Consider the following 288358-nt stretch of genomic DNA (forward strand, 5'->3'; position numbering starts at 1 on the left):
TTATGTTGAAGGTTGTTTTCCAACGTTTTGGATTAGGGTAATGTGCGTAGAATAGAGCAGATTGTCGCAGACCTCGTTTTAAGGTTAGAAGGTTTACACGTAAACCGTGTAAAAAACTCTTTTTAGGTTTGCATGAAAAGATTTTTGTTGTGTTGAAAAAACCTTATATTGCTATCTGGGAATGGTTCAAAAAAGTCCAAGATTTATATACATATTTTTGTTTAGCTAAATGTAAGTGCTTATAATTCCAATTTTTAATTTATTTTGACTTTGATTAATTATTATTCATGATGTATCAAAACTTTACTCACAGCTTAAAAAATGTTGTTAGTAAAATCTCAGTAATATTTTATTTCTCCAATGCTGGGAGGTATGACTATGCATCTTGATATTTCTCAAAATAATTGAAAATGCTTACCCTAATTGTCAAAGCAATAATGAAATCAAATTTTTTGAGGAACAGGGACTAATCCGATAAGCTCTGATTATTTTATATTCAAGAACTCAATATCAATCTGTACACCATAAATTATGCACAAAGAGTTCTACAAACGACATGTTTAAAATACTTTTTTGAACTAATATTTAATGAAGTAATTTTAAGTGATTGACCTCTATTAAATTAAGAAAGAGACTCGAAAATGTAAATATTACAAAGCTGGGAAGCTTTGACAAAACTATGAAACAGAAAATATCACCCAATTCAAGGACAAGATACAATATTTAGATTTAAAAAAATGTAATTAGGGTTCAATACTTTAATCAAATAATTAAAAAAAAAGTTTTCATAATTATGAAATAAAAATGCAGCAAGTGTTGTGGGGAAGCATTTTTCTCAAAAGTAGATTTTTATCCTAAAATTCCGTTAATTATTTAATTGTTTTTTAATCAAATGATAAAGAGATTAATTAAACTTTTTGAAATGACAAATCTTAACCATTTTTTACTACATTTGCTAAATATTAAGGCGTCTCAAGTCATATTAATTTTAAAATCTTGCCTTTATAAAATGGATTTTTTTTCCTTCTTAATACAAGGTTCGTAGTTGTCCTGATATTCCTGGGAAAAAAATTATTTGGTCCTTTTTTGTCCAGATTTTTAGCTTTTTGACCTGATTTTCACGTTCGTACAAAAAATCCCATTTTCCATTAATACAAATGCAGGTTTTTAAAAAATAGATTTGAGGAATCAAAAGATTTATATTTTTAATCTATCGTCTTTTTTTTCTCTTTTTTTAATTAATGCTAGTAGAGAGAAATCATGGCCGGGATAACCTGCTCGGTAGGGCGCTGGACCCATGACCGAGAGTTCGTGGGTTCGAACCCCGCCGACCGAAAACTCCCCGTGTAGTAAAGTGACTGATGCACGTTAAATCTGTCGAGTCGCAAAAGTCCTCCGTAGTCCCATAACGAATCAAAACCTCTGGGGGTACTGGATTGGAGATCGATCGTTCTCTGACTCAGGTCAAAATTACGATCTGTAGAATGAATGAATGGGTCCGCCTTATGAACGGGTGTGGCAGAAGTCAAATTCTTGGCCATAGATGGCGCCACTGAAAAACAAGAAGCGCGCACTCTGCCTTAAATTTGCTCGGTTTCACCAAGCAGGCTGTCCGCGTGGCAAGTGGCATTGGAAACAACAACAGAGAGAAATCACAAAATTTCATTCCTTCAATCAGATGTCGGAAGTAGCGCGCTACAAGTAGCGAAACTACTGTAGTCTCTTCTTTTTTCTTCCGTAGTTTGTAGTTCGATACAAAAAAAAACAGTAGTTTGTAGTGATTCCTGGCAACTACTTTTTACCCTAGTTAAATAAAGAAACAAAGTTCTAATGCCAAAAAATTCGAATTTGATAGGTGCAAACCCATTGCGGGTCTGTCAACGCACGCAATGAGAATGCCTCTGTGGCCCAGTGTTAATAAAATCTACTTTTGATGTTCCGAAAAATCGGTCGAGTTGTTCCTGAGAAATTGAATTTCAAATATCTAACTTATTTAAAATTCGATTTCACAGAAATCATAAAGTGCGTTTTGTGCCCGATTCCATCACTAAAATATCGTCTGCATTATTAATTAAGTAGCATATTTGCGATCATCCCCTCAAACCGTTAAGATTGAGTCCTAGAATGTTCAGATCCAATCAATAGGATCAAAAATTATTCAGGGTGGTCCAGTTTTTTGCCATGTACTGTATTTCTTGGAGGATATAAAAAAGCCTTGAAAACTTAAATCACAAATATTTGATATTTTCATAGCATTTCTTAAAGCATTGTCGAGGAAAGCATAAAGTTAAAAGAACAAATTTGTTAAAAGTGCTTTAAAATATAAAAACTATTTCATGTCAACATAAATTAAAACTTCTTAATATCTCATATCTAACCACAACAATTTTGAATTTTGGTAAAAAGTAAGTGCCCCAGTTAAGTTAGTCTTTTAAAAGTAGTAACTACATTTCGAAAGTAGTTTGCAGTCACTACATTTTAGAAAAAAAAGTAGTTATAGTTAACTACAATTGTAATAAAGTAGTCGTAGTTAACTTCAAAGAAAATATAGTTTTTCTGACCACTGGCTCCAATTCAGCAAAAATGGTCTTCTAATCATATGCATGGTTCTGTCATATAACCTTACCCACAAGATTCATTGTAAACATTTTCATGAATTCGGTCATTCTGTGAAAAAGAAACTAAACTAACAATTTTATATTGTTAAATTTTTATGGTGATGAATTCAGTGATCATGCACTTATTTATTATACTGAACAAATTATGTAGGGTGGAGTTATTTCTTAGACTCTTTCAATTGATGGGTTACAATCAAGAAGCTAAATTACTTGAATAAAGAAATCAAAGAACTTAATTACTAATTTTATTACCCACTGGGTGTTGCTTTGGATTTGATGGCGTGCTTACCTTATTTAGACGTAAGAGTAATAGTAAACAGTGCACATGCGTCGTCATTACGTACGTTGCTATGGCGACAACTGTTGTTTAAAAAAAAAATTTAGAATTCTTTTTTTAAATATTGTCTTAAGTTAAAACTTTACAATGAAATGAACAACTTCAAAACCATCATCTCAAAAATAGAATTGCACAAGTCATAATTGGGTATAATATGAAAAAAACACAACTACTTCGATTTAGTAGGAACAACATATGACGCAATGCTAAACGAATGGAATTTAGTTGTTGTTTATTTAGTTATTGTTATTAGTAGTTGTTGTTATTTGTTTTAGTTGTTGTTGTTTATTTAGTTGTATTTAGTTTCAATAACTTTTCTTTAATGCAATAAAATCTGGCGAGCAGCTATTTAAACGATCGAACGATCGAACACTTCGTTTGTTTATTTGTGGCTTGAAGTTAGGCTCGCAGAAAATGCCGTTCATGGGTTAAATTTAGTAGGAACAACACAACCTGTGACGTAGGCTATATTATACCCAATTGATCGGAACAACCTAAGCATTAATAAAAAAATCGACACAGCAAGATCAAATAAAATAAAAAAAGCAGATGATAATTTTGGAATTTCTTGAAGTTGATTGTTTTCACCTCTGAGTTTTTTGTTTTAATTTCCCCAGCGAATATTTTTATGTTATGTTAATTCAAATTATTTTAATATTCATTTTGTTCCTTACTTATTTATAATTACTATCCTGGAGGTGATTTTATGTAATATAAATAGGAATTTTGCGACGTCCCTTAAGAAAAGTATATTGACTGGTATTGAAAACCAAAGATATTCTTCATTTCAATGCCTTTCAACACACTATTATATAAATACATACATACTAACCTATAGGACCGCATAGTTTTTTTTTTCTTTTTGTTTTTTTCCAATGGCAGGCACTGAATTTGAATCTTTGCCTATACTACGCCAGAATTGTTGCTCATTTCGCGTTACCCAGTGGGCACCTGTGAACCAAAGTCACGGAGGCGAGCAGCATTGCCCACGCCACACTGCCACAACCCGTTTATAGGGTGGGCCACATTCACACATCATACACACACACAACAGAAGACAGCATAAAGAGAGAGAGAGAGAAACATCCATGCCCAGGGCGGGATTCAAACCCGCAGCCTATGGCTTCGCAGTCAGGCACGCTAACCGCTCGGCCACCTGGCCGGCAGGACCACGTTGTGTACCCCCTAATAAGCCTATAATTTTTTCCTCTGGCAGGATACACTAGTAAACGGTAATATAATACGTTGTCCAGTTTGAATATTACGGGTAATGTTGTAATACATAATATTGACTACGAATTTCTTCATTTTAAGTTGTTGTAGTTTATTTACGTCGCACTAGAGCTGCACAATGGGCTATTGGCGACGGTCTGGGAAACATCCCGGAGGATGATCCGAAGACATGCCATCACAATTTTGATCCTTTGCGGAGGGGAAGGCACCCCCGCTTCGGTAGCCCGACGACCTGCGCGAAGTCGAGCACTTTACGGTAGGTAGCACAGTTTAACGAAGACCAATACCGCACACCCTCGGTCCCTACGCAGACTGATCCAAGTGGTCACCCACCCGCACACTGACCGTAGCCAGTGATGCTTGACTTCGGTGATCTGCTGGGAACCGTGTCTTAACGATCAGTCCACTGCGGGACTATTCATATGTAGCAATAAATAACTTAATTTAACTGCTGTAGTTGGAATGAAACGTCATTTTAGTCCTAGTCACTTGTTGTTGTTGTTAATTTACGTCGCACTAGAGCTGCACAATGGGCTATTGGCGACGGTCTGGGATGGATGATCCGAAGACATGCCATCACAATTTTGATCCTATGCGGAGGGGATGGCACCCCCGCTTCGGTAGCCCGACAACCTGCGCGCGAAGTCAAGCACTTTGCGGTAGCACAGTTTAACGAGGACCAATACCGCACACCCTCCGTCCCTACGCAGACTGATCCAAGTGATCACCCACCCGCACACTGACCGTAGCCAGTGATGCTTGACTTCGGTGATCTGCTGGGAACCGTGTCTTAACGATCAGTCCACTGCGGGACTATTCATATGTAGCAATAATTAACTTAATTTAACTGCTGTAGTTGGAATGAAACGTCATTTTAGTCCTAGTCACTTGTTGTTGTTGTTAATTTACGTCGCACTAGAGCTGCACAATGGGCTATTTGCGGAGGGGAAGGCACCCCCGCTTCGGTAGCCCGATGACCTGCGCGCGAAGTCGAGCACTTTACGGTAGCACAGTTTAACGAGGACCAATACCGCATACTCTCGGTCCTTACGCAGGCTGATCCAAGTGGTCACCCACCCGCACACTGACCGCAGCCAGTGATGCTTGACTTCGGTGATCTGCTGGGAACCGTGTTTTAACGATAAGTCCACTGCGGGACTAGTCCTAGTCAGATAACGTGAACAGTGATTGAGTTGGTACTTTTCTCTCTAAACTGTCACATTATACCAACGAGAGGACTTTCATCAGCGATAGTTTTTACCTACACCTTGTTGCGTAAATGCGGTGAGATTAGGTTAGTTTGACGCTAAGATGGAATTAACGAACCTGGCCTGTCTCCCAGCGATGTCCTTAGAAAATATGCCACCGGAGTACTTACATTCATCTGTGCTCAAAAGACTAGAGAGTCTTTGTCAAATTTCAAGATCAGATTGTCCAAGCTACGGAAGTTGATCCGAATAATATAAGAGATCATGAGAGACTTCCTTAAATCAAAGATATTCAGTGATCACGGGGAAACGAACCAGTTACCAATTTTGTTGCATTTCGAATTTCACCCACCCCGGTTCCATATGTATTTTATTGAATTGTAAAAGCAACGATTTTTAAAGGACATCGGTGCACAAATTTAAGGTCCGAAATCGTAGATTCCATTCTATTACCCACTCAGTCAGTAAAATAATTGAAAAAAATTCTTACATTAGAAAAACCTTTAACTAGAATACATTTAAAAGCTTTGCCTTCCTAAAGCAGAAAGTGCTGAACACTTTATGATTGAATTAGAACTATTTATATCAAAAAGTTAGGCTTTTAATAAATATAGTATTTATTTTACATTAATTAGAATGCTCTATAGCTTGAAGGAAGGAAGTTCGAAACCCACATCAAATATGGATGTATCCTTGTGATGTTTTTCTCTACACTGTGCTTCAACTTGACAAACTTAGATAAACCTTTTTTTATATTGAGAAGACAAGCCCCTATTGCATTGACTTTCAAAAGGTCAAATGTTTGTAACTTATTTTTTAAATCAACCATATAAATATGTAAGTTTGTGCGCAGTTTATTCTTCTTTAGCTATGGTTTGCTCTGTACGCTTTCATTTAAATATTTACGGATCAAAGGTAACAAAATGCATTATAAAAAAGTCCCGCAGTGGACTGATCGTTAAGACACGGTTCCCAGACGATCACCGAAGTCAAGCATCACTGGCTGCAGTCAGTGTGCGGGTGGGTGACCACTTGCATCACTCTGAGTAGGGACCGAGGGTGTGCGGTATGGCTGTTCTACCGTAAAGTGCTCGCCTTCGTTTGCAAGTCGTCGGGCTACCGAAGCGGGGGTGCCATCTCCTCGGCAAAGGATCGAAATTGTGATGGCATGTCTTCGTATCATTCTCAGGGATGTTTCCCAGACCGTCGGCAGTAGCCCATTGTGCAGCTCTAGTGTGATGTTAATGAACTACTACAACAATATATAAAAACGTTATATATATACTTTATGTTACTTAAAAGTGTAACTATAAATAAATTAAATTAATTCAGTAATTAGGTATTAACTGTTTTTGTTTGCAAAATGAAACGAAATGTTCCTCAAAGAATTATCACTATTTAAGAAATGTTGTTGTTGTTGTTAATTTGCGTCGCACTAGAGCTGCACAATGGGCTATTGGCGACGATTTAAGAAATGAGAGTTGTTTGATTATTTTTAACGAAACTCGCAGAACATTTGTAATTATCAAAACTTCTGCTGCAGAACAATGAATAAAACAATACTGCTTGCTGCAATTTCCTTCACTAACCTTCTAGAACTCTCGGCTATTTCGGTGTTGCTTTATTGATTGTTGTTGTTGGTTGTTGTTAATTTACGTCGCACTAGAGCTGCACAATGGGCTATTGGTGACGGTCTGGGAAACATCCCGGAGGATGATCCGAAGACATGCCATCACAATTTTGATCCTCCGCGAAAGGGATGGCACCCCCGCTTCGGTAGCCCGACGACCTGCGCGCGAAGTCGAGCACTTTACGGTAGCACAGTTTAACGAGGACCAATACCGCACACCCTCGGTCCCTACGCAGACTGATCCAAGTGGTCACCCACCCGCACACTGACCGTAGCCAGTGATGCTTGACTTCGGTGATCTGCTGGGAACCATGTCTTAACGATCAGTCCACTGCGGGACGTTGCTTTATTGAACTTGCAAACATTTGAAGACTTGTGTGCTCAATTTAGGCTTATAAACCTTTATCAAGAAGAAGGACAGGTAGAACAGCTTAGTGAAGGACATCTCGATGTTGTAGTTCAATTGCGTCGCACTAGAGCTGCACAATGGGCAATTGGCGACGGTCTGGGAAGCATCCCTGAGGATGATCCGAGGACATGCCATCACAATTTTGATACTCTGCAGAGGGGATGGTACCCACGTTTCGGTAGCCCGATGACCTGCACGCGACGTCGAGCACTTTACGGAAGAACAGTTTAACGAGGACCAATATCAAGGATCCAAGTGGTCACCCACCCGCACGCTGACCGTAGCCAGTGATGCTTGAAGCACATCGCGAAGAATACATTCAGGGTTACGAACCTGAAATCTTCACGATTCGCACAGCCTATTGCGGGTGATATCACTCGGCTAGGGAGGCCCCTTTTCAAAATTAAATTTTTGTATAAAATAATCGTTATCGGCATTTTTATGGAGTATATATATGTCCGAAATCGAGAGTTTGTTCCTCTGTCCTAAGATTTTGCGACCAGGTTGTGACTGTCTTGAATTTTTACATCGAAATTGTTATTTTTTCTAATAAGTGGTTGTAGTTATATACGATAATTTTGACGTTTTTTCTTTATATTCAATGTATATGGTGTACGGATGTTTTAGATTAGTGGTTTTGATCGAACTTTATATAGTTTCAAAAATGAAAAGAAATCGGACAATTTATCCTAAATCGAATATTCCATTGCATCTTCCAGATCGCAGATGTAATTTAAAATTTGCCAGTGCGAATGCATATTTCAACAGCATCCTTTTCCGGTAAGTGATATATTCAATTAATTATTTTCAAAAAACTTTTCGCAGTTTTGTTTAAATGATAATTTAAATAATTTACTGAATTGTTGTTTTCATGTATTTTTCTCACTGAGGCCGTTTTACTAACAGGCAACTTTAAAATGTCTGAATATTACAATAAAATTCTAATTTAGAAAAGACTATGATAAAAGACAATAGACGATAAAGCTCTACGTTGCTCTGTGGGACAGAAGATTATGATCTTTGGCCAAAAGAAAAAAATTAATTTTCAACCAGAATATGTGTATGCAGTTTTAATGTAGCCCAAATTAAGTATTCATAATCTTTCCAAAGATTATAATTTACTTTTTGGACCGACGAGAGTACAATTTAATGAAAAATATGTTAACAAAAATTGTTTTAAATGTAACTTTAAGATTTTTATTTCAGAAACATATACAGGAATATTACCTTACTGTTACATTTTTATCAGAGTAATTAGTTAGTGTTAAATTATAACAAAAATTTTCAATTTGTTGGATAAGTTAATACTCTTGACAAACTTAAAGTTTATATCTTATCATTTGACATTTTACAATGTTTGAATGACTTTCGAAAATTAGTTCCAAAAAGTTCCCCGAGGTAATTAGATAAACTTTTTTTTTTTTGTTTTCTTTGATGTTTCTTTCGAAAAAACTTGCCCCATTTTGCCCGTATTGCAAAGGTGGACTAAATATACCGAAAAACAAGTTATGTTTTTTTCAGGTTTTTGCGTTATTTTCTAATTAGAGTTATTTTGTAACATTACTTCGGAAATATAATTTGCTTTTCATTTATAATAAAAAATTACAAAAATTATTTTAATTTCATTGCTATATTAATTATTTAAACGTACTGTATTTTGTACTTTTGCTCGCCATATTTCAGCTGCCATTTTGTTTCATAATTGTATTTTTGAGTTTAACTTTATATTGATTTAATGTTGTCGTCTTGCATTGAATCCTGAATTTATCAAAAACTCTGTCATAAAAACAAATTGTGATAAATTTTATTCAGAATATCGTTAAAAATTGAGTAGAAACAAAATAAAATCGTCAAATTTAAATAAAATTATAGCCTTAATGCATAACGTTTGTACGCTTAAAGGAGTGGCTTAATAAGACATATTTCAAAAATACTGAAAGAATGTAATGCTCAACGTATCTATTCCTTGAGTTTTTTAAACTAAGTTGTTTCTTGGATCTAGCACTGGTTTTTTCGGTTTTTATAGAACGAACAGGTTTCTTTAGAAATGAGGTTTTCACTCGAAAAATTAAACTTAAAGCAAACAAGTAAAAATTAAAAAATGGTGTCTTTTTAACTATTTCAATAAAAACTATGTGCTTATTAAATTATAATGTGCTTATAAAAGCTGTATACTTATAATTGCACATGTGCTTATTATACTTTGTACAGTGATCTTCGTAAGAATCAATTATGAATATGATAATTAAACAATTAGGTAGCGAAATTAAACACAAACTTATGCTCTTAGAATATACCTTTTTATAGATTTGTAATCGAAATTTGGGTGGTACTCAATCTCAAAAATCCTTTTAATGTTTTGTTTTCGGTACATTACCATAGGTAAAGTTAATTGAAAACTTTTTGTGCATAATAGTTTTGAAAACTAGTGTATCAAAAGATAATCTTGTATAACCAGGGCCTGATTATCGCCTAGGCCCAATAGGCACGGGCCTAGGGCCTACACTTTCTGGGGACCTCAAAAATTAGTAAGAAATCCACAATATTTCATTAAAAAAAATACTGAAAGAAACAGTTTATCTCAAAAAAGGCATTTTTTATTTCAAATTTTCTTTATATTGTGATAAACCAAACTCGTGTAAACATTGCACTAATCAATTTCGAAAGTACAGCTGAATTTTAATTGGTGCAATCTTTACTCCATTGGCTTAAGCAAATGCAACTGGAATGCATAGTCGCAAAGTCACTTATAAATGATTAGTGTCAACAAGAACTTAACAAATATGTAAAGCTGTTGATAGAAGGCTGCAATCTTTAAAATAATTCAGCTAATCAGTGAATTTATCAGAAATCACAGATTTCAATTGTTGGTGGTCACCAAACTATTTTTATTTTCTTACAACATTGTTTTGTTTTATATTTTGCTTTAATAATTACATGTTTAAACTTTATCTTAGAAAAATAATCTTCAATTGTCAACGTTCAAAATTTTTTCGAATGTTTCTCCTGAATCGTGCAGTTCAATAGATTCTTTTTATAGTTAGAACTACTCTCCAGAAATTTAATTTCAAAATATTTTGTTAGGGGCCCTGAAAATGTTGTGGACCTTGGGCCAGAATTTGTCTTGCTCGGTCCCTGTATATAACGAATAGCTTTGAATATGTTAGTGGTTGAAAAATTCGGTACAAAAGGAAATTTTTTTTATTTTAAACTCAAACTTTAAAACGCAAAATTTAAACTAAATCGATGGAATAGTGATAAATTTTAAGAAAAGTTTTTCAAAATAAGATTTTTAAACTATACATGGATTAAGTTTTTCTTCGTGACTAATGAATGTCTTTTTCTTACAGCAGGAGCTTCTCTACTATTTTCATTAAGAGTGCAGTCATTAGTTCTTCTATCAGAATCGCCAGAAGTCTACCTCTAAATTCACGTCAATGGACTTAGCAACGACAACAGAGCAATAGTTCATGGAAGTCTACTTGCAATAAAGTTTTGCCACACCCTACAATAAGTTAGTCTACATTTTTCTTCGAACTTAAAAATTATTTCGCAGCTGTATTGATACATTTTTACAAAACTTTGTTTTAGAGAATTGACAACTGCTTCAAATTATTTATTCAAAATATACTATTTCAGTTGATGTTTTTTGTACAGTATAAAGTTCGGTATAAAGTACGAAGACAAATATGTTACTCGAACTAATTGTTTCCTGTTTTGATTTACATATCAGTATGCTTTTTATCAGTACAGAACTAGTTAAGAAATGAAAAGGAATTCAAATAACTGACAGTTAAAGAATTTGTTAAACCTATGCATTTTTAATCCTGTAAATTAAGCCGTATCTATTCTAATGATAAAATCTGTTAAAATAATTTTAACTCTTTTGAAACTTTAAATCTATGCCTCTTAAAATTTTTTTAAAATGCTTTTTGTAATGAAATCTTTAATTTGCAAATAGTTTGACTAAAAATCATAAGTTGGACTTCTATTTTTTTCTTATATTAGTGGTTTAAGTCTTTATTTAGTTAATTCTACGATTAATGCTGGAAGGAATAGTAATATGAATTGGCGCATTGAAACTGTAATCTATGTTAATTTTAACGTTAAAATCATTCAGTCCTCATAAAGAGTTGAATAAGCAAAGTAATTTTATAAGTTTAAATAAAAGTTAAGAAAAATTGCAAATCTTACTTTTTAATTTCTTTAAAAATATAACAAATCTAAATGTTTTCAAAGCTTGAAACGGGAGAGATAAAAATCTTAATATGTTTTTGCATTTAAAGATGCAGGTTGGGTAAAAATATTTTCCAAAAATTAAATTTTTATGAAAATTTTTAGATTTGCTGGTTTTCTAACTTAAATCCAAAATTCCAACTCAATATGGCATTGTTTCTTTTTATTTTAAATGTGGATACAGATTAATAAATTGCTGCATTAAACGGAAATTTACTATATTAAAGTAGTAAGTTTAAAAATTGTGATTCAATAGTAAAATATAATGGTTCTAAGTTATGGGAAAAAACTAAAGGGATAAAACTTAAATTGCAAAAATAGAATAATAAATTTAAAAACTAGATAAACTTACTATTAAACAGTAAAACGGTAGAGAAATACAATATATAAATACAATATATAAATACGTTCACCGTAAGGGATAACAAAATTCAAATTTTCCAAGGGCTAGAAACCACTTTTAGTAATCTATATTGTGTAATCGGTAATCGAATATAAAGTATTAACATTTATAAAATTACATAATGGCTATTTAATATTTTCAATATTAAAAATGACCATCAGTCCGACTAAACTAAATGATCTAAAACATTTAGATGTTTATAATTTAAACAGAGCAGAAACATTCTAACATTTAGATTAGAAATCTACTGTAATCTGGAAATTTCAAACATTATCTTATGTTTTCCTTGTTTCTGCGACTTCCCAAATAGTTGGCAGTCGTAAATTTCTTAGATTCGCAGAAGTAATTTTAGTTTTAACAGACCCCTCCTTTTTTAACTCTTCGACACAGAATTTTCATTAAACCAATTTGCACTTTTTCATTTTGTATTTAGGCCAAAAGAAGTAACAAACGTATTTAGCTCTTTAATAATTTATAGTTATAAAATACAGCGTGAAAAAAAAACCGGTGACTTTTTGGCGACTCACTGCTCAATACGACTCACTTCAAGATCTAAAGTTTATTCATCATTAAAAGATCTTAAATACACTTGATAAATTTTTCAATGAGAACTTTTTTGTATTTAATAAAGTATTTATGTAATTTCAATAATCTAACATATTTATTTAGTAACTAGTTTACTTTTTTATTAAGATATAGCAAAATGTTTTGCTTGTAATTAGCTTCAAAAAATAGATATGGGACGCAAGTAAATATCGGAAGAAGCTTAATAAAAACGATTACTTAATAAAACGTCGTCGACATACTTAACAAAACACTAGGAATGTAAAACTAAACGCACGGATTTTTTGCAACCACTGATTAAATAACTAAGAGCTACAGTATCTTTACTTTCAATGTAATGTCTAAGGACGAACTTTCTAGTGTTCTGCACCACTAAAGTTTTCATTCTAAATTCGTAGCTTCGGAAAGGGCTCAAGTATGTTTAAGAATATTCTAGATCATTCGTTTTTAAATCAAAATTCTATTTTTCTGTCTAAAAAAGTTTAAAGAATTACCAGGATTTACCCTTATTCTAAGCACCACAGTGACTTGGAGTTTTTGCTTTTTTTTTCCACCTCCACGTATATTAAAAATTTATTTGCTCTCATTTTAAAGTCTTCAAAGATTTAATAGAACCTGAAAAGCTTTGCAAGTGGATAATTGTTTTAAGTTAGTAAATAAAGAAATTTTTAATATTTTTGTTTAACTTTAAATCTTTTGGTGGCAAAAGAAAATATTGGCAAGTAAGGGAAGTATGAAGTGAAGACTGAAAAAGATGAAATAAAATTGCGTTTTATTTAAATATCTTAACAAGACCCCTTAATGTTTAGTTGGATTTTTTTAAGTTTCTAAACATATTTAGTTTATTTACGTAAAGTTTAATTTTTACGTCCCTTACGTTTCAGGCAAAAGTTTTTAATAGGGGGAAATCTTTATTAAAATTCTTATTAAGTGGCTTCTGAATTCTTCAGAAGAAATTCAAATATTATTTTGCTCTGAGTAAATTACTAACAAGTAACTCTATAACTTATCTTAACAGAAACCTAACACTAACTTATTTCAGAAGCAAAATAAGATTTGATTTGCGTGGAATAGTTAGCATAGGATTGGAATCCTTATTTCTTATTATAAAGAAAATGAATTATAAAAATTGCTGAAAGTTGTAAATTCTGAAGATTATGAATAACAGATTATCTGTTCCTTTCCATACTATATAGTTACAATATCTAGTTTAAAGTAAATATTTTTAGAAATGACTAAAATATTGATTCTTTAAAAATGCTTAGGTCAAAATTAGATCACTAGCCTTTATAAATGGTGTTGGATAATCTCAAATTTTGAACCAGTTTTAATTTGTAAGAATGTTTAAATAAAAGTCTAAAATTACAGAATAATTTAAGGTTCTGAATTATCTGATGTATTTTACTGGTAGATTACCTTCATACCTTGAAACAACATTTACTTGAATTTTTTATTTGCCTCAATATGTTCAGATAGCTTTTTTGTTGAGAAAAATAAAAAGTGGAATTCTAGTCACTGTGGTCGTAGTAGATATGCTATTCTTAAATTGTTTCTTTAAAGTTCAAATTTCTTTAGGTCTTTTATTTTCAACAAAGACATGTTGTAGATAATGAAACATTTCTACGTCGTTGCTCATACGAAATTTAGAAACGATTTGGAATAATGAAACACTTACAACCATAAAATAGTTAAATAATATCGATGAGTCTAAAGTTTTTGAATAAACTCTGTAGTAGTAAAATATTAGTCTCAGAATTTTATGCTCAAAACTTATAAGCGTGATCTTAAGCACACAATTTAAAGCAAGTAAAATTGGCTAAGAATAGTTAAGACTGTCTTTGATCAGAAATTTGCTTCCCAATCACCGAACTTAATTTTAAATGCCTGTTTTTCATAATTTAAATTTAAAGACTGCATAACTTCAGTTTAATTCTAAAATTATCACTTTCTCTCCTAAAAACCAGTAATCATATTGACTTCACAAAGATTAGTAAAAATATGAAATTTTTATCTCCAGAAATGTATAGGTAGAATTTTCAGGATTTCTGAAAATCCAGAATAAGCCTTTGTTAAAGAACGAACGCCAGTTTCACAGAACAATATTTATATAGGATTCTCGTTTACATATTTCTGAGAGCAGGTTTAAATGAGCTTTTTAATTTCTTTTTAATTCAAATTTGAAGTTTCTGCTAAAGTGACGGGTATCTTAAGAAAAGGTTGCTAAGTATAAGTGTTTGGGTACTGCTATAAAAATTTTATTAAGTAGAATCAAATTTTATTTTAAATCAAACGTGAGCATGCACTGATTTTGCATGAAAAGCAGTGTTTTTTTAAGAAACAAGTGTGGGAAGTGTGCTGACTATTTCCCCCAGAACAGAAGCTTTACTGTCAAAGTATCAACTCTTATTTTAAATACAAGCTTTCAATTAACTTTTACTAAAACAGAGCCTTAAAAAAGCAGGAATCACGGTGAAGTTTTCGTTCAGTTTGTGGCATTAAATAAGAGAAGTTACCTAAATCTCAAATTTTAATTTCAATGGGCTTTTCGACGTATTAATGTAATTTAGTTTGCATTAAATAAGAAAGGAATTTTTTTAAAAGAAGCAAAATTATGAAGTTCAATTTATCTGATTCAGTCATTGGTTTTGCATATCGTTTCAAATCTCCAACTGAGGCATTTTACATATTGAATGTGTAACAGATTATAGGATATTAGTAGTTTCTACTGATTTGCTTTAAAATACTGTTTTTAAATGAAAGGGTATGAAATTTATCAGAAGGATTCAGCGTAATTGTAATTTTTCAAAATTTAACTTTTTTAAACATTCTGTAATTTATAAATTTATATTAATGTTCTTTCCTTGCTATAAAGAAAATAGAACGAAAATGGGGTATTGTAAATAGAGAAGGAATTAAATTGTATAATACAAAGTAATCTGTTTCCAACTCAAATTATAACTTTCAGTCAATGTTTAATTTGTATTTTCAACATCTTTGTTTTTTTTTCATTTTGTTATGAATTTATCCATGTTAATGTGCGACCTATAAATGTTGTCTAGTCAAAAATTCTGTTTAAAGTATGTAGATTATTGTCTGGAGGAAGACCGTAATTTGTATTAAAGTTTATTTTGTAATTTCTTTGAATTTTGTGGAAATTGCTTAATTTTTTTTAATTGTTTTGAAATGCTTGTTTTCCAGTACGAAGCGTCTTTTCTTTCTGTAGCGAGAACTTAATTTTGTTTAAATTATCCATTTCATCTAGTTTTTCAAATGCTGAATCCTCTCTAAATGTTAAATTAAAGAACTAAAATTTAAAGGGACTTTATAAATCTTTTTTTCGAAAATAACGAATTTTCTACATTTAAATTAGCTTCTGTTTCTAAATAGACCCGATAAACGTTAATAAAATTTAATCTTATAAATCTGCTTTATATCCCAGAGATTGTCTCTAATATAGTAATGAAAATTTTTTTGCGTTACTTAACAAGATGTTTCAGAAAAAGTCATTAACTATTACTGCGATTAATTAAGGAAAGATGGATTCTTTTAACCTTTAGGGGAAATGAATAGCCGTTTCGTAACTCTTAAATTACCATGCGCTTAGGTTTTCCCGTCCTAAAAATGGACACGCGATTCTCCGTAATTTCTATAAAATACGATAATCTCTAGGTCAAGCTATTCCTTTCTTTGGCGAATTTGACTTTAATCCCTGTTCGATGAGTAAACCTTCCATGCCAATCTCGTTTCTGTTACAGAAAATCTAATAGCGAAGCAATAGTTGAATCAAAACAAATTAATACAACGTCCCTCAGAACGCAATCTGAAATATTTTCCTAACTTATCTTTTTAGTTTGAACTAAAGGCGAAAATTCTCGTAATAGTTTTTTTAGTGAGCAGCATTTGCAGTAGATGGAAAGGAAACGGCGAAAAACTCCAATGGTTAGCCAAACGGTTATCAGATTCTAAATTTTTATGACTGAAAGCCACTTTTCTTCCGTTTAAAAGAAAGCCTAAATTTAGTGAATTTCTTACCGAAATGAGTTTCTTATTGATAGGACAATATGAAACAGGAACTTGCAAGTAATGATCAGAAGTTTTGAAGTGACTGGGAGAATGTGATGCATGAAGTGGAAGTGGTAGACGGCCGCTACCGCTTTTGCTTTGTGTTTCACACTCTTTCAGCAGTTTCGGAACTTCACGATTCACTTACTCAAATTTCTGTTTTGGCACAATTCGACTTCGTGCCGCGTTAGGACAATATAATACTGGAACTTGCAAGTAATGATCAGAAATTTTGAACTGACTGGGAGAATGTGATGCACGAAGTGGAAGTGGTAGACGGCCGCTACCGCTTTTGCTTTGTGTTTCACACTCTTTCAGCCGTTTCGGAACTTCACGATTCACTTAAATTTCTGTTGGACAATTCGGCTTCGTGCTGTGTTAGTTTTCATATTTCGTAGATATATGAAAACAAATGTTCAAGGGATAGAGCGCTTGCCTCTTATTTAGGCGACTCTAATTCAAATCCCAGAGATGATGATGACCTGGTCGATTTGAATTAGGCTTGCGGCTCTCCGACTCCAGTTCTATTGTAAAATATCCTCGGTGATAAAAGGGATCATTGGTTTGAATCCCCTTCTCAGGCTACCTATTGGAGATTTTCGTTGCTTTTTGTTTTTGCATATGCGGATAACTTTACTGTAACGTTAGAACTTAACAAAAATTCGATTAGATCTTAAAGTTCGGTTAGTTATCACCCAAGACTATTTCAGTGCTTGATAAGCGTTTGTCTTTTGGGTATGATTTCAAATTACGAAGCTACAAAGTTCAACATTGATAATTAAAACCCCGAAAATTTTATAAAATGAAATTAATAACTGAAATTAATAAATTAGGAAGTGATAGTTTATTTTAAATTTTAGTTGGAAAGTAATTGAAATATCACTTTTCACTGAATTAAATTTAATAAATTTAGTCAATAAAAAATCATTTTATTTTAATGCATGGAAAGCTTTCAATTTATTTTTACTAATGTTTAATTCGAAAAAGTAGGAAAACAAATTTAAATAGAATTTTTTTTTCTGTTCCCCTAATTCTGGTTTTTGAACGAACTTTAAATTTTAGTTCTTGTAAACTAAAGTTTTCTCTTAAATCATCATTTATATGTAGTAGTGCTAAATTTCATCAAAATTTCATGTATAACTAAATTTAGCATTTACGTGGGAATTTTCGTTTGAACTCTGTTTGGCAATAGAAATTTTTTCATTGGTAGTCCTGTATATTTGAACTTGTACTGTATGTATGATGAAATTTGTGAGCGGCTTATTTCGATGTTATAATTTGTGCCAATTTTTCTCAGTTTTGATGTGCATTTTTAAAATAAGGAAACAATAAATTAGTCTTGTAAGTATTGATGTTTATTTAATGGTGTTTCTCAAAACAAAACTGTCACTTTAAATACGAGCTTTTCAATTAACTTTTATTAAAACTGAGCCTTAAAAGCTAGAATTTATCTCAACTGTGGCATAAAATAAGAGTAAAATGTGTTCTAAATCTCACATTTAAAGAAAAAAATCTTGAATGATCCTTTTAATGTAATTTACTTTTTAAATAAGAAAGGAATTTTTAAGAAACAAAATGAAGTAAATTTATCAGATTCAGATCATTGATTTTACATATGTTGTTTCAATTCTTCAATTGAGACACTTTACATATTGAATGTGTGACAGATTTTAGGGTATTAGTAATGTTTTTACAAATTTTCTTTCAAATACTGCTTTTATAAGAAAAGGCATGAATTTGATCTCACGGATTCAGCGTAATTGTAATTTTTCCAATTTACCTTTTTTTTTCAAACAGTCTGAAATTTATAAATTTCTATTAATGTTCTTTCCTGCTATAAAGAAAGATAATAGAACAAAAATGTGGATACTCAATAGAGATAAGGAATTAAATTGTATAATCCAAAGTAAATAAGTTTCCAACTCAAATTGTAACTTTCAGTCAATGTTTAATTTGTATTTTCAACATCTTGTTTGCTACGAAGGCTACAAAGTTTAACTTTGATAATTAAAATCCCGAACATTTTATAAAATGAAATTAGTAACTGAAATTAATAAATTAAGTGATAGTTTATTTTAAATTTTAGCTGGAAAACAAATTCATTTAAATAGAATTTCTTTTTGCTTTTCCCCGAATTCTAGTTTTTGATCGAACTTTAAATTTTAGTTCTTGTAAACTAGCGAACTGTAGTAAAGTTTCTCTTAAATGATCATTTATTTGTAGTAGTGCTAAATTTCATCAAAATTGCATGTATAAATAAATAAGTATTTACAAATGTGAATTTTTGTTTGACCTCTGTTTGGCAATAGAATTTTTTTTAGCATTGGTAGTCTTGTATATTAGAACTTGTACTGAATGTATGCTAGAATTTGTGAGCGATTTATTTCTATGTTAAAATTTGTGACAATTTTTTCGTAGTTTTGATGTACATTTGAAATGAACTAATAAATTAGTCTTGTATGAATTAATGTGTATTTAATGTTTTTTTTTAAAACATTCAGAAATCTTACTTCCGTGGTATCGCTTCAAATGGTATTTACTCTTTTAGTCTTTATTTCAAACTTGTTTTATTTTCCCATTTAAAACACTAGTTGCTATGTACACCGCGCAAAAATAAAATTGCTAATCCTAATATCAACTGCACTTAGCCCTTGTTTAGCCTCAAATTTTAGGATTATGAAGGAAATCTGGAAAGTATGTATGGTAGGTCATAAATTTAGTTGATGCTAAATTCACTTTTGCTCATTTACCCTATATCTAACTTTTAAGACTATCAAAATTTTACCAAAGATTATAAAATTAAGGTTATAACTAGTGTTACATGTAACTTCATTTAATACACCTGAATTTTTAATTTATCATTCTTTTAAATGATAAATTCTTAGATAAGTTGGTTCAATGTTGAACCAAAATATAGATTCCTTAACCACAATACTGTATACTAGTTTGAACTAACCAAGGATTGAACTTGATACCAAGTAAGATTTCGTAAATTTTGAGCGTATTGAACAGTTCATAATGTGACAAAGCATTAAACATCACTCAAATAACTTAAAATCACAGATGATAAGTCGTTGCGAATCAAGCATCGGCAGTATTTATTTTGACGGGTTTGAATCTGTTTCAGAGATGAATTTCTGAAATTGTATATACCTTAAAAATGTTCAGGAAAACATACGTTTGAATTGAGTTTTATCCTCAAATTGAAAGATTTTTTCTTTCAAAATGCATTGCCTCAATAAATAACTTTTGATAAAAAAATTTTCAAAATTAAATTCCTGGGATTTTGCGTCCTTGCAAAATTACAATTTAGTAATCAAAGTAAAGTCTGATTTTTAGAGGGAAAAGCCACATTTCTAATTTACTTAAAGAAATCTGCGAAATTTGAAGCAATTTTTGATTCACAATTTTAACCTTTCTAATTCTTTAATTTGCATGTTTGAAAGTGTTTTCCTTTAGCATAATATCGACAAATTTCCTTTCACAACCTAAACATAACATTTTTATTGAGTTTAAATTCTTTTTTATAGCTTAACGTCGTGAAGCTTAGTGTAAGGCTTTGAATATCTTTAATGTGCATAAAATAAGTTAATGAGTATATTACAATGAATGTTTATATTATTTTGTTAGATACAGCTCAAATGGTATATGTAAAATTCGATAATAACTGTGTTTTGAAATTAAGTTTGAATCTGAAAAGAATATAACGAGTTGAAAAATTAAACTAGATTGATCAACACTAGTAGCACAATTGAACTCTTAACGTATTGAACTGCTAAACAAAGAAAGTGAACAATAAATTTAAACATTCAAAACGTTTACAAACATCTCAATGTTAATTTCTACATCAAGGAATACTTTTAAAGCTGTTGAAAGCATGTTTTAGGAACACTTGCCGGGGCTTAGTTCTATAAATGTTTTGTTACTACCTTATAAAATGAGTTTGAAAGCGGTTTAAACTATGTATTTACGTAACATCAAACATGTTTATGGAAAGCGGTCCAACAACTAAGCAACAAACTATGTTAATTCTTCTGATCTTTATGAATAAATGCCTTTTTTGTTAAACATACAATTGGTTTTGACAACTAATATTGTGCAATTTTATTCTCTCAAACGATAAAATCTATGAACACTAGTATTACAGAATCTGGCAATGACAGTGCGGTGCTCGCCACTCTCACCAGTCTTACCGCCAGCTTGGGGATTTAAGATCTTCAGGTAAAAGAAACCCTGTGATCCTAGTGATATATATTCTGTCCTTCAGAGGAAGAACAGCCACTTACCTTTTCAACTTTTTTACTAGCTAGCTTGGTCGCAGGACGACCCATAATGTTTAATTTAGTTTATGTTATATTGCTGTTTGTGTTTATGAAATAAATATGTTTTAAGAGAAACCCGGATTTCGTATTCACTTCAACAGCTTTTAGTAATTCCAAAAAAATTAATCACATTTGACATTCGCCATGTCTTATTGTTTTGATGAGCAATAAAACGGTAGCCCATAATTGAACTCGTATTTTTCAATAACTTATTGATCACCCTTTTTGCTATACCATTGTCACAAGTAAAACTACATTAGATAAACATATACCCGAAATGCAGAAACTTATTCTTAGATCCCATTACATTTTACTTTTAAGTAACAAAGTGTTATAATATAATTAGAGCATAAAATAATTATTTGCGCAATATTGCTTGAATTGAGATTGATATTTACAAGAAAAAGCGAAATTGAAATAAACTAGTAAATAAAACATTAATATAAAAGAGTGAAGTAGAACTTTATATTTTTAAAGGATGCAAGTTGAAATAAAAAAATTTAAATTACTGGAATATATATATGAACTAAAATGCGTGATGTGGTACTTGTTACCTCTCCCAAGAAATTAATCTTCTCAAGGCGTTGAATCTTTGTTGACTGTCTCTTATTAACATTACTTTTAGTAACTTGTGTAATTTTAACCTAATTTAAGAAGAAAAATCACTTAAATTATTTTAAACGAAACATATTTATAAAGTACTTATTTTTTGTTGGTAAAAAGGATATTTAATATTTGAAAAATTTTTTTTACTTTATATAAATCAAACATTTGAAATACAAAATATGTTTAATTGTGGAGTTCATGAATATTTTTATACGTTTTATAAAAATTTTTTCAATTTACTTTGCGAAATTAAAAATACATAATTATTTAGCAAAGCTACTACATTAAAAATTGCTAAGTTTACTTTTTTTTAAACATGAGGATGGAACATTCATTATTCTAGTAATGGAACATTCATTATTCATGGAACATTCATTATTCAAGTAATAAAAAAGCAAAATAAATATTTTTGTTTCGAATAAATCAGTAGTTATGATATCTTGTGGTATTTTAAGGGGTGTAAAAAAGATTAAATATGAAGCCTTTTTAGTAGAAAATAAAAGTAAAGGCTCATGAATTGATCCTATATTCTATGCGATTTTATTATGATTGCATTATGCTATCTTTAAAGAATCGTTCCTTTTTACACGCATGCAAATAACATTTTGCTCAATATTTTATAACTTTTTTGTGGGACTTTTTTGTGGAACTAACCCTCATTTCCGTTACATAGAGAGGAAGACCACGACAACCTCCCACTGTTAGCCTGACGGCAGGAGATCTCTAACTCATGATCCGTTTACCACTGAGGATATTTCACGTCAGCAATGGGGTCGGTGCAAGTCGGGTGCTTAATTCGTATCGACCAGCCTTCACCGGGATTGAAAACCGGTTCACCTAATTCGAAGGCGAACGATCTATCCCATTAGCCATCGCAGTTCAAAGTAGTCATAATCGAAGGCAATAATTATCATGCAAAAATAACGCTACTTTTTTTATTCTTGTTTTTAATATTTTCTAATATAATAGACATGCCCATACCTGCCAAATCTCCTGTTTTCTTACCGAAGACTCCTGCAATTTACGACTATCTTCTGTTTACCCGTTTATTCTCAAAATTTTCCGCATTTGTTGAAAAAATTAAAAAAAACAAAAATTGCGATTAAATATCCATTAGTGGCAAAAAATACTTCTCTCATTCCTCAACAGATGGTGTCATTGCCAGTACTGCAGTAGGTTGAGTGTTAATTCATCAAGTCTAGCCAAAATGGCTCAGAGGATTGAGCATTCGCCTTCCAGTGAGGTGAACCCAGGTTCGAATCCCAACGACGACTGTCGATGCGAATTTCTCATTCACCTTGTATCGACTACAGTGATGACGTGAAATATCCTCATTGGAAGACGGATCACTGGTTTAAGTGCCCTGGTCGTCCGGCTAACAGTTGGAGGTTTTCGTGGTCTTCCTCACTATGTAACTCAAATGCCGGGTATTTCCGTGAAAAGGTTCTTCGCAAAGGTGATTTTCTCCCAATACTTAATCCAGGTCTTCCCTTGTCTTCTGGATTGGGTTAAAAATGACAAGGCTACGGAGTTGAACATCAGTATCCGTAAACCCGAAATTGAGTCTGTTAGTAAAATCTCCGTTATTTTATTTCGCCAATGTTGGCAGGTATCTAACCATTCTAATACTCTTAATCAAAGAATATAGGGAATTATTAGATTCAAGTAGTTCTGTATTCTCTTTTGGCTCATAAGTGCAATTTTTAGTTTAGTTTTTACACGTTCAATTTTCGATTCTCCACTTTTAATAATCTTACTATTCAATAAAATCTCTTTTCCCTTTTCTTTTTTTCACCTTAAAAAATTACAAAGAATATTTATGCAAACTATTCTATTGTGGCAGAATATTGTACTATATACAATGCTGAATGGTTAGGTTTGTCGCTAGTTTAGATATACTATACAGCTATTGATGATTTATTTTTTATTTTGCTCAAACTAATTTTTAAATTTAACTGCTCACAAAGAATTTTCAAAGAAGAGAACGTTAGAACTTCTTACACTAAGTTATAATGTTTCAATGTATAATTCATGTTAAAAATGTCCTGTCGTTTACGCTTATTTTTTATACGATTATTTATATTCCAATATATCTTTTAATAAAATATCTATGGCAAGTATTGCCATATAAAGATTAAGATATAAAATATTTAAATATGTTTATTCTAAACTACATTTTTTAAACTAAATTGTCAGAATTCTTTACGGAATATTTTCATTTTTCACTGCTCTATCATTTATTAAAGTTCTTCATTTTCAATGCTTTTTTTTTTATCTATATGAATGCATTTGAAACTAAACTAAAAAAGTGTTTCAAAGTAATATTTCAAAGCAGAGGTCTAAAAATATTCTGGAACAAAAACTCTTTAAGTTAATCATACTACGTCATCAGGTAAAAATAAATTCTCAAACAGGCAACTTAAGATATTCTTCAAACGAGACTCAGATCCCTCCCCCCACACAATTTTTTTTATAAATTTTTTTTTTTAAATATTTATTTTAATCACCCTCTCTTTGTTCCCGGCTCTTTTTCTTGGCTTTAAGCTTTCAAATGTTTTGACAAAAACGAAAATGGTAAGAAATAATAAGTTTTAATGATATGAAAACATTTAGCAACCATTTAAATGATTTCAAATTTTATGCTAAAATGTTCGGCACACCGGCTTTCGCCGACTACAGTGCTGAAGTAAAATATCATGAGTTGTAGACGGATCATCGGTTAGTCCCCTTGCCTTCAGGCTAACTGTGGGAGGTTCTCGTGGTCTTCCTCTCCATGCAGCGCAAATGCGGGATAATTCCATTAATAAGTCCTCCACGAAAGCAAATTTTTTCCAATATGTGATCCAGGGGTTCTCTTGTCTTCTGGATTGGTTTCAAAATGACAAGGCTACTGAGTTGAACATTAGTAGCCGTAAACCCAAAAAACTGGGTCGGCTGTTCAACTTATAAAATAAAATGCTTTTTTTTGTTCCAATGTTCTAACACTCAAATGACTTTCTGAGGTCAATATTTCAGTTAAATGCTTCTCATTTTCGTCGATGGTGGCTGTTGATAACATTCTATCCTCCCCCCCCCCTTCAAAAGAATGTCTTGCTTTCATTGTTTATCTGAAAGACTTGACATTCCTATAAACAATCATCCTTTGACGTAATCATGAAGGAAAAATTTACAATTCAAAACATGCAAAGTTGTTGTCAAAATTTGAAGGCAATTTATAGAGCACTTCATGGTGGATTCATGATATATACATGTTATATACATTGTTGTTGTTATATATTGTTGATATATTATACATGATTAAAGTTTTAGTTCGGGAGTATAATAAAAAAAGAAGTTCTTTATCTGGAGTATACTAACCGAAAAAAAGATTGTTAATTATTTCGAAAATATTTAATGTGAAAAATAAAGCATTTTGAATTGTTAATTTGTTCTGCAAATAGGGTAAACCAACCAGTGAAGGAACACTATCCAGTGAAGGAACATTTTATATATATTGATTAAAAATAAGAATTTGAAAGTTTTTCTTTAGATTGATTGGTAACAATAGCTTACTGCCAAACAATAGGAAGTCATCTGGCAATGTTATGGATTACCTGGTCAAATAGACTTCTCTGGAAAATTTTTTGAATTTGTTATCTCTGCAACACCTTGTTTTTTTGAAAAAATTATAAGGTGAGTGTTTGTATTTATATGTTTGAAGTGGAATTAATTGCATGTAATAGTTTTATTTTTCTCACTGTGAGAAGGAGAATACAAAATATAGTTATTGAAGTTACGTTTTACTTTTTTTTTAAGCATCATAGCATAATAAAGTGCTGAGATAAGGGGGTGTTTATTCACTGGATCACCAAACGATGAAAAACCAGTGAAGGAACAAGTGTTCCTTTACTGGTTTTTTTCTAAGTTAATGAAAATAAAAGATAAACTTTCATTTTCTTGTACCTTTAGTGATGTTCCGCATCAAAAGTATGTTAAAAATACGAAATGCAACATCTAACCAGTGAGGGAACAGGCATGTTCCTTTACTGGGCATAGATTTCCCAGTGAATGAACAATATGTGTTAATATGGGGACACTTTAATTTTCAATTCATGATTTCAAAAAAAAAGTTAACATTTTCCAAGTATTTATAGGTTATAATTTTTAGAATAGGCTTGTTTTTAAATATTTGTATGGCTTATAAATTCATAAAGAGCATTAAAAAATAACCAAAATTAAGTGTTCCTTTACAGGGTGTTCATTCACTGGTAAGAGCTGTCCCTTCACTTGGTCTTCTTACTACTTGTTATTTGAACCTCCAAAACTTTAAATCTATATTATGTAAGCTCTCTACAATTTTTTCACATAATTTGCAATTCGTAACAAATATGCTGACACTGTCATTTAACTAAAATTACGAATTTCGAAATTAATATGATTTTTCAAAAGGCAAGTGAAGCTTAAGTGTTCCTTCACTGGTTAGTTTACCCTAAATAATTAAAATCATGAATTAAAGTTTATACTGGAAAATGGTTAAAACAGAAATCTCCACGTAAAACTATTGGGGTAGGCGTCCAAACATTATCATTTGATATTAGTTATTACTATTTAACATTATTACTATCTAAAATTGACACCAATTTTGGGCAATTAAGCCAATTCACACCAAGTACGGGTTTTCAAGCGCAGCCTTTGTATTTTTATTAAAGCTGGCTCTTACCCGAGTGAAAATTGTCAGTAATTTTACAATTTATAAATGCATAAAATGTCCCTTTTATGCAAGTGCATATGCTATAAGCTTTCATAAAATTTAAGTAGCATGAAACAAAATATGAGTCGGACATTATTATCCGAAACAATAAAAAAATAAGAATTGTTTAGAAAAATTCTAATTGTCAATTCTAATTTTTCCCTTTCATTTTAAAGTTTTAAAGGAACATCTGGCAAATTGCCAAAGAATCGCCTGCTAAGTTTTATTTTTTAAATCGGCAAGTTCTTTGTCTACGATTCTTTAGGGTGCCATACTATCATCTTTATCTTTACATGTAATTTGGCGCGTTTTGTACTAATTCACATTCAAACTTTAATTTTTATGTTTGAAGCTGTTACCAAGGTTTTCTTTTTGAATAAATTCGTTTGATCAGTTAACATAATTGCTGTCATGCTTACATGAGAAACTCACAACGGTTCCTTCATTTTTTCTTTTTAACTTTTATTATACCTAAATTTAAGATTAAATATCAATAAAAGATGTAACTTTCATAAAACAAAATTAACGTTTCAATTCTTTTATAAGACTATTAGTAGAATATTCTTCGACAATGCTTTGTATTTTTCTGTTGTCATAATTCTTGACCTCAAGAACTCTATAAAGAAATTATTCTTTACTTACTTTTTTTTTTTTTACCTAAATTTAACTTTCATTTCAAGTTCGAAATTTTTCCATTGGTAATTTTTACTCCTAAATTTTTTTTTAATCAATTCTTAATGCATATGCAAAAAAAATTGAAAATAAGATAATTTCATTGTCGTACGTTAATATTATTCATACAACCGTTGGTGGTACTCGTGGTCTTCCTCTCCGTGTAACGAAAATCCGGGTTAGTTCAATCAAAAAGTCCTCCACAAAAGCAAATTTCTCCCAATGGTTTGTCCAGAAGTTCCCTTGTCTTCTGAATTGGGTTCAAAAGGACAAGGTTACGTAGTTGAACATTGGTAGTTGTAAACCCAAAAATTGGGTCGGTTGTTCAACGACGGTTATAAATTAAAATAAAATATATCTCAGTACCATCAGTTGACGATATACATCTCCACTTATAGAATGAAACTATTATTTATTTTAAATAACTGGTGCAGTCATCTATTAACAGAACGAACGAAAATAATGCTCACTAGCAAATACTCTGTTGCATTTATTCAACTAAATAATCTTTACTTCTTAACATATTTTGTTGTTAACTGAATGAAACGCAATATAAAATGAAATAAATTAGAGTAAAAAACAAATGCATTGTGAAGATTGATACATTTTTAAGTACTTGAATTTAAATATTTCTTGAGAAACTATATTTTTAAATTAATAAGGCAAAATTTAAAGGTATTTACATTTTTTGAATGTTTAGATTCTCTTTTTTTTTCTCCTTTTTTTTCTTTCTGTTTTTGGAATGCTTTTAGTAGAAAAAAATGGGAACGTCGTGGTAATTATTTTTATAATAATATAAAACGAATTTTAAATTTGTATATCAACAAATAGAAATTCTAATATGTACAGAAAACAAATTTAATACGTCAAGCGCATTAATTAATAAAATAATTTATTAATAAAACAAACTTTTACATGATATTAATGTTGTAAAAGTAAAGTTTCATTTATGAAAAAAATTTTTAACGAAATCATCTTGCATCATTTTTGCATGACATTTTAATGTTTTATGAAGCAAAATTAATGAAAAAAGCCTAGATTCTTATAAATAAATAGAATTTCAAAAGAATTTTTAGTAATAAAAACACGAAACTCTGAAGATTCAATGTTTTTTATTTGTATGAAAACAAAGTATTTTTATAACAATGATTAGGCAATTGATAAAACAATTGATAAGAGTTGTTTAGAATATTAAATAATATATTACTTTAATGAAACATTCTATTGAATCAATGAAAAAGGAGTGAACAAAAGGGAAAGACAGTATTATGAGGAGTAAATACATTTTATTTTATGTACCGTCATTCGGGGCTACTTTGTGCAGCGGGGGCTACTTTGTGCAAATTTGAATTTGGCATTTTTCAAGTGCTGCTATTCAGTATTATGTTTATTTCACTTTAAAAATGTGTGGAATTTGAAGATAGAAGTCTCTTCTATTACTACAAAAAAATTTTCGAATTTTAAAACAATCTCAGAGTGTGTGTCGTTCATCCAATGTCAACAATTTTCCGAGGGCGTCGGATGCCGAAAAGTGTGCGTGGAAACTTTAGCTGTGAAATGCAAAGACGTTGATAAAACAATTGTCGTAAGTACAAAATTTTTTATTTATACATTAATAAACAATTATATCATGTTAGCGTTAAAAAAATTTAAAAATTAATAACGAATAAATGGAAAAAGAAAAAAAAATGCACCTTGGGGCTACTTTGTGCTAAGTTTCATTTGTTTTTCTTTTCGACAGAAAAATGGTCAGACGTTATAAAAAAATACCTGGAACGAGAAAATACCGTGATTACACTTTAGAAAAGCTGCAACAATGTTGCTGGTGATATGTCGATTGCAGAAGCTTCTCGGAAGTACAAAATCTACATAAATACTATCTCTAATAAAATTCGCAAGAAACACGTGAAACTTCCTGTTAAACTATTATTTTTCTTCTACAAAGATTTTTCTAATAAATTAATCAAACGATTTAACACATAAAAATATATTTTATAGGACATCAGGGGATTTTGACAGAAACTGAAGAGCAAGTTCTGTCATGTTCATTCAAGGATGTTATGTTCAAATTTAACAATATTATAAATGTTAATGAATATGTAATAATTATTATTTTTAAAATTTCATCCATTTCAATGTTTAAAAATGTATATGGTTTCCTTTTGTTTAAGCTCAAATGTTTTGAAATAAGCATTCTTTTTAAGAAGTAATTCTTCAAAAAAAATGTTTTTTTAACGCTGAAAATTATTTTCAAAGTAATATCTTTACATATCTTGATGTTTTTGTCTTTAAAAATGTCAACAATTAACTTTTTTAGCAATTTTATATCAATATTTTACTAAAAACATGATTATTAAACTGAATTCCTATCTCTGCACAAAGTAGCCCCATTTGGGGGTTACTTTGTGCAAGGTATGTTTTGACTTATTATTCGTAAATATTACATACAAACAATGCCAATATTGATCAAAGTCACTCGTCTGAGTCCAGTTATGAATATAATATCGATAAATTTTACTAAAGTTTGAATTAACATGGTTTTTTTACGTGTCAAAGTTCAAAAACTGCGAAATCCTGCACAAAGTAGCCCCGAATGACGGTATATTTATTGTTGCCTTTTCTCTCTATATTTTAATGAATGATCATTAAATACTAGGGGACGGCATAGCCTAGTCCAGGGGTGGCGAACCTTTATACACCAACGTGTCATTTTTTCTAAAACAATTTTTAATGAAGTCACAGACGTGCCGTCAAATAATTTTGACTTCATGATTATTGGGAAAATAATAATACTAAATACTATCAACTCAAAACTCTTTATTTACGTTGAAAAAAAATTCATTTTGCAATGTCTCAGTTATAGGCGTAATTCTACTTTAAGCAACATCAATGGGTCTTCTGTTGTTGCAGATTAGATGACAAATAACTTATATTAGGTTGTAAGATATTAGTTGAAGCAGGACTGTTGATTTTTTTTGCTAGTTAATTGTTGTTAGCTTGTTTTTTATGGTTATTAATTGTTTTTTTAGCATTAATTGTTAATTTATTTTATTAACAATTGCTTATTATTTTGTTTGATTTTTGTGAATTTTAATTTAATTGTTACATATGCTTCATAGTGTAATAACATTTGTGTAATAAAAATTCATAGTGCAATAACAATTGTGATCCGTGACGTGCCCAAAATATTGTGTCGCGTGCCATACAGGGCACGCGTGCCATTGGTTCGCCATCCCTGGCCTAGTCGGTAGGGCTCTGGGTCCATGTCCAGGAGTTCGTGTGTTCGAACCCCGCCGGCCGAAGTGTAGTAAATGGTGACTGATGCTACTGATGCAGGGTAAATCTGTGGAGTCCCAAAATCCTACATGTCCCCATAACAAATAAATACTTCTGGGGGTACTGAATTGGAAATGGATCGTTCTCTGATTCAGGTCAAAATTAAGATCTGTGAATGAATGAATGGGTCCGCCTTATAAACGGGTGTGGCAGAAGTCGAATTCTTGGAAAACAAGGAATTTAAACAGGAAAACGAGAACAATCGCACTCCCTCTGCCTTCACAGGCAGTTAAAAAAAAAAAAGAAAAAAAAGGGAAATGATCAATATTTTGTATAAAATATAATAACCCATGGTGCGCAGCGTTTTTAAAATGCTTATTTTCGCTTTTTAAAAGCCCTTTCAAGGTGTTTTTAAAAAGTGTTTAATTTAACCTTTTTGAAATTGAGATTTTTTTTTCTAAACCATGTCGATTTTCGCCATGTATTATGCAAAAGCAGGTTTTTCACATATCATTCAATCGCAATCTATTTCGACGTCCCGTCGGTTCTTGGTGTATGAAAGCGCCAATCATTTTACATGTTTCATGAAATACTTTGGGAGTACTACTGAGCTGAGTAGGGTGAGATTATTACATTCTTCTGTAAGACTCTGCTGCATTTTGCATTCACAATTGCAGGCTTCATTTTCCACCCTCTTCCCACCCCTAATGTAACCAAATAGAGATTTCTTTGACGGAAATTAGTTATGTTATCATGATGTAAAGTCTGTGAAAATTATTAAGCATTTCGTTAGTGTATATGGTGCTTAAACGGTGCTTATTTTTTCTCTCGAAAGATTTGGCTACGCAACTTGGGGAAGGGGGACTCTAAGTCTACCACTGAAGATATTTAACGTCAGCAGTGTGGTCGGTGCGAGCCGGATGCGAACGGAATTCGTATCGACCAGCCATTGCTGGAATTTGAACCCGGTTCACCTTATTGGAAGGCGAACCCTCTATTCCCTGCATAGTCGTATCCAGAGCCTGACTAAGGCAGGGGCTGAAAGGGGCAGTTGCCCCGTACCCTCACGTCAGAGGTGTTGCACAATTACAAAGATCGTTTATAATTGTACAAATTGTCGAAAAATAACTTTTAGTAAATATTCATTATTTTATCAAATAATGGGAGAAAAATTTAACTGTACGGTATACCATTTTTTACATCGTTTTAAACAAAGGTAATTTAACAAGGAAAAAAATAGAAAATTTAAACGAAATTGATCGAACCAAATAACCTGAGGTATCAAATTAAATTTCTGGAGAGTAGTTCTAACTATAAAAAGAATCTATTGAACTGAACTGCACGATTCAAGAGAAACATTCTAAAAAATTTTGAAAGTTGACAATTGAAGATTATTTTTCTAATATAAAGTTTAAACATGTAATTATTAAGGCAAAATATAAAACAAAACAATGTTGTATGAAAATACTTTGGTGACCACCAACAATTGACAGTGATTTTTGCTAAATTCACTGATTAGCTGAATTAATTTTAAAGATTGCAGCCTTCCATCTACAGCTTTACATATTTGTTAAGTTCTTGTTGACACTAATCATTTATAAGTGACTTCGCGACTATGCATTCCAGTTGCATTTGCTTAAGCCATTGGAGTAAAGATTGCACTAATTAAAATTCAGCTGTACTTTCGAAATTGATTAGTGCAATGTTTACACGAGTTTGGTTTATCACAATTTAAGGAAAATTTGAAATAAAAAATGCCTTTTTTGAGATAAACTGTTTCTTTCAGTATTTTTTTAATGAAATATTGTGGATTTCTTACTAATTTTTGAGGCCCCCAGAAAGTGTAGGCCCTAGGCCCGTGCCTATTGGGCCAAGGCGATAATCAGGGCAATGGGCAACAATGTGCAAATTGGAGACTGGGAAACATCCCTGAGGATGAAAACATGCCATCACAATTTTGATCTCTCCAGAGGGGATGACTCCCCTGCTTCGGTAACCCGACTACCTCCGCGTGAAGTCGAGCACTTTACGGTAGAATAGTTTAACGAGGACCGATACCGCACGCCCTCGGTTCTTACGCAGGCTGATCAAAGTGGTTACCGACCCGCTCACTGACCGTAGCTAGTGATGCTAGACTTCGGTGTTCCACTGAGAACCCTGTTTTTACTATCAATCCTCTGTGGGACAGGTAATTATTAGCAAAAGAAATTTATTATTAAATATATAAATTTGTTTAGCTACCAGTCTTATATTAAGTTAATTGTTATTTAGTTTTTTATGAATTTCAACTAGTTATACTTACTTGGCACTGGGGATGCCTTGATCAACTAGGAGGCTCCCCCGAGCAGAGACTAGTGATGTGCCAATCGATTCATTTAAATGAATCGATTCTTTAGAATCAATTCACTAAAATGAACGGTTATATGAATCGATTCTTTGATTCTTTTTTAATGGTCGTTATAATGGAAGAGTCTTTATAAAAGGTGGTCGTACAAATTAGTTTAGACTATTTTAGTATTTGAATTAGTTGATCTAAGTCAGGGGCTCTCAATATTTTTCTGCCATGGAACTCTAAATAATTAACGTTCTTTCGGCGGAACACCTGATAAAAGTACTATCTCGTGTTGCCGCTGTAACCTTTCCACGTAACCATAGGGCTTTTCGGAACACCAATTGGGGACTATTAATTTAGATCTTACGCTCTAGGGTGCAGAAGCAGAATATTCCAGTTAAGCGGTCAGCCGAATGTGGCTAAAAAAAGTACCAATTAGAGAAACCCTTGCAATTCTTGGCGGAACTCTAGGGTTCCATGGAACACCATTTGGGAACCACTCTTTTAGATCCTATACTCTAGGGGTCAGAAGTTGGATGTTCTACTTGGGTGGCTATAAAAGTACTATCTCGTGTAACCGTTGTAACTTTTCCACGGAACCATTGAGCTTTCCGGAACACCAATTGTGGACTATTAATTTAGATCTTAGTCTCTAGGGTGCAGAAGCAGAATATTCCAGTTAAGCGGTCAGCCGAATGTGGCTAAAAAAAGTACCAATTAGAGAAACCCTTGCAATTCTTGGCGGAACTCTAGGGTTCCATGGAACATCATTTGGGAACCACTCTTTTAGATCCTATACTCTAGGGGTCAGAAGTTGAATGTTCTACTTGGGTGGCTATAAAAGTACTATCTCGTGTAACCGCTGTAACTTTTCCACAGAACCATTGAGCATTCCGGAACACCAATTGGGGACCATCAATTTACATCTTGGGCTCTAGAGTGCAGAAGCAGAATATTCCAGTTAAGTGGTCAGCCGAATGTTGCTGAAAAAAGTACCAATTAGCGAAACCCTTGCAATTCTTGCCGGAACTCTAGGGTTCCATGGAACACCATTTGGGAACCACTCTTTTAGATCCTATACTCTAGGGGTCAGAAGTTGAATGTTCTACTTGGGTGGCTATAAAACTACTATCTCGTGTAACCGTTGTAACTTTTCCACGGAACCATTGAGCTTTCCGGAACACCAATTGGGGACTATTAATTTAGATCTTAGTCTCTAGGGTGCAGAAGCAGAATATTCCAGTTAAGCGGTCAGCCGAATGTGGCTAAAAAAAGTACCAATTAGAGAAACCCTTGCAATTTTTGGCGGAACTCTAGGGTTCCATGGAACACCATTTGGGAACCACTCTTTTAGATCCTACACTCTAGGGGTCAGAAGTTGAATGTTCTACTTGGGTGGCTATAAAAGTACTATCTCGTGTAACCGCTGTAACTTTTCCACGGAACCATAGGGCTACCCGGAACACCAATTGGGAACCATTAATCTAGATCTTGGGCTCTAGGGTTCAAAAGCAGAATGTTCCACTTGGGTGGTCCAGTTGAATGTGGCTGTAAAAAGTACTAACTAGTGGAGCCCCTGTAATTTTAAACGGAACCCAAGGGTTCCGCGAAACACCATTTAGGAACTGCTAATCTAGGCAATGCTAATAATTTTTTTAGAATTTTAATATTTTTATTTTTTTTTTAATATTTGTTTGATTCATCAATTTTATTAAAAAATAATAATTTTTTTTAAAAAAAATTGTTAATATAAAGACCAATAATGAATAATAAAGATATTCGTAAAAAAATAAAACGTTAAATTCACTTATAATAATGAAAAAAATTCAAATTGTATAACGTGAAACAAAATAAAAAAATAGTTCAATTGCGTTTTAAAACTTAAAAAATTAAAACTTGAAAAAATGAGAGGATATGCATTGATATTCAATAAGTTTGTCTAAAAGTATTCCTAACAAAAAAAAAAATAGAAAAGGGGAAAAAAAAATAAAATAAATAAAATAATTGAAAATATCCCTCCCCCCTGCAGTAAAAGAATATTTACTCTAAATACTCACATTTTTCGCAATAAACAGTTTTTCAATCATTAAAAAAATAAATATTTTTTTTTATCTTTTCTTAAAAAAAAAAATAAATAAATAAATAAAAAAAAAATAAAAAAAACCTGTCTTTTTTTCTGAAAATTTTTCGTTACTTGCCCCTTTTCATAACCCCCATCCCTCTGAAGGCATCTTTTAATTTTAGAAAAAAAGATAATAGCGAAAAGAATCGATTCGTTTCTCAAAACAGTTCTTTTAATGTTAAAAGATATAAAACCGCTCAAATGAATCATTTAAACAGTTCAGTGAATCGAATGCAATGTTAAAGTATAGGAAAACGACTCAAAAGAACTGATTGGAAATCCAAATCAACTCTTTGAGCCGATATCAATGTTAAGAGATACGAAACGACTCAAATGAATCGTTTAGAAGTTCAATTCAACTCTTTGAGCCGATTTCAATGTTAAGGGATAGGAAACAGTTCAAAAGAATCGATTCATTTGGCTTTATGATTCTTTTAATGCTAAGAGATAGGCAAACAGTTCATTGAGTCGTTTATTCGACTCTTGATTCTTTTTCTCGCATTCGGCTCATTTTTAACCAATCAGAGGATCGTTCATTCGATTCTCGACTCTTTTTGTCTCATTCAACTCATTTTCAACCAATCAGAGATTGGCATTCATACGTAAGTTCATTACCCAATCAGCGCAACGGTTTCATTTTCTATGGCTCTCGCTCCTTGGCTTAGAATAAACGATAACATAAAACTCTGCTTTACTTCATATTTACTGAAATTTATAAATCGAAAATTAAACGTATGAATGAAAAAATTCGCTCTTTAATATTAAAGCACTGAAAAGTAATATCTGAGCTTTACAGCATTAATATCTTTTTTATTTGAAAGGAAGAACCGAAACTGGAGAAGACAGCTTTTCAGTTGTTGTTGCCATTTTTAAATTGTTGTTTATCAATAGAATTTATTAATTTCGTAGATGAAAAGAAAAAAAGAGAGAGTGATGCATACAGTACGTGTTGCATTAATAGCATTTTGAATTCCCTTCATCCTTCAAGTTCCTCCGGAAACCGGTTGTGCGCTAACGTTGACATCGGGGTCATTCTCATCGGATGCAATTTTTCCGCTTGCGAAAACTCTCACACATACGAGTACCTTATTGGCTAGTTGTTCGCATGTAAATATTTTCAACCAATCAGATTGTCATTCGCATGATACTCGAGTGAGAATGGACCTGTGTCTATTCGACTGAGATAGGATTTTATCAAACTCCAATTGTATAAACGAAATGCTGTATCAAATGCATATGCGGATGTTTAGTAAGTATAAGTACTAACTCTGAATAAGCTTATAAAGTGTAGAGTACAAAATATTGTTTAAAAAAAGAAAAAAAAAAAAAAAAAAGAATCGATTCTTTTTCAAAAACGAACTTGATGAATCGATTCACAAAAAAGAGTTGATTGAAATATCGATTCGTTCGTTTTTCGCACATCACTAGCCGAGACCTCTCATTGCACTGCGAGGGGTTGACGTTCTCCACTTTCACAAATTGTGAATGATTGGGTGCACAATTTTTGGAAGTTGGGACTGCGTTAGCGCTGTCCCTATATTATACGGAACGAAAGCAAATGTCTCGGTGAGTAAAATAACAGTGCATTCCACTGCAGCCTATAGTGCAGGGATGGCGAACCAATGGCACGAGACACAATATTTTGGGCACGCCACCGATCACAATTGTTATTACACAAATGTGACATATGTAACAATGAAATTAATATGTGTAACAATGTATGTAACAATTAAATTAAAATTCAAAAAAATAAACAATTATTTATAAAAAAAACAATTAATAACCAAGCTAAATATAAATAACGAGCCAAAAAAAAAAAAAAAATAACAGTCCTGCTTAAACTAACATCTTACAACTTAATATAAATTATTTGTCATCTAATCTGCAACAACAGAAATTGCACTGATGTTACTTTAAGTTGTCTTAAGACATGGCGAAATGCATTTTTTTTTAAATATGTAAATAAAGAGTTTTGAGTTGATTGTATTTAGTATTCTCAATAATCACGAAGTCAAAATTATTTGAAGGCACGTCTATGACCTCATTAAACAATTATTTTTAAAAAGTTGGCACGTTGGTGTATAAAGGTTCGCCACCCCTGCTATAGTGTAACGAAATTACTACAACTCCACATAAGATTTAGGAAATTTTCGAAATTTAATATTTATTCAATTCGCCTTCCGTTTTGTGAGAAAGCATCTCTCCTCTAATTCTATTAGTTACCCCTACTAATGAAAAGTAACGCCTACTTTCAGTCCAAAGCATTTTCCAACTGCGAGCAGCATAATTAATGTTTCGATTAACACTAGATTGCCTTAAGAAGTCATTTTGACTGCTTTTATTTTTGATTAAAAAAACAATGATGTATATAATGACACAATTTCTTAGAATTTTGTGACTTTTTGAACAACATATAATTTTTTTTATTGTTAATATTTACTAATAACTTGATATACGACTATAAAAAATGTCAAAAATTAATTTTAAACAAATTTATTGACGCATACACAATCCAGTCATTTTGACTGCTTTTGGGCAATATAGGTATATACTAATTTTCAGTCTTTCCAGTGTTAATATTGTGCTTGGAATGACCAGAATTTCATTTTTCTGCAAATACATAATTCAAAATGTAAAAATTTTTGTCATTTTAAAAACTGTGAATGTTCTATTTCTTGTTACTTCCGACAAAGATAGAGAGAATCTGTCAATCATAAGGATGTCAACGGTGAACACATTTTCTTTTGCTTGTAGTCTTTTCAGTAAATTTGCTCTGATTTATTCTTTGACATAAATTTTTATGCTGTTGAAAACTTTCAGATACTAAATTTTTGGAAAATCAAGATTGAATTTTTGTTAAATCAAGTTGAGCAAGGTTTATCATTATTATACGTTACGGAAAGTAGGCGTTAGTAGTTATAATATATATATTCTATCCCGCAGTGGATTGATCGTAAAGACACGGTTTCCAGTAGAACACCGAAGTCAAGCATCACGGTCAGTAAGCGGGTGGGTAACCACTTTGATCAGCCTGCGTAGGTACCGAGGGAGCGCGGTATCGTCCTACCGTAATCGCTCGCAGGTCGTTCTCTCTACAGAGGATCAAAATTGAGATAGCATGTCTTCGGATCATCCTCGGGGATGTTTTCCTAACAGTCCACCAATAGCCCCATTGTGCAGATCTAGTGTGACGTAAATAAAGTACCCATCTGTCTGCACACACACATATATATATATTCTAAACGTTTGAATAACAAATAATGAATTTTTGATATCTACATCCTACTTACCGAACAACAGTTAATTATTCAAATAATGCTTCATTTCGGAGGAGGTTTTGACACCCCCCCCAACCCTTCCCATAACTACGCCCCTGGTTATTTTTGAACCTGTAATTATGCTCAACAAAATGTGTAGTACGATTTTATTAAGTCAGTTCAATTGCTTTTGTTATCCCATTAGACGCATATGTCCTCTTCTAGGAGCATCTCCTTTTTTTCATGAAGGTAAAATAAGGTAACTAACTTCATTCTTAGAATTAAGGCTTTGCAAAATTAAAACCGTTCAAACCAGGGTTCACCAAGTGGGCCCACTTTGAAGAAACCCGCCCGGGTTTTATTGGGTGGGCCCACCTTGAAAAAACCCACTTGGAACGATAAGTGGGTTTTTAAAAAAAAAAAAATTATTTTTTTTCACTAAAACTTATTGTTTTGCATTTACTTTTATATAATTTATTGTGCAGCATAAATTTGTCAAATAGAGTTGCATGATTTATAAGATTAAATTTTTAATATTAGTAAAGTAAAAGAAACTCGAATCTTCATATAAGTTTATAGTAGGTACTATTGAAAACTTCAAGGTTTTTTTTTCAAAAAATAATATTTTAATGATATTAAATCAAATAAAAATTTAAATAATATAGTCTGAAAAGATCAATTTTTCAAATATAGTTGCATGCTTTATATATTAATAAACAGGTTATTATTATTAACTCATATGTTTAAAAAAATTGAAAAGAAACAATTTTTGTCTTTTTTTACCAAGTAATACATTAACAAATTTAAACAGTTTTATTTTCTGGATTTAAAAAAAAAGCTAAAACTTTTTATAAGAGAACTTTTTAAAATTATTTATCTAAAAATGAAATCATTTTCCTAGGGTTAATTATTTGAAAACAAATGGGACAAGTAACTGATACTCTTTATAATTTTACGTAGTTTTAATTTCACTTTCTATTAATCTTATTATAAGAACATGTAAGACCATTAAATATTTATTTCAGTTTTTTATTTTACTCAAGTCAGATGAAATTTTAATTTTTACTGATTATAAATATTTACAGATTATAATTTTATAATATGTAATATCCATATGTTTAATAAATATAGTAAATAAATGTGTGTGAAAACAAAAAGATTAATTAACTTGTTCCTGTATATTACTGTATTTATATTTTATAATTCTTGAGTTAAAAAATTATGAAACGTAATGTACTTAACAATAAAGAAGATTCAAATATGTATCAGTGATAATGCGTTATTTAAACTTAATATAAAATACATATAACCAGGGTTCCCCAAGTGGGCCCACTTTGAAAAAACCCACTTGGTGATTTTTTTCACAAATTGTTTTTTTTTTTAATTTGGTTCAAAAAGAAGTATCTATATTAGAAGTATCTATACTATCATTGGACACATCGTTGAAGTTAACAAATATTTTAGAAATGTGCATCAAGCACATGGATGGGCAAATGAAAAAAACTGCTTGATGACCCAATGACCAAATGATACTAGTTGGAATTCATATTGTGAGCGCTTAAAAACTTTTGCCAATAATTACTATAAATATGAAGAGATTGTTCTTGAACATCAAAATGAATCTAATAATAATATGTCAAAAATATTAAATAATGTTGGGCTTTACCAATAAACTATCAATTGGGAAAAACAGATATCAATTGTTTCTTAAGCTTTAAAAAAGCTTCAATCAAAAAACATTTCAATTTCAGAAGCTGTTGAAATATGAATTAACTTACTATCGTGTGATGAATTAGAACTCCATAAACATTTTATAAAAAGATTCAATCAGGCTGTTCAGCCACATCATTTATTAGCATATGTATCCTGGATCCCGAAACAAAGGGACAATTTTTAAATGATGAACAAGACCAATTAGCAGAAAACTGTCTTTCTAAGCATCATCCAGAATTTCTGCCACGTGTTATGGCATTCAAAAGTTCCGATCCTGAATACTTTCCAAAATCAATGATGCTTGACACTGTTATTCAACAGTTTTCATAAAAAAAATAATGGAAAATTATGGCAAAAAAAAAATAGTAAATAAATAAATAAAATTCTTAGCTTCCACAAAATTTCTGTCAATTCTTTTTTCTTTGCACTCTCAGCACCAGCATCCTCTGCCTCTATCGAAAGACACTTTTCAACTTTCGGTTTGGTGCAGAGTAAACTTCGAAATAGATTAGGAATAGATAAAGCAACAAAACTCGTACAAGTGTATAACCATCTAAGAGAGAAATGTAGACACTTTGAATCTGTTGAATGATAATAATAATAAAGGAAAGAAATGGACCTTTTTTTAAAGTTAACTCTTAACATCTGCTGACAATTTTTAACTATTTGGAGAAAGTTTATCACAATTAAAAAACAGTTAAAAATTAAAATATTACTTTTAAGATTTTTTAAATATTATTTTTAAGATTTCATTTGAATACAATTTATTTTGCTTCTTTTAATCATGTTTAAAAATATTGAAAGCAAACAAAAAAAATTTCTATTAAGTGATACATTAAGCAACAATAAACAAATTTAAATTTTTATTTTCTGATTTTAAAATATAAGCTATAACTTTTTATATATGGGTCATTCTCACAAAAAAAGTCATTTTCATGTCCCCAGTATATTTTATGTTTGTTTTACAGCTTACGAGGAAAAAAAATTCAGGGAAAGTGTCTTTCAGAATGCAAGCTAACAAAAGAATAAAAATAAAAATATAAATTTTTATTTATTATTTATTTTAGGTAATTAAAATATACCAAAATGTCATTCCCTCACTTGTCCCCACTGCTGATTTAAAAAAAGAAAAAAATTGTTTCTGAAATAAATTTTTTTTTTTACAAATTCGTGTTTTTTATTTCAGAATACTGAAATATAGAATTCAGAAAATCAATTTTAGATTTAATTTCTGATAAAAAATATTAACACAGCACTATTTTAAACTTTGTCCCTAGTGTTTCGCGTCATTCCCTCACAACAATGTTCTTATCACCTGCAATCTTCTTAGAATAAAAATATTTTAATAAAAACTTCAGAAGATAACAACTGGCATCATAGCACAAAATTGCTGTATGTTTCCATCTTCAACTTAAAGAAGCTTTGCTGTGGAATAAATTTGAATGAATCAAACCAGGTAAAATTTTTTACATTTGTCATTCCCTCATGTCATTTTTTAGAGTAAAATAAAATACAACTTCATCGAGAAAGTGGATAATTATATGTTGCTTTCTTGTATGAATATAATTGTATGTGATTGACTTCAGAAATTAATTAGGCCTAACTGTTATTTTTAAATTTTATTGAATTCGTCATTCCCTCACTATTTGTATAAAGTGAGGGAATGACGCAGAAGTGAGGGAATGATTCAAGATGAGTATATTATGAAAATTTCTTTTGTTCAATCGTGCCAGCCAATTTTATTTCTTAAACCTGTAAAAACTATTAAATATATAAGACTAAATTATAATAAATATTAGATATACTTAGTATGTTATCATTTTCAAACTTTAGGTAGATGTAACTTAGATAATAGCATGTATTAAAATAAAATATCATTCCCTCACTGTTAGTGTCATTCCCTCACTTTTTAAATAGTGAAAATAATTAATTTACTCATTAATTAATTTGAAAAATAAATTAAAAAATTAATAAATTAATTTGTTAAATTAATTAATTTCTTAAATTAATTAATTAATTATTAATTATTATAAATTAATTAATTATAAATTAATTATTTGAAAAATTAATTAATTTAAATATTAAGTATAATTTATAGGATATATACTTTCTTTATAATGCCATTACATATTTCTATTAATATAAAAAGTTTCAGAGCTTTTTATTCACTTTACTTTTTTGGGATTTTATGAACAGAAAAATGACAGTTTTCGTGAGAATGACCCATATATGCTTTTTTATAATTTTAAGATTAATTTGTTTTTTGAAACTATAAAGTTAAAATTTATCTAAAAATGCACTCTTTTTTTCTAAGATTAAATATTTGAAAAAAGGGACAAGTAACTGATACTCTTTATAATTATACGTAATTTTAATTTCACTTTCTATTAATCGTATTATAAAAACATGGAAGACCATTAAATATTTATTCCAGTTTAATTTTATTACAGGTAAAAGTCAGATGAAACACTATTTAATAAATAAAAATATTTTCACAGTAAAATTTATGAGCACTAAATGAAAAAACCCAATTTCCCCCGGGTTTTTTCAAATAAAACCGATTTTCTTCCGGGTTTTTTCAATAAAACCCAGGCGGGTTGGGTTTTTTCAAACCCTTATAAATTGAATATAAACAAGTGAAATATGAAGTAGGTTGCCAGACGCAATCAGCCACTGGGTTGATTGACAGTTCTGCTATGGGTATGATTAACGGAGGTCCTATAAAATTATATTTCTTTTACAATATTATTCTTACTATGAGTCACCAAAAATCTCGAATATTTACGTTTACCATAGCCTAAATCATTGAATCTTTTCATGAAGATTACTTGAACAGCACGGACAATTAATCGGCCAAAGCCTTCTAAAAATAATATATTCGGTATCCTTTCCCCTGACTCTTGCAGCATTCTTCCAAAAATCGAACGACTTAAGCACACAAAGCTTCTTCCCTGCACTAGTTTTGTATTTCAGGATCTCAGCTATTCGCAAACAATTCTAAATTTTGATGGGATATGTACAATACACAACTTTTTTTTCCCTTCATTTCCTCTGGATTGAAATAAATATAACACAATAACAATTTAGTTTAAACCATTAATGCGTGTTTAGAACTTATAATCGAATTAAAATGTGTAAAAATAAATATATTCCTAGAATTTTATTTTATTGGTGCTTACGTCAGGTGCCCTTCGCATGTGCTTAGTTTGCTTAATGGTTAATCCGGCCCTGGTTGATACTTAGGGAAAATGTAGGCCATCTTATTCATAGAAATCAGTTTTTCGCGCTTTAGGAAAAATTATTTTTGTAGAAGTATTTAATAATTTCACAATATCTGTTATTGGCGATCGAAATGGGTTACAGGTGGCGTAGAGCAGAACTCTTACTATAGGTATAGTAACATTTCGCATGCTTTCATCTTCAGCGCGTGGAGAGTCATAGAAGAAGGAACGACTAATAAAAAGTACTTTGTAGTCATTTAAAATATTTTATTAAATTTGTTTTAATAATTATAATATAATTAAAAAAAATTATTTGTTATATATAATAAAAATTCTTTCAGAGAAGACTTAAAAAAAATTTTAAAACCGCATCGTGAAAAAAAAATTTTTTTTTAAAGAAGTTTTCAAGACATAGTTTAGAGCACCCTATTGTAAGATGAAGCTGAATAAAAAAAAAATATTTTAAAAGAAGTAGATCGAAATATTTTATTAAAGTTGTTTCTATAATTATACTTTAATTAAAAAATAATTATTTAAGTGCCTTTTTTTAAAATCAGATTAGTTATCACATAGTTTAGAGAATTAAACTGCCGAAAAAAAAAACAATTCCAAATTGCAGTTCTTAAAAAAAATTATTTCATAAATAATTATAAAAAAACATTATAATATTTAGTTAAAATTTTATCATTCCCCAACGTTTTTCATGTTCTCTACGGTAGAGGGCAGTACTTGTAGATGTTTCACATTCCGGTGGAATATTCAGGTAGGATTTCTGCTGAAGTAAACTAAATTGCGTAAATTCGCATGTCAACTATCAGGAAATTGTATAAAAATTTATGGTAGTTTCCTGAAGTACTTTTTCATATCTTCATTAGAGATTTTAAAGTGAGAGGAACACACTTTTTCGCAAAAATACGACACTAAATTTAAATTCAGAATAACTGAGCATTCCGAGTAAATGCAAAAAAACCAGTGAAATCAAAAAAAGAATTAAACTATTACGAAAAGTTTTATATAGTAATTTTAGATTTATTTTTATAAAATGCTTGGCTATGCCTCTGCTTCAGTTTGTCAAAAAAAAAAAATTGTTTTAACATTTGCAACAACAAACCGCTCTGGGATTGAACCCTCTACCCCCAAACTACTATCGACAGGCCCGTCCCTAACAGGGGGTGAGAGGGGTGTCTCACCCCCCCCCCCCAGCGATATCATCCAGTCGGCAAATTCAGGTTGAGTCGGCAATTTTTTTTTTTTTTTTTTTTTTTTTTTTTTTTTTTTTTTTACAATCCAAAATCCCGATTTTGCCGAAATTCTTTCATTGTCGGATATTTCATCGGTGATGAGATTTAAACGGATTTCAATGTTATCTGAATTTCGTTTCGGGATCCCAGACCCGACTCGGCAAATCTTGTTGCGAAATGTGTTTTTAAATTTAGTTTTTTTTTCTCCTCCAAGAGTAACCATTTATGATAATTCAAAGCAAGATGATCGATAATTCAGGCCAAAATCCCGACTTTGCCGAAATTCTTTCACTGTCGGATATTTCATCGGTGATGAGATTTAAACGGCTTTCAATGTTATTTGAATTTCGTTTCGGGATCCCAGACCCGACTCGGCAAATCTTGTTGCGAAATGTGTTTTTAAATTTAGTTTTTTTCTTTTCTCCTCCAAGAGTAACCATTTATGATAATTCAAAGCGAGATGACCGACATTACATGCCAAAATCTCGAAAACCGTTTCTCTTGTATTATTATTTAAACGACACATTCTTAAATTTAAAAAAATTTTGCAGTGACCTTAATTTTTAGTAAGCTAATAATGTATCATAAAATGCAGATATTATTTATCTGAATTATATTAAATCTTTATTAGAGGTTTAAGTAATTTTTTTTAAAGGAACTGATGAACTTACATGATTTTATTTTAAAAGAATTATAAATTTTATATGAAATAATCGTGCCGGTGATGCAACCAATTTTTTTTTTCACTTTCAAAATATAGGAAAAAAATTACAAATAAGAGTACCTATTAAATAGGATACTTTATTATTCAAAATATCTTATTTAAATTGTTAAATTCTGTTTAAATAACACAAATTATTAAATAATTTATATTTTCAATTAGTCGATATTTATCTATTATGAAGAATTTTACTAACTCCAAAGGACTCCTAACTCCAAAAAAGAAAAGAAAAACATTTAATTTGTTAACTACCATTCAGTTCATAACTTTTAAAATTCTATGATGATTGAATTATTACTTGAGTTCAAAATTTTTTAACCTAAAATAAAGTGTTCAGGGACTAATTCATATCTTTAGAACAATTAATCATGACAACAAAATTTGATATTCTCTATCGAAAATAATTAACATATCCTCAATTCACCTTTATAAGAGTTTCCGTTTTGAAAATAAAATATTGTTTTTTGCTTTTAATATTTTTTTTTTCAAGAATCCTAAGAATTCTGAAACATTAAATTGAGTTACACTCAATCGAATCAACACTTCGATCATTTCACACAATTTGAGAATGGTTGCCGAGTTCAAAGTGTTAAATGTTGTAATTTCGGATTCATTAATTATTTCAATAAAAATATGGTGAAAATAGAGAATTCCGAATATTCACGGAGAAGTGGCAATTCTGTTTGATCAAGCCGCTTACGGGCACCGCGCAAAAAAGGATGGAGCTGCGACTCGATCTTGTGAAGCAGCAGACAAAACCCCGGATATTTCTGTCAACTTGAAAAATCGAGGGTCTTTTAAAAGTGGTTAGCTAGAAATGCCCTAAGCTATATTTTCTCATGTTTTCTCTTACTCTTTCTGAGAATAAAGACAATATCTTTGTCCATGTGGTTAAGAAGGGGAAGGAAGGGGCTCAAAGCACATGCAGCTGTGGTACCAATTACTTCACTGACCTGTCTTTAACTGTCATGTACGGATACTTAGTTACTCTAAGCGTATTTTATAAATTCATATTATTATTGAATAAAATAGAAAATCTGCTCACATGCCAACGATCATCCTATCTACCGCAGTCTAAATTTTGAATGTAAGTATAATTTTTTTATGAATACATATTTATTATTTGCAGTCTTATTGTTTAAATATTAAGTTTAATTAAATTGCATTAAATGTGTTATTACTTTCCAATTAAATTATTTCGGGTAAAAATTGATTTTTATGAAGCAGATAAAATTATTTTTTTAATCTTTTTTGTGGAGTAAAATAGTTAAAAGAAAGAAAAAAGAGCAATTAAAAATGCTATGTTATTTATATTCATTAGTAGGAGCTAGGGATAGAAAAAGATAAATCACATTTGAATTCTGAAAATTGGATACCTTTTCCGTTTTTTACTTTTTACTAAGCTTTTATTTTGTGCTTGAAATAGTATTTTTTTTTCTTTTTTAGATTTTTTCAGCTGAAATTATTTTTCATATATCTTATTTAATTGAAATTTCAAATTCTATATTTCTTCGTAGGCTTTGTTTTTATAAGTCCAAACTGCAATCCTTTATGAAGAAAAATGTACTAATGTTAATTTTATTGAAAATGTAACGTGTTTAAAAATAGAAGATTCAGTTTTTTTTTAATAAATAATTCTTTTTAGTTGTTTTGTACTGTCGTCCCCACTTAATCGCATAATCGAATTACCCGCTTATACGAATAAAATTTAATGGAACCAAATCATTTTAGAAGAAACTAATGTTAAACTTCCCCGTTTAAACGGTTATTTGTTGTTTTTTGCCCCCGCCTAATTGCATAAAGAAGTGGTACTCAAATGAAAAATATATTGTTTATTTTTGAAAAATGTTTCACCAGCTAAAATGGAATTACCCTTTTTCAGTTAAGATAAAGATACAATATGTGGTCACTTCAATAGGGATTTCTTATTCATTAGTAGGTGTTTGGGGTAAAGTTGAAAAATTAATCAAATCTTGCTGCCAGTTTTATATATTGAAGTAAACGAAGGGGTTTTTACCCCTCTTTGACTTACTTCACACACACATCATTTAGAATGTAAAAAAGGGATAGAGTGATTTGTCTTGTGATCCCATGTTGATGCACTATTAACTTTGATAAGAAAAAGTTTCAAAAACCTAACACACTAGTGTACAGAGAGTCTTTCTCTTAAATAGAATAATTGCTTAACCCAGTTAATGACTTTGAGTTGGGTGCAAGTTGAGAGCGAAAAGGAATGATTTAAATTAATCGGAAAAAAGCAAAACAATGAATCTTGGAAGTAATAAATTTCAGAAAACCCTTAACTAAAATAGCGCATTAATTTAAATAGAGCATTAATTAAAATTTCTCAAGTTTCGAAGATTAAAAAAAATAAATAAGTAAAAAAAATTCTGAATGTGTTTGAAAGGAATACACGCAAGTCATGAAATTTTTAGTAGAAACTAAAAGGGAATATCTAATTTTGATGAATTCAACGGGTATAAAAAACAGTCTTCAATTATAGATTTTTTCGGAAGGGATCAATTAATATTTTAGTACCTACATTATAGTTTTTACTAATATTGATTTATTTTTATGTAATTTTAAATGACATTTATATTTTATGATACTAACGCATACAGTTTTAGTTATAATTGTTTATTGATCATAAAACTGAGCTTATTTAATCAAAATGCTATACTATGCATTAAATACCATTAAAAAGTAAAATTTCGTAAAAATTCAGAATTTTGGATTGAATATTGCACTCCCCTTTTGATCGAATAACCCGCTTAATTGCATAGATTTGGCTGGAACCGATGGTATTCCTTTGAGCGGGCTTGACGTATTTCTTATGTATTTAATTATTTAATGTTTCTATATTATCTTTTTGACTAAAGTTAACAGTTTTTCATTTAAGTTAATTATTAGTAAAAAAAACTTAATAATTTTGTAATTATGTAAAAATTCAATTCACAGTTTGTATTAAAAATGCAGAATCATACATTTTAGCAAAAATGCTTTCATAAGTTTTTATTATTAAATCTATTAGCGTTAACTGCACCAATGACAGTTGCGACAAATGAAAGAATTTTCAGCAAGATGAAATTGATTAAAAACTATCCTATCTTCGAACAACAATGACCACTGAACGCCTAAATTCACTGCTTTTACTCAAAGCAGAAGAAGATATTGTTGACAATATTAAGCATGATAAGTTGGCCGAATATTTTTTGCTTTTAAAACAACATCGAAGTAAATTTATGTAGCTAATATAATATAGCGTAATTTTACTAATATCTTAATTTTTTATCATTTTTAAGTGAATTTCTTCATTTATAATTTAAATGGCAAATATTTTCAATGTTTTTCTACATTTTTTTTGTTTTGTTGCCTTGGAATGTGAACTGAACCTATCATGCATGAATGTATAAAGAGGCTCATCTCCCAAGGAGATGAAGTATCACTTGAGTGTCAATTTCTGAAAGCAATAGGTAAAGAATTAGATGAGCAAAAAATTAAAGGTTCAAAAGAAAGTGTAAGTGTTCTTTGTTTACATTTTGATCTGTGTTTTTACTTGTAATAAAATGTGAGAAAAAGTATTCTTGTAAATAATATAAGTTTAAAAAGACAACTTATCTACAAATTAATAATTTTTTTGTTGAAAAAGCTTATTAAACACATTACTTTCTGATTCATAGAACGATAGAACTTTATACAGATTAGTCCTTGTCGATTCTGTATTCTTTGTCGAAAAAGTGTATGTATTGGTGCTATCTGATTTAAATGTGGAAAAAATGAAAAAACTTAGATATTAGCAAGTAACTAGTAAGTCAGAATGAGATATATCAAAACCACTTGAGATTGCCTAGTCCTATTTGGAGGGTTTCCAATAATTAGTAGGGATTTATTAGATTTTAACATTTTCGTTATCATTTACTTAAGCATTAATTTGCAATATGTGTAGTGTTTTTTTTTAATATTCATTATTTGTTAGGATTTTATAAATATAATTTCTGTATAATATATGCAAGTATAATAGATTATTATAATAATATATCTATGAATTGCAACACAATATGCACATTCAAGTTTGCTTAAAATAAATTTTAAAGAATGATTGCCATACTTTTCTACTGTAATCAATGCTATTGTGAAATACCTCTCTAATAGTACCGAATTTCATACCGGATGTTTTTAAGTTTTATGGTAATTTTCAGTTACTTTTTTTTGATAATGTAAATTATGCTTCATAATATTGTTGCCTTGAATCAAAGTATCGTACTTAAGAACTGAGATAAATGAAAGTTGATATTACTAGAGATAGCTGAGTGTTGCATTTTTAAAGAAAACTTTTTTTTTGTTTTTTAAAACGTTCGTGATTTTTTCATAAGGTGTTTGCAAAGTGCAGTGTCAATTGTTGTTATAAATCTCGCAAAAAGTGTGGCTTTGGCAATGTTCTAAGCAACATTTTATCAAATTATCTGACCACAATTCATTTCGCCACATTGTTTCTGCATTGCACGAAAGCTCAACTCATTTTACATGTTGGCTGAATTACTCGCCGGCCCACGCCGAAAGTTGAAACGTCTACAAATACTGTCTCCGAACCATACAATTGTAAACAGAAAACACGGTCTAGAATGATGTCAATAAAAAACTGATTTCCATTAACAAAGAGTTTACGTACCGGAAGGCAGAATAATACTCCTTTTGTAAAATCAAAAGTAGAAAGTGTAGTATTACTTGTTTTACTTTCGAAATAATTTTCTATAACTTGCTAAACTCCCTCAGATCTTCCGAAAATTTCGCATATGATATTATTAACCACTTAATAGTTGCATCATTTTGAAGAAAACGGTCATAAAAGTGCTCATTTTTTATTCAAAAAAATTATACAAAACTAAGTGTTTATACAATATATGTACACATTTTTAATTTTTTGTTAGTTTTAAGCTTAAATGCTTGATGATTGCTGACTTCTACTTTATTAGCACTAACTACTAACGAAGTTGAAGTAACCCATTAAGATTGAAATTCTTAATGGAAAACCAATAAGATTTATACTTCGCGAAAATCCAATCATTAGAGCAAAAGTTATTCAGAGTGTATTTTTGCTCACGGTACATATATCTGTTGAGGTTGTTCATATGTAAAGGTGGACAAATTGAAAAATTTATTGTTAAATTTTTTAGAGCAGCCATAGTGTTAAAAAAAAAATTCCGTTCGTAATTTATTGTAAGTCCCCCGAACCTCAAAAAGTTTTAAACTTCATTTATATGTAGGAGAAATCGCACACTTATAAATTTGTAAACTGATATTTTAAAATATTTTTTGAGAAATATCAAAAAATGTGTTAGTATCGAAGTGTTTCCATTATTTTGTCCGAGCCCTGTACTTAATCTAATGTATTAATACAAAATATTTGCTACCATTAAAAAAGAAATATATTTTCTGAAAATATAGAAATTCTCTAATAACTGGGGGATATGTTTATAATGTAGAAAAAAAAATTTGATGGCTTTCCTGTTTCAATGCGCAGTACCCGTTCAGTTGTAAAATAATAATAATAATAACTTTTGAAAATTCGCAATTTATTAAATTATTTCAATCAATATACTAATTCAAAAAAAAAAATGACATTTTTACGCACAATTCCTATATGAAAGGCAAAACCGTGATAGAGTTTCCAGTTTATATTTAATATTAAAGTTAAACAAAAATTTGTCAATACTTAATTATTAAAATATTTTGCAATGAAAAATAATTGTAGAAATAAAGTAGATGCTTTTTAAAGATATATGTTTAACATTGCAACAAAGTGTTTGCACATTACTAGGTTTTAGAAGAGGTTTTTACTAGGTTTTATGCGACTTCCAACAAGGTTGCGTTAAACGTTTAACGCTACATTTTTATTGGCCGGGAAATCACGTGGTAGAATCCAGTTTTCCCTCATTCATTTCCATATTGTTTTGCTTCTCACTAGCATAAAAATAATAAAAGTCATAAAAGTATTGTTTTTCTATAAATATTTTTTTAGTTTGATTAGATACACATATAATTTAATAGGGTAGTAATTTTTATTTTCAAACTTAGTGGATAACAATTGTAAAAAATGAGTGAAAACAATCCCACGGACAATGCGACGGATTTAAGGTTATGTCAAGGTACGTCTGTTGTGAATATCAATTGATTGTTAGGTTTTCTCTTTTGAAATTACATTATGACGCATTCACATACATTATTAATACAAATACATTTTCCCGGGCGAGACGATGAGGCAACCACAAGCACTTCCAATGGTTCAAGAGGTCCACGAAGGAAAAATGCACACTATTACCGTGATTACAGAGCACGGAAGCGAGTGGAAGCCAGAAAAAAGAGTCGTTGAATAGAGCTAGTAATCCTTCTACGACTGCTGATTCTTCTACAATTAACGTCGCAGGTTGCGAAGTCACCTTCTTCCGCGCGGAGGGACTCCACGCACTATTTTTTATTTTATTTGTATGATCGTGTGGCAACAGCCTTGGCGGTGGTCTACTTAGTGCCCAAAACTCCTTGATTCCGGATAGCAGGCACCTGTGACTTCAGAAATGTTTCGGTAAGTCTTCTTAACTCTGAGATATTTTGATAAAAAAGCTCAAAAGTATTGTGAATTAAGTGAAATATTACATTTAAGATCAGTGGTCGGAAAAACATCGTTTTTATAGTTTATTACAACTACTTTGTAACGAATGTAGTTAACAGCAACTACTACTACTTTTTTTAAAATGGAGTGGCTATTGAAATTGTAGTAACTACTTCACTATTTTTAGGAAACAAACTTGGATGAAAAACTTAATTTACAACTATATTCAAAATGGTTTTGAATAACAAATTGGCCTGCATTAAATGTAAGGGAATAATTGAGAAAGATTTATGTTTACAAGAGTAAGTTTGTTTTTCCAAAAAAAATTTTCGAATTTGTTCATTTAACCTTCAAATTTTTACACATATTTCGACAGTGAAAATTGAATTTAAGAAATGCAAAATTATCAAATAATCGCATCTTTTCAATTGCTAAATGCTCTTTTATTTCCTCTTATAAATTAAGTACATAGAAAATGCATTCCGTTTCTTTGAAATATAACATCAATGTTTCACAAGTGCGCATTTGTAAGCGTGACCAAAGTGATTAATTGCCTATTTTAATTGCTGGTTAAACGTAATTTTAAATACGTAATATCCATTAAAGCTCAGCCACAGGGTAATTTTCATTGCATTCATTGACGAACCCGCGAAGATTTGCATCAATCAAATTCGAAAAATTAAATCCCTTAGAGCCTTACTTCTTTTCTCAACTAACGATAAAAGTAGTTGCTAAACTGCTGTTTATAGAAAATGCAACACCATGAAGGAATCATCAGAATCAAATGAAATTCGCAGCAAATGTCAATTATAGGATATTATGCAAATTAATAAAGTTTCAGAGCCATCGCGCGTGCGTGGCGCGCGCAGCGCCCTCTGAATTGATGCTGAAAGCGTATAAATAAAGTGCTGTAGCGGGACGTTGAAAATAGTCTATGATTATTTGTTAGTGGCAAACGTTTAGTGAGACCTGAGTATGCCTCCACGACGGAAGAATAAGAAATTCAAGCAACTTACGGAGTTTGAACGAGGGAGGATAATCGGCCTTCGAGAAGGAGGATTTTCCTATCGCGCAATAGCAGCTCGTATGCAGCGGAACAGTTCCACAGTGATGCGAGTTTGGAAGCAGTGGACCGACGAGCACCGAACAACTCGAAAAACAGGCACTGGACGACAGAAGGTGACGTCAGAGCGCGATGATCGACACCTGCTCCGCATGGCGGTGAATGATCGCACAGCTTCCTCCAGGCAGCTGGCAGCACATTGGTCTACTGCTACAGGTGTACAATTGTCGGCTTCGTCAATTCGTCGTCGTCTGCTGCGCCGTGGATTGCGTGCAAGGGTGCCATTATACAGGATTCCCCTCACGGCGAATCATCGACGGCTGCGTCGGCAGTGGGCTCTTGAGCACAGAGACTGGCGAGCTGATTGGCACCAAGTTGTCTTTTCAGATGAATCACGCTTCAATTTGTGGACCCATGATGGCCGTGTTCGTGTTAGACGTTATGCCGGTCAACGCTGCCTTCCTGAGTGTATTATTGAACGACATAGTGGTCGAACACCCGGAGTTATGGTCTGGGGTGCGATTTCGTATCATGGACGATCCAATTTGATACGAATTGAGGGTAATCTCAATAGCAACAGGTACGTCCGTGAAGTGCTACAGCCCGAAGTCGTTCCTTTCCTTCAAGGCATCCCTGGAGCTATCTTTCAGCAGGATAATGCACGCCCACATGTTGCGCGGACTGTTAGAGACTTCTGTTCAGCACAACGCATGCAACTTCTTCCTTGGCCTGCTTATTCGCCGGATATGTCGCCTATTGAGCACGTGTGGGATATGGTTGGTCGGCGTCTCACTCGTGATCCGCGTCCTGCAGTTTTCAAAGACGAACTTTGGTTGCGCATACAAGCGATATGGAATTCTCTTCCTCAAGCAGATATTCAACATCTGTTTGACTCCATGCCACGTCGTATAGCAGCACTTATTGCAGCGCGTGGTGGCTGCACCAAATACTGATTTCGGACGCTTAATTTGTTTCTTTTGTTTTGAAAATTTCATCATTTATTTGTATCAGTACAAGTCGTTTCTGCATTAAATTTCATTTGATTCTGATGATTCTTTCATGGTGTTGCATTTTCTACAAACAGCAGTTTAGGAATTGCTACAAATTTAAAGAAAGAAAGTAGTTTTTTTTAAAGAAAGTAGTACGCTACACTGAAAACTACAAAAAAAGTAGCCACTACAGTAGTTTCACTACTTGTAGTGCGCAAGTTCTAACCACTGTTTAAGACAATTCTCTTATCTAAAACGTATATGTATTCTATTGTTAATGTTTTTAAATTGTGTGAATAGTTTATTATTATTAAAGGCATTTTTTACACCAAAGAGCACATAAATATTTTTTTAAATGAGCAATTAATATAAATATTTGTATACCATAGTTTCAAAAAAACTTAACCAAATTTTGCCATAAATTTTCCTGGTTCTTGCTTATTTTATAAGAAATAAACTATCTTAAATTGTTGTGCTAGTATTATGGACGTATTTACTCAGCCCATTATTTATTAAGGAATTGAAATATTCAATAAATAATGAAGTGAGTACCATTTACATCAATTATAGGGTGCGTTAGGGTTTTTGAAAAGTGCTTAAAGGTGCTTTTTTTTCAATGGGTGTTCTCTTATTAATTTTTTTCTCTCGTAAATTTTATCGTTGGTGACGCGCCATCGTCTTCGTCATTGGCAAGCAAATTCCCTTCTTGCGATATACGTTCGAAATCAAAATAGTTTAGTATCATGATCTTTGAACTTGACTTGGGGATCATTCACTAATTACGTATTTTCACGTGGGTTTCCAAAGCATAGAAGAATCCCGAAGCTTCATCACCTCAGAATTTTCACCTTTCTTTTATTCATTTTGTTCATTAAACTTAAGAATCAATGTAGAATTTTAAGATTAATATTTCTAACTGAGGGACCGTCCACCAGCTGCATAAATATTTTATAAACTTTTATTGTACTTTGTTACTTTTTATTAATTATGGTATTATTACTTTAAAAATTTTCAGTACTCTCAAGTTGTTTTATGAGAACTCAATAATAATTAAAGGTAATATTATAAACTAAGATATAGGTATACACTAAGTTTCAGTTCTTCTAGAGTTAAAGAAATACTGAACCAAATAACAAATAATAATTATAAACATTTTTAAGGTCCATACAGTAATTTACATTTGTAATATGAATTTATTGGAGTTTTCGTAGTTTGCTTAATTCTTTACACATCTTAATAAATTCGGTATGATAAATAATACTTGTAAGTAATAGATAAATAATGTTTTGTTGAATATGCTTTTGTAAATAACTTTTATTCAGTTAATAGTTCATTATAAACTATAATAGTTAATTCAAAATTATAATTTAATTAACAGTTAAATTACAATTTTGAATTAATTTTTTACATAATTAAATAAAGTAATTATTAATTTAAAGACAAAATGAGTCACTTAATACTGAATATCTTAAGTGTGTATAAATTGTTTTGCGATGGCTAATATAATCAAGAAAAGAGTTCTTCGTCAGCCACCAGTTATTTTATCATGATCATGTAAAGTCTTCGAAAGTTGTTTTGCATTTTGTTTATGTTTTTGAGGAACTTTCAACAATAGGAAGAAGAAACATTTTTTATTATTGTGCATATCCTAATTACAGAGTTGGATTTTGATGTCACAAACTGACTTTTTATTAAACACGTCAAAAATCTGTTAATTTTGTTAACATTGGGGACATTTTATTAGACATTAAATCATGCACAATACTTGCATTATATATGTGATAATGTTAATTATCACAAGTTTTTGCTTTAATTTTGTTTTCTTAATTTGCTTTACTTTTATTATCTTAACTCTTAATTTATTATTTACGATTTACTGCTCTTAACTTCATTTAACGTTCAGCTTATAATTAAATCATTTATCAATTTACAATGTACATGTTAATTATTGTATATTTTTTTAATTATTAACTTTTATAGATTATTATTTATGCTTTATATATAAATTATGCAATATTAATTTATTTATAATTGTCTATTACTATTTTTTACTTTTTTTTCAGTCGTGCACTGCCTTAAGAAATTTTTCCCCAGTCTTTTCCTTTACCAAGGGTAACTTGATACAATCTCCGAACCTATCATCTTGGATCCCCTCTTTCTCAACACCTGCGTGGGAGGATTTTGGACCCTTTTTCGTTGCAGCTGCATTCGCTGGTCAACCGTGAGAAATAGATATATAAGTTTTTTTATGTCTTGTCCCCTTCACCTCGTGACATTTTTCCTTTTTCTCACACAGCATGTGTACTTTTAATTGCGAAGCGGACGGTCATCGTTAACCTTTAGCCTTTTGACCTCGCTTCCCCGTTCACACGAAGGGGTCGAGGTTGGCCATACTGTCCGGTGCTTGTTTCTTCTATCGGCCAATGGTTTCTTGAGGGGTTGAATTTTGTACAGCCCACTTTTTTTTTCATTGGCTTTTGTTTAAGGTGTCATACCCCTTTTTTCCCTCATTGGCTTTTCAAAGGAATACCCCGAGTTTTTATAAGGCGATGCATGACGAAAAAAAGGGATACTCCCTATTATTTTTGTTGTGATTTTAAATAACAAGATGTTGAGCTTGTGATAAAAATATTGAAAATGCTTTGCGAAAAAGTTGCTTTATTCTTGTGCTGGATGAATTTTACAAAAACTATTTGATGATGTAACAATGTGTCAACAACAATAAACTGCCTTAATTTTTTTATAAGTGATTAATTTTGCGTTTTCGTTTTATCACCTTACTGTTTAGATGTCTCAACGACATGTTGGGTGAGTAGCCATAATTTACTTAATAGTTTGCACAGATAATATTCAAACTTACAAGAATGTTATTTCCTTATATTTCCATATGCATCATTCATATTTAATTGTTATTGTTTATTAACTTATTTCTAAATTTTGACCCACTGGACCTATTGGGTTATTCGGTGTTCAACAATGCTGGACCACCACTATTCGGCCTATACTTAACGCAATTTAACGTATAATTATTTGACCTTACCCTATTCCTTTAAATATTAATTTTGTTTCAAGTCCTTATGCATTCTTGTGGGTTTGCCTTGCCACATACACAGTTTTTATTGTATTTATTAGATCATGTACTTAAATTATGAATCAATTGTCTCTAGTTAGTGTTTTAGGCATTATTCTTTCATTAAGTCATTTAAGATTAACCTTGTTTTATTAATCTTAACTTTGATTAATTGTTTTAATTTCATAACTTGTTTATTTCAATTTTTAATTCCTTTAAACTTTAACAAACTTCCTTTATTTAAACTCTTACAATATACTACTATAATCAAAATTTATATTATATATCATTTATTAAAAATACAGCCAAAATCGATAAATTATTAATTGGGTTTTCTAAAAACATGGTACTCTTAACATGTTATAAGTAATAACTATGAGTTGTTAATTATTGTTAATCTAAATATTGATTTTTATTATTTTATTCCACAATCTAGGCAGATTTTTTAGATTAAGTGAAACTAAAGTGGTCGCCAATAATTGTCTGATCTTAACATATTAAAAAAATATTTTTCTTGATTCTTAATGTTTGTTATTACTACTTATGTTATTTATGCGCTGATTCGCAGATTATGTCTAATCATGCGAATGAGACTTTGAGGGATATTCAGGCAGCCAAAGAAAACTTTTCCGTCTAAAAAAGATCCTACACATTTTTTTTTATTATTCATAAATGTGTCACTTTACAAATTTTTCCTCGTTAAAAAACATTAAATGTGAATTTGTGTATTTATTAGTTTTAATCCCTTAAGTTTATGAGTGGAACCTTTAATTTAATAAACTGTTTAAATATACAGTCGGACCTCTATTTAATGAAGTCGCTAAATCTCGATGAAAAAAGTTCGTTATATGGAAAATTAGTGAAGTAGAAAATCATCTCTTGAAATACTTGAGCAATACGAAACAGGTTTTAAATTCATAGACACTAAATTAAAATAGCAATTGATACACCTTTATCTTGTAAACTATAGTATCTTAGCCATACGAGAAATGGAAAGCAAAGAATAGAGCAAAAACATAATCAAGTGTTACGCTATCATGCTACATATATTTTCAACTGAAAAAAGCTATATTTAAGTATAAAATTATACTTGCATTTATTATAAAAGCAATTATAAACATACCTTCTTAAATTTAATTGCTACTGATCAAATCTGTTTTGTCTGAGTTTTTCATTTGAAAAGCAAACAAAACGGGAAAGGGATTTTACTGCTTTCTCTAAAATTTGAAAGTCAATTGAAGGTCATTCCCCCATAAAATGTGTTAACAAGGTTGAAATGCTCTGAAATATTTTTGGAAAATAGGGAAAGTGGATCTCAAAGAAAAATTCGTTAAATAGAAAATTCACTTCGCTATTTGGAAGTTATTTTACGAAGAAATTTCCAAAATGCTCTTGGTTCTTCGAAAAAAATCGGAAAATGGAGAAATTCGCAAAAAGGAAGTTTGTTAAATAGAAGTCCGACTGCGTGTTGATTTCGAATAATTTTTAACATATTCTCGTATATTCAAAAATTGTGTAAAGTCAAACAAATTTCGTTTCTTGTATATATTTCACTTTTCAAACAAATTTTGAAAAGTTATTGTACTAAAAGGAAGAGTTGTAGTTGTAGTTTATTTACGTCGCACTAGAGCTGCACAATGGGCTATTGGCGACTGTCTGGGAAACATCCTGGAGGATGATCCGAAGACATGCATCACAATTTTGATCCTCTGCAGAGGGGATGGCACCCCCGCTTCGGTAGCCCGACTACCTGCACGCGAAGTCGAGCACTTTGCGGTAGAACAGTTTAACGAGGACCAATACCGCACACCCTCGGTCCCTACACAGACTGATCCAAGTGGTCACCCACCCGCACACCGACCGCAGTCAGTGATGCTTGACTGCTAAAAGGAAGAGAAATGACAGGAATTTGGGGAAAGTTTCGATAAAAAAAATTAAAAAGAACTTTATTCTGAGGAAATATTAGGGACTGAAATTTTTCTGCACTCCTGCTTACATTTCCACGAATATATCCTGTAAGTCATGAATATAATATGACTATAATTAGATCATATGTAATCTAATTATAATTTGCAAAATATATAAATGTTTGATTAAATGAGTTAATAATTTCTTAAATCAATCAATTTAAGGGTTTAGTTGAGTTACTACCAATATTTAGTACAGTTATTAAAAATAATTTCTTAATAACCTGTTATTTTATTATGTTATAATAGTTTAGTAGGTCAACATTCTAGTTTATACAGCTGAGCATCAATCAAAAGAACAGTTTCAAATTTCGGTTTTATTCATATTAAAATGAACATGATGTACAGAAAGCTTCAAAACTAATTTTTTGTAATCGTTTGCTTTGAGGAAAAGAAAAGTAAAAATGGAAGTAAATGAAAACTAATTTTACATATAAGGAATAAGATCATTGTTATGTGTTTTTGTATTTTTATTTTCAATAGTCTAACAATTTAAGTTATTGGATAAATTTAAGTTTGACACATTTATATTTAAAATTATTGAATATTTTCTGCACCAAAATTAGGATTTTGGCAGTAATTTTCAAAACAAAAAAAGTTTTATGTTAAAATAATTTAAGAAAAAAATTGATTGAGAACTTGAAATTTTACAAGTATGGTAATTTAAAAATACTTCGTATTCATAATAGCTATTAATTATCCTGTCGCCGAAATTTTGAGTTTTTAACGATTGTCAAAAACTATGTCAAATGGGTTTTGTGACTTGACGGTTAAAACCAGATAAAACCATCAATTGTCAAAAACGTGCCAAACATGTCTAATTATGATATTTTTTTATAGTGCTTAAAATATTTTTTGAGTGCTTGATAAGTGTTTAAAAGGTGCTTATTTTTTTTTGAAAAATTTGGCTACTCACCCTGAATGAGTTTGACACTTATGAATAAAGAACAAGTTTGACTTATTCTTTAAATTTCATACAATTTATTTTATTTTTGAGAAATATTTATTTTTGCTTAAATTTAGTTTCAATATTTTGTTTTAAAAGTTTTTAACCCCTGTACTTTACTCAAGAATAAGTTATGTAGTAAAAAATATGATGTAAGTCGTTCATAACTTCTCTTTAACACTTATGAATGAAGTCTATTATCTACCAGAAATCACTCACAAAATGTTTGTTAAGTCTGTTAAAAAATGTTAAGTTTATAACGTTATAAATGTTAAGTTAATGTTTGTTAAGTCTGTTAAATGTCTGTTAAAAAAAGGTTTTTTTTTTTTAAAAAATTCATATTCATTTATAATCAAAATTAAAAGAGTTTAAAAATATGTACAATAAATGAAATTTTATCATTAGTTATAAAACATAGAGGAAAGCCGAGGAATTTTTTTTCGGAATGTTAATAGCCAGCCTGCTGATGGATAAAAGGGATTTTGGACACTTTCAATTTAGGCAATCTTTGAAGAAATACTAACGTATTTTTCTGCAAGTTTATGTTTAAAACTTTGTTACAAAAAGTATTTAGTTATTAAAGGGTTAAGTCATCAGTGAAAATTTAAAAATAAAAATATACATTTCACAATATTATATGACATAAAAATACAGACCAGTCTTTCACATATGTATTTCAAAATTTTCTAAACTAATCATCCTGCTGTAAAATGTGGGAAATTTTATGTATCACATTTTATAGGTTTTTTACTGTTGCATTATAGACTTCATTCAAAATATTTAAGCAGAACTCCAACATGATGATTTATTGATGGAAAATATTAATACAGTAAATTTGTCTTACAATTCTGAGAAATTAAAGAAACTCATTCTGATTATTTTAATTTTTGTAGCAATCATTTCTGATATGGAGGGATCTTCTAATATCATTTGTGCTTTTAATAAGCGCTCAAAAATGTAATTATTAGTTGCGAACTTATAATTTAATCTTCAAATATTTGTTTCACCAACCATTTTGAAAATTCTGTCGCGCAACTTTTTAAACAAAAATGTCATAAATGGCTTAAATATAAAGTATGAAAATTCGAACAATGCTTAACTCTGAGTAACCGTAGCTTAAGGGATAGAGTGCTTGCGTCCCAAGTTCGGATCCCATAAATTGTTGATCCCTACAAATTCTGTTCCCACTATAGTACTGGCATAAAATATTAACAGTGTCTGATATATCACTGATTAGAATCCACTCGCCGTCGGGCTAACTGTTTTCCAGGAAGGTCAATTTGTTCCAATGCTTTATTCCCTTGTCCTCTGAGTTGGGCTCAAAACTATTAGACAACGGAGTTTGGTTATTTCTAGTTACAAAATGAAATACAATCATTAGGATTGAGTTTGTCTGTATAAGCTTTGGCTTAATACATATCCGAATTGGCTGTTGAAGAAACATTATGTGAGTGAATACTTTAGTTCAAGCTTATGGGCATTCATACACACTTATAATGAGTGAGCATATTTCTTTTCAGTTGTGTAATAAAAATAGTTCATTAGAAGATTTACATAAAATTGTCAATTCCATTAAATAACTTTAAAATATTTAATTTTATTTCATTTCTGTTTGGTTAGGCCTAGTTTTCTTAATATTTTTCTGTAATGTGCGTAAGTTTGATTTGCAAGCAAATTTTACTTTAAGGATCAGTGTCTTAGTGTATTGTGAATGACCAAAATTGGTAATTGTTAACTTCCGCCGTTGAATGTTGACAATCATATAGTGGCTTTAGTAAGTGTCCGAAATATATACTAGGTCCAGTTAAGTGCCCACATCAATGTTTTTTTTTAATGTTAAGTGCCACTGCCCAGTATGCATTTAACCGTTACTCCGAGCACTGATGCTTCTCCCTATCTTTAGTCAGAATATATTAAAATATCGCATAAATATAATAATATCAACGAATAAATTAATATATAAAATCAGATATAAGAAATATTTCGGACATTCACCAAAGCAACTATGTGATTGTTGACATTCACTGGTGAAAGTCGACATTCTCTTGATTTTGGTTTCCGAAGGTAAGATATATATGCAACCTAAATTAATGATTCTTACTAAATGTTGTATCATAAAAATAACTTTACCGACTCCAATGTGTATCATCATATCTTACTTTTAAAGTTGTTGAATACCAAAATGGTCGCAGTTACTTTTACATCTAGTGTTTTCAGAGGACATTTTTGGCATTTCAGTATTTTTAGAAACTATCAGTTCTTTGTGTAGCAAAACACTTAAGTACCAAGAACTATGCATAGTGGTTCACTTTGGTGTAAAGTAGTTGCCCCCATTTACGGTGTAATTGTTCCTCAACCCAAGTCAAAATTTTTGATGGTTTTTCTATTGATGGAACAGCATAAGCTTGATGGTAACCATCAATGATTCTATCATGAACAATTAGATTTTTTGATGGTAACCAACATAAGTAACCATCATGTAGGAATTCGGACTGATTTATGATGTTCTAACTAGAGAGCCTAGAGTAAAAGAGAGTGGACAAGGGAGAAACGATTCCTGATTGGTGGACAGAAAAACTTTACCGCCGGAGGCGAGAGTGGAAAATTCACCATTGGAATTACACGGAGTGAAAATTATCTGACTCAAAAAAATTATGTTCTGTATTAATAAATGCATGTAATAAGTTCATTACTTACTTTTTTTCAATAAGAAACTTCACAGTTACAGTAAATGTTAAAATTATGGCTGAAAATTTGGATAGTTGTTAGTTATTAGAATTTATCCTTATTATCACTTACTTGCGTGCATATAAAGTTATGTTTATCTCATTGTAAAGAGAACAAGGTGATGAAATAACTAATGGTTAGATAAGAATAAATGTATTTACTTTTAATGCACATAATTTCTATCTAAATTACTTATAAATTTTAAGATTTGAGCATCTTTTTATCAAAACTTCAGAAGTGCAGAGTTTGGCGATATTACTTTGACATGTTGGCGCGTTACAATGTTCGCGTTACAATGTTACAATGCGCGTTACAAAGTAGCATTTGTTTACTTTTCGTTACCAACTGTATAAAATGCTAGTTTGTTTTAAATTTCAACTAATTATGGAAATTTTTGTTTACAATTTGTTGAAATAAACAATACCTTTTCAGGTGAATATGCGATATTTTTTTCCTGAAAAAGTAATAAATAATAATAAGTTATATAATTTGCATTATTAATTATTATTTCTGAAATAAATGGCATAATCATTATAAATTTTTATATTTTATTTAAGGCATTTATTAAAAGCTGAAGTCTTTTCATTAGTCTTTTTTTTTTTCATTGACGTTAATTTTTTAACAATTTCTGATGCTAGACAATGATTCTTAAAAAATCTGTAATATCATGTGCTTTCCAATCTTAAAGTTTATATTATTGATACTTTAGTATATACTCTTAGAATAACAGAACCTTCAGAATAACACCAAATGAGCGAGTGGCGCCAATTTCGGTGTATCATCTGGCAACCCCCTTGGACAAAAATCTGACGGCAGCGCATGCGCTCTTGGATATTGTCATCACTCTTTTCAATACAGGCACTCTAGTTCTAACATAAGAATAGCAACGTGTTTTGATGGTTCGTTCACGTTGAGCCATCCGAATTTCCATCATAGTATCTTAAAAATCAAATGTTGGAACCATCATAAACAACCATCACTTTAATGTAGGAATTCGGACTGATTTATGATGGTCCAACATAAAATACTCAAATTATTTTGATGGCATATTCCTGAGAATCAACAAGAATTCCCATTAAACTATCATGAAAATGTTAGAGCATGAAATGAAAGAGCACGGATCATCATAGATTGTTGGTCCATGAGAGTCAACTTTTCTTGATGGTTGACCATCATAGTATTAAAGTAGCATCATAGAATGATGGAGATTTGTTGGAATATCAAAAGCAATGAGCATGTAATGGAAAATCTCGGAACATCGGAAGAATGTCGAAACATCATGAATCTCACTGAAACCATCAAAATTGTTTGATGGGACCATCAAGAATTTTGATATCGGAAAAGTTGTTTCAGAAAAACGATGTCTCTTGCAGGAGAAATGCTTGCTGCAGTGGACGAAATCTGTCCTCCTCCAGCGTGTTTTGATAGAGTAAATGAGAAGTGGTTTTGACTCTAGAACGCTCACCTTCTGCTATCAGCAAGCACGGCGGTAGTCATCACAGGTAAATATATTATATGTAAATAAATCTTTTAAAAAAATGTTTTTTATTTCAAGATTTTCCTTAGAAAATTTCAGGATTTTGAAATATTCTATTTTGGTGTATACTGTATATATACAGTCAAACACGTGAGTGAACACTGTTTATAGTGAACTCTCGGATATAGTGAACGAAATGTTCGATCCCGTGCCTTGCTATGCACGGATAATGTTATTTTTTGTGGATATAGTGAACTAAAAAGGTGAGGAAGTTGGATATAACGAACTTTTTTCAGTCTTCAACTGAATTTTTTTTTTGTAATAATTTTGAAATTTCTACTTAAAAAAAAAAATACATAAACCTATTTTCAAAACCATCTATTGAGGGGAATGTAGCGTTTGCTTCATTTATCTCACTTTCCCATCCCTAAACAAACAATGCAGATGTTGTTTAGGGATGGGAAACGATGACGACGGTGACCCAGGCAGACGATGTCCCTGTAAGGTGTCAGTCGGATCAATATGCATTTTCTGTCAAAGGGAATGAGAAATTATTCATTATTGGTCAAAGGGTTGGACACTAATATGTGTTGATAAGGCTCTCATTTCAACTCCTTTTTGCTCTCAGTTCAGTTTAAGAAATCCTGCAAACAAGTGTCTCAAATTTAACTATGGCGAGCAGTAAACGTAAAACGTTCTCCATTGATGATAAAATGGGCATAATCAGAAAAATTGAAAATGGATGCGATCAAGCTGATATTTGCAGGGAATATAAACTATCCTAATCTGCAGTTTGTAGCACATGGAAAAATAGGTAATTAATAACATCTGCTCATTAAAAAAATTTAGATGGCAGAAAAAAGTTGAGAAAAGCAGATCACAAGGATATTGAAGAAGCATTACTAAAGTGGTTCACCAATCGAAGTATCTGAACAAATGTCGAGGAATTCGCTAAGCGATTTTATGAAACTACTTTTATGTGCTCGAATGGCAGGTTAGGTTTAAAGAGCGGAATAACAGAAATTCAAGAAAAATTATCTGATAGTCGGGAAGTTTTTCCATATCTGATGTTGTTGAGGATTGCTCATCAGCTAAAGATTACTAATTCTTTTTTGTACGCAAGACGAAGAGTGATGAAAAATAACACATTTTTTGCTACTAAATAATATTTTTCACGCATTTATTTGAATAATGTGTAATAAAAAAGAGGAGTTTCGGAACCATTAGTTAAATTGCCTGCGTAACGGATATAGTGAACAGAAATTTCGGTCCCTTGAAGGTTCACTATAGCGGCGTTTGATTATATATATATATATATTTAATTTCGTTCACTTGGGTCTATTTCCCAGTGGCCTCAGAATTACTTCTCACTTATCGTTACGCAGTGGGCACCTACCCTGTGGCTAACCCAAGGCGGTGGAGTAGCGTCGCCAACTTCATTCAACCACAAACCCGCTTATAGGGCGAGTTACATTTATATAGTTTGTCTAAAGTACAAACTCCCTCAGCCATTCGTCTGAATCCGTGGTGGTGACTATGGTAACGAGGTATAACTATTTCAGACAGGGGTGTTTGCCACTGTTTAGGAGAGGTTTTGTCTCGGGTCGTGGAGAGAAAGTGAATCTTTTTCTTCGGTCTACTGTGTTAGCCACAGAGTTAAGAGAAGCTACCCTCCCTGAAATGAGCTATTCTTGTTTCCATGGCAGCAGACGACTTCAGACTTATTGGAGGGAGGAGCTCTTACCTTAGACAATCGATACACATTCACTCAGAAGGAAGTACATTAGAATACAGGGAGAGAGAAAGTTACACCCATTCCTACTGTTATATTCGAACTCACAACCGATGGCCCCGTTGTCCAGTACAGTAACCACTTGACCAGTGATCGGTGATTTGGAGCATTATTAAAGATTTGTTATTTGTTTAAAATATTTATTAAAAAAAAGACTCCTTAAAAATATCTTTATGTAAGTGTTAACCCTGTAGATGTTACAGAATGATTTACCAACATTTTAAAGATTCCATGTGCAGGTTACTACTCAGGCATTTACTGTTAGTGCCTAAATAATATTTTCTTTAAGAAATTAAAGTATATATTTTTATTTTCTTTAGGAACACCTTGTATAGACAATCAAAAATAAAATGAGAATAAATAATATATGAAATTAAAAATTATCACGTTTTATTCATGATCTGCAATATTTATATTATTTGCTAATTTAATTGTAATTCAACTATAGCTTCTAATCTGTTTGTATGAAAAATTAGTAAAGGAGAGAAGAGTTTGAAGATGAGGCTAGAGGGGATATCTTAAATAACTTTTTTTTTGTTCAAATTTCTTCTCTGAGATACTGTATGTTGGCCTAAAGAAAATGGACCATCCTGAATAACTTTTGATTTAATTAACGGATCTTCACGGATATATATATATATATTTTTGCGTATTTCACAGTATCTCGTGTACAGTTACGGCTTGTGTACAGTTCTATCCATTAAGAAAATAACTTTTTGTAAAGATTTATCATTTTACATAAATTTATTTAACATAAGTCTGAAACGTTTTGAATTGTAACGTATATACTTTCCTACACCACTTTAAAGGATGTAATTTTACTTGGCAAAACACAAAATTTCAGCAAAATTGGTCGAATAGTTATTAAAAAATTGAATTTAAAAAATATGACTTTAGCTAAGCTAAGAATTTTAAAAATATGACTTTTTTAAAATTCGATTTCTCAGTAATCATTAGATGATTGTTAGAATACCCCTGAAAAATAGTTATGGTCAAATTAAGTTATAACTAACTTATCCTCTTAAAATCTGAAACACCATAAGCCACTCAACCGACAACACTGTTTGCCTTCAAATTTAAGCTTACTGTAAGAAATCGTTAAAACTCCAAAAATATCCATGAAACCTATCTTCAAAATTAAATTTTGCCTCAAAACGTAGCTCGTTGTATGAACTCGTTTAACGCATAAAACAATGTGTGTTCGACCATTGTTTAAGTTATCTTCTGCCTAACTAAAAAATTCTACTGTTATTCGTAAAATTCTTGCGTGTAGTTCAAAAGAATGCGCCTTTTGTTGACCTCCTATCTACCATGCACTATTAAGGATCTTAAGTTACAGTAAAACTACTGTAACCCATTTAAATCTAAAGAAAATTAATTTATAAAAGAATCGATGTATCATAAAAATACTTGCACATAAATCATTTTTGTACTTCTGCTAAACTATCGCGAAAATTCTAATTCTAAGATAAATTATTTTTTTAAAAAAACGTTGTACAGTGCGCAAAAAAAAACATACCACCATGAATAACGTTTGATCTATTATTCATATCTTCACTTTCTAGAACTCAATCTTAATGGTTCAAGGGAGTGACCTCAAATACGGTTTTAAATCAGTGCAGAATATAACATAAGCTGCGAAATCGGACCCCAAAATATACTTTCTCTGAAAAAAAAAACATTTTTTTCGACGGATTTGCATTTCTGTCCCCCTATATATAGGGAGTAGTCAGTATCTGGGATGTATGGTTCATATAGTTTGGTCAGGGAAGTCCTCAAAATCTTGATCCCCTTAATATTAATTTTACTTGTTGCTTCTTACTCTACATCTCTAACTTTTTTAACGAGTTTTACTATTTCAAACAGAAATAGCTTGCAGAAATAGAAGTTTTCAATATCTTTTTGTTATTTGATTTCAAAATTTCACGCAACGCTTCATTATCATTGATAATCTTAATTTTTTTAATTTCCTAAACCCAGAGGCTCCAGCGTTGTACAAAAAAAAAAAAAAAATAGTGATAGAAGAATTATGAAAATTTTGACAAAGTTTTGTATGAAATGAGAAATTTTAACTATCACAAAATATTAACAATTTAAGTAAAAATATCTAGTTCTAAAACAGTTTTATTTTAAATTTTAAGAGAAATTTAAAAAGGGGCAGTTCATATCTTACGCAAACATGTTTCTCGCAATTTTGATATGACCTCAGCAAAGAAAGATAATTATAAACTATTCTCCGTGCTTACATAAGAAATTCTCATAACATTTTGCTTATACAATGACTTTTATTGTAATAATATACTTTTAGAAATTATTTGACTAAATTAGTTTGATTTAATAAAGTAATTTCGCATAAAACTAAATATACATTTTAATTTATTTTGTAAGTTTTTAAGTGGAATATTCTTCACTTTTGCTTGCTAGTCTTAGCCTAACAGAACAAATTGTCAGCTCACATTTGAGCAATAAAATTTTTATTAACCCACCCTTAAAAGACGGTTAAAATATGATTTAAAATAAATAACAGAGAGATTTCGCAAATTTACATTAGCTTCTGTTAGCTCCCATACGTACAATTTCAAGTAATTGCGCCCGTGAAAAAATATCAAATATACAAAAGTGAAAATAAAAGATTTTGCAAAGATCCGTAGGTTAAAATTGCCATATAGTTTAAAAACACATAATAGAATATAATTCTATCTTCGACCACAAAATCAAAACAAACATTTACTATGGACGTTGATTATGTCTTAAAACCTGTCACATACTATTCAAGATGCTATACTGTAAGTAAAACTACGTTTTTGTTAGCAGAAAAATTTGGTAGATAATAGATTTTAAAGAATTAAGAGATAAAGAATACAGCTTATTATTATTATTAATATTTTAAAAAATTATTATTGAACTTCTATTAATTATTCAATTTTTTAACTAAATTGTACAGTTAAATAAATATAATTTATAATTTTAAATAGCGAAAATATATCTAGTTGATGGAACTAGTGCAATTAAGTCAACCAAAATGTTGAACAAAAACCAATAAAATTATGTTTCAATTGAATAAACCAATTATTGTAAAATCACACCATTCATTTAATTTCATCGAAGCACTTCTTCAAATTCGCATTCCGTGACCATGGCTTTAGTTCGAAGGCAGGCTTAAACAGAAAGTAACGTTTAACAGCTATGAGCGGCGTGCTTCTAGCTTTGTAGTGTAAATCGAGCCAACAGAACGTAAAGATACGTAGCATCTTAAATAAACGTGAGTAGGTGCAGTTGCTTCAATCTTAAGTACGAGAGCATACGAAAGCTATCGTAAACGTGCGAAATCTCACTGATAATTATAAGTTTTTGAAACGAAATTCAAAGTTTTGTTAAGCAGCACGTCAATAAAGAAATATTGCAAAAAGTAGTCTTTGACGCAGATCTGAGTTTCTTTTAAATATTTTTTTTCTTATTACAAGTTCTAATTACATGCTCAATGTTCTAATTACAAGTAAAAATGTATTCTGCTATTTTTTAATTATAAAAACAGTTTAATACTTGCTAAAAAAATTTTAGATTATCACGCAGTTTTTTAATATATTTCTAATAAAATATAAAATTCTAAAAAAGTAGTATCAATTTTTTCCCCTAATATTCCAAAATGTATTGACTGATTGTGTAAATTAAGGAAATTTGTATTATGAATTAGTGTTTCTCTAAATCACCGCGAAAGTGAAAAATTATTATAAATGTTTAGAATTATTCTCTGCTTAATTTTTAACTTTGATCTAGTTCATAAAATTAAGTTGCTGTAGTAACGGTTCGTTTTGCTGTTTTTAAAACTTGCTCGTTCTTTTTTTTTTGTGGAGAAGAAACAAAATGGCTTTGAGTTTATTTTTGAGCATTAATGTATTTATATTTACGCCATTTTATGTCTTAGAGTGCTTAGAATTTTACTGATGAAGCTAGTATTTTATGTTTTTGTAAATAGAACAGTTAAGTAAATCATTTCGTGTGTTGTAAGTTGTTTCATGGAATAATCAAGAACACTGACATCTTTAACTATTTCTGATTCGAAATGCAAAACGGAATGATATGAAAGTAAATTCATATTTGTCAAGGGACATCCTTTTCTGTACCTATCTATCTCCATTTCATAACCATAAATTTTTAAGTATAATATTTTACTTATTTTAACCTAAATTAATACAAAATAAGGAGAAAAAAACTATGAAAAATATGTTTGAATAAAAATGAATAAAAAAGTAGGATTTTTAAACTTCAAATACCATAATTCATGGAAGCTAATATTAATTATTTAACATTGCTATAAAAGTTAAATAATCAAATTATTTGAGGGGATTTTAAACAACAAAAAAGTTCTTAACACAAGAAAGTTCTTTTCCTGAATGAATTCTTATAAAATTAGAAAAGTTCTTCCAAAACTTACTTAAATCAATATCACTTGATTTTTAAATTTTCAAGGTTGATTTTTTAAATGGAAAGTCAAAGTTATATGTCTAGAAGATATTTGAAATAGTCAGCTGCTCCCAATTTTTAATTCGCTCAATGTAATTAAAATAACTATAACCTATTTTAAAATTATGGAAGTCTACTTTTAGACTTCATGCTGCAAAAATATTCACTTTTTTTAATTTATTTAATTTTAAAACTTTTTTTAATTTACACAAATTTAAATTTTTTAAGAACGAATATGTGCTAGTCCAATCGATAAAAAGTTTATGATCGCCATTACAGAGATCAAGTTGCAAAATAATAGTCGTTTTAATATTCTCATACTATTTTGTATAAATTGTCTGTTGGCTAAAGCGAAATGACTAACATTCGCCTGTCTAATCAGACGCTGAGGTTAAAAAAAAAGCGTTTTTAAATTATTGTTATACAAGTGTCAGACAAAGAGAAAATGTGTGAAAATTATTTGGGTTTCATTAATGAAAAAAGTGGTTTTTCATCTGTTCAAAAAATTAAAAATATTTTAAATAGACTAGAATTTTCTAATTTAAATCAACGTCTACAGATTTGTATAAAAATTTTGACAAATGAAAACTATTAAATTTAGGTAACAAAAATATATTTTTTCTAACAGTTGACGCAGTGCAGTGCTTATTTATTCCGAGATTGTTGTTCTAAAAAAGGAAGCGATTTAAAGTGTGAAATTTTTAATATATTTTTTGAAGTAAATAGCATAAATTTTTTCGCTGAGTTTCAGTAGATCAACGTAATCATACCGAAAATAAAATCTTGTCCATTAGTTAAATGCAGCAATAATAATAAATTAAGTGCATTTTCTAATGACTGCTCGCTTTTGCTCGTAAACCCCCGAAACTTCTTACAAAGTTCATATAAGATTGCTGGGCCATCTGGAACGAATTTCCTATAAAGTAGGAATCATTAAAGACATAAGAGTGGATTCATTTTCGTTCGTAAACCTAACGTAAGTTCATAATTGAATTGTTCCAAAAGAATTTAAAAAATGCAAGCAAATTAAGACGCTTTGTTAGTTCATCGACCAAAGACATGTAATTCTACTGCTTATAGCTTTAGTAAACTAAGCAGGGGTATCCGTCCCCTGCTCTCCGACCCTCGCGGATTGCTTCGCTTACTGTCTCTACATTGATCTTGCTTAATACTTCAGCTTTTACTCTCTAATATATTTTATATTTATTATATTAGAAGTTCCACCCCTACTCGCTTTTCAAACATACCCCGGATTGCCTACAAAGCAACAAAATGTTAAAGTAGATTAATATTTGCCTCAGATTAATATTTGCCTAAAGTAGATTAATATTTGCCTATATTAACAATATCATATCCGCAGAGCCGTAGTGCCTCAGAGGATAAAGCGTTCAACTTCCAATGAGGTAAACAGAGTTCAAATCCTAGCAATGGTTTTTCGATACGAATTCCGCACCCGGCTCGCACCGACCACTGTTGACGTAAAATTTCCTCAGTCGTAGATAGATCACGGGTTAGAGTCCCCTTCCAGTCAGCCTAAACGTGGGAAGTTATCGTGGTTTTCATCTCCATGTAACGAAAATATGAGTTAGTTTAATTAAAAAGTCCTCCAGGAAGGCTAATTTCTCCCAATACTTGATCTAGGAGTTCCCTTGTCTTCTGGATTGGGTTCAAAATGACAAGGTTAAGGTGTTGAACATTGGTAGTTGTAAACCCAAAAAATTGGGTCGGCTGTTTAACGACGGTAATAAAATATATCTGCCTCTCTAATCTCTACTGATTAAGATTCTTTGTAGTGGTAACGAAATGAAAGCAAGAATTATACAATTAAAAGCAAGAATTATATTATCTCCGCAAACACTTAATGGCTAACGTTAGTATTTCAATATATTTTTCAATTATTTGTAAGCAATGGTGGAAAATTTTTTAATAAATTAACTTTGTTTAAATTATGAGAAAATATTAAAGTAGACATTTTGTTAATACTCTAGATACTAAAAACAATCTACCTCAAAAATGAGGAATCAACCTCAAAAATCAGTAACCACAAAATAGATTATCCGAAATTCATTAGAAATTTAAGCAAAGTTAAGACTTCTTTTTCAATTTCGACAAAATGTATCCCCGCTAGCTTTCGCTTGCTGAACCCCCGTCGCCAATAGCCCATTGTGCAGCTCTAGTGCGACGTAAATGAACAAGAACAGAACTCTTGCTGAACCCCAGAATTAAATGCTTTTGCAGTTCATTTCAGATCACTTGATTATTGTTAAATACCTCAGTTCTTACACTTTATTTTAATAATAGTTGATGGAATGCTCTTTCTCAAAAGTGCTGGCAACCGGATTTCGTCTGATATAAACTGTTCACATCTAAGCTTCGTTCCTAAATTAAGATTATTACGAGGGTTGCTATTTATATTTCTGGCCCAATAATGAAAAAACAAATATGTAGGATCGAAATTGGTTTTATTGTTTTTCAAAATATTATCCATGATGATCAATACACTTTTGCATGTGTTTGAACCAATTTTCAAAGCACTTTTTCCAGTCCGATTGAGGTAACTCCAAAACATGCGTTTTGAATGCATCAACCGCTTCTTCGGGGGTCGAAAATCGTTGTCCACGTAATTTATTTTTGATGTGTGGGAATAAGAAGAAGTCATTGGGTGCCAAATCAGGGCTGTACGGCGGATGACCCATCAGTTCGATCTTTCGCTCCGTCAGAAATGCCTTTGTTTGAGTCGATGTGTGAGAGCTCGCATTGTCATGATGAAGAATGATTCGCCTGTTCTTCTGCTTTTTTCGAACTTCTCCGATGACTTCTGGCAAACAAATGGTCGTGTACCATTCAGAATTGACCGTCCTGCGTTGCTCTAACGCCTCTGTTGCCACATGACCGTTAATGTCGAAGAAACAGGCAATCATTTGTTTCGATGTGCTTCTTCCTCGAACAACTTTTGTTGGTTTTGGATCGTCTTGGAAGACCCATGCAGTTGATTGCTGTTTTGTTTCCGGCTCATATGCATGGATCCATGATTCGTCACCTGTGTAGATGTTATACACAGCCTTTGATGTACCTTGAACGTATTTTTCCAACATTTCCTTGCACCAATCGACACGAGCCTTTTTTTGAGCGTTTGTCAGATTATCCGGGATCCAACGCGAACAATTTTTTTTTACTCTCAAATGTTCATGCAATATTTTATTGATGCTAGTCATACTAATGTCCAAAGACGCCTCTATCTCACGGTATGTCACATGACGATCTTGCTTTATCAGTTCACGCACAGCATCGATCTTTTCTGGCACAACAACGGATTTTGGACGACCTGCACGGGATTCGTCCTGGATCGAACATCGACCACGATTAAATTCTTTATACCAATTTTTTACAGTGCTGTAGGATGGCGCTTTATCGCTGAATAAAGAATTAAGTTCATCGAAGCACTCTTGTCTTGACAATCCACGTCGAAAGTTATGAAAAATAATGGCACGAAAATGCTCACGATTCAATTCCATTTTTTGAAAGAGAAGAACTTTTCAATTTACTGTCAACAACACAAATGAAGCTATAATGGTAAATCGTCTGCTGAATTTATGTTTAAAAATATCAAACTTTCGATAAAAATCGTCTGCGGTCGCCCAGCAACACTTACTGTTGCCAAGGCCAGAAATATAAATAGCAACCCTCGTATTAATATAGATTAAAATTAGTACGCCTTTTGTTAAAAATCCTTCACCCATCAAAAAGTTTCGTTTGACCATTCGTCAAAAAAAGGACCAATTTTGATATACAGTGATGAATCTGAAATTATCAACAGTTTTTTAAACTGCTCATCAGTCAGCTATAAACTATATTGGTTTTTAACAAATTTTACATTACAGATGAGTAAAGCCCGAATTTTGATGACCTTTGCATTTTTTTCCCTTTCCATTTTTAGTTTATTTTATAACCGTCGTTGAGCAGCCGACCCAATTTTGCGTTTGCGACTACTGATATTCAATTCCGTAGCCTTCAAATTTTGAACCCAATCCAGAAGCCAAGGATACTTCTGGATCAAGTATTGGGTGAAATGTGTCGTCATGGAGGACTTTTTGATAGAACTAACCCGTATTCGCTTTACATGGAGATGTAAACCACGAACACCTCCCACCGTTAACTTGACGGCTAGGGGACTCAAACCCATGATTCGTCTGCCACTGAGGATTTTTCACATCAGCACTGTGGCCGGTGTGAGCATTTTGTGGAATTCGTATCTACCAGCCATCACTGGGATTCGAACCAGGTTCACCTCATTGGAAGGCGAACTCTCTCTCTATCTCCTGAGCTTCCATGGTTCTTTTAACAAGTACTGTTATTAATGACATTTTTACCACGATTACTGCATTGGATATAGGATATATTGAGCGAAGTATTTATCGAAATCAAGTAATTGAGAGAAATTTGGCTTCTTAGAGGATTTTTTGATTAAATTAACCTGCATTCATTACATGACGAGGAAACCCATGAAAACCTCCCATGGTTAGCCAGACGCCATTTACAACTGAGAATATTTTACGTCAGCACTGTGGTCGGGGCAAGCTGGAGGCGGAACTTGTATCGAGTTTATTTTTACATTATTACTAGCTTATTTTAACATTATTCACTCATTTTAAGACCTGTAGACAGTTCTAGTTGCAAGTAGTTTGGAGCCTTAATTTATTTACAGCTTGAACAGAAGTACAGTGTGTTTAAAAAAGAACGAAAACGTTAGTTTCTGAATTCGATTTCACAGTGCATCAAAATAGTTAACGTTTCTTTCATTATTTTTGAATTAGTGAAAAATAGATCTTATTTCATTTTAATATAAATGTTTGAAAACAATTGTATGCTATATGAAATTTTAAGAAAGATTTATTTCAGATTTAATACTTGTATAATTACAAGGGATTTTTAAAATAGGAAAAACTAACACAAACTTTAAAACTTATATGAAAATTTATATATGAAAATTATATAAAATTTATATGATCACTTTACAACTTTCGTGAGTCATTTGTTAGCACCTTTACGTTAAATCATTTGAAAAAAATTGTTTCCCCAAAAAACGAAATTTTTTTTTCAAAAGCACAAGCACCATTGCAAAAGCATTAATTTTGAAAGGCGGCTTATTCATAGAAACACCATAAAATTTAATCTGTTTTTCAAACAGATTTTGTTGTTTTGAATTTTCCGTTCCTCGGTATTAGATTTGTCAGTAGATTAGAGAGTATTTTTCCGATTTTGATGACGTTTTTGTTTTTCATGCATAAATACTAATTTGAGGCCGCTAATGTGTATGCTTATTGCCCTCGTTTTTAACAAGGAGCTTAGAAGTATAAATTAAGGGCAGTATCACACTATTTTGATCATTTAAATCCGTGACAATGGTAAACAAGTATGTGAATGTTTCGAATATGCCATAGTTTTCGTAAAATCTTTAAAATAATTTCTAAATCTTAATAATTTTCAAATCTTTATAATTTAATGTTTTATTTATTATCAAATAATAAAAAAATGAATATGCATAATGGGTGTAAATTTAGCACTAATCAAAACTAGTAAAACCGCAATGGTTCAGTGGTTAAGGCTGTCAAAGTGAAGAACCGGGATTCAATCCCTAGTGGCGGCGTGAAACATACCCAGCTTCAGATGGATGAGTACCAGTTTGTTTACGAAGTAAAGGTGGCCAATGCCCAATCCTAACCACATAGCCATAATCATGCCGTTGGTAACGAAATTGTGAAGCATTAGCATCTACGTTGCGGGAATGCTTTTTTAAACCAGCATTAGTTAATGAAAATAAAAGCTGAAGTAATAATTTAAAACTACTATTAAAATTAACATGTACAGCATGAAAATATAATTTTTTTTCCTTCTTACATTAAAGTCGAAAAGAAATCTATTAATCTAATAAAAATATGAAAAGAGTTTATTTAATTTTAAAAGTCTAGATATAGTTCCTAAATATTAATCTATAATTATGTATATAAGTTTTTCAAGCATTCCAATTAAAATACACATTGTTCTGCAATCACTACTCTTAACATAAAAATTTTGAAACCTTGCCAAAAATGATGTAATGTACGCACATCGAATCTATAACGTGCCATTGGCAATAAAATTTTTCGAAATCCGGCTTATTTCAAACACGTTTCCAATAGTTTCTGTTGGTTAGAATAATAAAGAAGAAAAGAAGTGGGTAAAAGATTGTCTCTAATAGAATTACAATTTCAAGACAGGAGAAAATCGTTATTTTTTTACGTTAATCATCCCCTCAGGCAGCATCAGATATCCTCTTCTATTAAGGACATTTATTAAATTTTTTAATAGAAAAATAAAACAAATTCATTTAAATATGTGGTTGTGTTCAGGACAGGGGCGGATCCAGAAATTTTTCCTGGGGGGGGGGGGTCATAGACTCAGATCCCCCAGACTCAGATAATTTTTTAAAAATATTATTTTTGAAAAAAAACTAGGGTTTTTAATACTAGTCTTCTCATTTATTTTTTCTCATAGTGAACAATACATAACTATGACGAATTTCCTTTTATTCTTTTGGATTATGATTCTTGAAACAGTCAAGAACATAATTAGATGGGGCGGGGGGGGGAATCGATTTTTCCGACCTTCCTAGGTGTGTATGCTCCCTTAAATAATTTTTACAATATTTTATTTCTTTTGTAAACTATTTAAAAAATTATTATTTTTATTTTATTTTTCAATTTACGCATTTCATAGGGTCATGAACCCTATGACCTCCCCCCCTCGCTAGAGCCCCCACTGGGTCAGGAGAATAATTGATAAAGTTTATATTAATTTACATTTAAAATATTAAGTATAAAGAACAGTAATATAAATGAGTACAGCGCGCGTGTGTCGTGCGACAGAGACAGTTAGGATTCTTCTGACGAATGAGAAGTTGGAGTTAAAATTACTGATCATAACTGTCGCGGTTATGATTTAGTTGAGTAGCCGCAAATATTTAAAAAAAATTATATTGAGCTCTAAAGATGCCCCTTTGTTGGAGACTTCCTGCCTTTCATTAGAAAAATCCTAGCATCACCCTCTATTTTAATTATTATTTTTTTTACTGTATTCTAAATGCATGACTTTTGTTTAGAGATCGCTGAAATAGATCTTAAAAATATATTGCCACATAGATCTTCAATATGAAATATATTGCCAAAAATGCAAATATATATTGTTTTAAAAGTCAGCAGAATAGAATTAGCTCTTAACTGTTTATCAGAATAGCTATTATAGTAAAAACTATGTAGGGTAAACCAACCAGTGAAGGAACACTACCCAGTGAAGGAACATTTCATATATATTGATTAAAAATGAGAATTTGAAAGTTTTTCTTTACATTAATTGGTAACAATAGCTTACTGCCAAACAATAGGAAGTCATCTAGCAATGTTTTGGATTACCTGGTCAAATATACCTCTCTGGAAAAATTTTTGAATTTGTTATTATCTCTGCAACACCTTGTTTCGTTGAAAAAATTATAAGGTGAGTGCTTGTATTTAGACGTTTGAAGCGGAATTAATTGCATGTAATAGTTTTATTTTTCTCACTGTGAGAAAGAGAATTCAAAATATAGTAATTGAAGTTGCGTTTTATTTTTTTAAAAGCACCATAGCATAATCAGGTACTGAGATAAGGGGGTGTTTATTCACTGGATCACCAAACGATGAAAAACCAGTGAAGGAACAAGCGTTCCTTTACTGGGTTTTTTTCCCAGTTAATGAAAATAAAAGAAATTTTTGAATTTTCTTGTACTTTTAGTCACATTATACATCAAAATTCTGTTTAAAAGACAAAAAACAACTTCTAACCAGTGAAGAAACAGGCATGTTCCTTCACTGGATCACCAAACGATGAAAAACCAATGAAGGAACAAGTGTTTCTTTACTAGGTTCTTTTCCCAGTTAATGAAAATAAAAGAAATTTTTTAATTTTCTTGTACTTTTAGTCATATTATACATTAAAATTCTGTTTCAAAAACAAAAAACAACTTCCAACCAGTGAAGAAACAGGCATGTTCCTTCACTGGGAATACTTCCAGTGAATGAAAGTAATGTGTGAAATATGATTTTACATGACTCTAGGATAAGTACTTCTGCTACATAGAGGACAACCGAAATTTCGTTAAAAATTGTATGAATAATTCCGGAAATAATTTCAGCTCAAAATGTTAATTTAATCGCTTAATTTATGAAAAAATTATAATTTATACTTATTAATGGGGAGTGTAGTTACATCAAATGTTAGGCAACTTAATTAACTATGTTTAGAAATCGAAAACTAATTAAATATAACGAAAAAAATTTGAATAGAGCATTTTTTCGCTGGCTTTTGCACCAAGAACTGATAATAAGTTATCATTATAGGATAGCAACGTGATTATATAATTTATAAAAACTACTTTACTATGTTAGATTTTAGAAGAAAGCTCCTCAACAAAAAACAGAGTTAAACAGAAACGATACTCAATTTCTTCAGATGCTTGAGAGGGAAATCTCTCGAGATATGTTGGAAATTTTTAACGCAGCATTGACTGAAGAGTCTAATATCGAAAATGTCCAAGAGTCTGTACATTTTTCAATATGGAAGAAGTACGCATTAAAAGAAGACCACTTGGTTTAGTCAAACTTAGGAACTGAAGCTAGTATTTATAATGAATGCATCTTAGATATCGAATTTGAAATGAGTCCTCATGCTGATCCTCTCTTAGTTGAAAAAAGAAATGATTCTATAAGTAAAATCAGTACTTCTAAAGATCCTCTAGATACAAGTCAACAAGAGATGGATTTTCCTCAAACTTCAAGACACCTTTCCCCCGTCTATTTTCGAGAAAAGCATTCTAGAAATGTTGCTGAAAAATCGGAAGAAGTTTGGAAGAACCATTTACATTGGCCAAATATTGATGATAAAAAGAAAGATCAAATAAGAAGAAAAATGAATAAATTACCTTTCGCACTAACTTCAGAGAAATGGCAAAAATTTCAAGAGGCTGAAAGATCTAAAAAAAAAAGTTAAAACAAGAGAATATGGAGAAGAAAAAGAAAGAAGAAATACTTAAAAAAGAAATAAAGCTTCAAGAAATAAGAGGAAAAAGAGGAAACAAAAAGGTGATAAAATAATAATGATAATAAACAGCATCGGATGACACAATGATTCAGATTTGACTGTCAAATTATAAGAAAGAATGATTTTCTAAAATTTATTTTGTATTTAACATCACTTTAATTTCTAGTTCATGATTACCGAATAAAGTTAGCATTTTACAAGTACTTGTATGTTATAATTTCATAAATAGTCTTGTCTTTATATATTTGTATGGCTAATGAATTCATACAGAGCATTAAAATATAACCAAAATTAAGTGTTCCTTTACTGGGCAATTTTGTGTTCCTTCACTGGTAAGAGCTGTTCCTTCACTGGGTCTTCCTACTACTTGTTATTTGAACCTCCAAAACTTTAAAACAGTATTATATAAGTTCTCTACAATTTTTTTACATAATTTGCAATTAGTAACAAATATGTTGACACTGTCATTTAACTAAAATTACGAATTTTGAAATTAATATGATTTTTTAAGAGGCAAGCGAAGCTTAAGTGTTCCTTCACTGGTTAGCTTACCCTATATAACAGGGTGCTTAGCGTTTTTAAAAAGTGCTCTTTTTCGATTTTCGTTTTTTAAAAGGCCTTAAAGGTGCTTTTTTCATGGGGTATTTTTAAAGTGCTTAATTTTCCCTTTTTCAAAATTAGTTTTTTTCCTTTACTATGTTGATTTTCATTTCGAATTATACAAAAGGACGCAGTTCACATTGTTCTATTCAACGTTTTCACAATTAATTCAACCCCAATCTATTTTGGCGTATTGTTAGTCCGTAGAGTATGAAAACGCCATTCGTTTAACACGATTCAAAATTTCATGATTTTTGACAATTGTCAAAAACAATGCCAAAAGTTTTTTTTTCTTGACATGACGGTTAAAACAAGGTAAAACCGCCAATTGTCAAAAACTTTCCAGCTCTGCCTAATTATGATAATTTTTTAAAGTGCTTAAAAATATTTTTTGAGAGCTCGTAAAGTGCTTAAAAGGTGCTTATTTTTGTTGAATAATTTGACTACTCACCCTGTATGAGAATGTGATAAATATGTATTTTTCGGTATTGAATTTTATATTGGTATCACATATTTATTGTACCCAAACTTCCGAACGGTTGCAGCTATAGTTATACAAATGGTGCCTATGTATAATAAAGTAGCTGTGCGTTAAAAAGATGCGATTGCTTACAACAGTATCACCTGGTGGAATATTGCAGTGTTAGCATTCCCATCGCGAAAGCGTTACAATAAGGGAGGAAATAATCTATAAAGTGTATTGATTTTAAAAGAATATACGCTTTGCAAACATCATCGCATTAAAAAAAGAAAATGCATATTTATGTTTCAGACTTTAAACAATGGGACGTAATGAGACGATCTAGGGGAAAATGTCTTGTCAACTAACATGAGACACATTTATTTCTAATGAATAACGCTAAGAGAAGTTTAGACATCGAAAATAAAGGTTTGTCGCAAAATTGCGCTTTTATTTTTGAAAGCGGTAGGTCCATTTGAAGCTAAAGAACCTGTTGTTTATTTATTCTCTTACGATTTTAATAATCACAGCTGCATTTTGATGTTTCATCAAATTATAGTGTTAAAAACATCATCCAAATAGATTAATCTTTATCAAAGACTAACCCTTAGAAAATGGAGAGAGAAAAAATAATTTGAAAAAATGGACTTATTCCGCTTTTAAAAATAATGGCACATTTATTTTTCTGTTTGAAAATAACTATAATGTTTATAAATCTGTTAAATAATAATATAGAAAATGTTATTCACTGTTTTAAAAGTTCTTTGTTAGCATTAAATTCAACAAGGTATCAATTTGTGTTAAATCTATCTAAGACTTTTTAATTCAATTTTATCTCCAATATATATCGTTTTTGAGATAGAAATGGTAACTCCAAGTTTTTTCAACATTTAGATATAGCGCTTTGCACATTACCTCCTTGTTATGTATAGTCACTTTACAATACATAGACACCATTTTTGCTTCAGTAAGTACCTTGCATGTTGCTTAAAATTAATGAAATGTTCTATTTTAACAGAATGTTAATTTCATTTAACACTTAAAACTGTTTAGCATACCAAATTAGCATTTGAAATTGTAAAACAATCTTCAACTATATTATCATTACTTTTTTTAGGAGAGTCGTACATCCTTATATAATTCAATCAACAGTCCAGGTAGTATCAATGATTTCACATTGTATTCATCACCATCTTTGCCAAATATATCATTGGGGAGACCTCCTGTACCTACATCTGCTGTAAGTTTATTTTGAAATTGTTATTGGAAAATATATTTTGTTCTATAAAAAAAATGTATTTACTTAGAATTTCATCTTTCTCTTGCTTGTGAATTATTTATTTCTCCTATGTTCAAAATGCTGAGGGAAAATTTTTTTCCCCCTTGATATTTTAAACTCAATGCTTTTATAAATATCTTATGAAATCTAGCTTCAATCACAATTTTGAAATTTCTTGCGTTTTAGAAGAATAAATCGATAATTAAAATTATGAAACATTTTTTTAACATTGAATTATTATATATTACCATGTTTTACTTTGGCACAAATTTTACTTTTTGAATGCTTGAATACACAACTTTCAAGTGAAGGAATTTCAAGCTTTTGATATTTAAAAATTCTCAATATACGAAGTTTTCCATGATCCTCTTAATAAGCGTTTTTAGAATTGCTTTCCTAAAATGAAGTTCAAAAAATTGCATATATTACCGGATGCTAATTAATATATAAACTAGAAATAAAAACACTATATAACAAATCACTATTGAGAGCATTGAAACCTGTTTGATTGCCAGAGGAAACAGTGGATTTGAAAAAAACGTTTTTCGTCCTGCTTTCTTCAGTAATGATTCGATGATTTCAATTTTTGCAACATCCTTTGCATTTGTAGGCATAAATAATTATGCCTCTTAAATAAATTGGGGCTCATATTTTTAATGTAATGCTTCCTTCAAATATCTGTAACGTGCATTCTAGTACATGTTACATTTATTGTGTCAAAATGATATCTTGTTGTTTAAGCGTTTAGAAATGAAATGAAATAATCAATGATTCTTATTAGAATTTATGTTGCAATCCTTCTTCTCTCAATCTTTGAAATTCTGAGCAAGTGAAGCAACTTCTCCTAAAAAAGAAATTATCTATATCTTAAGTTTCTTTGATTGACTTTTATATAAAATGTTATTTTTAATGCATCGAAAAATGAATAGAAAAATAATATACACCAATACTTATAACATACCTTCCAAGTTCTTTAGGCGCTAAGTTGTAAACACCCTCATTACTTAGCCCTTAGCTTACAGTAAACCACGTCGTACCATCGCGAGTGGTCCACATGTTGTACCAGCCGTAAGAAAAGGGTTAAAGAGGTCAACAGTACACAGTTCTTGTTCACTTCTGTAAAACTCTCACTTTAGGCATATGTCTGTTCTGCCAAGGGCAATACAATCGTGAATTAAATTTTAAGTTAATTTAAATAATGAGCTTTCTTTCAATTTTATTTTAAAGCAACTTCTATTTTTATCATACTCTATACTGAATCTTGAATATTTTTTATCCACTCTACAGGAAATTGGTAGAAGTACCGTAGCAGCTGGTTCTGAAGTACAGGGAAGAGATATTTCCACCATAAGATTAGGAATGCCTCTTACATCAAATGTCATACATTCTTTAACATATTACCCAGCATTACCAGGTATACTCTCTAATTCTTAAAAATCTAGTTGCCCAAGTAGCAATTAATCATGCAACACTTTTTTTAAACATAATAAATTTTTAATTTTAAGTCAAATTGAAAAGATATCAGCTTCCAACTATTGCTTTGTTTTACAATAACTTTGATTCTTTGTTAACTTAAATGCAAAAATACTACGTTGAAATCGATATATAGTATATGTTTAAATTATAATAAATATATTAATGTACGTGAAAATTTCTATATTTCTTTTAATTTTTTTTGTTAAATTTAATCTGTTTATAATTCTTGCTTAAATAAAAATACATTAATAAATTTAATTTATTATTCATAAATGCTTTAATATACAGCATGTTACAAAATTTGACTCACAAATTCATAGGGGTGATATTAGATATGAAAAGGATAAAAACGTAACGCAGAACAAGGGATTACCAACCACGTTAAGAGGGAAATGGGATTTTACAGTCTACAACGACATAAAAACGATTCTCGAATGCACATGGAGATGACACCTATGCTTTTGAAGTCTGCCAAATCAATGACAAACCGTACTATTCTGTAGTGTGTCCACAAGTCTTACTTAAACTAGTGATTGAATTTGACTTCATAGGAAAAAGTCGCATGGACTGAGAAACAGGTCACGCTTGCCCCATTCACGATTTCAACCCTCTGAATACCGTTTGCTGCACTATGTTCTACAATCAGTTTTTATTCTATTAGTGTCTTTTATTATCCCTCTGAATTGGTTAGTTGAATTTTTAGTTACTCTGTATAAACTTTATAATATATATTCTTCTAAAATTTTTGTTTACAGAAATAAAAATAGATATATTAATATATTCAAGCATATAAATTAATGAATTTATATGAAAAATGTAAGTATTTTTTAATTTTTTTAAAATATTTATTTTGATAAATAAAAATGTTCTTGTCTTTTATAGTGATTGATGGTGACTTCACACCTCCAACAAGTCCAGGTTATATCCAACCTACTAAAATACTGGACAGCTCTACTGGCATCACAAGTATGCTTAGAGTGTATATCCTACCACAATCACTGATGCACAAGTTGCTCAAGCCAGATTACATAGGTAAGTTTGTATAATCACTGGATTAAATATAACTTAGAGTGTTATGTTCATGGTTCATAGCGTTTTTAAAAAGACCTTAAAAGTGCTTATTTTCGATTTTCGTTTTTTAAAAGCCCTTGCTTAATTTTCACTTTTCGAAAATGAGATGTTTTTTACCTTGTCGATTTTCGCTGTGCATTATGTAAAAGTGTGGTTTTCACGTTGTTCTATTCAGCGTTTTCACAATTAATTCAATCACCATCCATTTCGGCATGCCGTTGGCCCGTAACGTATAATAGCGCCAAACATGTTACATGTTTGATGAAATACTTGGGACTGACTACTGAGTTGGGTTTGATGAGATTCTTGCACTCTCAAATGCAACTCTGCTGCATTTTGCAAAATATTCTCAATTTCAGGCTTCATTTTACACCCTCTGAAATCGAACCAAAAAAATCTCTCTATCTTTTCATGGTGGCTAATATAATCAAGAAAAGAGTTCTTTGTCAGTAACTAGTTATTTTATCATGATCATGTAAAGTCTTTGAAATTTATTTTGCACTTTGTTAATGTAATAGTGCTTAAACTTTTTTTGAATGCTAAAAAAGTACTTTAAAGGTGCTTATTTTTTGTTGAGATATTTTAATGAACTGGAATGTATTTCAATCTGTTAGTTTCATAAGTTTATTAAACAATCTACCTCAATTTCAATTCTAGAACCATTCAAAGACCTCTTGGGAGAACACAGTCAGCTCCACTACCTCTTGGTCATCCAATGCTACAACTACAAGCCATACTTTTATCACCTCAACAAAATGAACAATATGCTCGCGAAAAGAGACTCTGTGAGCAGCAGCAACATAATCTACTCAAACAAGTAAGAGGTCTTCTGATTGATTTAATTTGCAACTTCAAGAATTAAAATATTTTCTGTCTAAAACTTTTGTACTTTCCTTATCAGTTTTTTTATTTTTAGTTCCAAAATAAATACTTTTTGGAACTTTTTAAAATTGTTCTTCTTTTTCTAAGTAAGATCTAACTTGAATTTATAAAGTATTTACTACTATTAACAGGTTATGGAATATCAAGAAAGAAAAAAAAATGCTTTTGATGCTTTTCTTTTCTTCAAAATAGTTAAATTTTTAAGAGTGTAGTTTTTATGTCATTATCCCTCTCTAAATAAAGAAATCATTTCTAAATTATTTCTGTTCCAGACTTAGATTAGTCATCCGTCCTCATCACGCTGTTGCTATTCTGTCTCAATTACACAATATTTCTCTGCATACACTCAACTGCTAATGACAACGCAGGAGCTATGTATGATCTTAATGTAACTGTCATGGCCAGCGATCAAAATCCAGTGAACTTAATACAGCTCTCCAGTCTATACGCAAAACAGCAATGAATCAACTAATGGTATAGTTCATCGATTCTATCACAGATAAAATTCTAGTGAAGAGGTAATGTAGTGCGTCTACCACTACAATTATATAATTCCAGTTCACTAGTATATAAGACATGTTAACTCAATTCTATGTTGGGACACCTTTTCATGGATGAAAGTTGACATTGTCGATAACATTTGTCTTTATGTAGTATGTATCTAGGTAAAAATGTTATAATGATTTAAAATTATTCTCCATACAGAACACATTGTTATATAAAGAATGGGAATATTTTGTATGTAATCTGTCGCCTCAATTACAATTTCCAAGGGGCCAAATGACTTCAAACTTGCAAATTTTTTTCAAAAAACATGTAGAGGTTGGTTACGAGCGATACCCTTTGAGTTGGTCCCCCTTTCTGCTGTTTTTTTTTCAGTTTCATGTGGGCCACTACTTGAAAATTGTCAAGACTTGGCGATTTTTCTTCCATTGATCACGATACAGAAATCTTTCCCAAAAAATTATTGATAAATACTCTAGATGCAAAACCTGCTGCTTTTGATACAAAGCATGAAGAATATATCTGCTGTATTAAAAAATTTTGTAAAAAGTTTAGAAATAAGAGCATATTCCTATTGATAATTTTTCCTATTCATAATTTTTCCGGTTTCACAACTCGATGACTCCAATGTTTCAATTATTTAACTTCATGAATTGAAAACAAATAAAAACAAAAATTTTATAATTAAAGAAATACATACTTCAATATATATGTGTAAAAAAGCTGACTTTAGTTGATCATTTATAGGTACCTACATCAGGCATCATTTGGGAAGGCCTCTGTCTCGAACATTATCAAGTCCTCTTGTTGCTCTTAGTCCAATTGGAAGTCGTCAGGAAACGCAAGCTCCTTCTCCTCATCAGGTGCAAACCTCTTTCGTCAAAGAATAACTTTATAAAAATTATATTAATAACATTCTGGCTACTGCAGAGTAATACTTAAAAGAAAGAAAAACAAGCTATTGAAATCAGATGAATTATTAACAAATTAGATCAAGGATGGATTAAAATTATAAAAAAACCTTGGTTATTTAAGAATGAAGCTGAAAGCTGGTTATTAATGAAAGGCAAGTACATTCCAGTAACTCTATTTAAACTGGCATTTGATGATTTTAATCCCTCCTTCATTCTGATTGACTTTGTAAATGATTTGATTACAAATTTGCTTTTAATCATTTAAGTATTTATTTGCTACCCCTTATTGTTTAATAGTTTGAGCTCTGTTTTTTTTTTAAAAAAAATACTAAATTTAACTTTTTAACAGGTGTTGTGTACGACAGTTTAATGTTAAAACATCAATGTGTTTGTGGTAACAATGCTCATCATCTTGAACATGGTGGTCGCCTACAAAGTATTAGCAAGGTTACAGGAAACCAGTCTTCTTAATAGATGCAAGGTAAGAGGCAATTTCGAATATTAAAGAAATCTCATTTATGTAAAACAAATAAATACATAATTTTTATTTTTGTCCATTAACATTTTCATAATCTTACAATGCCACATTTTCATAATTATACAATTATTTAATGATTCGATGTAAAATTAAATGGTGCAACAAATACAGATAACCAAATCCCATGGCTCAAAATAGTCAAAAGATCTCAACTTAATTTTTTGTCATGTTCACAATATTTGCATTTATTTTCATTTGGTATTTTTAATAGCCTTTGTCTATACTAAACAAATCTTATCATTGCCAAAAATACAAAAGTAAACTCATTGGATATCTAATCAATCAAATTAGCTCAAGAGAAAATTCTAGTGTAGATAAAAATATAAGAAAAGTCTTACCTAAGGAGAATCCACAAGTATTAGGAGGTAATATATTAAGAAAGACAAAATGTTCTGTGATAGAACTCAAATAGACTGAGTGTCATAAAAAATAGACTCCTATGAACAAAATACTGGTCATATTTAAAAAATTGCCTTTATTGAAGAGTTTTGTATTTGGATATTTTGTATTGCATTCTAATTATTACAGTTAACCATATTTTAATTGCTCAAAAGTATCCTTATAACTTAGTATATAGAAATAAATAGAAATGTATTAACTTAATAAATAGAAAAATATTAACAAATGTATGCCATTTTTGGGAGGGGGAAATGTAATTATTCATTTTTTTTAAATATATATATATATTTTAATGCTTCCGAAAACAGTTTCACTTTTGCAAGATGCTGAAGAGCTTCAGCTTTTTAGCAACTTCGATGAAAAATACACTAAAGCATTCCTGAACGAAATTTGATAGCTATATTTTAAAATATGTTATTTTTATATCTCTAAAATCTTATATCTCGCTATATGATACATAAACTGTAATGTTAATTTCTTTTAATTATAAGCTAATTATTAAATTACTGCAATAACCAGTCATTTATAAATAACATTTTCCTTTGCCTAAATGAAATAGAATTGTTGAGGTATGTAATCATATAAATTTTTAATTATTTCAAAAAAGGATGTTATTATGATTTAAAGAAGACTGGAATGAACGAGGTTATAAGTTTAACAAGCTTTTATATTAAAAAAATTCAATCCCATTGTAAATTTATGAAAGTAGGCAAAATATAGGCAATTACATGTAATTAAATTTCTGTAATACATATATTCTAATTGGAAATATTTTATATTATAAAATAAATTCATATTCATTCTCAATGTTTAAAAACTTTTAAATGATAACTTTGTTTTATTTTCTCCAGAGAGTCAGATCCAGGAAAGCAACACCTAGAAGAAATCCAGTCTTGTCATAGATATGCTTTGAAAAAACTTTTAATGTGCATTTTTATAACTTATATTAAATCCTAAATTTACAGTTTATTAAAATATTACATTTTCTCTTTATTTGCTTGTTTAGTGAATCATATACTCTCTTATTTGGGGCCAATCCTTTGAATCAACCGAAACTTGATGCCAGCAAATTAGGTATTAAAATGGTTTTTGTTTTGATAACAGTTTTATGATTATTCATTCATGCAAAGGTTGAAAAAAAATTTTACGTTATATTAAAACTAGATTACAATATATGGTGAAACTATACAGTTTATTGTTGTAAATACTTTTTTTAACAGTTTTTAAATTTTACCGAGATGTACGTTAAGTTTAAATTTTAAAATAAAAAGAACCAAATCATCCAATTCTTTTGTCTGTTTCAAGCAATTTCTTGTTCATATTTAATTTTAATTAACTTAACAAGATATAAAATTGAATGAAAGAAAATCATGAAGCTGGAACTTAATTATTTAAGCACTGTTTTACTTCTCTAATAACATTCTGTATCGGCAAAATATATGAGTTTAAAATATAATTTTTTTCTTTTTTTTAATAAAGAACTACTTAACCTCTAACTGCATGGAAATACATTTCTCAGTTTAAAATAGGTATAAAATTAAAGATTTTTAATTTAAGAAACTGAATAATATAATTATTTTATTTTATTGAAATTATTGTTTGTAACTCTTTTAATTTAAAATGGAAATTTTAAAAAAAATGTTTAAAATCTAATTTTAATGTAATTTGAAACTTTTCTTTTACTTCAAATGACTTTTCTAAGTTTATAATTTAATGATAATAGTAATTTAAAATAAAAGTTTAATATTTAATCAATTGCAGCTGATCTTCCAATGAAGAATTTTGTGATGTTGCCTTGTGGTGGCATTGGTGTAGTTTCTGACACAATCTGGAATGATCTACACTCAGCAAGTGCTGCAAGAATGGCTGCTGGATGTGTTGTTGAATTGGCCATGAAAGTAGCAACAGATGAAATAGAGGTATTATTAATATCTATATTTTAATGCTTGATAGTTATGCAATACAATGATAAGCTGATTATCAATCATCATACAGAAAAATGTTACTATATAAATAACCTTGAGAAAATGCTTTGCTTTGCTACATCTTTTAAATCAACTAATTAATTTGTTCATTACTTCTATAAGAATAATTTTGTTTTTCTTAGATTGTTTCTTTGCATATTTAATTTCGTTTTCCTTCAAACATTACTTTTTTCCAAAACTAAAATTTTTAGGGATACTTTAAGTCACTAAAGGACAAAACTTACTGAGGAGTTGAAGACTTTAGCAATAAAATGCAGTAACACAAATAATTTCATCATTACATATTTTAATTAAGGGGAAAAAGCACCAAACCGTTGGTTAAAACAGCTTGGGAAAATAAAGTAACAGATTTAACAGTAACAGCACTTTTTAAATGAAATACTTATTTTGATATTTTAAAATAATTCATATAAGAAGCTTCGAAGATCAATATGTTTTTTCCAAGTATATTTTTTGTTTAGTCTTTTTTACAAGATTTGTACATAAATCTACAAACAGTCTACTTTTTTTTCAATAAATTATTTTATTTATTTGTAGAATGGTTTTGCTACCGTCCGTCCTCCTGGACATCATGCGGAACATCAACAAGCAATGTAAGTTTTTCCTTCAATGCTTTTTATTGAAATATATATGCATATCGTATAATAATAGCGTATAAATATATCATATAAAAATATATAAATTACAATAAAGATATATTTTAACACAAATAAATTGCATATATCTTTAACCAAAATCAATTGCATTACTCATTTACATGCAGATATCTTATTAACCTGTAGCAATATTACAGTCATCACACTAACAAAGATAATTTATCGTGTTACATATTTTCTATACAATAAAATAACCTTTAATATTTATAATTATTTTAAAATTATCGGCTTAAATTCATGAAAGTATCAGAAAGAGTACCAGAGAGAGAGAAAAGTATCAGAGTGATAAAAAAAAAGTTATGCCATGCATGAAAAATCAAGGGTTTGGTTTCTAACTTTAAAAAAATGCTATTAAAATAAAGGGATAATTCATAAATTAAAATTATAAAGGGAATATAATTTGAATTTAAGTGGGAATAAATTAATTAGGGGGATTAGGGTAAGAGAGCAATTCTCATTTTCACATGGAGACTTCCATTCAAGACAGGAAAAACAGTGGGATTGTTTCAGGAAAAGAATTTTTTACAGAAATGTTTCTCAAGCCTTCTGGGAAATAAAAAAAGGCAATTTCATACAAGACTATGACTTCAACTAGTAATATAGTAATTGTCAACAAATTCTAGATACTGGTGGACTTTTTAGAAATAGCTTATATTAATCTTGAAATACTTTACTTTGTAAATAGTTTTGAGAGTTCATCATGTTTTGTTTAATGCACTTTTTTTTTATCCAGTATGTAACTGCAAAAATAATTTTTAAATTTAGCAAAAGTGATTAATGCCCTCATAAAAAGTTCAAAAATGTATTACAATATTTTAATTAGTTTATCAATCTATTTTCAATGTTTTACTAAATTTAAATATATTCAAAACTGTCTAAGATATATTTGTGGAAATTGTTTTAATATTTTCTTACACAAAGCTAAAGCATTTTTAAAAAAGCTATAGCCTAATTATAGCATTTTTAAAAAATAAATAAATAATAGTAATTAAAACATTTTCATTTACATTGCCTTTCAAAAATTTTAATATATTTCTATATTATTAAAGCAGAATGAATCTTCTCTATAAGCTAAGATTAAATTTTTACACCAACATTCTTTAATATTACAGGGGTTTCTGCTTCTTTAATTCTGTAGCAATTGCAGCGAAACAACTTGGAGAAAAGCTGAAGCTTGAGAAGATACTCATTCTTGATTGGGTAAGATATGTTTGTTAAACTAATGTTTCAGAAAAATATCTTTGTTGTGCTTATTTTAACAAGAAAAGTGAAACATCCAGGAAAGATCACCTCTATGTAGCGACCACATCTATTTATGACCACTTTTGGGAATCTGAAATTATCGACAGTTTATTCAAGCTGCTCATCATTCAGCGATAAACTTTATTGGTTTTTATAACATATGAGTTTACATAACATATGAGTAAAGCCCGAATTTTGATGAGATCAGCATTTTTTTTTATTTTTCTTTACATTTTTATTTTACTTTATAACCGTCGTTGAACAGCCGAGCCAAATTTGCGTTTGCGACTACTGATGTTCAATTCCGTAGCCTTCAAATTTTGAACCCAATCCGGAAGCCAAGGGAACTTCTGGATCAATTATTGGATGAAATGTGTCGTCGCGGAGGACTTTTTGATAGAACTAAGGGACTCAAACCCATGATTCGTCTACCACTGATGATTTTTCACGTCAGCACTGTGGCCGGAGTTCGTATCTACCAACCATCACTGGGATTCGAACCAGGTTCACCTCATTGGAAGGCGAACTCTCTATCCCCTGAGCTTCCATGACTCTTTCGACAAGTAATGTTATTAATGACATTTTTACCACGATTATTGCATTGGATATTGGATATATTGAGCGAAGTATTGATCGAAATCAAGTATTGAGCGAAATTTGCCTTCGTAGAGGACATTTTGAGGGAACTAACCCGCATTTGCATTACATGGCGGGGAAAGTCACAAAAACCTCCCACGGTTAGCCAGACACGATCGACCACTCAGAATGTTTTAAGTCAGCACTGTGGTTGGCGCAAGCTGGAGTCGAAACTTGTATCGACCTACCATCGCTGGGATTCGAACCCGGGTTTACCTCATTGGAAGGCGAACGCTCTATCCCCTGAGCCATCACGAGCCATGTTTTGCGTTTTTAGACACTTCTGCTAGTTCAGTGCATTTTTTGAAGTTTATTTTTACATTATTAGTAGCTCATTTTTACAACATTCACTCATTTTAAGACCTGTAGACAGTTCTAGTTGCAAGTACTTTGGAGCCTTAATTTATTTACAGCTTGAACAGAAGTACAGTGTGTTTAAAAAAAAAACAAACGAAAACGTTAGTTTCTGAATTCGATTTCACAGTGCATCAAAATAGTTAACTTTTCCTTCGTTATTTTTAAATTAGTGAAAAATACATCTCATTTCATTTTAATATAAATTTTTGAATACAATTGTATGCTATATGAAATTTTAAGCTAGATGTATTTCAGATTTAATTCTTGTATTTAACTCTTGTACAAGGCAGAGATGCCAACTTGCTCCGGACAGCAAATATATATTTTAAAGTGGTAGTTTATCAATTGTGATTCTTGGTTTAATAAATTCAATTTAGTAGATTTTTATCCACCACTATTTATAAATAATTCGTAGGCTTATATAATTCACCAAGTTATAGTACTTATGTCATGCTATACCTTTTAAAAAGCAATAAAAAATAGTAAAATATTTGCAAAATTAACTTTGTAATTATTTACCTTTTTTTTAATTATTTTGGCGTGTCCGGAGCAGTTGGCATCTCTGACAAGGGATTTTTTAAATAGGAAAAACTATCTCAAATTTTAATATTTATATGTGTCTGCCTGCCACTTTACTACTTTCGTGAGTAGTTTGTTGGTACTTCTACGTTAAATCATCAGAAAAAAATTGCATCCCTAAGAAACGAAAAAATTTTCCTGAAAAGCACAAGTTCTACATAATTTCTAACAATAAAAACCAAAAGTTTGAATTTTGACTCCATATTTATATCCGTTTTAATACATCGTTAATCCTTACATTAAACTATAAGAAAATTGTTACTAACAATTTTATGTCAAGTGTTAGCTAATATTTGACCTAGAAATTTAAAGTTTGAGTTTTGCCTCGAAACGTTGAACCCTTGTAGATGATTATTAACCTTAAAAAATTGTTAACCAGGAAAAAAATTGCAACCAAAATAAAAATTACGGCTAAAATAGCATTTTCTTAACTTTAAAAAGGAACTAATATTTTGCAACGAAATTTAAGATTTTATCATGCAATGTTTGCTCCTACGGGGACACTTTCAAAAAAGCTTTTTTGCGGGTTAAAAATTTCATTTTCGCCAATTTGACTTTTTGAGTTGATTTAATGATTTGAGGGGGTGATCTCTAATATGCTAATTAATTATTGCAGACGATATTTTAAGTTAAAAAATCAGACATAAAAATGCACTTTCTCTGAAATAAAATACCTTTTTTTCAACGGATTCGGATTGTAGCTGGGCCGCCTCGAAAGAAGGCGGCCCTGATTGTAGCCGCAATCCAGGAAATATGGTCCTGATAGTTTGGTCAGGAGAGCGATCCAAAGTTTGGAACCCTTAATGCTAATTTTACTTTTTGTATATTTCGCATGGCTCAAAAACTTTTTAAGCGAATTTAAAAAAAATTTTGCTCACAAATATAAAATTCGTTTTTCCAAGGATAATTCCATGTAAAAAATAAATGTTAGTAAATTTTTAATATTTTATTTTTAAATTTTATTTATTAATAGTCGGAAATTGAATTGTAAGGTATACAATTTTTACGTCATTTTAAAGTTTGTAATTTTATATGGCAAAACATTTGAGCGAAATCGGCTGAATAGTTCCTGAGAAATCAAGTTATAAATATTTGACTTCTTTTGAACTATTTCGATTTTTCAAGAACTATTTTATCAATTTCTTTTAAATTTTATATTTTTCTTTGCAAAATTACGTACTTTTGAATTAGCGTAAGAAATTATGTATCTAACACTTCAGAATCTTTTCAACTGTCATTTAATAAAATAATAAAAAATAATAAATATTTACTAAAAATAAAAATATTTTTATTTTGGGTGTCAAAAACCCGATTCAGTTAAAAAAAAAGGCATGTTTATACGGAGAAAACGCGTTTTTATGTCTGATTTCGTAACTTAAAATATTGTCTGCTCTAATTAGTATATTCGAGGTCACCTTCTCTAACAATTATGTTTGGGTCCTAGAACGTGAAGATCCGATCATTATGTCAAAAGTTATTCAAAGTGGTCCGTTTTTTTTCCAACACACATAGCTGCCAATCCTACTGGATTTTTAGGGAAGACTCTCGTTTTTTTTTAACGTTTACTGAATTATCCCTATGTTTAGGGAAATATTTTTTTTAAAAAATCCCTGTAACAGGAAAAATCTGAATCACAGGCTGATTAGATCCAATATTATTAAATTGCTTTTGTTTGTAAAATGAACAACAATTCGCCAATATGGTAGGTCATTCCTTTTTACTATTAAAGTGTAATTCAGAATTTGTCTACTAGACAACAGAACCGATTTTCACACAATCGGGGGTATCCGGTGTCTCCCCCCTTCACTTTCCCTTACATTTTTTTATTTTATTTCCTTAAATTTGAAATGGCATAATAATTTTTAACCGTCATTGAACAGCCGACCCAATTTTTGGGTTTATGACTACTGATGTTCAACTACGTAGCCTTGCAATTTTGAACCCAATCCAGAAGACAAAGGAACTCCTGGATCAAGTATAAGGAGAAAGTTGCACTCCTGGAGCACTTTTTGATGGAACTAACCCGCAATTGCGCTACACGGAGAAGAAGATCACGAGAACCTTCCACGGTAATCCTGACGGCAAGGGAACTCCAACCTATTTTAGGTCAGCACTGTTTTCGGTGCAAGCCGGGTGCGGAATTCGTATCGACTAGCCATTGTCGGAATTTGAACCCGGTTCATCTGATTGAAAGGCGAACGCTCTAGCCCTGAGCCATTGCGGCTTAGGACGTAATATTTAACAAGTTTCTATTTATCATATTTAAGAGTGAAATATTAGTTGGGTATAAAAGTATAGTGTAATACGAATCGTAACGTGAATGTGCACATTTCCTCGTGTGTTGTACTTCAGCAGAGCGGGTTACCGTAACAAAAAAGGGTTAATATTGCCTTCAAGTTTTGTTCATATTAAAAAACTTATGTGCCCACGACAGATGGAAATCATTAGCCCATTTTAACTTTACAATGCCGAAACAAGTTAGCAAAATTTTAACCAAAAATTCATATGTTTCAATTCTGCATTTATGTGTTATTCCATATTTAGGAAATCTTACCTCACCCTCTAAAAAAAAGTAATGTTTGAAAAAAAATTTTTGCTAGTTTTTAACCTACAAACCACAAACTCAAATTTATCCTTCAAACGTTAACCCATAAAAAAATTAGTAGTCCATTCTCCAAAAAAGATTACATCCAAAATAAGTAAAAAGTTGAAGCTTGCCTCCCATTACAAAATATGACTAAAAAGAATTTTAGCTTATATTTGGCATAGAAAACACGTGATATAAATTTGTCTTTTAAATCTAATAATTTGTCTTTTTGTTTTTGTTTCTTAATTGTTACTCAACCTGACAAAAATATGGCGGAAAAAAAGATTAAGCTTATTTTCAAGCAAGGCAAACTAAAAGTTTGAATTTTCCTTTCAGACATTTGCCAGTTTTAGGTAAACGTTTTTAACGTTAAGTTTTAAACGTTAGGCAACGCCCACAAAATCTTTGCTTAATTTATCAGCCAAAAATTTAGAAATCCATTCAAAGTATAATTAAACCATCTCTTCTGAGTTAACTTTCTCTTCTAGTTTTTATTTCAGCTAGTGTTTTTTTTTTTTTTAAATAAGAAGATCGTGAATTCATTATTTAATTTTGTGATTTGAAATACTTATTATTTCATGACATTTCTTACCTTTTCCCTTTTTTGATTTCAAGTTCTCGCCTTTAAATTTTCTGATAAATAAGAGTTACAGGTCCTTAACTATCAACAGATATACGAATAATTACTTCTAAGATCGAGGTGAGGCAAGTGTAAATACTATTTCTACGGGGAAAAAAAGATAAAGAGTTACATTTTCTGAAGAAAAAAAAGACATACTTTACAAAAATATGACTATTTAAAAAAATATATTGATGCCAAACTATAGAGTATCGTCAAATCTAATTATCAAATTCGAATAAAAATATCACAATCCGAAAAAAACCATGGGCATATGGCCGAAAGACAACAACTAAAAACTCAGTAAACTTACGGAAACCAACGTGAATTTTCAATGCAACCATCGCGAGATGCATCAAAAAATGATAATTAAATTTTGTAATCTCGTACCGCAATAACATATATTAGAATCTTATGACTAAAAAAATAGGGGAATTGAACGGAAAGAAGAAAAAAAAAACGATTATTAAACGATGTGCATTTAATGACAGAATATGATTACTCTATAATTTGAAATTCTTGAGTCGTAATATCAATTAAAAATATCCGAATATGAAAACCTATTTAGAAATGCTAAGAAAAAAATCCCGAATATATAATTGCTAATTAAGCGTGTCTAAAGAGTTACCCTGCATAGCAAGAGTTACCATGTAACAGTAAAAGCCTAAAATCAAGTTAATCTTAGGTTTTTACCAGTAAAATATAGAATTTACTAAAGTGGGTTGGAAAAGCCTGCTTTAATATGATTCCAACAGCCTGATTTCACAAAACGAGGGATAAGCAAATCCTATAGTAAGGTATGATAGGATTTTCCATTCGCAGATATATGTTGCACGTTATCACATCGCGGTGAAGGAATTCAAGGTCACAACCTTTCACGTCAACGGTCAGTATTGTGGATACCAAGGACAATGACACTTAACCTTGAAAAAATCAATATTGGTTATATTGTATACCAATCTCAGTGGCACTTAACTAAAAAAAAACATTATTGAAGACAAAAACATCAGTGAGTAGCACTTAATCTTAAAAATCATCATTGTAGAGTATACCGGGCATCTTCTTGTCTAAATCAGACATCATTTAGAGTTCTAAGTTAATTTTTGCCAACAGCGGACAAGTAACAGCTGAATAAATAAATATGGCTGACGATGAGAAGGATAATTTTATAAAGTTATGTTTTAAGAGCGATTTTATTATTTTGGTTGTAAATAAAATCAACGGATTTTTTTATTGTCTACTTTGACGTCATAATTAACTAATTGAATTAAAATAGTAGAAGAGAGTCGGTATACAAAAAAATTTTATTGAACAAACTTCCGTATCAAATTTGCAGCGTTTATTAACTTTAATTGGTAAGCAATCTAAGATCTCTGACTTAAGTTTATTAAAGTCGTGGAGATTAAAATAATAGCAGTTTTATAAGTGTCTCATATACATTTAAAAACAAACAAATTAAAATGCATTAAAAATGTGGGTCAATAGGAAATGATTTTATTTTTCTGAAACAAAAAACGTAGAGCTCAGTACTTTCGAAAGACGTCGTTTTTCAGTGGCGATAGACGTTTTTAATCTTAATCAAGGCTGCAGAAAGGAGCGAGTGATCGCCAGTTTAAGGGGACGACAAACGAGATTTAATACTTTCGAAATTATAAATTTTTTCTTCTTTTAAAAAACTATTTGTTTGAAATATTATGTTTATATTGTTAATTTAATGTCGTGGTGGCTCAGGGAATAGAGCATTCGCCTTCCAATGAGAGGAACCCGGTTCGAATCCCAGCAATGGCTGAGCGATACGAATTCCGGCTTGCACCGACCACAGTGCTGACGTGAAATATCCTCTGTGGTAGACGTATCAAGAGTTTGAGTCCCCTTACGGTCAGGTTAACCGTTGGAGGTTCTCGTGATCTTCCTCTCCATGTAACGCAAATGCGGGTTTGTTCCATCGAAAAGTTCAGCACGAAGGCAAATTTCTACCCATACTTGATCCAGGAGTTCCATTGCCTTATTGATTGGGTTCAAAATTAGAAGACTAGGGAGTTGAGTAAACTCAAAATTTGGGTCGACTGTTCAACGACGGGTACAAAATGAAATATAAAAACAAATTAAATATTGTTAGGTTAACTTTCTTTATAATTAGAGTTCTTGTCGTAAAAGTTTTAATAATTTTACAGCAGAAAAAGCACAATTTTATTTAATTTTTACATTTTCCAGATAGGATCATTTCCATTCAACAAACAAGGGGTGGATGGCTTTAAGATCAGTGAATAAGCTTATTAAAAACGAGTAAGTATATTAACAATAGTGACTTTATTTATAGGCAAGTGAATGAGGTTATAAATTCATAATGTGTTACTACAGTCAACGACAATTTTTCGTTTATTGAAATAATTTTTAACAAAATTGCAATATATTTAATGCAGTTATTTAAAATAAAGTAGTTATTTAAAATATGCTAATTAATTAGTTCATACGATATTTAAAGTTACGAAATCCGGCACAAAAAAGTATTTTTTTCTAAATAGATCTTTTTCAGATGAATCCGAATTTCTAATCCAAAAATTAAGGGAGTAGCTGCAAACTAGGAAACATGATCCCCATAGTTTGGTAAGCGAGCGATTCTAAGTTTAAATCCCTTTATGTTAATTTTATTTATTGTGCATTTCGCCATAACTCGAGAACTTTTTAAGCTAAATTAAAAAAAAAAATGCACGCAGTTAAAAAATTAGTTTATCCAAAGTTAATATCATGCAAAAAAGTATATTTCAGTATATATTTATTGTTTTTTTATTATATTATTAAATTGGAGTCAAACATCATTTTAAGGAACATAATTTTGCATCGCAAAATGTAAAATTTGAACAAAATTGGACAAAGAGTATTTGAGAAATTGAATTTTAAAAAAGTCGTTTTTTTAAAATCCAACATATTACCAAATTTTGGCTACCCTATATAATTTGGAGGTCGAATAAAAAAAATATATTCAGAGTGACAGTTTTTGTGTTTTATTTCGTTACCTAAAATATAGTCTGATCTAATTAATTGGCATATATGAGACCCCCCCCCTCAAACCATTAAGATTCAGTTTTAGAACTTAATAGATCCGATCATTAGATCAAAAAATATTCAGGGTACTCCTTTTATTTATTATTTTTTCTTTCGAGCTCTGTAAATAAATAATATTTTTGACTTAAACATGGCTCTCAATATGAAGAAAAGAAAAAATCTTTCATGTGGGCTTACAAAAATTAAATATAACTGGTTGGCCGCTAAAGTTCATTTTATTTGCCAATTCAGTAAATAATGAATTTTGTTGATATTTTTAACTTATTAAAGCATTTTGCTGAGAGACTGTAGATCGATACATTATTTATAACAATACTAAATATGTAAAAATGAAAACATATAAAGTATCATGTATCACATTTCATTTATCACGTATGTCCCCTTTGTGAATACTCTCAATTGAAAAATATGCAGAACTTATTTCTTTAAATACATTAAAGTAAAAGTAAAGTTACTTAAATCTAATAGGTATAGTGTCTTAAATATATAGTTTTATTTTGAAAAGAACATTTTGTCTGTTAAAATTTTTGATGAGACATAAAATTCATAAAAGCATAATATTATGTCATGTATTCCTACGACGTTAAAACAATCACAAATGAGATTAAGCTTTAGGGATATATTTGAACATTTTAAATTGTAGCCGAACTTTTAAAGAAATATAAGTAAAAGAACTTTCTGCTAAATAATTTTTTTTTTTTTTTTTACTAAGAAATTGAATTGATCTGAATTTCTGAGAAGAAAGATACATTAAAAAAAAATAGAATAACTATCTAAAACATTGATTACAGTAGAAATTATGATTAAAATAAATATATTTATAAAACTCTAAATTGCAAAAAAAAAAGAAAGAAAGAAAAGTGGAAAATTCAAGAATATTAAAGCAGTTTTAAGTTTAGCGTTTTCCTCATCATGTTAAACTTATAGGTTTTAAAAATAGAATGTGTTGCGCTTAAAAAAGAAAAAACAAAATTATTTAGTTGATTGACAGAGCTAGTATTTATATTTTGAAGAAATGGTAAATTATAATAATTGTAGTCAGAATAATTTTTATGCATATTTTATTTAATTTATTTACCTTTTCAATATTTACAAGAAAACAGACAAGATGAGATATTTTTTTTTTGTTTTATTTTGGATTCCATGGTCCATTTTGGTAGCCATAAAAACCAGGGTTCATTGATTTAAATCAAATGATTTTTTGAAAAAAATCACTGATTCAAATCAACTGATTTTTTTTAAATATATATATTGATTTTAAAAGTTAAAAAACAGTTTTTAAATTATTGATACTTTTATTATTTTGTTTTATTAGTTATAAAATTTATTTTAAATAAATTGCTGTGTTAATTAATTTTAGTTAACGAAATTATTTCCTTTCTTGGTGTGTGTTAAATTCCAACACATTTGAAAATTACATTTTTAAAAATCTTTTGATTCTTGGGATTAAAAGCACAGATTAAAGTACACATTTAATGCTGTCTTAATATAGACTTGCATAGCTGAGACATGAATTTCGAAAAAAAAAAATTCAAATAATCTTAAGTAAAATTCTACCTTTTGATTGAAACAGCATAGAATTACAATCTACATCATATTTTATTGGTAGAAAATGTATACTTCTAAAGCGTGAGGTTAAGTTAAAAAGAAATTGCCCTAATATGCCAAAAATAGAAAGAAAAAAAAAAGGCTAATGAATTCAGATATTTTTTCCTGATATAGTGTCATTCTTCCCTTTCAAAGTCTATTTGAAGCAGTAGAGTTATTAACTGGTAACTGGTATTTTTTCTTGTTATATGTTTACAGTATATTTGATATTATCAGATTTTCTATAAAGAAATTTGGGAAAAAAAATTCCAATGAGTGCATAGATTTAAAAAAAAATTTTTTTAGCTGATCTATTTTGATATAGAATTAAATATGAATATTTTAATATAAAAATATACATATAGGTTAAATATTTATTTATTTTTTGATGAATGACTACATTTATAAATACAATCTGTTACATTTATTTTGTCATATTAAAAATCAAGAGAAAAAAAAACACAATTTTAAATTAAAATTATGGTTCGCTAATTGAAACTTTAATAGTTAAAGAGTCTGCCCAAGGCAAATTTGCTACTGCTTAGGGTAATAGTTTCACAAAATACTTTTTTTTTTTAATTTTATTTTTGTGTTTCACAAGAAACAAATAAATCCACATTTTTATGCTGATTTTTTAATATTTTTAATTTTCACAAATTATGTCTAAATTTTCACAAAATAAATACCTCTCAGAAAAACCTAGATAGGCCCCTTTCATTAAACTCTTCATTTCATCTAGTCTTCAAATTTTAATTATGCATTTGTTTCAAAATGGTTGCTATGCATTCAAAGCTATGTATTATAATAAAAAATTATATTAGTAAGTTAGAGGTTCTAAAATATTGTTATAATATTGTTTTAATATTAATTTAATTTTGATTAAACATTTATAAAGTATTTTTAATCATAAATTAAAGTTCTTACAATGTGCTTGAATAGAAATAAAAAAAATCCGATTTAAATAAAAAAAATCTGATTTAAAAAAAAAAAATCCCAAACCTTGATAAAAACTTTAAATAAATTTACACAAATAAATAAAAAAGAAAACACATAAAACTTTCATTCTCTTCCTCTATCAGCACTATTTAAAATTTCAATATTAAAAAATTAACATTTTTAATTCTGAAAAAAAAATATTTGTTAAAAATACCAAATTATGAAAATGCTAATTAGCACAAAGTAATTACTTTAAAAATCCCATATTATTTTGTTAAAAATAGAATAAAATTGCAAAAATCAGACTTAAAACACTCATGTAATAAATTATCCCATTTTTATAAAAATATATAATATACGAGGTGAATATGAAAGATGTAAATGAAATGAGAAGGGAGTTGATAATTGAGAGAGGGAAGAAACACTTCCTACATCAAGATGCATTATTATAAATTACATTTAAAATTTTGGCTTTAACTTTGATTTTCTCTCTTCCATGCCCAAGTTTTTTTTTTCCCCAAGTGATGATCATCATCATCTTCTTCATTTTACGCTTTTCAGAACGTTACTCTATTGAAATTGTTTTTAATTTTGACTGTTAGAACTGCTGAAATTATACTCATACTTTTTTTCTCATTCATAAAATTTGAATAATAATAAAATATGATAAAAAAAGACTATTACAAAATAAAGTATTATTAAAAGATTTTTTAAAGTATTATTAAAAAATAAAACATAATTAAAAGTCTGAGAAATGCAAAAATGGTATAAATATTGCAGAATGTGTAACAAATCAAAATTTAATGTTGAATAAAAAAAAGTTAATAATTAAAATTAAGAAAAAAACTCAATATGTATATTGATAGGTATATTACGAAAAAATTAATTTTTCATAATTATTAAAAAAAAATTAATAGCGGTTATGAAAAATAGATGGGGCTTAGATAAAAAGCTGAGGAAGGGGTTATTTCCATAAGATGAAGGAGGATTACAGGAACAATATTACAATAGAAATAAAGAAGAATTACCAATAAATATAGCCAATAAATTTTTTAATGGAATTCAAAAATACATAAAATCAAATGTAGTTTATAGAAAAATAAAGGTTTTATTATATAAATTTCCTTTATGATCAATTTTAACATATGCTTGTGAAACCTGAACCATATCTTGCACAGATGAAGCTATGTTGGGTACCTCCTCTTCTTTTTTCGCTTTTAAGAGTTCTTATACCGCCCTTTCAAAAGTGTCCATCTCCTGCTTTCTTTTTTTTTTTCCTCCGAGGAAATTGGCATTTCTGATGAGTCTTCATTTCTTTCCTCTTTTTCACTATTGGGAATGTTGGACATTGTTTTTGATGCTAAACCTGGATGCATCAGAAGAAGCAGATCCGAAAAGTACAGGCTTTTCTTCCGATGTCTGCCACCATCAAAAGAATGATTCTCCGTTTGGTCCCCAACTCTTTAACGAAGGAATTCCTTTAGCAATTCCACCTTTTCTGAATTTCCATACCTGTAAGAATTACAAAAAATATATTTGCAGAGTGCCAGCCAAATCTTTCAACAAAAATAAACACTTTTAAAGCCCTATATACATTAACAAAATACAAACTAATTTTCAAAGATTTTACATGATCATGATAAAACATCTAGTTTCTGACAAAGAATTCTTTTCTAGATTATATTAGCTACCGTAAAAAGATTTTTCGAAAGATTTTTCAGTTCGATTTCGGAGTGTGGAAATTGAAGCCTGAAACTGAGAATAACTTGCAGCAGAGTTGCACATGACAATACAATAATCTCGCCGAATTCAGCTCAGTAGAAGCACAAGTGGACTCGCAAGTACAGTACAGAACCCGTTATCCGGAAATCGGAAAACCAAAAAACCGGAACGAAATTCGAGGAATTTTCCTGCCATTTTTTTAAAAAAAAAAATTTTTTTTCCTCATAAGATTTTAGGTTTTTTCTTTCTTTTTTGAAAGATTTTTACCTTACCCTCATTTCGGAAATAATCATTAGTGTATTACTTCATCGTTTTTTTCTTCTTTTTAAGATTATTTCCAAAATTATTTTTTTAGTTGGGTTTAACAATAGAAAAAAAGGCTTTTTGTAGCAATTCAGAAAACCGGAAAAATCAGTTATCCGGAATAGCGATGGTCCCGATGGTTCCGGATAATCGGTTCCCTACTGTATTTCATCAAATATGTATAATGATTGGTGCTTTCAAATGCTATGGACCGACAGTTGGCTGAAATGGATTCGGGTTGAATGAATTATAAAAACGTTGAATAGAATAATGTGAAAAATATATAATATAAAATTGTTTACATTGTTTTTATATTGAAAGAAATTAATCGTACGTAGATCAAGGTATCAGTTACTTATGCATACAACATAGAATTTATCAATATCATGAAAATTCCTGTTAACGATAGGAGGTTCATTCATTTCATTCAGTAGCAGAATATAGACAAAACTTGCCCTAATATTGACAAAACACATACATTTCAAAATTATGATAGCTATAAATCTGTTTGTAAAATTAATAATATTATTTATGTGTTACGCTGTTCTTTTTGGAACATGAGATACGTTGGACAAACTAGTAACTCCAGGGTATCTGCTACATTTTAGATTTTCAACTCCATGAATTTTTCATGACTTAAGAAAGTTACTATTTTCCCCGACAAAAACACAATAATAAATTTAAAAAAGCATTTTATTAACATTAATAGAAATCATAAATTTTAAATTTAAAAATCGGAGTAAAGAAAGAGTTAAAGCAATAAAATAGCAGAAAAAAATACAAAAGAAAATATTTTTTTCTTTTTATCTCCAGAATTATATTCTAAAGATACTTTTCTTGTTCACCGGAAGGAAAGGAGAGAAACACTCCTGATTTTTCTGTTCTCATTTCAGAATTAAAAAATTCACCAATGACTGGCTTGATTCAGCTAGCTTTTTAAATTGATAAATTAAAAAAATTAAATAATAATAAATATTCTGAAATCACAGAAGTTTAGAAGATAATTCGTTCTAGAAATTAGTTTTTTTCTTTTTTTGAAAGAACACCATAATTTTTAAAGAACATGATAAAAACATTTTATGTTTCAATAAAATATGATTGTGAGTGGGGATTTTGTTAGAAATTCAGAACACCATGAAATTAGGGGGATTCCATTTTAAAAATTAGATTTTTCGGTAACCTAAATCCATGACTTTCCCCGATTTTTTTTTTTTAAAAATAGTTAAAATCCAGACATGTCATGACAAATTTTGTTCAATACCAAAGTTCATGATTCTCCATGACTTTCCAGGTGCACAGAAACCCTGTAACTCTCTTAATATTAGAATTAATAAACATCGTAAAGATATAAACTAATCAAATGATCAATAACTTAGAATTGAATCATATTAGAGAATCTCTTTTTTTTCAATTCATATTGAATCATATTTTTTTCATTGCATCACATTTTTTTTCCAGTTTCTCTACAGAATTACAGTTTAACTCGGATTCCCTAATAACAAAATTATATAACTAATAGAATAATTATATATAATAAGAATAATTAATTATTCAAATCATAAACAATTTCTTTACAGATGAGCAAGATTGAGTAAATCTATAGTAAATTCACAAAATATTAACTAACATGATGAAAACTAGTTTGTACTGGAAAAAACAGGTCTAATCAAATACAGAGGGTCTCAATTTTACAGTGAGAAAAATAAACAATAAAATATATTAACCTGTTAATACAAGACATCAACATATCACATGCCATGAGTTTTATTCTTTCTTCCAAATGTTTGGCAAAAACTTGATCAGGCCAATGCAAGTCCCGGATGAAAGATTACAATGTATCTAGTTTCCAAAAAAGATCTTCAGAAGTAATGCATCCATGCCTACAAGACGAAGATGAAAATGCAATACCACAAATCAATGAAATAACTATTACTACAACACAACATTTGATTTTATTAATCAGGGGTATGTCTAAGTTTTTTTTAGAGGTATTTTGTGAAAATTCAGATATAATTAGTGAAAAATTAAAAATTATATTAAAAAATCAACACAAAAATATGGTAAAGAAAGAAAATATTTTTAAAAAATGTCACTACAAATAAAAATCTCAAAAATTTCTAAATATTTTTCCACATATATTCAAAATTAATTTTAGTATGGGAACATTTTGGGCTTAAAATTGTATCCAAATTTAAAAATCATTGTCCATAACTAAATTTCAATTTGAATTTAACAAAAACATGCATTTAACAATACTAGCACTAAAAGTTATTTTCATTACGAGAACATTTTTGACTAGGTCAAACAGAAAAAAGTTTCCCAGAGAAAAGAAGTTTCGTAAAAAATGAAGTTATGTTAGAATAAATTTACGATAGTGATTAAGGTTATGTTCGAATGCTTAGAATAATGTTTGAATTTCGACTTCCTGTACAGTTTATACAGGGAGAGCCTTGTTGTTTCATTTAAAAAAAAACTCAGCAGAAAAAGAAGAAGAAAAAGCTCGCTTTGATATGGCGTAAGCGACGGGTTAGGCATACCACATTGCACTACCTGACCAAACACGTGCTACCCTTTCATAAAAGACAGTTGAAAGAAAAGCCCTTCTTTTTCATAGATTGCAACGAGAACGGGGTTTGCATGAGAGCTTGCTTTTTTAAAAGTATTTTCTGAAACTAACGTTAAGTCTAATTTGTGAAGGAACTTCTAAACCATACTAAATTCACTCAGGACAGATCCCTGATAATAGAGATCAGTTGCACACAACATTAACTTTTAGAGTACATATGTAAGATTCAGGTTTCTTCCGTACAATGCTATTGCAGAAGATTTTAATTTGAGAAAAAAAAGAGTTACTCTCGCCAGACTAACATTATTTTCCTGAGTCCTCTTTAAAAAGACGATTATCCCCCACAAGAATTATAGCTGTGATAGAATTCAATGAATGACAACCACTAGTTGATTCATTGCGGTTTTGTGAAAAGCTGGGAGAACTGTGTTAAGATCACCATACTTTGGAGTGCTGACTATGAGAGCCAGGGCTCCGGGCAGGTCATTGTAGAAAAAGTAGTAAAACAAGTGACTAAAATTTTTTAAAAAGTAATAAATAGTGACTTAGTTACAAACAGTGTTGATATTCAGGCAATATCCTATTAACCTTAAAAATATACAACTTAAAGGAAAAAAATTGGTTTAGAAAGATTTATTGTTGCAGCTGTTTATTGCTTTAATTTACTGCTATTGAAATTTTTTTTTAAATTACATAATAAATAGTTTCTAATTTTTTGTAACTAAAAAAAAAGCTGCATGTTTAACTTCAGCTACTATGGCTTTAAGCATTATATTAAAGAAGAAGGGAAAGTATACAAAAAATATTGTTGTTATCATGTAAAGTCAATACACATTTATTGAGATGTGCTTCTCTTCAGGAGTAAAAAAACATTGTGCTTTTAAATACAATGTGAAGAACTGAAAAAACTTTAAATAACTATCATTAAAAAAATGTACATTTACAATAGAAATGGCGCAAAACGATTGTGGCAAAAAGTGATTAATGGAATAAAAAATTAAAAGTATCAAAATTGGGAATATGTGTGAAACTGGACACATGTGATCATTGCCCTAAAGGTGTTCAATTCGAAAGTCTATATATATATATATTTCTCTTACACGGCAACAAAAAAAAGCCTCATTACAACTCCCCGAATGGCAACGTTAGAAAATCGATCAATGATTGCCGCTAAAAATGTCACATGCCAAATCTAGCTGAGGTGGCTCAACATATAGCGCTTTTAAAAACTGAAATAACCAGAGAGAGCATTCTCACCAAATGTGATCTGTTCCGAAATTCACCCTATCAGCTGCGGCAATCTCATACAATTAAGCTAGGCAGAAGTGAGCAGTCTTTGTCAATAGATCTCTATTGTAGTATTTTGTCGAAAGCGCTTTTTTTCACGGATTTATATATTACTAATTTATTTGACGATTAATTATAGCCAAAATTTTAACCTTTTTAAAGAGATATCAGTTTTAGAAATTTTATCTTAAGATTTTATACCATAGCACATTTCTAATAGGCTTAATGAATTACATGTCATTTATTTGAATTCAAATTTATTTTAATGACTTAGTATTTACTAAAAAGATGTAAATTTTTTTTAAAAAAAAGTTGTTATATGGATTTGAATGATTGTTTTGAATTCTTAGAATTTCGCGCATTTGCAATGTACGTAAGTTAGTAGTGAGCGAAGCGAGCTTGGTTTGCGAAGCAAACCATATAAGATAGCGTAGCAATTTTCGGGGGTTGGCGAGCGTTAGTGAGCAGGGGGCGCAGCCCACTAGTGCATTTATAATAACATTGTATAAGAAATATATTTTTTTTAAAAAATAAAAATAGTTAGAAAAACTCCCAGGGAAAAAAAAGTGGAATCACGATAGAACCAAGAGCGTTAAAAGTGATTTTTGAAAATATAATTAACAAATTGTCGTTACCGAAACCTGAAATTCGAGAGAAAATATAACATTGCAGTAATATGAAATTAAATGAATACAAAAACTGTCGGAAAATTTACAACGTAATTGTCCTGAATCAAGTATGTAAAAAAAGTTAACTTTAAGGTTAAAAAGTAATAACATCGCATTAAAAAACCATGAGAAAAGGGCAGAAAAAATTATAAACATTTGCATGAGCGCCTAAGGTAAACACTGGAAATAAATCAGTATAAAATCAAATATGCCCAAGGATGATTTTCGAAAAAAATCATTAACAAACAGTTGTTACTGAAATACACGTAATATAATAAACATCGTATTATGCAAAGTATGGTATTATAAATATGGAGATTTAAAAAACCAAGTGAAAAAAAAATTTGCAGAACTTGTCAATCATTTGACTGATAGAATGATTATAAAATCTAGTAAGTTTATGGTGAATCAATTTGAAATTCTTCAATTTAAAATTTGTGTATCATAACATTGTATAAAAAACCAGCACAATTTGAAAAACTACATAGAAAGGACTGAAAAATTCTTAATAACTATTGACATCAAAATTAATTTAAAAAAAACAGCCAATGGTGTGAAATTACGTGTCAAAAAGAGATTACTCAAATTCGCATGACATGATAACATCTTATTAAAAAAGAACAAATTTTTGAAAAGGGAAAAAAAATAATAATAAAAAGTGTAATATAAAAGTAAATATTTTATTTACGCTTTTTCTTTTGAAGATAAAGTAAGAACTTCTAATGTAAAATAAGAACTTTTAAGAATGTTTAATTTCTATGATGCAAAATAATACTCTATTAAGCACATTTAAGGTACGTATGAACCCTACAGAAAAAGGAAGTTCAATTTAAGGAGAAATACACAAAATTTCATGTTCAGCAGCGCCACAGCAGATAAGAAAACGAAACTTAAGATAGATGCCAAAAATCATTCCTCGATACAGTGAATGGCTCTCTTGCATTTCAAGAGGAATTCATTTGAAAGTAGAAATTGTCTATTTTTCTTCACATATTCAATTCTCATCTATGCCCCACCCATTTGGGTGAGTCCACCTTTACTAGAGCAAGAGGATTATAATATCATGGGTCACGATAAAAAAATTAAAAACCATGAAATCCGTAGTAGTAATTGAAAAAAAAAAAAAAAAAAAGATAGAAAGAAATTCGGCAACGAAATTACGGGAATTGAACTCCACAAATTTGTTTTTAGCTCCCAGATTAGGTTATTGCAATAAATAATATCATAAAAAAAGCGGTTTTAAAAACAACAGAAAAGTCAATAGCAATAGCTGCTTAAAATTCAGTATAATTATTGCCCTAAAAAGTAAATACTCAACTGCGTGATTCGAATTTTCCAAATCTTTTGAAATATATCGAGATATTCAAAAACCATGTGAGAATGAATAACTGCCGAAACATATCTTCATAAACATATCTTATAAATAATATTACTCTTAAGAAAACTTTTGTAGTAAGTTTTTTCTTTGTGATTAGTGTAAATATTGCATATTATTGTTATAAATATTCTCCAATAACAAATTTTGATGTTAAACAGAGGCATTCTTTCAAAATTAAGAAAGTTAACTATTGAATTTTAACATGTGGTGTATTTATAAAAACATGGTTAAAAATATAATTCATTACCATCTTCACTGGAAAACAATCCCATGTATCTGGAGGCTGTTCAGCTAAAAGTGTGTCCATATCAACAGCTAACAATGACCAGAAGATCTCCCCGTGTTCAACCATGCAAAAACCTGTAAAATTTATTTAACATTTATTTTATTTTCCTGATGCAAGCAATTTTAATAGCTATCTTAATCATACCTAACGAATATTTCTACCATCAAAAATTATACAGAACAGAATAAGTTATTTCACTAAATAACAAGATAAATCTAAAAATTTTGTGAATGGCATTTATGAATATTTCAAAAGTAACAGGAGTAAAAAATGCAATTCTATGCATACACATGAAATGGCTGATAGAAAGGAGAGTAAGAAGAAGTTTTGTTTGAGCAGAGAAACATATCTACTACTCTAAGTGTATGTCTAAGAAATGCATTACATGTAGACCTAGAATCCATATTCAATTGGTTTAACCTTTAAACATTTCAGAGAAGGAAAGGAAACCATACTGATGACAACACATATTAGGGGAGACCATAAAGAGATGTGACGATTCCAGGTTTGTGACATATGCTGTTGATCACTTATAAACATTAAAAGATTCTGGAATTAAGTAACAATAAGGGACAGTGTTAGTAGATCAATCGCAGAGGTTTCAGCAAATGAATAATACTTTCTCGTTTCATCCCGCACTTGTTGAAAACAAATAACATTTAACATAGAAAAGGCCTTTGAGGACTCCCTGAAGACAAGTTGCATCATTTGATATAATGTAAAAAAGGCTTTTGAGTACTCATTTAAGGACAGTAACATCAATTCATTGTAAAAAGAGCCTTCACTGTCTCAGTTTGTGCAAAGTGTTTTGCGACTAACTGATTTTGTCTTCAGCATTATCAAAAATGTTTTAATTTACCCTTCCATTCACCAAACTTTTTAAATGCACTTTCTATTACTTTTATGTGTATTCATTGAGTCAACTTACTTAAAATTGGATCCCTAACATTGCATCAATAATTAAACTGATTCAAATTCTTATCAGAAACATTAAATAAAAGAGCAAAGCAAGTTCAAGCTTTTTATAAGGTTCTATAAGCAAAGTGCTGATTATATAAATGAATAAAGTTAATCAAATATAAAACTGTTATACATTGCACAATTTAATTTTGAAACGTTACATTAATTTTCAAAAGTTGAATTTAATTTTTGGCAGTCAATTATTAACTGCTCACCAAATTAAATTGTGAAGAAAAAAGTATGGCATGTTTTGGTTTCAGATAGTGAAAATACTGGATTATAATCATTCTGCAATTTTTTTTTCTGAATCTTTAAAATGCTTTCGATTATATTATAAAATTTTAAGAGAAAAAATATCAACCTGTTATAGAAACAAATACTATTTATTGAGCTTCTTGTCAACTTCTTGATTGATAAAAAAATTAAAAGAAATAGAAACATTTTATACCACAAGAAGTCTGCAAATATGAAGAAAAAAATTTCTGAACAAAAAAATTTTCTGAAAATTTAGAAATTTTCTTAAAAAAATTTCTGAAAATTCTACAACAGGCCAATAAGCTTTTTCAGCAAACATTCAGTTTGTTTCACTTTTAACTGTAAACAACTTTTATTGACTCTATACTATTTGCACAATTTTTCACCTTGACTTCTATTAACAATTTTCAAAGTGCACTGAATTTGGTACTGGGTAAGATAAAATTTAAAGCAAGCACTTTTTAGCAATTTAGAAGCTGTTTTAGTACAAATAGTTTCAAAAACATTCACACATTTTCTTTTCAAATCTGCTAGAAGACAGTTTAAACTAACTTAAGAGAGAGTAAGTCAGGAAACATTTTCCATAATATTGAGAAAAAGCATCTTCTAAGATGCCAAATAAAAAAGCCGGAAGTTTCATATTTCCTACAAAATCTAAAACTTTCTTGAAAGAGAAAAAAAAGATAAGAAAATCTAATGTAGACAAACCTGTAAAATTATTATTATTCATATTGTTCTTTGAAGAATTAAGATTTGTAGAAGAAGAGAAAAAAAAGCCCGGTGGCTGAGCGGTAGCGCTTCGCGCTGTCGTGCCACAGGTCCTTGGTTCGATCCTTGGGCCGGGCAAGGCCGACTCAGCCTTTCATCCCTTCAGTGGGTCGATAAAATGAGTACCAAGCATGCTTGGGAACTAACACTGGGGGTTCCGCGTTCGGCTGACCACCTGACCGGAACATATGCTCCTGGACCCCAGAGCCCAAGGTCAAGAAAACTGAGATGGGCACAGTCGGCCTTGGCCCTCTTAATGGGCTGTTGCGCCACTGAGTTAGTTAGTAGAAGAAGAGAAAAACTTTAAAAATGAATTATAACCATAAATGTAACCAGAGGAATATTAAAACCAGTTAAAAAAAAACATTAATTTTTTAAGACGAGATATTTGTAATAAAAGATTACAAAAGAAAAAAAAAACATCACAAAAAACAATTCTTAAAAATGTAGCAAACAGTAAAACTATCAAAACAGTAAAACTTTATATACTATATTTAAACAAGAAAATAATATTTATAAAGGTTTATACTTTATATTTAGAAATACTAAAAGCTATTCCAAATGTACTTTTAAGTTCATGAGAAAAAATCAGTATTGCACATATCTATTTCAGAAACTTGCTGAAGACTTTTTTAAAACTTTTTTGAAAAAAAAAATGTGACAGATATTAAAATTTAAGTAAACAAATCATGGTCATAAAACTGTCACCACTTTAAGAAGACCAAATTGTTTGATTGAATTGTTTATGAATTTGTTTTAATTTTTTTCCAAATTTCATGGATATTTCAGTTTACTCTACATTAAGCTTATACAATAAAAATATTTTAATATATGTCTTTATACAGATGCTAAAATGTTTCTAACAATGTAAAAAAAGTACGGAGTAAAGCAGTGTGAGTGGAGAGAAATGCATTACATAATTCAAGAACGGTTCCCAACTTTTTCTGAAGTCTTATTAAAACATTCTTTTAAAAATTAAGAAAAAATTTGAATGGAAATTTTTCTTTACTGAAAACAGCTAAATTCAGTAATTTCTAATGACAACAAGAGAACACTTGTAAAAGTGGTATAAAATTTTAAAATAGAACATTTTAATATTTGTTTTGTTAAGAACTATAGTACCATTAAAATTAACCAACATAAAATTTATACAATAAATGTTATGTTACTTGTTTCAGGGCAAAAAAATGACAAAAATTTTAAATTTCGAAAAAAAAATTTTTTGCAATTAATACACTTAAAAGAATGAAAAAAAAAACATGCACTCCTCAAATCAATTGAAAATATCAATATATTTTTAGAATAAATAATAAATACAATAAATTAAAAATTATAACATTAAATACAATAAATTAAAAAGTATAATATTAAATACATTAAATTAAAAATGATAACAAATATGATCAATTAAAAATTATAATAAATTACAGGCTTAATGATTTTTTTCTATAGAAAAAATAGTCAAATAGTAGTAGTCTTTAATTAGTCAAATATCTTTGATTCTGTTTGACCTTTTACCATCTTTGTAGTAGGCCTGGGCAATATACCGCAATACCGTCATTTACCGGTATTTCTTTGATACCGCGGTAATGATATTCGGAAGTATATTCTTCGGCAATACCGAGTTATTGAACTTCGGTATGCCTGCACTAGGCCTGGGCAATATACCGCAATACCGTCATTTACCGGTATTTCTTTGATACCGCGGTAATGATATTCGGAAGTATATTCTTCGGCAATACCGAGTTATTGAACTTCGGTATGCCTGCACCTCTCGGTACTCACCGCTAGCCAATATCTTCGGCCGACCGGCGGCGAGGAAGTGGCGGTATGGTATGGTATCTAGGAGGTATTGGTATGGCACGTGATTGATTTAGGGGTGAAGAACTCAAAGGCTTGCGCGTAATATTTACGATACCTCCTCTCGGCAGCTAGAAATTTCTCCTACAATATATTGTGGTATCATTTGACTTTAAAGCGCATGCGTCATATCCGCGGTATTGGCGATATCGGATTTCAAACACCCGCGCGTTATATCAACCCTCCATGGTATACTTAGTTACTGATTTTGGTTTCATTTTGAGAATAGCGTGCTTCTGATTTTAAAAATATCCGAGATTGTCGGATCTCCTTGTGATGTTTATAATTGTGTTGATATTTATAATTGTTGATGTTTATAATTGTGTTGATGTTTATAACTGTTTTGATGTTTATAATTGTGTTGATGTTTATATTAGTAATTGATGTTTATATCAATAAAATTTTTCTGTTTTAAAATAATGATGCTTTATAATTAGTTGATTCCATGGGATAATTATGCTGCGAGCTAATATAGGATAAGTACCCCATTTTTTTAAATGATGCTCTTTAAACTCATTAATTTTTAATTGCAAAATAGTCTTAGCATTTATAATATACATAACAATTTAATTACCGCGGTATATCATAATATCGTGATATGAAGCTCACAATATACCACAATATCGAAATTCTGACATTGCCCAGCCCTACTTTGTAGTAATTTCCTGATCCCAAAGCTCACAGAACTTCAGGTCCTTATCATAAAAAAAAAAACACAACAAAGTGTCATTTGAGGTCATTGTTATTATTGAATTTTTCAAAATAAATGATATTCTGATGATATAAGGTGGCAGATGTATGGGAGATTTAAAATCGCAAAGAAATCCTGTTCAATAGGATAATGCAAGGCCTCACACATTTTCAGCAATATGAACAAAATTATAGCAACTTGGTTGGGAGGTAATGTCGCATCTCTCATATAGCCCTGATTTCGCAATATCATTTAATATTAATATCATTTATCATATCTAGATCAAAATTTTTTAAAAATTGAGTAATAAAAATTACTTTAAATCACATAAAATTCTGATAAAATTACCATTCTGTGTCGTAATGACATTTCTAGTTAAAAAAAAAGAACTTTTGCTGATAAGGACCTGAAGTTATATGAGCTCTGGACCATGAAAATATTAAATATAACAAGATGGTGAAAATCAAAAAGTATGAAAGATTTTATTCTAATTTTACTTTTTATATAGAAAGAGTTTATTTCACTCTAAAACACCGAAATTATTTTCCAGCCAACACAATAGTAAAATAGTAGTTTTAAGGGGTTCCAAGAACTTTCACTGAGTCTTTTTTTTTTTTTTTTACATGTGGGCCGCTAGAATCCAGGTTTTATAAAAAAAAAGTTGGGCCATAATTTAAAAACTTTATATGTTTTAAAATGTGCTTCATATAAGAAAATGATAAAAACTAGCTTCAAATCAATAGAAGGTCTATTAAAAAGCTTATATCATTTTTTTAAACTCTAAAATAATTTTAATATATTAAGCATAGTCTTTATTTAACTTAATATTAAAAATTATAACTTAAGTTTAAATTAGTTTATGAGATGAGAAACTACAAAAATAATAGAATCTTCTAACAAAAAGTTATAACCACAAAATTTAAGAACAATTTTTTAAAACTGTAACAATTTATTTAACTAATTTTATTTTAATATTTCAACAAAATCCAGGCAATATGAAAAAAGTTTGTCAGAAGTTTAGGATTTTTCACGTTCCAGGGTGGCCACTCAGGTATTCCAGCAAATCTTAAATTTTCCAGATCAGCGTGTGTGTGTATGTTTTCTCCCCTCAGAAAGTGTAGGTTAGTACAAGAAAAGTGTCAATATTATGAAGCATTTTATTTAAAATATTATTTTCTTAATCTACCATCTTGAATAGAGGTGGAGAAAATAATATGTTTAGCTTGTAGAATACATTGCTTTCAATGAATAAAAAATGTTTTAAAGCATTATATAGTTTTTGCACAATTTTTAGCATTTTATTTAAAATATTATTTTTTTAATCTACCATCTTGAATAGAGGTAAAGAAAATAATATGTTTAGCTTGTAGAATACATTGTTTTCAATGAATAAAAAATGTTTTAAAGCATTATATAGTTTTTGCACAAGTGTACCAAATAGCAAATACAAAGTGACCCAAAAAACTCTTGAATAAGAACTGTTTTACACTAAGCAAAAGAAAATAATTCCAGGTGATTATGCATTAGTAAATTTTTATATTTACTTACATTACAATATAAAGCTATTTTATACTGTATTTTATCCTAACAGTGCCCTTTATAAAATTCATTGATATGATTGATTTAGCAACCATGGGAGAGTTTCATATGGTATTCTAGTTTAGCAGTGTAATAATGGAGAAAATTTTAATGCAAGCAAAAGCATTCCTAAGATGATGATATTTCAACTCCTTTGCAATAAATTTCCATCTAAATAAAGTGGACATAGAGAATGGTAAAATAATTTAAATTAAAAAAAAATTTCAAGCTATTCTTTAAAACCTCCGTGATTTTTCTAGATTTTTATCCTAATTTCCCTGACTTTTCCAGGTTTTTTCCAGTATAAAAAAATTCCCTGATAAATCCAGGTTTTTCAGGTGGGTGGCCACCCTGGAAACAAATGTATTACTTGTCTCCTCTTTCTTTCCTTTAAGTGAAGTTTCTTTCATTGCTTTTACTCTTCTTATACTTTTAAGTAAAAAATTAATTTGACTAAACATATTCATTTTATTATAAATTATACATTATAAATTGATTTGATTAAAATAAATTCGTTTTTCATGAAAAAAAATTTAAAATAAAACCACCGAACTTTTAAATGGAGAAATAGATCCTAGGTTCTCAAAATTTATATGACTAGATTCTACCAGATTAACAACACATTTCTACTAGATTAACAACATGTGATTCATATTTCTCCAAAAAAAGCATTTTTTTTTAGTTCAAGAAGTTCAGAATAAAATTCATTATCAATTTATTTTGTCACTACTGAAAAAGATAATCAAATCTACAAAGTGTGTGTGGCCCTTAATGTTTTTACTATAAAAAATCATTAGGTATAATCGAAGCTAGTACACAAAAGAAATGCTAAGTCAAATATTAGGACAAACTCACCATCATTGAAAACCTTTCAGAAAAAATGGCAAAACAAGTGTACTATTATCACAGTAAGACACATATTATATACACTATGTGTATTCGACTGATGGTATTCAAAAAAAGTTTTAAAGTTAAAAAACTTATAAGAAGAAAAAAGTTTAATATTAATCAAACAATTATGGTTCTTTGAAAGATTTAAAATTTTTAAACTCGGCATTTTCAAGCATTTGACATTGGATCTCCATAGCACCATCTGTTGAAAAAAAATTTGAAACTAAAACTTGATGGAAAATTCTTTATCTTGTTACATGCTTTTACTGTAAGAATAATTTTCTTAATGCTAATCATTGTGAAAATGGTTAACCTATTTCAGGACATGCTCTGCATATACCACTAGAGATATTTTATTTTATATTTTGTATACTAGAAAAAGTATTACACCTGATTCCAATTGAAATGTAGTTAAATCTAATTGCCATTTTCAGGATCTAATTTTATGCCATTGTCATAAAATTTGTAGTGCTTTTATACAAGTATAGCTCTATGCTTATTCAAGAATTGCTCTTTGTGATTATTCTGCAATAATGTTTAAGCGTAAAATCGCATTTTAACAATAATTTATACAGATAAATGCTGTTAAAAATGCTAAAGAAATTAGCATCTTTTAATGTAATCAGTTTTTTTTTTTTTTTTTTTTTTTTGTTCTTTGTTTTGTTTACAAGTGATTCTATACAGTAACACTTTACAAAAACAAGATTTTATCAAACATCTATGAGATTTATCCAAGGTTTCTTTTTATTTCCCAATATATATGTGGTGTAGACTATATTTTTGTCCTAAAAATAAACTACTCATGAAGACAGAGATAAAAATTTAAGCGAAAAAAATTAAGAAAAATAAAAAACTTAATGAATTGTTCTCCACAACAACACATACAGGAAGTATTTATAAAATAGTTTTTCTTAATAATGGAATTTTAAATCAGAAGATTTATAAGTAAATATCCTGCATATTTGAACTTTGGCAACTTTGCGATACAAAACTTTGTGTATACAAAAGTGCTACTAGTCATTTTTAGGTAGCTGGAAAAAAAGGAAATTAATAAGTTGGGAACCACTGAAACTGGTTTCTAGCATTCTAGGACACAATCTTAATGGTTCGAGGAAGTGTCATCAAATATGCTAACTAACCATATTTTAAGTTATGAAATCAGACACAGAAATGTACTTTCTCTAATTAAACATATCTTTTTGATTTCTGATCCTTAAAATACAGGGAATAGCTGCAATCTAGAAAACACGATCCCCATAGTTTGGTGAAGAGAGTGGACCAAAATTTGGACCCCTAAATTTGAATTTTACTTTTTGTGTATTTCGCCTATCTTGAGAAATTCCAAAGCAAATTGAAAAAAACTTTGCACACAATTATATAATGTGTTTATCCAAAGATAATTCCATGCAAAAAAATAACTTTTAATAAATATTTCAAAAAAAATTCTTATTTTATTTAATATTACTTGAAAAAATTTTTGAATTGTAAGATATGCATAAGATATTGTAAGATATTACTTACATCAACTTATAGAATGTAATTTTACATTACAAAATTTCAGCAAAATTGGTTGAATAGTTCACGAAAAACAGAATCTTAAACATCTGGCTCTTTTTAAATTCAATTTCTCATGAACTATTAAACCAATTTTGATCAAATTTTGTAATTTACCATATAAATGTACAGTCTTTAAAATGATTCAAAAAATTGTAAATCTTACAATTCAAGATTTTTTCGACCATTATTAAATGAAATAATAAATCTTTATTGAAAGTTATCTTTTGCATGGAATTATCTTTGGATAAATGAATTTTATAATTGTATGCAAAAATTTTTCAATTAGCTTAAAAAGTTCAATATATAGCAAAAATACGTAGAAAGTAAAAATTAACACAGGGTTCAAACTTAACCACTTTTTTGACATAACTATTGGGACCATATTTCCCAGATTGTGGCTACCCCCTATATTTAGGGGAGCCAGAAATCCGAATCAGTTAAACAAAATAATATTTTTTTTATTTAGAGAAAGTACTTTTTTTGCATATGATTTTGTAACTTAATATATTGTTTGCACTTATGAATTAGTATATTTGAGGTCACCTCCTCGAACGATTAAGAATGAGTCCCACAACATGAAAATCTGGTCATTAGATAAAAATTATTCAGGGTGGTCCGTTTTTTATTTTGCGCACTGTACATTTACAAGGATACTGTGCATGCCTACTAACACGTAAGATAGTCCTTAATTAATATTAAAAGTACAATACAACACAAAATGTTGTATCTCATACTACCAACAATTCAAATCCAAGACTACGAGTAGAAATGAATTTGTATGAGCCATATTTCTCCCACTATAAAGGGAATAAAAGGTACAATTAAATTAAGTTAAAACTGTTTTACTGTGTTATTAAAAATTGTTTTATTAAAGAATTGAAAGCAGAAAAGTTAAAAGGTAGAAAACTAATAAATTTGTTAAAACATAAAAAATATTGATTTATTTAAACAGATTAAGAAAATAGAAGTAAGAGGTAGTGAAACTAAAAACCAGGAAACAAAATATCATAAAAAGATAAATAAATAAACAAATAAGGGGGATAATTATACCTCTCCTTGATACACTTTAAAATATGCATATAGATTTACAGATTTAAGGCCAACTTATGAAATATTAATATAAACTTTTTAAAAATGTTATTATTGAACAGTTAATTCCTAATTTTCCGTTAACTATAAAGGAGTAAATATTACAATTATGGTCACCTGAAAAGCAAGTCAATTAATATTAAGAACATGATTAAAGAAAACGTGCTTGATACTAGTAGTAGTAATATGAATATTAAATCATTTGCAAATTGAACTTATTAATCATTCATAATAAAAGAAGTTATAACATTCATGCATTATGTATGCAACTAAAAAGAATAATAAAAGTTAAAAAAAATAACTTTTAATTATGCACTGTATTACAAAATATACACGTATATAAATTAGATGCAATTATTTACAAAAACCTGAAGCTTAATAAATTAAACTGAGTTATTTATTACATAAGGTTGTTAATTGCTGATCAAGAAAAACATAAATAAGATTTGATAAATGAATATCAAAACATATAGAAGTAACAAATATTTATAAATTACTAATATATTAAAACCCCAAATTGATATTTAAATTAAGATAAGCATTTACCCTGATAATTATAAAGACCCAGAAATAGCTTTTTTTTCATTAAGATTTATAAAAAAATTATTTTAAAAATTATAAATATTTCATTAAAATATGTTGTTTAATATTAACAGTTGTGTAAAGTTACATAACCAAATTTTAAAAAAAAAACCAAGTTTAAAGTATTTTGCTTCAACTGTGTTGTTAAAAATATTACAAAATATATATTGTACTCTTTCAATGTATGTCCTGTTACAATTTTGATACAAAAATGCTTATCATTTCAAAGTTATTCATAAATTAAACTTGAAAACATGGTACATGTATATTAAGTTCAAAATTTTTTAAAAAAAATCTTTAATTGAAGAGAGAACAATTATGCCATTGTCCTAAGTTTAAAAAAAAATTATAACTTTCATATTTAAATGAGACCATAAATAATTCCCAAAATAAAGAATAACTGAAATAAATACACAATCGAAATAAAAAAAAAAACACATCAAACAAGGAAATAATTAAGTAAACTAAAGATCCTTAAAGTTAACAATAAATCAAATAATGTATTCTCATTCATAATATAAAATGCAAAAGGCATGCATTAGAAATTCTACAAAACCTAAAAAAGGGAGGAAAATAAAAAGTTAATAAATATACTTGCTATTTGGCATTATTTCACTAACCACAGCATAGTTCTCATTGTTCTGCTAAATTTATCTCCAGCTTCTTTCCAGGTGACCCATCTCTGATTCTATGATATAATAATAAAATATATTATTAAATACATTCATAACAATTATATAACGAAAAACTATAATAAATTTTTTCTTGCTAGAATAAACTACTGAATCATACATATGCAAATGACACTAAGCAGTTTCATATTAAACAAGATGTTAAATATGATTTCATTCTTAAACTGATAAGCTACTATACTACTAATCCTTTAACTCATTGGCAGATCATGCCCATTAAGTAACAAATAAGAAAAACTGCATTCCGTGCATGAAAGTAAAGGGGCTGTCAGTAGTTAGTTGATTTTCAAAAAAAAAAAAAAAAAAAAAAATACTGTAATATTTTAAATTTTAAAAAATACATTCAAAAAATTTTTAAAAATGCGAAAAAAAGGAACATTTAATTGACTGTAGAGTTTGTCAACAAGGGAACCTAAATTGGCTTTACTGTACCAAAAGTAAATGACATAACAAACTCAAAATAAGTGCTGATTCAGTATTGTAAATGATATCTGACAAAGAAGAAAAAAATTTAAGAAAACAAAGAAAAAAAATTAAATTTACTTGTATTCAAGAAATCTATGTTTATCTGAAGAAATGAGAAAGAGAAAAAAGAAGTTAAAAAGCATATTATTTGCAAAATAACAAAATCTGTGATATTTAGTGAAAATATTGACGTCCTTGATTAATCACAAAAATATGTATAGAAAATATTTTCTTGATTGAATCAAAAAAGTGAACAACAAATTCATGTTAATATTAGGACATTAATGTATAAATGTATATAGAAGTAGAAATTAAGAAGATTTAGTCACTGGTCCAATGGACCAATAACTAAAAGAACTGAAATAATCGATAAATAAACAATCGAAGCACCCAGACTGCCTTGGCCAGATTCTCAACTGGTCACCTAAAATGTCCAACATTCGAACGTGGCTCAAAAATTTATCAGACTTGTAAAAATGTAATGTAATGTTAAATTACAGAATATGTTGAAAATTCCTTTAATATATGCTAACTTCAAAACGTTTACGTTTGGATTCACGGAGCCGTTCAAAAGTTTTGTTGGATATGACTTTTGTCAACAAAATTGCATAGTAAGTGAAGTAGTAGTTGAAATAAGGAAACAAAATGTTTTTGCAGAAATAAACGTTTATTTGATGAATATGAAACAACTGATTTAGATGATAAAGTTAACAGAACATACTAAAAGCAATACATAACTGAGACACATGTCTGAGCCAACAACACATGTCTTTACTTCTAGAAGAATCTTACATGACAGTTACTTTAGAAAAAACATAATCACAGTTGGAAAGACAGCTCATTGTGGGCGAATGCCTTCCTCTAAAGATTTCTCCATAGCGATTTCCAATTTATCTTTGATCTCCAACTCTTTTCATTAATTGCAAGAACTGACTCCACCGAATCAGTCCAGCGGCCTTCGCTGCTTTCTTGCTCTAGTGAGTGGGTCTAAAATGCAATATCTTTTTTAATGTATTGTCACTGCTCATCGAATCACATTCATTTTTATGCATTTAATAATATCAGGTTGTTTATAAATCTTGCACAGTTCAATGTTAAATCTCCAGTTATTGTTTTCATTTACACCTTCGAGCACACCTCGCAAAATCTCTCGTCTCAGCCATTAAACATCAAAATTCTGCGACATAGGCCAATAACAAACTTTTGAACATTTTGCAGTATTTATTAAACAAGAAGTTGAAAAATAACAGGCTCAACTACTGGAAAGCTGGAGATTAACTAAAAGCATAGATTGGTCTGATTTGATGTGTTAATTGATCATATTTCCAATGAAAATGGGACAGTGTGTGAAAATAAAGTGCTGCCGCTTCCACGACCATGACGACGAGATCTGTGACCGAAGTTACAGTCATCTCCTACCCATGAACGTATGCCCACAGGTAGTTAAAGTTAAACAGTGCAGATAAAAGAAATATTTTCTTCATTTGGCCAAATTAAATATAAACCAAAAAACAACGTTAATAAAGCACAAATAAAGTATAGAAATGGACATATTATAGTCTTGGTTCTCTTACCAGGAAACGAAACTATAGTATGTCTATTATTTTATCCACAGTGATCTAAATTCAAACATAAAAAGTCACCAAGGATAAAATAATATACATACGGTTCTTGTTAAGAGAGCCAAAACTATAATATGTTCATTTCTTTACTTTATTTCTGCTTCATTCATGTTGTTTTCTGGCAAGCACAAAATATACCTCTTTTTTGATAATTAAGAATCTTTTATAATTAATAAAAACTCTTTACATAGGAATATCTAATGTTCCTCTCACCTTTTGACCAATATCATCATGAATGACAATATTTCTTATTTTTTGTAACAAATGACTTAAGGATGAAAGTGAGGACATTGATGTAGATATCTGTTCTTGAACATTTTTGCGCAACAAAAAATCATCCTTAAAAAGAAATTATTATTAATATGCAAACACATTTATTTTTTTAAAACAAAACAATACTACAATTAAGTACAAGATTTATTCATAAAAGCACCTTCGAAATCAATAATTTAATACTGTAAATTCCTATTAAAAATAATATGTTATTATTTTAAAGGCCCATTTTTATGATTTTAGTAAAGAGGATGCTCTTTAGTAATGAAGGAGAAATTCTCTTTCTCACTCATTACTAATTTAAAGTGTAAAAAAAGTGAGTTCAGACAAACCTTGAGTAAGCCATGAAGTTCTAAATACTGAAAAGAAAATTTTAAAAGATACAAATGTAAACAAATTGTGAGAAGATAACTTAGGATTAAGCAATTGGTGAAGTTCTCTTCTAATAATTTGTTCACATTTTAATATTTTGAAGTATTTCTTTTAGCAGTTGAAACTTTATAACTTACTTTAGATTTGCATGAATTAAATTTTTCTTTTTTAAATTAGTAATGAATGAGAAAGTAAATGTGCGATAAAATTCCCCCCCCGCTGTGTGGTGCCCTCTTAAAGGACTTATAGAAATACAGTCGGACTTCCATTTAACGAACTTTCATTTTACGAATTTTTCTGTGGAACCAAGAACATTTCGGAAATTTCTTCGTTAAATAACTGAATTTTCTATTTAACGAAATTTTTCTTGAGATCTACTTTCCCCATTTCCCAAAATGTTTGAGAAAATTATTAACTTGTTAACGCATTTTATGGGGGAAATGACCTTGAACTGATTTTCGCATCCCCATAACTTTCAGAGAAAGCAGTAAAATTCCTTTTTGTTTGCATTTCATACAGAAAATGCAACGCCTCTAGAAAAGGGGGGAAAGGGTCAAATTTCTTGAATAGGAAATGAGCAGAGAAGATAAAGGGGATGGGTCATCAAAGTGTGTGGTCCCTGGTACCTTATGGACATGTCCTATTATCCCCACCCCCACTGTTCACTTTCTTTCTAGAAAAACTTTCAACATTCTCGTTGTTCACTCTGTAGAGCTCCGTTCTCGAAATTGCCTCCTGTTTTTAGATTGCTGATCAGAGTGCTGCTTGTTGCTTTACTTGCGACTGCAAAATGTCGAAGCGGAAGTGCCTGACTATTAAAGAAAAAAATTTAATTCTTCAAGAAGTGGATAGAGGTGTGAAAAAAAAAAAAGATTTTGCAGCAAAATTTGGTATTCGTTTAAGCAGTTTATCAACGATAATAAGAAATCGTGATAAGATTGAAAACTATGATTTACCAAATCCTTGTTCAAAACGTTTGACAACATGTGTCTATGAACATGTGAATGAGGCAGTTTTGAAGTGGATACACGCAATGCGAGATAAAAACGTGCCGATCTCTGGACCTTTAACAACCGAGAAAGCAATGCAATTTGCAAAGGCATTGGGACACGATGAATTTCGAGGAAGTAGCGGATGGCTTGACAAGTTTAAACGAAAACAAGGAATTGAAGGAAAAGTTATGTCTGGTAAAAGTAATGATGTCAGTGATAAGGACTGTGAAAGTTGGATTGCAGAGACTCTTAATAAAATTTTAAAAGATTATAAGCCAGAAAACATTTTAATGCGGATGAGACGGCTTTATTTTTTCAATGTTTGCCTCAAAAGACCCAAACATTTAAAAATAAAAAATGCTTTGGAGGAAAACACAGCAAAACAAGAATAACTATGACAGACAATAAATATGACAGGCAATCAAAAATTAAAACCCTTAATTATAGGAAAAAGCAAAACTCCAAGATGTTTTAAGGGCACAAAATCTTTAGAGGTTGATTATGAATTCAACAAAAAATCATGGATGACGGCCGACATTTGTGAAAAATGGATTCAAAAGTTGGACAAACTTATGATTGCAGAGCATCGCAAAATTGCTCTAATTTTCGACAATTGCCCTGCCCATCCGAAGGAAATCAACAAAAAACTGAAAAACATTACAGTTTTTTACTTGCCTTCAAACACTACATCGAAGCTACAACCAATGGATCAAGGGGTGATTCAAAACTTTAAACTGCACTACCGCAAAAGAATTGTACGAAAAGTTATCACTGCACTTGAAAATAAGCAATCAATGCCAAAGATTAAATTGCGAGAAAGCATAACAGAAATTTCCAAAGCATGGAACTATCATGTTACAGATTGTACAATTCGTAACAGTTTTGCTAAAGCTGGATTCTTTATCAATGATGAGAATTTGGAAAGTGAGGACGAGGATGATATTCCTTTAGAGGAACTTAAAAAAATGCGGGTACTGCTAAGAGAGAACCACGAAATTAATGATGATGTACGGATAAATGATTTTCTTTCTATTGATTCTGAAGTTGAAACCACCGAAACATTAACTGAATCAGATATTTTGGACTGTGTGAAAAATAAAAACAATACAGCTATAAATTGAGAGGAAGACAAAGAAGATGGAAATGATGAAGAAATTAGCAAACCTTCATATGATGAAATGTTAAAATCATTTGAAACAATTCGACGTGGATTGCCGTCTGAGGAGAATACGCCTGAAGGAATTTTTGGTACATTACAAAAATGCGAAAAAACACTTTTTCAAACAAAAAACTCAGACAAAATTAACAGACTTTGTCAATAGCAATTAAAATTAAGAATGCATGTGAAAATGCATGTTTAAAATTACATTTATAATAAATGCAGCAATAATTTTAATATATAAAAATTTATTATTTTTATTCAGGGGAAAATATATGTAGCATGATAGTATAACACTGGATAATGTTTTGTTCTATTCTTACTTTCATTGCAGATTTCTTTCATGGGTAAGATTTATAAATTAAATAATAGATCATAATTTACAAGATAAAGGTGTATCAATTGCAATTTTAATTACTTCTAGTATCCATGAATTTAAAATCTATTCTACATTGTGTAAGTATTCCAAAAGATGATTTTCTACTTAACGAATTTTCCATATAACGAACTTTTTTTTCAGGATTTAGCGACTTCGTTAAATAGAGGTCTGACTGTAATTGAATTTTAGTCACACAATACCCGAAAAAAGTTTATACAATACAAGAATAATATTTTTTTCCACAAAAATAATAGATTGTTAGAGAAAAACAATTCAGTCAGCATCAGCACAACAAAAATTTAATTACTTCTTTGCAAACAGTTTCTAATACATTATTTGTCACAATAGCAGGGGTCTGTCTAGGTTTTTTTTAAGAAGTACCTATTTTGTGAAAATTTAGACATAATTTGTGAAAATTAAAAATTATATTAACAAATCAACACAAAAATATGGTAGCATAAGAAAATAGTTTCAAAAATTGTCACTACAAATAAAACTCATTCATGACTGGTAAATTTCTATATATATTCCTCCATATATTCAAAAATAATTTTGCTATTGTAAAATGTTGAGCAAAAAATTGTATCCGAATTTCAAAATCCATAAAAATCGTTGTCCATAGTTAAATTTCAACTTTATTTTATTAAAACATGCATTTAACAGTACTAGTACTAAAAGTTATTTTGTTTATGAGAACATTTTCAACTGGGTCATACAGAAAAAAGTTTCACAGAATAAAAAAAAATATTCATGAAAACTAAAGGTCTGTTAGAATAAATTTACAATAGTATTTAAAATAATGTTTGAATTTCGATTTTCTGTAAAGTTTATAGGGAGAGCATCATCGCTTCATTATAAAAAACTCAGCTAAAAAAGCTCATTTTGATATGGCGTAAATGACCTATTAGGGTTACTACATTGCACCATCTGACCAAACATATGCTACTTTTCATAGAAGGCAGCTGGCAGAAAAGCTCCTCTTTTCCATAGATTGCAAAGAGAATGGGCTTTGCATGAATTTGTGAAGGTACAGCTGATCGGTAGTACATTTACCCCGGACAGACCATTAAATAGTTGATCTAATTTTGTTTGGCAGTAGATTTAAAACCATAAATAACTCTCTAAATATCAGGCATTTAAGCATCTTTGTACAGAATATCATTATACAGGAAGAAAACTAAATTATTTTACAAAGCTGCGTAAAAGTCATTGTGCATGAATTATAGAAAAAAAGAAGGTACTGGTAAGGGGGGAATAAATATCTCATTAACGAGATTTTGCATATGTGACAAAATTTAAATTTTAGATAAGGAGAACTCTGAGAAAGTTTTGCTGGAATATAAATTATTCATTCCTGAAAATCCATGAATCAACGGTTTCCAGATTCACAGAATCCTGCGAATTAGAAGAATCACAGGATTGTATAATCTTACCCATTCAGGAATAATTGGTCCAGTCAGTTATAAAAAGGATTCATTCTTAAGATCACCCTGAAAACAGAAAATGTTTTCTATTTATAAATATATATAAACATATACATTCCTTTATCGTAATATTCCTTTTTATCTAAACTAAAATTTACGATCTAACTTGAAGTTGTTAAATTGTGAGTGCACAAAATATCATAAACAGTGTCCACGCTAAGGATTTCAAATTATCAGCCAGTATATAAGAATCTGAAAACCACCAAATCTTTCCAATACACAAGGGATAATAAGACATATGTCCTTTACCTGCCCTCTCTTGATCTAAAGATCTTCCAGGTCACAGAAGAAATGTTCTCGACAAACCCCCATTTTCCTCTACTCAACTTCAAGGATGAGAAAAATCTTCTCTATGGCTCAAGTTCAAAACAGAGGGAAAAATCGAGCTAAATTTTCGGTTTTATGGATACTGAATAAATGCTTATGTTCTGTATTGGCCATTATTATAGAAAACTTGCCATCATTGGGGTTCATACAAAACCCCGTGGCAGAATTGTTTTGGGTTTTCTGCGACAAAAAAACCCCAACTTTTTGGATAAAAAAAAAAATTATTTTTTTTAAAATTGAGTTATATTTTTTTTTCTAATATTATGGGCAAAATTCTCGCATTTTGTCAGAGAAAAACATACTAATTATTTCCTTTTTTGCATTTTGTATATCCAGGGGTGATTGTGAGCCCAACTCAAAATTCCTGAAAATTTCTCGAGTAAAATCATTAATGACACATTTCAAAAAATTAATGTCTTCAGAAATTTAAATCATTGATATTTTAAATACATGAAATTCTAAATAAATTATATGCAGCATAATTTAAATTAATAATTATGTATAAGTTTACTTTTATGTCCAATCACATTTATTAATCTAAAAGAAAAAATATTTACAATTAAAAAGATGTCAAGTATAAATTCTAGTTCTAATAATTTCGAAATAAAATATACAAGAATTTTTAGACATAAATGTGATTGACGATTTCTTGAAACTTCTAGACCTTGAATTTCCAGATGGCGGTTAGCGAAAAATCTGGATTTTTTCCGGAGCACAATCATCTCAAAATCTTCAAAAAATGATTATTAAATGCATGTTTTCATTTTGAGATTCAATTGTAATAAATAACATATTAAAAATATTGGATTTTAAAAACTATGTGAAAATCAGTAGTAATAAATGCATAAAAATATAATTCAGCAGAAAACTAAATTTTTTACTTCATTTTTCTTTATTTTTCATTATTCTCAAATGAGAATAAAAAAATCAAAAGCATTTTTTTTCGAACTCAGATGCACGAAAAAGGCATCTTTTGAATATAATTCTGAAGAAAAGATAAAATCTTTCAAAAATTTCAGCAGAAGAGAAAACCAAAATTTTTTACTTCACAAAAAAAAAAATTCTGCAAGAATTCGGTACTATTCTGCGACAATGTCGTCATGATTCTGCCAAGGGGATACAAAACAGCGTCGATTGTAACAACATAAAGAAAAATTATCTTTCATTTTATTAATTTAAGTTTAATATCTGTAAAATTTTTAAGTAAACACCAATTTAAGGAGAGTTTGCTTTTCGCTTAAGTCAAAATTGGAACTGTTTAGTTCTATTGATTTATTTTTTATTCTACATCTTCTTACAGACATTTTAATACAGAGTTTACTTAAAATCTGATGCGTGTTTTTCTCTTCATTGTAATTTGTGTGTCAATATCTTTGTAATCATTTAATTCGTAGTAGAAAACTACATTATTTTTGTAGTTTACGACACTTACAATTACTTTGTTACAAATGTTAACAACTACTTTTTTTAAATGTAGTGACTACTTCCCCCTACGGCTATCTTTTTGCTAGATACTTTTACTAATAACAAGTATACATGTTACTAATTTAATGTAACAGAAGCATAAAAAAAATAATAAATCCGGATAAAATAAAATAATTTTCTTAACTGAATATGTAATATTTTTTTATTACTAATTATTTCTTTTTGTCCAACTTGTATATCCTCATCACATTAAAAATAAATAACAAAAAATCGTGAAATCCGTAGCTGTAATTACCAAAACGGAGAATGATCGACGGTGAAATCACGCAAATCAGACTATTCAAAAAGGAGTTAGTAAATGCGTGTTTTCATTTTAAGATTCAGTTGTTATAATAAATATCGAATTAAAAATATAGCCAATTTTGCCAATTTGGCCTGCAGAAAAATTATCATCTCTATTACTAAACAAACACTTGAAGATGTACTCAGAGACAGGTAATAAGATCCGGAACCTGCGCTCCCTACTTCTTGGGTGTCTCAGGCAGTTTATCGGCTTTTAACTTAATGTTTTACTTTATTGAATTTTTAATGTTTTTTCTTTAATGATTTTATGTTATTCATTATTTGTCATTCATCTTTTCTACTGGGGCTTGATTTCATGCTTTCATGGTGTTTTTTTATCACTGTCAACTGTTTACAATTTCTTTATATCGGTTTCTTTATATCGGTTTTATATCGGTTTAGTTCTTTATATCGGTCCTGCATTTTTCCATTACGATGGTCTTTAACGTCTCAATAATTTTAACTTTTTTGTGTTCGACTTTACTACATCGTGGTTTTATTGTGTTTGATTTTATTACTATGGTCTCTTGACTGTCTGTTTGCCCCTTTGGGTACTTTTGTAACTTTTATTTCTATTTATTGTACATTTTCTGCTTGATGTAAACCCTACATAAATAGGGTGGGTCGTGTCACTATTCAAATTATTACTTCCCAAAGAAAAAATCTATCTGCAAGAACTCGGTATCATTCTGCGACAATGTCGCTGAGTCGCCACGGAGTTACTTCCCTACTCTAAGGAACTGCACTTTGCTGGAGAAATGAATTTAAACATTATGTACAAAATGGTTAAGAATAAAAAAATTGGCTAATATTAAACATGAAGAACTATTTAGAAATATTTATTCATATTTACATGAGCCAGTTTGCTATTCTAAAACATTTATTATTTTTTTATTTTTGAATTTGTTCATTTGATTTTCAATTTTTTATGCCTTTCTCGACAATGAATATTTAATTTAAGAAATATGAAACTGTTAAATACTTGTGATTTTGTTAAGTGTTTAATGCTCTTTTATTTCCTCTAAGAAATTAAGTACATCGAAAATATGTTTCCGTCCTTTGAAATACCATCACTGATTTATGAGTGTACATTCGCATGTGAAAGTGTGACCATAGTGATAAATTATCTATTATTCATAATGGCTAGCATAAATATTAGTTATATGCGACTCGAAATATGCAATTCTTGTTAACTCACTGTGAAGGAAGGAATTAATGAAAATAGGAGAGTCTTTCCCCAGTTGTTTGACATTTGATGAAAAATTAAAATTATTTTAATTTGATATTATGAAAACGTTTCCCTTTAGACTATGGAATTTCGAATTTCTGACTTCCTTCATGAATTTAAATTTCTCAATCTTCTTAAAGGAATGTTAATTTTTATTTTATTTTGTAAAAATACAAATAAATTAATTTGGAAAGTAAGATTTTTAAATTAATTTGGAAAGGGGGTTCTAAATAATAATAAACTCAAAATTTTATAAACAAAAAAAAAATTTTTAAACTGATTTTTATAAATGGCTCGCTTTATTATGCATTTAAATATTGCAGCAAGCAATAATGTGTGCAAAAAGTCTATTTTATTAGGGATTTTTTTTAGAAAACTTACCTAATTTCAGGTAATTTTCTAAAATGTACAAAAACTAGAAAAATTTTACTATACCAGTAGAAACTGGCAAAATTCAATTGAGTTGGTAGCTATGCATTTCAGATTTATGCAACTTTTTTTAGGCAATTTCAAATTTTTTTGGCACACCCTCTCTTGAAACTGTCTGCTTTCCTTAGATTGGTAATTTTCTTAAGATTAGGTTTTTTAAAAAATTGTTACTACCTATTCAGACTTTTAAAAAATAATAAACAAAATGAACTAGACTTACAACATTCAGCAAGCCGAGTAAGAGACAAAACTGGCTCAGAAAGACATTCATGACGCTTGACATATCAATGTGCAGAGTGTAGGATAAAGATGAATTCTCAGGCAAAGAAGGGTCATGAAGTCTTCCCACTGGGGCAAAAGAAAAGCATTGGAAAGAAGAGCCTTTCCTGAAATATACATAATATGCAATAACTTCATATACATCAGATACTCTAACAAAATACATGGACAGGAAAAAATCCAGTAGACCTCATGAAATAATATAAATTTCATGATAACTGTCGCAAAATATACTAAATATTTTACATATAGAGAATTTCAGAGATTTTTACTGTCATCAAAATACAAAAACCTCATTACAGTAATAAATATAAATGGTCTGTAATACTTTCCTTTTACGACTGACATTAAATTAACAGAAGAGATTGTGACACTAAATGAAAAAATCTGAAAATTTTGTGTGCAAAAAATCCATAACAAGATATTAATTTATATAATATTCATATTTAAAATAATTTTTTGACCAAAATTTATAATTAAATTACCTACCAATAAAGAATATCACATAAGAATCACGATATTGGATTTTAAGAATGCAAAAATACAAATCGCTATATTGGGGTTTTAAAACCGTGTCAATATGAATCATGATGCATAATTTTTAGATTCTTTGAATCTGAATTAAGACAATGGATAATAAACTCATGCGAATACGAATCGAGATATTGGATTTTTAAATTACATGAATATGAATTGCGATATATGATTTTTAAATCTAGTAAATATGATGAACAGTAAGTAACTTTTAAATCAGAAAAATATGAAAATTGATGTCTGATATTGAAATTGCGTGAATATGAATCACCGTATTAGTGGAATCCAGTACAGTTTCAAGTATTAAAAACGATAAAAGTCCGACTAACAAAAAAAAAAAATTTAAATTGCAAGAAAATTATGCATCTGAAAATGTTATGTTAATGTGATTTCGCAAAGGTTTCAAAATGTAAATTTTTGATTGCGGTGAAAATTTTGGCAGATTATAAATTTTATTTGCGGAAGTCCGTGAATCAATGGTCTTGATATATGCAGAATTCCGTGAAAAAATCACATGCCCTACTCTTAGGTTTTAGACCTGGATAGATAATACGAAAAACCTGGAATATAATCACTACTGCTTGAATTTGAAATGTTTTTTATTATGTTAATTCATAAAATTGAACAGCAATAGAGAATTAATATCTTATTGATAATTAAAAAGACTGTGGAGAAAGAAATTATCGACCATGTCAACTTTCATCTATGAAAAGGTACCCCAACATAGAATCAAGTTAATTTGTCGTATATACTAGCAAATTGGAATTGTATTTTTGTAGTAGTAGACGCACTACAGTACTCCCTCGCCAGAATTATATCAGTGATAGAATTCGATGAACGAATTCATTGCTGTTTTGTGAGAAGTTGAGAGATCTGTGTATTAAGATCGCTGTACTTTTTTTTAGTGAGTAGGTGGGTTATATATTTTAAATTTTACTTACTGCAAAAGAAATACACAAACTACTGATTCTATACTTAAAAACAATTAAATATATAAATTTAATGTTTATAATTACAAATAAATTTGACAAAAAATAATCAAATGAAGGATGCATAACACACTTACAGTTAGACATATTTATGCAAATAGAGCCTTTAATTGATTTCTCCTTTTTGGTTTATTCTGAAGTAATCAGCAGATTGCAGTAAAATCATGAGTGGGAAAATAGTTTCCCGTTGGACAAAAGTAAAGATGTTGGTTGAGAGTGCATATTACTACTTTTTATTTTATAACTGTCATTGAACAGCTGACCCAAATTTTGGGTTCAGTACCACTAATGTTCAATTTCATAGCCTTGTAATTTTGAACCCAATGCAGAAGAGAAGTGAACTCCTGGATCAAGTATTGGGAGACATTTGCCTCCGTGGAGGACATTTTGATGGAACTAACCCATATTTGCGTTACATGGAGAAGAAAACTACTAAAACCTCCCACGGTTAGCCTGATAGCAAGGAGACTCTTAATGCATGATCCGTCTACCACTGAGGATATTTCAAGTCAGCACTGTGGTCAGTGTAAGCCGGATGCGGAATTCGTATTGACCTTCAAAAAATTATAAGTAGAAGAAAAAAAGAATTTATCACCATATGAGAAATTGAGCCAGGGTGACTCCGGAAATAGAGTGTTCGCCTGCCAATGAGGTGAAGTAGATTAGAATTCCAGCAATGGCTGATCAATACAAATTCTGTATTCGTCTCTCAGTAACCACAGTGCTGATGTAAAATATCCTCAATGGTATCCCCTTGCCATCAAGCTAAGCGTGGGAGGTTTTCGGGATTTTCCTCTAAATGTAACGCAAATGTGGGTTAGTTCCGTAAAAAGTCCTCCACAATGGCAAAGTTTCTCCCAATACTTGATCCAGGAGGTTTTCTGGGTTCAAAATTTCAAGGCTACGGAGTTGAACATGAGTAGTAGTAAACCCAAGAAATTGGGTCGGCTGTTCAACGACGGTTATAAAATAAAGCAACATATAACAAATTGTGATTAAAAAGAATATTTAAAATAAACCTTCATCCAAGTTGAATTAGTTGGATCAAGTCGACTGTTCATAGTTACAGAGTCTTCAAGGTGGGGAGATAAATCACCAGCAAGTAGTAAGACGTGGCATCTATAAAAAAAATATTTCTATTAAATATAGCTGTTTTTTCTTCTTGTTATTTAAAAAATAATACATTAACAATAAAACAATCTAAATGGTATTTAAGATATTTATCTTTTCAAACAAATCAGTTTTCGGGCAGTAATAGGAGAATTCTTATCAAAATTTCCCTGGACAGTAAATTGTTTCGCCAAATAGCATGAAGTGTTTCCTTGTAGGTGAACTAAAATATCAGGGGTCTGTCTAGGTTTGTATGAGAAGTACTTACTTTGTGAAAATTTAGACATAATTTGTGAAAATAAGAATTATATTAAAAAAAGAACACAAAAATATGGTAAATTTTTACATATTTTCCCCATAAATTAAAATACAAATTTATGTAAATGAAAAAATTAAAACTTTGAAAATAAAACATGACAGGAGTTACAAGAGAAACAAAAAATATATGATCAGAAAACTATATTTTATTAATATTTAATATGTTATGTGTGTTTTATAGACTGCCAAATCATCCAAACAGGAATATGGCATGCAAAAAATTTGAAGCACAAAGAAAGCCCATTGAGCGAAAATGTCAACATCAATGAGTGAAAAACGAAATGAAATTTTCCAATTGGTCAGGCGTTATCCACTATTTTATAATTAACTTTAGACAATTTAATTATCCGAATATTTTAAAGATAACATCAGCGATATTTATTAGCTTATAACATTATTTGATTAATAAGAAAAGGAAATTTATTATACTACTTTAACATTTAATTATTTTTATTTGTTCTATCAGATACCTTCAGCATTAACGTGAGAGCATGAATAGACAACGTCACCATATTACTATTCCTAAAGTTATCTCTGATCATGTGCTTATTTTGTTTATACCAATTCTTTCAAAACGTGTTTCTGTAAAAGTAAATAATTTAAAATCAACACTAATTGAAATGAAAAAAAAAAATACTTAGATAAGAATATAAATAAAAAAATTATAAGTATTTAAAGGCAATTTGTTAAGGAGAAACATGAAAAATTGACATGCTATTATTGACGCCAATGATTGTTTATTACTTTAGGTAATATATGCATAGTGAAATAAAAGAAATAAACCATGTACTAAAAGACAAAATTAATGAAGTAAGGTATTGATTTGCTTTGATAAACTATAAAAAATTGCCGTACTATTATTGACAACAATGATGCTTAATCATTGCAGGGGTAGCAGCAAAGTTTTTTAAAATTTTAGGGTAATTTTTGGAACTTTTTTCAAAAAATTTTAGGTAAATTTTAGGGGTAATATATGATTTTGCTAGGATAAAAACAGATCACATGGTAGTTTATTATATAACAGAAGATTATTACAATTCATCCACACATATCATAAATAGTTGCAAGCCATAAAATAAAGCTCTGAAATTTATTAAGTCAAGAATGAAATCTCTAAAGAGTAAAAATGAAATTTCAACTTTACATATTACCTATCAGAAATTAAGTGCATAATTCAGAAACAGGCAAAAGTGAGAATAAATCAAGAGAAAAAATAAATTAACACCAACTTGGATTTTTATTTAATTTTTATCTTCTTAATCAAAACTTTATTATTACCTTACTTTATTAAGAAAATCAGCAATTTATATTAGACGTTAGAGAAAAACAAATTAATCATGATCATTTTTCTAAAATATTCTTGATATGATTTGTGAGATTCTTTTACTGCCCTCAATAGTGTTGTGGTGATCTTCAACACTCCTCTATAATTTCGAATGGTATCTATGATTAGTCTAAGCGACATAATAGTATACTCATGGTGACTCACATTAAGCATTGCTTTATTTATCGAAAAACCTATCTCAGGAACAGAATTCCCATGTGGCAAAATTAAAACAGTTTTAATTAACGTAGTTAAATTCTTATATTTTAGATTATTGCTTTTTTATTTATATTTAGCCTATAACTCTAATTTTTTAGGAACACCAACAAAATTTTTTCAGATTTTTAGGAATTTTAGGGTTTGCACATACTTTTAGGAATTTTATGAATTTTAGGGGGAATGCGACCCCTGTCATTGTTAATAATATGTATTAGCTGAAATAAAAAAATAATTTATCAGCTAAATAGTATATTAATATTAAAATGAATTGGAATTGAAGGAAATCTTTTTTTTCATCACTACTTATAAATATTTTATACATTAAATCAAAGATCAGATAGAGAAATAGTCATGCTCCAAAGTCCTTAACAAGGTCTCATAAGAATTTTATTTGCTTTTAAAATTCCGGGTTTAGTCTGCTGCTATTGATAAATGTATTTCGCACACAACTCAAATGTTAAAAGGTTATGTAATAAATCCCAAATATACTAATATAGGTATCGAGTATTATATTGACATATTTTCCGATTATTAAAACTGCATGACAATATGTGATACCTCAGTCGTGGAGATTTAGAATTCAGGGCAATAGCTATTTCTTTGTGTTTCTCATAACTAGTAGATGGTAACTACCAGTGAACATTCAATGTTTGATAACACGGAGATACTTTAACCTGAAAAATAAATGCATTGATATTACCATTTTGGAAACATACATACAAGGTGTTAAAATCACTTTTAATACATAATTAAGGAATCATTGGCACATAATTGAGAAATCATTCGCATTTGAAAAAAAAAGAAATAGTAATAACATCTCATAAAAAGTCACAAATTAATTTTCAAGGGAGGAAAAAAAAATAGTTTTGAACTCTCACCCACTACATAACTGATATCAGAAAGAGCAAAGGAGAGATTGAAATTATAAAAACAGCTTATTTTTTCATTTAGATTGGAATGTGTTACGAACTGCCTTAAGTTTTATCTCAAAAATAGTTGATGATTTTAATTACTTGTTTGTCTTTACACCCTTTGAAAAATCCCATTCAAAATTTGATCTGAACTAAACCCCCTCCCAAAAAAAAAAAAAAAAAAAAATGAATAACACACAAGGTTGGATTTATATATAGGTAGAATAGGTTGCAGCTTAGAACCCGAAATATCTTTTTTCTTTCTTTTTGCATTGCTCAGAGTTATTCAAAATAAATTCAACAGCCAAGTAACATTAGCAAATACTATTAATTTAATCTTCAATAATCACGGATAAAAAAATGATATTCTGATAATTAGTTTAGAGATTGCAAGTAATTTCAGTGACACTAGTTTTGAAATTTTTGAAACAATGGCTAAAAAAGAATTTCATGTACAGATTAAGCATTGCTTTGATGTAGAAAATTGCTGTTGAAGCAAAACAGTGACTTGATAAGTGTTATAGAGACTCTTCACCTGGGAAATCAACTATTATTGAGTAATACATTGCATTTATACATAAACACTTATGATGCTGAATGCTCTGGCAGTCATTAAATCAGCATTGTTCTAGAAAATATCAAAAAAGTTTCACAAAATACTTTTTCTTAAAATTTTATTTTTGTATCCCGTAAGAAACGATAAATTCATATTTTTGTGCTGATTTTTTAATATAATTTTAAATTTTTCACAAATTATGTCTAAATTTTCACAAAATAGGTACCTCTCAGAAAAACCTAGACAGACCCCTGATATTTTCAGCTAACATAACTAAATATGCGCGCTGCCCTTCATTAATCTACTTGCTGTGCGAGTGGCCCTTCACTCATAAAGGTTGTGCACGCCTATGTATAAAGCGTCAACATCGTAAAGGGAGCATATAAAATATTGGTCAAGACAAGACTCTCAGGATGCATAATTTTCTAGTGCAGTAAATAAATAGCGCCAACAGATTTATATAGATAAAATTAAAACCGAAGATTAAACATATTGGTAAAACCCCACGAGAGGCCACTGTGAGCCCAAGTAATAAGCAGAGATCTTACAGAACCGGAAGTGTCAACATACAAATTCATATTTGAAACTAAATAATTGTTTTTGTTTAAACAGATGTCATTGATGAGTTGATGGTCTGAACTCTTGAAAAACCACTGAACCCCACGATACTAATGGAAGAACCAACTGATTAATGAATTTGAACACACATATACATAGAGCAAAATTTCCTTTTCTGCTTTATTCTTAGATGAAGGAGAAAATTAGCATAATACTAAGTATCAAATTACTTTGTAACTTTTCCTTAATGCAGATGTTTGACTAGTTCTAATTAAAAGCCTTGATTGTTTAAATATAATTCTTCTCGATTCGAAATCCCCTGTTTTGTCTACCAATAGATAAAATAATATAAATTAAAAGCCTTGATTGCTTAATTAAAAGCTTTGATAGTTTAATTAAAAGCCTTGAAAGTTCTAAGTAAAAGTCTAAATTGTTTAAATATAATTCTATTTTGGTTTGAAATTTTCTATTTTGTCTACCAATAGATAAAATAATATAAATGTGAATATTAATAGGCAGATAAAAAAGTTGAAATTTTATATCTTAAATAGAACTCCCAATTATAATATAAAGAGACCCAGAAAGATGGAAGTCCTAAAGGTTCAAAATTTCCAAAGTATAGCAGAATCACAGATCTTATATAATTAGTAAACAGAATTAAATAAAAGAGGAAAGTAACTCACCTTTTCCATAAAATTCAAATGCCATTTTTTGCTGAAAGTATGCATAAAAAATTAAGTAACAAAATATGGAGAGAGAAAAAAAAAAGATTAAGTACAACGCCGAGCTTAAAAAAAATGTATTATTAATCCAGCACTTAGATCATAATTTCAATTACAAATTGTCAGGATTAGAATTAATCATGGAATACAACTATAAGGAATTATGATAAGCAATAATTATGATTTATGATCAGAGTAAACATTATTCTATTCCCTGTGGCAGAATTTTTCTGGCTTTCTGCGACAAACCTCTCTAGCGCTAATATCTTTCAGCAAGATACTTTTAATAATAACTAATACATATGTTATTAATGATATAACAGGAATGTTGTATTCATAAAGAAAACCTTATTTGGGTATAATAAAATTGTATGTATTATTTTTAAAATGAATATGAATATTTTTTTAATTCTAATATCTTGGCGATATTGTCCCATTTTGTAAGAGAAAAACACACTAATTATTTCTTTTTTGCATTTCGTAAATCATCATCACATAAAAAATAATTAAAAATCATAAAATTGGTGAAAGAAAAGAATACCAAAATTTTTCTTTTCAATGATCTTTAATTTTCAATTTTCTCAAACAAGAATTGAAAAATTGCGGACATTTTTTTCCCCTCCGATTTGCGAAAAAAGCATCTTTTTAGTATAATTTCAAAGAAATTTTTTTTTCAAAAACTTCTGCTGAAAGAGAACCAAAATTTTTTACTTTCTAAAGAAAAATTCTTTCTGCAAGAACTCTGTAACGTTCTGTGACAATGTTGCTGCGATTCTGCCACCATTCTTTTCTAACAGAAATAGTGTATTTTAAAACTAGAAAAGAATAGTACTATAAGTTTCACAAATAGAAAAACAGTGCAATGTCCTTAGAAATACCATTTATGTGTAATAGGAACTACTAACTGGATAATTTACCCAAATGCTATAGATATTTCTCTGATAAAAAAATTATTTGAAGTATTCATCACATTTTTTGGATCTATAAGTGAAAAATGCTATTAAAAGTTTCTTGCCTTCCACCACTAGATGGTCCCCGCAGCTGATGAGCAATGCTATTTGGAACAGGTACTGTTACATTATTTTTTTTTCATATTGTAAAAAATCAAGACATAAAACAACATTATTAATTGTAAAAATTTTGTTTAAAAATAGATATATATTGTAGTTAACAAAAGTAAAAGCTAATTTGATGTAAATATAAATATTCTATAAATAAAAAGGGGGTGGGGAAAGCTCGAGAGTTCGAAACTTGCATAAAAAGAATTAGAAAAGAGTATCAACTTTTTATCTTTATTATCAATCATCTTGGAAAGCATACGTTTATTCTTTCCGCCAGAAAGTATTTGTTCATGAACAGCATATGTCCTTAATTGATTAAACATTATCATTTCAAACTCGTCAAAACTAACATGTATAATAATTACACAAAACAGATCAGTTTAGTTATTTATGTATATATACCACAATATTTTAAAACAAGAGACCCTCCACCAAAACCCAAGTTGTTTAAGTGAAAATGGTGGAAGACAATTATTCGCTTTAATCTAACTCACGTTATTTCGACATTAAATTAATTTTAACTCATTCACAAAATGGGCAGAAATAAGCAAAACATTACAGATTTAAAGAGAAAGGAAAATATAAGTTAATGAGAGTATAATGTTTAATAAAATAAATTATCTCTCAAAGCTTGTAAATTAGTTAGTCTGCATTGAATAAAGTAAATTAGTTACTCTTTAAATTAAATATTGTAGATTTACAAACAATGAATAATGTTTACTATTTCCTCTTGCACTTTCCAGAAACATTACAGGTTGTCGGCATATTATTTAATTAATTGCTCCTCTTTTGATACATATTATAATCTTAGAATTTTTGAATTTTTAATGCTTTTGTTGTTGTAATAGTAGATATTGGTGTGAAATGTTAAACTATCTTTTTAAAGATTATTAATTACGATGCCACATAAGTAATTATTTTCCCTTTCGTCGAGCTCTTCGTAAACTTACTTTAGATTCTTCTCTATTATCGTCTGATTAGATAAAAAGGTATTTCGTGTACCTTATAATTTCCTTTACAATAAAGTGTTAGGTACATCTGTCATTAGTTGTTTAAGATCTTACTATTTGACTGCTCATATGTAGAAAAAAGTAAAAATTTTTCTTTCCATGGCTGTCAAGGATTTGATGTGTCTCAGTATTTGACTGTTTAAACTATTTATAAAGCCGTTCTTGCTAATGAGATGAATAGAGTAAATATTATCATTCATGTTATAAATAACACATTATATGCTATGTTTAAGGATTCAATTTAAAATACCAATATATTTATACAAATTAAAGGAAAATCAACTTAGACTGAACAAAGAATATCTAGAAACAATAACTTTATTAGAAGAATATGCTTATATATAGATCATTGCACATTAACTGAAGGTCTGCTGGAAGTTCTGCCAGTTACTTTAAGAAAAAACTGAGGTGATATTTCTTCCAGAAAATTAGAAACTAGACAGAAGCGATACAATTGTTTAGCTATAAGTATTATAAGAACATCTTAAATTTAATATAGTATCAGAAAATTATAAGTTGGTCAAATTGATTTTTTTTAAAAGTTATATACATATTATTCTGTTTTATACAAAATTTTAAAAATCTGTATCATATTTATGAGTAGGATTGAGTGTTCATGCTTAAAAGCATATTTTTATTTAATTCAGAATGTGGTTTGATTAGTAGTAAGTATGTTTAGTATCTGATTTGTTAATTTCATAGTTTAAATATAGTTTGATGTTATATTAACAGTTCTTTGTTTAAATATAAAATTAGATTTTTGATATTAAACTTCAAAAAATATAGTTATTTTAATTCTTCCAGAAATTGATTAATTTTTTCTTCTGATTGTTGCTTATTTAGTTTTTACTTATTTAAAAACAGTATATTAGTTACAGTGAAACCTCACTTTACAGACGCTCCTACAAAACAGTCGCCTCTTATTACTGACAGTTTTTTAATTCTCTGTGATTTATTTATGAATCAACCATAATGTATTTTCTCTTAGCAAAGCAGACACTCCTATAACTGAACGGCAAGTCATTTATGCTCTGAAACATTATTTTCGATCTATCACTTGAAACCGGATGCCCCAATGGCAGAATTGCGGCAACATTGTTGCAGAACTCTACAGAGTTGTTGCAGAAAGATTTTTTTTGGGGGAAATAAAAACATTTGGTTTGCTCTTTTCTGCAGAAATTTGCATGTAAAATTTGAATCATGCAATTAAATAATCACGTTTTGATGCGCTCAATTTATGCTGAAATTGTGAATCCATTTTTATTGAATTTTCGGTAGTTATTAGCATTGATTTTCATGTGCTTTTTAGATATTCCGATATATTTTAGGCTATATGGGAAATTCGAATTGCGCATTTGATCATTTGCTTTTTAACGCATTGATTCTATGGATTTTTTTGGCAGTTATTGCTTTTGATTTCCACATAGTTTTTAAACCCCGATATTTTTTACAAAATTTTTGAAGAGTCCAATTTGCGTGATTTCCCATATTGTCCATAATATTAGATTAAAAAAAAATATTAGATATTCAATATAAAAAATTATACTGTTTTTTTTGTTTTTGTAAACACAGGGGTTTTGTCACCTTAAATTAGTAACATATATATTTGTTATTACTGAAAGTATCTTGCAGAAAGATATTAGTGCTAGATAGTTATGTCGCTGAAAGCCCGAAAAAATTCTGCCACAGGACGGAATACCAATTCTACTAAATTTTAAAAGAAAAAACTATTTTTGTTTTAAAGTTCTTTAAAAAAAATAGGTATTTTTCTACCATTTTTTTTTTTTTTCAATGGCGCGACAGCACTGGCCTTCTTCTTCCCCCAGTTTTGCATTTTCAGAGTCTTGTCCTTTTCAAAACTCTCAATCCACCTCTTTCTCTTATTCCCATAGGTTTTGCTAAGAATATTTTCTCCCTGTTTTGGTCTTCCTGATTAAATGTCCAACCCATTTTATTTCTTGTATTTTTATTCACTTGGCAAGATCAGGCTCCCTTAAGATTTTATACAACTCTTCTCTATGACCCATTCAAGTTCTTCTCTGTGACCCATTTACCTGAATTCCACCACAGATATTCCGTAGTACCCTTCTTTCAAAAATTGTAATCACCTTCTCATCTTTCGTAGTCCATGCCCAGGTCATTGAAGCATAAATCAAGACAAGTATTAGTATTATGAGACTTTTATATAAGAGTAATTTAGAAAGTTTGATCTCAGACTGTTAAAACATCTATTAGCATTTGTGATTTGTTTATATATTTCTGCAGTAAGGTCATTGTTATTGTTACATTATGCTCCGAAATAACTGTTGCAATCCACTTTTTCAAACTTGTATTACTCAATTTCTAAATGACTAAATTGAAGATCTAAATTTAAATGTGGAATACACTTAGTCTTGTTATCATTTACCATTAAATTAATTTTGTTTAATTTTATAACCACCGTTGAATGGCCAACACAATTTTTGGGTTTACGACTACTAATGTTCAACTCCGGAGCCTTGTAATTTGGAAATCAGACCAGAAGACAAGGGAGGGAGCTCTTGGATCAATTGTTGGGAGAAATTTGTCTTCGTGGCGGACTTTTTAATGGAACTAACTCACATTTGGGTTACATGAAGAGGAAGACAATGAGAATATCCCACTGTTAGCCTGGAGAGAAAGGGAATTTAACCCATGATCCGTCTACCACTGAGGATATTTTTCTTGTCGGTACTGTGGTCAGTGCAATCCGTATGCGGATTCATATCGACCAGCCATGGGATTTGAACCCATTTCACCTCATTGGAAGGAGAATGCTCTATCCCTTGAACCATCTTGGCCAGGGTTTGAAAAAACCCGGGGTTTTTTGAAAAAACCCAACCCGCATGGGTTTTATTGAAAAAACCCGGGGAAAATTGGGTTTTATTCGAAAAAACCCGGGGAAAATTGGGTTTTTTCATTTAGTAAACATGAACTTAAAAAGTTTTACTGCGTAAATATTTTTAATTATTAAATAGTATTGTATAAGCTTAAAAATATAAATAAATCCAGAAAGTTAATTTTAAATAGATATAACAAAATTAAAATAAGCTTAAAGAACGCATTGTCACTAATACATATTTGAATCTTCTTTATTGTTAAAGACAATTTTTACCTCAAAATGTTTCACAATTTTTATCTCAAGCATTATAAAATATAAATGCAACAGTAATATAAACGGTACAAGTTTGTTAATCTTTTTGTTTTTGCACACATTTATATACTGTATTTAATAAGCATATAAAAAATATTACCTATTATGAATTTATAATCAGTAAATATTTATAATCAGTAAAAACTAAAATTTCATCATACTTTTAACTTGAATAAAACAGAAATAAATATTTGATGGTCTTCCATCTATTTGCAATAAGATTAATAAAAAGAGAAATTACAATGACATAATTATAAAGAGTATTAGTAGTTTGTCCTATTTTTTTTTTTTAATATTGAACCTTAGGAAAAAGGCTTCATTTTTAGATAAATAATTTTAACTTTATATTTTTAATTTCAAAAAACATATAAATACATATAAAATTATAAAAAAAGCATACACAATAAGTTTTTTTTAAAGCAGACAATAAAACTGTTTAAATCAGTTAATGTATCACTTAGTAAATGAATTTCATTTTTGTTTCTTTACAATTTTTTTAAAGATATGATATTAAAAGGAACAGAATAAATTATATTAAAGTGAAATTGTAAAAATAATATTTAAGAAGGGTAGCCATTTTTTTTTTTTTTTTTGATGATGAGAAACTTTCTCCAAATAGTTAAAAATTGTCAGCAGAAGCTAAGAGTTAATTTTAAAAAAAAAGGTTAAATTTTAATTATTTATTAATATTATACACCAGATTCAAAGTGTCCGCATTTCTCCCTTAGATGGCGATACACTTTTACTAGTTTTGTAGCTTTATCTACTCCTAATCTATTTCGTAGTTTGCTCCACACCAAACCGAAGGTTGAAAAATGTCTTTCGATGGAGGCAGAGGATGCTGGTGCTGAGTGTAAAGAAAAAAAGAATTTGCAGAAATTTTGTGGAAGCTTGGGATTTTTTTCACTTTTTTTTGCCATAATTTTCCGCCATTTTTGAGACGAAAACTGTTGAATAACAGTGTCATGCATCATTGATTTTGGAAAGTACTCGGGATCAGAAATTTTGAAGGCCATAACACCTGGTAGAAATTCTGGGTGATGCTTAGAAAGCCAGTCTTCTGCTAATTGTTCTTGATCATGATTTAAAAGTTGTCCTCTTGTTTTGGGATCCATAATATAAGCTAATAAATGAGGTGGCTGAACAGCCTGATGAAATCTTTTTACAAAATGTTGTTTATGGGGTTCTAATTCGTCACTCGATATTAAGTTTATCCATATTTCAACAGCTTCTGAAATTGAGGTATTTTCTGTTTGAAGCTTATTTAAAGCTTCAGAAACAGTTGACAACTGCTTTTCCAAATTAATAGCTTCTTGGTAAAGTCCAACATTATTTAATATTTTTGATACATTTTTATTGAATTCATTTTGATGTTCAAGAGCAATCTCACGATATTTATGGTAATTATTAACGAAAGTTTTTACGCAATCACAATATGAACTACACCTAGTATCATTTGGTAATTGGGGCATTAAACAGTTTTTTTCATTTGCCCTTCCATGTGCTTGATGCACATTTCTAAAATATTTGTTAACTTCCACGATGTGTCCAATAACAGTATTAGGAGATACTTCTTTTTCAACCAAATTTAAAAGATGGGCAGAACATCCATAGGTTATAAGTTTTGGTTGTGTTTCTTTTAAAATTTCCCACATCTTCCCCATTTTATTTTCATTATCGGTTACTATAGCAAATACTGTGCTGTTTAATTTCTCTTGACATTCTTTAATAGCAGCTTCCACAACTGATGCACATTGATGAGATGTCTTCTTTACCGAGCCTGCATCATATACTTTCAAAAGATGGCTGCTGGTTCCTGTATGAATGGTAACTGCTTGAATAGGATCATTTTTCACACTAGACCAAACGTCAAATGTTAGTGTTAAACTACAATTTTGGACCATTTCTATAAGTTGTTGATCGACTTCCATTGCAGCCTCATTTAAAAGATTTCCTCCAATATCTTTAGCAGATGGTGGTTTATAGCCTGGCCTTAATTTTTCAATCATTTGCTTAAAATAATCAAGTTCAACAACATTGAAAGGTATATTTCCTGCATAAAAAAAAAGTTGATACTGCTTTGTCCAGTTCTTTCTTTTGCACAGCTGTTGTTCGGCAAAGAAAATCAGAAATATCACTTTGGTAGATACTGCAAGAAGAAGTGCTTGGTACTGAGCTAGTTACTGAAGAAATTTCACTACTTGTTAAGGAATCTTGCATTAAAGCAATTTCAAATTGGTTGGATTCATCATTTTCTCCTTGCTTAGCTTTTCTAGCTGTACATTTTAGCAAATGAGCTTTGATTCTTTCAATTTTACAGCTCAAAAATGATTTACAATGTTTGCATTGACATTTTGAATCTCCATCAATTTTTATTATCTCATTCCATTCACATGCAGATTTTCTTCCACTTCCTATTACTTTCGGCATTTTTTAAAAATAAAAAGTTTTAAAATCAATCCTAAACTATATTCAAATTCACTTTAAAAGAAGACTCACTAATATCAGATATTTTGATTTGGACTGTTAGCAGACCACTATGTCAGCATCAAAACCAAAACTATACTTTAACTGCCTAGACATGACCATACTTGATTTAAGTAAAGCAAGGGGGAACCCCCTTTCTAGAAATATTTTCATACTATTTTTGTTTTGCTTTATTTTGTTACTTTTCTTTTTAGGGGTGTGTCAGTGACAGTCCTTTTACTTATACAATAGATATTTTTATACTTAAAAAAATATTTTTACTAAAAATGCTTATATGAATTAAAAATTATATCCATTGGTAGAAAATAGCGAGAAAAAAATTATTCATATTCAATGAAGTTAATTTTAAGTTCTAATCTTAGTCTGGTTTAAGTTTAAGCAAGAAAAAAAAAGCAATTATACTAAAAAGTCATAAGATTTCAGTATCTCTTCATATCTATAAAAATTTGTTTTCTGTTTAAATTTGTAATGCATGTATAACAATGCAACTGTATTTTTAAAATGTATGCTTACATCTTAAATTATTTAAAGTGTTAAAATATTTTTTATTAAAAATATTCCTTGAAAAAACCTGTTTAGTGCTATATTGGGTGGAAAATGATATCTTCAACTTCCTTTATTATAAACCTGTTTATTAATCATATAAAGCATGCAACTACATTTGAAAAATTGATCTTTACAGACTATATTATTTGAATTTCTATCTGATTTAATTTCATTAAAATATTACTTTTTGAAAAAACCCACTTCAAGTTTTCAATAGTATTATGAAATTATAGGCTAGAGTTTCTTTTACTTTGCAAATATTAAAAACTTAATTATATAAATCATGCAACTCTATTTGACAAATTTTTACTTCACAATAAATTATATAAAATTAAATGTTTATCAATAAGTTTTAATAAAAAAAATTTTTTTTGAAAAAACCCACTTAACGTTCCTAGTGGGTTTTTTCAAGGTGGGCCCACCCAATAAAACCCGGGCGGGTTTTTTCAAAGTGGGCCCACTTGGCGAACCCTGATCTTGGCTCTATTGAATTCATTGACTTTGCCTTTTGTTTTAATACAATAAAGGCTTGTTTGAGAGCCGTGGGTCGTCTGGGTCACAATTATGATATTGTCTGCTTTGACTGATAGTTGGACTGACTTACTAAAGATATTTCCTCTGGTGTTTATGTTTATAGATGTGCGTCGAGTAAATACCCAGTAGGTAGGGTATTTATAAATTGGTATTTATCCCTGCCTCAGGTAAATACCCCTTAATCAGGGTTTTTATAAGTTTTGGTCCCTTTTGAAGCATGTAACCATCACTTGTCTTGCTTATAGCTCTGAAAATTATGTAACTTCTTGAATTTTCAAAAATTAACAATAAATCTTAAAATATATCAATTGCAGAAGAAATATTTCTAGAAACTATAAATACCCAGTCAAGGAGCAGTATTGTCGCATTAAAAATTAATGTAAAACGGTTTACATTTTGCAATATCAAAAAGTAGACTTTATGCTAAGTGATTAAGTGAACTTTGAGCTCCTTTCAAGGAAAAATAATTGATAAGACAATGGTATAAACTGGATAAAATAGAAAAAAAGAATGAGTGCTCACAGAGAATGAGTTTAAAATGTCTTAAATTTGTTTGTTTCTATTTATCCCAAAAAGTTATTATAAATGATAAAATTAAACTAGAAATTTCATAAATAAAGTTTTTTTAAAAAAAGCAACTAGAAACATATTTTATTTAAAATAAATTAGTTTTTTTAATATAAGCTTAAAATCATTCGATATTTTGCTTAAATAGTTTTTTCTGCATCTTATTAGAAACAATAATAATAATTTTTATTATCAAATCATTATTTTAGTGAAATTTTAAAATTTCATCATTTCAATCAAAAAATACTGAACTAGGGAATTTAATTTTTATATTAATGAACTATTTTGCAAAGTATGAGCAAAACACTACTTAACATTTAGAATGCAAGACAAATTGTACAATAAAACAAGTAGTAGTTATTGTTTAAAAATTATCAAATATGACTGAGTTAAACTTATTAAGATCTTTTATACTGTTTTAAAATATTGATTATTATATTGTTCCAAATATTTAATTAAATTTACAACATTGAGATTCAATTAAATATTTCTTTAAATTAAAATGTGTTTTGTTTTATAATAAAAATACATCTTGTAAAGGATAAGATGAAAAATTTCATAAGTTTTTAAAGAATTGGATTTTTCTCTAATGTTTATTTATACCTACAAATAAGTAGAAAAGATAAACTTTATGAATCCTTATTCTATCAAGTATTATTTTAAAGATATCAGTTAAGAATGAAATATATTGGAGAAAATAACTTGATAATTATTTATGTCATCATTCCCTTTTATAAAAATACAAGACTTTGAGTTTAGAAGTTAATTTAAAAGAGGTCTAGAATCTACTAAATCTTTACTGAAATTAATGTTCCTGTTTAAGTACTTTTTTTCTTTTGTCAACTCTGTTAGTAGTTGTTACTTATAATTATTGTAAACTCTTGCTTATCAACGAAGCGCACATAAAGAAATTTGTGGATACTCCACAAAACGCTTAAAGGAAGCACACATCATAATTAAATATAAATGATAAATTTTAATATCTATTATTGCGTATGCCTCCTATTGAGGTGAACCAGGTTGAAACTCCTGCTTATCCATGAAGCGCAGGTAAGGAAATTTGCAGATAATCCACAAAACGCTTGAAGGAAACACACGTCATAATTTTTTTTAAAAATATGAATGATAAATTTTAATATCTATTATTGCGTATGCCTACTAATGAGGTGAACCAATTTCGAATTCTAGCCATGGCTGGTCGATACGATACCGCATCCCGCTTGCTTCAACCACAGTGCTGAGGTAAAATTTCCACTGTAGTAGATGAATCATGGGTTAAAGTTCCCTTGCCGTCAGGCTAAACATAGGAGGTTTTCCTCTCCAGATGGCACAATTGCGGGTTAGTTCCATCAAAAAGTCCTCCACGAAAGCAAATTTCTCCCAATACTTGATCCAGGAGCTCCCTTGTCTTCTGAATCTGGTTCAAAATTACAAGGCAACGAAGTTGAACATTAACAGTTGTAAACTCAAAAAACTTGATTGGCTGTTCAAGGACAGTAATAAAGTATGAGGGTTGTCCATAAAATAAAGTTCCCAACAAATTTTCACAATGAAAAGCATGTTTATTGGCATTGAATAATACATGTTTGGAAAGCTTAGACTTCCCTTTATTTTTCGATCTAATCGCCGTTTAGATCAAAGATCACTGCATTTTTTCATGTGGTGTACCATCTTCTTTATGCCTAAGTCGTAGAACTCTGCCTCCGCACCGCGAAGATAGCTTAAAACCTCTTCTTTCAGCTCTTTGTCGGTAGTGAAATGCATCCCTCCCAAGTGTTTCTTTAATTCATGGAAGAGATAGTAATCACGGGGGGCCAAGTCTGGGCTGTAAGGGGGGTGTGTGACAATATTCCATCGAAATCTGTTGGTGAGATCAGTTGTGACACGGGCGGTGTGCGAACGAGCGTTGTCCTGATGGAGACGCACTCCATTTGTGAGCATGCCTCTCCTCTTGTTTTGAATTGCACTCCGAGGTTCTTTAACGTCTGACTGTAGCGATTCGCATTAATTGTTGTACCGGTAGACAGGAATTCGCTCAACAAACCTTTCCTGTCTCAAAAGACACTCGCCATCACTTTGCCGGCAGACAGAATTAGTTTAAACTTCTTCGGCGAGCCTGGATGTTTCCACTGATGGGATTGTTCTTTTGTTTCCTGTGTCATGTAGTGGACCCAGGTCTCGTCCCCAGTGATGACAGAGTCCAAAAAATTCCCGCCATTGTTTTCGTAGGCATGAAGAAATTCGTGGGCTGCTTCCACACGTCGCCGTTTGTTGTCATCCGTCAGCATTTTCAGGACCCACCTTGCACAAACCTTGTCATATCCTAAGTGGTCTCTCAAAATGTTGTGAATGCAGGACTTACTGACATCAGGGATCATCTCGCTCCGAACCGTCACCCTTCGATCAATCAGCATTGCTTCTTCCACCTTTACAATCGCTTTGTCCGAAAACAATGACCGGCCAGAACTTTGTTGAACTGTACATCCATCAAGGATTTTAATTTTTAAAAAACCGTAAAATTGAAATGTTTAATTTTTAAAAAAAAAAAATAAACATTTTTATTTCACTTTTTTCACTCGATGTTTTTGCCAAATTTCATGTCTCTATTTCTTTGGAATTATAATGAGAAAAAAAATTGTAATTTGACACTGACATAAACCATATAGTAAAGGCCACATATTATGCTATTAAAAATATAGTACAGCTGAAAAGGTGACTTATTCATGTAAATATCTTTCTATATATATATATAATTACGTATTTAAATTGTGATATGTGTTGTTCTTTTTGTTAAATAGCTCATAGTAAAATAATTATTTATTAAAACATTAATTAATACAGTACAAAGTCCTATGTATTTTCCTGACACTTTTTTGTCAAAGTAGACAAATCGCTTTTCCTTTAAATAAAATTTTTTTACCTTAAAATTATTTTGCAATTCTTAGTGTTTTGTTTTTGCAAAGATACCTGTATGTTTTACTTTAGTTTTGAAATTAGACCAAATTTCTTCTGCTAGATACAAATAAAGGAGAACTGTATTGCAGGGTGTCAAGGATGCTGAATTTTGAAGAATGGAGGATAAACGAGTAGCCGACTACTTTGTAGTTGCAGGTTTTCTGGACAATGCTATACCTCTCGAAGAGTTCTCTCGTGGTGGAAACAGTCTCAAATCTACACAGTTTTTGCTGCCCATCACTGATGTGGCCGTTATTAAACGTAGCCAGGGAGGAACAGTGTCGAAAGGTTATACATGCATTGAATGCACTCCTCTTGGTTTTCCTGCTGATTTAAAGCATGGAAGTCTATGCAGTCCAAACATCTTTTTCTGTTACTGCCGGGGTAGGTATAAACCCCCTCTCGTTGATATGGGGTGAGTACAATTTTAAATTGTGTTATTCAGGGTGCGTAGCATTTTTGAAAAGTGCTTAAAGGTGCTTATTTTTCTTGCGATTTTTAAAAGCCCTTCATGGTGCTTTTTTTCGGTGTTTGTAAGAAGTGCTTAATTTTCTATCTTTTAAAAGAAATTTTTTTCATTGCCGTGTCAATTTAAATTCTAAATCTTCATGCAAAATACAAAAAATACATGATTTCCACAATTTTCTCTGCAATATTTATCAGAAACTATTTATTTTATCACAATCATGTAAAGTTTTTTAGAAGTTTTTGAATTTTATTGATTTTATGTTTATAAATTAAGAACTTTAAACAATTGAAAAATTTTTTATTAGTGCACAGATCCTAATTGTGATTTTTCTTTTGGAAAGTGATAAAAATATTTTTTGAATGCTTAAAAAGTACTTAAAAGGTGCTTATTTTGTGTTGAAAAATATGGCTAAGCACCCTTCTATTACAGTTTGGTCTCCTTTAAAAAAAACTTATTTGCAGTCTTTTCTTTCCCCCTGATTCTAGTTAGTAACAAAAGCCTTGTATTTGAAGGCAATGCTGTTTAATATAGCATCTGCATCTTATTTTACAACTTTAGTTTCTTTCTTATTAAAAAAAAATTTATAAATTTTCTGCACTGTCTAAAATATGAAGATACCATATTTTTGTAAATATTACTAGTTACATATTCAGCCTATATTTTTGACTTACTTTCCCTGGTTGATTATTGAGATCACGGACAAAATTTAAAACTAATAAAATAAGAGCATTCTCATTAACCAGTAACATTGCCTGCCACCTACCTCAATGATGAAAAAGTGCACATCCTTCATATATCGCAAATCTTTATCTCTTGTCATTCAAAACTTGCTTCACAGCAGCTTTGAAATTCACAGTAGCTTTGGAGCAGCTCCCCTTGCGATCTTGTAGACTGCTAATATCGACCCCCACCTTAATTAAAATGCTTGCTATTATTTAGAATACTTAATTTAAAATGATAATTTTAGGTTTTAATAAAAATTTGTTTAGTTCTAATTGTTGTTTAGTACACAATTTTTTATTTCATTAATTAGCTTAGGGAACTTAGTTTTGTAAAAAGCAATAAAGGAAAGTTGCTTTAACCTTTCAACTGAACTGTCATGCCCGAAATGTGATCTCAGACACAGCAGTGTTCCAAATTGTCACGGCCGAGTATTACTCAGGGGAATATTTTTTTATTTTAATGCATCATATTGTTATACCCGAATATATATCGTGAGAAGTTTATTTTGGCTTCATATCTTTGTTAAACCCGATTCTATCTAGGGAAAGTTAATTTGGAACAATAGATGGCTGCACTTTACTGAAGGTTTCAAAGGTTTTCTTTTCTTCTTTTTTTTCTGTAAAATGGCATCTAGTTCTTTGAATCGTTATAGAGATAATTTATTTTTGCATGTAATTCAAAGTATTAATTTTTAACTACTAAGTATATTTGATTTTTGCAATGAAAAAAAAGTTTGCTAATTTATGTACCCAAATCATCAAAATAACTTATAAGTTAAAAGGTTGAAGAAAAGTTGTGTGAAACTGCTGATGTATTAGGTTGTGTAGTTGATTAATTGAGCTGCAAGTTCTGAAATTGTTTATTCTTTATTTTTCACCCTGATATCATGAATTACTCTTTACATGAATCTCTTTTACTGCTTAAAATAACTAACAGAAAACCAGTTTATTCATTTTAGTGAAAATAAAGAAATTCCCAATTACAACCAACAACTAGTTTTAAAGGGACCAATTTAGCAAAGTTGTGTCAATTTAGAAGCAGCACAACTTTGTATAGCTTGACAGTTTGCTTAGCTAGAAGATGCTAGAAGCTGGCTGGAAGTTGCTGTTGCTAGAAGCAAAAGTTTGAAGTGTTACCTTCAGAAATTAAAATAATGGGCAGTTTTTCACAAAATATCTATTTTATTAATTTAAAAAAATAAATAAAGATTGTTTATTGTTTACAGCTGTATTACTTTGCTGAATATTGTTTACAGCTATATTACTTTGTTTAAATTTTATTCAGGGTACTTTATGAAGGAAAGGAGAAAGTCATGGCTGACAGTGAAGTGGTCCTAAATACACCTGGTGGTCATTTAGCAAATGTAAATAACAGTGGTTCAAAAACTTTTTACATGTTGGAAGGCACCTGAAAATGATCCCTGCATTCAACTAGTTGTTACTAATATATGTATCATATTAGCAAATAAGGTAATTTATCTTTGCTTCTTATTATTTTTAAAATTGCTGCTGTGAGTATGCAACAGTCCCAACTAGCACACGACTTTTGGGCTAGTTGAGGGGCAATGTCGGCTCACCGAGCTTTTCATTGTCGTATCGGTTCCGTTAATAAAGTGAAATCTGGGCCAAAATGAGGGCCAGTGCATGGCAGTTCAGGCAAACTTCTGGCAATCATTAAAGGGCCGGTACTACTTTGTTGCCTCAAGATTGCTTTGCCATTTTTGCCGGTTAAATACCGGGAAAATTTTTTTTCGCCGAATAAAGAGAACATTGCCGTAAAGGCTTTTATTGTACCTTTATGATGTCTTTTTGGCCTTTTTATAAAAAGCTGAATACATTCACTGGCACACGTCGTTGCCTCGCTTGCCGTTAATACACCTTTACTGTAGGCTGATTAGAAAACGTTTATGCCGTTTTCGTCCGTATCGCACCTTTATTTCAGGTGCTTAGGCGAACTTCTTTGCCTTATTTACCAATATACCACCCTGAAGTCACCTCAAACTCGGTTCAATAGAAAGTTTTAATGGTGTCCTTACCGGTGTCACACCTTTATTTTAGATGCTTAGGCGAACTTCTTTGCCTTATATGCTGATAAACCACCCTTAACTCATCTCACACTTGGTTCAATAGAAAACTTTAATACCGTCCTTGCCGGCATCACACCTTTATTTTAGGTGTGTTGTCATTTTTTTTGTTGTTAGTTACTTGCCTTTATTAGAACTTATCGTAGCTTTTAATTTCAAAGGCTTTTTGCAGCATGTTAACAATTCTTCTTTAGTGAACATAAATTGTCACAAGTGTTTGTCTTACACTGCTGATATCAGCGATGGTAATTTATTGTGTTTTAGCTTTTCATATTGTAATAAAACAACAACCGTTATTACATGCATACTTTTTTATGCCAATATAGAAAACAAAATGGTATAAAACAATTGTTTAATTTATAATCAAACATCATCCAATGAATCTTCTTACAATAGAGTAGATTTTTTTTTATTTCATTTTGATCAGTTATAAATGCAATCACTTAAAGTAGAAGCATATAAAAAAATTTTAGAATTGAGTGTTTAAATTTTTTAAACATTATAAGATAGATAAAATTAAATACAAATTTTTATTAATTACAATAAAACAATTTTAATAATTAAAATAAAACATAATGCAACTCAATAAATAAGTTATTTAAGTTTTGAAAATATTGCTTATATATTTAATACCTGCAACTAGCTTTTATTGATAGAAACTTACACACAAAAGTTTATTTATCCTATAATTTTGTGCCCATTCATCAAGTCATTTATTTTATTAAATATTAGATAAACAATATATATCATAACTAGTTTTTTTTTAAATATTTTGTACCAGTAAATAACACACATATTTAATCATTTTAAATATATAAAAGCAAGAATTTTAACAATAAAATGCTTAAAGCCTTTAGGAAAGAGTTTTATTTCCTTGTAACAAATCAATACATCAGTATGTCAACTTTTACATATGGACAAAAATAATTTCTTTATCCCATTCCAGAAGCTTTCCTTTTCAATGAGCCTAGTTTTCCTGCAAAAAATAAAGCAATTTATTTTATTATAGATATATTAGATGATGTTTAAATCAACTGATTTCTTAAAAGCTATCGATTAAGTAGACAGATTGATTACTTTTTCAAAAAATTATTAATTTAATTATAAAAATATGCTATTGAATTTAATTAATAAATGCATTCTTTAGGTTGCATAATAAATAATAAATGCATTCTATAGGTAAAAAAAAAAATTAAGATCTGATTTCGGAGATAATGATGGTATTTCACTAAGAAATAATAAAAAAGATATGTATGTAAATTATTAGAGTCATGCATCCCTTTAATAATTATCCTTAAGAAAAGTATTGGTTTAAAGAAATAGATTTGGAAAAATCAATTACTTAAGTAAACTGATCATTTAACTATTATAAGTATAAATACTTTTTATACTATATAACTAATAAAAACATTATTTAGAGTATGTTTATTTCAAGTCTTTTTTTTTTCATTAATAAGGCAAGCAAATTATTATTTTTAAAATTGATCAACTGTCAAAGAAACATATTAAAATTATTCACATTTAATTTTTTGATTATTTAAATGCAGTTCATATATATAGCTCATAGATATCAAGACTTATTCTACCCAAAGTAGCTTAAAATTTTTTTTTCAACAATGTAGTCTGATCTAAACTAATTTAATCTGCCTTAGATATCTAATTGAAAAATAGTATCACAAACTTTAACATTCATTAGAAGGTGAGAATGAAAAACATAACTATGATTCTATTTATTCAATTAGTTTTGTAATAATTAAATAATTCTAACCATCTTAGTTAAAAATGTTAACTATTGTAGCTATAATAATATTTTAAAGTGTTATGAAAACAATTCATTCGATGTTTTGAATGGTAAATGTAGAAAAAATCTTTTTTTTTAATGATTTTCTTAAACTCTATAATTTATTAACAATATTCACATTATATTTCATTTTACTTAATGCTACATCATATTAATAACCAAATTGCTTGTACATTATACATTTATCTATTAACTATAAAAAATTTTTAAAAAAAGTATAATTTGCTCTAAATATAAATTTTTTTAATTTCAGAAACAAAGCTGGAATAATTTTTCTAATTCTATTAATGAGCAATTCGTAACAGTTTGAGATTGATAATTAGGAAATGTTAATAGTACTTCTGTAACCAGTATCAATTATTAACCAGTAATAATTATTAAAAATAACCAGTATCAATTATTTAATATTATTCTATACCTATTTATTTAAAATCTGCAATTAAATTTGTGACACTTTTAATAAGTTATTTTTAAGTGGGGTTTCAATAATTTTGAAAGGAAGTCAAAGTAAATATATGTGTCTTAACATTTATATTCAAAAGTAATTTTCTGCTGCTCTCTCTATCTCTCTCTCTCTCTCTCTCTCTCTCTCTATATATATATATATATATATATATGCATATATTACATCGGAAATAGAAATCTTTTTATTATTCAAACTGATAGTTTTAGGAACTGCATTAGTATTTGTAGAATATGTGATATTCTGAGCACAGACATATCAGAAATCACAGCAGCTAAAAAAATATGAGAATAAAAGTTTTTTTAATTTTTTATCAGGAATTCAGAAATTTCAGGACTATGAACTCGGATATTATTTAACTTATTAAATAAACTATTATGCTGAAATGAATGAAAAAATTTATACTTTCTTTATTATTAAACCATTTGTATAAAAACTTACTTTCACTATATCTTTCCTTATAAATTTTGTACTTTTTGATCAAATAGGTAATTATAATGCACCATATAAGAAAACACTTTTTAATTATCATTCATATAAAATATGTATGACATATTGCCTTAAATATATAAAAATTTGTATTATGTTAATGGTTTAAAAAATAATTATGTTTCATAAAATGTAATTACATACTAATATCATAAATTATACACATCTAAATAGTAACATTAATTAAACAATATTGAAATATAGCATTTCTATATTATGGGCAAGCAAGGTAGAGAATCATTCTTTATGGTATCACTAAAATCAAATTTAAATGCTGAATGTTTATTTTGCTTGCTAAATAAAGCTGCATACTTAAATATTCAGTTCTTTCCTTTTTTATTCGATATTTTGTTAATATATTTAAAGAAAAGAGTAGATATTTTTAGTTGTTTATTGAAAATATTAATTAATAGTTAAAGGAATAGTTAAATGCTATGAAAGACCTTGAGGACAGGTCTAAATCTAAAGTAAATAATTAGACTTGAAATTTTAACTTATTATGCATCGTTTTTTGAAGTTGGATATGCGAACTACTAAATGTTTAATGTTTATAATAAAATTACAAAACAATAATAATAATGAGTTTTTTCTAACATAATGTAGTAGTTTTTAAAGTGAAAAATTTTTTCTTAAAAATTTTTTTGATTCTAATTTAGAAAAAGAATAAGTAAGCTTGAAAAAAATAAGACATGGGAGCCAATTAGAATTAAAATAAATAAATAAGTTCCAAATAAAGCTCTTGTTAGTCAGGGTTATGACTAAATTTTAGAGATAAAATTTCCTGAATTTTTGAGAAAGGTTTCCAACAATTTCTGGATTATATATTTCCTTTACACAGTTATCATCATAAATTAAATTTAAATTAAACAATTAAAGTTATTTTTTGTAGAAAATATGTTAAGTATACACTTTCTTAAAAACAAAATTTTCAAAGGTGAAGGCTGAACAGGTATATTTTAGAACTAACAACCATATAAAAACTCAAAATAGTAAATTAAGAAAAAGATAAATTAGATGAGATAAATAATAGATTTTGCACAAGAACTGGGAAAAAAAAATTAGGAAAGTAATCAGTCCTTTCAGATTTTATTTTTCAATGAGGACCAAAAATATTTAATACAAAAAGCTTTATTTCATGAAGAAAAAAAATTATTATACTGAAAATATGATTATACTTATAAATGAATTTTAAAAATAATAACCATGAAATAATATTCTAATTTCAATTAAAAAAAAATTAACATAATTTTGAATTAAATTAATTTTATAACAAATTTAATTTTGCAATATAATAATAATTTTATAACAAATTTAATTTTACAATGTAATAATAACTTTATAGCAAATTTAATTTTACAATATAATAATTTTATAACAAATTTAATTTTACAATATAATAATAATTTTACAACAAATTAATTCAATTTGTAACAAATTTAATCATAAAATTAAACTTAATACAAGAATTTGAATGTTCTTATACCTTTACAGCAATTCATTAAATGCAAAAAAGATAAAAACAATGAAATAAAAATAAAAATTAGAAATACGGTGCTTCTATTTAATATGTCCTTTTGTTATTTATTTATTTAGTACAAAAATATATTATATTCAGTATCAAAACAAATAAATTGCTTATAAATTCCTCTGAAAAAATGAAGGAAGCATTTGTTATCTATTACTAAGAAATTATAAATTCCTCCTTTATTAGATCGAGTTAATTGAACTTTTATTTATTAAAAAATCTTCCAATTCATTTTAAAACTAAACTAGCAGCTTACAGGAGAGCATAAGATGAAATAGCCTACTAAAATAATTATAGTTATAAAACATAATTTCTAAAAACTTGGCAAATAAAATTTAAACGAATTATAAAAGCTATTTAAATATTAAGCAAAAAAAAAAAAAAAAATACATGAGCTGAGGAGAAAAAACTAGTTACTTACTTTTAAAGTCGAGCCACTTCTATTAAAGAAAGGAGACCCCTTTAGAGACTAGGGATTGTATTTATCTCCTTTTTTTTAAAACTTTTTCGCCAAATGGATATTTGGGCTTGTTGTGTACATACAAGTAATCAAGGACCACCTTCTGGGCAGCTTCTCCGTACTTGAAAAGAATGTTTTTTAGAGTTGGGGGTAGGGGACAAAATGTGCTCCTTTCCTTTTCTCCCCCACATTCTTTTTACTTCAAGGACTTCAAACATACTTATCTGGTGATTTCAAACAGTGAAATATCTATCTCTATTTTGAATTATTAAAAACAATTTTTGGTCCTCAGAATAAAAAATTAATATGCACTAAAACCTTTTATTAACTATTAGGGATAAGCAAGCTTACTAAATTAAATAATTATTGAAGTCAAAATTCATTTGAGTACTTTTCGCAAGAAGAATTTTTATACATATAAACTGGGAAATAATGCTTACATATATGTTTTGATTTGCAGAGCAATAAATTAAATTATTGTTTCTTTATAATGAACAGTAAAGCTTCCATAATTAAGCATGTTTAAGTAAATAAACCATTTTTTAGTTTTCATCAGCTTTTTAACACTTTTAGTACATAAAAAGCACGTTCTCTTTTATGAAATATTTTTTATAAATAATTAAGTATCATTAATCGGGCAAATTTATTTACATTAGTAAATTGGCTGTGTAAAATATAATATTAGCATTACAAAATTATAAATTTATATAAAAAAAAAATTTTTTCGTCTATAAGTCTTTATAAATTACTTCCCACGTTAATTTATTTTTTTATGAATGAATGCATAAAAACTGTGCTATTTTATATAATTCATTTACATTACTAAATAATAATTACATTTTTGGTTGAAAGCTAATGATCACAAAGATTTAAAATCCTAAATTACCAACTAATGCAACAAATTCATTGCCTTGGATACTTTAAACAAGAATTTGAGGTTACTTTACTTTTCCACTAAATACTTACTATCATATACTTCCTAATACTTTCAACTATCTTCATAAGGATAATGATGCTCTTTTAACTTTCTTACAGATGATATTCATACGATGAAATTCGATTTAGCTATGCAGATTTATACTTTCTATGGCGTTAAAATTCGCGATTTTTAAATTCTTTAAAATAAAAATCGTAACTTTAACTTTAAAACTTTATTTTATTTACGTTTAAGCAACAACATTGATTTTAGAAATCCATTATTATTTTTCACACAGTTTTAAAACAGGCATAGAATATTTTTGAAGTAACATCAGTTTTTGTTTTGCTATTATTTGCATAACTATTTGTAAAAAAAGTTATTTTTTCTTTATCATTTGAAATGTTAAATATTTTATTAAATGCATAGTTAAAAATTACCTGTCTTTTTTTTTTTCAAAAATAATTCCATTTATACAAAAATAAAAACTAGCAGGCTTTACCCTTTTCTTACTCCACTCACCAACTCCCGTAATTGCTTATCATTCATTCATCATTGATTTTTTTGTTTATATATACTTCCTTAAGCTGCAATATTTTTCACTTTTCACAAAACACATAACATTTTATTTTCAAAATATACAAGTATTGTAGCTTTATGTAAGAACATTTTGTTAAGCATAATGAAATAGAAAATTTAATAAATTTGAAAAAAAAATTATGTATACTTGAAAAAAAAAACTAACTTAAGGAATACAGATTGTGTAACTCAATTGGAAAAAATAATGAGAATTTGAGAGTAATTTTAATTGTTAACAAGACTTAGTTTAAATAGGGAACGGTTTTAATGTGATTTATTAAGTTTATTGTTTTTAAAAATGTCAATATAAATATTAAGAGTGATATTAGGCAACATACAAATCTCTCTCTATAAGGCAACAACAACTTGAGCGCAAGCTTATAAAATAAATTTTTTATGACAATTGATAAATATTCAATATATAAGGCAAAAAAAAACTAAAAGAAAGATATAACGAATGAGTATTTAAATTTGCAATTGCTTTCGAACATATTGGAATTTCAAAACAAAATTCTTTTTAAGTTTACACATAAATCCACTATTTCAGCAAATTAAAATCAGCTAACTACGGGAAGAAAAAGTTTTGCTTAAATTACCGCATTCTATGATAATAACGTTTTTTCAAAACAAAACCACAACTCTGTTAATAAAACCAAGTACTTAAACCATTTATTTGGTAATTTTTTTTCATAAAAATGATAGCAGTTTACCGGATACTCTAGCTTTCGAAATTATAGCTCTTATAACCTCACATTTAGTAAAAAATATAAAACTGAATAGTAAATATTTCTGAACAAATGGTTTTATACAGTTCTCTAAACTATCATGGTAAAATTCCAAAATTTTACATTGTTTATAGCATTTGAACTCATATTTTAAAATCTAAATTTTTTGTTATTTTTACCGAAAACATTACTAAACCACTTCGTTAAAAAGTACTGAGCTTTTTGGTGTTCCCCTACAGCCAGAAATAGAGTAAGTTTTACTACATTTTGGTAGTTTTGATTAAATTTTCTTTTCTAGCAAACATATCAAACAATCGTAGTATTTTTTTATTAACGATTAATAATTTTTAAGTTTACTATCGAAGTCTAAATTTTCTCTACAACTCATCATAATTTCAAATAATAAATCTTATAGTTTTTGCACAGTAAAACGAAATGAATATAACGTAAAAAGAAAAGATGCATAAAAGGCAATAATAAAATTGCAATTCATTTTCGAACAAATTTTAATACCGGTATTAAGTTCAGGAACAAAATTAGCCTTTACAGCTCGTAAAATTTCAAATTAGTATTTGCATTTCTGTGTTCTGCAGAGCAGCCAGAACGGTATTTTTTTACACCAGATTTTGCAGATAACAATTTCCAAACTATTAATGGAATAGTCATTTTTCAATTTCATCTCACTCCCTGTCCATTTTTCTATAATCCTTCATGATTTTATTTTATAACTGTCGTTGAACAGCTGAACCGAATTTGAGCTTACGACTATCAATGTTTTAAATGACTATCAATGTTCAACTTTGTATCCTTGTAATTTTAAATCTAATCCAAAAAATAAGAGAACTCCTGTACAAAAGTATAGGGAGCGAATTGCCTTCATGGAGAACTTTTTCATGGAACTGCACTGCATTTCCATGGCATGGTGAGGAAAACCGCGAAAACCTCCCACGGTTAGCAAGACGAAGATGGGACTCTAATCCACGAAGCGTCTATCACTTGGAATATTTTATGTCAGCCGGGTACGAAATTCATATCAACCAGCAATTCTTAGGATTCAAATCCTTCAAACTCATTAATAGGCTAGCGTTCTTTCCCCTGAGTCACCACCGCTTATCCTTCGTAATTTGAAGCTTTTAAATCTTATACTTTTTGTACAGCAAAGCAAAATGTAAAGTTAAAATAAACACCCAAAAATAGCGGAGGGGATCTTCGCTCCTTAGGGCTTTTTTATTTAGAGGGAAACGTATTATAGTAAATATTTCTTTCAGGATTCGGCTCAATAATTTAGAAGTTTACCTCCCGCTGTTTATGAATTTTTTCATATGAAAAATTCAATAAAAATACAATATATTAATAAATTTTTTTCGGAATATTTTTCTAATTAAAAGGATGAAATCCAGTTTAGACGTATCTGAGTTAACTCCTCAAAGTAAATATACTAAAAAATAGACATTTAAATGCATGAATTATAAAAGATCTAACATTTTACGCATTTATGTCCAGATGGAATATTTAAATTATACTAATTTTTGAAGTTGCGAAATAAGAAGACTTAACAATTTTATTACCATTAATTTTCTTCCTTTTTTAAAAAATTTTTTAACAGTGTCTAACTTCTGACTGAAAAAAAGTTATTAAAAATTTCTTTATTTAGTAAAAAAAATTTTAACAAGAAATTTAAAAATAATCCTACTTAAAAGCTATTACTATAATTATACTATATAGAAAAAAAGTACTATAATGCTTCTTCAGAGTTTTATAATAGTTAAACATCTGTTTACGTATTTGTTTGAGAAATATAATGTCCTTTTGTTGTAAAAAATCAAGATCAAGGTTCAAGAAATTTTGCAGTGATGCATGAATACAAAGCTTATTACAAATTAATTAGATAGATTACTCAAATTTCTGAGGGTTCAAAGAATCTAATTTCTTGTTTTTTAAGGTTTTTTTTTACCTGCTCACAAATATATCTGTTTATATTTGAAGCATTTGAAGAAACTTTATTAATTTGTATCATGGCGTACTAAATGTATTATTACCTCAATAGTTGTGAAAGACTCAAATAGTCGTTCGCCATGATTTAAATAATTTTCAAACTTTCGACTGTTTAGATAAAGAGCTGAAAGATAAAGAAAAGAGCGGAAAATGATGCTGTTTGGCCTCGATCGTTATGTCCTTTTATTAAATGCAAAAAATAATAAGCTAGAGTGGTACTAATTTGAATAGTACATACCTATAAATGGTTTACATAAAGCATAAAAGTGAAGCTCTTTCCATTTTGAAGTCCTCCTCATCAAGTAAAGTTGTCTTTCTAATCAAAAATAGGATCTTAATAGTAAATCTAAAATTATTTTTTTTAAATTTAGAGTTTATTAATGTTCTTATTTTGTTTTTTTACTTCTGTAATTTTCCATATTCGGTAGAAACACTTCTGTTTGATATTTTTTTAAATTACATTTTGAGCTGTAAAAGATTTTAACTCTGTATTTCTTACGTTAAAACTGTTTTATGAGTAAACTACAAAATATAAGAATTTTGTGTTGTCAGCGTTTTTATTTTTTCATTTATATACTTTTTTTTTAAGGAAAATAAGTAGCTTAATGGAAATCTAATCTCAAACAATTTAAAAAAGCAATTTCATTAAAATGTTAAAACATAATAATGATCAGCATCATTAGCAAAGAAGTAAAAAATGAAATGGATGTTTAGGGGAGCTTCATTCAAAGTAAAGTATAAGAAAATGAAACAAAGTGCCCAAAAGGCCCAATTCTTCTCAAGAACTACCACCAACAGGGAGGCATGAAAAACGCATTGCCGGACATCATTAATTTTCCTTTTAACCCTTCAGAAAGGGGATCTACAGCTGCACCCCATCAACAGCTCATCCCTATTAAAGAAAAAGTTACGAATTCTTATTCTGAAACAAACGTATGTACTTCTTCTAGTAATCAATATTTAAATATCATGACGAACACACTAATATACATACAAAGAAATTTTTATTCCTAAAATTGCATTGCGTAAAATTGATCCTTATGATTCTCATTTTGACATTACATTATAATAATGCATACTTGCATACTGATTAATTCATATTGATACATAAAAAACTTAACGTTTTTAGATGTGCAGAAAAAGAGTTCTAGTTCTTACCACATACAAAAGTGTTTAAACTACAAAATACTAATTTTAGAGCATTTATTCCTAAAAATATTTAAATTTTTATAATTTTATCATTGATCAATCTGGGCAACAAGGAGGCAGTGGGTAAAATTTGTATCTGTTTTTATATAAGTAATTTGAAATAATATTTTCATTCAAGTTTTATGAACATCTATGATTTGCCAGACTTGTCAATGAAAACTCCAATAAAAATGCATCATTAAAAGTGTCAAACATTCTCATCAATAGCAATGTTATTTGTTTTACAGTAATTGTTTAAGAGTTAACCTAAATATGTTTCCTAGGAAGTTACTAAATTCTTTTCCTTCTTCAGTATTCATATTTACATAAGAAATGATTTATATAACAAAGGACAGTAATTATGTACAAATTAACCATACAGGAATATAAAAACACTTTAAGGTATTTTCATGTGAAAATATTAAAATCACTCCCTGATGAAACGAATAAGAAAAAAATTCATCTTGGGAAGCAATCAACTACAAGTATAAGAAGATCAAAAAATTATAGCCTGATTTGATCTTTTTGTGTTGCTTTTTTATTAATGCTTATGTTAACCTGATTTTTTTTTTTACTCTTACATATTTTTACTTGAGACTATAGTGTTGAAGTTGATCTAATCGATTAAGTTACTCTCTGACCAATCCTAAAAATTTCCTTTCATATGAACTTGGGAAAAAAAGGCTGCCATGCTCACCGAACTTGATACTTGCTTTTTCTCTATATCAAATAAATTTTTTTCTATATCAGAAAATTGAAAGAGACACCGCTTGTTTTGGGAGTTTAACTTAACGTTTGCTATTCATTTTGCATTTCTGCTCACTTAGAACTTTAAATTACTAAGATGTGTAGAAAACTATACAGGGATAACAATGGAAGAAAAAAAAATTAACACTCGATAGTTAATTTGAAAATTTGTAACTTCTAAACTTGATGGGAAAATAGACCAAAGTTACTCTGCAGGCAACAGGAATGCAACTGAGTTGAAATTTGGCATGCTGAAAGGACCAAATTTAATACAGAGTTTTTTTTTTCGCTTAAAGATTTTTTCCCTATATAATATATTTTTCCATTGGAAATTCATCCATTGGAATGTAGAAGAATTTATCTTTTACGTGATTTTCATAACTTCAAACTTCCCTTGACATAAAAAGTTACAAAAAAACGAAGAAAAAATTAATAAATATTGCCAAGCATAAATCTTAACATTTATATAGAGGTTTTAAAAAATGTTAAGAAAAAAGAAAGATAACAACTGTTTCGAATATGATCCGGTATATCATATAAGATCATCATTATATATTATTAACAAGAAAAATTATTTCTTGTTTTAATTGCTATTGTCTCGCACATTTTGTTCTTAATTTAATTATTTATTCAAGTGCATTTGATTATTTTCAAATCAGCTATCATCTAATTTTTGTTAGGATTCTTATAATAAAATATGCTTATGTGAAAATTATAATACAGTGGTACCTCGAGATACGAGTGCCCTAACATACGAGTTATTTGAGATACGAGCTGTCGAGCGAGCGAAGTTTTGTTTTGAGATACGAGTGACATTTGAGATACGAGGAACGGCCAGGCAAGTCCTTCTCATCCTCGACAATGCTCCTGCTCACCCACCGAACCTCGAACATGACATCCTCGAAGAGTTCAAGTTTATAAAGGTTCTCTATCTACCACCACTCCTATCCTGCAGCCCATGGATCAGCAGGTGATTTCTAATTTTAAAAAGCTGTACACTAAGCACCTGTTCCGGCGCTGCTTTGAGGTGACAGAAAACAGAAACCTCACCCTTCAAGAGTACTGGGAGGACAACTTTAACATCGTGATATGCCTCAGAATTATTGATCAGGCCTGGCTGAGCGTTGCAACGAGGACCTTGACCTCTGCATGGAAGAAGCTGTGGCCAGAGTGAGTCTGTAGCCGAAAATTGTGCTGTGACCTGAGTCTATAGCTTCGAAGGATTCGAACCCAAAGTGCCAGTGGAGGAGGATATTGGGTCTCTGCGAAAATCCATGGACCTGGTGATGGGTGAGAGAGACGTGAACGAGCTCATCGAGGAGTACTCTCAGGAACTGACGACAGAGGAATTACAAGAGTTACCGTCGCAGCAGCATTCGGGGGTTCTGCAAGAAATTGGTTTCGAGGAAGAGCCAGAGGTGGAGGAGGTTATCTCTACAAGTGAGATAAAAGTGTTCTTGGGAATGTGGGCAAGAATTTCACAGTTCGTGCAAGGAAACATCCCGAAAAAGTTGCATCTGGTCGTGCATCGGAACTATTTCATGACACTCGCCTAACTCATTTCTGCAGCATTCTGAGAAGGAGGAAGAAACAAACCTCCTTGGACAGTTTTTTTTAATCCAGCTAAAAAAGCAAAGACCGGTGAAGAGAAAAGCAGTGACTAAAATTAAGCATACAGTAGCATTTAAGATGTGTGCAACTTGCATTTAAGTGATCAAAATACAAATATGTATGCACACTTCATAAAACCAGTTTTTTTTTTTTGCTTTACATTTTCTTTTATTATGTTTTTATACAATATTTGTCATTTATAAATACATTTTTCTTATTCAAAAACACGTAACAAAAACAATTGGGGGTAGCATTTTTGGGGCTGGAACGGATTAATGGCATTTCAATTAATTTCAATGGGGAAAATTGCTTTGAGATACGAGCAAATTGACATACGAGCAAGGTTACGGAACGAATTAAACTCGTATCTCGAGGTACCACTGTAGTTATATATTTTACAAACAAAATGATTTTTAATCAACTTTTAAGAGCAAAACAACTTTTAAGAACAAGGGAAAAGAATGGTTTATGTCCACTGCAACTGGTTCTGAGAAGAAAAAAAATTTGTGCATGGACAGAAACTGCATCTTTATTGTGTAATAACTTTCTGTGAGAACCGATTTTTTCCTTGTTTTTATTTGCTAAACTAAGTAATCTTCAAAATACAACTAATGGCAATACTATAGTAATTTTATAAAAGAAAGGGGGACATAAAGAGTTCTCCTCTTTTAATCTACAATCATAAATGACAAGCAACTACTGTGGCTGATGAGCGAAGCGAACAGGTAACGGAGCCTCCCAGTAGAAAAACAAAAGGATGCTTACAAATAATCTATGACGAGAAACTATTATTTGTGAGTGTATGATGCACATTTAGAATCATTCCAAAAGTTGGACTGTGGAGGCCGATGAACTGTAGGCAAATCATTTGCGGCATAAATCATGTCACAATCTAAAAATCATTTTATTAGTGAAATATTTGCATGATAAGTAATTTATCAACTAAGGTGTTTTTGAAAAAGTTATTATTAGCATTAATTATTATTTTCGGAATTCTACTTGACTAATTTTAAAAGAGTTCCACTAATTAAAAGGGAGGTATGAAAATTATTTCCTTTTGTAGCATGAAAATTGTCATTTATAGGCAGCAAGAAATACTGCTTTATTTTTCACCTGTTCATGATTTAAAGATCTCCCCTAATAAGTCCTAATTACAAAATAATTTTATTTCATCTAAACAATTATGCTTTTTCTGAAATATTGAGCTTCTGTATCTTCAACTATAAATTGGAAACTATACTAATATTTCCACTCGATAAAAGTCGAAATTTCGGTACTCTTAATGTTCTTTTTCTATTTCAAACAGGGTTCTCCCACTAACCCCAGAGATTTAAAACATTTTACACATACTTATAGCTGTTAACTCCCCCAAAGAATTAGTTGCAAGGAATCTTTTTAATGCATGCATAGGAAACATTTTTTCCAAATCAGCATTGAAAATAATTAAATGTGTGTTTATTATTTTGTGTTGCCACTGCAAGTTATGTTTCTTTCATTATTCAATAGTTACTGGGAAAGGAGTAGTTTTTTTTATATGTCTTTTGATTTGAATTTTAAATTGATTTAGTAGCAGAAAAAATTGATAACCTTTTTTAAACTATGCTCTTGTACTATGACTCTTGTACTATTTTCCGCTTTAATTGGAGTGCTATGTAAGTCTTGAATTTAATTATATAATAAATTTAACTCTAAAGCAAAATTGAAAGGGAAAAAATTGTAATGTTTATTTTAGGCTAATTTGCTATTAAAAAAATTGAATTTAAAATAAAACTTTTTAAAATGAAATAATTCTAGTTTAAAAAAAATTATTCTGCTCTTTAATTGGTTAATGTAAAATGAAGTTGCTTATTTTTGTATTAAAGATTTTCCGAATGACACATTTTATGCTATCGCAACACATATAAATTTCTATAATTATAATATAATATTAGATATAAATTTCTTCTCTGCTTGATATGGATAGCGAAAGCTTTTGGTTTGAAGGTCAAGCCCGGTGGAGGGGGGGTTGACCTCTCATTCTCTGATCAAAAGCCACACCGATCAGTTTACAGATACCCGTGTAAATGTTTTTTGGCGAGATTCTAGAGAATCAAAAGCAAAGCAACCCTACAAAACCCCACACCTTGTCTCTTTAATCATGCTGTTTGGATTTTTTTTCACTTGAAACTTGTGTTTTATTGGAAAAAATATATAATTTAAGAAATTTTCAACCGCAAGATAAGAAGTATCGGATCTTTCGTCAATAATTTTGTGCTTTTATCATTCGTTCATACATTTTAAAATATTATATATCAAGCCGTAGACTTTTCTTCCGGAAGGGATTTAAATTTGCAATATATAATATCGCATTTCTTAACTATTACAAATTCGTAATTAACTTATCTTGCATTTATCTTCAATTTATAATGCTATACTCATAAAAAAATTTTTTTCCATATGTAAATCATTACATAGTTTGAAAAAGTAAACAGTTTTGTTTATCTTGGTTCTGAAGTCAACGTTAATGGCAATATCGCACCCGAAATACAAAGAAGAATCAATAGTGCAAGTAAATGTTTCTATGGATTAAAAAAATATTTAAACTCAAACCTACTAAAAAGAGATACTAAACTGTTAATTTATAAATGCTTAATCAGACCTATCCTAACATATGCCTCAGAAACTTGGACAACAACACAGAAAGATGAGAATTCCTTGGGAATCTTCGAACGTCGGATCCTAAGATCCATTTTTGGGGGCAAACAAGTTGATGGTACTTGGTACAGACGTTCAAACTCAGAACTCTATCGGGCCCTTAGAGAGCCTGAAGTTGTCAAGTACGTAAAAATTCAAAGAATTAAATGGGCTGGTCACATCATTCGAATGAACAGAGAGCGTCCGACAAATATAATCTTTTCAGCTCAGCCCATCGGATCAAGGCCCAGAGGTCGACCAAAGCTGAGATGGGCCGACTGCGTGGAAAGAGACTTTTCAGTCTTAAAAGTCTCAAACTGGAAGACAACTGCCAGGCAGAGGCAGGCCTGGAGGAAGTTGATTGAGAAGGCCAGGGCCCACCCGGGGCTGTCGTGCCATTGAGGAAGGAAGGAAATCATTACATACAAAATATTTGCTTTGCATCTTCTGTCAAACCTTTTTTATTAAACAATAAAAGGAAATTATTGTAAGACAACGTTCTCTCATAAGTATTTAAGATTATTTTTATAGTAATGATTGAAATGTTTACTAAAAACTCATAGGGAAAAATTTACTATTTCAAGAGTAGGGAAAATTTCTTATTTTACAAGGGAAATTATTTTTTGTCAATTATTTTCTTTTCGGGAGGTGTTTAAGCCCCCCTCCATATTCTATTCCTTGCTTTCATCCCTGTAATAAATGATAGGATATTGAGTTTTAAAAGTGTATTAATATATTTTATCTAAGTTTCATAAAAGAGAATTTTTCTTAAATTAGTGATAAGTCAAGAAAACGTTAGTGAAAATTTTACTGTAATTTAGAAAAAGAAAAAAGAGAAGAGCAGATAAAAAAAATCATCAGAACATCATGAGTGAAGAAGTACTTTCATATAACACATAACAGTTTTATGTAACCGTATTTTTAATACAACTTAGGGTTAGTCAAAAAAATATGATTATCCTTGCTACAATTATTATATATTTTCTCAGGAATGTTTAAGAAGCTCACCATAAATTAAGTAATTGATTTTCAAACTATTTTACTTTTTTTAATTTTAGTCATAGATTTCTTTTCGAGTTATAGAGTTCATTTTTAAAAGAAATTCTCTTTAAAAGGAATGGTATAATAACATACAGAATATTATAAAAAAGAAAATAGATTTACTCAAATTACTTTATTTATCCCAATATCATGGAAAAATTTACTTAACTCACAGCTCATTTTTTGATGCTTTCATATGTTATGATCAATCTCTTACCAGATAAATATCAAGTACCATAAGAAGAACAACATCATTTTAAAAGTAATTTTCGTTTGAACTAGAAAGGGTTACTTATAAAAAAGCTCTATTCATAAAAGTTTAAAGCATTAAAAATTAACTTTCTTTATTAATTTTTTTTAAATAAAAAAGAGTTTATAATTAATTAAAATAACTTTATTTATTTCTTCTATAACATTTTAGTTTGTTAATGTAAGATTTGTCGTAGTGGATAGCATGGATTATCTGTCCCCATAAATCATAACGCTCGCATAATTCTATAGTTTCAATTAAGAAAAGAACGAATTTTTGATTTTAGAGCTCAATTAGTATTTTTCCCCTTCATAGGAAAAAAATTAAACTTTCCACTCGCAAAGAATAAGAATACTTAAAAAAGTGATGGCACGATTTTTTTTTGCAAATTTTATTTTACATAAATAACATTAAATTTTAAAAAATAACATATTAGTAAATATAAAATAGGTTTTATTTAGAGTATTATTGACAGTATTAAGTCATCTATGACTGAAAAGAACTTTAGTTAACTGAAATTAATTTTATTAACCATCACTAAGTCATGCTATTTTATGGAAAGGGATTTCCATTTTCTTTTATACTGTTGTTTTGCCATAATATTTTAAAAGAAAATAATCTTTGATGCTGTTGTTCTTATTTTGATTTTTAGCGATATGATATGAAACTGACTGTTCTAATCTTTTCGAATTCTGAAGAAAATAAAGCCCTCTTTCTCCCTTTGCGGAGGAGGTATATGATGTGAAAGCTAGAAAAATAGTTTTCCTGCCACCTATCGGACGCTTTTGAAACACGTCTAAAATAATAAACAACACCCTCTTTGTATGGCATTTAAAAGATTTTTTTTTTTATTATTATTTCAAATATAAATATGATGCTACATGAAAAAATATTCTTGCTATGTAAATGAAAAAGAAATATGTTGAGCATTTTGAAAGTATAATTTTGATTAATATAATAAAATAATAAACAGCTCCCTCTCTATATGACATTTAAGAGATTTTTTTTTTAATTATTTTAAATATAAATATGATGCTGGTGAAAAAATATTTTTGCTATGTAAATGAAAACTAAATATGTTGAGCATTTTTAAAGTATAATTTTGATTTTCATTTATATTCTGTAGTAAAATTTAAAATAAAATCATTTTATCAGTAATCATTTTATCAGTAAATCATTTTATTGTAAATTGCCTAATATTTTGAAATTCAATTAATAAAAATTCCAAATATTTTTTTATTATTTAAAAACGAATTTTTAAAAACAGAATTTCTTTAGCAATTACTATTTTCAAATGCATTTTATTTATGCAAAATTCTTAAAACCCTTTTTGAATCCTGTTTTTAAAAAGTAAGTAATTAAACTGAGATTTTAAGTTAAAATAAACATTAAATATTGAACGTTTAAATAGATGAACACAATTTATATAAATTAAAAATGTCCTATTTTAACATTTATTATAACATAATACTTAAATTGTAATTAAAGTTTGCAAATTAATAAAATGAAAAAGTATATTTCAGAAAAAATCGTTACTTAGAACTAAAAAAAATGTATGATTAAAAGGAGGATTTCAGCAATTTACAAAACTTTTTCTTTTTATCTGTAAATGCATTGACTTTTTCTGAATGTCTTCTTCATTTCTGAATTGCGTATTAATTTTAATTTTAAATAAGGCTTAAAAAAAGGTAATTATATATATATATATGTACATAGTTATAAGTTATAGTAGCTCATTTTAGGCTTCTTCCTAAAATGCCGTAATACAAACAAGAACGGACCTTTAGCTTTTTCCTGCTATTATAAGAAATTTTTTTAACTACCTGTTTTTACCATCTATTATTAAAATAATAAATTTTTAGGAATCATGTAACATTAAAAATAAATATATATTTTATCTAATAAAAGAAAAGTCTTTATTTTAAAATAAATACTTAATACAACAAATTAAGGATTTTATAATAAGCAATTAAAATAAAAATAAGAACATTTTTCAATAAATTTAAGAATTGTTCTAGTTATAAGTTATAATAATTTTATTTTTAAGGGAAATAGTATTAAATTTTATCAAAAATATTTACTTCAAAACAAAGAATATAAACGGATTTAAATATTATACTTCAAAAAATGATTTTTGGGATAAAAAATTCTTATAAATATTTATTTAAAAATTTTAAAATATTTATTTCAAATCGAATTTTTAATCGAATTACTTTTTAAAAATATTTAATAAGCAATTCCAGAATTCATATTTAGGATATAGAAAAATAATAAATGCTAACTTTTTAATGTTTTATGTAAAAGTTCTGCAAATTTTAAAGAACAATGAAAGTGCATTTTTTAAATCGTAATATGCTAAATATTTTATGGATTTTATTCTTCTATCTTTTTTCAAATTTTCGAGTTAATAAAATTTTTTATTCCAACTCTACACTTTCTCATTATTAATCAATCTATTCATTGTTATTTAAAATTAATAATGGCATACAATGAAGGTCTTGTAACCAATTAATAGCAGAAGGCCAAATGACACTTTTAGTTTTCGGGTCTGTATAAGTGACGAATTATATCGCCGCCTCTTTATGCTAAAAGATAGGAGAAAAACAAAACCGATAAAATATGCTTAATATTTTATTCTTCGGTTATTTTTTTATTTTCTTTCTTCATCTTTTCGAGTTATTGACCAATTTTTTTACCAACTCTACACTTATTCATTATTAATAAAATAATTCATTGTAACCTTACAATTAATTTATGATATACATATGAAGGTCCTGTAACCAATTAAGTGCAAACGGCCAAACAGCACTTTTATTTTCCGGGCCTATATAAGTGATGAGTTATACCGCCGCTTCCGATAATGCCTCAAAATCAACGGTAACGGACCCCATTGTGTTTGCCGTTAACGTTCCGAAAATGCCAGCTTACGCTTGCCGTGAGGGGTGTGCTTACTGGGGTTATTCTTGACTGTTAGGTTAAGTTTGACCTATCTTTAGCCAGCTCCATCTATTCTTATTCTGAATATAAAAGAAAGCATCAATATGGAGAAAAACCACAGTTTTGGGAAAATGTAAAGTATTTATGTTCTAATATTTGAATATTTAAAAACTCCAATGCTGCATTACCTTAGCTCATAAAATTTGCAAAATATGAGAGTAGGGCATTTTTTTGGATAATTTTTATCTGGGTGGGAAAATGATGCTAAATTGGCAATTTTTAGAAAGTATGCCAACTTTTAAAATATTCAAGTTATTTGTCTGTTCTAGAGCCTTTTTAATTTTTCAAAGCAAGATGGCACATGCAGTTTAAAATTATAGGTTTGGTTCAAGTGCGAGACACTTAAAGTGTGACTTTTTTTGGAGGGGGGAAGGGAGTTTTAAAAAATAAAAAACATTTGCCAGTTAAAAAATTATCCCTTGACCAGCTGACCATTGTGGTCAATGGACTGTAACGAGATGGTATACTAATTTAGTTTGGTGTTTTTCTCCTGTGTTGCTGTCATAAAATTACATAGTTATTCATGATTGTGAATGTTATATATTCTCTTTAGTTAATAATCTAAATTCACTTTAATAACTTTTTTTTATTAATATTTAATATAATGATCTAGAGTAAATGTTTAATTTTTAACCTGCTTATTAAATTTTTTATAATTATAAAATTTTGCTTTATATAATGCTAAATTTCATTGCCACATTTGCAGTTTTTATTATTAGTTTATAAACTGTGCCTTTGTAGTTTATTAAATTTATTTTATTCAATAAATGAATAAGTGTTAGATGGCGTATTTTTAGTTTTTATGTATCTATTTTTGATTTAATAGATGCATGTGTGTGACTCTGAAAATATGTACATACTCATGAAATCTTTTTGTTATTAGGCCGGTGGCTATTTTTCTACTATTGCCGTAATTTTCTTTTATGAATAATAACAATGAAAATTTAATGTATTTATCTATCTAGCATTTTCTTTGGTATTAGGTTGAGTTAATAATAACTTCTACATAGGAAATTGAAAGTGCATGCTAATAGAGGTGAATTCTGTCAAAAGGGTATACTTGAACCTTTTTCGAAATCCAATAAATTAAAAAATATGTCTTTTAATAGTTTTAATATATCTATTTTATTTTTCTCTCCCACTAACGTCTTCCAATTATATTTTCTTTTACTTTTTATTTTAAATTATTCAGTAGTATTGTTGAATTAGTAAAAATATCTCTTAAACGGTGAGAATATAGTGAAATTGCATATGATTTTGCTTTATCAAAGTGTAAGTAATCTACAAGGAATGCCTACAAAGATAGATGGATGAAAGCATTAAGCTAGTAAAAGAAACATGAAAACAAAATAACAAGCAACCTTAAAAAGCAACACCAATTACCCACTCAGCACTTATGATAGTCGTTGATTAAGAGTCATGGTGGCTCAGGGGATAGAGTGTTCGCCTTCCAATCTGGTGAATCGTATTCGAATCTCAGCAGCAGCTGGTCAATGTGAATTCTACACCCGGCTCGCACCAACCATTGTGCCAACGTAAAATATCCTCAGTGGTAGCCAAATCATGGGTTAGAGTCCCTTTGCTGTCACGCTAACCATGGGAGGTTTTATGGCTTTCCTGCCCATGTAACACAAATGCTGTTTAGTTTCATCTGAAAGTCCTCCACGAAGGCAAATCTCTCCCAATCCTGGTCCCCTTGTCTTCTGGATTGGGTTCAAAATTACAATGATATTTAGTTGAATATTAGTAGCCGTAAACCTAAAAATTGGGTTGGCTATTCGTCAACGGTTATAAATTTAAAATAAAATCTTTGATTAAGTTGCTGTAATGGGTCTGTGTGTACCTCTTTTTGGTTTGATTGAGGCACTGATGCCACACCTCTTTCCTTGTGTTGGATAAAATTGGGACAGATCTTTTGCTTACCAAAATCTTTGTAAATGAACTGCCATTGTTAATTCTGAATCTTCTCATAGGCAGTCGTTCAACAGCATCAGTCGCTAATGCTTGATATTAATGATTGTCACATATGCTTTATATATAATGGTATGCCACACATGTTTATTGCCAAATCGAATTTCCTTTGTCATAATCCTAGCGTGGTTTATTTCCCTTCCTGTAAACATTTAAACCAATTAAAAACAATTTTTCTATTATTAGACATCTTTTTGGTGCACCTGGACCAACATTGCATATTCTACATTTTCTGAGGCTGTTAACAAATAAATGTTTTCATATTTATTCACTGTTAATTTCAATTTTATGTTAGATTTCTCGAACAAGCAGCTCAACCACTCCTGTCAGGCTAATCTAAACTTTGCTTTTAGCCATTCCCTACGGATATAATCCTGCATCTTAAGTTGCTTTACTTTATTTCTTAACCATCCACCAAACCATTTAGACTCAACCTGTATTAAAAACCATGTTGTGAATAACCATGAAACCACTTGTGAATAACTAAGAAACCATGTTGTGAATATTAATGTGTGTATAAAATTTAAATTGAAATTAGTACATTTTATCAGAATTTCCATAATTTAAATTGAAGTAAATTTGAATTATTTATGTTTTATTGCCATGAGAACATTAATGTTGTAAAAGGATAAATTTTTTATTTTTCCCCCTAAATTTGTATGTTTAAAAGTTTATTTTGTTATTAAAAATTTATTTTTTGGAATGAAAATCCACCTCATGCATTTTGTAAAATCAACAGAAATTTAAATAAAGGAGTGGTAAGTATCTTTTTTTTCTCTAATGGTGTGAAATACTATACGATATATGTTAACTATTACTTTTAATAAGTTATTACTTTTTAGTGACTTGTGATTGAAATTATCTTCATAACTTACCTTTCAGAATATTTGCTTTCTTGAGCTGACATGACCCTAAAGCATACTTGTCATCTTTTTATTTAATTTATTTCTCTTTTTTTTCCCTTCCTTTTTAACATAATTTATAAGATCCTTTTTTGTTTTGTTACCTTGCCAGGATTGCAACTCCATGTTGAAAATAAAGAAAACCTGGAAAATACAGGGAATTAAAAAATCATCTAAATTAATGGGGAAAATGCAGGTTTTTTAAATTTTTTTTTTTACAAACTCGGAATTTTGTTTCTTATTTTCTTCTTTTGAAAAATTTCGACCACTCGAAAGTGATCTATGAGATATTTAAGGATGATATTTTAACTATACTAAACAATAAATTCTTATTAATAACTATAAATTATAATTCTTAATTAAATTCTGATTTTGCAGTTAATTGAAACTTAATTAAACATTTTGATGAAATGTCTTATCTATCTTTTTGTTTAAAAATATCAATGTTACATTTAAAATAGTTAAGATCTTATGATTTTAAATCAATAAATATTTTTTTCTGTTAAGTATTTTCATCAATATATTTTAGATATCCAGTTTATTTTTAAATGGAGAAAAGTATAACTGTTTTGTGTGAAATCACTCAGTATTTTTCCTAAGTTATCTTACAAAGTTACCTTTATTGTATTTTGCTAAAAGTTACAGGGAACTGGGATGAGATAAAAGATCCTTTTTCAATAAATTTCCAACTAACTCCTTGGCATTACAGTCCATGTTGGACCATGGTCTCACTAACAATTTTCCTCCAATGTCACCTGTCTTTAGCTCTTTGTTTCCAGTTTTGGACTTTTAGAGTCTTAAGGCCTTTTTCCACCTCATAACCATATCTTGGCTGGTCGTCCTCTTTTCCTCTGGCCCTGGCACTGCCCCTTGAATATTTTCTTAATGCCTCTGTTTTCCTCCATTCTTTCAAGGTATCCTAGCCATTGACTTCTCTTTGCCTTTACGTAATTTATGATACCTTTTTCTTTAAATGGTCTTGCAATTTCAAAATTGTATCGCCTTCTCCACACATCACCCTCTTTGAAAGGTCCAAAAATACACTGGTGTGCAAAACTTAAGCAACAAGGGGTTTTTCGGCCACAGCTCCCCAACAAAGTATAAGATAGCCATGAAATTGCTGTATAATATGCACATAATTCAGTAGAAAGATTATTTGTATGCAAATTTTAGAAATAAAACGTCGTAGGTGATGTAAGTGTACGTAAACCTCGTGGGTCGGCGCGCGCAGGTCAAAGCTGTGATAAAAGGATGAAGAGCACCGTAGTTAGAGACATTCGCTGCAAGTGCAAGTGATTTGTTTTGTGAAACATGTCTTCAACAAATCATTTAGACGACTTTACTCGAGGATGAATGATTGGGAAGGTTGAGGAGGGGCGTAGTGTGACCAGTGTCGCCGAAGAGTTCGGGATCAACAAAAGTGTTGTTTCTTGTGCTTGGAATGCCTTTAAAACTACTGGTACAGCTATTCGGAACGTTGGTGGTGGCCGTCCAAAGAAAACGACACCAAGAGATGACCGTTACATTGTCCTCCAGGCGAAAAGAAACCGTTTTCAGTCAGCGAGCGCCATATCTCAGCAACTGTGCACAGCCACAGGACGACAAGTATCAAGATTTACAGTGGCCAGACGCCTCCTCAAAGGTGGCTTATTTGCTAGACGTCCTGAACGCTGCATACCTTTAAAAGTTAGCCATCGGCTGCACCGTTTAGAGTGGTGCAGAGAACACAAAACCTGGACACCTCATCAATGGAGTCGCGTCCTCTTCACAGATGAGAGTCGTTTTAGTGCTACAAGCGATTTTCAACGTCAGTTGATCTGGAGAGAGGTTGGAGCTCGATTTCACCCGAATAACATCGCGGAAAGAGATCGTTACGGTGGTCCTGAAGTTGTCGTCTGGGGTGGCATTATGTTGAACTGGCGGACTGAGCTTCAGATCTTCGACCGAGGTTCTGTAACTGGAGACCGCTACTGCAATGAGGTAATCCTATCCCATGTGCATCTGTTCCGAGGGACCATTGGACCAGACTTCATTTTTATGGATGATGACAATGCATGGCCACACCATACTGCTAATGTTCAAGAGCTACTGGAAAGTGAAGATATCACACAAATGGATTGGCCAGCTTACTCTCCAGATCTAAATCCCATATAGCATGTGTGGGATGCGTTAGGGAGACGTCTTGCGACAAGACAGTATCCTCCTGGTAACATCCATCAGCTGAGAGATGCATTAAAGGAGGAATGGAGACGTTTACCCCAAGAACTCCTGGATAATCTGGTGCTTAGCATGGAGAGACGATGCCAAACAACAATTACAGTAAGGGGAGGGCATATCCCATACTAGGGAACATCTGCCAGTTGTACTTACGCTTCTTCAGGCAATCATGTGTAATGCCACTTTATTTGTCAAATAAAGCCTTTTTTTGTTCCATACCCTACTTTAAGCTTTATACTCATTTCTGTGCCATTATTCTTTTACCATCGTTTAAGTACAAAATAATGTACATCATATTCAAATTTCATGTCAATCGGAGGATTTCTTGTAGAGTTATGACAAAAAACGCACTTGTTGCTTAAGTTTTGCACACCAGTGAAGTTCTAAGAATTTTTCTTTCCCAGGTAATCACCATTTTTTCTTGTTTCTGGGTTGGAGTCCATGTCTCTGATAATATATCCATATATATATAATATAAATGATCCATAGATAAAGGTTGGTCTGATTATAGTTTTATAAACTTGAAGCCTTGTTATTACTTTTGATGTTAGCAATCTCTTAAGTGCAAAATAACTGCGATTTCTAGCATTTAGTCTTTGCTTAATTTCTGGCATAATATCATTGCTTTCAGTGACAACTGAACCCAAGTACTTAAATTCCCTAACTCAATAAATTTCACTTAGAATATTATTTGACATGTCTTCACTTTAATATCGTGAAAACAATTATAATTTTAATTGCATACTTTATTAGTTATTTATTTTTATCTTCTAGGCTTACTAAATATTTAGCTTTTTATCTGCACATTTTTAATTTTGTTCTTTTTAGGGGTGCTTCTTTTATTCAGTTGCTGAAAAATGTCGGACCTGACAAATGCTTTAAAATCTTTGCCCTGACTGAACAAAAGATACTTTTCCATTCACGGGGCCTGATGTTTTGACTAGTGTGGCCAAAGCTGTAGTAATGGTAACTGTTTTTCTATATAGATTTATAAGACTCCTTTTAAGAATAGTTAAGATCAGAGGAAACTTTCTCTTTTCAAGCTTGCTGTTAAAATGTGTACTGAAAATTAGACCAAAATAATTGTTTTGTTCTTCTAAAAATTATTGTGACACGTTAGGTGTGTAGTGATTAGCTCACGGCTAAAGAGCGAGTTTTCACGCCCCTAATTAAATAATTAAAATGAGGAGTATATACGTACATATTTATATAACCGTCATTGTACAGCCCACCCAATTTTAACGTTCACCTCTGTATCCTTGTAATTTTGAACCCAATATAGAAGGCAAGAGAACTCCTGGATCAATTATTGGGAGAAATTTGCCTTTGCGGAGGACTTTTTGATTGAATTAACCTGCATTTCCGTTAAAGAGAGAGAAAAACCTCCCATGGTTAGACTGACTGCAAGGGGACTCTAGCCCTCGACCTGTCTAATATTGAGGATATTTTACAATAGCACTGTGGTTGGTGCAAGCTGCGTGCGTAATTCGTATCATTCAGCTATAGTTGAGATTCAAACCTGATTCACCTCATTGGAGGGCGAACACTCTAGCCCCTGAGCCACCACGTATCTAGAAAGAAGAGTAGATGAAGAAGAACCGGTGCATTAGGCTGGTTTTTCTTCTGTGAGAGTTCTATTTTAAATATTGCTTTTGAGCTGCTGAGGGCCCTTTTGTTTTACTAATTGTTTTTAATTACCGATTAATAAATCTTAAAAACACTAAAATTGTCACTTTAATTACAGGGATGTGATTGTTCTGCGAATTTCCGCTTTTTTTCAGATTTTTTAAATTTCCCCCCCTAATTTCCGCGGAGCAAAAGTATTGAAGTCCTCATTCCTTCCTCTGAAGTTTCTCTAAAAATCATTTCCTTGGGATAAAACCGATTTTCGTATTTATACGTGCTTTGAAACTTAGACATAGGGATTCATATTCGCATGATTTAAAAATTGTGCATCGTGATTCATATTTGCGTGATAAAAAAATTAAGCATCATGATTTGTATTTTTGCATTTTTTAAATTCGATATAGAGTTTCATATTCAAGCAGGGATCTGTCCAGACATTTTGTAAAAGGTCCTGTTTTTGAAACATTGTGAAAAAATTACTCGTAATTTGTGAATATAAAATAAGCGTTGAGTCACATTCTTTCAACCAGAGTTCTGTTTTGTGAATTTGTGCAAATAGGATCCTGTTATTGCACAAAACCTATGTTATCTATGTTATTCCAAAGCTGAAAAAAAAATTTTTCCCTAAAAAATTCCTGACTTAAAGTCTTGAAAAAAGATTTCTTTGTTCCTATCCTAAATCTATGTGAATATATATATATTTTTAATGTTCAGAGCTTCTAAAACAAATATGATAAATAAAATATTCCAATTTAATAGTACTTTTGTGTGAATAAAAATATTGAAAGTGATAAGTGTTCTAGGATTCAACAATCAAATTCTTCCTTTTTTTTCATTAGACTACAAATTTAATGAAATGTATTGCTTTAAAAAAATTTCATTCTTTTATCCTCGGTTTTGTACATTAAAATTATTAAATTTAATTTTTGTGAAAATTTCAGTCATTTTAAATATTTATGTTGTGTGTTTAGATGTGGGTATTAAATAGTCTAATTTTATGTGTCATCTGATTTTGGTTTTAACTTTTAAAAATCGAGAAAAAAAAACATTTATCATTAAAAAGTTACCAAGGGTAAAATTGAATAGGGTTGAATATTTAAATAAGTATTTGTAGATATAAAATTTAAATAATTTATTTGAACGTGTTTTGAAAAATTATAAGTTTTAGTTTTGAATTCGATTTGGCAACGGAGTTAGATCTATAAAAAAATGTTGTTGTGTTCTAAAATGTTTAAGAAATAAAATATGTTATTTTTTTGATAAAATTACTTGCAGTATCGTACTTGGCATTCATTTAATTTAGTTGGCACAAAGACCCAACAAATTGGTGACCCTTATTTTTGAGATGACTACAGAAAATAGTGAATAGTGAAAATAGTTCCCTTCAACCGACGCTTGAACGCTCAAACAATACCAGATTGTTATCCTATACCTCGGCTAGAAGATTTCAATCACATTTTAAAGGGTACTAAAATAATTTCTAAATTGGATTTACATAAAGCATATTTTCAAATTCCAATTAATGAAGCTGATGAGCGTAAAACTGTAATAATAACTCCCTTCGGTTTATATGAATTTAACATAATGAGTTTTGGCTTGCATAACGCTCCATCTACATTTGAAAGATTTATTAATGAAGTATTCAGAGGACTAAACTTTGTTTTCCTGTATTTGGATGATGTTTTAATTGCATCAACTACGGACGAAGAACACGAAACACACTTGAAATTAGTTTTTGTCAGATTACAAAAGTATGGATGGAGACTAGTAAATATTTCTAAATCTGTTTTTGGAGTTAAGGAACTGAAATTTTTAGGTTTTCTAATAACAAATGAAAGATCAAAACCCCTTCCTGATAAAGTTAAAGCTATTAGCAATATTAAACTGCCTGAAAACGTTCATCAGCTATATACTCAAGCCATTTTACATGAATACTTGAAAGGATTAAAGAAAAAGGACAATGGGAAAATAACTTGGAATAAGGAAGCTATTGAGCAGTTTGAAAAATGTAAAAATGATTTGGCAAATGCTGCTGTTCTGTCTCATCCAAATTCTGAATTACCACTTTCATTGTGCACAGATGCTTCAAATAATGCTGTGTGAGCAGTTTTACAACAACTTGAAAATGATAATTGGAAACCAATTGGATTTTTTTCCAAGAAGCTCAATGACGCACAGCAAAATTACAGTACTTATGGTCGAGAACTTCTCGGAATCTATTTATCTATTAAATATTTCAAACATATGCTTGAAGGCAGAAAATTCACTGTCTATACTGATCACAAGCCATTAATCTATGCATTTTTACAAAAGTCAGATAAATCATCTCCACGCCAAATTAGACAACTGCAATATATTTCCAAATTCACAACAGAAATTGAATATATTGCAGGAGAAAGCAACGTGATAGCGGATGCTCTATCAAGAATTGAGGAAATTGCCGTAATGGATTATGACCAAGTTGCCGAAGAACAAGATGAAGAATTTCAAACATGTCAAAAATCAGCAAACTTGTTATTTAAGAAGTATTCACTTCCATCTGGAAAATATCTATGGTGTGATACTTCAACGCAGCAGATTAGACCATATGTACCTAAAAAGTTCCGCATGAAGATATTTCATCAGTTTCACGGATTATCCCATCCAGGAATTAAATCTACAATGAAATTAATTTCCTCAAAGTTTATATGGCCAAATTTAAGGAAAGATGTCCAGCTTTGGGCGAAATCATGCATTCCATGCCAAAAATCAAAAATTACCCGCCATACAAAAACAGCATTAGGTGAATTTTAGAAGCCATCAGGAGGATTTCAAGAAGTACATATTGACATTGTAAGTCCACTGTCACCATCAAATGGTAACACCTACTGTTTAACATGTGTAGACAGATATACAAACTGGATGTAAGCTATTCCGCTTGAAAACATTACTGCAGAAACGATATCAATAGCTTTTTATAGCGGTTGGATTGCAAGATTCAGAGTACCTTGAAAGCTTATTACTGATCGTGGAACCATATTTTTATCCGAAATATTTCGACCCTTGGCAAAAATTTACGGTATTAAGCTTTCATGTACCACAGCCTATCATCCGCAATGTAACGGCAAGGTAGAGCGTTTACACAGATCTATAAAGGCTACCTTACAAGCACATAACAATATATCTTGGAGTGAAACGTTACCAACAGTGCTCTTGGGTTTACCAACTGCGATCAAGAAAGATACTAATTATACTATTGCAGAAATGGTGTTTGGAGAGAATATTAAACTTCCTGAAGAATTTTTTGAGGCAAATATACAATATACGTCACCAGAAACTTTTATAAATGATTTACAAAAAGCTATGGAATCAGTTAGACCGATCGAAAACCAACACAATAGTAATTCTAAAATATTTGAAATCAACTTCTCACGTTTTTATTCGCCCAGACAGAGTTCGAAAACCACTGGAATCACCATACCAAGGCCCCTATACAGTTATCAACCGAACACCAAAGTATTTTACCCTTCTGATAAAGAATAATGAAGTAAATGTAACAATATATAGATTGAAGCTAGCTTATATATTACCAGAAGAAAATGCTGAAGAACCTACATCTAAAACGTTTGCAAAGAATATACCTGCAACACTGCCAGTAAAGATTCTGTTCCAGCCTGAGCTGAAATCAGCGATTAAACAATCTCGGACTGGTCGAATAATAAAGACTCCAATAAGATTCAAAACCTGAATTTTACTATGTATTTCTCCTACTAGTAATGTGACATTCTTTACTGGTAGGGGAGTATATGTAGAGACGTAAAATTTAAATAATTTATTTGAACGTGTTTTGAAAAATTATAAGTTTTAGTTTTGAATTCGTTTTGGCGATGGAGTTAGATATATAAAAAAATGTTGTTGTGTTCTAAAATGTTTAAGAAATAAAATATGTTATTTTTTTGATAAAATTATTTGTAGTATCGTACTTGGCGTTCATTTAATTTAGTTGGCACAAAGACCCAACATATTAATGATACATAATGATGTAAACCTCATTTGTAAAAAATAGCTCAAAATTGTTTTTGCTCTATTCAGAAATGTTCAGTCTATTTTTATTCAGAACTCTCTTTTTAAATTCGTTTAAAAAATCTTTTAACTATAACATTTCAAGTATGTTTAATGTGAAACATAACTAGAAAATATTGCAGTCTTTCTATTTTGATGACTATAAGAATCCCTAAAATTCTCTATGTGTAAAATATTTAGTACATACATAATGCAACAATTATCAAGAAATTTATATCTCTTAAAATATACTGTTTTTTTTTTCCTTATCCGTGTTGGCAGCTATGTAAGTTAGTGGTCACATGTTTCTAGAATAGATTCAAAAAAGACTATAGAAAAGAAAAACATTTTTGCTCTGTATTCTTAATTTCTTTTTGCTTTCCACTTGTTTGCAATGTTAGTCTAGATTGCCAAGCACTGAAACATAGCTGGAAAGTTACTGGATTTACTGAAATATTTAATATTATTCAAAATTTTCCTTTAAGGTTTCTTTCATATTATTGTTATGTAAGACTTAGAACTATTGTTTTGTGATTAATGTTATTGTTGTAAAAATATATTTATGAGTAGCTAATACCTGATACGGTGCACTGTTGTATCATAATTGATCATTTATTGTTAATCTTAAGTATGCACAATTTAAATTTCTTAAAGTATTAATGTTACAAGTTACAGCTGGAAAAAGTTTTCTTGTATAGTTAATGCTTACATTTATTAGAAATGATTATTTATTTTCTTAATCTTATGATAATTTTACATAATGAAATTAACTTAAATGAAATTATATTTGTTTGATATTAAAGCATGGATCTGCTTAGAGTATTTAAAAAATGTGGACAAAATGTTGGTTTATTGGAATAGTAGCATATAATAAGTTGTTGAAGATCCTACTATGTTTTTTTTTCACCACTTTTGTAATAACGTTTTTTTAAAAAATTCTATAATAAATAAATTAAATGTTATAAGGTCTAAAGTGAATTTTTTTTCCTCAAATACAAAATTAATTTGAAGCTAAATAAAGTTATTTCAGGGATTATATTTAGCTAAAAACAAATAATGAACTAAATATCTGAAACTTTCATATTAATCTTTTCAAGGATTACAGCTTTTAAAGTTACTGAGATTTTTGTAAAATAAAATGTTTTGAAAAATAAGTTATAAGCTTGTGGTAGAAAACAATTGCGTTGTAACTTACAGTAAGGCGAATTTTTTGTAATAAGTTTAACTAAGTTCCTTTGAAAAGTGGTTCAACTAATTAAACTTCTTTTTTGCTACTAAGTTTTATTGTGCTTATCTATTAAATATTGAAAAATGATTTAGAAATAGGTGGTAAAAATAGAAAATCATCTCAAGAAAGATAAATAATTTACATTCATATTAGTGCTATTTTCAATTTAATTTAAAATTTCCATTATCATTCAATACTTTACATAAAAATGAAAAACATTCTTATATTATAAAAGTAAATTTTTCTACTTATGCATTACATTTGGATGGTTTGTTCAGTGTCTAAAATAATGACAAAACATACCTAATTTATTTCATAAAGCTTAAATTGTATGAAGCAGTGTGACATGAATGCATAAATTACATATTAAAGATCTAAAACTTTTATTTATTCAAACTGTATTCTTGTTTTAATCATTTCTAATAATCCAATTTTTTTATGTATCATTTACTTTATATGAATGATGCTTGGTAAAAATTTATAAGAAACAATATTTTTTTAAATTAATTTTTTTGATTGAAATGTAAAGTTAATGTATAAAGTGTAAGTTAAAAACATTTTTAAATAAACTTCATAGCTTATTATAAAGATTGTATCAATGCTAAGAACAAGTTTATGTATATTATAAATAATTTAGTATGCTAATTTTATTGTAATATTATATGTGTTTTACGAAAATAATGTACTAAAAAAGTGAAAATTATTTTCTGCCTAAGGCCTGACGGTATTGAAACTGTGACTGTTGAAAAGAGATATTTTTGCTGATATTGAGGTACAATTAAGAATACTTCTTGAAAGCCGAATTACTCATTTTAGGTAAATATATTACTTTTTTCTTTATAATTTACTCTAAATTAGCTTATTATTTAAAATCCACTCGCAAATTTGTTCTCATAAGTTTTGGTTATCCTCTTAGAGGTTGTCTCTAATGTACCCGAGTTCCCTTTTTTTTCTTCTTTTTCTTCGCTCAAGACTTAGTTAATAGCAAACTTTTATCAGTTTATCTGAATCAGATAATATTGTTTACATTTGGTGCAGTATGGCCAATTTTTGAAGCCCTACTCTTAACTCAACTTTTTTTAAAAAAAAATTTAAAATATTGTTTAAATCTATTTATTTCGTAGTTTAGTGTGTGTAATTAAATGTTGAAGTTTTGATTTATGCATGTAATATTCATTTTAATGTTCCTTTAATTTTTCTTTCAATGTGACTTAAAATAAACTGCCTTTTTTCTTTTTCATTTTTTAATTTTAGTTGATAAATATTCATCATTTCAGGACATTACCATTTTATTATTTAATTTTTAAGAGTTTTTTAATATTATTTTGCTTATTTAAAGTTATTTAAAAAATTAATCTTAAATAATCTTTCAAAAAAATGAAAGAAAAAACATCATTTATAGAGCGAATTATCTTTTAAACTTCTGTGATTTCAGAATTTTTCATTTTATCATTTTAAAATTCCAGCTGAAGCAAGCCAGTCATTGGCAAATTGTTTTTATTTTGAAATGAGAACAGAAAAATCAGATGTATTTATTTCATTTCAGATAAACAATAAAAGTATCTATGGAATATAATTCTGCAGAAAGAAAGAAAAAATTATTTACATTTCTGTATTTTTCAGCTATTTTATTGCTTTAACTCTTTCATTACTCTGTTTTTTAAATTTAAAATCCATAAATATGAAGATGCAAATTATAACAGTTTTGGTTTTATCTATCATTTCAATTAACGTTATTATAATGCTTTTTTAAATTTATTGTTGTGTTTTTTTTGTTTTTTTTTTTGGAGAAAATAGTAACTACCTTAAGTCATGAAAAATTCTTGGAATTAGTCACGGAAAGCCATGAATTGAAAATCTAAAATGTCAATTTTAGAATTTTTAGAAAAAACAAAATTTTTTTTAAGTGTTTTAAATTAAAATTATATTGTCTGTTTTCTATTCCTTCTTTTAAACAGGTGTACTGGATATAAATATTATGACTTCTATTGTTTTTTTTTTTTTTTTTCAATTCTGTTTACTCTACTGTTTATTATGAATAATCTTAAATAGATGAATTATTGTATATCCTGTGATTAAAGTCAACCCAATTTTTGATTAAAACATATCAAATTTCTGGTATGTCAGGTGTTCAAGTCAACCACTATGTAAACCAAGTATGAAAAATTCTAAAATTGAAAAATAAATAAATAAAATTGTTAAATCTCTCTGAATATGATACGCTTACTCTTAAGTAAAGATGATGTTTGAGACCATCTCCAAAATATAAATTCAATTGTTATTGTGAAGTCTTTTTAAAAGTGTGGAAATACAAATTCTTTGGATGGGGGTTAAAATTATTTTCTGTAAGACTCAGCAAATGAAGTTTTAAATGTGAGATCCAAATAAAGACATTGTTAATGTTACTGAATCTGACAGATGATCTGAAATCTTTAAATTTGTAGCTTTATGGTATGTCTTAAAAGTTTCCATTGTGTTATATTTTTTGAAATATATTAACTTTTCTTAATCTTAATTTTTCGGAACGTATTTTAAGGAATTGTTTTTTAAAAAACCAATATATGTAAAGAAAATATGAGAGAAAATTCAGAATTAATTCTATATAACATAGTCAAAATAGTTTTTGAAAGGAGTAAAGTGATACTGAGTTATTCATACATATCTTATAGTTTATAATGCATGAATATTTCACATTGAATGAATGCCCAACTTTACTATAATTGGTTCACCAAGAGTTGGCACTTGGCTCCAACTACTCAGGCGCAGAGTCAATTTTAGCGCAGGATAGGATAAACATTTTCTCTGTTAAAAATGAGACAACCCTTAATGCACACCAAACGCAAACAGTGAATTCTTTTTCACTCACTTACTTCTCTTTATCATCCGTTGTTATACCTTTCATTACTCTGACTAATTGAATATATATTTTTAATTTAAAAACTGCTGTTTTCCCAGCAAAATGTCTCAAAAAGGACTATCTTTTCACTCCAAAGAGAGAAATATCATCAAATTTATGAAATATTTAATGTTAAAAAAAATATGCATAAAGATTGCGAAATAAATATTTTTCTCATACGATTACCAAATAGTAACCTTCTTAAGGTTTGTTAACATCCTTTTCCCAAAAAATAGCAAAATAGTATCATTGGAAAACCGCATGATGGAGGCAGAGCCAAGTTTCAACTCCTGTTGAATGAACTATACCGATGTATAAGCATATTTTTGTAAAATTTTTGGAATTTGAAAAGTTTACTTATGCACCAGGACATACAATAGTATTGAATAGTTCTTTCCATTGAAATATTTTATTTTTAAAAAGTGAGTTTTAACAGTTTAAATTTAGAAATATTAGTGTGTTTAGTGTATATTTTCTTATCAAAAGGCCAAAAATGTGTTTATGCATTTATCAGGTCTACTTTGATTTCATCAAGATAGGACTTTTTTTTCAGTACTGTTGCTGAAATTTCTTTATTTTATTTTAATGTGATTTTTGGTGAAAAATACTGAGGTTTGGTAAAATCAGGGTTCCTGCATGGTCAGGAAAACCTGCAAATGTCAGGCTATTCTAAAATTAAGCTAAAAAGTCAGGATTTTTCTTACATATTCATAAAATCAGGAAATAGTCAGGATTTTTCTTACATATTCATAAAGTTAGGAAAATAAAAAAAAACTATAGTTCATTCAAAGACTGACAGGCAAAAATAAAGTTTCAAGAAAAAATTCTGTAATTCGAAATATGTAATTTGCTCATAATAACATTCCTCTTTCCCTGGTAGAACCTGTCCTGTTAGCAATTTTCCTCTTGTTTATCCAATGATAAGGAATTTTTGATAGTGTTGCTAGGTTTATTGCTCTTTATGTGAATAACTGGTTTACAGACAATAGCAGCTGAAACAACAGCAGAAAAATCAAAAAAAAATTTTTACTGTTTTGTGATGCTGCCAAAAAAGAAAAAAAGAAGAGCAAACGAGTTTCTTAGGGTTTAATCCACAGCAAAAGTGATTAGATCATTTTTTTCGAAATATTTGAATGGAGAAAAAAAAAGTGAAAATTTGTGGGAGGTTATAAAAATTGTTCTCATGGTAACGCAACAGTCGAAGAAGGGTTTTCAATCAATAAAAGCTTATTGGTTGAAAACCTCAATGAAGACTCTATTGTTTCACAAAGGCGTGTGTAGGATTATGTTTCATTTATAAATGGAATAAAAAATGAGACATTAGGAAAGAAGGAATAAAAACATTAATGAAAAAATGCTAGATGCTGTAAAAGGGTCTAGAACAAGACATGCATTAGAAGCCGGGGGAAAAAAAGAATAAAAAAGCTGAAATTTCTAGAAAACAAATAAAAGAAAAGATAGATGATTTGAAATTAAGAAAATCTAAATTGACGAAAACTGCTGCAACAGAACTGGATGTTCTTGATTCAGAAATTGTCAAACAACAAAATACGGTGAGAAATATCATATAACATGGGAGCCCCTGAGTTTCTCCGGAAGCTTACAGTATTACAGAAATAAATTTAAAAATACTGAAAAAAAAAAGATATTTATGATTTGATTTTTCTCACAAGTTGCATAATTTTTCTATATGAATTTTTATTTGTATATAATTAACTTTTCTTGACTTTTTTCCCCTTTATATTTCAATATTATCTTTTAAGAGAAACGTCAGTTTTAAGTAAAATTGTGATTTTTACAAATTAATATTTTAATGTAACAAATGTTCTAGTATGTTTTAAGATTAAATATTATTAGAAGATACTGATACATATCTCGCAGATTTAATTAACCCTTTATATCCTGACGACACTCATGCATTTGGTTCCACTTAACATTAAATAATATAGTATTTCCATAATCCAACAGATTTTCTTAATCTTTTTATTTGAATAGTTTTCGTATCTAACTACAAAAACACACTAAAAGTTTAATCTAATCATGATAATTAAAAGTATGTTTCACAAGTTTTCTGAAAATACAATTTGGGATATAAAGTGCTATTACACAATTCCACTTTAATATATAAGTGTTTATCCTATTCAATCTATGATACTTATGACTAAGTATCATATTATTACTAATTGTAACTGCAATGTTAAAAGTTTTGTTGGAGTGGGAAACGGCAGGTCAGGAATTTTATTGTAAAAGGTCAGGAAAAACCTGCAAAAGTCAGGATATAGTTTTCTCAAAATAGTGTAGGGACCCAAAATGCTTCACAAGTATTTTTCTTAAAGCAAAAATATGCAAATTTTTTATAAAAAAAATATTGCTGACTTATATATTTAACAATCATTTTAATTTTTGAAGCTAATTAAGCCTGTGATAATATTCAAAGAAAACTTTATTAAATAAACTTTTCTTACTTTAAATGTATTTTTTTATAAATTATATATATATAAAAAGAACTTTCTCTTAAAATTAATAACTTTTCGCATTTAAAAATAAAGGAATGATACATAAAAATGTTGTTAATCAAATTCATCTATGCTTTATTCATTTTGTTTGCTCTTTTCAAAAATGTCCTTTTTTCTTGTTATAGCAAATTAAGGATATAATTGTGAAGAATACAGATGTTTCTATTCTAATTAAAGCGAAATTAAATTTGCAGAATTCAGAAATTTATTTGAACCAAAATGAAAGGAAAGAATAAAGAAGTGTGACAACATGCTTTAAAACTTGAGAAAGTATTCCTTTCGGCCTATCTCTCTTTCTCAAAATAGAACTGTCATTGCTTGGTAGGTTTTGCATTTGAAACCAAGCAGTTTATATCATGTCCTACACTATGGGGATTTGAAGATTGCTAATTTGCTAAAAAACTATAAAATAAGAAGTATAAAATAAAATGTTTTGAAAAGTATAGGATTCATCCAAAAATTTTAAGTTCATCATCACTTAATATAATCTTATAGTGTTTTTTATCTTTCTTTTAAGGGATAATTATTACTTTGAACAACTTGCTAATTATTAAACTACGTCCTAAATATAAATTTTCAACCTTCAGTCATTTCTGATCTACATGTATATTTTCTTTATAATTTGTGTTGGCGCAATTCTTTCTTTCCTCTTTTCTTTTGTTCCTTTACTCATTGTGCTATATTTGACTTTTGTGTAGAAATTGAAGCTGCAAAACAACAGCAGCAACACCTCCTGAAGAACAAGTAAACTTTAGAGTTTGCTAATTGAGCTTTAAATTTAAATTTTTCCTGTTATTCCTTTTTGTGTTGTGTTTATGTAACTGCATGTAATTTTCATTTAAAATAATATAATATGCATAGGCATAATAATAGCTGGACACATTTTATGCTTAGGTAGTTCCGGTTCTAATCTTTTTTAACATTACAGCTAAAATGAGTCAGTTAGTTGCTTTTTATCTTTATAATAGTTAAACCTGTTAAAAGAGTTTTTCATGGGAAAGGAACAGCTTTTAATTGAGTTGAAAGTTATAATATCTGACCCATATTGCATTAATAAAATTTAATGTACATATTACAGACTTAAACATCCGTGAAGGAAATATGTACTTAAGTGTCTCTTCTAAAAAAAATCAAGTAGAATTTATTGTTTCACTTTTTCCTGAGTAATATATTGTGGAAAACTGTCCAAGTTTTTAGTATCTTTCTAAACCTTTTATAACATCAAATGAACTAAGAATTTCTGTAACATTTCCTTTCTATTTATTTCTTCACGTTCTGCTCATACAATACCCTTGCTTACTTGACGAACTATTCTGATGGCTTATTCTCTCTACACTTTTCATAACACATGTTTTCCTGAATTAAGTGAAGGTCAATGAAAAAAGTGACCATACATTTAAGACCACCTAAAACTTTTTCTCCCAGAATCCATAGATTTTTGCCATGCTGAATTTCATTTCTAAAAACTTTCTTTGATGGATTTTCCATGCTTTGAAAAGAAAATTGTAATCTTCTTAACAGTTGAAAACAAAAGTTTCTGAAAGTATTAATTTAGCATTGTGGAAATAGAAGTCTAAATGGTAATTTAAAGCTTTTTAAAAGGGAACTTCTTTAACAGGTTTCAATTTGTGTGTATAGATATATATAGGGCACAAAATTAGTGGTGACTTAAATATGACTTGGACCACTATAAAATAAATAGTCAGTGTTTCTAAACTAGCAATCAATGTTAATTGTTTTTGTATTATTTCTGTTCTTTTAGTTATTAGTCCTTTGGACTAGTGACTAAATCTTCTTAATTTCTACCCCTATATACATTAATATTCTAATAACATGAATTTGCTGTTCACTTTTTTGATTCAATCAAGAAAATATTTTCTATACATATTTTTGTGATTAATTAAGAGGACATCAATATTTTAACTAAATATCACAAATTTTGTTATTCCGTAAATAATTTGCTTTTAAACTTCTTCTTTCTCTTTCTCATTTCTTCAGATAAACAGATTTCTTGAATAGGAGTTAACTTAGTAATTTTTTTGTTTTTTGTTTTCTTACATTTTTTTATTTTTGTCAGACACCATTTGCAATACTGAATCAGCACTTATTTTGAGTTTGTTATGTCATTTACCTTTGGTATAGTAAAGCCAATTTAATCTCCCTTATCCTCAAACTCTACAGTCAATTAAATGTTCATTTTTTTGCATTTTTTAAAAGTTTTTAAATATATATGTTTTAAATTTTAAAATGTTGCAGTATTTTTTTAACCAATTAACTGCTGACAGCCCCTTTACTTTCATGCAAGGAATGCAGGTTTTCTCTTATATTACTTAATGTAAATATAAAGAGAATCAATTGAAGGATTAGTAGTATAGCAGCTAATCAGTTTCAGAATTAAATCATATTTAACATCTGGTTTAATATAAAACCCCTTAGTGTCATTTAACAGGGTGTTTGAAATGGCTCAAAAATTTGAAGGGTTGATTTTTTACAAAGAGGAGTGTAGTTTTCTAATAATTGGTCTGAATTCTTACTTTTAGCTTGCCATTTTTATCTTACTTTACTCTCTGAAAACAGCAAACCACAGTGTGAAAGTGGGTACCATAAAAATTTATGCTAAATGAATGTCTTCATTTTTTGTTGTTTTTATTCTGTGGATCAGTGAGAGAGGAGAAAAAAGGATATTTTACTTAATTGTTATATTTGAAACTGGGTCCCCATATGTAAGTTCGACTACTTATATTAAGTCTGATGGTTCCCGTCTTTTAGGTTTTTTAAGAAGTCAGAACAAAGTTTATGACAGATTTTTTTCCATGGTAATGACGACTCAAATGTTAATTCGATTTATTGAGGAACATTCTTTTGTTACTGACAAGTATGCAAGCTTAGCATTCTTTGATGAATGTACAGAGAAAATAGACTCCTTTGTTAGTGACATGAAGTTTTTAGAAATTGACGAATCTCATGTGAGCGATAGAACTGTGTTTGTCGCACCTCCTGGCCTAGAGTACAGATACAAACAATTTGGTACTCTGAAACCTCAGTTGTTTCTTAAAAGTCCAATGAAATCTGTCCTAAAGCTAATTAATTGCTCAAGCTGGCAATGGCACGGCGAAGCAAACAAGAAATCAGAAGTGCCGAAATTCTCTTTCTCCTACATTACTTAAAGTGTAACAAAAAGTGAGTTCAGAGAAACATAGAGTAAGCCTTAAATATTCAATTACTGAGCAGAAAAATTTAAAATATACAAATAAAATAAGTTATGAGATGATAACGTAGGATTATGCAACGGAGAAGCTCTCTTTTAATAATTTGTTTGCATTGTAATATTTTGAGCATTCGGTATGGCATCCTCATAATGAAATACAAACTTTTCGTTTGCCTGAACTTTTTATTTCGCTTAAATTTTGAATAAGTACTGAAGGAGAAAAATAATTTGCAATGAACATTTTCTTCTGCGGTATGGCATCCTCATAATGAAATATTACATTTAAATAAAAATAATTCAGATCAATTTTTTTTTCTTCATATTTTCTATTTTTAATCATCAAAAGCCGAAGAATCAAGGAGTTTATAACAATATTTGAAAATGGTTAACTGAGGGATCGTCCAGAAATAACTTTGTTAAAAAAATAATAATTAGTGTTAGTTTACATTCAAAATTATTAAACCGAAGTACAATTTTTAATAGTTCAAGAGATTTCCCACAGTCTTTAAAAATACTTAGTAAAGTAGTTAGTTTAAAAATACTTACTAAAAATACTCAATGTATATAATCTTTTATGTGTTGATGAGAAAAATTTATTAGCATCTGCAGTTTATTTTTCGTCTTTATTTTCTTTTTAGAAAGCAAACAAGCAAATGGGAGAAATATATGAGAGACTCCTTTATAAAACATCTCTAAATCAGTTTCTAATAAATATTATAAAATCTCTCTATTTATAAAATTGAGAGAATCTTGCAAACAAAACAAAAAATTTACGAATTTGTTTTCAGCTCCTTGATTACCTGTGTAAGGATTTATTCCATATTTTAAATATCATTGTACAAAATTCAAGCTTGTAACGAATATATTAATTTTGGAGTTTAAAACTTTATTCTTTTCCTGATAAAAACGTTTATCAGAAAGATGACTACAGTAGTGACTATAAACCACTTTTGAAATGGAGCATTTACTGGTCTTTTATTTACTCTAAGAAATAGAATAACAGAGCACATATGTTTTCCATGAGTGTATATCAAGCCGAAGTGATAAATTAGCTACCATTCTTAATCGCTAGTTAAGTTATTAGTCATTATATATAATGACTAGATTATAAAAAGAAATTTGCTGCTCTAGAGTATCAAAAAAAAATTTTATTAACGCTTCACTTTAGGAGAATTTTCTTTGCATCCATTAACAGACAGACAAACATTTGTACCAATCTGATACAATAACTTGGTTGCATTTAAGCCTTAATTCTTTACTAAACTAACGTTAAAATTGGTTGTCAAGAATCACTAAAATTTACTTCGTTTTCTATTGCACTACTAGCTATACAAACTATGAAAAAAAAAAATGGGAATACTGATGTTTTGCTACTTGTAAAGTGGTTTAGTATAGATGTAAAAATTTGAATTTTAGCTTATTTATGTTCAACTGTATATAGTCTTTAATTTTTTTAAGCTTATTATTCCTTACATTGTTAAAGTATTAAAGAAAAATTAAAGTAATCTTATTTCTTTACTAAACTTACATTAAAAGTAGTTGTCAGGAATCACTACAATTCAATTTCTTTTATATTGCTCTACTCACTGTACAAACTATGAATAAAAAAGTAGGGACTACAGTTGTTTTGCTACTTGTAAAGTGGTTTAGTATAGGTGCAAAAATTTGAATTTTAGCTTACTTACGTTATAGATACAAAAATTTGAATTTCAGCTGATTATCATTCAACAGTATATAGTCTTTATTTGTTTTAAACTTATTATTTTTTAAGTTAAAGTGTGAATTATTTTTAAATTTATTATATGCAAATATTAACTCTCAATGTAACTTTGTAACCCAGTAACCTATCAACACTTAGACATAACTTAAAATTGTAACAATGAGAACTATCTTCCTTTAGTTTTTACTTCTTTTACTAGACTGTAACTATGTGATTCAAAAATTCATTTTTGCAAAACCCATTATAACTATAATACTTGAGTGAACACCTGAATGCTAGAAGATTGAGTTGAGAGAATTAGTTCAACCTCATGACAAGTTAAACATGTATGGAGGAAGTGGGCCAATTTTTTATTGTTAATAAAAGCTTTTTGGTCGACTAGCAAAGCACGAGAGCGATTGCCTAATTGTGGATGTTTGCTCCAATGTTCTGTTAACTGCGTCAACATGCCTTCAGGTATTAACACCCTTTTCAACTCCTTTTGTATGTTTTGATTTTTTAATTGACGAATGCACCAAATCCCAAAGTATGAGTTGGAGTAGCGCTTCCACCCAAAAGTGTAGTGAAACTACTCTGACGGTGTCGCAAGTAGTCCTGGAAGATGTTGGATGAGCCAGGTTTAATAAATCGCAGGCATTTTTTATTATATATATATATAATTGTATGTGTGCATGCTTATAATACTTTCCTGGTTATTAAAAATTTTCTCTTAAAATGTATACTTCCGTGTTAAATGATCCTCTTTCACTCTGTAATTCAAGTTGATTCAAACTAATACAAGCAATCCTTTGTTAGATTTACAATTTGAAAAGTTGTGTTTTTAACTATATACTCAACCATCAGTTGAAATCTTAACAAGATATCTTGATTGCATTTCAAGATATCTTGTTATCTAATTGAAGCAACTTGTTCTCGTCTGTCTTTTGCCGAGAAAAAAATATTTAACATTTCGATGAATGAATGTTACTGCTTATATATAATGCGATATATTTAACATTACTGCATTGTAATAATGTTTATTATGCTTTTTAATAACGAGTCGTGAAACTTCTCTGAAGGTGTCGGAAGTTTAATAATTTGTAGGTATTTTTCTTATATATGTAATTGTATGTGTGCATGCTTATAACACTTTTCTGGTAATTGAAAATGTTCTCTTAAAATGTATACTTTTGTGTTAAATGTCCCTCTTTCACTCTGTTACTCAAGTTGATTCGAAGTAATGTTTTCAATCATTTTTAGATTTACAATTTAAAAAGCTGTGCTTTTAGTTATATACTTAGCCATCGATTGAAATTTTCACAAGGTATCTTGAGTCCAATACTAATTTGAAGCAACTTGTTCTCTTCTAGCTTTTACCTGGATAATATAAGGAATTATTCTTTAAATATTTAATATAATTTGTTTTTAATAAAAAATTGTTTTTAGTATTTACATTACTGTTTGTTCTACTGATGATTTACATTTGTCCCGGAGAATAATCTCACAGCATTGTCTGCTTAAAGCTTTTCTGTGAGATATGTTTACCAGGACTTCAAGTTTCTACTATGATTTATGCAGATACTCATTCGCTTTGAAGAATATCTCTGTGCCATAACAAGTCAAAATTTAGTCATTAATTTTGTTATATGTATTAGATATAATTGTAAATTTTTTAAATTCATAAAAATAATTAAGCTCTTTATTATTTGGCATAGTTGTCAGATATTAATATAATTTATGTCTTAGATTAGATTCTGATCCACTGCAGAACTTTAAGGTAACATGATTTCAATTTTTTTTATCAAGAAAAATGCTTCTATTTTACAGCTGAATAAGCAGACAAGACTTTTAGCTGCTCCTTTTCTCAGGATGTTGCCACTAGTAGCTGTCGTAAACCTTATGTGATTGCACCGTCATAGAGTCAAGCTGTCTACCAATACTCTTTGTTTATTGTATAAGAACGAAAAAAAATAGACATGCTTCAAATTTCTGATCCAACTTTATTTTTTTGTTTTGTGGCCTATTTTGTACTTTTTACATATATGCTGTACTCTTACTTACCACTGAAAAATAATTAAAAAGATAAAAATAAAAATTATTAAAAGAAAATGTATCTCATTTATTTATTATTTCTTGAAGATACATATTCTGCTATTTTATAGAATATATATCCAAGGTACTTAATTCATTTTATATACAAGCTTACTACTATTTCACTGCAACTGTTTCAGTTTAAATAAATTTCAATTTAGAAATTAATGCTACTGTATTCAATTAAAAACTTCTTAAATTTAGAAAATATGTCCAATAGTACGTTAGTAGAAGTCATTTGATTGAAATACTGATAAGTATTGAACAATAGAAGCTAGCACGTGACTTGAAGAAAAGCCACAGTTTTGGGAAACTAACTATTTTTGAAGAACGCAAGGATTTTGTGTCACTTAGATGATTGTTCTCTCTCTAAAAATTAAATATTGTGCCCTCTTTCCCTGCCTAAGACCTGTTTTTATCCTTCCCCTCGGCAACGACGTGTTATATATATATACGTATATATAAAATAATGCATCAACGTGACACATAAAAAAAAAAGCAAGATACTAAAAGAAAGAGACAGAACACATTTAAAAAGACATATTGTTAGCTCAAAAGGCATAATATAAAATTTATCATTTAATTCAGTCAATTGAGCATAAAAATATTATACAATTTTATAAACTTTAAATACAATATTCTGTTAATCTTTAAAGACATTCTAATTTATAAAATTTGAAACACAAGAAAGATTTTTTTTTTATAGTAGCTGACTCAATTTTAACTGTTAGTCTTTAAGATGACTTAGAATGCTGTGCAAGACGTTCCAAAGATTAATATTTTTCAGAAATATTATTTCAATGCCCACCACTTTTGGCAACATATGGCACGTGACATGCACTATTGTTTATTTCTGTTTTGTGGGTCCCATTAAGGTGGATCAACGTCACCCTTAAAAGGACAGATAGATTGCACCTATGCACTAAGCGGGATTCGAACCCAGAACCTTCCAGGTACAAGACCAATTACAGCATGGTCAGCACTTTAAAAAACATAAAACACCATATTTGAATTGATTGTATTAATTTATTAACACAGAAACTGTTCTAGACGAACAGTTTCTGTGTTAATAAATTCGATTAAAAACACAGTGTGTTAATAAAATCAATAAAAAACACAACAGTATTTATTTCAAATCAATGCTTGAAATTGGTTAGGATCAGTGACTTTGATTTTGTCCCAATATGAAATTTAAACATAAAATGCCAATTCTATACATGTAATTATATTCTTCTCAACAAAAATTACAAATTCAATAGTATACAAATCTTAATTTCTGTCTTAAATTAATTATAATAAAAAAAAAGTTGTGTTACCTGCCATAGTAGACAGGAAAAAAACGAAACTTGATTTACAGCATTTTTGAAAACGATGTACAAAAACAGCTCCTTTTTTTAAATTAACTTTTATTGAGTACACACTTAAGCACATTATTATTGATCAAAATGACTCAGAAATTAAGCATTCAATGTACTTTTAATTCCCATTTAAAATATAATTGATTTATTCTAAGAAGAAAGAATACTTTCCACTTTATTAAAAAAACAAAGCATTATTAATTCAGGTTATAAAGTAGCAGTAAAGCATAAGCAAACACAACTAATTCATATAATGAGCATTAAACGGTTCAACTCTATTTAAGTTGATTTGAAATGAGGTCAGGAATCTCCAAAGACAGTATTTGGCCGCTTTTAATCAAATAGTAAAGAAATAGAATATATATGCCCTTTTAACACAAAAAGACAGTCTTACAGTAACAATATTTTACGAAATCAGACACAAAAATGCACTTTCTCTGAGTAAACCAGCTTTTTTTTTTTAGTGATGTAGATGTCTGACCCCCAAATTATTGGGGGCAACCGGAACTCTGGAGATACGGTTCCAATAGTTTGGACAGAAGAGAATTCCAAAATTTGAATCCCTTCATGTTAATTTTTTTTGACTACTTTTTAAACGAATTGAAAGATTTTTGTTCACAATTGTAAAATTCGTTTAATTAAATTTAATTCCACTCAAAATATATCTTTTAGAAAATAATCATTGTCTTTTTATTTAACATAAGTCTTAAAATTTTTGAATTGTATAGTAGAAAATTTTTTTACATCATTTTAAGGAATGCAATTTTAAGTAGCAAAATTTCAGTGAAATCGGACAATTAGTGAAAATTTAGTAAGAAAAAATTATTTTTTACATGTAGGATCCTTTCATATATCGAAAAACACATTAAATAAATAATATAATGGAAAAAAAAAAAGAAAAAAATTTGAAAAATTGACCTCTGCCGATGTTTGAAAAAACAAACCCTCGCTTAAGGCCGAAGTCACTAGCAAGCGGTCTTTGCCGTTGAACCACATTTATACGGGGATCGGGCTACTACATAGCTTCAAGAACCCTCTCCAGGTTAGCTAAACGATAGACTTAAGGGGCCTTTGCTGCCCCCCTAATAGGTCTATAAATATTTTCCTTTTTAGGGTGGTTCGACTCCCAGAGGCCAACTTTTCGTCCGAGTTTGAAAATTATAGTTAATATTGAAAGGAGTTAGACGGGCTTGAAATTTGAACCTTTTTCCCGCCAATTCATTTTATTTTTTATTCCATTATGCGTTCTTTCACCAAGAAAGAAACTTGATACTAAATATAGAACAATTTTCGCTGGTAAACTATCGTAAAAATATTGTAAAAGGAGTAAAAAAAATACTATAATATAAATAAACTAATTTTCTGGGATTTTTCCAGTTTTTAAGCATTATTTGAAATTTCCCGAATAAGAAAAAATTATTTTTTACATATAGGATCCTTTAATATATCGAAAATCATATTAAATAAATAATATAATGGAAAAAAAGAAAAGAAAAAAATGTAAAAACTTTGAAAAATAATCCTTTGCCGGGGTTCGAACCAGCACCCCCTCGTTTAAGGCAGAAGTCACTAGCAAGCGGTCTTTACCGTTGAACCACGTTTATACGGGGATCGGGCTACTACATAGCTTCAAGTACTCTCTCCAGGTTAGCTATACGATACACTTAAGGGGCCTTTGCAGCCCCCCTAATCGGTGTATAAATATTTTTCTTGGCAGCGTGGTTCGACTACCAGAGGGCAACTTTCCGTCCGAGTTTGAAAATTATAGCTTAAAATTAAAGGGAGTTAGACGGACTTAAAATTTGAACCTTTTTCCCGCCATTTTATTTTATTTTATTATTTATTCCTTTATGCGTTCTTTCGCCAAGAAAGACGCTTGATTTTAAACATAGAACACATTTCGGATGCTAAACTTTCGAGAAAATATTGAAAAAGGTGTAAAAAAAATACTATAATATAAATAAACTAATTTTCTGGGATTTTTCCATTTTTTAAGCATTATTTGAAATTTCCCGAATAAGAAAAAATTATTTTTTACATGTAGGATCCCTTAATATATCGAAAATCATATTAAATAAATATTATAATAGTAAAAAAGAAAAGAAAAAAATTTGAAAAATTAACCTCTGCCGGGGTTCGAACCACCACCCCCTCGCTTGAGGCCGAAGTCTCTAGCAAGCGGTCTTTACCGTTGAACCACGTTTATACGGGGATCGGGCTACTACATAGCTTCAAGTACCCTCTCCAGGTTAGCTATACGATACACTTAAGGGGCCTTTGCAGCCCCCCTAATCGGTGTATAAATATTTTTCTTGGGAGGGTGGTTCGACTACCAGAGGCCAACCTTCCGTCCGAGTTTGAAAATTATAGCTTAATATTAAAGGGAGTTAGACGGACTTAAAATTTGAACCTTTTTCCAGCCATTTTATTTTATTTTATTATTTATTCCTTTATGCGTTCTTTCGCCAAGAAAGACGCTTGATTATAAACATAGAAGACATTTCGGATGCTAAACTTTCGAGAAAATATTGTAAAAGGTGTAAAAAAAATACTATAATATAAATAAACTAATTTTCTGGGATTTTTCCAGTTTTTAAGCATTATTTGAAATTTCCCGAATAAGAAAAAAATATTTTTTACATATAGGATCCTTTAATGTATCGAAAATCATATTAAATAAATATTATAATAGTAAAAAGGAAAAGAAAAAAATGTAAAAAATTTGAAAAATTAACCTCTGCCGGGGTTCGAACCACCACCCCCTCGCTTGAGGCCGAAGTCTCTAGCAAGCGATCTTTACCGTTTAACCACGTTTATACGGGGATCGGGCTACTACATAGCTTCAAGTAACCTCTCCAGGTTAGCTATACGATACACTTAAGGGGCCTTTGCAGCCCCCCTAATCGGTGTATAAATATTTTTTTTGGTAGAGTGGTTCGACTACCAGAGGCCAACCTTCCGTCCGAGTTTGAAAATTATAGCTTAATATTAAAGGGAGTTAGACGGACTTAAAATTTGAACATTTTTCCCGCCATTTTATTTTATTTTATTATTTATTCCTTTATGCGTTCTTTCGCCAAGAAAGACGCTTGATTTTAAACATAGAACACATTTCGGATGCTAAACTTTCGAGAAAATATTGAAAAAGGTGTAAAAAAAATACTATAATATAAATAAACTAATTTTCTGGGATTTTTCCATTTTTTAAGCATTATTTGAAATTTCCCGAATAAGAAAAAATTATTTTTTACATGTAGGATCCCTTAATATATCGAAAATCATATTAAATAAATATTATAATAGTAAAAAAGAAAAGAAAAAAATGTAAAAAATTTGAAAAATTAACCTCTGCCGGGGTTCGAACCACCACCCCCTCGCTTGAGGCCGAAGTCTCTAGCAAGCGGTCTTTACCGTTGAACCACGTTTATACGGGGATCGGGCTACTACATAGCTTCAAGTAACCTCTCCAGGTTAGCTATACGATACACTTAAGGGGCCTTTGCAGCCCCCCTAATCGGTGTATAAATATTTTTCTTGGGAGGGTTGTTCGACTACCAGAGGCCAACCTTCCGTCCGAGTTTGAAAATTATAGCTTAATATTAAAGGGAGTTAGACGGACTTAAAATTTGAACCTTTTTCCAGCCATTTTATTTTATTTTATTATTTATTCCTTTATGCGTTCTTTCGCCAAGAAAGACGCTTGATTATAAACATAGAAGACATTTCGGATGCTAAACTTTCGAGAAAATATTGTAAAAGGTGTAAAAAAAATACTATAATATAAATAAACTAATTTTCTGGGATTTTTCCAGTTTTTAAGCATTATTTGAAATTTCCCGAATAAGAAAAAATTATTTTTTACATATAGGATCCTTTAATGTATCGAAAATCATATTAAATAAATATTATAATAGTAAAAAGGAAAAGAAAAAAATGTAAAAAATTAGAAAAATTAACCTCTGCCGGGGTTCGAACCACCACCCCCTCGCTTGAGGCCGAAGTCTCTAGCAAGCGGTCTTTACCGTTGAACCACGTTTATACGGGGATCGGGCTACTACATAGCTTCAAGTACCCTCTCCAGGTTAGCTATACGATACACTTAAGGGGCCTTTGCAGCCCCCCTAATCGGTGTATAAATATTTTTCTTGGTAGGGTGGTTCGACTACCAGAGGCCAACCTTCCGTCCGAGTTTGAAAATTATAGCTTAATATTAAAGGGAGTTAGACGGACTTAAAATTTGAACCTTTTTCCCGCCATTTTATTTTATTTTATTATTTATTCCTTTATGCGTTCTTTCGCCAAGAAAGACGCTTGATTTTAAACATAGAACACATTTCGGATGCTAAACTTTCGAGAAAATATTGAAAAGGTGTAAAAAAAATACTATAATATAAATAAACTAATTTTCTGGGATTTTTCCACTTTATAAGCATTATTTGAAATTTCCCGAATAAGAAAAAATTATTTTTTACATGTAGGATCCCTTAATATATCGAAAATCATATTAAATAAATATTATAATAGTAAAAAAGAAAAGAAAAAAATTTGAAAAATTTACCTCTGCCGGGGTTCGAACCACCACCCCCTCGCTTGAGGCCGAAGTCTCTAGCAAGCGGTCTTTACCGTTGAACCACGTTTATACGGGGATCGGGCTACTACATAGCTTCAAGTACCCTCTCCAGGTTAGCTATACGATACACTTAAGGGGCCTTTGCAGCCCCCCTAATCGGTGTATAAATATTTTTCTTGGGAGGGTGTTTCGACTACCAGAGGCCAACCTTCCGTCCGAGTTTGAAAATTATAGCTTAATATTAAAGGGAGTTAGACGGACTTAAAATTTGAACCTTTTTCCAGCCATTTTATTTTATTTTATTATTTATTCCTTTATGCGTTCTTTCGCCAAGAAAGACGCTTGATTATAAACATAGAAGACATTTCGGATGCTAAACTTTCGAGAAAATATTGTAAAAGGTGTAAAAAAAATACTATAATATAAATAAACTAATTTTCTGGGATTTTTCCAGTTTTTAAGCATTATTTGAAATTTCCCGAATAAGAAAAAAATATTTTTTACATATAGGATCCTTTAATGTATCGAAAATCATATTAAATAAATATTATAATAGTAAAAAGGAAAAGAAAAAAATGTAAAAAATTTGAAAAATTAACCTCTGCCGGGGTTCGAACCACCACCCCCTCGCTTGAGGCCGAAGTCTCTAGCAAGCGATCTTTACCGTTTTACCACGTTTATACGGGGATCGGGCTACTACATAGCTTCAAGTAACCTCTCCAGGTTAGCTATACGATACACTTAAGGGGCCTTTGCAGCCCCCCTAATCGGTGTATAAATATTTTTCTTGGTAGGGTGGTTCGACTACCAGAGGCCAACCTTCCGTCCGAGTTTGAAAATTATAGCTTAATATTAAAGGGAGTTAGACGGACTTAAAATTTGAACATTTTTCCCGCCATTTTATTTTATTTTATTATTTATTCCTTTATGCGTTCTTTCGCCAAGAAAGACGCTTGATTTTAAACATAGAACACATTTCGGATGCTAAACTTTCGAGAAAATATTGAAAAAGGTGTAAAAAAAATACTATAATATAAATAAACTATTTTTCTGGGATTTTTCCATTTTTTAAGCATTATTTGAAATTTCCCGAATAAGAAAAAATTATTTTTTACATGTAGGATCCCTTAATATATCGAAAATCATATTAAATAAATATTATAATAGTAAAAAAGAAAAGAAAAAAATGTAAAAAATTTGAAAAATTAACCTCTGCCGGGGTTCGAACCACCACCCCCTCGCTTGAGGCCGAAGTCTCTAGCAAGCGGTCTTTACCGTTGAACCACGTTTATACGGGGATCGGGCTACTACATAGCTTCAAGTAACCTCTCCAGGTTAGCTATACGATACACTTAAGGGGCCTTTGCAGCCCCCCTAATCGGTGTATAAATATTTTTCTTGGGAGGGTTGTTCGACTACCAGAGGCCAACCTTCCGTCCGAGTTTGAAAATTATAGCTTAATATTAAAGGGAGTTAGACGGACTTAAAATTTGAACCTTTTTCCAGCCATTTTATTTTATTTTATTATTTATTCCTTTATGCGTTCTTTCGCCAAGAAAGACGCTTGATTATAAACATAGAAGACATTTCGGATGCTAAACTTTCGAGAAAATATTGTAAAAGGTGTAAAAAAAATACTATAATATAAATAAACTAATTTTCTGGGATTTTTCCAGTTTTTAAGCATTATTTGAAATTTCCCGAATAAGAAAAAATTATTTTTTACATATAGGATCCTTTAATGTATCGAAAATCATATTAAATAAATATTATAATAGTAAAAAGGAAAAGAAAAAAATGTAAAAAATTAGAAAAATTAACCTCTGCCGGGGTTCGAACCACCACCCCCTCGCTTGAGGCCGAAGTCTCTAGCAAGCGGTCTTTACCGTTGAACCACGTTTATACGGGGATCGGGCTACTACATAGCTTCAAGTACCCTCTCCAGGTTAGCTATACGATACACTTAAGGGGCCTTTGCAGCCCCCCTAATCGGTGTATAAATATTTTTCTTGGTAGGGTGGTTCGACTACCAGAGGCCAACCTTCCGTCCGAGTTTGAAAATTATAGCTTAATATTAAAGGGAGTTAGACGGACTTAAAATTTGAACCTTTTTCCCGCCATTTTATTTTATTTTATTATTTATTCCTTTATGCGTTCTTTCGCCAAGAAAGACGCTTGATTTTAAACATAGAACACATTTCGGATGCTAAACTTTCGAGAAAATATTGAAAAAGGTGTAAAAAAAATACTATAATATAAATAAACTAATTTTCTGGGATTTTTAAAGTTTTTAAGCATTATTTGAAATTTCCCGAATATGAAAAAATTATTTTTTACATATAGGATCCTTTAATGTATCGAAAATCATATTAAATAAATATTATAATAGTAAAAAGGAAAAGAAAAAAATGTAAAAAATTTGAAAAATTAACCTCTGCCGGGGTTCGAACCACCACCCCCTCGCTTGAAGCCGAAGTCACTAGCAAGCGGTCTTTACCGTTGAACCACGTTTATACGGGGATCGGGCTACTACATAGCTTCAAGTACCCTTTCCAGGTTAGCTATACGATACACATAAGGGGCCTTGGCAGCCCCCCTAATCGGTGTATAAATATTTTTCTTGGGAGGGTGGTTCGACTACCAGAGGCCAACCTTCCGTCCGAGTTTGAAAATTATAGCTTAATATTAGAGGAAGTTAGACGGACTTAAAATTTGAACCTTTTACCCGCCATTTTATTTTATTTTATTATTTATTCCTTTATGCGTTCTTTCGCCAAGAAAGACGCTTGATTTTAAACATAGAAGACATTTCGGATGCTAAACTTTCGAGAAAATATTGTAAAAGGTGTAAAAAAAATACTATAATATAAATAAACTAATTTTCTGGAATTTTTCCAGTTTTTAAGCATTATTTGAAATTTTCCGAATAAGAAAAAATTATTTTTTACGTATAGGATCCTTTAATATATCGAAAATCATATTAAATAAATAATATAATGGAAAAAAAGAAAAGAAAAAAATGTAAAAACTTTGAAAAATTATCCTTTGCCGGGGTTCGAACCAGCACCCCCTCGCTTAAGGCAGAAGTCACTAGCAAGCGGTCTTTACCGTTGAACCACGTTTATACGGGGATCGGGATACTACATAGCTTCAAGTACCCTCTCCAGGTTAGCTATACGATACACTTAAGGGGCCTTTGCAGCCCCCCTAATCGGTGTATAAATATTTTTCTTGGGAGGGTGGTTCGACTACCAGAGGCCAACCTTCCGTCCGAGTTTGAAAATTATAGCTTAATATTAAAGGGAGTTAGACGGACTTAAAATTTGAACCTTTTTCCCGCCATTTTATTTTGTTTTATTATTTATTCCATTATGCGTTCTTTCGCCAAGAAAGACGCTTGATTTTAAACATAGAACACATTTCGGATGCTAAACTTTCGAGAAAATATTGTAAAAGGTGTAAAAAAAATACTATAATATAAATAAACTAATTTTCTGGGATTTTTCCAGTTTTTAAGCATTATTTGAAATTTCCCGAATAAGAAAAAAATATTTTTTACATATAGGATCCTTTAATATATCGAAAATCATATTAAATAAATAATATAATGGAAAAAAAGAAAAGAAAAAAATGTAAAAACTTTGAAAAATTATCCTTTGCCGGGGTTCGAACCAGCACCCCCTCGTTTAAGGCAGAAGTCACTAGCAAGCGGTCTTTACCGTTGAACCACGTTTATACGGGGATCGGGCTACTACATAGCTTCAAGTACTCTCTCCAGGTTAGCTATACGATACACTTAAGGGGCCTTTGCAGCCCCCCTAATCGGTGTATAAATATTTTTCTTGGGAGGGTGGTTCGACTACCAGAGGCCAACCTTCCGTCCGAGTTTGAAAATTATAGCTTAATATTAAAGGGAGTTAGACAGACTTAAAATTTGAACCTTTTTCCCGCCATTTTATTTTATTTTATTATTTATTCCTTTATGCGTTCTTTCGCCAAGAAAGACGCTTGATTTTAAACATAGAACACATTTCGGATGCTAAACTTTCGAGAAAATATTGAAAAAGGTGTAAAAAAAATACTATAATATAAATAAACTAATTTTCTGGGATTTTTCCAGTTTTTAAGCATTATTTGAAATTTCCCGAATAAGAAAAAATTATTTTTTACATATAGGATCCTTTAATATATCGAAAATCATATTAAATAAATAATATAATGGAATAAAAGAAAAGAAAAAAATGTAAAAACTTTGAAAAATTATCCTTTGCCGTTGTTCGAACCAGCACCCCCTCGCTTAAGGCAGAAGTCACTAGCAAGCGGTTTTTACCGTTGAACCACGTTTATACGGGGATCGGGCTACTACATAGCTTCAAGTACCCTCTCCAGGTTAGCTATACGATACACTTAAGGGGCCTTTGCAGCCCCCCTAATCGGTGTATAAATATTTTTCTTGGGAGGGTGGTTCGACTACCAGAGGCCAACCTTCCGTCCGAGTTTGAAAATTATAGCTTAATATTAAAGGGAGTTAGACGGACTTAAAATTTGAACCTTTTTCCCGCCATTTTATTTTATTTTATTATTTATTCCTTTATGCGTTCTTTCGCCAAGAAAGACGCTTGATTTTAAACATAGAACACATTTCGGATGCTAAACTTTCGAGAAAATATTGTAAAAGGAGTAAAAAAAATACTATAATATAAATAAACTAATTTTCTTGGTTTTTTCCAGTTTTTAAGCATTATTTGAAATTTCCCGAATAAGAAAAAAATAATTTTTACACATAGGATCCTTTAATATATCGAAAATCATATTAAATAAATAATATAATGGAAAAAAAGAAAAGAAAAAAATGTAAAAACTTTGAAAAATTATCCTTTGCCGGGGTTCGATCCAGCACCCCCTCGCTTAAGGCAGAAGTTACTAGCAAGCGGTCTTTACCGTTGAACCACGTTTATACGGGGATCGGGCTACTACATAGCTTCAAGTACCCGCTCCAGGTTAGCTATACGATACACTTAAGGGGCCTTTGCAGCCCCCCTAATCGGTGTATAAATATTTTTCTTGGGAGGGTGGTTCGAGTACCAGAGGCCAACCTTCCGTCCGAGTTTGAAAATTATAGCTTAATATTAAAGGGAGTTAGACGGACTTAAAATTTGAACATTTTTCCCGCCATTTTATTTTATTTTATTATTTATTCCTTTATGCGTTCTTTCGCCAAGAAAGACGCTTGATTTTAAACATAGAAGACATTTCGGATGCTAAACTTTCGAGAAAATATTGTAAAAGGTGTAAAAAAAAATACTATAATATAAATAAACTAATTTTCTGGGATTTTTCCAGTTTTCAAGCATTATTTGAAATTTTCCGAATAAGAAAAAATTATTTTTTACATATAGGATCCTTTAATATATCGAAAATCATATTAAATAAATAATATAATGGAAAAAAGGAAAAGAAAAAAATGTAAAAACTTTGAAAAATTATCCTTTGCCGGGGTTCGAACCAGCACCCCCTCGCTTGAGGCCGAAGTCTCTAGCAAGCGATCTTTACCGTTTAACCACGTTTATACGGGGATCGGGCTACTACATAGCTTCAAGTAACCTCTCCAGGTTAGCTATACGATACACTTAAGGGGCCTTTGCAGCCCGCCTAATCGGTGTATAAATATTTTTCTTGGTAGGGTGGTTCGACTACCAGAGGCCAACCTTCCGTCCGAGTTTGAAAATTATAGCTTAATATTAAAGGGAGTTAGACGGACTTAAAATTTGAACATTTTTCCCGCCATTTTATTTTATTTTATTATTTATTCCTTTATGCGTTCTTTCGCCAAGAAAGACGCTTGATTTTAAACATAGAACACATTTCGGATGCTAAACTTTCGAGAAAATATTGAAAAAGGTGTAAAAAAAATACTATAATATAAATAAACTATTTTTCTGGGATTTTTCCATTTTTTAAGCATTATTTGAAATTTCCCGAATAAGAAAAAATTATTTTTTACATGTAGGATCCCTTAATATATCGAAAATCATATTAAATAAATATTATAATAGTAAAAAAGAAAAGAAAAAAATGTAAAAAATTTGAAAAATTAACCTCTGCCGGGGTTCGAACCACCACCCCCTCGCTTGAGGCCGAAGTCTCTAGCAAGCGGTCTTTACCGTTGAACCACGTTTATACGGGGATCGGGCTACTACATAGCTTCAAGTAACCTCTCCAGGTTAGCTATACGATACACTTAAGGGGCCTTTGCAGCCCCCCTAATCGGTGTATAAATATTTTTCTTGGGAGGGTTGTTCGACTACCAGAGGCCAACCTTCCGTCCGAGTTTGAAAATTATAGCTTAATATTAAAGGGAGTTAGACGGACTTAAAATTTGAACCTTTTTCCAGCCATTTTATTTTATTTTATTATTTATTCCTTTATGCGTTCTTTCGCCAAGAAAGACGCTTGATTATAAACATAGAAGACATTTCGGATGCTAAACTTTCGAGAAAATATTGTAAAAGGTGTAAAAAAAATACTATAATATAAATAAACTAATTTTCTGGGATTTTTCCAGTTTTTAAGCATTATTTGAAATTTCCCGAATAAGAAAAAATTATTTTTTACATATAGGATCCTTTAATGTATCGAAAATCATATTAAATAAATATTATAATAGTAAAAAGGAAAAGAAAAAAATGTAAAAAATTAGAAAAATTAACCTCTGCCGGGGTTCGAACCACCACCCCCTCGCTTGAGGCCGAAGTCTCTAGCAAGCGGTCTTTACCGTTGAACCACGTTTATACGGGGATCGGGCTACTACATAGCTTCAAGTACCCTCTCCAGGTTAGCTATACGATACACTTAAGGGGCCTTTGCAGCCCCCCTAATCGGTGTATAAATATTTTTCTTGGTAGGGTGGTTCGACTACCAGAGGCCAACCTTCCGTCCGAGTTTGAAAATTATAGCTTAATATTAAAGGGAGTTAGACGGACTTAAAATTTGAACCTTTTTCCCGCCATTTTATTTTATTTTATTATTTATTCCTTTATGCGTTCTTTCGCCAAGAAAGACGCTTGATTTTAAACATAGAACACATTTCGGATGCTAAACTTTCGAGAAAATATTGAAAAAGGTGTAAAAAAAATACTATAATATAAATAAACTAATTTTCTGGGATTTTTAAAGTTTTTAAGCATTATTTGAAATTTCCCGAATATGAAAAAATTATTTTTTACATATAGGATCCTTTAATGTATCGAAAATCATATTAAATAAATATTATAATAGTAAAAAGGAAAAGAAAAAAATGTAAAAAATTTGAAAAATTAACCTCTGCCGGGGTTCGAACCACCACCCCCTCGCTTGAAGCCGAAGTCACTAGCAAGCGGTCTTTACCGTTGAACCACGTTTATACGGGGACCGGGCTACTACATAGCTTCAAGTACCCTTTCCAGGTTAGCTATACGATACACATAAGGGGCCTTGGCAGCCCCCCTAATCGGTGTATAAATATTTTTCTTGGGAGGGTGGTTCGACTACCAGAGGCCAACCTTCCGTCCGAGTTTGAAAATTATAGCTTAATATTAGAGGAAGTTAGACGGACTTAAAATTTGAACCTTTTACCCGCCATTTTATTTTATTTTATTATTTATTCCTTTATGCGTTCTTTCGCCAAGAAAGACGCTTGATTTTAAACATAGAAGACATTTCGGATGCTAAACTTTCGAGAAAATATTGTAAAAGGTGTAAAAAAAATACTATAATATAAATAAACTAATTTTCTGGAATTTTTCCAGTTTTTAAGCATTATTTGAAATTTTCCGAATAAGAAAAAATTATTTTTTACGTATAGGATCCTTTAATATATCGAAAATCATATTAAATAAATAATATAATGGAAAAAAAGAAAAGAAAAAAATGTAAAAACTTTGAAAAATTATCCTTTGCCGGGGTTCGAACCAGCACCCCCTCGCTTAAGGCAGAAGTCACTAGCAAGCGGTCTTTACCGTTGAACCACGTTTATACGGGGATCGGGATACTACATAGCTTCAAGTACCCTCTCCAGGTTAGCTATACGATACACTTAAGGGGCCTTTGCAGCCCCCCTAATCAATGTATAAATATTTTTCTTGGGAGGGTGGTTCGACTACCAGAGGCCAACCTTCCGTCCGAGTTTGAAAATTATAGCTTAATATTAAAGGGAGTTAGACGGACTTAAAATTTGAACCTTTTTCCAGCCATTTTATTTTATTTTATTATTTATTCCTTTATGCGTTCTTTCGCCAAGAAAGACGCTTGATTATAAACATAGAAGACATTTCGGATGCTAAACTTTCGAGAAAATATTGTAAAAGGTGTAAAAAAAATACTATAATATAAATAAACTAATTTTCTGGAATTTTTCCAGTTTTTAAGCATTATTTGAAATTTTCCGAATAAGAAAAAATTATTTTTTACGTATAGGATCCTTTAATATATCGAAAATCATATTAAATAAATAATATAATGGAAAAAAAGAAAAGAAAAAAATGTAAAAACTTTGAAAAATTATCCTTTGCCGGGGTTCGAACCAGCACCCCCTCGCTTAAGGCAGAAGTCACTAGCAAGCGGTCTTTACCGTTGAACCACGTTTATACGGGGATCGGGATACTACATAGCTTCAAGTACCCTCTCCAGGTTAGCTATACGATACACTTAAGGGGCCTTTGCAGCCCCCCTAATCAATGTATAAATATTTTTCTTGGGAGGGTGGTTCGACTACCAGAGGCCAACCTTCCGTCCGAGTTTTAAAATTATAGCTTAATATTAAAGGGAGTTAGACGGACTTAAAATTTGAACCTTTTTCCAGCCATTTTATTTTATTTTATTATTTATTCCTTTATGCGTTCTTTCGCCAAGAAAGACGCTTGATTATAAACATAGAAGACATTTCGGATGCTAAACTTTCGAGAAAATATTGTAAAAGGTGTAAAAAAAATACTATAATATAAATAAACTAATTTTCTGGGATTTTTCCAGTTTTTAAGCATTATTTGAAATTTCCCGAATAAGAAAAAATTATTTTTTACATATAGGATCCTTTAATGTATCGAAAATCATATTAAATAAATATTATAATAGTAAAAAGGAAAAGAAAAAAATGTAAAAAATTAGAAAAATTAACCTCTGCCGGGGTTCGAACCACCACCCCCTCGCTTGAGGCCGAAGTCTCTAGCAAGCGGTCTTTACCGTTGAACCACGTTTATACGGGGATCGGGCTACTACATAGCTTCAAGTACCCTCTCCAGGTTAGCTATACGATACACTTAAGGGGCCTTTGCAGCCCCCCTAATCGGTGTATAAATATTTTTCTTGGTAGGGTGGTTCGACTACCAGAGGCCAACCTTCCGTCCGAGTTTGAAAATTATAGCTTAATATTAAAGGGAGTTAGACGGACTTAAAATTTGAACCTTTTTCCCGCCATTTTATTTTATTTTATTATTTATTCCTTTATGCGTTCTTTCGCCAAGAAAGACACTTGATTTTAAACATAGAACACATTTCGGATGCTAAACTTTCGAGAAAATATTGAAAAAGGTGTAAAAAAAATACTATAATATAAATAAACTAATTTTCTGGGATTTTTAAAGTTTTTAAGCATTATTTGAAATTTCCCGAATATGAAAAAATTATTTTTTACATATAGGATCCTTTAATGTATCGAAAATCATATTAAATAAATATTATAATAGTAAAAAGGAAAAGAAAAAAATGTAAAAAATTTGAAAAATTAACCTCTGCCGGGGTTCGAACCACCACCCCCTCGCTTGAAGCCGAAGTCACTAGCAAGCGGTCTTTACCGTTGAACCACGTTTATACGGGGATCGGGCTACTACATAGCTTCAAGTACCCTTTCCAGGTTAGCTATACGATACACATAAGGGGCCTTGGCAGCCCCCCTAATCGGTGTATAAATATTTTTCTTGGGAGGGTGGTTCGACTACCAGAGGCCAACCTTCCGTCCGAGTTTGAAAATTATAGCTTAATATTAGAGGAAGTTAGACGGACTTAAAATTTGAACCTTTTACCCGCCATTTTATTTTATTTTATTATTTATTCCTTTATGCGTTCTTTCGCCAAGAAAGACGCTTGATTTTAAACATAGAACACATTTCGGATGCTAAACTTTCGAGAAAATATTGAAAAAGGTGTAAAAAAAATACTATAATATAAATAAACTAATTTTCTGGGATTTTTAAAGTTTTTAAGCATTATTTGAAATTTCCCGAATATGAAAAAATTATTTTTTACGTATAGGATCCTTTAATGTATCGAAAATCATATTAAATAAATATTATAATAGTAAAAAGGAAAAGAAAAAAATGTAAAAAATTTGAAAAATTAACCTCTGCCGGGGTTCGAACCACCACCCCCTCGCTTGAAGCCGAAGTCACTAGCAAGCGGTCTTTACCGTTGAACCACGTTTATACGGGGACCGGGCTACTACATAGCTTCAAGTACCCTTTCCAGGTTAGCTATACGATACACATAAGGGGCCTTGGCAGCCCCCCTAATCGGTGTATAAATATTTTTCTTGGGAGGGTGGTTCGACTACCAGAGGCCAACCTTCCGTCCGAGTTTGAAAATTATAGCTTAATATTAGAGGAAGTTAGACGGACTTAAAATTTGAACCTTTTACCCGCCATTTTATTTTATTTTATTATTTATTCCTTTATGCGTTCTTTCGCCAAGAAAGACGCTTGATTTTAAACATAGAAGACATTTCGGATGCTAAACTTTCGAGAAAATATTGTAAAAGGTGTAAAAAAAATACTATAATATAAATAAACTAATTTTCTGGAATTTTTCCAGTTTTTAAGCATTATTTGAAATTTTCCGAATAAGAAAAAATTATTTTTTACGTATAGGATCCTTTAATATATCGAAAATCATATTAAATAAATAATATAATGGAAAAAAAGAAAAGAAAAAAATGTAAAAACTTTGAAAAATTATCCTTTGCCGGGGTTCGAACCAGCACCCCCTCGCTTAAGGCAGAAGTCACTAGCAAGCGGTCTTTACCGTTGAACCACGTTTATACGGGGATCGGGATACTACATAGCTTCAAGTACCCTCTCCAGGTTAGCTATACGATACACTTAAGGGGCCTTTGCAGCCCCCCTAATCAATGTATAAATATTTTTCTTGGGAGGGTGGTTCGACTACCAGAGGCCAACCTTCCGTCCGAGTTTGAAAATTATAGCTTAATATTAAAGGGAGTTAGACGGACTTAAAATTTGAACCTTTTTCCAGCCATTTTATTTTATTTTATTATTTATTCCTTTATGCGTTCTTTCGCCAAGAAAGACGCTTGATTATAAACATAGAAGACATTTCGGATGCTAAACTTTCGAGAAAATATTGTAAAAGGTGTAAAAAAAATACTATAATATAAATAAACTAATTTTCTGGAATTTTTCCAGTTTTTAAGCATTATTTGAAATTTTCCGAATAAGAAAAAATTATTTTTTACGTATAGGATCCTTTAATATATCGAAAATCATATTAAATAAATAATATAATGGAAAAAAAGAAAAGAAAAAAATGTAAAAACTTTGAAAAATTATCCTTTGCCGGGGTTCGAACCAGCACCCCCTCGCTTAAGGCAGAAGTCACTAGCAAGCGGTCTTTACCGTTGAACCACGTTTATACGGGGATCGGGATACTACATAGCTTCAAGTACCCTCTCCAGGTTAGCTATACGATACACTTAAGGGGCCTTTGCAGCCCCCCTAATCAATGTATAAATATTTTTCTTGGGAGGGTGGTTCGACTACCAGAGGCCAACCTTCCGTCCGAGTTTTAAAATTATAGCTTAATATTAAAGGGAGTTAGACGGACTTAAAATTTGAACCTTTTTCCAGCCATTTTATTTTATTTTATTATTTATTCCTTTATGCGTTCTTTCGCCAAGAAAGACGCTTGATTATAAACATAGAAGACATTTCGGATGCTAAACTTTCGAGAAAATATTGTAAAAGGTGTAAAAAAAATACTATAATATAAATAAACTAATTTTCTGGGATTTTTCCAGTTTTTAAGCATTATTTGAAATTTCCCGAATAAGAAAAAATTATTTTTTACATATAGGATCCTTTAATGTATCGAAAATCATATTAAATAAATATTATAATAGTAAAAAGGAAAAGAAAAAAATGTAAAAAATTAGAAAAATTAACCTCTGCCGGGGTTCGAACCACCACCCCCTCGCTTGAGGCCGAAGTCTCTAGCAAGCGGTCTTTACCGTTGAACCACGTTTATACGGGGATCGGGCTACTACATAGCTTCAAGTACCCTCTCCAGGTTAGCTATACGATACACTTAAGGGGCCTTTGCAGCCCCCCTAATCGGTGTATAAATATTTTTCTTGGTAGGGTGGTTCGACTACCAGAGGCCAACCTTCCGTCCGAGTTTGAAAATTATAGCTTAATATTAAAGGGAGTTAGACGGACTTAAAATTTGAACCTTTTTCCCGCCATTTTATTTTATTTTATTATTTATTCCTTTATGCGTTCTTTCGCCAAGAAAGACACTTGATTTTAAACATAGAACACATTTCGGATGCTAAACTTTCGAGAAAATATTGAAAAAGGTGTAAAAAAAATACTATAATATAAATAAACTAATTTTCTGGGATTTTTAAAGTTTTTAAGCATTATTTGAAATTTCCCGAATATGAAAAAATTATTTTTTACATATAGGATCCTTTAATGTATCGAAAATCATATTAAATAAATATTATAATAGTAAAAAGGAAAAGAAAAAAATGTAAAAAATTTGAAAAATTAACCTCTGCCGGGGTTCGAACCACCACCCCCTCGCTTGAAGCCGAAGTCACTAGCAAGCGGTCTTTACCGTTGAACCACGTTTATACGGGGATCGGGCTACTACATAGCTTCAAGTACCCTTTCCAGGTTAGCTATACGATACACATAAGGGGCCTTGGCAGCCCCCCTAATCGGTGTATAAATATTTTTCTTGGGAGGGTGGTTCGACTACCAGAGGCCAACCTTCCGTCCGAGTTTGAAAATTATAGCTTAATATTAGAGGAAGTTAGACGGACTTAAAATTTGAACCTTTTACCCGCCATTTTATTTTATTTTATTATTTATTCCTTTATGCGTTCTTTCGCCAAGAAAGACGCTTGATTTTAAACATAGAAGACATTTCGGATGCTAAACTTTCGAGAAAATATTGTAAAAGGTGTAAAAAAAATACTATAATATAAATAAACTAATTTTCTGGAATTTTTCCAGTTTTTAAGCATTATTTGAAATTTTCCGAATAAGAAAAAATTATTTTTTACGTATAGGATCCTTTAATATATCGAAAATCATATTAAATAAATAATATAATGGAAAAAAAGAAAAGAAAAAAATGTAAAAACTTTGAAAAATTATCCTTTGCCGGGGTTCGAACCAGCACCCCCTCGCTTAAGGCAGAAGTCACTAGCAAGCGGTCTTTACCGTTGAACCACGTTTATACGGGGATCGGGATACTACATAGCTTCAAGTACCCTCTCCAGGTTAGCTATACGATACACTTAAGGGGCCTTTGCAGCCCCCCTAATCAATGTATAAATATTTTTCTTGGGAGGGTGGTTCGACTACCAGAGGCCAACCTTCCGTCCGAGTTTGAAAATTATAGCTTAATATTAAAGGGAGTTAGACGGACTTAAAATTTGAACCTTTTTCCCGCCATTTTATTTTGTTTTATTATTTATTCCATTATGCGTTCTTTCGCCAAGAAAGACGCTTGATTTTAAACATAGAACACATTTCGGATGCTAAACTTTCGAGAAAATATTGTAAAAGGTGTAAAAAAAATACTATAATATAAATAAACTAATTTTCTGGAATTTTTCCAGTTTTTAAGCATTATTTGAAATTTCCCGAATAAGAAAAAAATATTTTTTACATATAGGATCCTTTAATATATCGAAAATCATATTAAATAAATAATATAATGGAAAAAAAGAAAAGAAAAAAATGTAAAAACTTTGAAAAATTATCCTTTGCCGGGGTTCGAACCAGCACCCCCTCGTTTAAGGCAGAAGTCACTAGCAAGCGGTCTTTACCGTTGAACCACGTTTATACGGGGATCGGGCTACTACATAGCTTCAAGTACTCTCTCCAGGTTAGCTATACGATACACTTAAGGGGCCTTTGCAGCCCCCCTAATCGGTGTATAAATATTTTTCTTGGGAGGGTGGTTCGACTACCAGAGGCCAACCTTCCGTCCGAGTTTGAAAATTATAGCTTAATATTAAAGGGAGTTAGACAGACTTAAAATTTGAACCTTTTTCCCGCCATTTTATTTTATTTTATTATTTATTCCTTTATGCGTTCTTTCGCCAAGAAAGACGCTTGATTTTAAACATAGAACACATTTCGGATGCTAAACTTTCGAGAAAATATTGAAAAAGGTGTAAAAAAAAATACTATAATATAAATAAACTAATTTTCTGGGATTTTTCCAGTTTTTAAGCATTATTTGAAATTTCCCGAATAAGAAAAAATTATTTTTTACATATAGGATCCTTTAATATATCGAAAATCATATTAAATAAATAATATAATGGAATAAAAGAAAAGGAAAAAATGTAAAAACTTTGAAAAATTATCCTTTGCCGTTGTTCGAACCAGCACCCCCTCGCTTAAGGCAGAAGTCACTAGTAAGCGGTTTTTACCGTTGAACCACGTTTATACGGGGATCGGGCTACTACATAGCTTCAAGTACCCTCTCCAGGTTAGCTATACGATACACTTAAGGGGCCTTTGCAGCCCCCCTAATCGGTGTATAAATATTTTTCTTGGGAGGGTGGTTCGACTACCAGAGGCCAACCTTCCGTCCGAGTTTGAAAATTATAGCTTAATATTAAAGGGAGTTAGACGGACTTAAAATTTGAACCTTTTTCCCGCCATTTTATTTTATTTTATTATTTATTCCTTTATGCGTTCTTTCGCCAAGAAAGACGCTTGATTTTAAACATAGAACACATTTCGGATGCTAAACTTTCGAGAAAATATTGTAAAAGGAGTAAAAAAAATACTATAATATAAATAAACTAATTTTCTTGGTTTTTTCCAGTTTTTAAGCATTATTTGAAATTTCCCGAATAAGAAAAAAATAATTTTTACACATAGGATCCTTTAATATATCGAAAATCATATTAAATAAATAATATAATGGAAAAAAAGAAAAGAAAAAAATGTAAAAACTTTGAAAAATTATCCTTTGCCGGGGTTCGAACCAGCACCCCCTCGATTAAGGCAGAAGTCACTAGCAAGCGGTCTTTACCGTTGAACCACGTTTATACGGGGATCGGGCTACTACATAGCTTCAAGTACCCATTCCAGGTTAGCTATACGATACACATAAGGGGCCTTTGCAGCCCCCCTAATCGGTGTATAAATATTTTTCTTGGTAGGGTGGTTCGACTACCAGAGGGCAGCTTTCCGTCCGAGTTTGAAAATTATAGCTTAATATTAAAGGGAGTTAGACGGACTTAAAATTTGAACCTTTTTCCCGCCATTTTATTTTATTTTATTATTTATTCCTTTATGCGTTCTTTCGCCAAGAAAGACGCTTGCTTTTAAACATAGAGCACATTTCGGATGCTAAACTTTCGAGAAAATATTGTAAAAGGTGTAAAAAAAAATACTATAATATAAATAAACTAATTTTCTTGGATTTTTCCAGTTTTTAAGCATTATTTGAAATTTCCCAAATAAGAAAAAAATATTTTTTACATATAGGATCCTTTAATATATCGAAAATCATATTAAATAAATAATATAATGGAAAAAAAGAAAAGAAAAAAATGTAAAAACTTTGAAAAATTATCCTTTGCCGGGGTTCGATCCAGCACCCCCTCGCTTAAGGCAGAAGTTACTAGCAAGCGGTCTTTACCGTTGAACCACGTTTATACGGGGATCGGGCTACTACATAGCTTCAAGTACCCGCTCCAGGTTAGCTATACGATACACTTAAGGGGCCTTTGCAGCCCCCCTAATCGGTGTATAAATATTTTTCTTGGGAGGGTGGTTCGAGTACCAGAGGCCAACCTTCCGTCCGAGTTTGAAAATTATAGCTTAATATTAAAGGGAGTTAGACGGACTTAAAATTTGAACATTTTTCCCGCCATTTTATTTTATTTTATTATTTATTCCTTTATGCGTTCTTTCGCCAAGAAAGACGCTTGATTTTAAACATAGAAGACATTTCGGATGCTAAACTTTCGAGAAAATATTGTAAAAGGTGTAAAAAAAAATACTATAATATAAATAAACTAATTTTCTGGGATTTTTCCAGTTTTTAAGCATTATTTGAAATTTTCCGAATAAGAAAAAATTATTTTTTACATATAGGATCCTTTAATATATCGTAAATCCTATTAAATAAATAATATAATGGAAAAAAAGAAAAGAAAAAAACGTAAAAACTTTGAAAAATTATCCTTTGCCGGGGTTCGAACCAGCACCCCCTCGCTTAAGGCAGAAGTCACTAGCAAGCGGTCTTTACCGTTGAACCACGTTTATACGGGGAACGGGATACTACATAGCTTCAAGTACCCTCTCCAGGTTAGCTATACGATACACTTAAGGGGCCTTTGCAGCCCCCCTAATCGGTGTATAAATATCTTTCTTGGGAGGGTGGTTCGACTACCAGAGGCCAACCTTCCGTCCGAGTTTGAAAATTATAGCTTAATATTAAAGGGAGTTAGACGGACTTAAAATTTGAACCATTTTCCCGCCAATTTATTTTATTTTATTATTTATTCCTTTATGCGTTCTTTCGCCAAGAAAGACGCTTGATTTTAAACATAGAACACATTTCGGATGTTAAACTTTCGAGAAAATATTGTAAAAGGTGTAAAAAAAAATACTATAATATAAATAAACTAATTTTCTTGGTTTTTTCCAGTTTTTAAGCATTATTTGAAATTTCCCGAATAAGAAAAAAATATTTTTTACATATAGGATCCTTTAATATATCGAAAATCATATTAAATAAATAATATAATGGAAAAAAAGAAAAGAAAAAAATGTAAAAACTTTGAAAAATTATCCTTTGCCGGGGTTCGAACCAGCACCCCCTCGTTTAAGGCAGAAGTCACTAGCAAGCGGTCTTTACCGTTGAACCACGTTTATACGGGGATCGGGCTACTACATAGCTTCAAGTACTCTCTCCAGGTTAGCTATACGATACACTTAAGGGGCCTTTGCAGCCCCCCTAATCGGTGTATAAATATTTTTCTTGGGAGGGTGGTTCGACTACCAGAGGCCAACCTTCCGTCCGAGTTTGAAAATTATAGCTTAATATTAAAGGGAGTTAGACAGACTTAAAATTTGAACCTTTTTCCCGCCATTTTATTTTATTTTATTATTTATTCCTTTATGCGTTCTTTCGCCAAGAAAGACGCTTGATTTTAAACATAGAACACATTTCGGATGCTAAACTTTCGAGAAAATATTGAAAAAGGTGTAAAAAAAAATACTATAATATAAATAAACTAATTTTCTGGGATTTTTCCAGTTTTTAAGCATTATTTGAAATTTCCCGAATAAGAAAAAATTATTTTTTACATATAGGATCCTTTAATATATCGAAAATCATATTAAATAAATAATATAATGGAATAAAAGAAAAGAAAAAAATGTAAAAACTTTGAAAAATTATCCTTTGCCGTTGTTCGAACCAGCACCCCCTCGCTTAAGGCAGAAGTCACTAGCAAGCGGTTTTTACCGTTGAACCACGTTTATACGGGGATCGGGCTACTACATAGCTTCAAGTACCCTCTCCAGGTACTACCAGAGGGCAGCTTTCCGTCCGAGCTATACGATACACTTAAGGGGCCTTTGCAGCCCCCCTAATCGGTGTATAAATATTTTTCTTGGGAGGGTGGTTCGACTACCAGAGGCCAACCTTCCGTCCGAGTTTGAAAATTATAGCTTAATATTAAAGGGAGTTAGACGGACTTAAAATTTGAACCTTTTTCCCGCCATTTTATTTTATTTTATTATTTATTCCTTTATGCGTTCTTTCGCCAAGAAAGACGCTTGATTTTAAACATAGAACACATTTCGGATGCTAAACTTTCGAGAAAATATTGTAAAAGGAGTAAAAAAAATACTATAATATAAATAAACTAATTTTCTTGGTTTTTTCCAGTTTTTAAGCATTATTTGAAATTTCCCGAATAAGAAAAAAATAATTTTTACACATAGGATCCTTTAATATATCGAAAATCATATTAAATAAATAATATAATGGAAAAAAAGAAAAGAAAAAAATGTAAAAACTTTGAAAAATTATCCTTTGCCGGGGTTCGAACCAGCACCCCCTCGATTAAGGCAGAAGTCACTAGCAAGCGGTCTTTACCGTTGAACCACGTTTATACGGGGATCGGGCTACTACATAGCTTCAAGTACCCATTCCAGGTTAGCTATACGATACACATAAGGGGCCTTTGCAGCCCCCCTAATCGGTGTATAAATATTTTTCTTGGTAGGGTGGTTCGACTACCAGAGGGCAGCTTTCCGTCCGAGTTTGAAAATTATAGCTTAATATTAAAGGGAGTTAGACGGACTTAAAATTTGAACCTTTTTCCCGCCATTTTATTTTATTTTATTATTTATTCCTTTATGCGTTCTTTCGCCAAGAAAGACGCTTGCTTTTAAACATAGAGCACATTTCGGATGCTAAACTTTCGAGAAAATATTGTAAAAGGTGTAAAAAAAAATACTATAATATAAATAAACTAATTTTCTTGGATTTTTCCAGTTTTTAAGCATTATTTGAAATTTCCCAAATAAGAAAAAAATATTTTTTACATATAGGATCCTTTAATATATCGAAAATCATATTAAATAAATAATATAATGGAAAAAAAGAAAAGAAAAAAATGTAAAAACTTTGAAAAATTATCCTTTGCCGGGGTTCGATCCAGCACCCCCTCGCTTAAGGCAGAAGTTACTAGCAAGCGGTCTTTACCGTTGAACCACGTTTATACGGGGATCGGGCTACTACATAGCTTCAAGTACCCGCTCCAGGTTAGCTATACGATACACTTAAGGGGCCTTTGCAGCCCCCCTAATCGGTGTATAAATATTTTTCTTGGGAGGGTGGTTCGAGTACCAGAGGCCAACCTTCCGTCCGAGTTTGAAAATTATAGCTTAATATTAAAGGGAGTTAGACGGACTTAAAATTTGAACATTTTTCCCGCCATTTTATTTTATTTTATTATTTATTCCTTTATGCGTTCTTTCGCCAAGAAAGACGCTTGATTTTAAACATAGAAGACATTTCGGATGCTAAACTTTCGAGAAAATATTGTAAAAGGTGTAAAAAAAAATACTATAATATAAATAAACTAATTTTCTGGGATTTTTCCAGTTTTCAAGCATTATTTGAAATTTTCCGAATAAGAAAAAATTATTTTTTACATATAGGATCCTTTAATATATCGAAAATCATATTAAATAAATAATATAATGGAAAAAAGGAAAAGAAAAAAATGTAAAAACTTTGAAAAATTATCCTTTGCCGGGGTTCGAACCAGCACCCCCTCGCTCAAGGCAGAAGTCACTAGCAAGCGGTCTTTACCGTTGAACCACGTTTATACGGGGAACGGGATACTACATAGCTTCAAGTACCCTCTCCAGGTTAGCTATACGATACACTTAAGGGGCCTTTGCAGCCCCCCTAATCGGTGTATAAATATTTTTCTTGGTAGGGTGGTTCGACTACCAGAGGCCAACCTTCCGTCCGAGTTTGAAAATTATAGCTTAATATTAAAGGGAGTTAGACGGACTTAAAATTTGAACCCTTTTCCCGCCATTTTATTTTATTTTATTATTTATTCCTTTATGCGTTCTTTCGCCAAGAAAGACGCTTGATTTTAAACATAGAACACATTTCGGATGCTAAACTTTCGAGAAAATATTGTAAAAGGAGTAAAAAAAATACTATAATATAAATAAACTAATTTTCTGGGATTTTTCCAGTTTTTAAGCATTATTTGAAATTTTCCGAATAAGAAAAAATTATTTTTTACATATAGGATCCTTTAATATATCGTAAATCCTATTAAATAAATAATATAATGGAAAAAAAGAAAAGAAAAAAACGTAAAAACTTTGAAAAATTATCCTTTGCCGGGGTTCGAACCAGCACCCCCTCGCTTTAGGCAGAAGTCACTAGCAAGCGGTCTTTACCGTTGAACCACGTTTATACGGGGAACGGGATACTACATAGCTTCAAGTACCCTCTCCAGGTTAGCTATACGATACACTTAAGGGGCCTTTGCAGCCCCCCTAATCGGTGTATAAATATCTTTCTTGGGAGGGTGGTTCGACTACCAGAGGCCAACCTTCCGTCCGAGTTTGAAAATTATAGCTTAATATTAAAGGGAGTTAGACGGACTTAAAATTTGAACCATTTTCCCGCCAATTTATTTTATTTTATTATTTATTCCTTTATGCGTTCTTTCGCCAAGAAAGACGCTTGATTTTAAACATAGAACACATTTCGGATGTTAAACTTTCGAGAAAATATTGTAAAAGGTGTAAAAAAAAATACTATAATATAAATAAACTAATTTTCTTGGTTTTTTCCAGTTTTTAAGCATTATTTGAAATTTCCCGAATAAGAAAAAAATAATTTTTACACATAGGATCCTTTAATATATCGAAAATCATATTAAATAAATAATATAATGGAAAAAAAGAAAAGAAAAAAATGTAAAAACTTTGAAAAATTATCCTTTGCCGGGGTTCGAACCAGCACCCCCTCGCTTAAGGCAGAAGTCACTAGCAAGCGGTCTTTACCGTTGAACCACGTTTATACGGGGATCGGGCTACTACATAGCTTCAAGTACCCTTTCCAGGTTAGCTATACGATACACATAAGGGGCCTTTGCAGCCCCCCTAATCGGAGTATAAATATTTTTCTTGGGAGGGTGGTTCGACTATCAGAGGCCAACCTTCCGTCCGAGTTTGAAAATTATAGCTTAATATTAGAGGGAGTTAGACGGACTTAAAATTTGAACCTTTTTCCCGCCATTTTATTTTATTTTATTATTTATTCCCTTATGCGTTCTTTCGCCAAGAAAGACGCTTGATTTTAAACATAGAAGACATTTCGGATGCTAAACTTTCGAGAAAATATTGTAAAAGGTGTAAAAAAAAATACTATAATATAAATAAACTAATTTTCTGGGATTTTTCCAGTTTTCAAGCATTATTTGAAATTTTCCGAATAAGAAAAAATTATTTTTTACATATAGGATCCTTTAATATATCGAAAATCATATTAAATAAATAATATAATGGAAAAAAAGAAAAGAAAAAAATGTAAAAACTTTGAAAAATTATCCTTTGCCGGGGTTCCAACCAGCACCCTCTCGCTTAAGGCAGAAGTCACTAGCAAGCGGTCTTTACCGTTTAACCACGTTTATTCGGTGATCGGGCTACTACATAGCTTCAAGTACCCTCTCCAGGTTAGCTATACGATTGACTTAAGGGGCCTTTGCAGCCCCCCTAATCGGTGTATAAATATTTTTCTTGGTAGGGTGGTTCGACTACCAGAGGGCAGCTTTCCGTCCGAGTTTGAAAATTATAGCTTAATATTAAAGGGAGTTAGACGGACTTAAAATTTGAACCTTTTTCCCGCCATTTTATTTTATTTTATTATTTATTCCTTTATGCGTTCTTTCGCCAAGAAAGACGCTTGCTTTTAAACATAGAGCACATTTCGGATGCTAAACTTTCGAGAAAATATTGTAAAAGGTGTAAAAAAAAATACTATAATATAAATAAACTAATTTTCTTGGATTTTTCCAGTTTTTAAGCATTATTTGAAATTTCCCAAATAAGAAAAAAATATTTTTTACATATAGGATCCTTTAATATATCGAAAATCATATTAAATAAATAATATAATGGAAAAAAAGAAAAGAAAAAAATGTAAAAACTTTGAAAAATTATCCTTTGCCGGGGTTCGAACCAGCACCCCCTCGCTTAAGGCAGAAGTTACTAGCAAGCGGTCTTTACCGTTGAACCACGTTTATACGGGGATCGGGCTACTACATAGCTTCAAGTACCCGCTCCAGGTTAGCTATTCGATACACTTAAGGGGCCTTTGCAGCCCCCCTAATCGGTGTATAAATATTTTTCTTGGGAGGGTGGTTCGACTACCAGAGGCCAACCTTCCGTCCGAGTTTGAAAATTATAGCTGAATATTAAAGGGAGTTAGACGGACTTAAAATTTGAACATTTTTCCCGCCATTTTATTTTATTTTATTATTTATTCCTTTATGCGTTCTTTCGCCAAGAAAGACGCTTGATTTTAAACATAGAAGACATTTCGGATGCTAAACTTTCGAGAAAATATTGTAAAAGGTGTAAAAAAAAATACTATAATATAAATAAACTAATTTTCTGGGATTTTTCCAGTTTTCAAGCATTATTTGAAATTTTCCGAATAAGAAAAAATTATTTTTTACATATAGGATCCTTTAATATATCGAAAATCATATTAAATAAATAATATAATGGAAAAAAAGAAAAGAAAAAAATGTAAAAACTTTGAAAAATTATCCTTTGCCGGGGTTCGAACCAGCACCCCCTCGCTTAAGGCAGAAGTCACTAGCAAGCGGTCTTTACCGTTGAACCACGTTTATACGGGGAACGGGATACTATATAGCTTCAAGTACCCTCTCCAGGTTAGCTATACGATACACTTAAGGGGCCTTTGCAGCCCCCCTAATCGGTGTATAAATATCTTTCTTGGGAGGGTGGTTCGACTACCAGAGGCCAACCTTCCGTCCGAGTTTGAAAATTATAGCTTAATATTAAAGGGAGTTAGACGGACTTAAAATTTGAACCATTTTCCCGCCAATTTATTTTATTTTATTATTTATTCCTTTATGCGTTCTTTCGCCAAGAAAGACGCTTGATTTTAAACATAGAACACATTTCGGATGTTAAACTTTCGAGAAAATATTGTAAAAGGTGTAAAAAAAAATACTATAATATAAATAAACTAATTTTCTTGGTTTTTTCCAGTTTTTAAGCATTATTTGAAATTTTCCGAATAAGAAAAAATTATTTTTTACATATAGGATCCTTTAATATATCGAAAATCATATTAAATAAATAATATAATGGAAAAAAAGAAAAGAAAAAAATGTAAAAACTTTGAAAAATTATCCTTTGCCGGGGTTCGAACCAGCACAACCTCGCTTAAGGCAGAAGTCACTAGCAAGCGGTCTTTACCGTTGAACCACGTTTATTCGGTGATCGGGCTACTACATAGCTTCAAGTACCCTCTCCAGGTTAGCTATACGATTGACTTAAGGGGCCTTTGCAGCCCCACTAATCGGTGTATAAATATTTTTCTTGGTAGGGTGGTTCGACTACCAGAGGGCAGCTTTCCGTCCGAGTTTGAAAATTATAGCTTAATATTAAAGGGAGTTAGACGGACTTAAAATTTGAACCTTTTTCCCGCCATTTTATTTTATTTTATTATTTATTCCTTTATGCGTTCTTTCGCCAAGAAAGACGCTTGCTTTTAAACATAGAGCACATTTCGGATGCTAAACTTTCGAGAAAATATTGTAAAAGGTGTAAAAAAAAATACTATAATATAAATAAACTAATTTTCTTGGATTTTTCCAGTTTTTAAGCATTATTTGAAATTTCCCAAATAAGAAAAAAATATTTTTTACATATAGGATCCTTTAATATATCGAAAATCATATTAAATAAATAATATAATGGAAAAAAAGAAAAGAAAAAAATGTAAAAACTTTGAAAAATTATCCTTTGCCGGGGTTCGAACCAGCACCCCCTCGCTTAAGGCAGAAGTTACTAGCAAGCGGTCTTTACCGTTGAACCACGTTTATACGGGGATCGGGCTACTACATAGCTTCAAGTACCCGCTCCAGGTTAGCTATTCGATACACTTAAGGGGCCTTTGCAGCCCCCCTAATCGGTGTATAAATATTTTTCTTGGGAGGGTGGTTCGACTACCAGAGGCCAACCTTCCGTTCGAGTTTGAAAATTATAGCTTAATATTAAAGGGAGTTAGACGGACTTAAAATTTGAACATTTTTCCCGCCATTTTATTTTATTTTATTATTTATTCCTTTATGCGTTCTTTCGCCAAGAAAGACGCTTGATTTTAAACATAGAAGACATTTCGGATGCTAAACTTTCGAGAAAATATTGTAAAAGGTGTAAAAAAAAAATACTATAATATAAATAAACTAATTTTCTGGGATTTTTCCAGTTTTCAAGCATTATTTGAAATTTTCCGAATAAGAAAAAATTATTTTTTACATATAGGATCCTTTAATATATCGAAAATCATATTAAATAAATAATATAATGGAAAAAAAGAAAAGAAAAAAATGTAAAAACTTTGAAAAATTATCCTTTGCCGGGGTTCGAACCAGCACCCCCTCGCTTAAGGCAGAAGTCACTAGCAAGCGGTCTTTACCGTTGAACCACGTTTATACGGGGAACGGGATACTACATAGCTTCAAGTACCCTCTCCAGGTTAGCTATACGATACACTTAAGGGGCCTTTGCAGCCCCCCTAATCGGTGTATAAATATCTTTCTTGGGAGGGTGGTTCGACTACCAGAGGCCAACCTTCCGTCCGAGTTTGAAAATTATAGCTTAATATTAAAGGGAGTTAGACGGACTTAAAATTTGAACCATTTTCCCGCCAATTTATTTTATTTTATTATTTATTCCTTTATGCGTTCTTTCGCCAAGAAAGACGCTTGATTTTAAACATAGAACACATTTCGGATGTTAAACTTTCGAGAAAATATTGTAAAAGGTGTAAAAAAAAATACTATAATATAAATAAACTAATTTTCTTGGTTTTTTCCAGTTTTTAAGCATTATTTGAAATTTCCCGAATAAGAAAAAAATAATTTTTACACATAGGATCCTTTAATATATCGAAAATCATATTAAATAAATAATATAATGGAAAAAAAGAAAAGAAAAAAATGTAAAAACTTTGAAAAATTATCCTTTGCCGGGGTTCGAACCAGCACCCCCTCGCTTAAGGCAGAAGTCACTAGCAAGCGGTCTTTACCGTTGAACCACGTTTATACGGGGATCGGGCTACTACATAGCTTCAAGTACCCTTTCCAGGTTAGCTATACGATACACATAAGGGGCCTTTGCAGCCCCCCTAATCGGTGTATAAATATTTTTCTTGGGAGGGTGGTTCGACTACCAGAGGCCAACCTTCCGTCCGAGTTTGAAAATTATAGCTTAATATTAGAGGGAGTTAGACGGACTTAAAATTTGAACCTTTTTCCCGCCATTTTATTTTATTTTATTATTTATTCCCTTATGCGTTCTTTCGCCAAGAAAGACGCTTGATTTTAAACATAGAAGACATTTCGGATGCTAAACTTTCGAGAAAATATTGTAAAAGGTGTAAAAAAAAATACTATAATATAAATAAACTAATTTTCTGGGATTTTTCCAGTTTTCAAGCATTATTTGAAATTTTCCGAATAAGAAAAAATTATTTTTTACATATAGGATCCTTTAATATATCGAAAATCATATTAAATAAATAATATAATGGAAAAAAAGAAAAGAAAAAAATGTAAAAACTTTGAAAAATTATCCTTTGCCGGGGTTCGAACCAGCACCCCCTCGCTTAAGGCAGAAGTCACTAGCAAGCGGTCTTTACCGTTGAACCAAGTATATTCGGTGATCGGGCTACTACATAGCTTCAAGTACCCTCTCCAGGTTAGCTATACGATTGACTTAAGGGGCCTTTGCAGCCCCCCTAATCGGTGTATAAATATTTTTCTTGGTAGGGTGGTTCGACTACCAGAGGGCAGCTTTCCGTCCGAGTTTGAAAATTATAGCTTAATATTAAAGGGAGTTAGACGGACTTAAAATTTGAACCTTTTTCCCGCCATTTTATTTTATTTTATTATTTATTCCTTTATGCGTTCTTTCGCCAAGAAAGACGCTTGCTTTTAAACATAGAGCACATTTCGGAAGCTAAACTTTCGAGAAAATATTGTAAAAGGTGTAAAAAAAAATACTATAATATAAATAAACTAATTTTCTTGGATTTTTCCAGTTTTTAAGCATTATTTGAAATTTCCCAAATAAGAAAAAAATATTTTTTACATATAGGATCCTTTAATATATCGAAAATCATATTAAATAAATAATATAATGGAAAAAAAGAAAAGAAAAAAATGTAAAAACTTTGAAAAATTATCCTTTGCCGGGGTTCGAACCAGCACCCCCTCGCTTAAGGCAGAAGTTACTAGCAAGCGGTCTTTACCGTTGAACCACGTTTATACGGGGATCGGGCTACTACATAGCTTCAAGTACCCGCTCCAGGTTAGCTATACGATACACTTAAGGGGCCTTTGCAGCCCCCCTAATCGGTGTATAAATATTTTTCTTGGGAGGGTGGTTCGACTACCAGAGGCCAACCTTCCGTCCGAGTTTGAAAATTATAGCTGAATATTAAAGGGAGTTAGACGGACTTAAAATTTGAACATTTTTCCCGCCATTTTATTTTATTTTATTATTTATTCCTTTATGCGTTCTTTCGCCAAGAAAGACGCTTGATTTTAAACATAGAAGACATTTCGGATGCTAAACTTTCGAGAAAATATTGTAAAAGGTGTAAAAAAAAATACTATAATATAAATAAACTAATTTTCTGGGATTTTTCCAGTTTTCAAGCATTATTTGAAATTTTCCGAATAAGAAAAAATTATTTTTTACATATAGGATCCTTTAATATATCGAAAATCATATTAAATAAATAATATAATGGAAAAAAAGAAAAGAAAAAAATGTAAAAACTTTGAAAAATTATCCTTTGCCGGGGTTCGAACCAGCACCCCCTCGCTTAAGGCAGAAGTCACTAGCAAGCGGTCTTTACCGTTGAACCACGTTTATACGGGGAACGGGATACTATATAGCTTCAAGTACCCTCTCCAGGTTAGCTATACGATACACTTAAGGGGCCTTTGCAGCCCCCCTAATCGGTGTATAAATATCTTTCTTGGGAGGGTGGTTCGACTACCAGAGGCCAACCTTCCGTCCGAGTTTGAAAATTATAGCTTAATATTAAAGGGAGTTAGACGGACTTAAAATTTGAACCATTTTCCCGCCAATTTATTTTATTTTATTATTTATTCCTTTATGCGTTCTTTCGCCAAGAAAGACGCTTGATTTTAAACATAGAACACATTTCGGATGTTAAACTTTCGAGAAAATATTGTAAAAGGTGTAAAAAAAAATACTATAATATAAATAAACTAATTTTCTTGGTTTTTTCCAGTTTTTAAGCATTATTTGAAATTTTCCGAATAAGAAAAAATTATTTTTTACATATAGGATCCTTTAATATATCGAAAATCATATTAAATAAATAATATAATGGAAAAAAAGAAAAGAAAAAAATGTAAAAACTTTGAAAAATTATCCTTTGCCGGGGTTCGAACCAGCACAACCTCGCTTAAGGCAGAAGTCACTAGCAAGCGGTCTTTACCGTTGAACCACGTTTATTCGGTGATCGGGCTACTACATAGCTTCAAGTACCCTCTCCAGGTTAGCTATACGATTGACTTAAGGGGCCTTTGCAGCCCCACTAATCGGTGTATAAATATTTTTCTTGGTAGGGTGGTTCGACTACCAGAGGGCAGCTTTCCGTCCGAGTTTGAAAATTATAGCTTAATATTAAAGGGAGTACTTAAAATTTGAACCTTTTTCCCGCCATTTTATTTTATTTTATTATTTATTCCTTTATGCGTTCTTTCGCCCAAGAAAGACGCTTGCTTTTAAACATAGAGCACATTTCGGATGCTAAACTTTCGAGAAAATATTGTAAAAGGTGTAAAAAAAAATACTATAATATAAATAAACTAATTTTCTTGGATTTTTCCCAGTTTTTAAGCATTATTTGAAATTTCCCAAATAAGAAAAAAAATATTTTTTACATATAGGATCCTTTAAATATATCGAAAATCATATTAAATAAATAATATAATGGAAAAAAAGAAAAGAAAAAAATGTAAAAACTTTGAAAAATTATCCTTTGCCGGGGTTCGAACCAGCACCCCCTCGCTTAAGGCAGAAGTTACTAGCAAGCGGTCTTTACCGTTGAACCACGTTTATACGGGGATCGGGCTACTACATAGCTTCAAGTACCCGCTCCAGGTTAGCTATTCGATACACTTAAGGGGCCTTTGCAGCCCCCCCTAATCGGTGTATAAATATTTTTCTTGGGAGGGTGGTTCGACTACCAGAGGCCAACCTTCCGTTCGAGTTTGAAAATTATAGCTTAATATTAAAGGGAGTTAGACGGACTTAAAATTTGAACATTTTTCCCGCCATTTTATTTTATTTTATTATTTATTCCTTTATGCGTTCTTTCGCCAAGAAAGACGCTTGATTTTAAACATAGAAGACATTTCGGATGCTAAACTTTCGAGAAAATATTGTAAAAGGTGTAAAAAAAAAATACTATAATATAAATAAACTAATTTTCTGGGATTTTTCCAGTTTTCAAGCATTATTTGAAATTTTCCGAATAAGAAAAAATTATTTTTTACATATAGGATCCTTTAATATATCGAAAATCATATTAAATAAATAATATAATGGAAAAAAAGAAAAGAAAAAAATGTAAAAACTTTGAAAAATTATCCTTTGCCGGGGTTCGAACCAGCACCCCCTCGCTTAAGGCAGAAGTCACTAGCAAGCGGTCTTTACCGTTGAACCACGTTTATACGGGGAACGGGATACTACATAGCTTCAAGTACCCTCTCCAGGTTAGCTATACGATACACTTAAGGGGCCTTTGCAGCCCCCCTAATCGGTGTATAAATATCTTTCTTGGGAGGGTGGTTCGACTACCAGAGGCCAACCTTCCGTCCGAGTTTGAAAATTATAGCTTAATATTAAAGGGAGTTAGACGGACTTAAAATTTGAACCATTTTCCCGCCAATTTATTTTATTTTATTATTTATTCCTTTATGCGTTCTTTCGCCAAGAAAGACGCTTGATTTTAAACATAGAACACATTTCGGATGTTAAACTTTCGAGAAAATATTGTAAAAGGTGTAAAAAAAAATACTATAATATAAATAAACTAATTTTCTTGGTTTTTTCCAGTTTTTTAAGCATTATTTGAAATTTCCCGAATAAGAAAAAAAATAATTTTTACACATAGGATCCTTTAATATATCGAAAATCATATTAAATAAATAATATAATGGAAAAAAAGAAAAGAAAAAAATGTAAAAACTTTGAAAAATTATCCTTTGCCGGGGTTCGAACCAGCACCCCCTCGCTTAAGGCAGAAGTCACTAGCAAGCGGTCTTTACCGTTGAACCACGTTTATACGGGGATCGGGCTACTACATAGCTTCAAGTACCCTTTCCAGGTTAGCTATACGATACACATAAGGGGCCTTTGCAGCCCCCCTAATCGGTGTATAAATATTTTTCTTGGGAGGGTGGTTCGACTACCAGAGGCCAACCTTCCGTCCGAGTTTGAAAATTATAGCTTAATATTAGAGGGAGTTAGACGGACTTAAAATTTGAACCTTTTTCCCGCCATTTTATTTTATTTTATTATTTATTCCCTTATGCGTTCTTTCGCCAAGAAAGACGCTTGATTTTAAACATAGAAGACATTTCGGATGCTAAACTTTCGAGAGAAAATATTGTAAAAGGTGTAAAAAAAATTACTATAATATAAATAAACTAATTTTCTGGGATTTTTCCAGTTTTCAAGCATTATTTGAAATTTTCCGAATAAGAAAAAATTATTTTTTACATATAGGATCCTTAATATATCGAAATCATATTAAATAAATAATATAATGGAAAAAAAAGAAAAGAAAAAATGTAAAAACTTTGAAAAATTATCCTTTGCCGGGGTTCGAACCAGCACCCCCTCGCTTAAGGCAGAAGTCACTAGCAAGCGGTCTTTACCGTTGAACCAAGTATATTCGGTGATCGGGCTACAACATAGCTTCAAGTACCCTCTCCAGGTTAGCTATACGATTGACTTAAGGGGCCTTTGCAGCCCCCCTAATCGGTGTTATAAATATTTTTCTTGTAGGGTGGTTTCGACTACCAGAGGGCAGCTTTCCGTCCGAGTTTGAAAATTATAGCTTAATATTAAAGGGAGTTAGACGGACTTAAATTTGAAACCTTTTTCCCGCCATTTTATTTATTTTATTATTTATTCCTTTATGCGTTCTTTCGCCAAGAAAGACGCTTGCTTTTAAACATAGAGCACATTTCGGAAGCTAAACTTTCGAGAAAATATTGTAAAAGGTGTAAAAAAAAAATACTATAATATAAATAAACTAATTTTCTTGGATTTTTCCAGTTTTTAAGCATTATTTGAAATTTCCCAAATAAGAAAAAAACTATTTTTTACATATAGGATCCTTTAATATATCGAAAATCATATTAAATAAATAATATAATGGAAAAAAAGAAAAGAAAAAATGTAAAAACTTTGAAAAATTATCCTTTGCCGGGGTTCGAACCAGCACCCCCTCGCTTAAGGCAGAAGTTACTAGCAAGCGGTCTTTACCGTTGAACCACGTTTATACGGGGATCGGGCTACTACATAGCTTCAAGTACCCGCTCCAGGTTAGCTATACGATACACTTAAGGGCCTTGCAGCCCCCTAATCGGTGTATAAATATTTTTCTTGAGAGGGTGGTTCGACTACCAGAGGCCAACCTTCCGTCCGAGTTTGAAAATTATAGCTTAATATTAAAGGGAGTTAGACGGACTTAAAATTTGAACATTTTTCCCGCCATTTTATTTTATTTATTATTTATTCCTTTATGCGTTCTTTCGCCAAGAAAGACGCTTGATTTTAAACATAGAAGACATTTCGGATGCTAAACTTTCGAGAAAATATTGTAAAAGGTGTAAAAAAAAATACTATAATATAAATAAACTAATTTTCTGGGATTTTTCCTGTTTTCAAGCATTATTTGAAAATTTTCCGAATAAGAAAAAATTATTTTTTACATATAGGATCCTTTAATATATCGAAAATCATATTAAATAAATAATATAATGGAAAAAAAGAAAAGAAAAAAATGTAAAAACTTTGAAAAATTATCCTTTGCCGGGGTTCGAACCAGCACCCCCTCGCTTAAGGCAGAAGTCACTAGCAAGCGGTCTTTACCGTTGAACCACGTTTATACGGGGAACGGGATACTACATAGCTTCAAGTACCCTCTCCAGGTTAGCTATACGATACACTTAAGGGCCTTTGCAGCCCCCCTAATCGGTGTATAAATATCTTTCTTGGAGGGTGGTTCGACTACCAGAGGCCAACCTTCCGTCCGAGTTTGAAAATTATAGCTTAATATTAAAGGGAGTTAGACGGACTTAAAATTTGAACCATTTTCCCGCCATTTATTTTATTTTATTATTTATTCCTTTATGCGTTCTTTCGCCAAGAAGACGCTTGATTTTAAACATAGAACACATTTCGATGTTAAACTTCGAGAAAATATTGTAAAAGGTGTAAAAAAAAAATACTATAATATAAATAAAACTAATTTTCTTGGTTTTTTCCAGTTTTTAAGCATTATTTGAAATTTCCCGAATAAGAAAAAAATAATTTTTACACATAGGATCCTTTAATATATCGAAAATCGTATTAAATAAATAATATAATGGAAAAAAAGAAAAGAAAAAATGTAAAAACTTTGAAAAATTATCCTTTGCCGGGGTTCGAACCAGCAGCCCCTCGCTTAAGGCAGAAGTCACTAGCAAGCGGTCTTTACCGTTGAACCACGTTTATTCGGTGATCGGGCTACTACATAGCTTCAAGTACCCTTTCCAGGTTAGCTATACGATACACATAAGGGGCCTTTGCAGCCCCCCTAATCGGTGTATAAATATTTTTCTTGGAGGGTGGTTCGACTACCAGAGGCCAACCTTCCGTCCGAGTTTGAAAATTATAGCTTAATATTAAAGGGAGTTAGACGGACTTAAAATTTGAACATTTTTCCCGCCATTTTATTTTATTTTATTATTTATTCCTTTATGCGTTCTTTCGCCAAGAAAGACGCTTGATTTTAAACATAGAAGACATTTCGGATGCTAAACTTTCGAGAAAATATTGTAAAAGGTGTAAAAAAAAAATACTATAATATAAATAAACTAATTTTCTGGGATTTTTCCAGTTTTCAAGCATTATTTGAAATTTTCCGAATAAGAAAAAATTATTTTTTACATATAGGATCCTTTAATATATCGAAAATCATATTAAATAAATAATATAATGGAAAAAAAGAAAAGAAAAAAATGTAAAAACTTTGAAAAATTATCCTTTGCCGGGGTTCGAACCAGCACCCCCTCGCTTAAGGCAGAAGTCACTAGCAAGCGGTCTTTACCGTTGAACCACGTTTATACGGGGAACGGGATACTACATAGCTTCAAGTACCCTCTCCAGGTTAGCTATACGATACACTTAAGGGGCCTTTGCAGCCCCCCTAATCGGTGTATAAATATCTTTCTTGGGAGGGTGGTTCGACTACCAGAGGCCAACCTTCCGTCCGAGTTTGAAAATTATAGCTTAATATTAAAGGGAGTTAGACGGACTTAAAATTTGAACCATTTTCCCGCCAATTTATTTTATTTTATTATTTATTCCTTTATGCGTTCTTTCGCCAAGAAAGACGCTTGATTTTAAACATAGAACACATTTCGGATGTTAAACTTTCGAGAAAATATTGTAAAAGGTGTAAAAAAAAATACTATAATATAAATAAACTAATTTTCTTGGTTTTTTCCAGTTTTTAAGCATTATTTGAAATTTCCCGAATAAGAAAAAAATAATTTTTACACATAGGATCCTTTAATATATCGAAAATCATATTAAATAAATAATATAATGGAAAAAAAGAAAAGAAAAAAATGTAAAAACTTTGAAAAATTATCCTTTGCCGGGGTTCGAACCAGCACCCCCTCGCTTAAGGCAGAAGTCACTAGCAAGCGGTCTTTACCGTTGAACCACGTTTATACGGGGATCGGGCTACTACATAGCTTCAAGTACCCTTTCCAGGTTAGCTATACGATACACATAAGGGGCCTTTGCAGCCCCCCTAATCGGTGTATAAATATTTTTCTTGGGAGGGTGGTTCGACTACCAGAGGCCAACCTTCCGTCCGAGTTTGAAAATTATAGCTTAATATTAGAGGGAGTTAGACGGACTTAAAATTTGAACCTTTTTCCCGCCATTTTATTTTATTTTATTATTTATTCCCTTATGCGTTCTTTCGCCAAGAAAGACGCTTGATTTTAAACATAGAAGACATTTCGGATGCTAAACTTTCGAGAAAATATTGTAAAAGGTGTAAAAAAAAATACTATAATATAAATAAACTAATTTTCTGGGATTTTTCCAGTTTTCAAGCATTATTTGAAATTTTCCGAATAAGAAAAAATTATTTTTTACATATAGGATCCTTTAATATATCGAAAATCATATTAAATAAATAATATAATGGAAAAAAAGAAAAGAAAAAAATGTAAAAACTTTGAAAAATTATCCTTTGCCGGGGTTCGAACCAGCACCCCCTCGCTTAAGGCAGAAGTCACTAGCAAGCGGTCTTTACCGTTGAACCAAGTATATTCGGTGATCGGGCTACTACATAGCTTCAAGTACCCTCTCCAGGTTAGCTATACGATTGACTTAAGGGGCCTTTGCAGCCCCCCTAATCGGTGTATAAATATTTTTCTTGGTAGGGTGGTTCGACTACCAGAGGGCAGCTTTCCGTCCGAGTTTGAAAATTATAGCTTAATATTAAAGGGAGTTAGACGGACTTAAAATTTGAACCTTTTTCCCGCCATTTTATTTTATTTTATTATTTATTCCTTTATGCGTTCTTTCGCCAAGAAAGACGCTTGCTTTTAAACATAGAGCACATTTCGGAAGCTAAACTTTCGAGAAAATATTGTAAAAGGTGTAAAAAAAAATACTATAATATAAATAAACTAATTTTCTTGGATTTTTCCAGTTTTTAAGCATTATTTGAAATTTCCCAAATAAGAAAAAAATATTTTTTACATATAGGATCCTTTAATATATCGAAAATCATATTAAATAAATAATATAATGGAAAAAAAGAAAAGAAAAAAATGTAAAAACTTTGAAAAATTATCCTTTGCCGGGGTTCGAACCAGCACCCCCTCGCTTAAGGCAGAAGTTACTAGCAAGCGGTCTTTACCGTTGAACCACGTTTATACGGGGATCGGGCTACTACATAGCTTCAAGTACCCGCTCCAGGTTAGCTATACGATACACTTAAGGGGCCTTTGCAGCCCCCCTAATCGGTGTATAAATATTTTTCTTGAGAGGGTGGTTCGACTACCAGAGGCCAACCTTCCGTCCGAGTTTGAAAATTATAGCTTAATATTAAAGGGAGTTAGACGGACTTAAAATTTGAACATTTTTCCCGCCATTTTATTTTATTTTATTATTTATTCCTTTATGCGTTCTTTCGCCAAGAAAGACGCTTGATTTTAAACATAGAAGACATTTCGGATGCTAAACTTTCGAGAAAATATTGTAAAAGGTGTAAAAAAAAATACTATAATATAAATAAACTAATTTTCTGGGATTTTTCCTGTTTTCAAGCATTATTTGAAATTTTCCGAATAAGAAAAAATTATTTTTTACATATAGGATCCTTTAATATATCGAAAATCATATTAAATAAATAATATAATGGAAAAAAAGAAAAGAAAAAAATGTAAAAACTTTGAAAAATTATCCTTTGCCGGGGTTCGAACCAGCACCCCCTCGCTTAAGGCAGAAGTCACTAGCAAGCGGTCTTTACCGTTGAACCACGTTTATACGGGGAACGGGATACTACATAGCTTCAAGTACCCTCTCCAGGTTAGCTATACGATACACTTAAGGGGCCTTTGCAGCCCCCCTAATCGGTGTATAAATATCTTTCTTGGGAGGGTGGTTCGACTACCAGAGGCCAACCTTCCGTCCGAGTTTGAAAATTATAGCTTAATATTAAAGGGAGTTAGACGGACTTAAAATTTGAACCATTTTCCCGCCAATTTATTTTATTTTATTATTTATTCCTTTATGCGTTCTTTCGCCAAGAAAGACGCTTGATTTTAAACATAGAACACATTTCGGATGTTAAACTTTCGAGAAAATATTGTAAAAGGTGTAAAAAAAAATACTATAATATAAATAAACTAATTTTCTTGGTTTTTTCCAGTTTTTAAGCATTATTTGAAATTTCCCGAATAAGAAAAAAATAATTTTTACACATAGGATCCTTTAATATATCGAAAATCGTATTAAATAAATAATATAATGGAAAAAAAGAAAAGAAAAAAATGTAAAAACTTTGAAAAATTATCCTTTGCCGGGGTTCGAACCAGCAGCCCCTCGCTTAAGGCAGAAGTCACTAGCAAGCGGTCTTTACCGTTGAACCACGTTTATTCGGTGATCGGGCTACTACATAGCTTCAAGTACCCTTTCCAGGTTAGCTATACGATACACATAAGGGGCCTTTGCAGCCCCCCTAATCGGTGTATAAATATTTTTCTTGGGAGGGTGGTTCGACTACCAGAGGCCAACCTTCCGTCCGAGTTTGAAAATTATAGCTTAATATTAGAGGGAGTTAGACGGACTTAAAATTTGAACCTTTTTCCCGCCATTTTATTTTATTTTATTATTTATTCCCTTATGCGTTCTTTCGCCAAGAAAGACGCTTGATTTTAAACATAGAAGACATTTCGGATGCTAAACTTTCGAGAAAATATTGTAAAAGGTGTAAAAAAAAATACTATAATATAAATAAACTAATTTTCTGGGATTTTTCCAGTTTTCAAGCATTATTTGAAATTTTCCGAATAAGAAAAAATTATTTTTTACATATAGGATCCTTTAATATATCGAAAATCATATTAAATAAATAATATAATGGAAAAAAAGAAAAGAAAAAAATGTAAAAACTTTGAAAAATTATCCTTTGCCGGGGTTCGAACCAGCACCCCCTCGCTTAAGGCAGAAGTCACTAGCAAGCGGTCTTTACCGTTGAACCACGTTTATTCGGTGATCGGGCTACTACATAGCTTCAAGTACCCTCTCCAGGTTAGCTATACGATTGACTTAAGGGGCCTTTGCAGCCCCCCTAATCGGTGTATAAATATTTTTCTTGGTAGGGTGGTTCGACTACCAGAGGGCAGCTTTCCGTCCGAGTTTGAAAATTATAGCTGAATATTAAAGGGAGTTAGACGGACTTAAAATTTGAACCTTTTTCCCGCCATTTTATTTTATTTTATTATTTATTCCTTTATGCGTTCTTTCGCCAAGAAAGACGCTTGCTTTTAAACATAGAGCACATTTCGGATGCTAAACTTTCGAGAAAATATTGTAAAAGGTGTAAAAAAAAATACTATAATATAAATAAACTAATTTTCTTGGATTTTTCCAGTTTTTAAGCATTATTTGAAATTTCCCAAATAAGAAAAAAATATTTTTTACATATAGGATCCTTTAATATATCGAAAATCATATTAAATAAATAATATAATGGAAAAAAAGAAAAGAAAAAAATGTAAAAACTTTGAAAAATTATCCTTTGCCGGGGTTCGAACCAGCACCCCCTCGCTTAAGGCAGAAGTTACTAGCAAGCGGTCTTTACCGTTGAACCACGTTTATACGGGGATCGGGCTACTACATAGCTTCAAGTACCCGCTCCAGGTTAGCTATTCGATACACTTAAGGGGCCTTTGCAGCCCCCCTAATCGGTGTATAAATATTTTTCTTGGGAGGGTGGTTCGACTACCAGAGGCCAACCTTCCGTCCGAGTTTGAAAATTATAGCTTAATATTAAAGGGAGTTAGACGGACTTAAAATTTGAACATTTTTCCCGCCATTTTATTTTATTTTATTATTTATTCCTTTATGCGTTCTTTCGCCAAGAAAGACGCTTGATTTTAAACATAGAAGACATTTCGGATGCTAAACTTTCGAGAAAATATTGTAAAAGGTGTAAAAAAAAAATACTATAATATAAATAAACTAATTTTCTGGGATTTTTCCAGTTTTCAAGCATTATTTGAAATTTTCCGAATAAGAAAAAATTATTTTTTACATATAGGATCCTTTAATATATCGAAAATCATATTAAATAAATAATATAATGGAAAAAAAGAAAAGAAAAAAATGTAAAAACTTTGAAAAATTATCCTTTGCCGGGGTTCGAACCAGCACCCCCTCGCTTAAGGCAGAAGTCACTAGCAAGCGGTCTTTACCGTTGAACCACGTTTATACGGGGAACGGGATACTACATAGCTTCAAGTACCCTCTCCAGGTTAGCTATACGATACACTTAAGGGGCCTTTGCAGCCCCCCTAATCGGTGTATAAATATCTTTCTTGGGAGGGTGTTTCGACTACCAGAGGCCAACCTTCCGTCCGAGTTTGAAAATTATAGCTTAATATTAAAGGGAGTTAGACGGACTTAAAATTTGAACCATTTTCCCGCCAATTTATTTTATTTTATTATTTATTCCTTTATGCGTTCTTTCGCCAAGAAAGACGCTTGATTTTAAACATAGAACACATTTCGGATGTTAAACTTTCGAGAAAATATTGTAAAAGGTGTAAAAAAAAATACTATAATATAAATAAACTAATTTTCTTGGTTTTTTCCAGTTTTTAAGCATTATTTGAAATTTCCCGAATAAGAAAAAAATAATTTTTACACATAGGATCCTTTAATATATCGAAAATCATATTAAATAAATAATATAATGGAAAAAAAGAAAAGAAAAAAATGTAAAAACTTTGAAAAATTATCCTTTGCCGGGGTTCGAACCAGCACCCCCTCGCTTAAGGCAGAAGTCACTAGCAAGCGGTCTTTACCGTTGAACCACGTTTATACGGGGATCGGGCTACTACATAGCTTCAAGTACCCTTTCCAGGTTAGCTATACGATACACATAAGGGGCCTTTGCAGCCCCCCTAATCGGTGTATAAATATTTTTCTTGGGAGGGTGGTTCGACTACCAGAGGCCAACCTTCCGTCCGAGTTTGAAAATTATAGCTTAATATTAGAGGGAGTTAGACGGACTTAAAATTTGAACCTTTTTCCCGCCATTTTATTTTATTTTATTATTTATTCCCTTATGCGTTCTTTCGCCAAGAAAGACGCTTGATTTTAAACATAGAAGACATTTCGGATGCTAAACTTTCGAGAAAATATTGTAAAAGGTGTAAAAAAAAATACTATAATATAAATAAACTAATTTTCTGGGATTTTTCCAGTTTTCAAGCATTATTTGAAATTTTCCGAATAAGAAAAAATTATTTTTTACATATAGGATCCTTTAATATATCGAAAATCATATTAAATAAATAATATAATGGAAAAAAAGAAAAGAAAAAAATGTAAAAACTTTGAAAAATTATCCTTTGCCGGGGTTCGAACCAGCACCCCCTCGCTTAAGGCAGAAGTCACTAGCAAGCGGTCTTTACCGTTGAACCACGTTTATTCGGTGATCGGGCTACTACATAGCTTCAAGTACCCTCTCCAGGTTAGCTATACGATTGACTTAAGGGGCCTTTGCAGCCCCCCTAATCGGTGTATAAATATTTTTCTTGGTAGGGTGGTTCGACTACCAGAGGGCAGCTTTCCGTCCGAGTTTGAAAATTATAGCTGAATATTAAAGGGAGTTAGACGGACTTAAAATTTGAACCTTTTTCCCGCCATTTTATTTTATTTTATTATTTATTCCTTTATCCGTTCTTTCGCCAAGAAAGACGCTTGCTTTTAAACATAGAGCACATTTCGGATGCTAAACTTTCGAGAAAATATTGTAAAAGGTGTAAAAAAAAATACTATAATATAAATAAACTAATTTTCTTGGATTTTTCCAGTTTTTAAGCATTATTTGAAATTTCCCAAATAAGAAAAAAATATTTTTTACATATAGGATCCTTTAATATATCGAAAATCATATTAAATAAATAATATAATGGAAAAAAAGAAAAGAAAAAAATGTAAAAACTTTGAAAAATTATCCTTTGCCGGGGATCGAACCAGCACCCCCTCGCTTAAGGCAGAAGTTACTAGCAAGCGGTCTTTACCGTTGAACCACGTTTATACGGGGATCGGGCTACTACATAGCTTCAAGTACCCGCTCCAGGTTAGCTATTCGATACACTTAAGGGGCCTTTGCAGCCCCCCTAATCGGTGTATAAATATTTTTCTTGGGAGGGTGGTTCGACTACCAGAGGCCAACCTTCCGTCCGAGTTTGAAAATTATAGCTTAATATTAAAGGGAGTTAGACGGACTTAAAATTTGAACATTTTTCCCGCCATTTTATTTTATTTTATTATTTATTCCTTTATGCGTTCTTTCGCCAAGAAAGACGCTTGATTTTAAACATAGAAGACATTTCGGATGCTAAACTTTCGAGAAAATATTGTAAAAGGTGTAAAAAAAAAATACTATAATATAAATAAACTAATTTTCTGGGATTTTTCCAGTTTTCAAGCATTATTTGAAATTTTCCGAATAAGAAAAAATTATTTTTTACATATAGGATCCTTTAATATATCGAAAATCATATTAAATAAATAATATAATGGAAAAAAAGAAAAGAAAAAAATGTAAAAACTTTGAAAAATTATCCTTTGCCGGGGTTCGAACCAGCACCCCCTCGCTTAAGGCAGAAGTCACTAGCAAGCGGTCTTTACCGTTGAACCACGTTTATACGGGGAACGGGATACTACATAGCTTCAAGTACCCTCTCCAGGTTAGCTATACGATACACTTAAGGGGCCTTTGCAGCCCCCCTAATCGGTGTATAAATATCTTTCTTGGGAGGGTGGTTCGACTACCAGAGGCCAACCTTCCGTCCGAGTTTGAAAATTATAGCTTAATATTAAAGGGAGTTAGACGGACTTAAAATTTGAACCATTTTCCCGCCAATTTATTTTATTTTATTATTTATTCCTTTATGCGTTCTTTCGCCAAGAAAGACGCTTGATTTTAAACATAGAACACATTTCGGATGTTAAACTTTCGAGAAAATATTGTAAAAGGTGTAAAAAAAAATACTATAATATAAATAAACTAATTTTCTTGGTTTTTTCCAGTTTTTAAGCATTATTTGAAATTTCCCGAATAAGAAAAAAATAATTTTTACACATAGGATCCTTTAATATATCGAAAATCATATTAAATAAATAATATAATGGAAAAAAAGAAAAGAAAAAAATGTAAAAACTTTGAAAAATTATCCTTTGCCGGGGTTCGAACCAGCACCCCCTCGCTTAAGGCAGAAGTCACTAGCAAGCGGTCTTTACCGTTGAACCACGTTTATACGGGGATCGGGCTACTACATAGCTTCAAGTACCCTTTCCAGGTTAGCTATACGATACACATAAGGGGCCTTTGCAGCCCCCCTAATCGGTGTATAAATATTTTTCTTGGGAGGGTGGTTCGACTACCAGAGGCCAACCTTCCGTCCGAGTTTGAAAATTATAGCTTAATATTAGAGGGAGTTAGACGGACTTAAAATTTGAACCTTTTTCCCGCCATTTTATTTTATTTTATTATTTATTCCCTTATGCGTTCTTTCGCCAAGAAAGACGCTTGATTTTAAACATAGAAGACATTTCGGATGCTAAACTTTCGAGAAAATATTGTAAAAGGTGTAAAAAAAAATACTATAATATAAATAAACTAATTTTCTTGGATTTTTCCAGTTTTTAAGCATTATTTGAAATTTCCCAAATAAGAAAAAAATATTTTTTACATATAGGATCCTTTAATATATCGAAAATCATATTAAATAAATAATATAATGGAAAAAAAGAAAAGAAAAAAATGTAAAAACTTTGAAAAATTATCCTTTGCCGGGGTTCGAACCAGCACCCCCTCGCTTAAGGCAGAAGTTACTAGCAAGCGGTCTTTACCGTTGAACCACGTTTATACGGGGATCGGGCTACTACATAGCTTCAAGTACCCGCTCCAGGTTAGCTATTCGATACACTTAAGGGGCCTTTGCAGCCCCCCTAATCGGTGTATAAATATTTTTCTTGGGAGGGTGGTTCGACTACCAGAGGCCAACCTTCCGTCCGAGTTTGAAAATTATAGCTTAATATTAAAGGGAGTTAGACGGACTTAAAATTTGAACATTTTTCCCGCCATTTTATTTTATTTTATTATTTATTCCTTTATGCGTTCTTTCGCCAAGAAAGACGCTTGATTTTAAACATAGAAGACATTTCGGATGCTAAACTTTCGAGAAAATATTGTAAAAGGTGTAAAAAAAAAATACTATAATATAAATAAACTAATTTTCTGGGATTTTTCCAGTTTTCAAGCATTATTTGAAATTTTCCGAATAAGAAAAAATTATTTTTTACATATAGGATCCTTTAATATATCGAAAATCATATTAAATAAATAATATAATGGAAAAAAAGAAAAGAAAAAAATGTAAAAACTTTGAAAAATTATCCTTTGCCGGGGTTCGAACCAGCACCCCCTCGCTTAAGGCAGAAGTCACTAGCAAGCGGTCTTTACCGTTGAACCACGTTTATACGGGGAACGGGATACTACATAGCTTCAAGTACCCTCTCCAGGTTAGCTATACGATACACTTAAGGGGCCTTTGCAGCCCCCCTAATCGGTGTATAAATATCTTTCTTGGGAGGGTGTTTCGACTACCAGAGGCCAACCTTCCGTCCGAGTTTGAAAATTATAGCTTAATATTAAAGGGAGTTAGACGGACTTAAAATTTGAACCATTTTCCCGCCAATTTATTTTATTTTATTATTTATTCCTTTATGCGTTCTTTCGCCAAGAAAGACGCTTGATTTTAAACATAGAACACATTTCGGATGTTAAACTTTCGAGAAAATATTGTAAAAGGTGTAAAAAAAAATACTATAATATAAATAAACTAATTTTCTTGGTTTTTTCCAGTTTTTAAGCATTATTTGAAATTTCCCGAATAAGAAAAAAATAATTTTTACACATAGGATCCTTTAATATATCGAAAATCATATTAAATAAATAATATAATGGAAAAAAAGAAAAGAAAAAAATGTAAAAACTTTGAAAAATTATCCTTTGCCGGGGTTCGAACCAGCACCCCCTCGCTTAAGGCAGAAGTCACTAGCAAGCGGTCTTTACCGTTGAACCACGTTTATACGGGGATCGGGCTACTACATAGCTTCAAGTACCCTTTCCAGGTTAGCTATACGATACACATAAGGGGCCTTTGCAGCCCCCCTAATCGGTGTATAAATATTTTTCTTGGGAGGGTGGTTCGACTACCAGAGGCCAACCTTCCGTCCGAGTTTGAAAATTATAGCTTAATATTAGAGGGAGTTAGACGGACTTAAAATTTGAACCTTTTTCCCGCCATTTTATTTTATTTTATTATTTATTCCCTTATGCGTTCTTTCGCCAAGAAAGACGCTTGATTTTAAACATAGAAGACATTTCGGATGCTAAACTTTCGAGAAAATATTGTAAAAGGTGTAAAAAAAAATACTATAATATAAATAAACTAATTTTCTGGGATTTTTCCAGTTTTCAAGCATTATTTGAAATTTTCCGAATAAGAAAAAATTATTTTTTACATATAGGATCCTTTAATATATCGAAAATCATATTAAATAAATAATATAATGGAAAAAAAGAAAAGAAAAAAATGTAAAAACTTTGAAAAATTATCCTTTGCCGGGGTTCGAACCAGCACCCCCTCGCTTAAGGCAGAAGTCACTAGCAAGCGGTCTTTACCGTTGAACCACGTTTATTCGGTGATCGGGCTACTACATAGCTTCAAGTACCCTCTCCAGGTTAGCTATACGATTGACTTAAGGGGCCTTTGCAGCCCCCCTAATCGGTGTATAAATATTTTTCTTGGTAGGGTGGTTCGACTACCAGAGGGCAGCTTTCCGTCCGAGTTTGAAAATTATAGCTGAATATTAAAGGGAGTTAGACGGACTTAAAATTTGAACCTTTTTCCCGCCATTTTATTTTATTTTATTATTTATTCCTTTATCCGTTCTTTCGCCAAGAAAGACGCTTGCTTTTAAACATAGAGCACATTTCGGATGCTAAACTTTCGAGAAAATATTGTAAAAGGTGTAAAAAAAAATACTATAATATAAATAAACTAATTTTCTTGGATTTTTCCAGTTTTTAAGCATTATTTGAAATTTCCCAAATAAGAAAAAAATATTTTTTACATATAGGATCCTTTAATATATCGAAAATCATATTAAATAAATAATATAATGGAAAAAAAGAAAAGAAAAAAATGTAAAAACTTTGAAAAATTATCCTTTGCCGGGGATCGAACCAGCACCCCCTCGCTTAAGGCAGAAGTTACTAGCAAGCGGTCTTTACCGTTGAACCACGTTTATACGGGGATCGGGCTACTACATAGCTTCAAGTACCCGCTCCAGGTTAGCTATTCGATACACTTAAGGGGCCTTTGCAGCCCCCCTAATCGGTGTATAAATATTTTTCTTGGGAGGGTGGTTCGACTACCAGAGGCCAACCTTCCGTCCGAGTTTGAAAATTATAGCTTAATATTAAAGGGAGTTAGACGGACTTAAAATTTGAACATTTTTCCCGCCATTTTATTTTATTTTATTATTTATTCCTTTATGCGTTCTTTCGCCAAGAAAGACGCTTGATTTTAAACATAGAAGACATTTCGGATGCTAAACTTTCGAGAAAATATTGTAAAAGGTGTAAAAAAAAAATACTATAATATAAATAAACTAATTTTCTGGGATTTTTCCAGTTTTCAAGCATTATTTGAAATTTTCCGAATAAGAAAAAATTATTTTTTACATATAGGATCCTTTAATATATCGAAAATCATATTAAATAAATAATATAATGGAAAAAAAGAAAAGAAAAAAATGTAAAAACTTTGAAAAATTATCCTTTGCCGGGGTTCGAACCAGCACCCCCTCGCTTAAGGCAGAAGTCACTAGCAAGCGGTCTTTACCGTTGAACCACGTTTATACGGGGAACGGGATACTACATAGCTTCAAGTACCCTCTCCAGGTTAGCTATACGATACACTTAAGGGGCCTTTGCAGCCCCCCTAATCGGTGTATAAATATCTTTCTTGGGAGGGTGGTTCGACTACCAGAGGCCAACCTTCCGTCCGAGTTTGAAAATTATAGCTTAATATTAAAGGGAGTTAGACGGACTTAAAATTTGAACCATTTTCCCGCCAATTTATTTTATTTTATTATTTATTCCTTTATGCGTTCTTTCGCCAAGAAAGACGCTTGATTTTAAACATAGAACACATTTCGGATGTTAAACTTTCGAGAAAATATTGTAAAAGGTGTAAAAAAAAATACTATAATATAAATAAACTAATTTTCTTGGTTTTTTCCAGTTTTTAAGCATTATTTGAAATTTCCCGAATAAGAAAAAAATAATTTTTACACATAGGATCCTTTAATATATCGAAAATCATATTAAATAAATAATATAATGGAAAAAAAGAAAAGAAAAAAATGTAAAAACTTTGAAAAATTATCCTTTGCCGGGGTTCGAACCAGCACCCCCTCGCTTAAGGCAGAAGTCACTAGCAAGCGGTCTTTACCGTTGAACCACGTTTATACGGGGATCGGGCTACTACATAGCTTCAAGTACCCTTTCCAGGTTAGCTATACGATACACATAAGGGGCCTTTGCAGCCCCCCTAATCGGTGTATAAATATTTTTCTTGGGAGGGTGGTTCGACTACCAGAGGCCAACCTTCCGTCCGAGTTTGAAAATTATAGCTTAATATTAGAGGGAGTTAGACGGACTTAAAATTTGAACCTTTTTCCCGCCATTTTATTTTATTTTATTATTTATTCCCTTATGCGTTCTTTCGCCAAGAAAGACGCTTGATTTTAAACATAGAAGACATTTCGGATGCTAAACTTTCGAGAAAATATTGTAAAAGGTGTAAAAAAAAATACTATAATATAAATAAACTAATTTTCTGGGATTTTTCCAGTTTTCAAGCATTATTTGAAATTTTCCGAATAAGAAAAAATTATTTTTTACATATAGGATCCTTTAATATATCGAAAATCATATTAAATAAATAATATAATGGAAAAAAAGAAAAGAAAAAAATGTAAAAACTTTGAAAAATTATCCTTTGCCGGGGTTCGAACCAGCACCCCCTCGCTTAAGGCAGAAGTCACTAGCAAGCGGTCTTTACCGTTGAACCACGTTTATTCGGTGATCGGGCTACTACATAGCTTCAAGTACCCTCTCCAGGTTAGCTATACGATTGACTTAAGGGGCCTTTGCAGCCCCCCTAATCGGTGTATAAATATTTTTCTTGGTAGGGTGGTTCGACTACCAGAGGGCAGCTTTCCGTCCGAGTTTGAAAATTATAGCTTAATATTAAAGGGAGTTAGACGGACTTAAAATTTGAACCTTTTTCCCGCCATTTTATTTTATTTTATTATTTATTCCTTTATGCGTTCTTTCGCCAAGAAAGACGCTTGATTTTAAACATAGAAGACATTTCGGATGTTTAACTTTCGAGAAAATATTGTAAAAGGTGTAAAAAAAAATACTATAATATAAATAAACTAATTTTCTGGGATTTTTCCAGTTTTCAAGCATTATTTGAAATTTTCCGAATAAGAAAAAATTATTTTTTACATATAGGATCCTTTAATATATCGAAAATCATATTAAATAAATAATATAATGGAAAAAAAGAAAAGAAAAAAATGTAAAAACTTTGAAAAATTATCCTTTGCCGGGGTTCGAACCAGCACCCCCTCGCTTAAGGCAGAAGTCACTAGCAAGCGGTCTTTACCGTTGAACCACGTTTATACGGGGAACGGGATACTACATAGCTTCAAGTACCCTCTCCAGGTTAGCTATACGATACACTTAAGGGGCCTTTGCAGCCCCCCTAATCGGTGTATAAATATCTTTCTTGGGAGGGTGGTTCGACTACCAGAGGCCAACCTTCCGTCCGAGTTTGAAAATTATAGCTTAATATTAAAGGGAGTTAGACGGACTTAAAATTTGAACCATTTTCCCGCCAATTTATTTTATTTTATTATTTATTCCTTTATGCGTTCTTTCGCCAAGAAAGACGCTTGATTTTAAACATAGAACACATTTCGGATGTTAAACTTTCGAGAAAATATTGTAAAAGGTGTAAAAAAAAATACTATAATATAAATAAACTAATTTTCTTGGTTTTTTCCAGTTTTTAAGCATTATTTGAAATTTCCCGAATAAGAAAAAAATAATTTTTACACATAGGATCCTTTAATATATCGAAAATCATATTAAATAAATAATATAATGGAAAAAAAGAAAAGAAAAAAATGTAAAAACTTTGAAAAATTATCCTTTGCCGGGGTTCGAACCAGCACCCCCTCGCTTAAGGCAGAAGTCACTAGCAAGCGGTCTTTACCGTTGAACCACGTTTATACGGGGATCGGGCTACTACATAGCTTCAAGTACCCTTTCCAGGTTAGCTATACGATACACATAAGGGGCCTTTGCAGCCCCCCTAATCGGTGTATAAATATTTTTCTTGGGAGGGTGGTTCGACTACCAGAGGCCAACCTTCCGTCCGAGTTTGAAAATTATAGCTTAATATTAGAGGGAGTTAGACGGACTTAAAATTTGAACCTTTTTCCCGCCATTTTATTTTATTTTATTATTTATTCCCTTATGCGTTCTTTCGCCAAGAAAGACGCTTGATTTTAAACATAGAAGACATTTCGGATGCTAAACTTTCGAGAAAATATTGTAAAAGGTGTAAAAAAAAATACTATAATATAAATAAACTAATTTTCTGGGATTTTTCCAGTTTTCAAGCATTATTTGAAATTTTCCGAATAAGAAAAAATTATTTTTTACATATAGGATCCTTTAATATATCGAAAATCATATTAAATAAATAATATAATGAAAAAAAAGAAAAGAAAAAAATGTAAAAACTTTGAAAAATTATCCTTTGCCGGGGTTCGAACCAGCACCCCCTCGCTTAAGGCAGAAGTTACTAGCAAGCGGTCTTTACCGTTGAACCACGTTTATACGGGGATCGGGCTACTACATAGCTTCAAGTACCCGCTCCAGGTTAGCTATACGATACACTTAAGGGGCCTTTGCAGCCCCCCTAATCGGTGTATAAATATTTTTCTTGGGAGGGTGGTGCGACTACCAGAGGCCAACCTTCCGTCCGAGTTTGAAAATTATAGCTTAATATTAAAGGGAGTTAGACGGACTTAAAATTTGAACATTTTTCCCGCCATTTTATTTTATTTTATTATTTATTCCTTTATGCGTTCTTTCGCCAAGAAAGACGCTTGCTTTTAAACATAGAGCACATTTCGGATGCTAAACTTTCGAGAAAATATTGTAAAAGGTGTAAAAAAAAATACTATAATATAAATAAACTAATTTTCTTGGATTTTTCCAGTTTTTAAGCATTATTTGAAATTTCCCAAATAAGAAAAAAATATTTTTTACATATAGGATCCTTTAATATATCGAAAATCATATTAAATAAATAATATAATGGAAAAAAAGAAAAGAAAAAAATGTAAAAACTTTGAAAAATTATCCTTTGCCGGGGTTCGAACCAGCACCCCCTCGCTTAAGGCAGAAGTTACTAGCAAGCGGTCTTTACCGTTGAACCACGTTTATACGGGGATCGGGCTACTATATAGCTTCAAGTACCCGCTCCAGGTTAGCTATTCGATACACTTAAGGGGCCTTTGCAGCCCCCCTAATCGGTGTATAAATATTTTTCTTGGGAGGGTGGTTCGACTACCAGAGGCCAACCTTCCGTCCGAGTTTGAAAATTATAGCTTAATATTAAAGGGAGTTAGACGGACTTAAAATTTGAACATTTTTCCCGCCATTTTATTTTATTTTATTATTTATTCCTTTATGCGTTCTTTCGCCAAGAAAGACGCTTGATTTTAAACATAGAAGACATTTCGGATGTTTAACTTTCGAGAAAATATTGTAAAAGGTGTAAAAAAAAATACTATAATATAAATAAACTAATTTTCTGGGATTTTTCCAGTTTTCAAGCATTATTTGAAATTTTCCGAATAAGAAAAAATTATTTTTTACATATAGGATCCTTTAATATATCGAAAATCATATTAAATAAATAATATAATGGAAAAAAAGAAAAGAAAAAAATGTAAAAACTTTGAAAAATTATCCTTTGCCGGGGTTCGAACCAGCACCCCCTCGCTTAAGGCAGAAGTCACTAGCAAGCGGTCTTTACCGTTGAACCACGTTTATACGGGGAACGGGATACTACATAGCTTCAAGTACCCTCTCCAGGTTAGCTATACGATACACTTAAGGGGCCTTTGCAGCCCCCCTAATCGGTGTATAAATATCTTTCTTGGGAGGGTGGTTCGACTACCAGAGGCCAACCTTCCGTCCGAGTTTGAAAATTATAGCTTAATATTAAAGGGAGTTAGACGGACTTAAAATTTGAACCATTTTCCCGCCAATTTATTTTATTTTATTATTTATTCCTTTATGCGTTCTTTCGCCAAGAAAGACGCTTGATTTTAAACATAGAACACATTTCGGATGTTAAACTTTCGAGAAAATATTGTAAAAGGTGTAAAAAAAAATACTATAATATAAATAAACTAATTTTCTTGGTTTTTTCCAGTTTTTAAGCATTATTTGAAATTTCCCGAATAAGAAAAAAATAATTTTTACACATAGGATCCTTTAATATATCGAAAATCATATTAAATAAATAATATAATGGAAAAAAAGAAAAGAAAAAAATGAAAAAACTTTGAAAAATTATCCTTTGCCGGGGTTCGAACCAGCACCCCCTCGCTTAAGGCAGAAGTCACTAGCAAGCGGTCTTTACCGTTGAACCACGTTTATACGGGGATCGGGCTACTACATAGCTTCAAGTACCCTTTCCAGGTTAGCTATACGATACACATAAGGGGCCTTTGCAGCCCCCCTAATCGGTGTATAAATATTTTTCTTGGGAGGGTGGTTCGACTACCAGAGGCCAACCTTCCGTCCGAGTTTGAAAATTATAGCTTAATATTAGAGGGAGTTAGACGGACTTAAAATTTGAACCTTTTTCCCGCCATTTTATTTTATTTTATTATTTATTCCCTTATGCGTTCTTTCGCCAAGAAAGACGCTTGATTTTAAACATAGAAGACATTTCGGATGCTAAACTTTCGAGAAAATATTGTAAAAGGTGTAAAAAAAAATACTATAATATAAATAAACTAATTTTCTGGGATTTTTCCAGTTTTCAAGCATTATTTGAAATTTTCCGAATAAGAAAAAATTATTTTTTACATATAGGATCCTTTAATATATCGAAAATCATATTAAATAAATAATATAATGAAAAAAAAGAAAAGAAAAAAATGTAAAAACTTTGAAAAATTATCCTTTGCCGGGGTTCGAACCAGCACCCCCTCGCTTAAGGCAGAAGTTACTAGCAAGCGGTCTTTACCGTTGAACCACGTTTATACGGGGATCGGGCTACTACATAGCTTCAAGTACCCGCTCCAGGTTAGCTATACGATACACTTAAGGGGCCTTTGCAGCCCCCCTAATCGGTGTATAAATATTTTTCTTGGGAGGGTGGTTCGACTACCAGAGGCCAACCTTCCGTCCGAGTTTGAAAATTATAGCTTAATATTAAAGGGAGTTAGACGGACTTAAAATTTGAACATTTTTCCCGCCATTTTATTTTATTTTATTATTTATTCCTTTATGCGTTCTTTCGCCAAGAAAGACGCTTGATTTTAAACATAGAAGACATTTCGGATGCTAAACTTTCGAGAAAATATTGTAAAAGGTGTAAAAAAAATACTATAATATAAATAAACTAATTTTCTGGGATTTTTCCTGTTTTCAAGCATTATTTGAAATTTTCCGAATAAGAAAAAATTATTTTTTACATATAGGATCCTTTAATATATCGAAAATCATATTAAATAAATAATATAATGGAAAAAAAGAAAAGAAAAAAATGTAAAAACTTTGAAAAATTATCCTTTGCCGGGGTTCGAACCAGCACCCCCTCGCTTAAGGCAGAAGTCACTAGCAAGCGGTCTTTACCGTTGAACCACGTTTATACGGGGAACGGGATACTACATAGCTTCAAGTACCCTCTCCAGGTTAGCTATACGATACACTTAAGGGGCCTTTGCAGCCCCCCTAATCGGTGTATAAATATCTTTCTTGGGAGGCTGGTTCGACTACCAGAGGCCAACCTTCCGTCCGAGTTTGAAAATTATAGCTTAATATTAAAGGGAGTTAGACGGACTTAAAATTTGAACCATTTTCCCGCCAATTTATTTTATTTTATTATTTATTCCTTTATGCGTTCTTTCGCCAAGAAAGACGCTTGATTTTAAACATAGAACACATTTCGGATGTTAAACTTTCGAGAAAATATTGTAAAAGGTGTAAAAAAAAATACTATAATATAAATAAACTAATTTTCTTGGTTTTTTCCAGTTTTTAAGCATTATTTGAAATTTCCCGAATAAGAAAAAAATAATTTTTACACATAGGATCCTTTAATATATCGAAAATCATATTAAATAAATAATATAATGGAAAAAAAGAAAAGAAAAAAATGTAAAAACTTTGAAAAATTATCCTTTGCCCGGGTTCGAACCAGCACCCCCTCGCTTAAGGCAGAAGTCACTAGCAAGCGGTCTTTACCGTTGAACCACGTTTATACGGGGAACGGGATACTACATAGCTTCAAGTACCCTCTCCAGGTTAGCTATACGATACACTTAAGGGGCCTTTGCAGCCCCCCTAATCGGTGTATAAATATCTTTCTTGGGAGGGTGGTTCGACTACCAGAGGCCAACCTTCCGTCCGAGTTTGAAAATTATAGCTTAATATTAAAGGGAGTTAGACGGACTTAAAATTTGAACCATTTTCCCGCCAATTTATTTTATTTTATTATTTATTCCTTTATGCGTTCTTTCGCCAAGAAAGACGCTTGATTTTAAACATAGAACACATTTCGGATGTTAAACTTTCGAGAAAATATTGTAAAAGGTGTAAAAAAAAATACTATAATATAAATAAACTAATTTTCTTGGTTTTTTCCAGTTTTTAAGCATTATTTGAAATTTCCCGAATAAGAAAAAAATAATTTTTACACATAGGATCCTTTAATATATCGAAAATCATATTAAATAAATAATATAATGGAAAAAAAGAAAAGAAAAAAATGTAAAAACTTTGAAAAATTATCCTTTGCCGGGGTTCGAACCAGCACCCCCTCGCTTAAGGCAGAAGTCACTAGCAAGCGGTCTTTACCGTTGAACCACGTTTATACGGGGATCGGGCTACTACATAGCTTCAAGTACCCTTTCCAGGTTAGCTATACGATACACATAAGGGGCCTTTGCAGCCCCCCTAATCGGTGTATAAATATTTTTCTTGGAGGGTGGTTCGACTACCAGAGGCCAATCTTCCGTCCGAGTTTGAAAATTATAGCTTAATATTAGAGGGAGTTAGACGGACTTAAAATTTGAACCTTTTTCCCGCCATTTTATTTTATTTTATTATTTATTCCCTTATGCGTTCTTTCGCCAAGAAAGACGCTTGATTTTAAACATAGAAGACATTTCGGATGCTAAACTTTCGAGAAAATATTGTAAAAGGTGTAAAAAAAAATACTATAATATAAATAAACTAATTTTCTGGGATTTTTCCAGTTTTCAAGCATTATTTGAAATTTTCCGAATAAGAAAAAATTATTTTTTACATATAGGATCCTTTAATATATCGAAAATCATATTAAATAAATAATATAATGGAAAAAAAGAAAAGAAAAAAATGTAAAAACTTTGAAAAATTATCCTTTGCCGGGGTTCGAACCAGCACCCCCTCGCTTAAGGCAGAAGTCACTAGCAAGCGGTCTTTACCGTTGAACCACGTTTATTCGGTGATCGGGCTACTACATAGCTTCAAGTACCCTCTCCAGGTTAGCTATACGATTGACTTAAGGGGCCTTTGCAGCCCCCCTAATCGGTGTATAAATATTTTTCTTGGTAGGGTGGTTCGACTACCAGAGGGCAGCTTTCCGTCCGAGTTTGAAAATTATAGCTTAATATTAAAGGGAGTTAGACGGACTTAAAATTTGAACCTTTTTCCCGCCATTTTATTTTATTTTATTATTTATTCCTTTATGCGTTCTTTCGCCAAGAAAGACGCTTGCTTTTAAACATAGAGCACATTTCGGATGCTAAACTTTCGAGAAAATATTGTAAAAGGTGTAAAAAAAAATACTATAATATAAATAAACTAATTTTCTTGGATTTTTCCAGTTTTTAAGCATTATTTGAAATTTCCCAAATAAGAAAAAAATAATTTTTACACATAGGATCCTTTAATATATCGAAAATCATATTAAATAAATAATATAATGGAAAAAAAGAAAAGAAAAAAATGTAAAAACTTTGAAAAATTATCCTTTGCCCGGGTTCGAACCAGCACCCCCTCGCTTAAGGCAGAAGTCACTAGCAAGCGGTCTTTACCGTTGAACCACGTTTATACGGGGAACGGGATACTACATAGCTTCAAGTACCCTCTCCAGGTTAGCTATACGATACACTTAAGGGGCCTTTGCAGCCCCCCTAATCGGTGTATAAATATCTTTCTTGGGAGGGTGGTTCGACTACCAGAGGCCAACCTTCCGTCCGAGTTTGAAAATTATAGCTTAATATTAAAGGGAGTTAGACGGACTTAAAATTTGAACCATTTTCCCGCCAATTTATTTTATTTTATTATTTATTCCTTTATGCGTTCTTTCGCCAAGAAAGACGCTTGATTTTAAACATAGAACACATTTCGGATGTTAAACTTTCGAGAAAATATTGTAAAAGGTGTAAAAAAAAATACTATAATATAAATAAACTAATTTTCTTGGTTTTTTCCAGTTTTTAAGCATTATTTGAAATTTCCCGAATAAGAAAAAAATAATTTTTACACATAGGATCCTTTAATATATCGAAAATCATATTAAATAAATAATATAATGGAAAAAAAGAAAAGAAAAAAATGTAAAAACTTTGAAAAATTATCCTTTGCCGGGGTTCGAACCAGCACCCCCTCGCTTAAGGCAGAAGTCACTAGCAAGCGGTCTTTACCGTTGAACCACGTTTATACGGGGATCGGGCTACTACATAGCTTCAAGTACCCTTTCCAGGTTAGCTATACGATACACATAAGGGGCCTTTGCAGCCCCCCTAATCGGTGTATAAATATTTTTCTTGGGAGGGTGGTTCGACTACCAGAGGCCAATCTTCCGTCCGAGTTTGAAAATTATAGCTTAATATTAGAGGGAGTTAGACGGACTTAAAATTTGAACCTTTTTCCCGCCATTTTATTTTATTTTATTATTTATTCCCTTATGCGTTCTTTCGCCAAGAAAGACGCTTGATTTTAAACATAGAAGACATTTCGGATGCTAAACTTTCGAGAAAATATTGTAAAAGGTGTAAAAAAAAATACTATAATATAAATAAACTAATTTTCTGGGATTTTTCCAGTTTTCAAGCATTATTTGAAATTTTCCGAATAAGAAAAAATTATTTTTTACATATAGGATCCTTTAATATATCGAAAATCATATTAAATAAATAATATAATGGAAAAAAAGAAAAGAAAAAAATGTAAAAACTTTGAAAAATTATCCTTTGCCGGGGTTCGAACCAGCACCCCCTCGCTTAAGGCAGAAGTCACTAGCAAGCGGTCTTTACCGTTGAACCACGTTTATTCGGTGATCGGGCTACTACATAGCTTCAAGTACCCTCTCCAGGTTAGCTATACGATTGACTTAAGGGGCCTTTGCAGCCCCCCTAATCGGTGTATAAATATTTTTCTTGGGTAGGGTGGTTCGACTACCAGAGGGCAGCTTTCCGTCCGAGTTTGAAAATTATAGCTTAATATTAAAGGGAGTTAGACGGACTTAAAATTTGAACCTTTTTCCCGCCATTTTATTTTATTTTATTATTTATTCCTTTATGCGTTCTTTCGCCAAGAAAGACGCTTGCTTTTAAACATAGAGCACATTTCGGATGCTAAACTTTCGAGAAAATATTGTAAAAGGTGTAAAAAAAAATACTATAATATAAATAAACTAATTTTCTTGGATTTTTCCAGTTTTTAAGCATTATTTGAAATTTCCCAAATAAGAAAAAAATATTTTTTACATATAGGATCCTTTAATATATCGAAAATCATATTAAATAAATAATATAATGGAAAAAAAGAAAAGAAAAAAATGTAAAAACTTTGAAAAATTATCCTTTGCCCGGGTTCGAACCAGCACCCCCTCGCTTAAGGCAGAAGTCACTAGCAAGCGGTCTTTACCGTTGAACCACGTTTATACGGGGAACGGGATACTACATAGCTTCAAGTACCCTCTCCAGGTTAGCTATACGATACACTTAAGGGGCCTTTGCAGCCCCCCTAATCGGTGTATAAATATCTTTCTTGGGAGGGTGGTTCGACTACCAGAGGCCAACCTTCCGTCCGAGTTTGAAAATTATAGCTTAATATTAAAGGGAGTTAGACGGACTTAAAATTTGAACCATTTTCCCGCCAATTTATTTTATTTTATTATTTATTCCTTTATGCGTTCTTTCGCCAAGAAAGACGCTTGATTTTAAACATAGAACACATTTCGGATGTTAAACTTTCGAGAAAATATTGTAAAAGGTGTAAAAAAAAATACTATAATATAAATAAACTAATTTTCTTGGTTTTTTCCAGTTTTTAAGCATTATTTGAAATTTCCCGAATAAGAAAAAAATAATTTTTACACATAGGATCCTTTAATATATCGAAAATCATATTAAATAAATAATATAATGGAAAAAAAGAAAAGAAAAAAATGTAAAAACTTTGAAAAATTATCCTTTGCCGGGGTTCGAACCAGCACCCCCTCGCTTAAGGCAGAAGTCACTAGCAAGCGGTCTTTACCGTTGAACCACGTTTATACGGGGATCGGGCTACTACATAGCTTCAAGTACCCTTTCCAGGTTAGCTATACGATACACATAAGGGGCCTTTGCAGCCCCCCTAATCGGTGTATAAATATTTTTCTTGGGAGGGTGGTTCGACTACCAGAGGCCAACCTTCCGTCCGAGTTTGAAAATTATAGCTTAATATTAGAGGGAGTTAGACGGACTTAAAATTTGAACCTTTTTCCCGCCATTTTATTTTATTTTATTATTTATTCCCTTATGCGTTCTTTCGCCAAGAAAGACGCTTGATTTTAAACATAGAAGACATTTCGGATGCTAAACTTTCGAGAAAATATTGTAAAAGGTGTAAAAAAAAATACTATAATATAAATAAACAAATTTTCTGGGATTTTTCCAGTTTTCAAGCATTATTTGAAATTTTCCGAATAAGAAAAAATTATTTTTTACATATAGGATCCTTTAATATATCGAAAATCATATTAAATAAATAATATAATGGAAAAAAAGAAAAGAAAAAAATGTAAAAACTTTGAAAAATTATCCTTTGCCGGGGTTCGAACCAGCACCCCCTCGCTTAAGGCAGAAGTCACTAGCAAGCGGTCTTTACCGTTGAACCAAGTTTATTCGGTGATCGGGCTACTACATAGCTTCAAGTACCCTCTCCAGGTTAGCTATACGATTGACTTAAGGGGCCTTTGCAGCCCCCCTAATCGGTGTATAAATATTTTTCTTGGTAGGGTGGTTCGACTACCAGAGGGCAGCTTTCCGTCCGAGTTTGAAAATTATAGCTTAATATTAAAGGGAGTTAGACGGACTTAAAATTTGAACCTTTTTCCCGCCATTTTATTTTATTTTATTATTTATTCCTTTATGCGTTCTTTCGCCAAGAAAGACGCTTGCTTTTAAACATAGAGCTCATTTCGGATGCTAAACTTTCGAGAAAATATTGTAAAAGGTGTAAAAAAAAATACTATAATATAAATAAACTAATTTTCTGGGATTTTTCCTGTTTTCAAGCATTATTTGAAATTTTCCGAATAAGAAAAAAATTATTTTTTACATATAGGATCCTTTAATATATCGAAAATCATATTAAATAAATAATATAATGGAAAAAAAGAAAAGAAAAAAATGTAAAAACTTTGAAAAATTATCCTTTGCCCGGGTTCGAACCAGCACCCCCTCGCTTAAGGCAGAAGTCACTAGCAAGCGGTCTTTACCGTTGAACCACGTTTATACGGGGAACGGGATACTACATAGCTTCAAGTACCCTCTCCAGGTTAGCTATACGATACACTTAAGGGGCCTTTGCAGCCCCCCTAATCGGTGTATAAATATCTTTCTTGGGAGGGTGGTTCGACTACCAGAGGCCAACCTTCCGTCCGAGTTTGAAAATTATAGCTTAATATTAAAGGGAGTTAGACGGACTTAAAATTTGAACCATTTTCCCGCCAATTTATTTTATTTTATTATTTATTCCTTTATGCGTTCTTTCGCCAAGAAAGACGCTTGATTTTAAACATAGAACACATTTCGGATGTTAAAACTTTCGAGAAAATATTGTAAAAGGTGTAAAAAAAAATACTATAATATAAATAAACTAATTTTCTTGGTTTTTTCCAGTTTTTAAGCATTATTTGAAATTTCCCGAATAAGAAAAAAATAATTTTTACACATAGGATCCTTTAATATATCGAAAATCATATTAAATAAATAATATAATGGAAAAAAAGAAAAGAAAAAAATGTAAAAACTTTGAAAAATTATCCTTTGCCGGGGTTCGAACCAGCACCCCCTCGCTTAAGGCAGAAGTCACTAGCAAGCGGTCTTTACCGTTGAACCACGTTTATACGGGGATCGGGCTACTACATAGCTTCAAGTACCCTTTCCAGGTTAGCTATACGATACACATAAGGGGCCTTTGCAGCCCCCCTAATCGGTGTATAAATATTTTTCTTGGAGGGTGGTTCGACTACCAGAGGCCAATCTTCCGTCCGAGTTTGAAAATTATAGCTTAATATTAGAGGGAGTTAGACGGACTTAAAATTTGAACCTTTTTCCCGCCATTTTATTTTATTTTATTATTTATTCCCTTATGCGTTCTTTCGCCAAGAAAGACGCTTGATTTTAAACATAGAAGACATTTCGGATGCTAAACTTTCGAGAAAATATTGTAAAAGGTGTAAAAAAAAATACTATAATATAAATAAACTAATTTTCTGGGATTTTTCCAGTTTTCAAGCATTATTTGAAATTTTCCGAATAAGAAAAAATTATTTTTTACATATAGGATCCTTTAATATATCGAAAATCATATTAAATAAATAATATAATGGAAAAAAAGAAAAGAAAAAAATGTAAAAACTTTGAAAAATTATCCTTTGCCGGGGTTCGAACCAGCACCCCCTCGCTTAAGGCAGAAGTCACTAGCAAGCGGTCTTTACCGTTGAACCACGTTTATTCGGTGATCGGGCTACTACATAGCTTCAAGTACCCTCTCCAGGTTAGCTATACGATTGACTTAAGGGGCCTTTGCAGCCCCCTAATCGGTGTATAAATTTTTTCTTGGTAGGGTGGTTCGACTACCAGAGGGCAGCTTTCCGTCCGAGTTTGAAAATTATAGCTTAATATTAAAGGGAGTTAGACGGACTTAAAATTTGAACCTTTTTCCCGCCATTTTATTTTATTTTATTATTTATTCCTTTATGCGTTCTTTCGCCAAGAAAGACGCTTGCTTTTAAACATAGAGCACATTTCGGATGCTAAACTTTCGAGAAAATATTGTAAAAGGTGTAAAAAAAAATACTATAATATAAATAAACTAATTTTCTTGGATTTTTCCAGTTTTTAAGCATTATTTGAAATTTCCCAAATAAGAAAAAAATATTTTTTACATATAGGATCCTTTAATATATCGAAAATCATATTAAATAAATAATATAATGGAAAAAAAGAAAAGAAAAAAATGTAAAAACTTTGAAAAATTATCCTTTGCCGGGGTTCGAACCAGCACCCCCTCGCTTAAGGCAGAAGTTACTAGCAAGCGGTCTTTACCGTTGAACCACGTTTATACGGGGATCGGGCTACTACATAGCTTCAAGTACCCGCTCCAGGTTAGCTATACGATACACTTAAGGGGCCTTTGCAGCCCCCCTAATCGGTGTATAAATATTTTTCTTGGGAGGGTGGTTCGACTACCAGAGGCCAACCTTCCGTCCGAGTTTGAAAATTATAGCTTAATATTAAAGGGAGTTAGACGGACTTAAAATTTGAACATTTTTCCCGCCATTTTATTTTATTTTATTATTTATTCCTTTATGCGTTCTTTCGCCAAGAAAGACGCTTGATTTTAAACATAGAAGACATTTCGGATGCTAAACTTTCGAGAAAATATTGTAAAAGGTGTAAAAAAAAATACTATAATATAAATAAACTAATTTTCTGGGATTTTTCCAGTTTTCAAGCATTATTTGAAATTTTCCGAATAAGAAAAAATTATTTTTTACATATAGGATCCTTTAATATATCGAAAATCATATTAAATAAATAATATAATGGAAAAAAAGAAAAGAAAAAAATGTAAAAACTTTGAAAAATTATCCTTTGCCGGGGTTCGAACCAGCACCCCCTCGCTTAAGGCAGAAGTCACTAGCAAGCGGTCTTTACCGTTGAACCACGTTTATTCGGTGATCGGGCTACTACATAGCTTCAAGTACCCTCTCCAGGTTAGCTATACGATTGACTTAAGGGGCCTTTGCAGCCCCCCTAATCGGTGTATAAATATTTTTCTTGGTAGGGTGGTTCGACTACCAGAGGGCAGCTTTCCGTCCGAGTTTGAAAATTATAGCTTAATATTAAAGGGAGTTAGACGGACTTAAAATTTGAACCTTTTTCCCGCCATTTTATTTTATTTTATTATTTATTCCTTTATGCGTTCTTTCGCCAAGAAAGACGCTTGCTTTTAAACATAGAGCACATTTCAGATGCTAAACTTTCGAGAAAATATTGTAAAAGGTGTAAAAAAAAAATACTATAATATAAATAAACTAATTTTCTTGGATTTTTCCAGTTTTTAAGCATTATTTGAAATTTCCCAAATAAGAAAAAAATATTTTTTACATATAGGATCCTTTAATATATCGAAAATCATATTAAATAAATAATATAATGGAAAAAAAGAAAAGAAAAAAATGTAAAAACTTTGAAAAATTATCCTTTGCCGGGGTTCGAACCAGCACCCCCTCGCTTAAGGCGGAAGTTACTAGCAAGCGGTCTTTACCGTTGAACCACGTTTATACGGGGATCGGGCTACTACATAGCTTCAAGTACCCGCTCCAGGTTAGCTATACGATACACTTAAGGGGCCTTTGCAGCCCCCCTAATCGGTGTATAAATATTTTTCTTGGGAGGGTGGTCCGACTACCAGAGTCCAACCTTCCGTCCGAGTTTGAAAATTATAGCTTAATATTAAAGGGAGTTAGACGGACTTAAAATTTGAACATTTTTCCCGCCATTTTATTTTATTTTATTATTTATTCCTTTATGCGTTCTTTCGCCCAGAAAGACGCTTGATTTTAAACATAGAAGACATTTCGGATGCTAAACTTTCGAGAAAATATTGTAAAAGGTGTAAAAAAAATACTATAATATAAATAAACTAATTTTCTGGGATTTTTCCAGTTTTTAAGCATTATTTGAAATTTCCCGAAAAAGAAAAAAATATTTTTTACATATAGGATCCTTTAATATGTCGAAAATCATATTAAATAAATATTATAATAGTAAAAAAGAAAAGAAAAAAATGTAAAAAATTTGAAAAATTAACCTCTGCCGGGGTTCGAACCACCACCCCCTCGCTTGAGGCCGAAGTCTCTAGCAAGCGGTCTTTACCGTTGAACCACGTTTATACGGGGATCGGGCTACTACATAGCTTCAAGTACCCTCTCCAGGTTAGATATACGATACACTTAAGGGGCCTTTGCAGCCCCCCTAATCGGTGTATAAATATTTTTCTTGGTAGGGTGGTTCGACTACCAGAGGCCAACCTTCCGTCCGAGTTTGAAAATTATAGCTTAATATTAAAGGGAGTTAGACGGACTTAAAATTTGAACCTTTTTCCCGCCATTTTATTTTATTTTATTATTTATTTCTTTATGCGTTCTTTCGCCAAGAAAGACGCTTGATTTTAAACATAGAACACATTTCGGATGCTAAACTTTCGAGAAAATATTGTAAAAGGTGTAAAAAAAATACTATAATATAAATAAACTAATTTTCAGGGATTTTTCCAGTTTTTAAGCATTATTTGAAATTTCCCGAATAAGAAAAAAAAATTTTTTTACATATAGGATCCTTTAATATATCGAAAATCATATTAAATAAATAATATAATGGAAAAAAAGAGAAGAAAAAAATGTAAAAACTTGGAAAAATTATTCTTTGCCGGGGTTCGAACCAGCACCCCCTCGCTTAAGGCAGAAGTCACTAGCAAGCGGTCTTTACCGTTGAACCACGTTTATACGGGGATCGGGTTACTACATAGCTTCAAGTACCCTCTCCTGGTTAGCTATACGATACACTTAAGGGGCCTTTGCAGCCCCCCTAATCGGTTTATAAATATTTTTCTTGGGACGGTGGTTCGACTACCAGAGGCCAACCTTCCGTCCGAGTTTGAAAATTATAGCTTAGTATTAAAGGGAGTTAGACGGACTTAAAATTTGAGCCTTTTTTCCGCCATTTTATTTTATGTTATTATTTATTCCTTTATGCGTTCTTTCGCCAAGAAAGACGCTTGATTTTAAACATAGAACACATTTCGGATGCTAAACTTTCGAGAAAATATTGTAAAAGGTGTAAAAAAAAATACTATAATATATATAAACTAATTTTCTGGGATTTTTCCAGTTTTTAAGCATTATTTGAAATTTCCCGAATAAGAAAAAAATATTTTTTGCATATAGGATCCTTTAATATATCGAAAATCACATTAAATAAATATTATAATAGTAAAAAAGAAAAGAAAAAAATGTAAAAAATTTGAAAAATTAACCTCTGCCGGGGTTCGAACCACCACCCCCTCGCTTGAGGCCGAAGTTACTAGCAAGCGGTCTTTACCGTTGAACCACTTTTATACGGGGATCGGGCTACTACATAGCTTCAAGTACCCTCTCCAGGTTAGCTATACGATACACTTAAGGGGCCTTTGCAGCCCCCCTAATCGGTGTATAAATATTTTTCTAGGGAGGGTGGTTCGACTACCAGAGGCCAACCTTCCGTCCGAGTTTGAAAATTATAGCTTAATATTAAAAGGAGTTAGACGGACTTAAAATTTGAACCTTTTTTCCGCCATTTTATTTTATGTTATTATTTATTCCTTTATGCGTTCTTTCGCCAAGAAAGACGCTTGATTTTAAACATAGAACACATTTCGGATGCTAAACTTTCGAGAAAATATTGTAAAAGGTGTAAAAAAAAATACTATAATATATATAAACTAATTTTCTGGGATTTTTCCAGTTTTTAAGCATTATTTGAAATTTCCCGAATAAGAAAAAAATATTTTTTGCATATAGGATCCTTTAATATATCGAAAATCACATTAAATAAATATTATAATAGTAAAAAAGAAAAGAAAAAAATGTAAAAACTTTGAAAAATTATCCTTTGCCGGGGTTCGAACCAGCACCCCCTCGCTTAAGGCAGAAGTCACTAGCAAGCGGTCTTTACCGTTGAACCACGTTTATACGGGGATCGGGTTACTACATAGCTTCAAGTACCCTCTCCTGGTTAGCTATACGATACACTTAAGGGGCCTTTGCAGCCCCCCTAATCGGTTTATAAATATTTTTCTTGGGACGGTGGTTCGACTACCAGAGGCCAACCTTCCGTCCGAGTTTGAAAATTATAGCTTAATAGTAAAGGGAGTTAGACGGACTAAAAATTTGAACCTTTTTCCCGCCATTTTATTTTATTTTATTATTTATTCCTTTATGCGTTCTTTCGCCAAGAAAGACGCTTGATTTTAAACATAGAACACATTTCGGATGCTAAACTTTCGAGAAAATATTGTAAAAGGTGTAAAAAAAATACTATAATATAAATAAACTAATTTTCTGGGATTTTTCCAGTTTTTAAGCATTATTTGAAATTTCCCGAAAAAGAAAAAAATATTTTTTGCATATAGGATCCTTTAATATATCGAAAATCATATTAAATAAATATTATAATAGTAAAAAAGAAAAGAAAAAAATTTAAAAAATTTGAAAAATTAACCTCTGCCGGGGTTCGAACCACCACCCCCTCGCTTGAGGCCGAAGTCTCTAGCAAGCGGTCTTTACCGTTGAACCACGTTTATACGGGGATCGGGCTACTACATAGCTTCAAGTACCCTCTCCAGGTTAGCTATACGATACACTTAAGGGGCCTTTGCAGCCCCCCTAATCGGTGTATAAATATTTTTCTTGGGACGGTGGTTCGACTACCAGAGGCCAACCTTCCGTCCGAGTTTGAAAATTATAGCTTAGTATTAAAGGGAGTTAGACGGACTTAAAATTTGAGCCTTTTTTCCGCCATTTTATTTTATGTTATTATTTATTCCTTTATGCGTTCTTTCGCCAAGAAAGACGCTTGATTTTAAACATAGAACACATTTCGGATGCTAAACTTTCGAGAAAATATTGTAAAATGTGTAAAAAAAAATACTATAATATAAATAAACTAATTTTCTGGGATTTTTCCAGTTTTTAAGCATTATTTGAAATTTCCCGAATAAGAAAAAATTATTTTTTACATATAGAATCCTTTAATATATCGAAAATCATATTAAATAATTAATATAATGGAAAAAAAGAAAAGAAAAAAATGTAAAAACTTTGAAAAATTATCCTTTGCCGGGGTTCGAACCAGCACCCCCTCGCTTAAGGCAGAAGTCACTAGCAAGCGGTCTTTACCATTGAACCACGTTTATACGGGGATCGGGCTACTACATAGCTTCAAGTACCCTCTCCAGGTTAGCTATACGATACACTTAAGGGGCCTTTGCAGCCCCCCTAATCAGTGTATAAATATTTTTCTTGGTAGGGTGGTTCGACTACCAGGGGCCAACCTTCCGTCCGAGTTTGAAAATTATAGCTTAATATTAAAGGGAGTTAGACGGACCTAAAATTTGAACCTTTTTCCCGCCATTTTATTTTATTTTATTATTTATTCCTTTATGCGTTCTTTCGCCAAGAAAGACGCTTGATTTTAAACATAGAACACATTTCGGATGCTAAACTTTCGAGAAAATATTGTAAAAGGTGTAAAAAAAATACTATAATATAAATAAACTAATTTTCTGGGATTTTTCCAGTTTTTAAGCATTATTTGAAATTTCCCGAAAAAGAAAAAAATATTTTTTACATATAGAATCCTTTAATATATCGAAAATCATATTAAATAAATAATATAATGGAAAAAAAGAAAAGAAAAAAATGTAAAAACTTTGAAAAATTATTCTTTGCCGGGGTTCGAACCAGCACCCCCTCGCTTAAGGCAGAAGTCACTAGCAAGCGGTCTTTACCGTTGAACCACGTTTATACGAGGATCGGGCTACTACATAGCTTCAAGTACCCTCTCCAGGTTAGCTATACGATACACTTAAGGGGAATTTGCAGCCCCCCTAATCGGTGTATAAATATTTTTCTTGTCAGGGTGGTTCGACTACCAGAGGCCAACCTTCCGTCTGAGTTTGAAAATTATAGCTTAATATTAAAGGGAGTTAGACGGACTTAAAATTTGAACCTTTTTCCCGCCATTTTATTTTATTTTATTATTTATTCCTTTATGCGTTCTTTCGCCAAGAAAGACGCTTGATTTTAAACATAGAGCACATTTCGGATGCTAAACTTTCGAGAAAATATTGTAAAAGGTGTAAAAAAAAATACTATAATATAAATAAACTAATTTTCTGGGATTTTTCCAGTTTTTAAGCATTATTTGAAATTTCCCGAATAAGAAAAAATTATTTTTTACATATAGAATCCTTTAATATATCGAAAATCATATTAAATAAATAATATAATGGAAAAAAAGAAAAGAAAAAAATGTAAAAACTTTGAAAAATTATCCTTTGCCGGGGTTCGAACCACCACCCCCTCGCTTGAGGCCGAAGTCTCTAGCAAGCGGTCTTTACCGTTGAACCACGTTTATACGGGAATCGGGATACTACATAGCTTCAAGTACCCTCTCCAGGTTAGCTATACGATACACTTAAGGGGCCTTTGCAGCCCCCCTAATCAGTGTATAAATATTTTTCTTGGGAGGGTGGTTTGACTACCAGAGGCCAACCTTCCGTCCGAGTTTGAAAATTATAGCTTAATATTAAAGGGAGTTAGACGGACTTAAATTTTGAACCTTTTTCCCGCCATTTTATTTTATTTTATTATTTATTCCTTTATGCGTTCTTTCGCCAAGAAAGACGCTTGATTTTAAACATAGAACACATTTCGGATGCTAAACGTTCGAGAAAATATTGTAAAAGGTGTAAAAAAAATACTATAATATAAATAAACTAATTTTCCGGGATTTTTCCAGTTTTTAAGCATTATTTGAAATTTCCCGAATAAGAAAAAATTATTTTTTACATATAGGATCCTTTAATATATCGAAAATGATTTTAAATAAATAATATAATGGAAAAAAAGAAAAGAAAAAAATGCAAAAACTTTGAAAAATTATCCTTTGCCGGGGTTCGAACCAGCACCCCCTCGCTTAAGGCAGAAGTCCCTAGCAAGCGGTCTTTACCGTTGAACCACGTTTATACGGGGATCGGGCTACTACATAGCTTCAAGTACCCTCTCCAGGTTAGCTATACGATAGACTTAAGGGGCCTTTGCAGCCCCCCTAAACGGTGTATAAATATTCTTCTTGGCAGCGTGGTTCGACTACCAGAGGGCAACTTTCCGTCCGAGTTTGAAAATTATAGCTTAAAATTAAAGGGAGTTAGACGGACTTAAAATTTGAACCTTTTTCCCGCCATTTTATTTTATTTTATTATTTATTCCTTTATGCGTTCTTTCGCCAAGAAAGACGCTTGATTTTAAAAATAGAAGACATTTCGGATGCTAAACTTTCGAGAAAATATTGTAAAAGGTGTAAAAAAAATACTATAATATAAATAAACTAATTTTCTGGGATTTTTCCTGTTTTTAAGCATTATTTGAAATTTCCCGAATAAGAAAAAATTATTTTTTACATATAGAATCCTTTAATATATCGAAAATCATATTAAATAAATAATATAATGGAAAAAAAGAAAAGAAAAAAATGTAAAAACTTTGAAAAATTATCCTTTGCCGGGGTTCGAACCAGCACCCCCTCGCTTAAGGCAGAAGTCACTAGCAAGCGGTCTTTACCGTTGAACCACGTTTATACGAGGATCGGGCTACTACATAGCTTCAAGTACCCTCTCCAGGTTAGCTATACGATACACTTAAGGGGAATTTGCAGCCCCCCTAATCGGTGTATAAATATTTTTCTTGGTAGGGTGGTTCGACTACCAGAGGCCAACCTCCCGTCTGAGTTTGAAAATTATAGCTTAATATTAAAGGGAGTTAGACGGACTTAAAATTTGAACCTTTTTCCCGCCATTTTATTTTATTTTATTATTTATTCCTTTATGCGTTCTTTCGCCAAGAAAGACGCTTGATTTTAAACATAGAACACATTTCGGATGCTAAACTTTCGAGAAAATATTGTAAAAGGTGTAAAAAAAAATACTATAATATAAATAAACTAATTTTCTGGGATTTTTCCAGTTTTTAAGCATTATTTGAAATTTCCCGAATAAGAAAAAATTATTTTTTACATATAGAATCCTTTAATATATCGAAAATCATATTAAATAAATAATATAATGGAAAAAAAGAAAAGAAAAAAATGTAAAAACTTTGAAAAATTATCCTTTGCCGGGGTTCGAACCAGCACCCCCTCGCTTAAGGCAGAAGTCACTAGCAAGCGGTCTTTACCATTGAACCACGTTTATACGGGGATCGGGCTACTACATAGCTTCAAGTACCCTCTCCAGGTTAGCTATACGATACACTTAAGGGGCCTTTGCAGCCCCCCTAATCAGTGTATAAATATTTTTCTTGGTAGGGTGGTTCGACTACCAGGGGCCAACCTTCCGTCCGAGTTTGAAAATTATAGCTTAATATTAAAGGGAGTTAGACGGACCTAAAATTTGAACCTTTTCCCGCCATTTTATTTTATTTTATTATTTATTCCTTTATGCGTTCTTTCGCCAAGAAAGACGCTTGATTTTAAACATAGAACACATTTCGGATGCTAAACTTTCGAGAAAATATTGTAAAAGGTGTAAAAAAAATACTATAATATAAATAAACTAATTTTCTGGGATTTTTCCAGTTTTTAAGCATTATTTGAAATTTCCCGAAAAAGAAAAAAATATTTTTTACATATAGGATCCTTTAATATATCGAAAATCATAATAAATAAATATTATAATAGTAAAAAAGAAAAGAAAAAAATGTAAAAACTTTGAAAAATTAACCTCTGCCGGGGTTCGAACCAGCACCCCCTCGCTTAAGGCAGAAGTCACTAGCAAGCGGTCTTTACCGTTGAACCACGTTTATACGGGGATCGGGCTACTACTACATAGCTTCAAGTACCCTCTCCAGGTTAGCTATACGATACACTTAAGGGGCCTTTGCAGCCCCCCTAATCGGTGTATAAATATTTTTCTTGGTAGGGTGGTTCGACTACCAGAGGCCAACCTTCCGTCCGAGTTTGAAAATTATAGCTTAATATTAAAGGGAGTTAGACGGACTTAAAATTTGAACCTTTTTCCCGCCATTTTATTTTATTTTATTATTTATTCCTTTATGCGTTCTTTCGCCAAGAAAGACGCTTGATTTTAAACATAGAACACATTTCGGATGCTAAACTTTCGAGAAAATATTGTAAAAGGTGTAAAAAAAATACTGTAATATAAATAAACTAATTTTCTGGGATTTTTCCAGTTTTTAAGCATTATTTGAAATTTCCCGAATAAGAAAAAATAATTTTTTACATATAGAATCCTTTAATATATCGAAAATCATATTAAATAAATAATATAATGGAAAAAAAGAAAAGAAAAAAATGTAAAAACTTTGAAAAATTATCCTTTGCCGGGGTTCGAACCAGCACCCCCTCGCTTAAGGCAGAAGTCACTAGCAAGCGGTCTTTACCGTTGAACCACGTTTATACGGGGATCGGGCTACTACATAGCTTCAAGTACCCGCTCCAGGTTAGCTATACCATACACTTAAGGGGCCTTTGCAGCCCACCTAATCGGTGTATAAATATTTTTCTTTGTAGGGTGGTTCGACTACCAGAGGCCAACCTTCCGTCCGAGTTTGAAAATTATAGGTTAATATTAAAGGGAGTTAGACGGACTTAAAATTTGAACCTTTTTCCCGCCATTTTATTTTATTTTATTATTTATTCCTTTATGCGTTCTTTCGCCAAGAAAGACGCTTGATTTTAAACATAGAACACATTTCGGATGCTAAACTTTCGAGAAAATATTGTAAAAGGTGTAAAAAAAATACTATAATATAAATAAACTAATTTTCCGGGATTTTTCCAGTTTTTAAGCATTATTTGAAATTTCCCGAATAAGAAAAAATTATTTTTTACATATAGGATCCTTTAATATATCGAAAATGATTTTAAATAAATAATATAATGGAAAAAAAAAAGAAAAAAATGCAAAAACTTTGAAAAATTATCCTTTGCCGGGGTTCGAACCAGCACCCCCTCGCTTAAGGCAGAAGTCCCTAGCAAGCAGTCTTTACCGTTGAACCACGTTTATACGGGGATCGGGCTACTACATAGCTTCAAGTACCCTCTCCAGGTTAGCTATACGATAGACTTAAGGGGCCTTTGCAGCCCCCTAAACGGTGTATAAATATTTTTCTTGGCCGCGTGGTTCGACTACCAGAGGGCAACTTTCCTTCCGAGTTTGAAAATTATAGCTTAAAATTAAAGGGAGTTAGACGGACTTAAAATTTGAACCTTTTTCCCGCCATTTTATTTTATTTTATTATTTATTCCTTTATGCGTTCTTTCGCCAAGAAAGACGCTTGATTTTAAACATAGAACACATTTCGGATGCTAAACTTTCGAGAAAATATTGTTAAAGGTGCAAAAAAAAATACTATAATATAAATAAACTTATTTTCTGGGATTTTTCCAGTTTTTAAGCATTATTTGAAATTTCCCGAAGAAGAAAAAAATATTTTTTACATATAGGATCCTTTAATATATCGAAAATCATATTAAATAAATAATATAATGGAAAAAAAGAAAAGAAAAAAATGTAAAAACTTTGAAAAATTATCCTTTGCCGGGGTTCGAACCAGCACCCCCTCGCTAAAGGCAGAAGTCACTAGCAAGCGGTCTTCACCGTTGAACCACGTTTATACGGGGATCGGGCTACCGCATAGCTTCAAGTACCCTCTCCAGGTTAGCTATACGATACACTTAAGGGGCCTTTGCAGCCCCCCTAATCGGTGTATAAATATTTTTCTTGGTAGGGTGGTTCGACTACCAGAGGCCAACCTTCCGTCCGAGTTTGAAAATTATAGCTTAATATTAAAGGGAGTTAGACGGACTTAAAATTTGAAACTTTTTCCCGCCATTTTATTTTATTTTATTATTTATTCCTTTATGCGTTCTTTCGCCAAGAAAGACGCTTGATTTTAAACATAGAACACATTTCGGATGCTAAACTTTCGAGAAAATATTGTAAAAGGTGTAAAAAAAATACTGTAATATAAATAAACTAATTTTCTGGGATTTTTCCAGTTTTTAAGCATTATTTGAAATTTCCCGAATAAGAAAAAATAATTTTTTACATATAGAATCCTTTAATATATCGAAAATCATATTAAATAAATAATATAATGGAAAAAAAGAAAAGAAAAAAATGTAAAAACTTTGAAAAATTATCCTTTGCCGGGGTTCGAACCAGCACCCCCTCGCTTAAGGCAGAAGTCACTAGCAAGCGGTCTTTACCGTTGAACCACGTTTATACGGGGATCGGGCTACTACATAGCTTCAAGTACCCGCTCCAGGTTAGCTATACCATACACTTAAGGGGCCTTTGCAGCCCACCTAATCGGTGTATAAATATTTTTCTTTGTAGGGTGGTTCGACTACCAGAGGCCAACCTTCCGTCCGAGTTTGAAAATTATAGGTTAATATTAAAGGGAGTTAGACGGACTTAAAATTTGAACATTTTTAACGCCATTTTATTTTATTTTATTATTTATTCCTTTATGCGTTCTTTCGCCAAGAAAGACGCTTGATTTTAAACATAGAACACATTTCGGATGCTAAACTTTCGAGAAAATATTGTAAAAGGTGTAAAAAAAATACTATAATATAAATAAACTAATTTTCCGGGATTTTTCCAGTTTTTAAGCATTATTTGAAATTTCCCGAATAAGAAAAAATTATTTTTTACATATAGGATCCTTTAATATATCGAAAATGATTTTAAATAAATAATATAATGGAAAAAAAAAAGAAAAAAATGCAAAAACTTTGAAAAATTATCCTTTGCCGGGGTTCGAACCAGCACCCCCTCGCTTAAGGCAGAAGTGCCTAGCAAGCAGTCTTTACCGTTGAACCACGTTTATACGGGGATCGGGCTACTACATAGCTTCAAGTACCCTCTCCAGGTTAGCTATACGATAGACTTAAGGGGCCTTTGCAGCCCCCCTAAACGGTGTATAAATATTTTTCTTGGCAGCGTGGTTCGACTACCAGAGGGCAACTTTCCGTCCGAGTTTGAAAATTATAGCTTAAAATTAAAGGGAGTTAGACGGACTTAAAATTTGAACCTTTTTCCCGCCATTTTATTTTATTTTATTATTTATTCCTTTATGCGTTCTTTCGCCAAGAAAGACGCTTGATTTTAAACATAGAACACATTTCGGATGCTAAACTTTCGAGAAAATATTGTTAAAGGTGCAAAAAAAAATACTATAAGATAAATAAACTTATTTTCTGGGATTTTTCCAGTTTTTAAGCATTATTTGAAATTTCCCGAAGAAGAAAAAAATATTTTTTACATATAGGATCCTTTAATATATCGAAAATCATATTAAATAAATAATATAATGGAAAAAAAGAAAAGAAAAAAATGTAAAAACTTTGAAAAATTATCCTTTGCCGGGGTTCGAACCAGCACCCCCTCGCTAAAGGCAGAAGTCACTAGCAAGCGGTCTTCACCGTTGAACCACGTTTATACGGGGATCGGGCTACCGCATAGCTTCAAGTACCCTCTCCAGGTTAGCTATACGATACACTTAAGGGGCCTTTGCAGCCCCCCTAATCGGTGTATAAATATTTTTCTTGGTAGGGTGGTTCGACTACCAGAGGCCAACCTTCCGTCCGAGTTTGAAAATTATAGCTTAATATTAAAGGGAGTTAGACGGACTTAAAATTTGAACCTTTTTCCCGCCATTTTATTTTATTTTATTATTTATTCCTTTATGCGTTCTTTCGCCAAGAAAGACGCTTGATTTTAAAAATAGAAGACATTTCGGATGCTGAACTTTCGAGAAAATATTGTAAAAGGTGTAAAAAAAAATACTATAATATAAATAAATTTATTTTCTGGGATTTTTCCAGTTTTTAAGCATTATTTGAAATTTCCCGAAGAAGAAAAAAATATTTTTTACATAAAGGATCCTTTAATATATCGAAAATCATATTAAATAAATAATATAATGGAAAAAAAGAAAAGAAAAAAGTGTAAAAACTTTGAAAAATTATCCTTTGCCGGGGTTCGAACCAGCACCCCTCGTTTAAGGCAGAAGTCACTAGCAAGCGGACTTTACCGTTGAACCACGTTTATACGGGGATCGGGCTACTACATAGCTTCAAGTACCCTCTCCAGGTTAGCTATACGATACACTTAAGGGGCCTTTGCAGCCCCCCTAATCGGTGTATAAATATTTTTCTTGGTAGGGTGGTTCGACTACCAGAGGCCAACGTTCCGTCCGAGTTTGAAAATTATAGCTTAATATTAAAGAGAGTTAGACGGACTTAAAATTTGAACCTTTTTCCCGCCATTTTATTTTATTTTATTATTTATTCCTTTATACGTTCTTTCGCCAAGAAAGACGCTTGATTTTAAACATAGAACACATTTCGGATGCTAAACTTTCGAGAAAATATTGTAAAAGGTGAAAAAAAATACTATAATAAAAATAAACTAATTTTCCGGGATTTTTACAGTTTTTAAGCATTATTTGAAATTTCCCGAATAAGAAAAAAATATTTTTTACATATAGGATCCTTTAATATATCGAAAATCATATTAAATAAATAATATAATGGAAAAAAAGAAAAGAAAAAAATGCAAAAACTTTGAAAAATTCTCCTTTGCCGGGGTTCGAACCAGCACCCCCTCGCTTAAGGCAGAAGTCACTCGCAAGCGGTCTTTGCCGTTGAACCACGTTTATACGGGGATCGGGCTACTACATAGCTTCAAGTACCCTCTCCAGGTTAGCTATACGATACACTTAAGGGGCCTTTGCAGCCCCCCTAATCGGTGTATAAATATTTTTCTTGGTAGGGTGGTTCGAATACCAGAGGCCAACCTTCCGTCCGAGTTTGAAAATTATAGGTTAATATTAAAGGGAGTTAGACGGACTTAAAATTTGAACCTTTTTCCCGCCATTTTATTTTATTTTATTATTTATTTCTTTATGCGTTCTTTCGCCAAGAAAGACGCTTGATTTTAAACATAGAACACATTTCGGATGTTAAACTTTCGAGAAAATATTGTAAAAGGTGTAAAAAAAAATACTATAATATAAATAAACTAATTTTCTGGGATTTTTCCAGTTTTTAAGCATTATTTGAAATTTCCCGAATAAGAAAAAATTATTTTTTACATATAGAATCCCTTAATATATCGAAAATCATATTAAATAAATATTATAATAGTAAAAAAGAAAAGAAAAAAATATATAAAATTTGAAAAATAAACCTCTGTCGGGGTTCGAACCACCACCCCCTCGCTTGAGGCCGAAGTCTCTAGCAAGCGGTCTTTACTGTTGAACCACGTTTATACGGGGATCGGGCTACTACATAGCTTCAAGTACCCTCATCAGGTTAGCTATACGATAGACTTAAGGGCCCTTTGCAGCCCCCCTAATCGGTGTATAAATATTTTTCTTGGTAGGGTGGTTCGACTACCAGAGGGCAACTTTCCGTCCGAGTTAGAAAATTATAGCTTAATATTAAAGGGAGTTAGACGGACTAAAAATTTGAACCTTTTTCCCGCCATTTTATTTTATTTTATTATTTATTTCTTTATGCGTTCTTTCGCCAAGAAAGACGCTTGATTTTAAACATAGAACACATTTCGGATGTTAAACTTTCGAGAAAATATTGTAAAAGGTGTAAAAAAAAATACTATAATATAAATAAACTAATTTTCTGGGATTTTTCCAGTTTTTAAGCATTATTTGAAATTTCCCGAATAAGAAAAAATTATTTTTTACATATAGAATCCCTTAATATATCGAAAATCATATTAAATAAATATTATAATAGTAAAAAAGAGAAGAAAAAAATATAAAAAATTTGAAAAATTGACCTCTGCCGGGGTTCGAACCTGCACCTCCTCGCTTGAGGCCGAAGTCTCTAGCAAGCGGTCTTTACCGTTAAACCACGTTTATACGGGGATCGGGCTACTACATAGCTTCAAGTACCCTCTCCAGGATATCTATACGATAGACTTGAGGGGCCTTTGCAGCCCCCCTAATCGGTGTATAAATATTTTTCTTGGTAGGGTGGTTCGACTACCAGAGGCCAACCTTCCGTCCGAGTTTGAAAATTATAGGTTAATATTAAAGGGAGTTAGACGGACTTAAAATTTGAACCTTTTTCCCGCCATTTTATTTTATTTTATTATTTATTCCTTTATGCGTTCTTTCGCCAAGAAAGACGCTTGATTTTAAACATAGAACACATTTCGGATGCTAAACTTTCGAGAAAATATTGTAAAAGGTGTAAAAAAAATACTATAATATAAATAAACTAATTTTCCGGGATTTTTCCAGTTTTTAAGCATTATTTGAAATTTCCCGAATAAGAAAAAATTATTTTTTACATATAGGATCCTTTAATATATCGAAAATGATTTTAAATAAATAATATAATGGAAAAAAAGAAAAGAAAAAATGCAAAAACTTTGAAAAATTATCCTTTGCCAGGGTTCGAACCAGCACCCCCTCGCTTAAAGCAGAAGTCCCTAGCAAGCGGTCTTTACCGTTGAACCACGTTTATACGGGGATCGAGCTACTACATAGCTTCAAGTACCCTCTCCAGGTTAGCTATACGATAGACTTAAGGGGCCTTTGCAGCCCCCCTAATCGGTGTATAAATATTTTTCTTGGTAGCGTGGTTCGACTACCACAGGGCAACTTTCCGTCTGAGTTTGAAAATTATAGCTTAAAATTAAAGGGAGTAAGACGGACTTAAAATTTGAACCTTTTTCCCGCAATTTTATTTTATTTTATTATTTATTCCTTTATGCGTTCTTTCGCCAAGAAAGACGCTTGATTTTAAACATAGAACACATTTCGGATGCTAAACTTTCGTGAAAATATTGTTAAAGGTGTAAAAAAAAATACTATAATATAAATAAATTTATTTTCTGGGATTTTTCCAGTTTTTAAGCATTATTTGAAATTTCCCGAAGAAGAAAAAAATATTTTTTACATAAAGGATCCTTTAATATATCGAAATTCATATTAAATAAATAATATAATGGAAAAAAAGAAAAGAGAAAAGTGTAAAAACTTTGAAAAATTATCCTTTGCCGGGGTTCGAACCAGCACCCCCTCGTTTAGGGCAGAAGTCACTAGCAAGCGGTCTTTACCGTTGAACCACGTTTATACGGGGATCGGGCTACTACATAGCTTCAAGTACCCTCTCCAGGTTAGCTAAACGATAGACCTAAGGGGCGTTTGCAGCCCCCCTAATAGGTCTATAAAAAATTTTCTTTGTAGGGTGGTGCGGCTCATAGAGGGCAACTTTCCGTCTGAATTTGAAAATTATAACTTAATATTAAAGGGAGTTAGATAAACTTGAAATTTGAACCTTTTTCCCGCAATTTTATTTTATTTTATTATTTATTCCTTTATGCGTTCTTTCGCCAAGAAAGACGCTTGATTTTAAACATAGAACACATTTCGGATGCTAAACTTTCGTGAAAATATTGTTAAAGGTGTAAAAAAAAATACTATAATATAAATAAATTTATTTTCTGGGATTTTTCCAGTTTTTAAGCATTATTTGAAATTTCCCGAAGAAGAAAAAAATATTTTTTACATAAAGGATCCTTTAATATATCGAAATTCATATTAAATAAATAATATAATGGAAAAAAAGAAAAGAAAAAAGTGTAAAAACTTTGAAAAATTATCCTTTGCCGGGGTTCGAACCAGCACCCCCTCGTTTAAGGCAGAAGTCACTAGCAAGCGGTCTTTACCGTTGAACCACGTTTATACGGGGATCGGGCTACTACATAGCTTCAAGTACCCTCTCCAGGTTAGCTAAACGATAGACCTAAGGGGCGTTTGCAGCCCCCCTAATAGGTCTATAAAAAATTTTCTTTGTAGGGTGGTGCGGCTCATAGAGGGCAACTTTCCGTCTGAATTTGAAAATTATAACTTAATATTAAAGGGAGTTAGATAAACTTGAAATTTGAACCTTTTTTCCGCCATTTTATTTTATTTTTTTTCCATTATAAGTTCTTTCACCAAGAAAGACACTTGATACTAAATATAAAACAATTTTCGCCTGCTAAACTATCGTAAAAATATTGTAAAAGGAGTAAAAAAAATAATAGAATATAAATAAACTAATTTTCCGGGATTTTTCCAGTTTTTAAGCATTTTTTGAAATTTCCCGAATAAGAAAAAATTATTTTTTACATATAGGATCCTTTAACATATCGAAAAACACATTAAATAAATAATATAATGGAAAAAAAGAAAAAAATGTAAAAAATTTGAAAAATTGACCTCTGCCGGGGTTCGAACCAGAATCTCCTCGCTTGAGGCCGAAGTCTCTAGCAAGCGGTCTTTACCGTTGAACCACGTTTATACGGCGATCGGGCTACTACATAGCTTCAAGTACCCTCTCCAGTTTAGCTATACGATACACTTAAGGGGCCTTTGCAGCCCCCCTAATCGGTGTATAAATATTTTTCTTGGTAGAGTGGTTCGACTACCAGAGGCCAACCTTCCGTCCGAGTTTGAAAATTATAGCTTAATATTAAAGGGAGTTAGACGGACTTAAAATTTGAACCTTTTTCCCGCCATTTTATTTTATTTTATTATTTATTCCTTTATGCGTTCTTTCGCCAAGAAAGACGCTTGATTTTAAACATAGAACACATTTCGTATGCTAAACTTTCGAGAAAATATTGTAAAAGGTGTAAAAAAAATACTATAATATAAATAAACTAATTTTCTGGGATTTTTCCAGTTTTTAAGCATTATTTGAAATTTCCCGAATAAGAAAAAATTATTTTTTACATATAGGATACTTTAATATATCGAAAATCATATTAAATAAATAATATAATGGAAAAAAAGAAAAGAAAAAAATGTAAAAACTTTGAAAAATTATCCTTTGCCGGTGTTCGAACCAGCACCCCCTCGCTTAAGGCAGAAGTCACTAGCAAGCGGTCTTTACCGTTGAACCACGTTCATACGGGGATCGGGCTACTACATAGCTTCAAGTACCCTCTCCAGGTTAGCTATACGATACACTTAAGGGGCCATTGCAGCCCCCCTAATCGGTGTATAAATATTTTTCTTGGTAGGGTGGTTCGACTACCAGAGGCCAACCTTCCGTCCGAGTTTGAAAATTATAGCTTAATATTAAAGGGAGTTAGACGGACTTAAAATTTGAACCTTTTTAGCGCCATTTTATTTTATTTTATTATTTATTCCTTTATGCGTTCTTTCGCCAAGAAAGACGCTTGATTTTAAACATAGAACACATTTTGGATGCTAAACTTTCGAGAAAATATAGTAAAAGGTGTAAAAAAAATACTATAATATAAATAAACTAATTTTCTGGGATTTTTCCAGTTTTTAAGCATTATTTGAAATTTCCCGAATAAGAAAAAATTATTTTTTACATATAGGATCCTTTAATATATCGAAAATGATATTAAATAAATAATATAATGGAAAAAAAGAAAAGAAAAAAATTTTAAAAATTATCCTTTGCAGGGGTTTGAACCAGCACCCCCTCGCTTAAGGCCGAAGTCACTAGCAAGCGGTCTTTGCCGTTGAACCACGTTTATACGGGGATCGGTCTACTACATAGTTTCAAGTACCCTCTCCAGGTTAGCTAAACGATAGACCTAAGGGGCGTTTGCAGCCCCCCTAATAGGTCTACAAAAAATTTTCTTTGTAGGGTGGTGCGGCTCATAGAGGGCAACTTTCCGTCTGAATTTGAAAATTATAACTTAATATTAAAGGGAGTTAGATAAACTTGAAATTTGAACCTTTTTCCCGCCATTTTATTTTATTTTATTATTTATTCCTTTATGCGTTCTTTCGCCAAGAAAGAAGCTTGATTTTAAACATAGAACACATTTCGGATGCTAAACTTTCGAGAAAATATTGTAAAAGGTGTAAAAAAAATACTATAATATAAATAAACTAATTTTCCGGGATTTTTCCAGTTTTTAAGCATTATTTGAAATTTCCCGAATAAGAAAAAATTATTTTTTACATATAGGATCCTTTAATATATCGAAAATGATTTTAAATAAATAATATAATGGAAAAAAAGGAAAGAAAAAAATGTAAAAACTTTGAAAAACTATCCTTTGCCGGGGTTCGAACCAGCACCCCCTCGCTTAAGGCAGAAGTCCCTAGCTAGCGGTCTTTACCGTTGAACCACGTTTATACGGGGATCGGGCTACTACATAGCTTCAAGTACCCTTTCCAGGTTAGCTATACCATACACTTAAGGGGCCTTTGCAGCCCACCTAATCGGTGTATAAATATTTTTCTTGGTAGGGAGGTTCGACTACCAGAGGCCAACCTTCCGTCCGAGTTTGAAAATTATAGCTTAATATTAAAGGGAGTTAGACGGACTTAAAATTTGAACCTTTTTCCCGCCATTTTATTTTATTTTATTATTTATTCCTTTATGCGTTCTTTCGCCAAGAAAGACGCTTGATTTTAAACATAGAACACATTTCGGATGCTAAACTTTCGAGAAAATATTGTAAAAGGTGTAAAAAAAATACTATAATATAAATAAACTAATTTTCCGGGATTTTTCCAGTTTTTAAGCATTATTTGAAATTTCCCGAAGAAGAAAAAATTATTTTTTACATATAGGATCCTTTAATATATCGAAAATGATATTAAATAAATAATATAATGGAAAAAAAGAAAAGAAAAAAATTTCAAAAATTATCCTTTGCAGGGGTTTGAACCAGCACCCCCTCGCTTAAGGCCGAAGTCACTAGCAAGCGGTCTTTGCCGTTGAACCACGTTTATACGGGGATCGGTCTACTACATAGTTTCAAGTACCCTCTCCAGGTTAGCTAAACGATAGACCTAAGGGGCGTTTGCAGCCCCCCTAATAGGTCTATAAAAAATTTTCTTTGTAGGGTGGTGCGGCTCATAGAGGGCAACTTTCCGTCTGAATTTGAAAATTATAACTTAATATTAAAGGGAGTTAGATAAACTTGAAATTTGAACCTTTTTTCCGCCATTTTATTTTATTTTTTTTCCATTATAAGTTCTTTCACCAAGAAAGACACTTGATACTAAATATAAAACAATTTTCGCCTGCTAAACTATCGTAAAAATATTGTAAAAGGAGTAAAAAAAATAATAGAATATAAATAAACTAATTTTCCGGGATTTTTCCAGTTTTTAAGCATTTTTTGAAATTTCCCGAATAAGAAAAAATTATTTTTTACATATAGGATCCTTTAATATATCGAAAATCATATTAAATAAATAATATAATGGAAAAAAAGAAAAGAAAAAAATGCAAAAACTTTGAAAAATTCTCCTTTGCCGGGGTTCGAACCAGCACCCCCTCGCTTAAGGCAGAAGTCACTAGCAAGCGGTCTTTACCGTTGAACCACGTTCATACGGGGATCGGGCTACTACATAGCTTCAAGTACCCTCTCCAGGTTAGCTATACGATACACTTAAGGGGCCATTGCAGCCCCCCTAATCGGTGTATAAATATTTTTCTTGGTAGGGTGGTTCGACTACCAGAGGCCAACCTTCCGTCCGAGTTTGAAAATTATAGCTTAATATTAAAGGGAGTTAGACGGACTTAAAATTTGAACCTTTTTAGCGCCATTTTATTTTATTTTATTATTTATTCCTTTATGCGTTCTTTCGCCAAGAAAGACGCTTGATTTTAAACATAGAACACATTTTGGATGCTAAACTTTCGAGAAAATATAGTAAAAGGTGTAAAAAAAATACTATAATATAAATAAACTAATTTTCTGGGATTTTTCCAGTTTTTAAGCATTATTTGAAATTTCCCGAATAAGAAAAAATTATTTTTTACATATAGGATCCTTTAATATATCGAAAATGATATTAAATAAATAATATAATGGAAAAAAAGAAAAGAAAAAAATTTTAAAAATTTTAAAAATTATCCTTTGCAGGGGTTTGAACCAGCACCCCCTCGCTTAAGGCCGAAGTCACTAGCAAGCGGTCTTTGCCGTTGAACCACGTTTATACGGGGATCGGTCTACTACATAGTTTCAAGTACCCTCTCCAGGTTAGCTAAACGATAGACCTAAGGGGCGTTTGCAGCCCCCCTAATAGGTCTACAAAAAATTTTCTTTGTAGGGTGGTGCGGCTCATAGAGGGCAACTTTCCGTCTGAATTTGAAAATTATAACTTAATATTAAAGGGAGTTAGATAAACTTGAAATTTGAACCTTTTTCCCGCAATTTTATTTTATTTTATTATTTATTCCTTTATGCGTTCTTTCGCCAAGAAAGAAGCTTGATTTTAAACATAGAACACATTTCGGATGCTAAACTTTCGAGAAAATATTGTAAAAGGTGTAAAAAAAATACTATAATATAAATAAACTAATTTTCCGGGATTTTTCCAGTTTTTAAGCATTATTTGAAATTTCCCGAATAAGAAAAAATTATTTTTTACATATAGGATCCTTTAATATATCGAAAATGATTTTAAATAAATAATATAATGGAAAAAAAGGAAAGAAAAAAATGTAAAAACTTTGAAAAACTATCCTTTGCCGGGGTTCGAACCAGCACCCCCTCGCTTAAGGCAGAAGTCCCTAGCTAGCGGTCTTTACCGTTGAACCACGTTTATACGGGGATCGGGCTACTACATAGCTTCAAGTACCCTTTCCAGGTTAGCTATACCATACACTTAAGGGGCCTTTGCAGCCCACCTAATCGGTGTATAAATATTTTTCTTGGTAGGGAGGTTCGACTACCAGAGGCCAACCTTCCGTCCGAGTTTGAAAATTATAGCTTAATATTAAAGGGAGTTAGACGGACTTAAAATTTGAACCTTTTTCCCGCCATTTTATTTTATTTTATTATTTATTCCTTTATGCGTTCTTTCGCCAAGAAAGACGCTTGATTTTAAACATAGAACACATTTCGGATGCTAAACTTTCGAGAAAATATTGTAAAAGGTGTAAAAAAAATACTATAATATAAATAAACTAATTTTCCGGGATTTTTCCAGTTTTTAAGCATTATTTGAAATTTCCCGAAGAAGAAAAAATTATTTTTTACATATAGGATCCTTTAATATATCGAAAATGATATTAAATAAATAATATAATGGAAAAAAAGAAAAGAAAAAAATTTCAAAAATTATCCTTTGCAGGGGTTTGAACCAGCACCCCCTCGCTTAAGGCCGAAGTCACTAGCAAGCGGTCTTTGCCGTTGAACCACGTTTATACGGGGATCGGTCTACTACATAGTTTCAAGTACCCTCTCCAGGTTAGCTAAACGATAGACCTAAGGGGCGTTTGCAGCCCCCCTAATAGGTCTATAAAAATTTTTCTTTGTAGGGTGGTGCGGCTCATAGAGGGCAACTTTCCGTCTGAATTTGAAAATTATAACTTAATATTAAAGGGAGTTAGATAAACTTGAAATTTGAACCTTTTTTCCGCCATTTTATTTTATTTTTTTTCCATTATAAGTTCTTTCACCAAGAAAGACACTTGATACTAAATATAAAACAATTTTCGCCTGCTAAACTATCGTAAAAATATTGTAAAAGGAGTAAAAAAAATAATAGAATATAAATAAACTAATTTTCCGGGATTTTTCCAGTTTTTAAGCATTTTTTGAAATTTCCCGAATAAGAAAAAATTATTTTTTACATATAGGATCCTTTAATATATCGAAAATCATATTAAATAAATAATATAATGGAAAAAAAGAAAAGAAAAAAATGCAAAAACTTTGAAAAATTCTCCTTTGCCGGGGTTCGAACCAGCACCCCCTCGCTTAAGGCAGAAGTCACTCGCAAGCGGTCTTTGCCGTTGAACCACGTTTATACGGGGATCGGGCTACTACATAGCTTCAAGTACCCTCTCCAGGTTAGCTATACCATACACTTAAGGGGCCTTTGCAGCCCCCCTAATCGGTGTATAAATATTTTTCTTGGGAGGGTGATTCGACTACCAGAGGCCAACCTTCCGTCCGAGTTTGAAAATTATAGCTTAATATTAAAGGGAGTTAGACGGACGTAAAATTTGAACCTTTTTCCCGCCATTTTATTTTATTTTATTATTTATTTCTTTATGCGTTCTTTCGCCAAGAAAGACGCTTGATTTTAAACATAGAACACATTTCGGATGTTAAACTTTCGAGAAAATATTGTACAAGGTGTAAAAAAAAATACTATAATATAAATAAACTAATTTTCTGGGATTTTTCCAGTTTTTAAGCATTATTTGAAATTTCCCGAATAAGAAAAATTATTTTTTACATATAGAATCCCTTAATATATCGAAAATCATATTAAACTAATATTATAATAGTAAAAAAGAAAAGAAAAAAATATATAAAATTTGAAAAATAAACCTCTGTCGGGGTTCGAACCACCACCCCCTCGCTTGAGGCCGAAGTCTCTAGCAAGCGGTCTTTACTGTTGAACCACGTTTATACGGGGATCGGGCTACTACATAGCTTCAAGTACCCTCATCAGGTTAGCTATACGATAGACTTAAGGGCCCTTTGCAGCCCCCCTAATCGGTGTATAAATATTTTTCTTGGTAGGGTGGTTCGACTACCAGAGGGCAACTTTCCGTCCGAGTTAGAAAATTATAGCTTAATATTAAAGGGAGTTAGACGGACTAAAAACTTGAACCTTTTCCCCGCCATTTTATTTTATTTTATTATTTATTCCTATATGCGTTCTTTCGCCAAGAAAGACGCTTGATTTTAAACATAGAACACATTTCGGATGCTAAACTTTCGAGAAAATATTGTAAAAGGTGTAAAAAAAATACTATTATATAAATAAACTAATTTTCTGGGATTTTTCCAGTTTTTAAGCATTATTTGAAATTTCCCGAATAAGAAAAAAATATTTTTTACATATAGGATCCTTTAACATATCGAAAAACACATTAAATAAATAATATAATGGAAAAAAAGAAAAAAATGTAAAAAATTTGAAAAATTGACCTCTGCCGGGGTTCGAACCAGCACCTCCTCGCTTGAGGCCGAAGTCTCTAGCAAGCGGTCTTTACCGTTAAACCACGTTTATACGGGGATCGGGCTACTACATAGCTTCAAGTACCCTCTCCAGGATATCTATACGATAGACTTGAGGGGCCTTTGCAGCCCCCCTAATCGGTGTAAAAATATTTTTCTTGGTAGGGTGGTTCGACTACCAGAGGCCAACCTTCCGTCCGAGTTTGAAAATTATAGCTTAATATTAAAGGGAGTTAGACGGACTTAAAATTTTAACCTTTTTCCCGCCATTTTATTTTATTTTATTATTTATTCCTTTATGCGTTCTTTCGCCAAGAAAGACGCTTGGTTTTAAACATAGAACACATTTCGGAAGCTAAACTTTCGAGAAAATATTGTAAAAGGTGTAAAAAAAATACTATTATATAAATAAACTAATTTTCTGGGATTTTTCCAGTTTTTAAGCATTATTTGAAATTTCCCGAATAAGAAAAAAATATTTTTTACATATAGGATCCTTTAACATATCGAAAAACACATTAAATAAATAATATAATGGAAAAAAAGAAAAGAAAAAAATGTAAAAACTTTGAAAAATTATCCTTTGCCGGGGTTCGAACCAGCACCCCTTCGCTTAAGGCAGAAGTCTCTAGCAAGCGGTCTTTACCGTTGAACCATGTTTATACGGGGATCGGGCTACTACATAGCTTCAAGTAGCCTCTCCAAGTTAGCTATACGATACACTTAAGGGGCCTTTGCAGCCCCCCTAATCGGTGTATAAATATTTTTCTTGGGAGGGTGGTTCGACTACCAGAGGCCAACCTTCCGTCCGAGTTTGAAAATTATAGCTTAATATTAAAGGGAGTTAGACGGACTTAAAATTTGAACCTTTTTCCCGCCATTTTATTTTATTATTTATTCCTTTTTGCGTTCTTTCGCCAAGAAAGACGCTTGATTTTAAACATAGAACACATTTCGGATGCTAAACTTTCGAGAAAATATTGTAAAATGTGTAAAAAAAATACTATAATATAAATAAACTAATTTTCTGGGATTTTTCCAGTTTTTAAGCATTATTTGAAATTTCCCGAATAAGAAAAAATTATTTTTTACATATAGGATCCTTTAATATATCGAAAATGATATTAAATAAATAATATAATGGAAAAAAAGAAAAGAAAAAATTTCAAAAATTATCCTTTGCAGGGGTTTAAACCAGCACCCCCTCGCTTAAGACCGAAGTCACTAGCAAGCGGTCTTTGCCGTTGAACCACGTTTATACGGGGATCGGTCTACTACATAGTTTCAAGTACCCTCTCCAGGTTAGCTGAACGATAGACCTAAGGGGCGTTTGCAGCCGCCCTAATAGGTCTATAAAAAATTTTCTTTGTAGGGTGGTGCGGCTCATAGAGGGCAACTTTCCGTCTGAATTTGAAAATTATAACTTAATATTAAAGGGAGTTAGATAAACTTGAAATTTGAACCTTTTTTCCGCCATTTTATTTTATTTTTTTTCCATTATAAGTTCTTTCACCAAGAAAGATACTTGATACTAAATATAAAACAATTTTCGCCTGCTAAACTATCGTAAAAATATTGTAAAAGGAGTAAAAAAAATAATAGAATATAAATAAACAAATTTTCCGGGATTTTTCCAGTTTTTAAGCATTTTTTGAAATTTCCCGAATAAGAAAAAAATATTTTTTACATATAGGATCCTTTAACATATCGAAAAACACATTAAATAAATAATATAATGGAAAAAAAGAAAAAAATGTAAAAAATTTGAAAAATTGACCTCTGCCGGGGTTCGAACCAGAATCTCCTCGCTTGAGGCCGAAGTCTCTAGCAAGCGGTCTTTACCGTTGAACCACGTTTATACGGGGATCGGGCTACTACATAGCTTCAAGAACCCTCTCCAGGATATCTATACGATAGACTTGAGGGGCCTTTGCAGCCCCCCTAATCGGTGTAAAAATATTTTTCTTGGTAGGGTGGTTCGACTACCAGAGGCCAACCTTCCATCCGAGTTTGAAAGATATAGCTTAATATTAAAGGGAGTTAGACGGACTTAAAATTTGAACCTTTTTCCCGCCATTTTATTTTATTTTATTATTTATTCCTTTTTGCGTTCTTTCGCCAAGAAAGACGCTTGATTTTAAACATAGAGCACATTTCGAATGCTAAACTTTCGAGAAAATATTGTAAAAGGTGTAAAAAAAATACTATAATATAAATAAACTAATTTTCTGGGATTTTTCCAGTTTTTAAGCATTATTTGAAATTTCCCGAATAAGAAAAAAATATTTTTTACATATATTATCCTTTAGTATATCGAAAATCGTATTAAATAAATAATATAATGGAAAAAAAGAAAAGAAAAAAGTGTAAAAACTTTGAAA

The 288358-nt window shown here is 30.8% G+C and overlaps 3 protein-coding genes and 3 long non-coding RNA genes across 28 annotated transcripts; 5 read left to right on the plus strand and 1 right to left on the minus strand.

Annotated features, from left to right (window-relative positions):
• The first annotated feature begins 7661 nt into the window (after positions 1-7661).
• On the plus strand, positions 7662-19168 carry LOC147806611 (uncharacterized). Its single transcript, XR_015436014.1, has 2 exons — positions 7662-8215; positions 10786-19168. It is a non-coding gene; the product is annotated as an uncharacterized LOC147806611 (long non-coding RNA).
• A 36519-nt stretch (positions 19169-55687) lies between these two features.
• Positions 55688-110278, plus strand: LOC147806612 (uncharacterized). The gene is made up of 4 exons (XR_015436038.1): positions 55688-56379; positions 63655-63783; positions 98124-98195; positions 110144-110278. It is a non-coding gene; the product is annotated as an uncharacterized LOC147806612 (long non-coding RNA).
• LOC147806613 (uncharacterized) lies at positions 82774-86285 on the plus strand. The gene is made up of 4 exons (XM_087149459.1): positions 82774-82878; positions 83823-83972; positions 84669-84828; positions 86145-86285. Exons 1-4 carry the CDS (start codon positions 82824-82826, stop codon positions 86212-86214), a joined length of 435 nt encoding a protein of 144 aa, XP_087005585.1. The 5' UTR covers positions 82774-82823; the 3' UTR covers positions 86215-86285.
• LOC147806614 (uncharacterized) lies at positions 89037-91349 on the plus strand. Its single transcript, XM_087149460.1, has 3 exons — positions 89037-89167; positions 89771-89826; positions 91002-91349. The coding sequence occupies exons 1-3, from the start codon at positions 89111-89113 to the stop codon at positions 91105-91107; spliced, it is 219 nt and encodes a 72-aa protein (XP_087005586.1). The 5' UTR covers positions 89037-89110; the 3' UTR covers positions 91108-91349.
• LOC147806615 (uncharacterized) lies at positions 102534-140165 on the minus strand. Of its 20 annotated transcripts, XR_015436020.1 has the most exons (11): positions 139554-140143; positions 139360-139463; positions 138610-138640; positions 136460-136575; positions 133950-134049; positions 131349-131514; positions 122932-123057; positions 120560-120627; positions 109670-109782; positions 105248-105403; positions 102534-103010 (listed from the first exon to the last, which is right to left on the minus strand). It is a non-coding gene; the product is annotated as an uncharacterized LOC147806615 (long non-coding RNA). The 20 variants fall into 20 exon arrangements; XR_015436025.1 differs by lacking the exon at positions 139360-139463 and having other exon boundaries at positions 140112-140162; XR_015436023.1 differs by lacking the exon at positions 139360-139463 and having other exon boundaries at positions 139969-140143.
• Positions 140166-140248: 83 nt separating this feature from the next.
• On the plus strand, positions 140249-198117 carry LOC147806616 (DENN domain-containing protein 4C-like). 4 transcript variants are annotated; one of them, XR_015436017.1, is made up of 6 exons: positions 140249-140370; positions 151070-151395; positions 153457-153641; positions 179634-179771; positions 186417-186516; positions 197847-198117. XR_015436017.1 is itself a non-coding variant. In XM_087169554.1 (3 exons), the coding sequence occupies exons 2-3, from the start codon at positions 151097-151099 to the stop codon at positions 153581-153583; spliced, it is 426 nt and encodes a 141-aa protein (XP_087025680.1). In that variant the 5' UTR covers positions 140272-140463; positions 151070-151096; the 3' UTR covers positions 153584-154554. The 4 variants fall into 4 exon arrangements, 1 of the variants encoding a protein (XP_087025680.1); XR_015436015.1 differs by having other exon boundaries at positions 140272-140463; XR_015436016.1 differs by having other exon boundaries at positions 140277-140463; positions 151042-151395.
• Positions 198118-288358: the final 90241 nt, after the last annotated feature.

The sequence above is a fragment of the Parasteatoda tepidariorum genome, chromosome 8 (assembly GCF_982258835.1).
Source record: "Parasteatoda tepidariorum strain Cologne lab strain chromosome 8, Ptep-v5.0, whole genome shotgun sequence".
Classification (NCBI taxonomy): Eukaryota; Metazoa; Arthropoda; class Arachnida; order Araneae; family Theridiidae; genus Parasteatoda; species Parasteatoda tepidariorum.

Coding starts and splice junctions, on each gene's coding strand:
- LOC147806613 (XM_087149459.1), top strand. CDS start 82,824: ATGCCTCTTACATCAAATGTCATACATTCTTTAACATATTACCCAGCA. Junction 83,973..84,668: donor GCTCAAGCCAGATTACATAG/GTAAGTTTGTAT, acceptor TTTCAATTCTAG/AACCATTCAAAGACCTCTTG. Junction 84,829..86,144: donor AACATAATCTACTCAAACAA/GTAAGAGGTCTT, acceptor GATCATTTATAG/GTACCTACATCAGGCATCAT.
- LOC147806614 (XM_087149460.1), top strand. CDS start 89,111: ATGGCTGCTGGATGTGTTGTTGAATTGGCCATGAAAGTAGCAACAGAT. Junction 89,168..89,770: donor TAGCAACAGATGAAATAGAG/GTATTATTAATA, acceptor ATTTATTTGTAG/AATGGTTTTGCTACCGTCCG. Junction 89,827..91,001: donor GCGGAACATCAACAAGCAAT/GTAAGTTTTTCC, acceptor TTAATATTACAG/GGGTTTCTGCTTCTTTAATT.
- LOC147806616 (XM_087169554.1), top strand. CDS start 151,097: ATGGAGGATAAACGAGTAGCCGACTACTTTGTAGTTGCAGGTTTTCTG. Junction 151,396..153,456: donor CCCCCTCTCGTTGATATGGG/GTGAGTACAATT, acceptor AATTTTATTCAG/GGTACTTTATGAAGGAAAGG.